Here is a 264872-nt window from a genome sequence, read left to right as displayed (position 1 = left end):
CGGGGTGTTTGACGGGGGAGGCAACGGCGATCACCAGTGTCGCACAGCCTGCAAGTGGGTGTCAGAAGGCCGAGTCTGCCCCAGGGCCCTTTCCCTTCTATCCCACCGCGGGGGATGCCCCCTGGAGCCCTTCCTTTCACACCGCCTGCATCCCCCTTCGGCGACATGGTGCCACGGGGCTCCTGCAAGGACACTGTGTTTCTCCCAAACCCCAGAAGCTTCCCAGGCAGGCATGCTTCAATGCTCTGGTCTCAATTCCGAATCTCAGGAGGCCCTCCCTGACCCCCTGGTGTACAGGAGCCCCCCCTCCTCTGTATTTGATGTTTTTTACAACGCTCCCTGGCCTTTTGCACTTATTGATTTCTGTGTTGTCAGACTGGGGCCACAAAGGAGCAGCAGTCTCCCCAGGGCCTGGTCCAGAGCCGGGTAGAAATGTTTCATGGCCATAAATTCCATTGCTGTAGTGCAACTTTGCAGCTCTTCTCATCAAGAAGTGAAGTTTGCTTCTCCACCCCCTTGGACTACTTTTTTTGTGACTTGCCTTGACTAATGGAATGTGGTGGAAGTAAGCCTATGTACCGAGAGGCCTCAGGTGGTCAGGAGCATACTGAAGAAAGAGCACGTTGAGAGAGGCCCGTCCTCCCAGAGCTCCCGGCTGAGCCCAGCCCCCAGCCAACTCACCAGCTGAATACAGCAGCTTGAGTAACCCTTGTGAGGCAACAGAACTGCCCAGCCAGCCCACAGAATAGTGGAAAGCAACACATTATTGCTATGTTAACTCACTATATTTGGGGGTGGTTTGTTACTCAGCAATGCATCACTGAGACACTTCTCGATCCTTATGTGTTAAATGAATGAGTGAATGAAACTTTCAAAAAATGCAGTACAATCCACGAGTAATACATTTTGTGCCATCTCCCACACTGAGGTCAGGCCATGTTACTTTCCTGCTGAAAAACCTAGTTACTCCCAATTGCCCTTAGAATGGACTCTAAAGATCTCACCATGGTTGACTTCTTTGCTCTTATCTCTCTCTTTCCTTCTTCCTCCTCAGGACTCTCCTGCCACTCTGGATTCCTTTTTGTTCTCATCAAGGGCTTGGCTTGTAGGCCTCTGTTCCTCCCAGTCAGGGCTTCTCAATTAGGCCAGTACCAACCCTAAGGACATTTTGAAATTTTATTGTCATGATAGGGGAGCAGAACTGCTTGACAATGTCCTACAGAGAGCAGGACAATCCTACAGACAGTCTCGTGGCTGGAATAGATATTCTTGGAGGTGAAAAACCTATTAATAGTCATCTGAACCTAGAATGTACATCTGCTTGACATATAAACACAAAGCATTTTTCACAGTCTTAATATATATTGAATTTTCCAGGAATGCAACTGTTCTTGTAATTCAGGAGAAAACTGCATTTCTTCTGGAACTTTACCAAATGCTGTTCTCTGTTTCAAAACCACATTACTACCATTTACACCAGCCCTGGTATTTGAGTTGCCACAACAGCATCTCTGATCAGTCTGCAATTGTCATAATTCAGGGAATTCTACTTCTTTTTTTTTTTAATTTTTTTTTTTCATTTATTTATGATGGTCACACAGAGAGAGAGAGAGAGAGGCAGAGACATAGGCAGAGGGAGAAGCAGGCTCCATGCACCAGGAGCCTGATGTGGGATTCGATCCCGGGTCTCCAGGATCGCGCCCTGGGCCAAAGGCAGGCGCTAAACCGCTGTGCCACCCAGGGATCCCAGGGAATTCTACTTCTGGTTCTGACTGCTTTATTATATCTCTTCGTGTAATTTTGATTGAGCATTTATTTTTTTTTAAGATTTTTATTTATTTATTCATGAGAGACACACAGAGAGAGGCAGAGACACAGGCAGAGAGAGAAGCAGGCTCCCAGTGGGGACCCTGATGTGGGATTCGATCCCAGGACCTTGGGATCATGACCTGAGCCAAAGGCAGATGCTCAATCACTGAGCCACCCTGAGCATTTATATAGTGCCCTGTCTGAGCATTTATATATTGAAATAAAATTTGCAGATGTACTTGCTTTCCTTTTGTTTTGTCTTTGTTTTTTGTTACCTCCTTAAAAAAGTATGTGTGTAGAAAGATTATTATCTGAATTTTGTTTCTGAATAGTTAATGGAGGCCTTGTGATTACAAAAAAGGGAGTGTGGTGTCTATTGGTGTTGGAAAGCACAGCTGGCTGACACCTTCCCATCATTCCATTTCAACTTAAGGTCACTCATAAGGGAGGTTTTCACTAACCTCCCTGTCATGTCACCTCTACCTCCACCACTGGATTCTACATCATCTTGATTTATTTTCTTTATTGCACTAAACTGAATTTGAAATGGTGGTATTTATTTATCTGTGTATTATCTATTGCTGCGTAATTACCTGAACCTGCAAAATTACCTGAACATCTAGTGGCTTAAAATCAAACATTTATTGGGGTGCCTGGGTGGCTTTGTCAGTTGAGCGTCCAACTCTTGATTTCGGCTCAGATCATAATCTCTGAGTCAGAAGCTCGAGCCCGGTGTTAGGTTCCATACTGAGTACCAACTCTGCTCAAGATTCTCTCTCTTCCTCTGCCCCTCCCCTACCCTGCTTGTGCTTGCTTTCTCTCTCTTAAAAAAAAAAAAAAAATCAAACATTTATTTTCTCATAGTTTCTGTAGAATTGGAGAGCAGCTTGGGTAGTTCTAGCTCAGGAGCTCCCATGAGATTGCAGTCAAGCTGCCATCTGGGGCTGCAGTCATCTGAAGGCTCAACTGGGGTTGGAGGACCTGCTTCCAAGGTGGCTTACTCACATGGCTGTTGGCTGTAGGCCTCAGTTATTCACCTCGCCGTGGAGCTGCTTGAATGTGCTCATGACATGGCACCTCGCTTTCCCCAACAAGTGATCCAAGAGAATAAAAGAGAGAGCAGCCATAGGAAGTTGCAGTGATTTTTATGACCTCATCTCCAAGGTGAATGATCAAGGGTGGTGTTTCGGAGACTTGACATAAATGTTGGTGGTGTGATTTTGCTATGGTGAATGACATTTGATAAAGTTCCAGACAAAAGACGTTTTTTCCTTGATTTGCATATAGTTGCTTTAGAAGTGAATGACTAAGTCCAGCTCACATTAAAGAAGAGAAACATTAGGCTCCCCCTTTTAAAGGAAAGGTCTGTTTTCACATGAGTTTGTTGGCTTACCATCCCCTCTTTCCCAGGTAGAACATGCATTCATGAAGGTAGAGATATTGTCTGCCTCGTTCATAGTTCTATGCCCAGAGCATGAAGAAGGTGCTCAATAGCTAGTTATGGATGACTTGCGATGGCTGGATTGGGGTTCACAGGATTTAATAATTTCACCAGAAAGTTATTTGGGGGAAGCTTCTGTTTTTCTATGGTAAGCACAATAATGGCCTCCCAAAATATCCACATCTCGATCTCCTTAACTTGTGAATATATTACCTTAGAATGCAAAAGAGACTTTATTTCCGTTTTAAAAAAAATTTTTTTTTTAGATTGTATTTATTTATTCGTGAGAGACAGAGAGGCAGAGACACAGGTAGAGGGAGAAGCAGGATCCCAAAAGGACGCAATCACAGGACCCCAGGATTGCGGCCCCAGCGAAAGACAGATGCTCAACCACTGAGCCACCCAGGTGCCCCTTTATTTCTGTTGCTTTTTTTTTTTTTGTAAGTAATCTATATGTCTAACATGGGGCTTGAACTCACAACCCTGAGATCAAGAGGCACATGCTCTACTGACTGAGCCAGCTGGGCACCCCACAAAAGGGAGTTTGAAGGTGTGATTAAGTTGAGGGTTTGGGGATCTCTGGGTGGCTCAGTGGTTTAACACCTGCCTTCAGCCCAGGACGTGATCCTGGAGTCCCAGGATCGAGTCCCACATCGGGCTCCCTGCATGGAGCCTGCTTCTCCCTCTCCCTGTGTCTCTGCCTCTCTCTCTCTCTGTATCTCTCATGAATAAATAAATAAAATCTTAAAAAAAAAAAACCCTAAAAAAAAAAAGTTGAGGGTTTTGAGATGGGGAAATTATCCTGAATTACCTGGCTAGCTCAGTATAATCACAAGGGCATGAGATTCTCGGGCGGCTCAGTGGTTGAGCGCCTGCCTTTGGCCCAGGGTGTGATCCTGGGGTCCTGGGATCGAGTCCCACATTGAGGTCCCTGCATGGAGCCTGCTTCTCTCTCTGCCTATGTCTCTGCCTTTCTCTGTGTGTCTCTCATGAATAAATAAAGAAAATCTTTATTAATAATAAAATAATAATTATTTATTAATGATTAAAAATAATCACAAGTGTCCTTATAAATGGGACACAGGAGGGCCAGAGTCAGAAGTTGAAATGTTGGAAGCAGAGTTAGAGGTGCGGAGGAACACAGGCAGCCTGTAGAAGCTGGAAAAGGTGGAGCAATGGGATCCCTCTCGGTGCCTCCATAAAGAGCCCACCCTGCTGATCTACTCTACATCTCTGGCCTCCCAAACTGTGAGAGAATAAATTGGAGTCGCCTTAAGCCACTAAATTTGTGGTAATTTTTCACAGAAGTCAAATTTGAACTTCAGATAAACAACAAATATTTCTTTTGAGTGTAAGTATGTCCCATGCAATAACTGGGGCATTGTTATATATATATATTTTTAAATTCACTATGTACCTGAACTTAAAATATAGCTGGAGGGAAAAAATATATATAACTGGAAGGGTGCCTGACTGGCTCATTGGAAGAGCATACAACTCTTGATCTTGGGTTGTGAGTTCAAGCCCCTCGTTGGGTGTAGAGATTATGTAAAAAAATAAAACATAACTGGATATGTTTTATCTACCAGTCTCCTCCCAGTCTTGCTTTGCCAGCAGCCATGTGGGACCCATGAGGCAATCTGAAATAGACTTTTTTCTCCACAGAGCAACAAGAGAGAAGGCGCCTGGGCCCCTGACATTCTGGGGTGCTTACCTACTGGCTTTTACCTGAGATAGACATAAACACCTTTTATTTTTTGGCTCCCTATCTCTTATAGCTAAACCTCGCCCTAACTAATAAAATTGGCAACCAGCAACGTCTGTTCTGAACAGAACGTCTGTCCTGACTCCTGTTTTCTTCTGAGTAATGTCTCAACTTGGTAGCACGAGCCAGTCACCTAAGGCCCCTGTGGCTGTGCCTTACAGCTGGCTTTTCCAGCTGCCAGTCTGGTTTCTTCCCACCACACACAGACTCTTTATACGTCTGGCTGTCCCGGATGGCCTGACCCTGCTCCCACAGAGCTTCTGTGTGTTACTGCTCTCTTTGAAACGTTTCTTTTCTGTGTTTAAGGCAAAACTCAAATGCAGCCTCCCCGATTTCTGTAGCAGGGCTGGGGATGGTGCTTGGGGCAGAAGCACTGTTTGGTTGGTGCCTTATTTTTAGGGAAAGCCTCAAAGGTAGACTTGTAAGATTCTCTCCAAAGGAAGTTATGTATATAGCAATTGTATTCTGTTTGTTTGTGCACGTGTGTCCAGTTGCACTAAAAAAAAATGTTAACTGGTTCAGTGTAAATATTCGACACCACCGTTGTGGGGATTTGCTGTTTATTTGTTTGCTTCTGGATCAGGCTTTGGGCTCCCTGAGAAGAGGACCCTGAGACAAGGATGCGAGTGTGTTTAGGAGGTGATCCCAGGACACAGCAGTAGGGGAGTGGGGATGGAGCCAATACAGGTGTGATATCAAGCCAGTCACCACTGAGGGTAGTCTGGGGCTCCATCCCCCTGGAGAACTTTGGGACCAGCATAGATGTGCCTCAGAGTTATCCCAGAGAAGGGGTGAGAAAGCCAGGGCATTCATTCATCTACTCATTCATTATTGCCTGAGGGCTGCTTCTCGGGGTAATGGATTCCGACACTGTCCTGCACACAGGTGGACCAAGCCCCATGGCCCATGGGGAGCAGCCTCCTCCAGCCAGAAGAGGTAAGTGCCCAGGGCAATGACTGGGGCACCGACAGTGCATGCTATTTACCTTTTGGGTATTTTTTATTCTTAAATATGCCAGACCCTTGGCCTGAGTGCTCTCCCGGGGCACAGATGTGTGCTCCTTCAAGCACAGGACAGACTGGAAGTGCCAGTGGGTTGACACCCTTGGGAGAGCCACCCAATGATGAACAGAGCATGGTCTGCTGTTACCCAGAGGTCCTCAGGTTTGCTGGCCAGATAACACACCCCCTCATGGCTTCCCTCTCCGTGTCCCATTTCCCCACTTACCTGCTGCTGCCTCCCAAATATACCATGTGCACCCAAATCCTGGGTGCTTCTGGGGAACCCAAGTGTGATATACAGAATGATAGCTGCCCAAGGATATCCATGTCCTAATCCCTGGGACCTGTGAATAAGTGACCTTACATGGAAATGGGATGATACTAAGGGTCTGAAGATGGGAAGATTATTCTGGATTATCAGGGTGGGCTAACTATAATCACAAGAGTCCTTATAGGAATATAGGATGTCTCAGTTAAGTAAGCATCTGATTTTTAGTTTTGGGCTCAGGTCATGATCTTGGGGTCATGAGATCAAGCCCAGCATCTGGCTCTGTGCTCAGCAGGGTATCTGCTTGAGATTCTCTCTCTCTTTCCACCTGCATCTCCCCCTGGCTCTCTCTTTCTCTAAAATAAGTAAAATTTTAAAAAATAAAATAAAAGCCCTTATAAGTGAAAGAGGTAGAGGCAGAGATGGGAGGCATGAGAGAAGCAGAGGTCAAGGGACGCTACTGCTAGCTTTAAAGATGAGAGGGGGGCTGCAAGCCAAGGGATACAGGCTGCCTCTAGAATTTGGAATGGACAGGAAAATGGATTCTCCCCTAGAACTTCTAGGTGGGAACACAGCCCTGTCAGCACCTTGAATTTGGCCCAGTAAGGCCCATCGCAGACTTCTGACTTCTAGAACTGTAGGGTAATAACCTTGTGGTATTTCACACCACTATGTTTGTGGCAATTTGTTACAGCAGCCATAGGAAACTAATTCCTAGATAGTGTATCAAAGAAGGTTCTGAAGTGCAAACAGCAGGATTCACTCTAGACAATTTAAGTAGGGAAGAGTTTTATTACAATATACCAAGAAGCCTGTAGAAACTCCGGGAGGGCCAGAGACTCATGTCTGAGGATGCAATGTCTGCGTCTCACTGTAGGGCTGCCTCAGAAAGACCTCACTGCCACCACCCGAGGGTACAAACCCTCCATGGGCCTTCTACCCACAAAACTGGTCTAACTCCTAGTTTTGGCCATCCACTGCTGTGTAACAATTTACCCCAAACTTAGTACCTTAAAACAATTTATTATTTCTCACAATTCTTCGCTTGCCCGGGATCAGCTGGGTGGTTCTTCTGTTGTGTGTGGTGTTGGCTAGATCTGCAGTTATCAGGGCTCACACAGGGTTAGGACTTCCAGAATGTCTGCTCACACATCTGGCGCCTTGGGGAGGACAGCTGAGATGCTAGGACAGCTGGGGCAACTGTCCTCTCTCCTCATGACTCAGAGTCTGTCCCTATGTGACCTTACCACGTGGTCTCTGTTGGCCGCGAAGCTAGACTTCTTATGCAGTGGCTCAGGGCTCCCCAAAGTGCAAAAACTGAAGCTACCAGAACTTCTTTTTTTTTTTTTTTTTAAGATTTTATTTATGTATTCATGAGAGTCACAGAGAGAAAGAGACACAGGCAGAGGGAGAAGCAGGCTCCATGCAGGGAGCCCAGTGTGGGACGCAATCCTGGGTCTCCAGGTTCACACCCTGGGCTGAAGACGGCGCTAAACTGCTGGGCCACCCAGGCTGCCCACTACCTGACCTTCTTTAGGTTGAGTCTTGGAAAGGAATAGCATCCTTTCCAACTGCACTCTATGGTTAAATCAAGACAGGTGATCATGGGATCCCTGGGTGGTGCAGCGGTTTAGCGCCTGCCTTTGGCCCAGGGCGCAATCCTGGAGACCCGGGATCGAATCCCATGTCGGGCTCCTGGTGCATGGAGCCTGCTTCTCCCTCTGCCTGTGTCTCTGCCTCTCTCTCTCTCTCTCTCTCTGACTATTATAAATAAATAAAAATTAAAAAAAAAGACAGGTGATCAGGTGAGAATGGATATTTGAGGAGCTACAAGGGGTGTGTGAATACTAAGAAGCTGGCTGATAGTTGTCAATTTTGATAACGGCTGCCACGCTGCTCTTTCGTGAACACCCGAGGGTCTCCTGCGACTGATCATAGTGAAGAGATTTCTTCATAGTGAAGAAATCTCACCCATTTGGCCTCAACAGAAGAAGTATGGTGCATTGGTAAAGAGTACAGACTCCAGACACAAGTGGTCTGGGTTCGAATTCTGCCTTTATTTACTTGTTGGCTGGGTCACCCTGGACCAGTTACTCACCCTTTCCTGTGTCAGCTCCTCCATCAATGCCTCATCATCCAGTACCTGGCTTGTGGCGTTTCTTGTGAGGAGAATGTGCGTTAATGTGTATCAAGCCCCTAAAACATGACATAGCCCCTAGCGGGTATTCTGTGTTTGTTCTTATAGGAGGGCCAGTTTTCTTTTTTTTTTTCTTTAAAAAAATATTTATTTATTTATTCATGAAAGACACACAGAGAGAGAGAGAGAGGTGCAGAGACACAGGCAGAGGGAGAAGCAGGCTCCATGCAGGGAGCCCGACGTGGGACTCGATCCCAGGTCTCCAGGATCATGCCCCAGACCAAAGGTGGCACTAAACCTCTGAGCCAACTGGGCTGCCCAGAGGGTCAGTTTCCAACTTTATCCGTAGATACCCGTTGGGCAGAGCACTGTCTATAGCTCGGAAGGAGATACAAAGAGGAAAAGGCAGGGTCTCCAGAATCTTATGTGCCATTATTAGTGTGTGTGGGGGGTGGTTGAAAATAAGACACAGTCAGGGGTGAAATGATACAAGAAATAAAATATCACAGATGTATGCAAATCCATAGACACAGAAAGGGGATCAGTGGTTTTCAGGCACTACAGAGCGGGGATGGGAGTGACTGCTACTGGGTACAGAGTTTCTTTTGCAGGTGATGAAGATGTTCTAAAATTAGATTGTGGTAACGGCTGCACAACTCTCAGTATACCAGAAAGCACGGAGTTGTACATCTTTAAAGGGATAAATTGCATGATATGTGAATTAAATCTCAGCAAAGCTGCTTAAGATAAAGAAAATACAATGGACAAATAAACTCCACCAGAAATCGGAGAGCTAAGACTGGCTAACTCATCTGGTGCTTCCCACCAGCCAGGACTGTTCTAAGTGCTTTGCTTAGACTCATCTAATCCTCACAACTATCCCAGATGCTATTTCTGAATAGCACCCCCTTTTACAAAAGAGAAAACTGAGACTCTTATCTTGAGGTATCTTGTCCAAGGTCACGCAGCAGGTGCCCATGAGCACTGGGATTGAAATCTAGGTACCTGGTCCCCAAGGCTGAGATGGTCATCTGTGCACGGTGCCTGTGTCCAGATGTGGCAAGCAAGTATGGGACTAAGTGACTCCCAGGTGGACAGGGAGATAGCAACTGCAGGTGTTTAGGAGAGCCACCACAGGGGAGGGTGGGAGCTGGATGTGGCAGTGCTTGGCCTAACCTGGGCGGAGAAGAGAAGGGTGGACATTTCCATCTGTTTCATCACCTTATGGTTCTTGCCTTCTGTTCTAGGTCCTGGGGACATTGCAGTGCACAAAATGCCTGAGCCTTTACCTTCATTGAGCTTGATTTCTAGTGCAGAAAAACAGACAATCAACACATAAACTAATGTGGGGGCTGGTTAAAGACTTATTTGTGTATTTTAATTATTTGCCCGAAATTAGTTGTGACAGTAATTTTAAAGTATGTCCACAAATTCTTTGTCAAGCATCCTTGAAACTCAGTGGGCTTTTGAAACTGTATCAGCTCATAGACTATGGCAGAAGCGGCACGATGTGGCTTCTAAGGCTGGGTCATAGAAGGTGATTTAGTTTCCACCCTGTTCGTGGGAATGCTTGTGCCTGAACCCTGAAGTTGCCAGGTAACCAGGCACACTGCCCCGAGTCAGCCAGGCTGTGAGGGAGCCCAGAAGAGCCCACACAGAAAGCACCCATGGAGAGAGGGAGAGGCTGGGCCACCCTCTCTCACCTCCACTGCTCCGGCTCCCCCGTGCCAGCTTCAGCAGGCATCAGACTGCAAACACATCAGAAATCTCCAGCCAGAACTTCCAAACCATGCTCTGCCCCCAATTCCCAACCCACAGAAATGGGGACAGGTGCTGATTTTCGTTGCTTTCATTTTTTAAAAGGTTATTTATTTATTTATTTATTTATTTATTTATTTATTTATGGGAGACACAGAGAGAGAGAGGCAGAGACACAGGCAGAGGGAGAAGCAGGCTCCATGCAGGGACCCCGACATGGGACTTGATTCCGGGTCTCCAGGATCAGGCCATGGGCCGAAGGCGACGCCAAACCACTGAGCCACCCAGGCTGCCCTGATTTTTGTTGCTTTAAGCCACTAAGTTTTGGGGCGACTCGTTCTGCAGTAACAGGAATCAGAACAGTTATTTAATGACAGAAGGAAAGATGACCATGTTGGGCTGGGTCTAAGGGAGAAGCTACTCAAACCACAGAAGCTTCTGCTGTTTTCTGGCTGAGAGGGGGTAGTGGTCTGGACCAAGGCCGCAGTAGCAAAGGTGGTGAAAGGCAGGCATACTGAAGACAAATTCAGAAAACTAAATGAACAGGCCTCAGGGACTGCTTGTGTGTGGCAATGAGGGAGAGTAGGACGTCTAGGAGGGCTCCCGATTTTCTCATTTGGAGAAGCAAACAGGTGGTGAGGCCATTTACCAAACCAGGGTACACGGGAAAAGCTGGTTTCAGAAAGAAAAGGTTGTTATAAATTCCAAGACTGCACCTTCCAGTAGATATTCCTCATAACCAGAGACAGCTTCTCTGAAACCTCTTGGTACATTCATTGGTTTCCCCAGGGAAGGGAAAGGACCACTCTCCACCCCACTCCCATCCTCAACCTCCATGCAATTTGTGTCTCAGTCACCAGAGGGCGACAGTGCTCAGGAAGTTCAGCTGGACTCCCCACCCCGTCTGGTTTTACTCCTCCCTGAAAAAGAGGTGGGGAAAAGGTTTTGGCCTCATCCTTTTGCCTTAGACTCATTCTCGTGAGCTGCCCTGGCACCAGAGGAAAGTCTGATAGTTATGTTGCGTGTGAGTCTGGTGCAGGCATATTTGATCCTTCAGTGCTCATCAGGAAAAATCTCCCGCCCCACGGTTTTCCAGGAGCCCACCTCACAAAGCACGGGGACTTTCCTTTATATATTTTCAATGCCAGCCTTTAGGGGAAAATCAGCCAAGTTTGATTCTGAAACACTGATACTTCTTCTGCCCTATGACCTCTCCCCCATCTGTGACCTGTTTCCTCATTCCTGTGCTTTCAGCAGTGGGAGCTTACACCTTCCTCTTTTGTTCTTTCATGATGGTGCTAGGACCCCATAAATCTCTGGATCCCTTTTTGTTTTAAGATTTTATTTGTTTATTCATTAGAGACACAGAGACACAGGCAGAGGAAGAAGCAGAGGGAGAAGCAGGCTCCCTCTGGGGAGCCGGATGCAGGACTCGATCCCAGGACCCTGGGATCATGACCTGAGCCAGAGGCAGATGCTCAACCACTGAGCCATCCAGGCTTCCAATCTCCTGACTTTCTCAGAGATGTTGCTTCCCTCCCAAACATGCTCAGATACCAGGCACTTAAGGGCTAGTATCCAAGCAGGCCTTTACCAGACATGATGGTTCTCAGGGTCCTTGAGGCCCAGGAGGAGAAGGGACCAAACCTACCCAGTCTTTTTGCTAATACCTCAACTGGAAGAGATTATTTGGCAATAGGACCTCTGTTCCTAAAAGTACTGGGACTCTAGAAATCGCAGACATTCTCTGATCTGGTAAAAAAAAAAAAAAAAGGTCTCCCAGGGCAGCCTGGGTGGCTCAACAGTTTAGCGCCTCCTTCAGCCCAGGGTGTGATCCTGGAGTCCCGGGATCGAGTCCCACATCGGGCTCTCTGCATGGAGCCTGCTTCTCCCTCTGCCTGTGTCTCCACCTCTCTCTCTATGTGTCTATCATGAATAAATAAATAAATCTTAAAAATAAATAAATAAATAAAAATAAAAATAAAAATGGTCTCCCAGACCTGTGAGCATGTAGAATTCACTTTGGCTTGCTCAGGTCTCTGCCCCTCAACTGGTCTTCCCATGGTCAGAGCCAGTTTCAGTCTCTGAATTCTCTTGTTTGGGCCTCAAAACCATCATCCTGGTTTTGGTTCTTCCCAGAGCCTGAAGCTCCTTAGGGTAAGAACCACTTTTTGGACATCTCAGAATTCCCTAGAGTTGGGCTACCCAACATCCCCCTGCTTCAAACACACACACACACACACACACACACACACACACATACACACGGCCTGGCTTGATTGTGAGGAAGATATATTGTATTGCTTTTATTTTTAAACCCGTTCATGGTACTTTGTGGAAAACAACAATGTAGTGAAATTTGCATAAATTTAAACAGCTGCTGTTTATTCTAATATTTTCATCTCTTTCCCTTGTTGGGGGTAGTGGTGGTGGTGGTGGTAGTGAACACATTCTTTCTTTGTGAAGTAATGATGAAAATATTCCTTTGATATGAAAGTCTTTACTTGGCGATATAAAAAGTAGATCGTCTTATGGAGATTGCCCAATCATTTGTTTTGACTTTAGGAATTTTTACTGGCCTTAAGAAGTCCAAAAGGCTGGGATCTATTGTCCGACCACAGCTGGCACAGTCTCCAAAGCAGAGAACATTTGATTGCCACATGACACGGCAATTCCACTCTGAAGCATATGCCCAAGAGAATAAAAAACAAGGTCTACGAAATCTTGTGCAGGAATGCTCATAGCAGCACTCTTTACAACAGCCAAACAATGGAAACAACCCAGTGTCCATTGACTGATGAATGGATAAACAAAATGTGGTGTATCCACACAATTGAATACTATTATGCCGTAAAAAAGAATGAAGTGCTGGTACACACTGCCTTGTGGATGAACCTTGACAACATCACACTCAGGGAAAGAAGCCAGATGTGAAAGGGCAAAGGTTGTATGATTCAACTGCTATGAAATATTTAGAATGTGCAAATTCATAGAGACAAAGTAGATTAGAGGTTACCAGGGGTTTGGGGCAGAGGACAATGAGCAGTTATTGTTTAATTGGTACAGAGTTTCTGTTTGGAGTGACAAAAAAATTTGGAAATAGGGTTAATGGTTGTACAACTTTATGAATGTAATTGATGCCACTCAACTGTGCACTTAAAAATGACAAATTTTAGGGGTGCCTGGGTGGCTTAGTCAGTTAAACATCTGCCTTCTTCTCAGGTCATGATCTCAGGGTCCTGGGATCGGGCCCTACGTTGGACCCCCTGGTCACTGGGGAGTCTGCTTCTCCCTCTCCCTCTGTACCCTACTTGCATAAGCACACTGTCTCTCTCCCTCAAATAAATAAATAAAATCTTTTTTAAAACTGACAGATTCTAAAAAAAAAAAAAAAACTGACAGATTCTATATGACATATATTTTACCACAATAAAAAAATGTGGAAACAATTGAAATGTCCACCAGCTAGTGAGTGGTTAAAAAAAAAAAGTGATATATCCACACATTAGAATAGTATCAGCAGCTAAAAGGAACAAAATACTGATCCATTTACAGCTTGAAGACTACAATTGCGTTTATATGAATATCCAGAAAAGGCAGGGAAAGGAGATTAGAGTTGCCTGGGGCTGAGGTAGAGGGATGGGGAGCGACCACAAATGGGCTCGAGAGATCTTCTTAGGGTCATGACAATGTTCTAGAACTGTGGTAATGGCTGCACAACTCTATAAATTTCACAAACATCAATGAATTATATGGTTAAAGTGAGGGGATTTCATGGTATATAAACTACATTTCAAAAAAGCCATTTTTAAAAAAGAAGGAAATGACAAGTGTCAGTGAGGATATGGAGAAATTAGAACCCTCGTGCATTGCTGGTGGGAATGTAAAATGGTGCAGCTGCTAGGAATACAGTACGGTGGTTCCTCAAAAAAATTAAACATAGATCTGCCATATGATCTGGCTGTTCCACTTTTGGGTATATACCCAAAAGAACTGAAAGCAGGGGCATGAACACACACTTGTACGCCCATGTTCATAGCAACACTATTATTTTTTTAGATATTTTATTTATTTATTTGACAGAGGGAGAGCACAAGCAGGGGAGAGAGGCTGATAGAGAGGGAGAGGCAGGCTCCCCGCTGAACAGGGAGCCCAGTGTGGGGCTTGATCCCAGGACCCCGAGATCATGACCTGAGCCAAGAGCACGTGCTTAACTGACCAAACTACCCAGGTGCCCCCATAGCAACATTCTATACAATGGCCAAAAGCTGAAAGCAACCCAAGAGTCCGCTGACAAATGAATGGATAAACAAAGCATTGTATATACATGCAATAGAATATTATTCAGCCTTAAAAAGACAGGGAATTCAGGGAGGCCTGGGTGGCTCAGGGGTTGAGTGTCTGTCTTTGGTTCAGGTCAGGATCCTGGGGTCCTGGGATTGAGTTCCGCATTGGGCTCACTGGGAGCCTGCTTCTCCCTCTGCCTGTGTTTCTGCCTCTCTCTGTCTCTCATGAATGAACAAATGAATGAATGAATGAATGAATGAATGAATAAATATATATATATTTATCTTAAAAAGAAAAAGGAAGGGAATTCTGACATAGGCTACAACATGGATGAACACCAAAAGACATGATGTTGAGTAAAATAACTCAGATAGAAAAGGACAAGTACTGCATGACTCCACTTCTAGGAGGTCTGTGGAGGAGTCAGATTCACAGGGACAGAAGATAGATTCCTGAATGCAACAGGATGGGAGGGGAGTCAGTGCTTCACAGAGACTGTATCAGTCTGTGAAGATGAAAAAACTCTGCAGCTGGGTGGTGGTGATGGGTGTACAATAGAGCGAATGTACTTAATGCCACCAAGCTTTACTCTTAAAAATGGCTACAATGGTAATTTTTATATTATGTACATTTTACCACAATTAAAAATAGAAAAGTAGGGAGTAAGCAACTGTGTCACATGCTGCTGAGTGGTCCAAGTTATGGACAGAGACATCACAAGGATAGGAAACTACAGACTAATAGCCTTACGAACATACTTGCAAATATCCTCAACAAAATACTAGCAAACTGAACCTAGGAACATATGAAAAGGATTACATACCAGAAATGTATCTCAGGAATGCAAAATTGACTTAACATCCAGAAATCAGTTAATATAATAAACCGTATGAACAGACTAATGGATAAAAACCACATGATCATCCCACAGGTACAGAAAAAGCATTTGACAATATCCAGCAGATTCTACAATAAAAAACCCAAAACACTAAATGAACTATGAACAGAAGGGACTTCCTCAACCTAATAAAGGAAATTTGCAAAAATCCCACAGCTAACATCCTCCTTAAAAAAAAAAAAAAAGATTTTATTTATTTATTCATGAGAGACACAAAGAGAGAGGCAGAGACACAAGCAGGCCCCATGTAGGGAGCCCGATGCGGGACGCGATCCCGGGACTCCAGGATCATGCCCTGGCAGAAGGCAGGCACTAAACCGCTGAGCCACCCAGGGATCCCTAACATCCTTCTTAATGATGAAAGAATGGATGCTTTCCACGTGAGATCAGGAATAAGACAAGACTGTCTGTTCTCGCTACATCTAGTAAACACTGTACTGGACATTCTAGCTGGGTCAATCAGATAAGAAAAAGAAATAAAAGGCATACAGATTGGAAAGAAAGAAGTAAGACTATTGTCCTTGCAAATGACATCACTTTGTATATTATAAATGGTAAGGAACCCATTTAAAAACTATTAGAACTAATAAAGCAATTCAGCAAGTTTACGGGATATGACTGATTAAAGAATCAATTAAATCTCTGTAAGGAACAGCCCGGGTGGCTCAGTGGTTTAGTGCCGCCTTCAGCCTGGGGCGTGATCCTGGAGACCTGGGATGGAGTCCTGCATCAGGCTCCCTGCATGGAGCCTGCTTCTCCCTCTGCCTGTGTCTCTGCCTCTCTCTCTCTGTGTCTCTCATGAATAAATAAAATCTTTATTTTAAAAAAACTCTGTGAGATACCAATTAAAACTTAGGAAGTGAAATTAAGTAAAAATTCTGTTTAAATTAGCATCAAAAAGAATAAAACATTGAGGATTTACCAAACTTGTACTCGGAAAACTGTAAGATGTTGAAAAACATCAGAGAAGTCCTAAGAAAATGGAAATACAACCCATTTTCATGGATTGGAGGACTTAATATTGTTATGGTGGCAATACTCTCTAAACTGATCTACAGATTCAAGGCAATTCCTATAAAAATCTCCACTGGCTTCTTTTCACTTAGCCACCTGATCCTAAAATTCATGTGGAAATGCAAGGAATCCAGGATAACCAAAACAACCTTGAATAAAATCGGAGGGCTCATAATTCTTGCGTTCAAAACCTACCACAAAGCTATGGTATTAAAGACAGTGTGGTAGTGGCATGAGGATAGGCATGCTGATCATTGGAGTAGATTGAAAGAGTAGAAATAATTCTTTGCATTAATTAGTTAGTTGCTTTTTTGGACAAGGATGCCAAAACAATTCAGTGGGAAAATATCACCTTTTCTTAAAATTTTTTAAATTTATCTATTTATCTCAGAGAGAGAGAGAGAATATAATTCTTTTCATAAGAGGTTCTAGAACCACTGATATCCACATGCAAAAGAATGAATTTGGACTACTTCCTCATGCCATATGCAAAGAATAACTCAAAATGAACCACAAACCTAAAAGTCGGGACTAGGATTACAAAATTCTTAGAAGAAAACATTGAAGCAAATCCTTGTGATCTCAGGTTGAGCAAAGTCTTCTTAGATATGACACTAAAAAAAGCACAGATGACTGTAGGAAAAAATAAATTGTACTTTATCAAAATTAAAGACTTTTGTGCTTCAGAGGACACTATCAAGAGAGTGAAACGATAAGCTACAGAATGATAGAAAATGTTTGCAAATCATATATGTGATAAGGGACTTGTATCCAGAATGTATTAAAAACACCTTAAGTCCAACAACAAAAAGGCAATAAACCAATTGTTGAGTGGGCACCAGTATTTGAATAGGCAATTTCTCTGAAGAAGATATACAAATGGCAAGACAGCCAACATCATTAACCATCAGGGAAATGCAAATCAGAGGCGCAAGGTACCACTTCACACCAGCTGGCAGGGCAAAAATAAAAAGACAGGGCACCTGGCTGACTCAGTTGGAGAGTGTGTGACTCTTGATCTTGGGATTGTAAATTAGAGCCCCACATTGAGGGTAGAGATTACTTAAAGATAAGATCTTGAAAAAAAAAGGACAGACCATCCTAAGTGTTGGTGAAGCCTACAGTCAGGTTACAACCCTTGTACGTTGCTTGTGGGACTGTAAAATGGTGCAGCTAGTTTGGGAAACGTTCAGCAATTCCTCAAAATATTAAACATGGAGGTGCCTGGGTGGCTCAGTGGGTTACGCATCTGACTTTGATCTCAGCCCAGGTCTTGATCTCAAGGTCATGAGTTCAATCCCTGTGTTAGGCTCCACGCCTCTTTTTTTGTTTTATTTTTTTTTAATGTTAAACACAGTGTTAGGGACACCTGGGTGGCCTGGTGGAGAAGTGTCGAACTCTTGATTTCCTTTATTGTCATTAGGATGCTCAGAGACAATTCGATAGCCAAATACCTGAGAGGTCTTTGTGGTAGGCAGTTTTATGGACCAGGTAAATTTTTAGCTTTATTTCATTTTCTAACCTGTGGCAGAGACTACTAGTAGCCTGTCATCTATTCTCCCTTCTTTCCCAGTAGGGAAGAGCCCCGATTTTATTTGGGGGGGGGGGAATGACATTGTGCAGAGCTAAAAGACAGCATTTCCTGGTCTCCTATGCAGCTAGGGCTAAATCCTGGCTAATGATTTATTTTTTTTTTTATTTTTATTTTTTTTATTTTTTATTTTTATTTATTTATGATAGGCACACAGTGAGAGAGAGAGAGAGGCAGAGACACAGGCAGAGGGAGAAGCAGGCTCCATGCACCGGAAGCCCGACGTGGGATTCGATCCCGGGTCTCCAGGATCGCGCCCTGGGCCAAAGGCAGGCGCCAAACCGCTGCACCACCCAGGGATCCCTGGCTAATGATTTATAAATAGAAGTTTGGGACTAAGACTTCTAAGAGGCTCCTTGGAGAAAGCTGGGATTGTAGGGTTTTCTCTCTTCCTTCCTTCTTCCTGCTACCTAGAATGTGGCTGTAATTGCTGGAGTTCCTGTAGGCATCTTGCACCATGAGGTGGCCTTGAGGATGGAAGCCACATTCTAAGGATAATAAGGTCAGATTCTAGAAGGAGTCTGTGTTCTCAATTCTGTGGAGCTGCCATACCAGTTCTGACTTCCTCCCCGCAGATTTTATTTATATAAGAGAAAAATAAATGTCTATGTTGTTGAGGCCACTATTTTTTCTTGTCTCTCTTACCAGCAGCTGAACACAATACTTTATCGGATAGACTGCTCCTTATTTTTTTCTTTTCCCTGATTCCCTCATCTATTGATTTCATCTTGTACGTATTTTTATAAAACCACTTTAAATCCTTTATGGACTTAGAGTCAAAATAAATAATTTATTAAACGGCAGCATTACGCAATCGAGCACATGGATTCTTATTTCAAAGAGCAACAACAAAAACCATTCGCAGACAGAAAGTTAAACTGTGTCTTGTGATTCGCAAAACTGAAGTTTGAATCAGGAAGGAAATCCGTTGCTTATTACCAGAAAGATGGGTACCACATGGAAAATCAATTTCCACCAGAGAGAGTTTTTAAAATTTGAAAAGCTGAACAAAACCGGACCATATGTCCCACCATGGAGGAAGGGTTAGGCCATCCACAGTGTGTTAAGACAAAGGAGTATCAGATCGCCACAGAGAACGACAAATATGACTGTGATGTGAAAAGCAGCAAAGGTGCTCCACAAGGTAACAGGAAGAGAGGAAGACAGGCTTGGCCAGTGCCCATGCCTGCTTAGTCACCACTGTGCAAAATTACATCTCTGGTATCTTTAGGCTCAGAGGGGGTTACACAGTTAACAATAATTGGTGATTCGAGGAACCAATGGAGCTGTTGATAATTCAGCATTTCCATTGAATGTGTGCCTATTGAAGAGTTAATAGATGTACCCACAGGTGATATAAAAAAATGAGTAGCTTGAAAAAAAAAATGAGTAGCATAGAGGAAGCCTTAGAGAGTGCAAGAGGTCCCCCCGCCCCTGCCAGCCCTGGTGTTCACTCTTTAGGTGCCAGATTGTAGGAGGAGCTGGAGGGTCCCAAGAGAGGAGTTGAATACATCCTGGAGAGCCAGGGAGTACTTGGGAGATTGGGAGCGGTGCTATTTATTAACCATTACAGAGGCGTTTCAGTATTTTAACAACCCGTGTGCCTGCACTTACTACAAGTAAGTATCAGCTCTGATTATGCAGTTTAAATATTTGCTTCTTAAGTAAAAGTTTTAAAAGTGAAAATATTTAAATATGTGTGTAGAAGATGGAATTGTAAAATGCTAGTACTAATGACTCCTGCTTTTTGAGCATTCGTGGTGCTAAGCACTCTAATAATTCACAATTTCGTTTAACCTTTATAACAGCAGCCCTGAAATGTGATCTTTTGGTTACAAGTGACTGAAATCCAGTTCCAATTGGCTTGAGCAAAAAAGAGAAGCTACCAAGGCATGTGACTAAAAAGTCTAGTGGGATTCAAGCATGGCTGAACCAGGGACTCAAAGATATCACCAGAATTCGGTTATCCTCTCCCTTCTGTCACTGCTCCGCTTTCCCTGGTGTTTCTCAAGTAGACTCTCTCCCCATGTGGTAACCCTGGTGGTTCAACACCTGTGTTATCCTTGTAACAACATCAGCATTTAGAGAGCTTTTTATTTCTTTTTTCTTTTTTAAGGTTTTATTTACTTATTCACGAGAGACACAGATAGAGAGAGAGAGGCAGAGACACAGGCAGAAGGAGAAGCAGGCTGCAGGCAGGGAGCCCAATGTGGGATTTGATCCCGGGACCCAGGGATCACGCCCTGAGCCAAAGGCAGACACTCAACCACTGAGCCACCCAGGCGTCCCAGAGAACTTTTTATTTCTAATAATCCTAATGGAATTTTCAGGATTGAACCTCAATAGACTGACTTGGGTCACATGCCCATCCCTGAACCAACCTCTGTGATTGGTTGTGGACCACTCTGGCCAGTCATAAGCCCACCTCTGGATCTGGGGTGGGGTCAACACTTCTTGAAATACAGAAGTGGCCAAGCTGCAAGGAGAAGGGGAAAGCTGCCCAGACACAATATCAGATGTCTACTACAAGTGTCCCCATTTTAGTAACAAGGAAACTGAAGCCTAACTTGTGCAAATCAGCAAGGAGGACAGCTTGGCTGGAACACAGTGAGCAAAGGGGGATTATGGGAAAAGGAGTCAGCAAGGGCAGGTTTCAGATCATGTAGGGTCTCCCAGCCCATTGGAAGGACTTGGATGTTTGCTTTGAGGGAGAAGGCAGGCTCAGAGCAGAGGAGTGAAGTGACCCCATAAAGGTTTTAGAAAGAATCATTCTAGTTGCTCTGGTGTTCAAATGTAGAATACTGTCTTTCTTTCTCTAACCTTTCATGTTTATTCATGTAACAAGTAGAAAAGTGACATGGGGCCCAGGCCCCGCCAATCAGCACATTCCGTTTCTCTGACCAGTGATTGTATCAGAGATGGGCATGTGACCCACACCGGTCCAGCAAGGTCCAGTCCAGGCACTCCTGCTCCAACTATGGAGAGAAAAGAAACTCCACTGATGTTGATAAAGATATGAGTCTCACCACTAAGAGCCACCAGGTAGTAGGACTCCACCTGAGAAGGAGGCCAACACGAAGGATGCAGGACAAGTGATGGGGAGGAAGAAAGTCTAACCTCGATGACATCAGCTGACCCCTAGAACCAGCCCAGCCTGACGTCTTTCTAGGCCTGGATTTCTCAGTTCTGTGAGTCAATATGTTCCACTTTTCATTGGAGCCACCTTGAGTTGGGTTTCTAATGCTTACGATGGAAAGAATCCTGAGTGTGTACTTTGAGCCTCACTGCATGTTTGTTCCAGGGACAGATGCCAGGATGGTTTTGACTAGTGCTTTGCTCCTAACAAGTTCACAGTTGACTGAAATAGAGAACCTTTTCCTGTCTCCGTCTAAATCATTGACCCCTTCTGTGCAAAGTCCTTTACCTTCTCTGTCACTCCCAAGAGAATTTAGTCCTCTGTAGAGCTGTTTTCGTGGGTGCTCCCTAAGTGTGACCAAGGATGTGACTTTGCTTGAGGATGTGACTCCCAACAACAGCAAGAAAATGTTAAGAATCCAGGGTGGCAGGGAAACCTGCCTGCCTCCCAGGCCAGATTACAAGTCCCCGAGCCCCCCACAGACCCCTGGCCAGCAATGAACCAGGACGCAAAAGGAGAGTAAACAAGAAGAGCTTTATTCCCTTTCTTTGATTCCAAGGAGGAGTTGGCCTGATACAATCAGCACTTGGCCACCTCCTACCATCTTTCATGTCACATCAGGTTTCATTTGTGTCCTCTACGGGCTGTCCTGCAGCCAGAGCTGTCTCCAAAGGACTCTGGTTGGCTCCCATCCCGTCCACCTGAGGCCAGGTAGATGAGAAAAATAGTTTTCTGTCCTCTGTCTCAGCAGCAGACTGGGGCTGGAGCCTGCTGGGGAAAGAGCTTCTTGACCCAGGGACTGGGGGTAGGATTACAGGATCAGTCACCCCATCTGCCACTTCTCCCTCCCCAAAAGGTATGTCTTTGTGTGAGGAAGAGGGGGAAGGGCCCCACATGCCTCGCTCTGGTCCCCTTGGGGTAAAAGAGCAGGGAGGCGAGCCCAATATATTATTAGGAGACATGTGATCCTACTGTTCTCAGTAGGGCGGCTCTGCCCAGCTCAGCGGCCCCGCATTCCCTCATGCCCCTCTCTTCCACAAACCGAAGCTTGCACCCTTCCCAACCTGTTCTCGCTCGGGGCGCAGCAGGCACTTTCAGAACACTCTGCCTTCTTTGCCTCTGCCAGCTTCCTGCCTGTCCTGCCTCCCTCCCATCCCTGCTTCGTGAGCTCCCATTCGTTCGTCAGGACCTAGTCCGGGTGGCACCTGTGACGCCTTCCCAATCCCAATCCGTCTTCCCAACCTCTTCTCCAAGCTTGAGCCACAAACACAGCAGAATCGGTTTCTTGTGAATTGTTTAAACTCCACGTCGAGAGCTTCTCAAGTTTTGCTATCCCAGGTACCCTTTTGAAAGCTTGAATATTTTCCCTGCGGACCTGAATGGATGAAGTCATATCCAGAGTCATCCCACCGTTTACCCAGTAGCTACCCTGGTCCTGTCCCTGAGCCACTGGCTGCCCTGACCCTGCTCTCTTGAATGCACTCATGAAGCCCCTCGTGCACACTCACATGAATGCACAATCTTCCTCTGGCACCAGCTCATGGTCAGGCCATGCCTCTGCCCTCCTGTCTACCTTCCCCTGGTGACAACCCAGCCTATCTCCCCCTCCCCACCACCACCACCACATCCACCCGGACCTTTTGCCTCGCCACCTGGGTGTCTGTCCTCTTTCTCTGATGCCAAGCTCCAGCTTCAATCAAGGCATCCCCACTTGCTGTTCCCTTCATCTTTGCCTAATTCCCACAGTCTTCAGGTTTCTGCTTGAACGTTACTGCTCAAGAAGCCTTCCCTGACCCCAGGTCTAAATGAAGCCCCCTGGTGATACATTCAGATTGCACTGGCTCCTAAGTGTAGCCCTATTACCATCCTCAGTTCATGCAAGGGTTCTTTCAACTTTCTCGAAATGTGACCCGTTTTTTTGTTTTTGTTTTTGTTTTGTTTTCTCGAGTTAGCTGGTTAAGGTTTGTGTCATCCAAGGTGGAGCAGGGATATCAGCCCCTGGCTGAGCTTGCCTTCGGCATTCGGTTCTTAAAAGGACAGATAATAATTTCTGTCGGTGCCAGACTCAGAGCTAGCACATCCTGCTGCGCTGTTAAACCGCCTTTGGAGACTCCTTGTTTCTCTGGCTTAATCATGATGGCTACACCCTGTCTCCCAAATCCCCTAATGCGAGTCTGATCATAGTGAATGCTCCCCTTGCCTTTTCCTAAAACTCACCACCCTCAACACAACACACATACATACATGAAGGCACACACACACCTCTTCCTCTGTGGTCCATAAGAAGCACAGTGGGCTGGTAACAACAAGTTTGGTAATACAACTCAAACCCCCTTTTGAGGGCACCGGGGTGGCTCAGCAATTGACTGTCTGCCTTTGGCTCAGGCTGTGGTCCCGGGGTCCTGGGATGGAGTCCTGCATTGGGCTCCCTGCATGGAGCCTGCTTCTCCCTCCACCTATATCTCTGCCTCTCTGTGTGTCTCTCATGAATAAATAAACAAAGTATTAAAAACAACAACAACAATCCTTTTAGAGAGGCAGCCTTACTGTAATTGAAAGAACTTTTGGAAAGTCCTAGGTTCAAATGTTAGTTCAGCTATTTAAGAGGTAGGTGATCTTGGGTAAGCATCTTAACCTCAGATTCCTCATTTGTAAAGTAGAAACTCAAAAAGCCTAATCATGGTTTCAATGTAAAGTTAAATGATCAGATACTTATAACCGTCATGTGAAAATACATGTAGTGTGATGTCGTGTGAAATGAAACCCTTCTGTGTGTGTGAAAGTGTGGGAAAAAGTCCGATGGGTCACATCTGGAGCGGGTGGGTTGGGAGGATGGTTAGGTATTTTCCTCCTTTGCTATGGTTGCATACTTTGAATTCTGAATGAGACCATGTTCACGTGTAACACTGGTTGCTGTAGATTAGGTTACTGTCCAGCAAACATTTACCTTCTCCACCTCCACTTCCATGGAAGGGATGTACTTCTGTGGCTCTCACCTCTGGCCTTGGCCCTGCGACTGGCTTTGGTCGATGGGGTATTAGTGGACATGGTGTAAGCCACGGCTCGACATGTACTGACAGAATGGGGCTCGTCCCCTGTGCCCCTGCCTTTCAACATGAGGAGAACACGCCATGGGTGCCCCGCTGGTTCCCCAAAATGGGTGACTTGTGAAGTACCCTGAACCAGACCCACTGCCCGGAGGCCCAGCTGAGATCAGGAGATCAATCATCTCTCCCTAGAAAATACACAGATGCATGAGCCACAAATGAGTGTATGTTGTGTAGCAAAAGATATACTTGTGTTATTTTTATTTTTTAATTTTATTTTTTAAAAAAAATTTTATTTATTTACTCATGAGAGACACACAGTGAGAGGCTGAGACATAGGCAGAGGGAGAAGCAGGCTCCCTGTTTGGGACTCGATCCTAGGAACCAGGGATCATGCCCTGAGCTGAAAGCAGATTCTCAGCCGCTGAGGCACTCAGGTGCCTCTACTTGTGTTATTCTGAAAGGAGAGTGGAGGGACTCTGGGTTTGGCTCAGGTCATGATCTCAGGGATGTGAGATCGAGCCTTGCGTTGGGCTCCATGCTCAGTGTGGAGTCTGCCCCGGATCCTCCCTCTCCCCCTGTTCCTCTCCTTGCTCTCACTCTCTCTCAAATAAATAGATAAAAGGAGAATCTTTAAGAATAAAAATAAATAAATAAAAGATGGGGGAAGAACAAAATTTTAAAAAAATGAAATTAGAAAACAGAATACCAATTAAGGGGCACCTGGGTGGCTCAGTCAGTTGGGCATCTGCCTTTGGCTCTGGTCATGGTCTTGGGGTCCTGGGATCCAGCCCCACATTGGGGTCCCTGCTGAGCGGGACATCAGCTTCTCCCTCTACTCCTGCCTGCTTGTGCTCTCTCTCTCTCAAATAAATAAAATCTTAAAAAAATAAAAAAGAATACCAAGCAAATAGCTGTTGAATAAATGCTGGATCCTCTTCCATTCCCTAATCCTCCTTCAAGGGCTGGTTCAGAAGAGTCCAGAAGCTCTTCCACGACCCAGTTTCAATGAGTCGCCTTCCTTCTTGATGGTACTTTGCACCCACTACTTACATTATTCTGTCTTGCAATACGCTTACCTCACCCCCTTGAAGAATGTACCTGCCTTCAAGGAGCTTACAATCGAGTTTGCGTGAATGTGATATAAATACAAAGGAAATCTCTCTTCTCACTTAGGCCCACTTCCTTTGAGTCTTTCACAGCGTTTTTGGTCAGCTGCACCTGATTTTAACGTTTAAGGTACTTATTTTGTGTCTATGGTGATTACCAAGGACAATTCCAAGGGGGATCTCTTATTATCCCCGTATTATAGTTGAAGAAACCAAGTCAGGTAGAGTCTATAAGGGAGATTGGGCCAGAGTTGGGGTTTGGGCTGCGATGTGGATCCAAAGCTGGATCCTGGGTTCTAGTTGCAGACTTTCTTCTTCAATAAGAGACTTTCTCAAGCACTCAGTGAGGGCTTTTAGGTTAGATGAGCAGAAATAAGTAAGATTTTGTGGCTGCTTATTACATATCAAGAGCTGATACATCTGGAAGCGGGCATCTGCTGGATTTGAGGGCAGCTCCATCCACATTCAGAGAAGCAGGACTTCTTCCACTCATTGAACTGACAAAGGCTCCAGGTAACTGCAGGAACCCCAGCTTTTTTCTTTCTTTTGTTCTTTTCCCTTCCTTCCTTCCTTCCTTCCTTCCTTCCTTCCTTCCTTCCTTCCTTCCTTCCTTCCTCCCTCCCTCCCTCCCTCCCTCCCTCCCTCCCTCCCTCCCTCCTTCTTTCTTTCTTTCTTTCTTTCTTTCTTTCTTTCTTTCTTTCTTTCTTTCTTCTTTCTTTTCTTCTTTCTTTCTAGATTTACTTATTTCAGAGAGAGAGAGAGTGTGTCAGCACAAGCGGGAGGGGCAGAGGGAGAGAGAGAATATCTCAAGCTGACTCCGTCCTGAGCACCAAGGCCAACGCAGGGCTCGATCTCACGACTCTGACATCATGACCTGAGCCAAAGCCAATAGTCCAGCACTTAACCGACCTCACCACCCAAGCACCCCACATGTCCGAGTTTCTTACCACTGAAGCTGAGAGCTCCCCCAAGTTGGTTTTCAGCCGGGTGGTGGGTCAGGAACAGGCATAGACATCAGGCAGTTGAGATTTGAGTTCTGACCCTGCTGTTCACTCGCTGTGCAACTTGAGGCAAGTCAATCAACCTTTCTGGGCTTTGAAGGGTGGTTGTTGGTAAAATTGGGGCCAGTGTGGCCCACAGGCAGGTTTATTTGGATGGCACATGGTTTTATTTTGATTCATTTTAGTTTATTTGGCAACAGTAAAACAATAAGGTGTTTGTGAGGAAATAGTTACTGGTACAAAATTGATGGGAGTGGATCTTGGTGCCACTACGAGGGGACAATTTGGCAAATTTATTAAATGCTAAAAATGCACACGCAGAAATTCTACTTTTTTGGAATTTTGTTCACAGATATACTTGTTCATGTGAGAAACGATATATGTTGGAGGTCAGTCAGGCAGCATTGTTTGTAACCAATAGTTTTGAAAAACAGCCCAATGCCTCCCAACAGGGGATGGGCTGGATCAAATATGGATCATCCACACATTGGAATACAATGCAGTTGGAAAAACACCCAGGGCACCACCTAGGTACTGATAAGGAAAGTTCTCTAGGATATACTGTTAAGTAAAAAAAGCCAGGTGTAAACCGAAGTGCTCATTGTGTTCTCTTTTATCTAAAGTAAAGAAATATGTATGTATATGTTACTATTTGCTTGTATAATTATAAAGAAACCTTCAGTATTCAAAAAAAGTCAATTAACTGTTATCTTTGAGAGTAGGAGACTGGAGTGAAAGGGAGACTTTTTCTGCTTACCTTTTTATTTTTTTAATTAATTATTTATTTATTTATGATAGTCACACAAAGAGAGAGAGAGAGAGAGGCAGAGACACAGGCAGAGGGAGAAGTAGGCTCCATGCACTGGGAGCCCGATGTGGGATTCGATCCCGGGTCTCCAGGATCGCGCCCCGGGCCAAAGGCAGGCGCCAAACTGCTGCGCCACCCAGGGATCCCTCTGCTTACCTTTTTAAAATGTCTTTAATTTTGAGAAAAAAAAAAAACACACTTAAAACATCAGATGCTTTCAGATTTAAATGATCCAGCAGCTCTGCAGGCAAGGGCCAGCTTCAAGCTGGGTGGTGGCTACTTCCCAGATGGGCTGCATGCATTCTGGTTTGCCACAGTCCTCACCTCTCCCTGTTGTCTCCCTGACCCCAAGACACGGGGTCTGTTGCCATCTATCAGTTTGCTCACTGTAGCTTTTCTTAGACTAGAGCTAAGAGAAAAGTGAAACTTCTTATACTCAGGCCTCCATCAAAAGCGGCAGGCTTGTTGCACAACAATGTGAATATACTACATCACTACACTACATTTACACTCAAAAATGGTTAAGATGGTAGGGACACCTGGGTGGCTCAGTTGGTTAAGTGTCCAACTCTTGATTTCAGCTCAGATCATGATCTTGGGTCCTGGGATCAAACCCCATGTTGGTCTCTGCACTCAGCAAAGAGTTTGCTGGAAATTCTTTCCCTCTCCCTCGGCCCCTCCCCCCAGCATGTGCACTCTCTCTCTCAAATCAGTCTTTTAAAAAAATGTTTAATATGGTAAGTTTTATGTTATGTATACCTAACGATAGTTTTTAAAAAATGTAGCAGGCTGTATACCTGCAGGTAGATGCATAGATGGTTCCTAGTACCAACAAAGTTCCAGAACCAATTATCATCAGTTCAGCTTGGCCAATGTACCAGCTCTGAGGCCTGTGGGATGGAACAGCCAATCTGCTTCTCTTACAGACATTGCCTGTATGGCCTCTTGAGTTTGTAACTCTGAAGTCGGTGGTTTCAAGTTCTCTCCTTTTTTTTTTTTTTAATTTTTTTTTTAAATTTATTTATTTATGATAGTCACAGACAGAGAGAGAGAGAGAGAGAGAGAAGCAGAGACACAGGCAGAGGGAGAAGCAGGCTCCATGCACCGGGAGCCCGACGTGGGATTTGATCCCGGGTCTCTAGGATCGCGCCCTGGGCCAAAGGCAGGCGCCAAACCACTGCGCCACCCAGGGATCCCTCAAGTTCTCTCCTGCCTCCATGATTCCTGGAATGCTTTTTCCCCCTACTTGCTGTGTGACCTTGGACAAACCACTTCCCCTCTCTGGGCCTCTTTCCCATCTGTTAAATGAGAAGCTTGAAGTGGATTATCTCAGGGACTCTTCAGCCCTTAGAATCTCCCAGTTGTGTTCTCTTTGAGCAGTTCTTCTGTCACTGTCTCCAAAGAGATGAAGTGGGCTCGGGCAGGGGAGCAGGGAGCAGAAGCCTTCTCATGTTGGGGATGTGTGGGCTGCAGTGGGAGGTTCTCTTTTCTTTCTTTCTTTTTCTTTTCTTTCTTTTTTTTTTTTTTTTTTTTTTTTTTTGTAGCCAGAAAGTTATTTTAAACCCTAAGCGAGGAGCTGCTAAAAGCCACATGCCTCAGATCTCACGTGCTACAACCTCTTCTGGGGAGAAAGTGAGCAGAATTCTTAATTCTTACTGTTCTCCCCCACCCCCATCCCAAGGGAGGGGCAACTCACTCCATTCATCCTTTGCTCTGCTGAGTCACAAAATGGAAAAAAACACTTGTCTTCTGGCCTCTGGCTGCCGCTAGGGCTGCAGTCCAAAACCTGCACCCCTCCAACTTGCACACACACACACACACACACACACGGCTCCCTTGAACTCTTCTCATTAAAATGCAGATTCTGGTTTGGCAGGTTTGGGGTGGAGCTGAGGGTGTACTGTTCTAGCAGTCTCCTCCGGGATGCCCATGAGCATCCCATCCCGGTCCTGAAGAACAGTGCCCAGGATGCTGTTAGCTCAGAAAATCCAGCTGGAAAGTCACCTGAAAACCACTCACCGACGTCTTCTCATTTTGAATTTGCCCTGCTCCCCTATTTTAAATAATATTCTTCAAGCATGTGATACATGCAGAAGGTAAATATCAATCAATCAATCAATCTAATGCTTGAAAAAGGCATACACTGAAAAGTTAGTCACCCTCTCTCCTGCCCCCCAACATTCCAGTTCTCAGAAGTACCCTTGTTACAGTTTCTTGGATCCATCCATCTGAGGAATTTTGTGCACAAAGATAATTGTTAGCATAGCTATTCTTTATTGACCAATGCCCGTGTCCTTGGCACTGAAAAGAACCAAGGAGATTACTTAATTCAAGGTTTCCAACAAGTACAGCAATGAGGACCCAATTTTACAGTTGAGGAAGCTGAAGCACAGAGAGGGTGACTGTTTTGCTCTTCATCACACAGCAAAAGAGGGCCAGAATTGGTTTGCCTGGGCTCCGGTGCTGGCCCTCTTTCAGGTTTTAACACCTCTGTAGACTTTCCCCCCACCTTTGTTACAGCTGAGGCCATGTATAGTGTTCTGAACCTTTCTTACCTCCCTTACCAATTTATCCTGGAGAGAGCTCAATCACAGCACATGGAGAGCTGCCTTTTTCTCTTGACCAATAGGATAGAATTTCTTTGCAAGTATGGACCTTATTCATTTAACCAGGGACCTCTTTGGGGGGTGGAGGAGGATAGGTCATTCCAATTCTTTTGCTATAAACTGCTGTAACACAGAGGTCTGTGCATCTATCATTCCATACACGTGTGACGGTATTTGTAGGATAAACTCTTGGGCCTGGAATGAATGTGTCAAAGGCCATGTTCCTTTAAAGTCAGGTAGTTGATGTCAATGGCAGTTGCTTTCCAAAGCACCCAGAGCAACTGGCTCTCACCCCAGAGCCTCACCTCCACTGTTTAATAAACTTTTGGCTTTTTCTGCTGCTGATTTTGAGCTGACCTGCAGGAAGTGGAGTTGGACGAGACTACCCTTCTCTGCCTGATGGTCAAAAGCACCAGCTGAGGTGTGTGGCTTGGAGATCATTTTCCATACCCAGTGACTGTTCTCGCGGTCAGGTCAGTCTGCTCCTCCGCAGAACAGCGTTTGTCATCAGGGATTTAATGGCTTAAAAATAAAGGGGATCGGATTGCGCTCAGGAGCCCTGGGCAGGCTCAAGCCCTGGCAGAAGCCCCAAACCCTTTGCCCCAACCCTTGGGGCTGCAGCTGAGAGACTGGAGGAAGCCACAAAGAATAGTGAAGTTTGGCTTCCCTGCACCCTGAAAGGCAGAGGGGCCCTGGCACAAAGGAGCTCAGAAGCTGAAGATTGGGGCTTAGCCTGTGCTCTGCCACCACCCCTCCATCTGAATGACCCCCCCCCCCCTTACTGCAGAGTGGTGGGAAGCCCACAGACTCGGGAGACCCAAGACCTGGTCCACACACTGCTTCCTCCATGGTTGAGCTATGCCACCTTAGGTCAGTGATTTTTTTTTTAATAGTTATCTTTTTTAAGATTTTACTTATTCATGAGAGACAGAGAGAGAGAGAGAGAGAGAGAGAAAGAGAGAGGCAGAGACACAGGCAGAGGGAGAAGCAGGCTCCATGCAGGGAGCCTGATGTGGGACTCGATCCCGGGTCTCCAGGATCAGGCCCTGGGCCAAAGTCAGGCACTAAACTGCTGAGCCAACCAGGGATCCCCAGGTCAGTGATTTAACCTTCTGTACCCCAGTTTTCCCAGCTGCAAAACTGGGATAACAATAGGAAAGATAAGCAGCAACGTTGTGAGAACTAACTGCCTTAATGTACATAAAGATTTTGGAGCAACATCTGGCACAAAGAAAATACACAATAAATATGAGCTATTCCTTCATCATTCATATTATTTATTTACTTACTTGATTTTTTGCTTGTCTAGACTGTCAGCGCCAGGAGGGCAGACACCTAAACTCCTTATTCCCAGAGGCGTCCCCTATCCCAGCACGGTGCCCACACATAGTAGGTCGTCTTTAAATATTCACTGGAGGAATGAATGAATGGACACTTCTCCTCCTTGAGCCTCGGTTTCTTTATTTGTAAATGAGAGATTTATATTTTGTTCTCTATGCTCATCAATGTTTTCCTAATCTATGGTGATCATATATCATTGCTTTTTGCCATTGGAAGAAAAAGTCATAAAAAATGGATAAGCCCGTATTTACTATTGCTGAAACTTGGAGCAACCAATATGTCCTTCAGTAGGTGAGTGGATAGACAAACTGTGGTACATCGACAATGGAATATTATTTAGCGCTAAGAAGAAATAAGCTGGGCAGCCCAGGTAGCTCAGCGGTTTAGCGCCGCCTTCAGCTCAGGGCATGATCCTGGAGACCCAGGATCGAATTCCACATCAGGCTCCCTGCATGGAGCCTGCTTCTCCCTCTGCCTATGTCTCTGCCTCTCTCTCTATGTCTCTCATGAATGAATAAGTTTTAAAAATCTTACAAAGAAAAAGAAAAGAAGAAATAAGCTATTGAGCTAGGAAACATTATGGTGGAATCTTTTTTTTTTTATTAAAAAAATAAAAATAAACTTAAAAAAATCATTTGAGAGCAAGAAAGGGCATGAGCAGGGAGGAGGGTCAGAGGGAGAGAGAGAAGCAGACTCCCTGTTGAGTAAGGAGACTGCCTTGGGGCTCGATCCCAGGACCTCAAGATCATGACCTGAGCCAAAGGCAGATGCTTAACCAACTGAGCCACGCAGGCGTCCCAGGACATGGTGCATGGTGGAATCTTAACTGCCTATTAATAAGTGAAACAAGCCAGTCTGGAAAGGTTACATGGATATGATCCCAATAGTATGACATTCTGGAACAGGCAAAACTATGGTGACCATGAAATGATCAGTGGTTGCCAAGGGTCCGGGGGAGAGAAGGAACTGATGCACAGGCAGACACAAGATTTTTAGGGCAGCGAAACCATTCTGTATGATACTGCAGCAGTAAAATATGTACCATGACACGTTCGTCCTAACCCATAGAATATATAACACAGAATGAACCCTACTGTAAACCTTTGGTTAGTTAATAATGATGTACCAATATGGCTCTAACACTGACTCTCAATGTTAACAAACATGCCATACTCATACAAGATGTTGTTAATAGGAGGACCTTGGCAGGGGGTGGGTGGTAAGAGGGTATAGGGGAACTCTCTGCATTTTTCCCTCAAATTTTCTGTAAGCCTAAAATGGTTTTTTAAAGTCTATTAATTAAAAAAAAAAAGAGGTATAGGCTCAGTTTTAAATACTTCAATTCGTTGGCTTTTCTTGTTGGTTTGGTTTTAGAACTATTTGACCATTGGTGGTTCTCAACCACATGGATTGTAGATTTTTTGGCAGTGGTGACAAGGACACAGGTAACCAAAGTACAGAGCTTAGTTGATGACTCTTCATCCTGTCATTACGTGTTCTGGCTAACTGCGTGTGGATACAGTAGGAGGCACTACATATTCCTTTGGCCTGGGTCAATGCACACATCTGGAGTTCCCATCTCTTCCATGACAAATTTCCGGATCTCTTTGAGGTTCCAAAGACCACATTTTTTGAACCCCACTTGGATGTGCTCGCGCACGCCGATGGTATGTTCTCTGGTCACCACCTCCTCGATGGCAGGATGTTTTTCTTGCTACCATCCTTCTTGGCGAGAGCCATTCTGGCTGGCTCAAGTTGGAAAGGAAGAACAAATGGATCGTGGATGAACTGGCGTTTGAATCGTGCGCGCACGTCCTACACTGGCAAGTAGAGTTCCAATCCATTCTTTTCGTATATGCTTTGAGTTTTAGGAAATGTGTTCAAGACCTAACAAAATGTTTAGACCACAAGGATGGCATTGTACAACTTGGAGACTTCACAGATGAGAATTGAGGCCTGGAGAGAGGAAGAGACTTGTCCAAGATCCCATCATGAGAGGTGAAAGAACTGAAATCTACCCCAGGTCTGCTCACCAGCAACATGTGGGGCTCTGCATCAGTTATGTCCTCTATATAATGGGATTATTTTTTAAAAAGATTTTATTGGTTTATTCATGATAGACACACAAAGAGAGGCAGAGATATAGGCAGAGGGAGAAGCAGGCTTCCTTCAGGGAGCCTGATACAGGACTCGATCCCAGGATCCTGGGATCATGAACTGAGCTGAAGGCAGATGCTCAGCCACTGAGCCACCCAGGGGTCCCTATAAAACGGGATTATAAGAGTGTCTACCTCCTCTGATTGTTGGGAGGTATAAATGAAATAATATGTAAACACATAGGAGAAAGCCCGGTACATAGTACATGCTCAGTTAAAGTCGGGCATTACTAGTATTCCTTTGTAGTGAAGTGGGAGAGGAAGAAGGGGAGGAGGAGGAAGAGGATGTGAATTCATATTCCTCCTGTTTGAATTATCAGGGCAAAATCACAAGACTTTAATAAGGGTATATTTTATTTTTTTACTTCCTATAAGCTTTGAGATGGAGGGTGGGAGGGAAGTTATTATTGTCTGAAGGCCCCTCAAGCAAGGCACATGGTCCACTGTAGGCTTTCTTCCTTTTCCGCTGGGAACCCCAGAAAACTGAAGTTTGAAGTCAAGTGGTGAGATAGCAGTGGGGGTGTTGAGACCCTGTCGTGGTGCCTCCCTATTTAGGGAACTTGTCTGCAGAATACTGGGGTTAGGAGCTGAGAAATGGGAGATGGCGGAGACAGGGTGCCCCACAATCAGAAGCCTCAGACCTGGGTTTTCAAAAGAAATCTTCTCCTAGGAAACTCTAGTGAAGCTATTATTGCAGTCAGGGGCCTCTCGGGTGTCATCTTGTCCAGGCTTTGCAAACTCAGCCACCTACAGTGCCCTGGCAGGGAAGGTTCAGGACTGGAGTGAACTGGGGGGCACTGGCTCCTTCCAGGGGTGCCACCTGCAGATGGCCGTGACCACCAAGGAGCAGAGCCCCAAGTGGCTGGACACTCTCAATTTTAAATCTTGTGTGGGACAAGTAGGACATGTCTGGATGTCAATCAGAAAAGACAATTATTCTATGATCTCATTCATATGTGGAATTTAAGAAACAAAACAGAGGATTATAGGGGAAGGGAGGAAAAAATAAAACAACGTGAAATCAGAGAGGGAGGTAAACCGTAGGAGATTCTTAACCATAGGAAACAAATTGAGGGTTGCTGGAGGGGAAGAGAGTGGGGTGATAAGGTGACTGGGTGATGGGCATTAAGGAGGGCACACGAGCACCAGGTGTTATGTAAGACTGATTAATCATCGAACTCTACCTCTGAAACCAATAATATATTATGTACTAATTAATTGAATTTAAATAAAATTTAAAAACAAATGCTGCTGTGAACAAGCTTGTATAAATATCTGTTTGAGACCCTGCCTTTATTTACTTATTAATGATTTTACTTATTTATTTGAGAGAGAGAGAGAGAGAGAGAAAGTACAAGTGGGGGGAATGGGCAGAGGGAAAAAGAGTCTTAAGCAGACTCTGCACTGAAGCAGGAGCCCCATGTGGGGCTCGATCCCAGGACCCTGAGATCACAACCTGAGTTGACACTAAAATTTGGATGCTTAACCAACTGCCCCTCCCCTGAGTCCCTGCTTTTAATTATTTTAGGTACATACCCAGAAGAGGAATTGCTGGATCATATGGTAATTCTATTTTTAATTTTTTAAGGAACCTCCAGAGGCTGCATCATTTCACATTCCCACCAGCAAAGCATAAGGGCTCTAATTTCTCCACATCCTCACTGACACTTATTCTTTTCTTTTATTTTGATAGCAGCCACCCTAATGGGTGTTTAGTGAGACACGGCATCTTGATTTCTGTCTAGATCTTCCTGAGGGTGTTTCCAAAGCAGTGATGTGGGCCTTCCATTCCAGGTGGCATCTCATGGGGTGCAGGGAGGTGGTTAGGTGACCAGATTTGTGTTAAAACAGTGTTAGTAAAAGACCCTCATTGGTTTTGTTGTTGTAATTGTTTTGGTTTATTGGGACTGTTAAAATTCATAACAATCAGTAAATTTTCTAATATTCTCTTTATTTCCATAAAACTTAAGTGTTTTGTGTAGTAAAATTGTAAAGTACTTAATGCAATGCACAGTATACAGTAAGCACTCAATAAATGTGACCCAGAGGCAGGGAGTAGGGGAAAGGATGAAATGGATGAAGGGGTTCCAATGGTATCAAGTCCTAGAGAGAAATTAAGTCATAAGAATAGATCTTAAACGTTCTGATCAGAAGAAAAAGATTTGTGGGTGCCCGGATGGCTCAGTGGTTGAGCGTCTGCCTTTGGCTCACGGCATGATCCCGGGGTCCTGGGATCAAGTCCCACACCGGGTTCCCTGCATGGAGCCTGCTTCTCCCTCTGCCTGTGTCTCTGCCTCTCTCTCTGTGTCTCATGAATAAATAAATAAAATCTTAAAAAAAAAAAAAAGTATACCTCAGTTAAAGAAAGAAAAAAAAAAAAAAAGACTTCTACCTCCTACATTAAGAAAGATAACCCCAAGGAAGGGTTTTGGAGATTTTATGGTGATTTGGTGGGGCAAGTTAGGACCTCCCAGGGTTCCCTGGAGGCTGTCCCTGCTGCTTGGCTAATTTTGGTCAGCATCATTCTGGACCTTGTCTGTCACCTCCTAGCACCAGGAATAAGTAAGGCAAGAGGAGACAGCTCTGGCTTCTTGGAGCCTGTCCCCCAGGACAGGGCTGCTAAGCACCCCCACACCAGATCAGGCCTGTGTTCTCTGCCGTTCTAGTCTGTGGGAAGATTCACTCCTGGAGGACTTCTCTGCTCTCTCTGTTTTTTCTCCCCCTCTGTCTCTGTCTCTGCCTCTGTCTCTGTCTCTGTCTCCGTCTCTCTCCTCATCCCTAAGTCCTGCTGCTGCTGGGGGCAGGGGAGATGCAAATTCGTCTGCTGCTGAGAGGCTCCCAGAGAGTGTGAACTTGAGAAACCACGGGAAGGTCTGCCCCATATGTGAGAAAGGTGGTGGACGCTGAGTGAGTTTGTGGGAAATCAGGGCTGAGGAGGGCAAGACAGGGGCACAGGCTGAGAGTCCAACTGGGAGCTTCCAGAGTCAGGCTAAGGAGGTACTGGGATGTGAGCAAGGCCAAAAGGAGTTGTAGAAGAGGGAGCCTTGGTTCTGAAGAAGGAGACCTGAGTTTTAAGGCCCAGCTCTGCCACCAACCATAGGGCCATGGATTTAGGACTGAATCCACATGCTTCACTGGGGCCTGCAAGGCCCCGCCTGCATCCCTCTGATCTCATCTCTCCCACTCCTCCCCCTGGTCTGCTCTGCTCCTACCTTACTGATCTTTCCTTTCTGTTCTTCTAGGACTAAACTTGTTCCTACCACAGGGCTTTTGCATTTGCCATCCTTTGGTCTAGAACCCTCTACTGCCTGGCTCTGGAAATGGCTGGTTACATCTCAAGCTACAGGTGTCCCTCCTATGTCACCTCCCCTGGAGCTCTTCTCTGACCGCCCTAAATTAGTCCTGTTGGAGCCCTTATTTATTTCATCCATAGCACTTAGTGTTCTCTGAAATTATCTCCTTCATGACATTATTTTATTATTTTTTAAGATTTTAAAAAATGTATATTAGAGAGAGATAGAGCATGAGCAGAGGGGAGGGGCAGAGGGAGAGGGAGAAGCCAACTCCCCATCGAGCAGGGAGCCTGACATGGGGCTCCATCCCAGGACTCTGAGATCATGACCTGAGCCAAAGGCAAACGCTTAATCTACTAGGCCACCCAGGCACTTCCATGACATTATTTTCTATGTGGCCTGCTCCTTGCTGCTTTCCTGGTCCACTGTGATGCATATCTGCTACTGAACAGATACACCTGCTGTATAGCCTCCGACGAGCTATTTTACTACTCTGGGCCTCAGTTCTATGGAAAAGTGACAAAGAGCTCAGCCTTCTCTAACCCTTGTGAAGACTTAAGAAAATTAGGGGAATGTTTTGCAAAGCACAAATGAGAAGTCACTTGCTGAGAGCAGAGAGACCAGTCTGGTAGAGAAATTGCTCATTTAACACATTGAATTTGCTTTGCAAAGTGTTACTCCTCACAGCCAACCCCCAAGCAAACAGTCTCACCTTCTTCTTACCCTTGGGGAAGTAACAACTTCTTAGGGAGATAAGAATATTGATTTTATTTACTCTCATCTGCACCTGTGAGTGGGATGATTCACTATTTGTTGCACTCCAGATCTTGAAAACTGGGGCTCTAGCAGGATCTTGCTATGTGACCTTGGGCAGGCCTCCTCCCTTCTCTGGGCCCTTCTTTCTCTGTCCCTTGAATGAGAGAATGGAAAGGTTTGAAACTTGGGCTCTCCCAACGCTGATATTTAGGATAGCACAGACTCACCAGGAAGGAGAAGAAACCACACTGACCCAAAGTGCCCCTGGCATGGGCCTTGCCCAATGGTCCATTAGTAACACTGATCATCCCTACTCTCCTTCTCAAAGCACTTTCCCATCCGTCCATTAGTGGGGATAGAGGTGGGGCAGCAGGCTGCTGTCTTTATTCCACTTTGTCAGAGAAAAGAGGGGGAGGGAAGCAAGGCCTTGCCTGCCTGTCCAAACTCAATTCCTACCGTTCTCACCCTTGATTGTGCCTCAGGGCCTTTGCATATGCCACTCACACCTCAACCTGGAATATTCTTTCCCCAGCTACTCTCACTCTATGAGCTCTGAGCTCAAATGCTTCCAAGAGGCCTTCTTTAATCACCTCGTTTAAAAGAACAGCTCTCCCATGTCTATTACTCTCTATGGTCTCACTCTGCTTTATTTTTCTTCATGGCATTTTACAACACTTGACTGTAGATGATATCTCTGTTTTTTTAATTGTCTGTCTCTTCCCCTAGAATATCAGCTCCATGAGATGAGGATTTCTGTCTGTCTTGTTCAGTGCTATCTTCCCAGTTCCCACTGGAACAGTGTGAACACTTGCTAATTAACTGTTGAATTGAATTAATCTCCTGGGGATGCAGAAGTGGAAGTGACCTTGAAAGATAAATATCATCTGTCCCTCTGCTACTATGCTGGACCTGGTGGCCTGTGTGGGTATCTTTTCTGGGAGAACCTCTTAGCAGAAATCAAGATTTTCGATATCTCAAACAAAACAAAACAAAACAGGTTTTAATCACCACCAAGATCTGTGCACTCTCTTTGCTGGCCCTACCTTGCTTTCTTACGGAGCTTGACAGAAACAGGAAAAAAAAAGACAAGATATTTAGGTTACACGCTGCAGATGAATGATATGGGCAAACTGCTAAAAAGAGAGATTGAATTCCTTCTTGCAGGGGACTGAGGGTTTCTGTACTCCATCCTATAGTACTGGATGACAATGAGCGTGACAGTCATACTCACATGATGATCCTCACAAGGGTTAGTATTACGGGCAAGACCTGTGTGTAGGACTTTCAGTAATTTATCACTAAGCCTCAAAACAGTCCTGAAAGGTGGGAATTGCTGTGATGATCCTCCTTTTACAGGTAAGGAAACAGGCCTGTAACACAAAGCATAGATGCCGGATGCCAATGTAAGTGGCATCTGAAAACCCCCCTTCAAGGGATGAAAAGTTCAGAACTGGGGCTCTGGAATCAGACTGCCTGCCTCAGCCAAGGGCTCTAAGGCCTTGGGTGAATTCATTAGCTGCCTTGCACCTCAGTCTCCTCATCTGAAAAATGGGGATAGTGCTGCTGATGCTGATTCAATGGCGTCAATGAAGATTCACTGAGTTTAGTCTGCAACATGCTTAGAATAGAGACAGGCACAAGCTAAGGGCTCAATATTTGTCAGTTATTTGTATTACCATTTCCTTGTGCACTTTCTTTCTCTCTCTGCCACTGTTACACATGCACACATGCCTGGTGGGCTTCCTGGAGGAGAAGGTCAACCAGGCAGCCAGCTGAGTTCCAGACCTAGAATCAGGCTTAAATCTCCTCCCCTGGCAGGAAATCCCCCACTGACAAGGGAGTGACAGTCTCTTGCAGCCTTTCCCACCCTCCCCCAACCACCACACTTATGCCAGCCCCACACATGGGTCATGTGCCTGTCCCTCGGCCCGCGTGTGACTCAGCCTGGCAGCTGGACCAGATGGTGGGAGAGTTGGAGATTAGCACTGCCAGGGGTTGCTCAGAGCAACTGCCTAACTGCAAAGGTCAAGGTATTGGGTTTCCATCTTGCACGGTGCCCTGGGAGGTATATGCACGAGACCTGCAGAGACCAGGCTGGGGTTGTCTCACCTCTGCTCACCACTGGGGTTCATGTTATAATTAGTCTTTTCATGTGTACACTTGACAGTTTGTGAGATGGTTTCCCTCTACTTGAGGTTCCCGAGGTAGCCAGTGTTATTTTAATCATCCCCATGAAATCGGGCTCATCGAGGCTGAATATCATGCTCCAGGTCACTGGGCGAACAGAACTGGGATCCAACTGAGGTTTACAGAGTTTCAGAGTTGAAGTCCAGGGTGCTGGCCAACATGCTGCGCAGACTGTCCTCAAACTGTAAGCAAGTGTCTCTGTGTGTTGTGTATGTGCATGTGTGGGTGTGCACATGTATTATATGGTGTGCCAGGGAAGGAGTTGACCTACTCTGGAACATGAAGCTCAGCTTTTCTGATGGTCTGATTTTATGTGTGAGCATTCAAAGTATGCCATGAGTCTTTTTGTTTACATATCATTATAACTTAAATTTTAAATGTATTTTTTGGACAGGCACTATATTCACAGAGTTCAAAATCAATATGGGATACCTGGTTGGCTTACTGGTTGAGCATCTGCCTTTGGCTCAGGGCGTGATCCTGGGGTCCCAGGATGGAGGCCCACATCAGGCTGCTCGCAGGGAGCCTGCTTCTCCCTCTGCCTGTGTCTCTGCCTCTTTCTGTGTATCTCTCATGAATAAATAAATAAAATATTTTTAAAAAATCCAGATGGGTACAGTGAAATGTCACCCTTTCTCCCCTGGATCCCTCAACTCAGTGCCCCTCTCCAGAGTCACTCAGTCATCACGTTCTCCTGCCAGTTCTACAAGTCAATATGAATACCCCTCCCCCAAGGTGACTCTGTACAAATGGTTGCACACTCCATTCATTGTTCTGCTCCTTGCTTTTTTTTTTTTTTTGTAGTTACTAATATGTCCCAGGGATCATTCCATACCAGTACATAAAGAGCTGCTCTGGTACTTGGCATGGCTGTGTAAGTTTCTACTGTAGGGAAGCACCTATTTGGCCCCCTATTGATGGACATTTAGGTGATCTCCAATACTTATAATGACAAACTATGGTATGAAGGATCATCTTGTATGTGCATCACTGGAGGTGTGTGTGTGGGTGGGGGGGTGGATGTAGTACCTTGCTGCTCAAAGTGTTCCAGGACTAGCTTCGTTAGAACTGCAACATCATGTGCCCCACCCCAGACCTGCTGGATCAGGCCTCGCATTTTAAAAAAGTGCCCAGGGGATTTGTATTATGCACATTAAAGTTTAAGAAGTTCTGGTCTGGAAGACAGATTCCCAGAAGTAGAATTGCTGGGTCAAGAGATAGGTACATTAATAATTTTGACAGGTACAGCCAAATTCACATCTGCGGAGCTTGATTCAATACATATTCTCACCTGCAATGCATAAACATTTTGATAGAATCTTGAAAAAGAATCCATATCCAGTACCACAAACAATGGAGTGTAGGATTCAGTGGGCCTGGGGTGGGCCTGAATTTGCATTTCATAGGCTCCTTGCTTAATTTTGGTTCAACCACAGTTGAGAATAACTGATCTAAATACATTCCTACCCTTTGATTTCTTTAAAGGGCTCCTGGGCAGCATGGCTCTACTGATCTTTAAGTCTCCATCCAGGGATGGCAAACACAAATGCCCACGGGGGCCAGATAGTACTAGTGACTACAGTGGACTGAGTTAGGCTTATATGACATCAAAGTAAAAAGAAAATTAGAAAAAATGCAAACCAAGCAAAACACATCAGGTCTCTGGTCTATGAGTCGGTGACCTAGGGTGCTCTCATGATGCCTTTTTTTTTTTTTTTAAAGACTTTATTTATTCAGAGAGAGAGAGAGAGAGAGAGAGAGGCACAGACACAGGCAGAGAGAGAAGCAGGCACCATGCAGAGAGCCTGACATGGGACTCAATCCAAGGTCTCCAGGATCACGCCCTGGGCTGCAGGCGGGGCTAAACCGCTGCGCCACCGGGGCTGCCCTCATGATGCCTTTTTTTTTTTTTTTTTTAATTTTTATTTATTTATGATAGTCAGAGAGAGAGAGAGAGAGAGAGAGAGAGAGAGAGAGGCAGAGACACAGGCAGAAGGAGAAGCAGGCTCCATGCACCGGGAGCCCGATGTGGGATTCGATCCCGGGTCTCCAGGATCGCGCCCTGGGCCAAAGGCAGGCGCCAAACCGCTGCGCCACCCAGGGATCGCCCTTAAAAAAAAAAAATCTGTTTGGGTTGGGGTGCCTGGGTGGCTCAGTGGGTGAAGCGTCTGCCTTTGGTTCAGGTCATGATCCCAGGATCCTGGGATCAAGCCCTGTATCAGGGTCCTTGCTGAGTGGGGAGCCTGCTTCTCCCTCTCCCTTTGCTCCCCCCACCCCTGCTCAAGCTCTCTTTCTCTCAAACAAATAAATACAATTTAAAAAAATTTTCTTTATTTATTCATGAGAGACACACACACACAGAGAGAGAGAGAAGCAGAGACACAGGCAGAGGGGGAAGCAGGCTCCATGCAGGGAGCCGGATGTGGGACTCGATCCCAGGACTCCAGGGCCACGCCCTGGGCCAAAGACAGGCACTAAACCGCTGAGCCATCCAGGGATCCCCAAATAAATACAATTTTTAAAAAATTGAAAATTAAGAAAACATCTATTTGGGTCAAATAATCTCATATTGCTTGGTGAGAATGCAAGGATCCCTCCTTCGTGCAGTGTTGGGGATCTCAGGGATCAAGGCTCCCACTTTACAGAGGAAAACACAGGATGCAGGGCGTAGGTGGGGGGGCCCAGGTCCCCGCAGAAAAGTTTTTTTTTCCCCCCGCAGAAAAGATTAATCAGTGTTGACCGACTGTCGGACAGTGTGCTCAGTGTGGGGGGATCTGAGCCCGCACGATAAAGCCCTGGACCTTGTGGAGGGGGAGGGGACAACACATCGTCCCAAATGCCAGGCAGTGAGGGGACAGGGTTCAATGGGAGTGGTTGTCAGTTCCAAAGTGGGTCCCAGAACCAGGGAAGGTTTCACAGAGGAGCAAAGGCTGAGAAAGACGTTGGTGGTTTTTGTTTTTTTGTACATCTCACAAAGGGATTCGACCCGGGCTGGTGAACGTTTCCTGTCAAGGGCAGATAGTGAATATTTTAGACTTTACAGGACTCCCGGCCTCTGTCGCAACCACACAGCTCTGGCCTTCCAGCCTGAAAGCAGCCACAGAGGACAGGTAAACAAAGGGTGCAGCTCTCTGCCAACACAACTTGATTTATGGACCCTCGAATTGGTATTTTATATCGTTATCATGTGTCACAAAGTTGTCTTCTTTTGACTTTTCTCCCCGCAGCCATTTAAAAATGTAAAAACCGTGGGCAAGAGTGCATGAATGCACAGGTGTTAAGGAGCTGTGTGTTGCTCATGTTCTGATTTTTGCAACTCGACTCTGTACTTGGAGTCGGTCTGTACAATTATTATGTCATTGTAATGATTTCACCTCTAACTGTGACATTTTTATCAAATGTGTGAATAAATATATAAAGATTGGTAAAAAAAATAAAAATAAAAAATAAAAGCAAAAATGTAAAAATCATTCTCAGCTCCAGAGCTGCAGGGAAACAGGCGGTGGGCTGGATCTGGCTAGAGGGAGGAGTTTGTTGACCCCTGATTTAGAAGATGAGGAGGAGGGATCCCTCGGTGGCTCAGCGGTTGAGTGCCTGCCTTCAGCCCACAGGGCGTGATCCTGGAGTCCCAGGATCGAGCCCACGTTGGGCTCCCTACATGGAGCCTGCCTCTCCCTCTGTCTGTGTCTCTGCCTCTCTCTGTGTGTCTCTCATGAATAAATAAATAAAATATTTAAAAAAAAAGAAGATGAGGAAGAGGTTGCCAGGCAGATGGAAGAAGGGTGTTCCAGGCACTGGGGGTGGCAGGTGCAGGGACAGGGAGGTGGCAAGGAAAAAAGGATTTAACAGAGAAATTGGGATCCAGATGCTGGGCTCTTGGTTTCCTGTACAGGGCTGTCACCTGCCCAGCTGAGGACTATGGTGAACAGCACAGGGAAGGTGTTGGCCCCTTCTTTTCTGGCTCCTGACCAGTGATGCCAAATTCTTCTGACGGCCCAAGAGAAGCTGGACATACGCTCATTGCACAAATGTGCTTGAGTGCTCACTGTGTGCCAGGGCTGTGGCAGGCACCAGAGAGTCCATGGAGGTAAAAGCAGACCAAAGACACTGCTTGCAAACGGATGTGGGGCAGATGTGAACAAAACAGATAGACCATCTAGCATGTGCGGTGGTGATAAATGCTATGGGAGAAACGGAAGGCAGGGCAGGGGGTAGAGGTGTCGGGAACAGTGTGAACTTTTAGAGCAGGGTACAGGGAAGCCTCACTGATATGGTAGCATTTGGGGAAAGGTTGAAAAGATTCATGGACTGAGCTGTAGGGATACTGCTTCCCCAGGAGAAGAGCAGTCCAGGCAGAGGGAGAAGCAAGTGCAAAGGTCCCAAGGGAGGAGACTGCCTGGAATGTTCTAGGAACAGCAAGGGGGCCTGTGTGGCTCAAGCAGAGGGCGTAAGGGGGTAGAAGGAATTAAGGACAGAGAGGTAATGTGGGCAGATTGTGTAGGACTTTGTACATTGTGAGGACTTTTGTTCTGAGTAGGTGGGAGCCATGGAGGGTTCTGAGCAGAGGAGGAAGACAATCTGACTTAGGTCCTCATGATAGCCCTTTGGCTGCATGTGGAGAATGGACAGTAGGCGAGGGAGAGTGGAGGTGGGAAGGAGCCTTGGGACCAAGCTAGATATTTGCATTTTGCAGGGGGAGACATAGAATTTGCTGCTGTGTAGGTTGTGTAGTGTGAGAAACTTAGACCTTACTGTGAAAACTTCCTCTATGTCATGGGTGGCAACGGAGTCAAATTTGAACTCGTCTCCCTGCGGGCCATGAAAACCTTTTGCGGGCTGCCAGTTTGCAGCTGCTTTTCAGCCAGATCTGTCTCCTGTGTTTTCACTTTTTCATTATGACTTTACTTTTTTCTTATCCCTCTGTCCTTTTCCCAAGTAGGCTGGAATCCACCCTGAATGAAGGGTGGGGACGGTGCTTTGTATTTCTTGGTATCTCATGATGAAATGAGTGAGTGTGGGGTGGGCGGGTGAGGGGCCTTTCCCCTTCCCATGGCTAACCGTTCAAGAGACATTTGTGCAACATCTAACTGTGGCATGAACATTCAGAGAGAGTCAGCCCCTGACTATCCCAGCCCTCGCTCCCATCCTCTCAGACTCTGTGCTCACAGCTCTTGAAAAAATTTTCTCCCTAAACCAGCTTGGACCTGTGATCCTTAAGAACAAAAACCAAAAAAACTTTTTTTTTTTTTTCCTGTCCTGTTTCAGGTCCAGTCCAGTCTGGTCAGATTCTCAGGAGAGGACTGCCCCTTCTGACCAACTCCTTTGCCCTGGGGCTCAGGCCCTGTCCCTGTCCCCTGTGCAGCTGGCTTCTGCTCCTATGTCCCTCCCGAAGCTACCCCGCCACAAGTCTCTCCTAGGTCTTCATTGCACTCGCTTCTGGGGCTTCTGTTCCTGCTTAGTGAAAGGCTCTTGCTTCTGGAAACGCTTTTCTTTCTTGGTTCTATAAAGCTGCACCTGCCTGGGTCCCCTTTCCCTCAGACCTCCCACTCCTCCTCCCCCATCTCTCCTTTCTCTAAAATACATACATGCCATGGGTCAGCTGATGGAAAAGCCTGTGGCCCTGGGAGGGAAAGAAAATGACTGATGTGAGTGAGTTCTTTAGACACCAACACACTTTGGTTGAAGAATAGTAGACGGTGCTTACTGAATAGTTAACAAGTGCCCATCCCTGCTGTAAGCACGTGGCACATGTGTCAGTTCTCCTGACAACTGTTTGAGGTGGTTGCTCTCATGTTCCTGTTTTCCAGTATCATGTTCCCATTTTCCAGACAGGGAACTGAGGCACAGAGAGATTGAGTAACTAGCCTGAGGTCATATGGTTTTTCAGCGGCAGAGCCATAATGTGAACCCAGAGTGACTCCTTGGTGTCCAAACATAATCACACTCCACTACAACTTTCACAGTACCTTCTCCCCATCACCCTCCTTTCGCCAAATCATAGAAATTGTTTATTGTTAATCCCCCCACCCCATGCCTCCCGCCATGTCTTAAGTGGACAATGTATTGATCTTGCAATATCTGGTGGTAGAAATCCTCTCCCTTTGGCTGATTTTATTCACATTTACAATATTCAGACCCTCTGACTCAATCATCCTTTCTCCTGTTGTAGAGAAATATTGTGTCCAAGGGGGCAAGCACAGGATATTAGGATGCTCCTAATAATAAAAAAATCGGAGGGAATTCCTGGGTGGCTCAGTGGTTGAGCATCTGCCTTTTGCTCAGCTCATTATCCTTGGGTCCTGGGATCAAGTCCCAGATCAGGGTCCCCGCTGGGAGCCTGCTATGCCCTCTGCCTGTGTCTCTGCCTCTCTCTGTGTGTCTCTCATGAATAGATAAATAAAATCTTAAAAAAAAGTTTTTTTGCATATCCTTATCACAGAATACTATGCAGCAGGCTGAAGAAGGCAACAGATCTATAAGTATCGATGTGGAAAGATCTACAACAGATTACAGGGTGGGGGGAGCCAGTTGCAGAACAATACACACACAATTCTTGCATTCCATAGATATTTATGGAGCATTGCTCTATGCCTGACACTCATAGCGCTGGGAGAGCATACAAACTCTCTTCTCTAGCTGAGCTAATGTCCTACCTGCGAGGACAGTAAAGGCAGGGGATAAATGGTATGTCGAGCATGGTAAGTACAGTAGAGAAACATATAACGGGAGATGTTTTCCCATTTTTTGTAAAAAGCATCACCGCAAAATAATACTATGTGTGTTCTGTGGGTATTTCCTTATGTATATAAAGGCACAGGAAAAGCTCTGCAAGGAAGCATCCCAAACTGCGGACAGTGTTATTCTGGAGGGAATGGTGGATGCGGGACGGTGACCCATGTATTACTTGTGTAATGGAAAGTTAGTAGTAGTAAGCAGCTGAAACCCTCACACAGTGCTGGTGAATTTACAAAACGGTACAACCCTTTTGGAAAGCTGTTGGCAATTTCTGATAAAAGTTAAACGTGGGGTGGGGGGGGCACCTGGGTGCCTTGGTGGGTTGGGCATTGACTTGGGCTCAGGTCATGATCAGGGGTCCTAGGATCTAGCTCAGCGGGATCAGCTGGGAGCCTGCCTCCCTTCCCTCTGCCCCTTCCCCTGCTTGCACACGCTCTCTTTTTTTCTCTCTCTCTCAAGTAAATAAATAAAATCTAAAAAAAAAAAAAGTTAACGTGATTCGGCAATCCCCCTTTTAAAGTGCTCGCTTAAGAAAAACAAACACCAAAAAAGAAAAATGAACACCTATGTCCACGCACGGATTTGTCCGACGACGTTTATAGTGGCTTTATGCATAATAGCCCCAAAGTGGAGACAACCTAAAACATCACCCTAGGGGCACTAGGCGAACACGTTGTGCCTCCACACACTAGAGCATTACTCGGCAATGAAAAGCAACAAGCTACTGGTGCATAGATGAATCCAAAAGCATTTTGCTAAATGAAAGAAGCCAGGCACAAAGGAGCATGTACCATCTGATTCCAATTATGTGACAGGCAAAAGTAATCTACAGAGCTAGAAACAGAAGGATGGTTGCCTGGGGTGGTTGTGGGTTGACTGGAAGGAGACCTGAGGGACTTTTGGGGGATGATGGAAATGTTCCAGCTCTTGATTGGAGGGGCATACACATGGTGTGGGCATTTGTCAAAATTCGTTGAATCATAGGCTTCAGATCTGGGCATTTCACTGCACATATTTCCTACATTCAATAATAATAAAATAACCACCAGAGCCTGGGGAGGACGACTCTGATGTGTTAAGAGTGCTTATTTCTAAATGGTGGAAATATAGGTGATTTTTATTTTCTCCTATATGCTCATCTGGGTTTTTCCAAGGTGTTACCAATGCACATATTCCTTTGGTGATCAGAAAAAAAAAAAAAAAAAAGTTTAAGATATGACATGGCCTGTGCATTAAAAAAAAAAAAAAAAAAGGACATAGGCTTCTTTTGAGCAACTTTTATTTGTTTAGTCATTTTGTTTGTTTTTTAAAAGAAGGGTAGGAAGAAGGCGAGGAAAGGAATCCCCTCTGTCATTTCGTTTTGTTTTATTCTATTTTCAACAAATATTAACTGGGAAGCAGCAATATTCAGCGCTGAGTCCTATGGAAGATGACAATCAACCCAGGCAACAGATTTCGGCAATCAAGAAGCTTACAATTGTGCTGAGCTCCTGAGCCATCCTCTCAGCCCTTTCAGAGCACTTGAAAAAGGCCCCCTCTTTTATGAAGCCTCCTTGATTTCTGCCTTAAGCCTCTACCTCTGCGCCCAGAACTCTTCTTACCTCCACCCTGCCCTTGGAGGACAGGGTGCTTTCCTTTTCTCTGAATCCCCAGAGCCTAGCACTGTGCTTTGCACGAGGTGAGTTCTCTGCCCAGGCTCTGAGCACTTAGTTTTTATTAAAAAGCCCCAAAGCAGGCCCTGGGGGTGGGTAGGTCCCTAGCTTTTCACACTTTCACCCTACACTGAGCCCAGATGAGGAACCGAGAGGGTGCCCTCCCAGCCTCTGGGGAGTGGGAAGAGATACTCAGGGGAGTCCCAGAGGCTCTGTAGAAACTCCTGCCTCCCCTCAAAGGTCAAGCTGGCCACCTCTGGCCTGCCTTCCCCCTTCTCTGGTTTTCTCGGCCTAGAGAGAGACACGTGCATGGGTGAGGGCTGCGACCTGCTGCAGGCACAAGTGTCCCGCGCACATCTGGCTCCCCTCGTGCCCCCCATGGCCTGCCCCCAGCTCTGGCGCCCCAGGCCCCGGGCGGGGCGGTGGGTGTTTGCCGGCGCTAGGGTTGGCCTGGGAGCATCTGGGCCACTCGCATTGTTTTCTGTCTCCCGCGACACAATAGAAGTTTTGCAGAGCCTCAGGGAGCGTCTGCAAAGTGCCCTCCTCCGACCGCGCGGCGCTGGGCACGGCGCTCGGCGGCCTCTTATCTTGGGATCCAGGCGAAGGTGCGGAGGCGCCGGGCAAGAGCAGGGCCGGAGGCGGTTGTGGCAGCGCCGAGCTCTTCTCAGGGGTGGTGGTCGTGCCCCATGAACAAGATGCCATGCTGCAGGATAAGGGGTGTGTGGGGGGGGCACCTCCTGTTCAAAGTCCCTCTGGAAGGGGCGCCTGGGTGGCTCAGTCGTTGAAAGGCTGCCTTGGGCTCAGGTCGTGATCCCTGCGTCCTGGGATCAACTCCCGCATCAGGTTCTCCGTAGGGAGCCTGCTTCTCCCTCTGCCTTTGCCTCGCTGTGTCTCTCATGAGTGAATGAATAAATAAAATCTTAAAAACAAACAAAAACAAAACAAAAAACAAACAAAAAACAACCCAAACCCACGAAAGACCCCCCAGGAGAAGGGAATCTGAAGGCACAGCTGGGATACTGTTCAGACCACTAGCAAGGGCTTTCCTTTCGATCTTGGAATTATATCCCAGGTTCAGACCTTCTCCATCTGCAGTACTAGCTGTCAAGACCAAGCCAGGTCCTCCCGTGTCCTCCCCCACCCCCCATTACAGCACAGCCTCTAGCTAGTCTCCCTGTTTCCTATCATTCTGGCTCTAATTTAATTGCTGCATGGTCCTGAGCTAGTTAGTTCACCTCTCTGGGCCTCATATCTATAAAATGGTAATGATCATAGTGGCACCACACTCATTCTTATTGTTATGTGGATTTAACGAGAAAGAGATCCTTGTATTTTTTTTTTTTTTTTAAGATTTTATTTATTTGAGGGACGCCTGGGTGGCTCAGCAGTTAAGCATCTGCCTTCAGCCCAGGGTCTGATCCCACATCAGGCTCCCTGCACGGAGCCTGCTTCTCCCTCTGCCTATGTCTCTGCCTTTCTCTCTCTCTCTCTGTGTCTCTCAAGAATAAATAAATAAAATAAAAATCTTAAAAAAATAAGATTTTATTTATTTAAGAGAGAGAGTGAGCGGGGAGCAGCAGAGGGAGAGGGAGAGGCAGACTCTGCTGAGTAGCGGGTCGGAACAGGACTTGGGACTCCATCCAGGCCCCCAGGATCATGACCTTTGCACAAGGCAGGTGCTTAACCCACTGAGCCACCCAGGTGCCCAATCCTTTATTTCTAATAAAAAAATATATAGAAAGTACTTATTTATTTATTTTAAAAAGATTTATTTATTCATTTTTAGAGGGGGTAGGGGCAGAGCACAAGGGAGAGAACCCCAAGCAGACTCCCCGCCTAGTGTGAGCCCCGAAAGAGCTGATCCCACCACCCGGAGATCATGACCTGAACTGAAACCAAGAGTCTGTCTCTCAACCGACTGAGCCACCCCAGGCACCCCTTTTAATTTATTTTTCATTTAAAAATTTATTTTTATTTTTATTTTTTTAAAAGATTTTATTTATTTATTTATTTATGAGAGACACACAGACAAAAAGAGGCAGAGACACAGGCAGAGGGAGAAGCAGGCCCCATGCAGGGGGCCCGACGTGGGACTCGATCCTGGGTCTCCAGAATCACACCCCGGGCCAAAGGCGGTGCTAAACTGCTGAGCCACCCAGACTGCCCTTAATTTACTTTTTTTTTTTTTTAAGATTTATTTTTATTTATTCATGATAGACATATATATATAGAGAGAGGCAGAGACACAGGCAGAGGGAGAAGCAGGCTCCATGCCAGGAGCCCGACGTGGGACTCGATCCCGGGACTCCAGGATTGCGCCCGTGGCCAAAGGCAGGCACGAAACCACTGAGCCGCCCAGGGATCCCCCTTAATTTACTTTTTGAAGTAAGCCCTAAGTTCACTGTGGGGTTTGAACTTACCACCCCAATATCAAGAGTTGCATGCTCTATGACTGAGCCAGCCAGGTGACCCTGAAACTATAGGTGGTTTTAGAACAATGCCTGGCACACAGTATGTATTATGAAAGGATTAATTATGGTCATTTTTATTATTGAGGGCTATTCTCCACTCAACAGCATAATTATTTACAAACCAGAATCAGGTCATGTCATACCTTTATTTTAATTCCTCCCTGGCTGCCCACTGTACTTTGCATGAAATCCATGCATTTGCCTGCCTGCACGTTACCTTTCTGACTTTTTTCCTACCACTCATCACGTTATTAATTTTTCCTGCCTCACTGGCCTCCTTGCTGCTCCTAGAATGTTCCAGGTTTTGTGCTTGCCATTTTTTTTCTCCTTAGAAAGCTATTCTTTTCATGCTTTGTAGCTGGTTCTGGCTCAGCATTGAGATCTCAACTTAATCATTTCTTTCCTAGGGGAGCCATCCTGTATCACCCTATCTAGGGATGTGCCTTCATGTATTTCACTATGAAAACATCTTGTATATTTCTTAGCTGTCATTGGCTATGTGTTTATTTGTTTACTATCTCTCTCTTCCAAATAGAATATAAGCTTCACAAAAGAAGGAACTTTGTCTTATTCACTGTTTTTTCTTCTACATCTAGCATAATGCACATAAGTACTCAGTAAATATGAGTTGGTTAAATGAGCAAAGAAATGGGAACATCACTCTATAAACAGTGGGTAAGGTCTTTTGGGGAATGTGGAGATAATAGATTCAAGTTGGGACTCTTTCTTTCTCTCTCTTTTTTTTCTCTTTCTTATTGAAGATTATTTAACATACAGTGTTATATTAGTTGTACCATATGATTAGGTGTACAATATGATTCATAATTCTATACATTTCTTAGTGCTCAGCAAGATAAGTGTACTCTTAATCCCCTTTATCTACTTCTACCATCCCCTGACCCTGGGACATGTTTTTGAGGTGCCTGTGGGACTGCTTGGGAAGATGCCCACTCTGTACCTCACAAATGGGTCTGGAGTCATCTGAGGAGGGAGGCCATAGCTAGCACTGTTTCTGGAAGTTTCACCATTCATGGGGTATATTCATCAGGATAATTCTTTTCTACAAGTCAATCAAGACCCAGCTCAATGTGGTTTAAACAATGACAGTCCTAGGCTTGGTTGATTCAGTGACTCGACAGCAGCATTCAGGGATCCAGATTCTTTCCATCTTTCCATCCACCATGATGGCACAGTGTTTATGGTTCCTAAATGGCTGCCATGGCTCCAGACATTGAGTCTTCATACAAAATCCATAGGTCAGAAGGACAGATCACTTTCCTGTGTCTTATTTTAAAAGGGACGAACACTTGAAGCCCCCAGTGGACTTCCATGAATGAAACTTCACGTTTGGGATTCCTGGGTAGCTCAGTGGTTTAATGCCTGCCTTCCTGCCTTAGGCCCAGGGTGTGATCCTGGAGTCCTGGGATGGAGTCCCGCATAGGGATCCCTGCAGGGAGCCTGCTTCTCTCTGTGTGTGTGTGTCTCTCATGAATAAATATAGAACATCTTAAAAAAAAAAAAAAAGAAGCTTCATGTTTTTGGGTTAAAAATGTGTCCTCAGCCCATTGTCTATGATAGGCTAGGACTCCTTAAGGTTTAGAGAATGAATAGAGTGGGGAGTGGGGGGGGGGGGTGAGGGAGTGGAGGTGGAGTAGGGGAGTTGCCTGAGTGCCTCCAGCACTTACCAGCAAAACAGAAGGAGGGAGAAACTCATTGTGCTGAGTGCTACTGAATAATGGAGGAAAATAAGGATGGAGAAATAGCTGTTAGTTTTGGACTTGCAGGTCCAAACTGGTGACCTTGGTGAGAGCAGTTTTGGTGGAGTGATGGATGTCTCCGGAATCCGTGGCTGCATCCTGACTTTTGCTTCCCAATTCCATGCTTTACCTTTGCTTTCCTGGAATTTTTAGAACAGCTTCCTCACTGATCCCTGGGATGCGGGAAGACCCGTATCATGTTGCAGAGGTCTTTCCATGCCAATCAGAGCAAATTATAATCACATCAGCCAGCAGTAGGGAGCCACTGGAGATACTTGAGCAAGGGAATAATTTGATCATAGCTGCTCTTTATGGAGGTTAACCTGAAAGAGTGGTACAGGCTGGAGTGGAGGCTGGTGAGACTGCTAGACAGCACAGCCTCCCTTGTCCTTTGTGTTTGTTGTGCCAGCCTCCGTTCCCCTTCTTCTAGCGCTAGAGCCTCAGTGGATCCTGGGTAATACCCCCTCTCTACTTTCCAACCATGCGGTCTGGGCAGAACCCACCTTCCTCTCCTCTCTTAATGGAAGACACCTAACCGAGGCCTGGGTGTTCAGAGTCAGTGATTGGACATATGTCTCAATCCTGGCTAATCACACAGCTTTGCAAAATACGCTTTTGGGAAACAAAACAAAACAAAACAAAACAAAACAAAACAAAACAAAAACAGTCTCTTTTTCTTTGAGCACCTGGATCCAGCTGTGCCTAATGAAGCTAGTGTAGACTTTGTTATTTACAGTCCCTGGCTCACTTGAATTGGTTTGAGTTGGATTTCTACCCCTTGGATCCTAGGAATCTTTGAATAATAAAGTAACCCAGGGATTTGAGAGATGAGACTTCTGGAGTTGGACAAAGGGAAAGTCAAGGTTGACTGTGGAGAATAGTGGGACTTCTTAAGATTGGACAAGTATGGGACGCTCATCATTCATTTTCAACACATTTGTTGAGTACCCTACACAGTGCCAGACTCTTTCCTAGATTGTGGAGAATCAGCAGTGAGCAAAATAGATAAAAACCCTTACCTATTCGAGCAGTGGCTTAGGAAACACCAGCTACATTCATTCTATTATTATGATAATCAGCATCATCCCATTTATAGATGCAGAAACTGAGGTCCCAAGAGGTGAAGTCATACAGCCAGGGAGGGGCTGAGTGGAGATCTGACTTCATCTCTTTCTAATTTCCAAATGGGCTCTGTCCACCCCACTAGGCAGGAGAGAGAGAACACACCCACGTGGAAATGACTTCACGCTCCAGAAAGAATGCCACAAATTGGTTGATGGGAGTAGAATAGAAATTTTCTCCATAGAGGCTGCAGGAATCCACTGCAGGGTAGAAATGTGATCAGAAAAGGATGAGATTTGATTTGCAAATCATAGTAGTTTTAGAGCTGGAAGAAAGTCCTTGAGATCAAGAGGCATCAAGCAGGTTTTCTGAAAGGAGAGGTGCTTGTGGCAAGGGTCTTAAAAGAAGGGTGTTGGTAGAAGAATGTGTGAATCTGTGGTTGCCTAATCACTCCATGTGCCACATCCTCCATCAGACACTGAATCAATTATGTTTTCCTTTTTTTTTTTTTTTTTTTTTTTGGAGGCTGATGAGACTGGGGAATGGAGTCCTGGTTATAGTGACGACAGCTTTTGTTGCTGCTGCTGAAATCATTAGCCCCCTGCCAACAGCACCCAGACCCTGCAGGTCTGCAGGATGGAGATACACACAGTGATATGTTGAAAAAAATTCTCCAACAAGAGCTGTGACTCATACACATTTCTGCGAGAAGAATAAAAATACTAGGAGCAAAAGATAGATTAGTCACTGGAACACAGTTTGCTTTTGAGAACTGGGTCCCCCACAGTTGCTCTTGTTCCTCATTAGCTTCTGTAATTTGGAAACCAAACCCCAAACTGATGCCTACGAGGGATGTGGGATGAAGCCTGGTTGGGTGGGTGTGGGGCTTGGTGGGCAGAGGGTAGCTTGATGGAGCAGGACTGGATTCCCCTGGTATAACAGTTCAGTTGCACAGGTTGTATGCAGCTGGCCCCTGTTCTGATTGGTCTTTGCCTGAGTTGTTCAGTGTGACCACCTCTAAATTAAAGCCATATGTTCATTCATTCACCAACTCATTTTCTCATTCAGGCAGCCTACTTCAGGCGAGGTAATGTGTGAGGCTCTGTGTGGAACCTCAAAATAGATCGAAAAAAGCTTACCAAAGAGCTAAGATCAGAAAACATGACAACAATGTCTACATAGAGATTTAGGGAAAGGAGAGCTCTCTCTCTCTCTCTCTCTCTTTTTTATCTAGCTCAGGGATTGGCAAATGGTGACCCTCAGGCTATTGTTTTTATGTATTAAGTTTTATTGGCAACAGCCACACCTATCATTTACATATTATCTGTGTCAGGGCAACAAGAGCAGAATTGAATAATTGCAACAGAGACCATATAAGCCTTAAAGATTAAAATATATACTATCTGGCCCTTTATAGAAGTTTGCCAACTCCTGGTCTAGCATAAATCAGGGATTTGAAGTTATAAACAATAGAACTCACTTTAGTAATTTTATTACCGGCTCTGGGGGGGCTCACAGAATCTCAAGGGTGCCCTGGAAGCCCGTCTTAGGGATCATGCCCCCCAAGAACAATGCCAAAACTATTCTATGGGATGACTCCAGCGAGGACCCCACAGAGCACAGACATTCTAACTGGGAATGCCAAAGGTTCTGCTGTCACTGCCTTCAAAGCTGGATGCCTCTGCCATTGCTTTGGGCAGGTAAGCAAAATACCTCTAGCCCAACCCAACAATTCCATTTCTGGTAGACAATGTAAAAAACCTTGCTCACAGATGCAAATGGAAATATGTTCATCATAGCGTTGCTTCAAAGATTTCGGGTAATCATGTCTAGCAGGAAAAAACGGATAAGCAGACTACGGTTTTATTGGTTAGGGTTAATTTTAGCCGCTGTAATAAACAGACCCTAAACTATGTGAAGTCTCAGACCCAGTGGAAGTTTTATTTTTTGTTCATATAATAGTCTGAAGTGAATGTCACTGGTCAGTGGTCTGGCTCCCCTCCATGCAGGCACTCAGACCCAGGCTGAGGGTCGCCCTGCCACCTTCAACCTATGGCTTCCAAGGTCACTCTGGGGTTGTCATCCCAGTCAGTTTAAGGGAAATAAACAGGTAAGGGAGGACACGGAGAGATTTCTTCACCAGGGTGGAGGCGATGCACACTTGATCCGCAGGCATCCCTGGGCCAAAGCTCCCCTCTGTGGCTCCACCCACCTGCAGGGGGCACTGGGAAATGTAGTCCTCCAGTGTGTCCTGGACCAGGAGGAAACCGGCAAAGCAGTCTGTACCCCGGTGAGGTGCTCACACAGTGAATACTAAGCAGCAGTTGGAATTGGTGAGTTATATTTACAAACGGCAACAGGGAGGGAGCCATCTCCAAAACATGATGTGGAGTGAAAAAGGTAAGATAGCATCGGAAGCACAGCTCTAAGCCATTTATGTAGAAATTTAAAAATAATCATAAAATGACACTTTATCTTGATCTCTTTATATCTTTTTCACTATGTCTATTTGGATACACATGTATCCAAACAGACATATGGCAGATGGATAGAAGGAACATACTTCAAATATATCTAAGTGGGTGTCCGTGGGGGAGAGGGACATAGGAGGGGGGGTGAAGGCAAAAGTAAGGGAAAATAAAACAGAATAGAGGCCACACTCACATGCTGCTGATGGTTCCATGGCCTGAGGAGCATGATTAACTACTTTTTGCATCTGAGGTCCAAATTAAGAGGAGGTGGGGGAAAGCGATATATTAAAGAATGAATGTAATATGCTTCCACTGTAGAAAATTTGAGAAATCTAAGTGTATAGAAAAAAACAAATACCCACAATTCCACTGCCCAGATGTATCTACTCTTCTCATTTTTATATATTTCCTTCCTGTCTTCTTTGTACGATTATGTAATATATATTGACAATGCTGACATCACAGTCTGCATGTAATTTATATTCTGCTCTTTTTCTACCCATTTATCCATGTGCTGTGAGCATTTTCTTATTCCATTGAACACTCTTTGGTAGCAGATTTTTTTTTTTTTTTTAAGGGACATAGGAGTCCATCATGGGCTTGAACTCACGACCCTGAGATCAAGACCTGAGCTGAGATCAAGAGTTGGATGCTTAACCTCTGATTGAGCCACCTGGCACTCCTGATAGCAGATTTTTAGATGGCTAACTAATTTCCTAATTGTGAAAACAGCCTAATGCAATTAGAATTTTGGTCTGTTCCAATATGATGCTAAGTATCACTGCAGTGAACATCTTTGTGCATCAAAGTTTGTCTTAGTGTGTGATTGTTTCATCCTTTAGAGTCCTTGAATGAGAATAACTTGGTCAAAGTGTATGGATGTAGGTGTGTATATTTATTTTTAAGGCTTCCTTTTTTCTTTTCTTTTCTTTTATTTATTTATTCATGAGAGACACAGAGAAAGAGGCAGAGACACAGGCAGAGGGAGGAGAAGCAGGATCCATGCAAGGATGCCCTGAGCCAAAGGTAGAGGCTCAACCACTGAGCCACCCAGGCATCCGTATTTTTAAGGCTTTCAATACATTTTTAAGCTGGGAAGTAGAGAACACATAGAGAAAAGGGCATAAGACATAAAAATGACTCATAATACATTATTATAAAGTGAATCTTTGTGAAATCATCCATTCACTTAACTACTGAAAAACAATACTAAGGACTGCAAGAATCTATCTTACATCAATTGAATGCAAGTCAAACACTGGGGATAAGAAATCTAATGCGGCCAGCCCCCTGAAGCCCCTGTGCGGCTCATGGGGATCCCAGACCCCTCCTCCCCAACCCTGGGAGGAAACCAGTGCCCTGACTTGCATGGTAAGCGCTGTGCTCTTTTCTTTACAGCTTTCTCCTCCAAGTGTGGGCCTCTGAGAGCTGGTTTAACATCGGCTTAACATTGTTTGCTTTTGAGAACCAGATAAATGGAGTCGTACTTCATGTGCTCTTTTCTATCCGGCTTTGTTGGCTCAACATGATGTTTCAAAAATTCATGCATTTTGTTGCGTGGAGCTATATGTAATTCTTTCTCTGTCATCACCTCTCTTTAGTTTTCTCTGAATTGGTGAAAGGTTTTTTTTTTTTTTTTTCTTCCTTTTTTTTGCTTTGGTTTCATGTTTCTGAGTATCTTAAATTGGGCAGTAGATGAAGAAATCCCTTTCATTTGTGCAGGGCTCTTCATGTTTTCAAGCATTTTGGGGTCCGTAAAGTCTCATGGCGTCCTTGCATTCCCTTGGAGAGCCCACAGAGCAGGATTCTTAACGTCCCCACTTAAGAGATGGGGAAACTGAGGTTTGGAGCCATGAAGGAAATGACTGAACTGAGACAGGAAACGAGGTCATGGGAGATTCCATCATGTGTCTGGTCTTCTTAAGGAAGCCAGGGACACTGGACTCTCTCCAGTTCTGCTCTGGTGTCCACTTGCTGGCTGCCCTCGCTCTGAACGTCAATGTGGCCCGGTCTTCCATCCTTGTCTCTTCTCTCCCACCGCATGCCCTCCCTGGATGATCTTGCCCAATCCCGTGGCTTTAATTATCATTATGTCCTGACCATGTCTGCATTCTTATCTCCAGGCTGGCCTCCCCCTGAACCCTGGGCTTGTGAATCTGACTGCCCACTCAACACTTGGCTACTGGCTTTGGTATTTAACACTGCCAAAGCCAACTTCTCCACCTTCTCCCCCAAACCTGCTCCTCCCACAGTCTTCCCCATGCTGGTCAATTCCAACCCCATCCAAGGCCAAAAACCTTGGAGTCGTGTTTAACTCTGTCACTCCCAGCACTTCAACAAATCCTGCAGGATATAACCAGAACAGACCAATTATCCCTCTCTCTCCTAGTTTCAACCTGGTGCAAACCATCCACGTCTCCTGCTTGGACTGGTGCAGTATCCTCCTCACAGGTCTCACTGCTTCTGATCTTCCCCCCTTGCTGTCTCCTCCCATAGAGCAATCAGGGGGATCCTGTTAGATCCTATGTCTCCTCTGCTCAGAACCTGCCATGGAGAAAAAGCCAGCATTCTCACAACCTTACCTACACAGCTCATCCATCCAGCCTCCCAGTCTAGCCTTAGCCCATCTCCTATAGCTAGCTACATTGCCTGCCCCTTGCTTTCTCCACTCCTGGCTCTTCCTGTCTCCAAGTCCTGGCACCTGCTGTCTCCTCTGCTTGGAACACATATGGGACCTACTCCCTTACCTCTTTCACTCCTTTGCTAAAATGTCACCTCCTTTCTCTCACCTTCTGGGGCTGTGCTGGCCCAGCACTCCCTGCTGTGTCCCCTCTCTCTGTTTCCCCATAGCCTTTACACCTGGCAGACATTGTGGTTGACTTCTTGGGGTCCTTATTCCTCGCCTCTCCTGCCACTAGGCTGTCAGTTCCAGGAGGGCAAGGACCCTTGCCTGCTTCATTCACTGTTCTCACTGCCTGGGAACAGTGCCAGGCGTCACAGTGAGGTTTCTCTCAACCTGGAAACCAAAGAGAGTACTGGAGGTATTCATTCGTGCATTCAATTAATATTTAGGTGTCCTTGGTGCCATTCTGTGTCAATGGAAATGAGATTCTCACAGTCCTGAGGGAATCACCTGAGAGATGGCTTGTTGAGGATTTAGGGTCAGACACACCTGAAAGGCCAAGCTCTGGCCAATCGGATGGAAGTGCCAGTGATGTGTGAAACTTCCAGTTTACGGTCTTAAAAGGACCAAGCATTCCCTTCACCGTCCCTCTTTCTCTTTCTGCTGGTTGAGATGTGGTGCCAGAAAAACCATCGTGGAGCACTCAGTGAACACCTCATGTCAGGGATAGTGGAGTCCCAAGTTGGAAGGAGCCATGAGGTCTCCATACCGGCTTTGGGTTCTTTATGCCTGGATTATCATATGAGAGAGAAATAAGCTCTATTTAGAAAAATTTATTACTATTAGGGTCTCATCACAGTGGCTGTCTCCATCTCAACCAATACAGTGACCTTGATTGGGTTTCTTTCTGAGCCTCGAGTTTCTCATCGATAAAATGGGATGATAATGTAGTAATAATTATGAAGCGCACTTGTGAGAATTTGCTGCCAAATCTGACTAGTGCCTGGGACACGGTGTGAAATGGTAACAGTTGGCATTGGAACTTCCCTCCTTTCAGCAAGACTCCAGGAATGGAATTTGCCCAGGAAATTTGGAAGGCAGGCTGCAGCATAAATGGCATTTGGAGAGGGTGTGGCTGTTTGTGTTTCTGCTGGCTAAAGCGGAAACCGTCAGCTTTCCATAAAAGTTGCCACTGGGATTGCCAGGTGTCTGGATTCGGACTGGGCAGCCCTATTTTTGAGCTTTCAGGCCAGGAAATAAACTGAAAAAGGAAAAAAAAAAAACCCCAGACATATAAATGTGTGTCCAGTATGTCTGTTGAAACCATCTGGCATCCCTGGCTACAGAATTTCAAGATACACCAACCAGGTCAATCTCGGGTCTTGACGAAGTTGTATAATTTACCTTTTATGCACTGACTTTTTTTCTGAAAAATTTAAAAAAGATTTTATTTTTAAAATTATTTTATAATTTTTAAAAATAGGGTCCACGCTGGGCATGGAGCCCAATGGGGGGCTTGAAAGCATGACCCTGAAATCAAGACCTGAGCTGAAATCAAGAGTTGGGAGCTTAACTCACTGAGCTACCCAGGTACCCTAAATATTTTATTTTTAACTGAGACACCCAGTATGGGGCTTGAAATCACAAGCCAAAGATCAAGAGTTGCATGATCTACTGACTAGGCCAGTCAGACATCCCCTGAACCTTTTTTTCCCTTAAATTTTACCCCTACTCCAGCCTTCGTGTTAGAATCCTTAGGTCTTTGCTGTACTTGGAAAACACTGTGGTAGAGAGCAGGACCCTGCTGGGGCATCTGCATTTTAAGAGAGAACTGGAAAGAGCACAACACGTACTTCAAAGATAGGGTGATCATAATCATCCAAAGCGGGACGTTACTAATAATTATTTTGGGACAACAGGCACAAGATGGGATTGTCCCATGGAAACTGGGTGTTTGGTCTTCCTTCCTTTTTTTTTTTTTTTTTTTAAGATTTTATTTATTTATTCATGAGAGAGAAAGGCAGAGACACAGGCAGAGAGAGGAGAAGCAGGCTTCATGCAGGGAGCCCGATGCAGGACTCGATCCCAGGACTCCAGGATCATGCCCTGAGCCAAAGGCAGACGCTCAACCACTGAGCCACCCAGGCGTCCCCCCCCCCCCATTTATTTATTTATTTATTTTAGAAGGCGAGAACAAACATGCATGAATGGGGTGAGGGGCACAGGGAGAGAAACCTAAGCACCATGCTCGATCCCATGACCCTGAGATCAGGACCTGACAGAAATCAAGAGTCACTCAACCGACTGAGCCACCCAGGCAGCCCTGGTCTTCCTTTCAGTAGAGGAATCAGTTCATCTAAGTGGAGGGCATATCAGGATTCCTTTTGTTGCAAATAAAGGAAGCATGACTCATGTGGCTTAAATAAGGACATTTTATCATCTTTTAATATAATAAGTCCAGAAGGAAAGCAGATCGATAGTTGGTTAATTCCGGGGCTCCATGACATCAAAGATCCAGATTCTTTCCCTCTGCTATTTTGTCATCTTCAATTGGTTAGCAGTGACCATCCTCATGCTGTCAAGAAGGCTGCCACACCACCAAACATCGCGGCCTCACCCAGTTCTAATAGCTAACACTGAATTGAGTGTTGGGCAGCAGCATTCTAAGCACTTTGGATCTATGAAGTATTTTAATCCATATAACCCTTTGAGGTAGGAACTCTTATTGATCCTATTTTTACAAATAGACACATCAAAGCCCAGAGAGACTAAGTAACTGGCACAAAGCTACACAGTTAGGAAGTTGGTGGGGCCGGGATTTGAACCCAGGCAGCTGGTCCCTAGGGCCACAACAATGTCCAAAGGCTGGGAAAATTGAAAGCATGTCTATCAGTGGCAGAGCTGGGACTCAAACCAAGGGTTCTAAGCATTTCCTTCTTGGTTTCCTCCAGGCTATGTTTCCAATGCTTCCTGGCAGGAATATGATTTGGCAAAGCCCTGGAGCCCTGACTTAATCTGATATCCATTATGTTCAAATCAGACCTTGATCCAGAATCCTCTGGAGAGATCTGCTTCTAACAGCAAGGCTTCCTTTGGGGGAAGTTTTGACTTGGACAGTCAAGGGTGGCTCACCTAGGACTAGATGGGAGGAAATATTTTGGTCTGAAGAAGTGAACCCTGGCCGGCATGTCCCGCATTGCGTTCGGTGTCCAGCTGTTCTGGCCAATGCTAAGGGTGGAGATGCCTCTCTTCCTCTCAGAAAGCTGCTCTTGGTGCTCAGAATGGGGAAAAGACTTTCTGGGCAGCTGGCCTGACTTACTGAGAACTCATTTGCATTTGGGAAATATTGCAGTCCTGGGCAGTCCTTAATTCATTTCTCATCGGTTTGTTCAACTTGGGATGGACAGAAACCACCCCTTGTTTTTGCTTGCTTAATCGTTATTTTTTTCTTTTGAGCAGAGCTTGAGAAGGCAGCCTCCAAATCCTGAGCCTGCAGAATCTGAGAGGCTCGTCAGGGAATAAGGAACTGTCTGATGTTTCCAGGCAGCACTAACTTCTTCTCTGTACCTGTGATACATATGCAGCAGAAACGAAATGGTATTTCCCACTATTGGCGAAGTACATGGCAATAGAAACTCTGAAATTGTTAGAAGAGAATTTCCCTATCATTATCATTGCTCCCCCTCCTCCTCCACTCTCAACTGAAAGATTTTTTTTTTTTCTCTCTCGCTCTGTTCTTTTGGTGAATGTTTCCCAGCTATAGCCTATTTTAGGCTCTACCCTGGAGACATACTGGTTCTAACGGCTCCCCACTGGAGATCCTGGAGGGTGTGGGTGGAGGTGATGGCGAAGAAGGTAGGGAGAGGTCAAGGCCAAAACAGGGCTGGGAAAATAAATCTCTCCCGGGTTGTGGTTGCTTGGTCATGTTTGGTTCAGTGAATCGCTCTGTGCCAGCATTAGCTGGACGGCAGCCAGGCACTGGACCAAGGGAGTCCCCATTGATCACACCAGTGCGGAGCTCCCTGGCTGAGTCATAAGACCTGGGGTAGGCAGTGACCTGAGGCAGAGGCCTGGAGGTGACACTGACCCACTCTGGAGAAGCTGAAAAGATCTCATTTGTTTATTGATTGATTATTAACTTGATTATTTTCCTTCTCCTCCTGGTCTGGACTAGAAGCATCACGAGGGCAGGTACCTAAGTTGCCGTGTGACTGCTGTATCCCAGTCTGGGCCGTAGTAGGCCTTCCACAAACACTCGTTGAATGAACGACAAGACTTGTTGTCTTGCTAGGTTTCATTCATTATTGTCTGCCCCACCCCTGCTAGAATGATGTCGGCTCCTTGAGGGCCTCAACATCTTCGGTCTTTTTCAGTTCTTTAGTCCTAGCACCTCCCAACACCCAGCACAGAGCAGGTGCTTGTGGCAGACGCTTCTGTCTTGAAGAGGACCCCACGTTGTTCAGGCAGCCACGTCCCAGGAGACGAAGCAGGGTTATTGTAAACTGATAGTGACATTTATGCTCTTGGTCCAGGGGTAAGCCTGGCCTGTGAAAGTCTAAGAGAAAGCCTGCCTTGGACTTGTGTTGGCAGGTGATGCTGCTGTTGTAATAGCCGTCTTGGGACTCTGAGGCCCCAAAGCTGGGATGGCAAGTCACCATGATGAGGATAGCAGGGGTGAAGTACCTTGGTCCTTGATGACATCGCGAATCCTCAATCAGCCAGATGAACCAATATCCTTTGGACTTCTTGTTAAATAAATGATATCCTTACATTCGAACCCACCAGTAGCCCATTTTTCTTCTCCTTGTAGCCAAATGAATCTGTGGATTCTGCACACAATGCAAATAAAAGCCTTCACTTCCAGAATGCTTACTATCTGCTCCAAGCGCTTTCTTTCTTTTTTTTTCCCCAAGCGCTTTCCATGTATTAACCACCTTATGACGTAGGTACGGCTATTGTCCACAGTTCACAGAAGAGGGAAAGGAGGTGCAGAGAGCTTAAGTAATTTATTAAAAGTTGTATCATATTTAAGTGGGGATGAAACCTCCCAGAAGAATCAGATAGAATATAGAAGAGCTGGAGATGGGCCAGGGGTGGGCTCCACCCACAAGTGAAGACAGTCCTTTTGGCAGCGTGGACCAATTCTTGGATGAGGCATGGGATCTGTGCATGTGCGCCTGAGACAGACATCTGAAGCTGAAGCCCATCGTCACAGCTGGGAGGGGACTAACATTTGTTGAGCATCTACCATGTGCCAGCCATCGGTGTCAGGAGCTTTTTATCAGCGCTTCTCAACTGGTGGTGCTTCTGTCTCTCAGGGGACATTTGGCATGGTGACATTGTTGGTTGTCACAACTGGGGCGGGGGAGAGTGCTACTGGCATCTGGTGGGTGCAGCATACCCGTGAAATGGCTGTAATGCACAGGATGGCCTTCCACAACTAAGACTTCTCTGGCTCTAAATGTCTATAGCCCTGTGGTTGAGAAACCCTGCTTTACGTACATTTTTTTTCTTTTAATCTCTCACAAAGACTCCCATTTTACAGATGAGGGAACTGAGGCTCAGAGAGGTGAGGTGTTATAGCCAAGGTCATCCAGCCAGTTAGATTTGGAGCTGGGGTATGAACCCAAACCAGTTTCATACGACAGCCATCATGTTCCCACTATGTTCTCTTCTTGTTAGACAGTTAAAGAGGAGACATCTGAGGCTCAGAGAGGTGCTGTGACTACTCTAAGGTCACACAGCAGAGCTACTCAGAGACCTGTGTATCTTTTGGACATAACTGACTCTACTACCTACACCTGGCAGACTCACCTACCTCACACCTTTACCACCTGCCCAGAAAAACTGCACTCACTCAAGACCCAGATCAGGTGCCACCTTGTCCCACTGTCCCAAACACATTTCCTAGAGGGCTGAAGCCACTCCCCTCTCTCCCTGTGTCCTGAGGCACTTGCAGTATTTACAGAGACCAGGATAAGAACAGTTTTGGGTGTTTGGAACAGAAGATAAATAAGCAATCGTGTTCCTGCCTAAAGGATGATTACAGTCTAGAGGGGCATATTATGTGAATCAGCTAATCCACTGCAGCGACAGTACAGCCCCTGGTGGGTGAACAGGGCAAGGTTGGGGATTTTGTGAGCAGACTGGAAAATGGGATCAGGCCAAGAGGGGCAGTTCACACATGAATAATAATAATAAAGGACAAACACGGAGAATTTTCTAGGTACTGGGCGCTCTTCCAACACACAACCCTGTGCAGGACCCTATGAGCTAGGCAGCAATACTATTCCCATTGTGTTGATGAGAACACCAAGGCTCTTGAGGCAAGGACACAAGCCCAAGGTCACCCACTAGCAAGTGAGGGAGATGGGATTCGCACCTGAGCCGCTTGCTCTGGGCCCCAGAGCTCAGCACCTCTGCACACCTTCCTGGGAGGCAGGTGGGGGCATTTGTCCAGCGGTTCCGCTGCGGATCAAGGTCACACGGAGCAGCCCGGACTAGCGGCCGGTTTCCCAAGGCCTTATCCCGGGGTGGGGGTGGGGGTGGGGGAGCAGCTGCTATTCGATAAGGAACTCGAGAGCAGATAATAGTTTCCTCCGGGAAAGGTGGAAGAGGCAGGGTCGTCTCCTGGGGGCAAAGAAGTTCCGAAAGAAGGGAAGGAAGGGGCGAGCGAGGGAAGGACAGAGAGACGCGCGCCTCCCTTCCCAAGGTCGTGGCCCAGGGTCTGGCCGGGGCGGGGGGGGGCGGCGGCGGCGGGACCTGCGAGCGCGGGCGGCGCGGGGTGGGCGCGCGGGGGGCGGGGGCGGCGCAGCCCGCGGCGGGGAGGGGGCCAGGCGTCGGGGCGCGGGGTGGGCGCGCGGGCGGCGGCGTGCGCGGCGCCTCGGGGTCCCGGGCGTGCGCGGCGGCCCCGCCGGAGGGCTCCATCCCGGGCGCCCCCTCCCGGGCTGCGGCCGCTCCGAGCTTCCGACGTAGCCGCCGAGCGCCGCGCGCGGCTCAGGGGGCCCGGGGAGCGCGCGGAGCGCCTGTGCGGCCGGAGCGCGGCGTGGCACTTGGCAGACGCTCCCTGGGCGGCGGGGGCGGCGGCGGCGGCGGCGGCGGCGGCGGGGCCCGCCGTCTGGGAGCCCCGAGGGCCGCCCCTCCCGCCCCCTCCCGCCCTGGGCCGGCCTCCGCGCGCTGCCTCCGCCCCCGGCGCGGGCCGCCCGCCCCCAGTGCCTCCCGCCCGCCGCGACAGGCGCCGGGCCCGCCGCTGAGCCCGGCCCGCCGGCGCGCCCCGTCCGGGATGGGGCTCCGGGACGCCTGAGCCGCCGCTCGGCGCGACCTTCGCGCGGGGAAGGAGCGGGCGGCGCGGCCGCGCCAGGATGGAGGCCCCCGGCGGCGGCGACCCCGGCGGCCACGGCGCTGCGGACGCCGCCCCTGCCGACCCCCGGGGCCCCGGCGCCGCTGCGCCCGGCTCCGGCCCCTGCGCGGCCGCCCGGGACTCGGAGCGCCAGCTGCGCCTCCGCCTGTGCGTCCTCAACGAGATCCTGGGCACCGAGCGGGACTACGTGGGCACCTTGCGCTTCCTGCAGTCGGTGAGTGTCGGCGGGGCCAGCACTGCCTGCGGCGCGGTCTCGGCGGGGCGCGGGGCGCGGGGGGGGGCCGAGGGTCGCGGGGGGTCGCGGGGGGCCGCGGGGGGCCCGGGGGTCGCGGGGGTCCCGGGGGGCGCGACCCCGCTGCCGCGCGCCGGGCCGTCGCCTCCCGCCCGCCGCGCCGAGGGGTCTCCCGCACTCCCGCGCCCCGCCGCGCGCTGCCCTTTTGTCTTTTTCTCCCCCCTCCCCGCCTTTCGAATAGTTTTAAAATTAGTTGCCTCCTTGAGGCCGGGGCTCCGGGACCCAGGCGGCGGCAGCTCGGGCTCCCCGGGGTCTCCTCGGCACCTGGGCGCCGCCGGCTGCTCCTCCCGGCCGGCCCGCGGGCACCCGGAGCGCCCCCCCCAGGCCAGTCTCGACCCCCCGGGGCCCGGAGCGCCCGGACCTCCAGCGAACCCCGGGTAGGGCCCGCGTCCCTTCCCCGGGACGCCGTGTTTCGGGGCAGCTCGGGGAGGGCGGGTTTCGAACTCACGACTTGGCGGCCCAGGTTCCACCCCCAGCCCTGAGCGCCAAGACCAAGGCGTCACCCTGCGAAGTCGCAGTCGAGCGCTGCCCGTGCGGGCGCCTCCAGCCCTCCAAGCGCCCATGAACACCCATGAATGGGGTAAACACGGGTATTTACCCCATTTTTTTTAGATGAGAGAGTTTAGCGCCAGGGAGATTGAGTAACTGGCCCGGAATCACGCAGCTGGTGAATTGGGGATACCGGCTCTTTGAACCAGGGCAGCCCCTGCCGGTGCTCTAAACTCCTGTGCCGTGCGTGTGTGTTTTCTTTCTTTTTTTTTTCTTCTTTTTTTCCTTTTTAAAAATTCTCCCTGTGAGAGGGAGGAAGGGGCCACTTCCCCACTCTCCTAGGAAGTGAGAAAAGTGGCCAGGGGCGGAGGGGGTGGGCCTGCAGCCAAGCCTCGCTGGAAGTTAGGAGACTCTGAGGGCTTTAATCTCCGTGCCTCCTGCTGGGACCTCATTTACTCCCTTCTCGGCTCTAGGAAGTCTTTTAATCCGGTTCAGGAAGAGCTGGTGGGGGCGGTGGTGGTTCCTTTGGAGACCCCAGAGCCAGGCTCTGCAGCTCCCAGTTCCTGGGAGACAGAGGGAACCGCTGGCATCCTCTGGGGTCCCCATTGGCTTAGAGGTACAGAGGAGGCTGTGCGAGGTCCTGCTTGCATCTCAGAGAGGAGAGAGCCCTTCTCTCTGAAAAGAGGTGTGTGTGTGTGTGTGTGTGTGTGTGTGTGTGTGTGTGTGTGTGGGAGGCTGGGGAGTTGCGTGGGGGCATTGAAAACCATTTGGCTAAAGGACCCTTCTAGAAAGGTCTGTGAGAATAAGGCAGGGTTGGCATTTCTTTCCCATCTCTGCCGCGCTCATAGTTAAAAAAACAAAAGACAACAACTACAAAAAAAAAACAAAAACAAAAAACCCCGAAAAGAAAAGGAATCTGTTCAGTTTGAAGCTGGCAGTTTCAGATACAAAGATGTAGACAGCTCTGATATCTCTGAGCAATGTCAAATTCTAGGGAACTCCTTACTTCTCCTTCTGAACCACTCCCTGTTCCTCAGAAGACAAACCAATTTTTATATTAATGGGTAAGAAAATACACCTCTCCTCCCACGCCCACACCTAATGTGGTGCGTTTCAGAACAGAGACAGATTGTGGTGGAGTTAACTGTGGTTTTAAATTGTCCACTCGAAGAGTCAAAGGTTGCTGCAATAATGGAAATTGATTGGAATCAACCATTCTTATTATTAAAGAGCGGGGGAGAAAAGAAGATTCCCCTACTTCCATATTATTGAGTTTATCACTTTTTGTTGTGATTGACCCGTCAGGTCCGAGATGAGCTGGTTCTTGGACCAGTCACACTACTTGCCCTGGCCTCAGTTTCTCCTCCTGTAAACCAAGGGGAGGAGAATCCAGGCTTCTTTTCTGCCTTGTCCTTTTGGGTGTCCCCAAGCTGGTGCCAGAAACAGACTGATTGTGTAACCTGACCAGCCATACCTTGTTTGTGAGCCACAGGAGGCCTTTCTTGTTTTGCTCCATCAGAAATGCCCCCTAAACAACCCAAGGCCTTTTAGTTTTGAAAACCCAGGGCTTAGCTTCAGGAACTGCTAATTACCAAGGCTTTCCACGCAGCGAGGCTGGCAGCCTGCAGGTTGTTCTATCTTCCCACTCTCTCCTCCGAGCCTTTATACTTGGTAAGGGAAGAATGCTCCGTAATCCCTCCCAGCTTTTAATTCCATGGGGCAGAGGCGGGTCTGCAAGGGCTGCCCTGGCCTTCCTGTGTCACTAGTTTTAAGGTCCTGCTATCAGTAGAAATGACTGAGAAATGTGGGAGGTGCAGAAAGGCCAGCTCTAGGTTCCTGCCCTCAAGGAGGGGACAGTCTAGTTGATGGTGGCAGAGTGGATGTTTACAGACATTCAAGTAGGAGGCTGGGCTCTGGAGCTAGACTCCTTGGGTTGAGTCTTTCGGCTGTATGACCTTAGGCAAGTGGCTTAATCTTTCTGAGCCTCACTTTCCTCATCTGTAAAATAGGAGATGATTATAGATCTTGTCTTGCACGGTTTTTAAGAGGATAAGTTAGTTATGTGTATATAAAGCACTTAGAACAGTGCCTGGCAGGTAGTATGGCGTATAAATTTGAGTTATCATCATTAATTATTCTGTTATATGATGATGAAATAATACAGGTGATTAGGGCTATAGGAGTCTAGCTTTTAGTGAGCAGGAGTAGTCAGGGAGGGCTGCCTGGAGGAAGTGAGGTCTGAGTCAGCACTGAAAGGAGGACAAGGACCCTGAGTAAATTTCCTTTTGACTGTCTAAAACTCCGGAACCAGTGGTTTGTTATTTTGTTGTTGTTCCGGTTCTGGGGCTCTGTGGTTCCTTCAGAATCTCCCCATCTTTCCCCTCTGCCGCCTTCAGGAACTGGTTTCATCCCTCCTCATCTCCAAGGGGGGGACTGATGCTGTGTTTTATGTGTGTTTATGTAAGAGTCACAGGAAGGCAAGGACAGCCCTCTTGCAGAGATACTGGATCTTTCGCGGGGGATACCACAGAGAATGTGGGAGAAAGTGCCCTGGGTTTTGACTCAGAACCTTGGATTTCAACACTGAGAAGCCCTGGCTGTGTTGGGTGCTCCGGTGTGCTCTTGGGCAGTGTTCACAGTGATAAGAGCAGTTACAGTTGTTAGCGGGTCAGAGCTGACACTGATTCCTTACTCGCCGTTCTGGGCACTGGGCACTTCGCGTGTATCAACTTATTTAATCTTTCCAGTATCCCTAGGAGGGGAGTGTTGTCACCCCGCTGACAGATGAGGAAATTGTGGTGGAGGTAGTTTAAGCGGACTGCCCTGGCTCACGCAGACAGCAGTGCCAGGATCTGGCCCCAGGCCGCCCGCCCCAGAGCTCATGTCCTCACCACCTCACAGACTGTCTCTGGCTCAGAAAGGGCTTGGACCATCATTTATCAAGGTGGCAGAACTGAGATTCGAACCCAGGTCTGGGTGACCCTGATCCTCTTCCTGTGCTTCCTCTGGCTACTTATCCCCTCTGCGGCTCCTGTTCTGTCTTCTGCACAACAGGCAGGATTCTAGAAGGGATGGAAGTGGCAGGCTACCAGGGTCTTCCTCTGCGCTCAGTGTCTGTTCATGAAGTGAGAGTTCAGTGTGGAGCTCTGGTTGCCAGCCTGCTCAGTGCCTCAGTTGCACCGTCTGTAGAACGGGAACAGTATAGCACCTGTGTCGTAGGGGGTGTTGTGAGGCTCATTCAGGCTGTTAGAACTGTTCCAGGCACAGTTTGTGCTCACTATGCTATGGTGGCTTTTCCAGGGATGTGCAGCATTGGGGGTCAGAGGAGGTTGTCTGTTTGTGGTTCACGGTCTCCTCTCCCCCACCCCCCCACTTATAGAGGAGGCTAATTGAACCTTGGGCCCACCTCCCCCTTGGTTGGATTGATTTTGGATCCCTGCCTGCAAGTGGGGAGACCTCAGGGGCAGGTGCTAACGCATCCTATGATGGATGTGCCAGCCAGGCAGTGGTGAGAAGACAGGGGAGCCTGGGTGGATGATAGAGTGACCCCTGGATGAGGGTTGGTCAGCAGGCCCCCAAAGGGCTCCCCTTGGCCGGGGGCAGAGACCTCTGTCACTCCCAGGTCCCCACAAGGTCTGCTCGATCGGCTGGACCAGGGTCCCTGAGGATCAGGGGGTGTCGGCAGAAAGCTCCCAGAATGCTTTCTGTGGTTCTGCTTTTTTGGGGTTAGGAGACCAGAGCTTCTCTTCTCATTGGAGCTCTGCTTGCCAAAACAAGAAACTGTGGTTTTGTGTTGTCACTGTTTTTTTTTTTTTTTCCTTTTAAGAGTCTTTGCTCTTAGTCTCACTTCTAGAGAGAAATGCCAGAGGTTGGGGGGGGGGGTGCATTTTAAATTCTGCAGTTTCTTTATTTCTTTCTTTCTTTTAGATTTTATTTATTCATGAGAGACACACATAGAGAGAGAGAGAGAGAGAGAGAGAGAGAGGCAGAGACACAAACAGGCTCCAAGCAGGGAGCCCGATGTGGGACTCGATCCCAGGACTCCAGGATCACACCCTGGGCCATAGGCAGGCGCTAAACCGCTGAGCCACCCAGGGATCCCCAATTCTGCAGTTTCTGAAACAGAATGACCTACCAAGTGACTTTGGGGATTTTTTCACGACAGTGTGTTGCAAAAGGTAGGATGCTGAGAAGTGTATATAATACAATTCTGCTTTGGAAAAATAAGCAGTGATCATAACATACACATGTCCATCATATGTATGACATTATAGCAGCTTATGGAAAAGGACACAAGAATGTATATCTTGTGGAGAAAGGCAAGCAGGAAGATAATAAAGGAAAAAATGTACTCAGAAACCTCACTTGTAATATTGTTTTCATGTAAAATTATACGTACGTATGTGAATATATGTTACAAAACTCTGACAGAAAGAACTGTATTTCAACATGATTATTAGCGTAATGTAACAGCAGTGTTAAATAATAATTTGCTAACACTTAGAAAGTACTAAATGTTTGCAAGCCCTGTGTAAAGCATTCTCGGTGTATCAGCTCAAAAGTGCTAGGTATCCTGCTTCCCATTTTACAAATGAAACCAAGGCACAGAGAGGCCAAGTCAGTTTTGCAAGGTCACACAGCCTAAAAGAGCTGGGATTGAAACCCAGATAGTATGGCTGCATAGCCCACAATCTTTACTGCTCTTCTGAACTGCCCAAGATGATGCTGTGCTCATGACCAGAGTTTACTGCCTTTGTGCGACCTCTGGCTGCCCACGTGGACAAGAATTAAGCCCAAAGGTTCAAATTATCAGAGCTTTAGGATTCTGGAGCGCCTGGGCCAGACCACTTTGTATTGGGCCAGACATCATTAGGAAGTCAGGGAAAATCTTTTGATGATAAAAACCTCAGTGTCAGCACGAGTTGGGGTGGGGGGCATCTTTTGTGCAGGAGACACAGAGCTATGCATAGGGAAATCCGAAAAGAAATTAGATTGCCTTTCTCAGTGTGCAGGTAGCTTGGGAGCACCTGCTGTTGAATCTAAACAGCATTCTAGGCCAGGAGAATGCAGCTGTCAACAGGGCAAATGTGGCCCTTGTCCTGCGGGGAAGGATGACCCAACTGAGGTGCAACATCCTATGCATTTGAATGAGCGTGTTCTTCACATGAGCATCCCGGACGCCCATTCACTATTATTGGGTGTTTTCCTTCGTAACCATTTATCTGTTGCTTAAAAAAGAGATGGATGGAGTTGGTGTCCCAGGCCTTTGGAGACTTCAGGGCATCCCTTTCTCAGAGGGTGTCCCTCTTTATCAAAGGCCCCTGATGAGAAGACCTGTCAAGCTTGGGCCACTCCCTCGGATCTAGAAACCCACATCCTCTTTGCTTCACAGAGCCCCCACCCCCAACCCCCCTACTCCTTGCTTTTGCAAGAGTTGTATCTGAAGCGAGTCATGCCTGGCTGTAGAAAAACTTAGCGTGTCCGATTTTTGTGATTTCTTTTTTTCCAACAGCCGCCAGCTCTCTGGCTAGAATCCCGGCAGGAGGCGGGTAATCAGGGTGGCCTGGTCCTCAAACCAGTGTGCCTTGTTCCCTGGGCACAGGGTGGGGCCAGAGCTGGTTCTTGCCCCAGAGTTCTGGGGACACAGGACTTGAGAGCAAGCTGGCGGGGAAGGGGGGTTCTGAGTCTCCTTGTTTTGCAGGTGAGACCCTAGAGGGACCCCCTGCAGAAGTTCTGGTCCCTAGAGGGACATAAGCTCTGGTCAAGGGTGGTGGCCCTGCAGCCAGTCAGGGTTCCATCCTCAGAGTTCTGGGAGAGGCACTCTCAGGGTTTGTGTGTTAGCCTGGCGCAAAGGTACCTCTCAAAGAGGTTCCACAGGGGACATTTCAGCCCTAGCTGCTGGGCTGGGGCTAATCCTTCCATATTTCAACCCATGGCACTCCTGAAGTATTGGGGTGGGATCACTCTCTGGTGTAGGGGGCTGTCCTGTGCATTGCGGGATGTTTAACAGTAGCCTTGGTCTCTACCCACTAGATACCTTAGCACCCCCTCCCTCAATACTGATAGTCAAAAAATGTCTCCAGATATTGCCGCATGTCCCTCGGGATAGAATAACCCCTGGCTGCGAACCACTGGGCTAAACCTCCTTTGACCACTGGCTCTGCTTTCAGACCGTCTCAGGGCATGTATGTGCATGTGCAGAAACATAAGGAATCGCTGTGTGTATGTGCTTACCTGAGTGGCAGGATATGGTTGCGCTTCGTGCAGCAGGATGTCTCAGGTTCGTGGTTGGGAGCACGGATTCTAGAATCCAAGCGGCCTGGGTTCGAATCCCAGCTCTGCCCCTGTGTGACCTTGGGTAAGCCCTTTTGCCTCCCAGAGCTCTGGTCTCCCCGTCTGCGGAATGGAGGTGATGGGGCCCCTGACCGGATTGCCACGAGGAGCAGGTGCAGTCGTCCATGGGAAGAGGCTGCCGAGCGGAGCGCTGAGCCAAGGTCAGGGCCACCCCAGTACCTGCCGCAGGCTCTCCTGTTATCTGAGAGGAAGCCCTGAGGAAGAAGGGAAGTCTTCCAGCCTCTTAGCCCTGTGTAGATTTTTAAGTTTATTTTTATTTTCTTGGCTCCATGAGGACCAGGAGGGGAATCTGCTTGCCCCTCTTTTGTCTTGTGGTCAGATACTCAATCTGTGTTTACCCGCCTGATTCCTTCCCCAGGGTGGAACTGACAGACGATCCCTTGTGTCTGGGCCAGCCGAGGCAAGGCTATTTCAGGCTGGCGGGCCGAGGGCCACCAAAGTCTGGTGGAAGCAGGTGGCCATGAGCCACCAGGATCTGGGGTCTTGTATTTTCCCCCTTGCAGGCGGGTAGTGGCTGGCTCCTGTAAGGAGCTGCTCGCTCCTTGCAGTAGCAAGGCCAGGGCCAGGCTGGGCTATGGGCAGTCGGCGCTTTCATTCATGGATTTACTTATTCATTCAACAAATGGACACTGGGCCGGGTCCTGGCGCATGGTCAGAACGAGATGGACAAGGTCCCTACCCTTGCGGAATCTTCAGACAATACAAAGAGAGATCACTTGAGAAGGTGGCAACAAGATGTAAGATAACTTCACTGAGGCCCTACTACGTGCTGAGCTAAGTGCTTTGTATGGATTATCTCTTTGAACCTTTGCAACAGTCCTTATGTCGATTTTGCAGATGGGGCAACTAAGGCCCAGTGATACTGAGTGACTTGTTTAAGTCTACTCAGCTGGGGAGTGCATGCACCAAGAAGGAAATAAAATGAGGATATGTTGGTGATGGGGATGGTGGCATCTACTTGAGATGGGTGGTCAAGGAAGGCCTGTTTGAAGAGGTGACATCTGAGCTGAGTCCTGGGGTTGAGAAGGAGCCAGCTGTAGAGAAAGTCGAGAGGAATGTGTTCCAGGTGGTGGGGGTAGCATGTGCAAAGGCCCTGAGGCAGGACCATGCTTGGCTTGTTTGAGGAATGGCAGGAGGCCAGGATAGCGGAGTTGGGGAGATGAAGTTGATGTGGTATGGGACGCATGCATGGTGAGCACTTTGGTTTTTTTTTTTTTTTTTTAAGATTTTATTTATTCATGAGAGACACACAGAGAGAGGCAGAGACATAGGCAGAGGGAGAAGCAGGTTCCTTGTAGGGAGCCTAATGTGGGACTCGATCCCAGGACCCCAGGATCATGCCCTGACCCAAAGACAGACACTCAACCACTGAGACACCCAGGTGCTTAGCGTTTTATGTTTTATTCTTAGTGGGGTGAGGAGCCCCTGGAGGGTTTTCAGCAGGGGTGTGGCATGGTCTAACTGATGATCTGAAAATCATGCTGCATGGAGCTCCTCCCAAGATCTCAGCAGCCACCTCCTGCCTCTGGCGTGGCCACTCATCCAGGAAGGAAGAAGGGAGAACCATACCTTCCTCTCCCCAGGCAGATCCCCGGACCTTCTGGGAAGGCTACCATGTGATCCAGGGCTATTTCCATCCCCTGTCTGGGCCTCAGCCTCCATGTGAGTGCTGTGTCTGAGCTGACCACACCCGAAGAGGAGTTTGGGTCCCTGTTTATGGCCAGGGTGTAAACAGGCTGTGCGGGTGGCCGCTGGTGAGAGGACTGTTGATATATGATAGGTCTCTGCTTCCTGTGAGAGGGGAAGGCACCCCCTGTTTTCTGTTGAGGAAACTAATTTACATGATTAAAAACTGTTTGGCAGTGCCATTGCCTCTACCGACTCCTAGCCACCTTGACAACACCTTCCTGCGTGATATCAGTTTTCATCTCTGACCCGTGGTTGGGGAGGAGAACATAGTTTTCAAATCCACTTCACAGGTGAGGAAGACTGAGGCACTGAGGGTGAAGTGGCTTGCCCCAGGACACATGACCGAGAAGTGGCCAGGACTGTTGCCTGCCCTGCCCTACCGGGCCTGCCCCAGTCTCCTCCCCGTACAGCCGGAGGGGCCCAGTGAGCGCCGCTGCTCCGAGCCCTCAGAGTAGGAGCGACATCCTCAGGACGCCCCGAAAGTCTGCACCATCTGTCCCGTGGTCTACTCTTCTGTTAGTCTCTCTTCTTCTTTCTCATAGAGTTTTTTTTTTCCCCTTAATTGAGGTATGATTCATGCACCATAAACCTCACCCTTTCAAAGTGTGTGATTCAGTGGTTTTGAGTATAATTCGCAAAGTTTGTGCAATTATCGCCGCTACCTAATTCCAGGATCTCCTTTTGCTCCCACGGCCTCCCCACCAGCCCCACGTGCCCTTTCTCCTGCCTTGTGGTCTTCTCCCTGGTTCCATCTGCAGTGCTCTTCCCCGGTATCCCTGTATCCCCGTGGCTCACTGTGGCCTGTTCCCCAGGAAGTCCTTTGATGACAAGCCTCACCTCACCGCTTCCTATCTCCTTCCCCTTCCCTGCAAGATTGTTCTCCAGCACCTGACACACTAGGTGGTTGGCTGACTTACTGTTTATTGTTTGTCTCACTCACCCCAGTGTCAGCTCCAAGAGGACAGAGCACTTCTGTCTGTCCCAATCATTTTGTCAGGCACCAAGAACAATGCCTGGCACATAGTAGGTGCTCATTAAATATTTGTTGAATGAAAAGATTTTCTCTTCCTCTGGATACATGTGTATGTTTTCTTCTATAAGAGGACATAATTGTCTAGGTTTATATAACTGCTAACTACTTTTATGCAGACTTTTGGGGACCTGGGAATAAGACAGTCTGATGTTCCCTAACATGACCAAAGGTGGGTGTGGGCTGAGGGCTCCTGTCCACTGTGCCTGGGGATAAATCCCCACCTGTGTTTGCTTCAGGCAAGGGAGTGCATGAGTGGAAAGGGGATGAATGAGGCACAGTCTAGTTCCTGCTACTTTCTCAATGAGTGGCCTTGACTTTGGGGAGCGCGGACCCCAGGGTGGGGAGTGACTGCAGACTGGTGTCCTTGGCCTTCTGCCCTCACCACACCAGGAGGGCAGAGGGAGCTCTGTGTGGTCCCAGCCACCAGCTGACGGCTGGCCAGACTGCTGCTGGGTGGTTTTGGAGATTTATTTCCCCTTGATCACAAAGGTAATAAATACAGTGGCGGGGTATGTGTCAAAAGCACATTCCCTCGTGCCCATTCAGCTACAAGCGCTCTTTTATGGAGCCACGTATGGTAAAATATTTTGTGTGTATGTATACCTGGTGATATGTATTATGTATTTCTACATACGTGCAGAGGACCAGACACAAAACCCTGGTGTGCTGTATTTATGGGCACTTTCACACATTTTTTTTTAAAGTTAATTTCTGGGTAACTTTTTGTTTTGACAGACTCACCAAATCATTAGCTGTTGGCTACATTTGCTTTTAATTCTCCCCATTCTTTCCCCCTCCCACCTGTCTCCCCCTGCCCCGCATAGATGCCTATGTGTGCGTGCACACACGTACGTGATTGTAATTATTATGACTTTGATCCATTTGAGAATAATTGCAGACGTGATGCCCCTAAGTGATGCAGCATGTATCTCTTAAGAACACAGACATTCAGGGATCCCCGGGTGGCTCAGTGGTTTGGTGCCTTCCTTCGGCCCAGGGCATGATCCTGGAGAGCCGGGATCTAGTTCCGTGTCGGGCTTCCTGTGGGGAGCCTGCTTCTTCCTCTGCCTATGTCTCTGCCTCTCTGTCTCTCATGAATAAATAAATAAAATCTTAAAAAAAAAAAAAAAAAGAATACAGACTTTCGGGGCTCCTGGATGGCTCAGTGGGTTGAGCGCCTGCCTTCAGCTCAGGTCATGATCCTGGTGTCCTGGGATCGAGTCCTGCATTGGGCTTCCTGCATGGAGCCTGCTTCTCCCTCTGCTTGTGTTTCTGCCTCTCTCTATCTGTGTCTCTCATGAATAAATAAATAAAATCTTTAAAAAAAAGAACAAACACAGACAATTTCTTAATGTAACCACAATATAGTGAACAAAATCAGGGAAGTTAACATCAATAGTAACTTATACAATCTGTCATCTATATTCAGATTTCACCCATTTCCCCCAAAATGCCCTTTATACCTGGTCCCCCTCCCCTGCCATTCCCATTCCAGGGTTTAGTCCTACCTAGACCATGTCCCTTTGGTGACTTTGACCCCTTGTGTGGCTAAGTAGAAACTCTTTGCTAACATGGCGCTCTGCCAATGCTTGTCCTTGGCCACCACTTCCCAGCTCTGTGATCTTGGGTGGCTGACTTTTGGGCCTCAGTTTACTTAGCAGTAAAATGGGGACATTGCTGTTCCTACCTGATAGGCTTGTATCTTCCTACACATTTCATCGAGCACCTGTTGGGCATCTGGGCCTGCTGTGGATGCCGGGGGTACCGCCATCCAGGCAGGCAAAGCTGCGCTCCCCTGGCTGCTGAGGAGAAAGGATTCACCAGGCATGGTGCTGGCTCCCAGGGACGCTCGCCGTGTGTTGGCCATCTTTGCTGCCCTCACACTCACATTGGGAAATAAGTACCCTTCCAGACAGTCAGTGTCACCTTTTGTTACATTTCCTCCTTATTCTTTGCATTTGTTTTAGCCTGGGAGCAACCCCACTGCACATACGGTGTCTTTCTTCTCTGGGCCCTTCTGGGGGATTCCTCCCAAGTTTGCACCAACACATCTTCATTACCGAGTCTTTGATGGCTTTGTAATGAAATGTGGGGACTTTGTAATGAAACATGGGCTCCCCGCTGCCTAGATTGGATCCTGGCTGCTTAGTGGCAGTGTCATCGAGGGCCATCTGCTTCACCCGTGCATGCCTCAGTGTCCTCTCTCCTGAAATAGTGCCACCTCCTTGGTCAGCGGGTGAATGAGACGAGATAACATCTGTAAAGCTTGCATAACACTGCCCGGCACCTGGTAGGTAGGTGCTTCATGTGTATTAGCTAGACTCTAGTCATTCTACTGATATAACATGAAATATTACATGAATGCAGTTATTATTATTTTACTTTTTAAAAAATATTTATTTATTTAGGAGAGAGAGCGAGCATGAGTAGGAGGGACAGAGAGAGAGGGAGAGAGAATACCAAGCAGACTCCATGGTGAGCGTGGAGCCTGACGCGGAGCTCGATTTCATGACCTTGAGATCACGACCTGAGCCAAAACCGAGAGTCAGACACTTAACTGACTGTGCCACTCAGGTGCTTCTATTATTATTATTACTTAAACATTCATCTTAGATTGAGAGCTTACATGGTTTCCAGTTTTTCAAAGTGGCAGACCATGTGCATCGTCTTTGTTCAAGCTGCCAGTTCTCTCATCCATTCAGTAACTGAGGGCTGAAGAAGCCTTGGTTCAAACCTTTTGGTTTTTGCTAACCCAAAGAAGTCACTGGCAGCTAGAGTTCTAGAATCAGACTGTAAGAGCTGGAAGAGACCAAGACATCATCTCACTCATTCGTCTCATTTTCCAGAAGGAGAAACTGAGACCCAGAGCTTTTCTGAGCCTGACTTGGCCCAGGTTCACCAGGTGAGCTTGTGGCTGAGATGGAATTTGAATGCAGGTTTCCTGGCTCCTGTCCTATGATTCTTCTGCTTTTGTCCAACAGCTAAGACACCTTGGAGGATAGCGGAGGCTTAAGTTGTGTTCAGATGAGTCGAGGGCTCCTGCGTGCCCACAGGATTCCATGGGATCACTCTCAGACTCTGACTTTAGTTACCATAAGTGGGATGTGTGTGTATGTGTGTGTGTGTATATTGGGGTGGGGAGGTCCTTGCTGTGGGCCCAGGTCCTGTGCTAGCTGTTGAGGACACAGATGTGATGAGAGCAGAGCTGCTTAATCTCATTCATGGTCCATGGGTCCATAGAACCTTGGGTTTGCAGCTGGAGATCCTCATGCCGCATCAGACCCGTAAGTCAATTTTGTTAGGCCTGGACAGTGTTTGAAAGATTTTTGTTAGATGCCAACATTGAAAAAAAAATAAGATATTTCATACAAGAATCTGTATTTCTGGCTTTTTAATCAGAAAAATCTATCTACACCAAGTTAATATTCCTATAGGGAGGGCTTGGCTGGAGCTGAATGGCAGCTGTTCCCTTCAGACAGGGAGTGTAATCTTCACTTTGCCACACTCCCTACTCTTCCCTGATGTCCCTGAAATTGAAACCAAATGGTGGTTGCCATTTTTTTTTTTAATTTTTATTTATTTATGATAGTTACAGAGAGAGAGAGAGAGAGGCAGAGACACAGGCAGAGGGAGAAGCAGGCTCCATGCGCCGGGAGCCCGATGTGGGATTCGATCCCAGGTCTCCAGGATCGTGCCCTGGGCCAAAGGCAGGCGCCAAACCGCTGCGCCACCCAGGGATCCCTGGTGGTTGCCATTTATCTTTATGCTTGCCCTGCTGGTTTATTTTATTTATTTATTTATTAAAATATTTTATTTATTCATTCATGAGAGACACAGAGAGAGAAAGGCAGAGACACAGGCAGAGAGAGAAGCAGGCTCCATGCAGGGAGCCTGATGTGGGACTTGATCCTGGGGACTCCAGGATCATGCCCTGGGCCAAAGGCAGGTGCTAAACCACTGAGCCACCCAGGGATCCTCATGCCCTTCTGGTTTAAAAAAATTTTTAAAAAAAATGTAGAGTTCAAAGGACAATGGAATATTTCTTCTAACCTTTGTTTCTATCAAACGGGAAACCGAAAGCTAAAGAAGGTCATGTGTTCTAAGAAAAGTAGGATGCTGCAGATTTCTCTTTGGAAGAAAGATGTGTTTAATAAGTAAACATGTGTCCGACTTGCAAAAATGTGCTCTTCTGAGGATGTCACTTGCGTTGCCATTATGAAGGACACCGTCCAGCTCTACCACCTTACTTGTCGGGTCCCTGTAGGCAGTTGGGCTTGAGATGAGTGTTCCAGTGTGTGGGTGTCCCTCTGGTCCTGTGAGGTGAGCAGACAGGTGAAGGAGGTTCTCCCCTAGAAAAGGTGATTCCTTCACCCCGGTTTCCACCTCCTGGGGCCTGCCTGCCACCAGTCGCTCTTCCTTTTTGCAATGTCAGGTCTTGAACTGGAGATTCCCACATTCGTCTGCCCTACTTCCCGAATCTTGATCTGTGCTTATGCTCCTTTGGGAGGTCCTGGGGTGCAGACCCCAGAAAGGAAGCTCCTCTTGGACTGCAGGGCCTGGATACCACCCCTGTCAGGCTCTGCATGGGCAGCCCAGCAGTGCCCACTCCCCTGTCTCCATTCTCCTCCATCTCGGTTTTGAGAGAATAACAACAAGAACCAGAACTAGAACAATAAGAGTATTGCTGTTGCAGAGGAGAGCAGAACCTGATTGCCAGCAGTGCTTGGTGGCAAGTGACGGGAGGCCCAGCTCAAACTGCCTTAGCAAAAATGGGAATTGCTTGGCTGGTGTCTGGGGAGGATCCGTCCAGTGTTCTGGAGTGGGCTCTGACACATGCCCTGGGTCATGTGACTGTCCCTGACAGGGGTCACTGAGACTTGGGAGTGGCCAGGGGCCCACCTGTGCCACATGGCAGCGAGGGAGCATTAAGTCCAGGGAGGAAGACCCCAGGTACTGGTGCAGGGTCCATGTGTATGAGGTGGTGTGCTCAGTGGACGTGTCTCAAGCAGTATGGCTTCCCAGGAACCCAATAGGGAAGGTGGCCTATGTTGCCTATTTTATACACGAAACCGAGGTTAAAAAGGTTCAGCAGCCTGCCCAGAGTCACACAGCATCCTTTTCTCTTCCGGCAGACCCTGCTGGATACATTTTGTCTTCTGCAAGGTCACACAGCCTGAGTTCAAATCCAGGCTCTGCCCCTTTTAGGTATTGTTACCCGAGGAAAATGACTTAACTTCTGTCTTGGGAGAAGAACATTCCAGGCACAGGGAGCAGCAAGTGCAAAGGCCCTGGGGCAGGAACATATTTCAGGAAAGAGGCCAGAGTAGCGAGAGCAGAGTGAGCCAGGTACAGAGTGATTTGGAGGGGAAGTCAAGGAGCAGCAGGGGGAGTGAGGAGGCCGTGGCCAGGTTGTGCAAGGCCTTGTGGGCCACTGTCAGGATTTTGTATTTCACTTTGAGTGACGTGGGGGCTCCTGGAAATTTTGGATGGAGGAGGGACAGAATCTGCCTTAGTTTTCTCAGTACCCCTTTGGCTGCCAGTGGAGAACGGACTTAAAGAGGGATAGGGTGGAGGCAGAGGGAGGAGGCTGCTGTGGTACCCCGGGTAGAGCAACATGGCAGCTGGGGCCTGGGCTGTTCTGTGGGTGGTTAGAAGTCAGTTGCCTCTTCTCTGTGCTCTTGTGTTATTTATTAGTTGTGTGACCTTAGGTCCTGGCTTTATCCCATTGAGCCGTGGTCTTCTCCTCTGTAAAATGGGGTTAATGGTGTTTCCTCTCTTATCAGGCTGTGGGGATGAATTATATGAGGTGATGAATGTAAAGTGCTTCCTGGAGTGCCCGGCACGTCATACGCGCTCAGTAAATATTTGTGGAATGAACCAGCGAGCGAAGGATGGGGAATTTGGGGCTGCTCCAGCTCTGCCCAAAGCGTCTACCCCTAAGGTCAGCCCCAGAGTGGGAAGCATCCTGTTCTCCCCCCAACTCTACTCTCCTCCTCCGCACACAAGGAGATTTGAATGAACAGAATCCAGAATGTTCTGGCAGCAGTCGCTCCTGCTTTCCTAGTGACAAAGGCATCTTTGTTACGTCTGGGTGTGAAATCCATTTCAGAAGTGAGGATAGTGTAGGCTCAGGAGTGTGCTTGTGAGGATGGGGAGGGGCTTGGGAGGGAGGCATCTCAGGGCCCAGTAGATGGACAACCTGCCTCCTGACAATCCTCTGTCCTCATTTGGGTCCAGAATGCTCTTGGATTGGTATTATTTTGTGGAATGAGAGCTATGTGGGCATTTCTGCTGAGTAACTAACCAGTCAACATTACCTTTGGTAGCATTAGCGCTCTCACTCTCGTACACGCAAAGTGATAATACCCAGTGCTGGTGCGGCTGCTGGGAAACAGGCAGTTCCATATGATGCTGGTGGGAATGTTGATGACTGGTATCTTTTGGGAAAAATAGTCTGGCGGTGGCTTTAGAAATAGACAAAAAATCCACAGATACCCTTTAATTCAGTTCGGTTGGGACTCTCCCCGCAGAACCAAGAAAAAAGTACGTAGAGACGTAAGTTACAAAAATACTTATTTCAGTTTTGTTAATAGATGGCCAGAAAAAAGGGGGCAGGGAAGCCACATCAACAGAGAAAATCCTGACTAAGATTGTTGTTCATCCATGTGTCGGGATATCAGGCAGCTGTTCAGAAGAATGAGCTTGATCTCTGGACAGGAAGGGCTGTACATGCTGTACTGTTAAGCAAGAAAGGTTAAGTTGTGAGTCAAATGTAGAGTGTGATCCCAGTTTTGTAGGAAAAACATGTACAACAAGACTGTCTCAGTGGGTGTTTGTGAACGTGGAGAAACAGTAGCCCGCACACCCGAATATTAACCTTGGTCGTCTTGGGCTGATAATGAGGAGGGATGCAGAGAAGATATTTTATACATCTTTGTATTTTTTTTTTTTTTGGTTTGCATTGCTTCACCAGTTATAATTAACACATTATTTCTCAATTTAAGATAAACTAATAATTAAAAAAAAGATAATTACTGGCGTCTTACCCACTGTGTGGTAGACCTCTGTGTATGTACTATTGGGTCAAAGACTTCCTCTTGTGGTGCCTGGAGAATCAGGATAGTGGGGTGGTTGAGGGCCCTTAAAAGTTAAAGCCAGGCCTCGGGTTTAACAAATGGATGGAGGTCTTTCCCTTTATGGAGCTGACATGCGGGCCGGCCTAGAACCATACCTGGGACAGCGGTTCTCAAAGGAGGGAAGTTTTTGCCCTCTGCCCCCACAGGGGACGCTTGGCTGTCCTACCTGGGGAGGCAGGGTGCTGCTGGCCTCTAGTGGGTAGGAGCCGGGGCTGTCGCTAACTGTCCTGCAGGGTCCATGGCAGCCCTCACAGCAACGACCTGAGCCTAAATGTCAGTGGGGCCACGGTCAGGAATCTGGGTTAGATCAGCGTCTGGCACAGAATAAGGGCTCAGCAGGTAACTAGCCAGTCTGACGCAATGATGACACCGTGTCTCCACTGGCCACCCATCTCCCAGGCAGGGCAGTCAAGGCCTAGGGAGGTGCCTCTGCTGAGGCTCAGGTGTCCCTGGGCTCGGGGCCGGCCTGCAGGTCCAGGGAGAGGGGAGACCCTGACCCGGGAAGACTGTTGAGATCCAGTCTTGAGTTTGGTGCTGGCTGCTCCTCCCGCCCCTCAGCTTGGTGCCAGCGCTGTCCTCCTCGTCTGCAGTCGCTGTGCCGCCTTGGGCCAAGACGTGTTCTCAGCCCCTTCCCGTGTGCCAGGCCTTTGTCACGTCCTCCACGCTGGCAGCCGTGGAAGGCGGGGTGGAGGCAGGGTGGGGGGTGGTCTCTCCATTTCTGTCCGTGAAAAGCTGGGTTTCGCAGCAGCTCGTCCTGTCTGCGGCTGGGGGCCCGGGCCGCGTGGCTTTGCCAGCCGAGTTGGCCCTAGACCACCTTTGCGCCCCTTCGTCTCTCTGTGAGCCTCAGTTTCTCAGCGGGGCAGTGGAGCGGGGTGGGGAGCTGATCCCTGCCCTACAGGCCTCTCCCAGGAGGAGGGAGCTGATGGAGGTGGAACCGCCCTGCCCGCAGCAGCTCATTTCAGAAGGAGCTGATGTCACTGTGACCCCTGATGGCTCCTTCCCCAGCTCACGGTCAGGGCGCTGGTGGGAGTGGGAGCCCAGTGGCGGGGAGATGGAGTGACTCGCTCCTTCTCTTCCTCCATCTTTTCTCATCCTTCGTGGTTGAGGTCCTCTTGTTCAATCACGGTAAATGCCGTCCCTTTGGTGACGTTTCCCGAAGGCCTGTTTCCTGTGCTGACCTCTGCCCTGACCTCCCGGCATCTGTATCCAGATGACAACCGGACATCTCTGCTTGGGTGTCTGGTGGGCATCACAGACTCTGTTTCCTCTAGCTCACCCCGTTGAGGGGCCCCTGTCTCATGAGTGGCTCCTCTGGCCTCCCGCTTACTCAGGCACATCCTTGGGGCCATCTTGACTCTGCTCTTCCCCTTTTATCCTACATCAGGAAATCCCTTTTGCTCCACCTTCAATAACTACCCAGAATCCAGCCACTCCTCACCCCTCAAAACAGCCATCTTGGTGTCTGCCACCTTTGGCTGGGACTGGTGCAGTCACGTCCTCCCTGGCCCCCTCTGCTATTACCCCTGACAGGTGGTTCTGCATGCACATCCTGTGTAAGTCACATCACATTCCTCCTCTGCCTAAGACCCTCCCGTGGCTCCCATCTCACTCAGTATAAAAGCCTTTGCCCTGAAGATACCCTAGGTGGCCCTTCAATATCTCGTCTTTCCACTCCCCACGTTTACTTCTACCTTATCTCCAAACATACCTAACACAGTCCAGCCCCAGGGCCTTTGCACTTGCTGTCTGCTTGGTCTAGAGCAGCTCTTGCATATTCCTGTAGTTTGTTACCTCTTTAGGTCTCTGCTCAGATATCTCACTTTCTCAATGCAGCCTTCCCTGACCTCCCCATCTAAAAATTCCACCTCTTCCCCATGCTCCCTTTCCCTTCTCTATTGCATTTATATTTTTCTTACTTGTTTGATTATTATCTACACTCCACTCACTCAAATTTGGTCTCTAGAGGGCAGGAACTCTTAGCTCTCTTGTTCCATTTATTCCCAGACCTAAAACAGTACCTGACACCTAGTGGATACTTGGTAAATATTTGTAGAGTGAAGGGAGGAAGAACATTCAGTGTTCCTTATCTCCTGAGATTATGTTATATATCCAGATTTCTGATATAGAATACCAGGATCAGAGCTAAATCAAACAATGGTGTGTGTCCTTAAGGAGCTCCAGTCCAGTAAGGAGAGAATGGACATGTAGGTAATGACAATGCAGGGTGATAAGTGCTTTAACAGATATATCAAGATATATGAGTCAGGACTCTTTGGATTGTAAATGACAGAACCTCCAATTCAAAGGGTCCCAAGTTAAAAAAAAAAAAAGACTTTTATGGGTTCACTTAGGAGGAACAGCTTCAGGCATAGTTGGATCCAGGTGCTCTGTGGCTTCTCCCTTAGGTCATATGCCCATCCATGAACCAAGGATTGCCCATTGAGGGGCCCAGAGCTCTGACTGGTCAGGCCTGGGTCCTGTGTTTGTCACAGGATGGAGATGGGGCTCAGCTTCTCCATAACCACATGTACCAAGATTGGACCTCAGGACTTGGCTTTCAGGAGGTCAGATTTCTGGGAGCTGCTGCAAAGGTGGATTTTATGTATATTTTCAGTGGTTTTTGGGGTGTGTGGCCTTGTCTCTTGCAGGTGGTTAGGAGTGGATTGGGCTGCTGCAGGTTTTTGGTGACAGGTGGCCCCCTGCCTCTCTCCACACACACCTCCTTTGCCCCGTCGCCCCGTACTTTATAAATATTCCTGGCTCTCTGCCTCTCCACCATCCTCCCTTGCCTGTATCACAAAGGGGCTCCAGATGGTGTGGCTCTCGGGGAGTCTGCCACACAAATCTGCCAGGTTCCTAGCCCCCTCCCCCGCCCCTCCCGCATATGCTGACTGTGGGCTTCTCAGATCCTGTTTCAGGCCTGCGGGAGGAAAGATGCTCAGGATCCCTGGATGGGCCTGGGGCTCTTTCTAACCCTGATCCCGGGAATCCATGTTTTACACACGGGTGGCTTCATAGACCTACTTGGGCCTTTGGGTTTCCCAGGGACACCCCGCACCAGACTGGCCTGCTGTTACCCACCCGTCCTGAGTCTAAACCAGGATATCTCAAATTTTACTATATATTCATACCATCTGGGGACCTAATTAAAGTACAGATTCTGGGTCAGCAGGTCTGGGGGAGAGGGGCCTGGGAAGCTACATTTCTAATGAGGTCCCAGGAGATGGGAGGCGCATGCTGCTGGTCTGGGTATCACGCTCCCAGTGGCGGGGGTCCACGGTACCTTCTCAGGAAAGCTCTCCATGGCTTGTCCCCTCCCTGTGCCCTCGCCCAGCTCGGATCCCCCTTTGCTAGCTCTCAGGCCTGCCTGTCTTCTTTCAGAGCCCTCGTCACAGAGGGAATGGGTGATTCACACACCACGTTAGACACACTTTAAGCTTCGGGAATCTTGTTTTCTGCTGTCTTTGTACTGTCAGCAAATATCATTTAAAGTCTTGCTATTACCCCAGCCAGGCACTGGGGAAGCAGCAGTGAACAAGACAGAAAATCCCTGCTCTCATAGATCTGACATTTAAGTGGGAGGAGGTGGACAGTAAACAAATACGGAAAACACTACAAGGGACAAGCCTTGTGAATGTGGCAGTGCAGGGATATGAATTAGAGTGTTGGGGGCTGTTCTGGATCTGACGATCAGGGCAGGCCTGTCTGATGAGGTAGGTGACTTGAAATGGGACCTGAATGCTGGGCCACCCCTGGTAAGAAAAGCAGGAGGCACTCTGTTCCAGGCGGAAAGAACCACCTGTGCAAAGAAGGACTTGAGGCAGGGATGAGTTTGGCGAGTTTCAGGATGAGGCAGGAGGCCAGTGTGACCAGGATGGAGTGAGTGATGGGAGAGTGGGTGGAAGAGATCTAAGCAGCAGAGTGGGAGGCCCCTCACACAAGGGCCAAAGTGAGGACCTGGAGGGTTTCAGGCCAGGGAGTCTGTAGTGGGTGACTTACCCCTTAGAAGAATCCCTTTGGCTGCCGTGGGGAAAGTAGTCTGGGGTTGGGGAGTCGGAGAGAGGAGTGGTGGGTTCAGGATATGAGTAAGAGCCAGTTTCCATGGAGCTGAAACTGTGCCCTTGGCTTTCGTGTACTCAAGGGCCACACTTCATTGGGTTCCATTAAAGGATAGTTTTAGGACCCTGCTGGGTGCTGCCTCGTGGCTGCTCTGGCCTTGCTTCTGAGGAAGTGGCTGATGCAGGGGATGCAGGTCTTGGGGGTCCCCTTCTCAGAGCTTGTTCTTGAGCGGGAGAGCCCGGCTGGCTGGGCCTGGCTTCTCATAATTAGGCCTTTGACGTCACCTGCCCATACAAGCCTGCAGAGCTGCTGAAAGAGGGGATGTGCCTGGCCCCGCTTCCATGGTTTCCATGAAAGACTGCATTGCTCATGATACTAATAAATACCAACACCATGACTGCTGATGGCCCCGCTAAAGGTGGCCGATGCTTATTGAGGGCTTCCTTTGTGCCAGCTCGACTGTTCTGAGCCCGGGGGTGGGGGGACCCTGGGGGAGGAGCTCGACTGTGTCCCGAGCCCTGCGGTGGGGGGACCCCGTGGGAGGAGCTTGACTGTGTCCCAAGCCCTGCAGTGGGACCCCGTGGGATGCTCACCGTAATCCTAATCTTGTGAGAGGGTCCTCGTTATCCCCTTTGTGCGGTAGGAGCCCCGAGGCTGGGAGGGGGCAGGGCCTTGCCCAGAGACCACCCAGCTAGTACAGGGAGATGTTAACATTTTAGAAATCCCCGAACTAGTTGCATCCACCGCAGTTTGGTTGCAAGTCATGTATGTGCCGCGTGGGTCTCCCACGGGTGAATGTTCACAGTGCATCGTGGTTCCTGGCACCCTGTGGTGGCTCCGAGAACCTTAGGACATGAAGAGTGGGTCACTACTGCCATCCGAGGGCCTGGGCTCCCTCTACCTGATGCTGACCGTGGGCAGGGTGTACAGCCTCCATGGTCCTCAGTTTCCTTGTCTGTGAAGGGGGGTGGGGGGGAGAAGGGGACAAAAGCCCCGTATGTGACAGGACCCTGTGGTGAGCATCCCCTGAAGAACGTGCTTCAGGCGTTTGCTCGGAGCCTGGCAGTTGGAAGAGCTCAGTGGTTGTTAGTGGCGATTACTGTTATTCTTGTTGTCTTTGTTATTGGCAGGTGGAGTGGTAAACTGAGTGACCAACTGCCCTGATTTGTTTAGGACTGTCTTGGGTTTCAAAACTAAGAGTTCCACACCCAGGAAACCCCTCCATCCTAGGTAAACTGGGACGGGGGCGGGGGTCACCCCTCTGATAAAGTACTTCTAGGTAGGTTTAGGCCCTGGCGTCAGCTAAGTCTAGATTTGAATTCAGCTCTTCCCCTTCCCACTGTGTGACCTGGAGCACGTTACTTATCCACTCTGTCGTCAGTTTCCCTATCTGCTCCTTGGGGTGTGATTGTAGTACCTGCCTCAGTGGTTTTTTCACTTTTTGTGAAATTTGACTGAGATCCTGAATATGAAAGGGGTGGCACAGTGTTGTATTTAAATTGTCTGAGAGGCCCTAGGGGACTCTGGGGAGAAACCGGGATGTTTGGAAGGCTGGGCCTGGGGCCTCGCGGGTCCTCCCCTCCCCCACAGCTGGCCTGGAGTCTGGCTGGCTCCCTCCACCACCACATCAAAGCTCCCCGAGGCCGCCTTTATGGCAGGATCGGCCAGGCCCGGTGCAAAGGCAGATTACAGCAAGATCCTATCTGGATGTGGGGTTGCCCTGGCTGGGGACCCTTCTTCCGGCAGCCCCTGCTCCTCCCACACAGCCCAGAGCACTGGCTGATGTTTTCTTGGGTCTCCACCTAGCCAGCCCCTTGCTGGTCCTCTTGAGGCTGGACAGAAGCCCACACACCAGTGGGACCCTCACAGGCTGGTCAGCATCTCTAAATGGGGCCATTAGATCCTCCTCGTGGGCCCATGGGAGGGTCCCCCAAGTTGGGCTGTATTAACAAAAATCACGTAGGACGAAACCAGATCTCTGGAGGATGGCGTTTGAAATATTTTACTTTGAACCAGCTAATGCGTTGAACACACACAGGGGCTTATGGAGCTTGCTCTTTATTCTTAAGGAAACCGTGGACAGGGTGCGCAGGTGGACACGGCCTCAGAAGGACATTTCAAAGGACTTCCTCTTTCAGTTCTGTCTTGGGGTCCTCATGGGGGGGGGCAGCTCCCCTGGTGATTGTGAGAGATCTCTGTGCGGCGAGAGATCTCTGTGTGGCAAGCCCCGGCCACTCCCCGCCCAGGGTGCGGGGTTGTCTTTTGAGAATCAAAGTGGGAGAAAATACGCGGGCACTCAAGAAATGTGTGCTGTTTCTTTTAAATTAAAATGAAAATTTTGTTTCTGGTTCCAGATTTAAGTCAGGGTCTTGCCAACATCCAAAAAGATTTCAACTTATTCCCATTTGGAGGACCAGATACATAGCTCACCACAACCTAATTTAGTCACATGATAGTAACTATTGTAGATAAATTTTATTTATTTATTTAAAGATTTTATTTATTTGACACACAGAGAGAGAGAGAGAGAGAGAGAGAGAGCTTGAGCACTCACAAGCAGGGGGAGTAGCAGGGAGAGGGAGAAGCAGACTCCCTACCAAGCAGGGAGCCTGATGTGGAGCCTGACCCCAGGACCCTGGGATCACGACTCAAGTGAAGGCCAATGCTTAACCGACTGAGCCACCCAGGCGCCCCTGTAGTAGATAAATTTTATTGAGTGCTTATGATGCCCAGAACCTTTAGGTCCTTGCTGCCCTCCGGGTGTACTCCAGGGGCCAGCTGTGTGGATGTGGGAGCTACGGCCTAGCCCAGGTCTGATGGATCAGAATCTGCTTTTTCATTCTGTTTGTGCCAGTGGATCACAAGCACACTGCAGTTTGAGGAATGTTACTTTGGGTGGTGTTTATTCTTTCAGTCCCTACAACTACCCTGTGAGGTAGGGCTCCTTCTTTTTTTTTTTTTTTTTTAAAGATTTATTTATTTATTTATGATAGACAGAGAGAGAGAGAGAGAGGCAGAGACACAGGAGGAGGGAGAAGCAGGCTCCATGCAGGGAGCCCGATGCGGGACTCGATCCCGGGACTCCAGGATCGTGCCCTGGGCCAAAAGCAGACGCCAAACCGCTGAGCCACCCAGGGATCCTGTGGATCCCGGGCTCCTTCTTAAAAAAGAAGAAACTGAGGCACAGAGAGGCACCCATGGTTAGTAGTGTTTATGAGGAGGTAGCCAGTGCTCACATCCAGGCTACCTGGCCCCAGAGCCCTGTTCTTGGGCACATGTTGTACCACTCAGTGGTATGCCTGCTAAGAACATGAAAACGGAGTGGGTGATTCTGATTGGGGTAGGGTCAGCCTCTGTGGCTCCCCGATTGAGTTGATCTTCAGAGAGGAGAAAGCCTTTGGCAGCAGAGGAACGGGCCTGCTCAGTGCCCAGAGTGCTGCTCCATGTGCCAGTCCCTGCCCAGCACCTGGTGGGAGGCCCTTGCTCTGCCCCAGCCTCAGGAGTCGTGTGGGATCCACCTTCCTCGTGCTGTTTGGGAGCCGGGGGGGAAACAGGGAGATCTTGACTGGTGGCCCAGGAGCTGGTCCGGAGCACCTGCTTACTGGGACACAGGATGGGCCAGCTCTTGAGTTAGATATTGTTTAGGAAGGATAGGAGCAACTTTTCATTAATTAATCAAGTCGCTAATCCTTACTGAGGTGGTGAGGAGATTCTGTCTTTGATTGGGTGCTCAGGAAAGGCCTGATCTCGGAGCTAAGCCGCAGGTAATGAGCAGGAGAGCTGGTGTCTGACAGTTTGAGGTGAGGGCTCCAGGAGGAGGTGACTTTGAAGAACAGTAGGTGCTGGAGTAGAGGGAGGGAAGGGCAGGAGGTGAGGAGGGTAATGGGCACATCGTACAGGGGCGGGCAGGTGAAGGTGAGGAACTGGCACTTCCTCCTGTTTTTTTTTTTTTTTTAAATTTTATTTATTTATGATAGTCACAGAGAGAGACAGAGAGGCAGAGACATAGGCAGAGGGAGAAGCAGGCTCCATGCAGGGAGCTCGACGTGGGATTCGATCCCGGGTCTCCAGGATCGCGCCCTGGGCCAAAGGCAGGCGCCAAACCGCTGCGCCACCCAGGGATCCCCTACCTCCTGGTTTAGCTGGCGGCCATGGAGGGCTGTAAGCAGGGCAGAGGAGTGGTCTGATTTACTTATTTATTTATTTATTTATTTATTCATTCATTCATTCATTCATTCATTCATTCGAGACACACAGAGAGAGGCAGAGACATAGGCAGAGGGAGAAGCAGGCTCACCGTGGGGAGCCGGATGTGGGACTTGATCCCAGGACCCCAGGATCATGCCCTGAGCCGAAGGCAGACGCTCCACCACTGAGCCACCCAGGTGCCCCTGGTTTATGTTTTAAAAGGGGCTGCTTAGGTCAGAGTGTGGAGCGGGGGGCTATAGGAGCAGCAAGGCTGGTTAGGTGGCGGTGGGTGGCAAAAGATGGTTGGTGGTGGCCTGGGCCAGGAGGTGGCGCAGAGGAAGATGACAGATCTGGGATGATAGAGCTGGCTCAGACTTGAATTGGTGCTGGAGGAATGTAGGTGGTATGGCTCTTCAGTGGAGGGGAAATTGGACCTTGACTGGTGTAACCTGGAAGACTTCCTGGAGGAGGTGGAGACTTTCAGGACAGGAGGGACAGTCTCGGGGACATGCCATGAGTGAGGGCAAAAGTGAGTTCATGTGAAGGGCAGGAGATGGGCTTATGTAGCCTCTTTCCAACCCTTAAAGGTCACTGAGTGAGCTCAGTTGTTCCCAGGGGTCTTAAAACTAGAGAAAAGGTTGCAGGTCAAAGGTTTGGACCATCCCCTTGAGGTCAAGAAGGCAGCTCAGGGAAAGTCAAGACTCCCAGGCAGAGGAGTTTGAAGGCTCTTAGCTCTGGCCCTGGCTGGACTGAGGCCCTGACAGTCCTGGGGCCTCAGTTTCCTGAGGCATCAAGCGGGGTCACAGCGAGGTACAAAGTGAGCGTGCCAGCGGCCTGGCACGCTGGAGCAGGGTGCCGGTCCAGGGCATGATGCCCCTGTGCCGGGTCCAAGAGCAGCTTGGTTTGCAAAGCAGCGCTTTCTGGGTGAGAACAGAGCTGTTTGAGGAAGGCGACAAGGAGGGGTGTAGGGGGCTCTTTCTCTCTCTGGGGAGATCATTGAGGAGGAGCGGGCACACAGAGGGGCAGCAAACAGAGACAGCGCTGTGGGCCTCTTTTTTGGGGGGCGGGGTGGGGCGCGGGAGCTAGGTCAGCTGTATGGGCCACTTAATACCCATGAACTTGCAATTAAATGCGGAAGTGGGAGACAAGGGGGTAGTAAAAGGGGATATTGTTCCCAGCTCCGGCTGGAGCCCTGGGGAAATGGCCAGCCTCCAACATGAATGGGCTTCAGTGTCCTGGGGGGGCTGGGGGGAGTAGGGGGCCGTCATTTGGCCCTTTGTCCTGCTCTGCTGGACACAGCCACAAAGGCCAGCTTGATTCCCATTCGGCTTCTTTGGGGGGGTGGAGAGAGGGAGGGGCCTCGACCCCAGCTTGGCCCCCTCCCAGGGCCTCAAGCAAAGAGTTCCCTCTGGGAATGGGAGGGGGGGATGATAGAATTTGGAGGCTCTCTAGAAATCTCCCTTTCACCATGACTGAACCTTTTTTTTTTTTCACAAAAAATTTTTAATTAAAAACCTTTAAGGCATATTTTGCATGTGAAATACACAATGTTAAGTGCACAGCTTAATAAATTTTTACATATGATTTATCCGTATGACCTACACCCATATTGGATAGCAATAGTCAGCACCCTAGAGAGTGTTCTTCTCAGTCAGTGTCCCCTAAAGTATCCACTGTTCTGATTTCTATCAAGATTTTGTTTGTTTTTCAACTTTTTGTAAAATGGAGAGATACAATATATGCTTTTTTTGTATCTTTAAAGATATTATAACTATACACGTACATATGACTGTATGTATGTGTACACACAAAAACTGTATATGCTGCATGGATAATCTATTTTTGGGTAGTGTGTATAGTATATATAATCACCCCTGTGGTCCAAATTAAGAAGGCATAAATAATGCAGAGTGAAAAGTCAGCCTCCAAAACTATGGAGACAGTCAAAAGATCAGTGGTTGCTAGGGGTTGGGGGTTGGGATGGGGAGGAGATGCCAAGGAGGATTTTTAGGGCAGGAAAACTACCCAGTATGAGAGCATAATGATGGATGCATGTCGTTATGTGTTTGTCGAAACCCATGGAATGCACAGCATCACGAGTGAGCCCCTACTGTAAACTGTGGACTCCGGGTGATAATGATGTGTCATCGCAGGTTCATTGATGATAACAAATGGACCACTCTGGCAGGGGACACTATTAATGGGGGAGGCTCTGCATGTGTGGGGGCAGAGGGTCTCGGGGAAATGCTGTAAACCTAAAACTGCTCTAAAAAATGAAGTCTAAAAAAAAAAAAATCAAAACGAGCCACTTGCCCTGGTTTCACACAGGACCTTCAGATAGCGTAGACATGCCCCTTTTGTTACATAAGTGGTGGCTCATTGTACTCATATTTCTGCACTTGGCTTTGTCTGCCTTTTCATCTTGTGTCATGGAAGTTGTTCACTATAGTACAGAGAATTCCATTGGATGTTTTGGCTGTGCTGCTTTTTTTTTTTTTTTTTTCTCTTTAGCTAATCCCCTTTTGCTGGGCATTAGGGTTGCTCCCATCTTTTGCCATTACAAATGATGTACAGCAGACACAGGCCACTTTATATGTGTAGGTTCATACATTTTTTTGGAATGAAATTTCTGGGTTAAAGGCTTTATGTACCTTATAATTTTTAAAAAAATTATAAGAGAGAGAGAAAGAGAGAGTGGGAGGCAGGAGCAGAGGGAGACAGTCTTCAGGCAGGCTCCCCCCTGAGCATGGAGCCTGACACGGGGCTCGATCTCACAGCCCTGAGATCATGACCTGGGCTGACACCAAGAGTCAGACGCTTAGCCAACTGAACCACCATGCCCCTACGCTTAAAATTTTTCATTCATCTTTTTTTTAAAAAGATTTTATTTATTTATTCATGAGAATGCACAGAGAGGAGAGAGAGAGAGGCAGAGACAGGCAGAGGGAGAAGCAGGCTCCATGCACCGGGAGCCCCACGTGGGATTTGATCCCGGGTCTCCAGGATCGCGCCCTGGGCCAAAGGCAGGCGCCAAACCGCTGCGCCACCCAGGGATGATCCCCTTTCATTCATCTTAAATGACATGACAGATATGAATGCAATCTCTTTGTAGAAAGTTAAGCCATTACAGATGAGGTAACCCTCACCTTCCTGCTCCTGGTCACCCTCACCTCCAGTTTCTCTTGTTAGTAGTCTTCTGTGCAGCCTTCCAGATCTTTCCCTGTGCTCATGTCATTGACATACATAAATAGGGAATGTGAAAATGGCAGGGCACGATTTTACATGCGTGCATTTGTTTGCATGAAAGGCATCAGACTGAGCTTGTGGTGCAGGTGGGTAAAGCTGTAGGGTTTGACTTCTAGCTCCTGGGTTTGACTTCTAGCTCCATGCCCCACCTGCTCCCTAAGGGGAAGCCGCTGTGAGTACCTAGCATCCTGTGGCTAGCTTTGTTCCCCGAATGTGTATGTCTGGGTGATCTCTTGATGTTGTTTTACACAGTTCCGGCTCATTCCTTCTAACTTCGCCTACTGTTTTATAGGGCGATTACACTGGAGTCTATACCTGTTCCCCCCTTGATGGGCATCCTGGTGGTTCTTTTTCTTCTACATCAGGAGTTCTCAGCTTCCGCACTATTGACAACTTGGGCTGCGTAATTCTTTGATGTGGGGGCCTGTCCTATGCAGTATGAGGTGCTTAGCAGAATCTTTGGCCTCTTAGCAGAATTTCACTAGATCCCAGTAGCACCTTTCTCCCCAGTTGTGGCAACCAAAAAAGTTTCCAGACATTGCCAAATGTAGTGCTGAGAGGAGCTACAGGAGCATTCTTTTTTTTTCAAAAATTTAAAAACATTTTTTAAAAAAGATTTTATTTATTTATTCATGAGAGACACACAGAGACAGAGGTAGAGGGAGAAACAAGCTCCATGCAGGAAGCCTGATGTGGGACCTGATCCCAGAACTCCAGTATCACGACCTGAGTCAAAGATGCTCAACCGCTGAGCCACCCAGGCATCCCCCTTTTTTTTTTAAACATTTTTTAAAAATTTAAATTTAATTTGCCAACATATAGTATAACACCAAGTGCTCATCCTATGAAGTGTCCTCCTTAGTGCCCGTCACCCAGTTACCCCAACCCTCCTCCCACCTCCCCTTCCACAACCCTTTGTTTCCCAGAGTTAGGAGTCTCTCATGGTTTGTCTCCCCCTCTAATTTTTCCCACTTAGTTCCCCTCCTTTCCCTTATAGTCCCTTTCACTGTTTCTTCTATTCCATGTATGAGTGAAACCATATGATGATTGTCCTTCTCTAATTGACTTATTTCACTCAGCATAATACTCTCCATTTCCACATTGAAGCACATAGTGGGTATCCATCCTTTCTGATGGCTGAGTAATAATTCCATTGTGTGTATACACCACATCTTTATCCATTCATCTGTTAAAGGACACTGAGGCTTCTTCCACAGTTTGGCTATTGTGGACATTGCTGCTATGAACATTGGGGTGCAGGTGTCCCGGTGTTTCACTACATCTGTATCTCTGGGATAAATACCCAGTAATGCAATTGCTGGGTTGTAGGGTAGCTCTATTTTTAACTTCTTGAGGAACCTCCACACTGTTTTCCAGAGTGGCTGTACCAGTTTGCATTCCCACCAACAGTGCAAGAGGGTTCCCCTTTCTCCACATCCTCTCCAACATTTGTTGCTTGCTACAGGAGCATTCTTGTCTAGGCCTTTCTGTGCACCAAGGAATGTATTACCATTCCATAGATAAGGAAATGGAGGCCCAGAGAGGTCAAATCATTTGCTTGAGTGCACACAGCAAATGCATGGCAGATCCAGGCTTTGAGCTCATGCTTCTTCCCATTTTGGGGGCACCCTCCAAGTGCCAGACACAGTTCTGGGCTGAGCTGGGTGTTTAGTGGGTGATGAGCAAACTTGAACCTCTGCCCTCGTAGTATAGCAATTCTCGTGGGAGTGACAGACAGCGCACCAGTCATCTACTAGATATTTGACACATCAGGTGGTGTCTGGTCGGTGAGGGGAAGGAGGAGAAGAATTATTAACAGCAATGCCCTCTGACATTTAATGGTACTTTACAGTAGTGACTAGTGTGTGGTGAGGGTTTCAATACATCAGTTACAGAAACTAAAGAGTTTCACATGATTAACTCACTGAATCTCTTCCCCCCCGCCCCCACCCAAACCCTTTGAGATATACCATTAGTGTTTTCCCCATATGACAGGTAGGGAAACCAAGGCATAGAGGGATGAAGTCCTTTGCAAGGAAGTGGCAAAGCTGGTTCTCGAACCTGGGCTGCTAGAACTCGTAGCTACTCTGCAGCCCCGCCCTCATGCCCATGCTAGCGCCTCCTTCCTGGGTGGTCATGGGGGGTCACCTGGGCTGACAGCACAACTCAAGAGTGTGGTTTGTGTGGAGATAGAGATGGAAACTGCATATGAACATTTAAAGTTTTTTTTTTTAATTTATTTTAGAGCAGAGGAATATTTAAATTTTTATAGCAATTGGGCAGAAGAATTTTGTGCCAGTGTAGGTCAATACTAAAATAATTAGGCTTTTTAGTCTTTTTGTTTTTCGAATAATTCATTTTTATTGTATTTTATAAGAGCATAAGTCCCAAACGGATTGGACATTAAAGGAAGAAAATAGCTCTCCCAACACAGGTAGAGGCATGCTGTGTGAGGAGGGAGCTGAGAACAGACCCTGGTTCATAGTTCAATCCTTAGTAAATGTGAGCTTTATTGTTAATCTGACACACTGACATTTGGTTCTCTCATTGTAAGCTCCTTGCCGTCCCCCCCGCCCTGAACTCTAGGGCAAGCTGAGGCATCTTCTTGCCATTTAATGGATGAAGAAATTGAGGCCCAGGTACTCAGAAATTGAGTACTTAGGGTTGTCTGGCGGGGTCTGGACACTGGGGACCTTCTCTTTGCTAAGCCTGCCTGGGTCATGATTTTCACTGCCCCTCTCCAGCCCAGGCAGCTGGATATGCCCTGACCTGAAGGCTGCCCCTGGAGGTGTGGTGGGCCAGTAGCTTGGATCCTGGCTATGCAGCTTCCAGAGAGAGAGAGGCTGGGCTTATCTGGGGCTGTAGGTGGCTGGGGCCCCTCTTGGGGAGCCATCCTCGGCACCTCATCAGCCCCTCTCTTTGTCTCTGTGGCCATGGCAACTTGGCTGGACACTAGGCACTCCCAGGCCCAGCCCCAGCCTGCCCGGCCTGCTTCCTCCACTGCCACCAAGGCTTCCCTGGCAGGTCCTGCCTGGTCAGGGTAGGGGGAGAAGGGGCGTCCCTACCTCCCACCGATGGAGGACCCCAAACGAAGGCCCCTGCCGGGTCTCCTCTCTCTTTCTCAGCCTCTCTGTTTCTGGTTTGAGGCACTCTTGTTCTCATACATCTTTCTTAACTTTCTTTCCCAGCTCTCTGCCTCCAGCCTCCTTCTGAGTTCTTTGTCAACCTGTGTCTGATCCTGCCTTCCCTTCTCCCTGTTTTGCTGCCTGTCTTATTCTGGGCACCTCTGTCTCTCCCGCTCTCTCTGGCTTCTAATGGATCATATGCAGGTTGGTCCTGCATCTGAGAATGGGATGCGGAGGGTGTGGCGCCCCCCTACTGCAGGCCTCCCTTGAGGACCCTTCCATGCTCAGGAAAAGGGCTGTGCTTTATAGGGGCTCATTGGCAGAAAAGTTACAGCCCTGGTTCCAGACCCCAGCAGCCCCCTGAGATTCTGCAGCTCCAGGGCAGGGGGAGAGGGGTCCGTGAAGGTATCTTCCCAGGATGGGATGGGGTTCTGTTGTCAAATGGGGGCTCTTCCTGGGAAGGGAAGGGTTCCTCTAGCCTGGTGAGGTCATCCTCCCTTCTGGGGAGTAAGGGATCTTCCTGCCTAATGGGATGGTCTCCTGGTCTGACCCTCTTAGGAGGAGGTGGGCTGCTGAGCCCCCCTGCTCTGACATCCGAGCCGGTCATGTGAAAGGCTTGGACTTGGAAAACCCAGAATGTTTTCTTCGCAGGCACCTGGGAGAGGGCCAGTTCCCACTGTGGGTTGTGAAAGTCATCACTTATTAATGGTCACAGCTGTCCTCATAGATATATGAATAAATAATGCTTCACTACAGTGCCTTAGACTTGTAGGATCCTCGAGGACCTTGGAAGGATTTGGATTAGGAGTTATTCCAGTCCGACCTTTGAGTAGAGCCCAAAGAGGAAATGATTTGCCTGGGCATGGTTTGAAAACCCAGATGCCCAGGGCTCTGTGAGTAAAGCAGCCAGGTGTAAGAGAGAGCACATCACCCTTCCCCGCCTGTATCTTCCCTTTCTTCACTTTCAACATTGACATGGATATAGATGAGTATTTGTCTTTAATCTCCCTGGGCCTTGGTTTCTTCATCTATAAAATGGGGATGATAACATCCATCTCATAGATGTTTCTTTTTTTAAAAAATTTAAAAATTGAGATAGATTTCGCACACTATAACATCTACCCTGTCAAAGTATCCAATCCAGTGACTTTTGCTTTTTGCCAGGTTGTGCCCCATTACTGTTTTCTACTTCCAAAACATTGTCATCACCCCAGAAAGAAATTCCGAACCCATTAGCACTCACTCCCATTCTTCCCCTCCCCGACCCCTGGCAGCCGCCACTAATCTGGTTTCTGTGTCTGTAAGTCTGGACATTTCATACAAATGGAATCCTACAGTATGTGGCCTTTAGTGTCTGGCTTCTTTCACTTAGCGTCATGTTTTTGAGGTTCATCCATGTTGTAGCCTGTGTCAGTTTTTCATTCCTTTTCATGGCTGAGTAATATTCTATTTATATGGCTATATCATGTCTGGTTATCCATTCATCAGTTGACAGTCACTGGCTTGTTTCCCACTGTTCGGCTATTATGAAATAACACTGCTATGAACGTTCATGCACAAGTTTTTTTCTTTTTTAAGATTTTATTTATTTATTCATGAGACACAGGCAGAGACATAGGCAGAGGGAGAAGCAGATACCTGGTGGGGAGCCCGATGCGGGACTCGATCCTGGGACCCCAGGATCATGACCTGAGCCAAAGGCAGATGCTCAACCACTGAGCCACCCAGGTGCCCCTCATGTACAAGTTTTCAGATGGACATAGGTTTTACATTTCTCTTGAGCCTGTACCTGGGAGTGGTCCTTACAGGCTTCTTGGGAGGAATCAATTAAATTCATAAAAGTGCAGCTATTAGAACAGGCCAGGCTATAGCAGGTGCTCAGTGTGTGCGATCTCTTATTACAAAAAGGCTTCAAGTTGTTGGCCGTGGTGTTGGGGGTACAGCATGCTATCGAACACTTATGAGTGCTTACTGGGTGCCAGGCACTAGTCTCATGGAGTGGCTACTCTTTGACAGATGAGGAAACTGAGGCACAGAAGATCACACCGTGAGGAGATAGCAGAGCCCAGACGTGAGCAAGCCCTAGTGGTCTGGCTCCAGAGCCCACGCCCCTGACCCCAGCCTTCTTGAGAACAGGAGAGCACATGTCCACGTCCCGTGTCCCACGTCCCGTGTAAAGGGGGTAGCTGCTTCTCAGCCCGGAGCAGCGGTTCTCATGTGGGAACATGAGCCCAGTTTTGCCAAATCTGCTGACTTTTTAAGGATGTTTCCCAACAGCCGGAAATGTAGAGTTTTTGGTATGAAATCATTCGATTTTTTAAAAGTTGGCAACTCAATCACATTTTTAACAAACACTGCACTGGCCAAACAAAACACGTCTGTGGGCCAAACCTGTGGGTTGCCAGTTTGTACACTCTGCCCCTCGGGCAGCGTTGCTGGAGGGCATGTCTGGACACTGACCTCAATGGCGTATGTCCCTGGACCTCGGGTCTTCCCTGGGGGTTTCTGTTCCTTGTCTGTGCCAGTCCTGTTTATATCTGGTCTCTCACTGGCACAGCGGGTTCATTGAGGGCCCCAGTGGCGTCTGATCATTTTGGGATCCCTCCCTTTCATCCCCAAGGTTATAAAACCCTGGTTTGCCCATATTGGATGGTGGATGGATAGATACAGGCATCTGACTTGAGGAGTTATCCATCTTCCTACAGCAGGAACCCACCTGGTATAGCAGGACCTGGATCCAGTTTCTATCCCTGATTCAAACTCCATCCCTGCCACTGCTCACCCGTGACCTTGAGCAAGCTATGTAGCCTCTTTGTGCCTCAGTCTTCTCATCTGTACACCTGCAAAATGGGACCGATGCATTATTTCAGCGACTGAGACACAGGCTGTGATCAGGTGCACGTGGAGCTCAGCACCCCGGTCAGCTAGCTGTGTTGTTGCAGTGGAATACAGTGCTGACTGTAGGGTGCAGGCTTGGGAGCCTGACTGCCTGGGTTTGAGTCCTAACACTGCCACTCAGCAGCAGTGTGACCTTGAGGCAATGACCTGACCCCTGTGCCTCAGTGTCTTCATCTGTCAAATAGGGGTAGCACCTCCGTCATGGGATTGATGTAGCAGGTAGGACAGTAGGACAGCATCTGGCAGCGGGTAGGACCTCAGTAACGTCAGCTGCCACTATTATTACATGCAAACAAATGCACAGCCGTGCAGACACACAGTAATTGCCAAGGCTCTGCCATCTGGCAGAAACAGCGCGAAGGTGACTATTTCTGCGTGCTTATCTGTGTGTTTACTGCGGAGCGCGATGGTAATGTGTGTGCTCGCACAAATCTGCAGGGTCCTGAGCCAGCTAGCTGGGGTGCTATTTTCTGCATATGTAGCGCCCTGTATTAATACAGCGTGTACATCACGTGTGCTTGCGTGCACTCTCTCTCTCTCTGGCACATCTCCAGAAATAAATACACGTTGAGTTGTCCGGCAGTGAACCCAGCCCCCGGAGCAGCCCAGTAAGGAAGGTTCCAGCTGACTGCGGTGGGTGGGAGCTTGGTGGGGGCCGGTGGGCGCAGGTGGCAGGTGCCTAGAGTAATTTTAAGTGCCACTCGGGGAGATTGGGATGTGGCAGGGAGAGTGTTGGGGGCACCGAGGGCTGGGCTGGGGCCTTGGCGTGACCCCCGGCTGCTGGCTGTGGCCACGGGAGGGGCTCTGGGGTCCCCTGTTCCCCCTGCTGGTGTTCAGCCCTGGAATGGGCGGAGCGCCCGGCGGGCCCAAGCTTTCCTCTGCTTGTTTTCACCTTCCCTTTCCTCGGCATATTGCAGGCACTAATTTAGGCAAATGCTCCTTGGAGGCTGAGAAAAGCTGAAGCACGCAGAAGCAGCACAGCAGAATTTAGCTCTCTGCAGAGGCAGGCCGGGCTACAGAATTGATCTTTCTTTCTCCTGACTCGTGTTCTTTTCTCCCCCTGTTCAACTTCTCAGATCACCTTGCAGCCCACCCCCTTCCCCTTTGAGCCTGTTGGGGGTAGAGCCTTCCCTCCTCCTTTCTCTTTCATCCCTGGGAGATCTTCTGGAGAGGCTGGTGGGAGCTTGGGGCTGGCTGCTTGCGAAAGAGGGAGGTAGATAGATTTCGGATCCTTTCCTTCTCCTGGTCCTAGGAGGGATTCAAGAAATGATTCTTCACGCTGTTGCTGACATAGATCAAGCACTGAGGACATATCAGACTGTGCCCTGAGCTTTCTGCATGCATTAACTCCCTTGTTCCTCCCAGCGACCTTGGTGGAGGTATTCTTATTGTCCAGTTTTACAGATGGGGAAATTGAGGCACAGGGCAGCTCTGTCACGTACCCCGGGTCCCACAGTGAGGAAAGGATGAAGCAGGATGAGAACTAGCAGTGTGGCTCCAGGCCCCGGCTGCTCACCGTAGCCTTGTGCCGCTTCCCTCGTGAGTGGGACAGGTCAGTGCATTTCCTGAGCACCTACTAGGTGCCAGGTCCGTTTTCTCCTTCCTTCCTCCCTCCCCTCCACTTCATTCTTTACTCCTCCTTCTCTCTCACCCGTCTGTCCATCCATCTATCCATCCATCCACTTAGTGTTTCCTAAAATCTACTCATCCAGGATTGGTCTCCTTTTTTTTTTTTAAAAAAAAAAAAAGATTTTATTTATTTATTCATGAGAGACACAGAGAGAGAGAGAGTCAGAGACACAGGCAGAGGGAGAAGCAGGCTCCCTGCAGGGAGCATGACGTGGGACTCAGTCCTGGGTCTTCAGGATCAGGCCCTGGGCTGAAGGCAGGCGCTCAACCACTGAGCCGCCCAGGTGCCCCCAGGATTGGTCTCCTGGTTTCTGTTGTATTCGTATACCAGTGGCAACATTATTTCTCTAGCATTTTTACTTAATCTGACCCTCCTTCCTTTTTAAAAACTTTAGCCTTATTTTAAGCAATAAGGTTCAGGAGTCATGGATTTGATATGACAATCATAGGTATTAATATCCTAGTAGGAGATATTCATGAGTGCTGCCTCTGTGTTACCTCTGCCCAGCATTGTGGGGAAGACCTGGGGAAGCCCGTTGTGAAGCAAGCACAAAGGTCACAGCTCTACACCAGGCCCGGGGTGGCTGGGGCATCTTAAGATCTGGGGTTTCCACCAGTAGCTTTTACTGTAATGGGGAAGGTCAGACCAAAACCTCCCAGCTGGCATGCAGTGGGGAAAAGGCCTGAGCTGTATGAGGAGCCCTGTATTACAGAACTCTGGGAGGTCACCAGAGGTTACCTCTGGCCAGAGAGTCAGGAACAGGTAACATTTGAGCTGGAACCTGACAGAGGATTTTGGTTTTCGATTTGTCAAATATATATTTTAAATTTTTATTTAAGTGATCTCTACACCCAGCATGGGGCTTGAACTCATGACTCCGAGATCAAGAGTTGCATGTTCTTCTGTGTGAGCCAGCCAGTCACCCCTTGGTTTGTCAAATACTGGCATACCGAGTAAATAGGAGAGTTGTTCCTGACCTTGCTGGGCTCACATTCGGGGGTGCTCGGGCTTGGAGACAGACACACCAGTGATGGAGCATGGATCACTCAGACAGTGGTCAGGGCAGTGAAGACTGTGAAGCAGAGGTGAGGGGGTTAGCGTTAGGGGTGGGTCTCAGTGGACTCTGTTAGCCAGCGCGGGCAGGGAAGGCTTGGCAAGGAGGTGGTGTTGTCACTGAGCCACAGAAAGAGCAGCATTTAGAGTTCTTGGAGAGAGTTGTTGGGGTAAAAGGAATAGCAAGTGCAAAGATCCTGAGGTGCCAAGAGGGTGTAAGTAGCGGTGAGTAAGTAAGGAGACAGCCGGGGCCAGATCTTTCCTGGCGAGGTGAGGAGCTGGGATTTTTTTCTAGGTACATGGGAAGCCAGCCGTTGGAAGGTATGTATGTATATATGTGTGTATTGGAAGGTTTTATTTTGAAAGGGTTCCTCAGTTGCTTCATGGATTGGGGCAGGAGGGGCAGTGGGCAGACCAAGGAGGGGGCACTGTGGCAGTCCAGGTGGACGTGATGGTGGCCCTGGCCAGGGAGGTAGAGAAGGTGAGGTCGGTAGGATTTGCTGATGGTTGGCTCTGGAGGGGAGAAGGGAGTCAAGGGGAACTGGGGGTGAGGCACAGGGGGTGCTTCTCTTAGGAACTGACCCCACACTTGCAGGACCCAAGGGGGAGAACTGCTCCCCTGCAGCTTCCCTGACTCTAGGGTTTTTGGCCTGAGCACATGAGCAGGAGACTGGGACAGGGAGAAGAGGTCATGCAGTTAGAGCTCAGTAAGGGGGGACACACAAAGCATTGGTGGCCCTTACAGCAGCTCCGGGACCCCCACCTCCTCTGAGCTGTGCTCAAGTGGGTCTGTGTGGGAGCCGCCTCCCCCACTCATCTGTGACCTCACGTCATAGCTTGTCTTCTCTCATGGACAAGTTTTCTTACTGTGACTGATCCCCATGTGAAAGAGGCTGAGGAGGTGACAGGTTGGGGGGACAGGCAGTGAACAAATAAACAAGTGAGTTCACAGAGTACCAGTTGGTGAGGAACATCAGGAGGAGAGATGAGGCGAGGGTGGGGATAAGGAGAGCAGGGGGAGGGGTGAGTTGCTCTTCTTGGCTGGGCAGGGATGGCTTCCCCGAGACAGTGATGTTTGCACAGGGTCTGTGGGGAGGGCACCAGGGAGGCCCAGGCAGTGAGTCCAGGGCCAGAGGCTCAGCAGGTTGTCCTGGCAGCAAAGGTGAATGGGGACATCGAGGAAGCATTGTGAGCTTGGGCGAAGCTGGTTGCCTGTAATTTGCCCTCATCCATGACACCTGAAGGACTTGTTCATTCTGAACTGGTGGTGGTTTGGAAGGGATGGACGTAGCTGGACCTCTAAGCTCTTTGCTAAAGTCAGAGTTTTATTTAATCCTTGGATGGTGAATTCTTCAAAAACCCAAGCCAAATGGACTTAAGCAAAAGTGGAAATGTAATAACTTATGAAGCTAAGACATAAGCTTCAGATACTGCTTGATCTAGGGGCTCTATGTCCATCTCTCAGTTACCCTATCCATAGGCTTCATTCTTGGGCCTTGTATGGCTCAGGTGGAGGATGGGTAACTCCCCTCCAGCAGCACTGGGGTGCTTTGCTACAAAAAGGGGAAATAGGAGTTGGTGACAAAAGACACAGTGCCTGCCATTGCAGCCTGGGGGGCAGAGCTTATTTCAAAGAGGAGAGACTCTTCTTTGAGATGAGAGGTGGTGGGCCTTCGGGTCTCAGTCCTGTGTTCTGCCGTTGGGATTTCTGAAGGACGTTTGAGGGCTGCTTCTATGACTCATTCTTGGATGAATTCACTTCACCCAGGTTACATCATATCCCCAGACATCTGCCCTCCATCCTGCATCCTAGGACACTGCCTGCCTGTTCCTTGGGTGGTAGAGAACGGGGTTCCATGGGGGATGCCATCTCAACAGGAAATGTCCAAGGCTTGCAGAACACTTCCCATGGGCTTTTAAAACACACCAAGAGAATTATGTTCCTTTTGGGTTTGCACACACTCTCTCTGGGTGCCCCTCCGATTAGATGTTTGGTTTCTGGGTGCGTTCATTGCGAAGCCTCTGGCAGGTCCACCAGTGAAGTCATCACATGGGCAGTGTTCCTAGCATCTCTTCCCTGGGTACTTCTAACTTCCTTAATTTTTAGGTTTCTTAAAAACAAAGAAAACCAACCACAGTCGTATTTCCAGACCCCAGCATCTGGTGGCCACTTGTAATTTGGGATGTTTGAAAAAAAAAAAGTGTTTTGATCATTTTTCAAAATTAGATTTTAAAAATGTATCGTTTGGTGTTTCTGTGTTCAAAGTTTTCTTTCTCTTCTTTTCTTTTTTTAACATTTTGCAACCAGGCTTCTTTAGGGGTTGCCTTGTTCTTCCCCTGCCCTCCAGATCTACTTATCCTTGCAAAAATCGGTTTTTCCTTTTTTTTTTTTTCCAAAGGCTTCCCGCCCCCCCCCCCCCCCCCCCCCCCCCCGCCTGCTTTGGGTTTTTTTGTTGTTCTTTGTGTGTGGGTTTTGTTGTTGTTGTTGTTGTTGTTGTTCTTAATGTAAATCCACAATGTCATGAGCAGCAGAAAGAGGAAATTAGCTAGAAAAGTGGCTTAGGTTGAAACATTCTTTCATGGACTCTGGTTGGCCAGGAGTTGTTGCTTCTTCAAACACTTTTTATATGTGATGTTTGGCAATCAGTCTTTTTTTTTTTTTTTTTTTTCTTTCTTTCTTTCTTTCTTTCTTTCTTTCTTTCTTTCTTTCTTTCTTTCTTTCTTTCTTTCTTTCTTTTTTTAATATGTAAAGGATCTTTATGATGCCTTTTAATAGAACTCACTGGGCAGTTGGGACCAACTTTTTACCTAATTATAAGATTGGTATATTTGGAAGTGCTGTGTAGTTCCGTTTCTGGGCAAGCAGACACAGGTGTCATTATTACCAGGTTAAAAGAATTCTCTCTGTCATTCCTCAGGGAAGGCCCAGGGCTAAGGGGATGGTGGGCACCCATCACCAACCACCATGGTGGGTACGGTGGGCATCCCCAATGGCCTGCTGCTCAGTTTTGCTGGACTTGTTGGCCACCAGGGAGGCCCAGGCAGTGAGTCCCCAGAGGGTTATCAGCATGGGGTGCTCACTGGGGCTTCTGAGAGGTCGTCAGAGTGGGAGTGGGGTCTGGGGATGGTGGTGGTCATGGGTCATGGGTCATTGCAGGGATGCTTGGAGCCTCCTTCCAGCCACCTCCTGACCTTCCCGCCCCTCCTCCCCTTCACAGCCTCCCCACCCCCTTCCCCTTCTTCCCTCCACTCCTCCCCACCAGGCACTGTGCCTGCAGAATCCTGTTCTTTACCACTTCTCTTTCTACCTGCTTTGCATGGAAAGTCTTAGGCTGCAGGTGCTGGTGTCTCTGCAGGATCCAATCCAGAAAGGGACTAGTTTGCCTCCTCTGAGGACACATGGATTTTAGATTTTGGTAGTTGTTGCTCATTTGTCCTATAAAGGCGTCTTTAAAAAAATTTTTTTTTGAAGAAATTAAAAAAAAAATTTGTTCATGAGAGAGAGAGAGAGAGAGAGAGGCAGAGAAACAGGCAGAGGGAGAAGCAGGCTCCATGCAGGGAGCCCGACGTGGGACTCGATCCCCGGAGTCCAGGATCATGCCCTGGGTGGAAGGCAGGCTCCAAACTGCTGAGCCACTGAGGGATCCCCCCCCCAAAAATTTTTTTTAAATATTTTAAAAATTTATTTGACAGAGGGCACACAAGCAGGGAGGGTGGCAGAGGGAGAGGGAGAAGCAGTCTCCCCACTTAGCAGGGGCTCAATCCCAGGACCCCGGGATCATGACCTGAGCAGAAGGCAGATGCTTGACTGGCTGAGCCACCTGGGCTCCCTGTGTAAAGGGGTCTTAACACTTGTTCTCCCACCTGGGAAGGTCCCCTTTCAGGGAACTTCATACAAACCTAGATTTCTGGGTCTTTTGCCTCCCCACTTGCCCCCTCCCTCTGTCTGGAGCTCCCCCACCCCCCTGCAGCTCCTCAGACACCCTAGGCCCCATCCTGCCTTGTTCTCTTCCTGCCATGGGACACTCTCTGCAGGATCCACATAACCTGCTTCCTCCCTTTAGGCTTTTTTTCCCTGAAGTACCCTTTGCAGGGGGGCCTTCTGTGGGCCACTCTGAAAAAACCCCATGCCTTTCCCAGCTTTATTCTTCCTGTAACAGCTTTCCCCTCTTGTTGGTCGATTGCATTTATTTTTAAAAAATTTATTCATTTATTTGAGAGAGAGAGAGAGAGGGTTCACGTAAGAGAGATTGAGCAAGGGGAAGGGCAGAGGGAGAGGGAGAGAATCTCAAGCAGACTCCCTGTGAGTGCTGAGCCCTTGGCAGGACTTGACCTGTTGCCCCTGAGATCATGACCTGAGCCAAAATCAAGAGTCAGATGTTCAACCAACGGAGCCACCCAGGCGCCCCTGGTTGGTTATGTTTGTCTGCTTTGGATAATCTGTCTTCCTTTACTAGAGGTAAATGCTAGGTTTCTCCTTTTCCTGCATCTCCATTGCCTGGCCCATGGTAGGGGGCTTATAAATATATGTGGAATGAATTTTGGGGTATGTGCTCAACTTCCTTCCTTCCTTCCTTCCTTCCTTCCTTCCTTCCTTCCTTCCTTCCTTCCTTCTTTGGCATTGGGGGTTCAAAAACTGAAACTCAGGAGCACCTGGGTGCCTCAGTCAATGAAACCTCTGCCTTCAGCTTAGGTCACAATCCCAGGGTCCAGGGATCGAGCCCCGATTCGGGCTCCCCATTCTGTGGGAAGCGTGCTTCTCCCTCTCCCTCTGCCTGCTGCTCCCCCTGCTTGTGCTCTCTCTCTCTCTCTCCCCCTCCGTGTGTCAAATGGTTAAATAAAATGTTTTAAAAAACCAAACCAAGACTCAGAAGTGCACACAGAAGCTTAAAGAAGAATAGGAGAGGGCCTGCTGGCTGCAGCCTGATTATCAGGGGAGAGGAAATTTTGAAGGTTGGCTGGTTGAGATGTGTCCTGATGGCCGCTGAGGGGCTTGGGGTCATGTCCATGGGGTGAGAGAAGGAGCCCCGGGGTTTGATTCCTGAGCTTGGGACTGGCTGGGACAATAATGCCGCCAGGCCCCCCGGGAAGGGTTTGGGGGCACTGAACTGGCACAGGTGTCAGAGCCAAGCCTGAGCACCACTGAGGGAGAATCCCTGAAGCCAGTTTCTTGGGGCAGAGTGAACAGTGGTGGGGCACCAGTGGCTTTTAGTATCCTCTGCATTTTTTATGAGTGAGCCTTAATGGTGCTCTGTGGCCTTACCTATAACTGGTAGGGGGCTGGGCTGCCTGCTGCAGGTCATCCCCCAGCTGGCCTGATGGAGGGGGCCCCAGGCAGGATACTCACATAATAGAAGCTTTCTTGAGGTCTAAATCACATAAAATAAAATGTACCCATTTGAAGCCAACACCTTTATGAGATTTCAGAAGGGTGGGTCCATTGACTGCAGGCAGGCATGGCTGCTAATCATAGAGTTGTGTAAATGATTGCATGCGGGAATTTCTGTGGGGCAGGAAGGGGCTGCTGTGGGGTCACTGGGTTCAGGGGAGGCACTGGGCACTCCCCACTTAAGGCTTCATACCCAGCAGTCCCCTTGGCTTTCTCTTCTGGTGGGTTTGTGGTTCCTGTGGGTAGAATAGCTTCTTTCCCCTCTGTGAAGAGGTTTCTCTGGGGAAGGCAGGGATGCCTTTATGGAAGGAGGGCCCAGCAACCTGCAGATCCAGGACAGCCTTGGTGCCACAGAACGACTGGCACCAGAGAAAGGTGTGCAGCTGAGAATCCTTGGAAAATGGGGGAAAAAAAAAAGAAAAAAAAAAGAAAAAAAAGAAAATGGGTCTGTGGACACCTTGGTGGGTCAGTGGTTGAGCAACTACCTTTGACTTAGGTCATGATCCCAGGGTCTTGGGATTGAGTCCCAAATCGGGCTCCCCATAGGGGAGCCTGCTTCTCCCTCTACCTATGTCTCTGCCTCTTTCTCTGTGTCTCTCATGAATAAATAAATAAAATCTTAAGGGGGAAAAAAAAAGAAAATGGATTCTAATGTAGTAGTATTGGGGCTGTTGGTTAGATGAGGACTTTACCCTGGGAAGGAAAATCAAGTTGAATTTCATCCTTTCATTAATTAGGATGTAGTATTTAGGCTATGGGAGCAACTCAGCCTGGATTCTTAGAATCAACCAAGAGGGAATTAAGTGTTGATTTTTTTTTTTGTGTGTGTTGGGGGATGGATAATTTTTTTCTTAAAAAGAAATGATTACATGATATGATGTCATTTGTGTAAGGTTGCCCTTTGCAGGGTGATGATAAAGGGTATGAGGACAGAGCGTTTTGCGAGCCTGTTTTTGGCTTCCCTGCTTGTAAGTTTGTTCATACGTTTGAAACACACAGCCTCTGATCTATCTGTGATTCTACTACTTGTTGGCTCCACTACCTTAGATGAGTTACTTTATGTCTCTTGGCCTCAGTTTCCTAATCCGTAAAGAGGGGCTAATCATAGAGTTGTGTAAAGGATTGCATGCAGGAATTTCTGTAAAGCATGTAAAGAGTCCAATCTATGCTAACTACTCATAAATGTTAGGTTGTTATTACCATCATCACTTTTATTTCTAGACTAGCCTTATATGTGCGTCTAGAACTTTTTGGGGCACATTTTAATCTTCAAGATTTCCCATTGAGAAGTCCGGTGTGGATGTGATCATTCCCATTTTGTAGATGGGGAAACTGAGTCCTTTTGAAGTTCACTGACTTCTTGCAGTTGCAGGGTTCTGAAGCAGAGCAGTTCGCAGCCCCGGCCCTGGCAGGCAGACCACCCATAGGCTGCTCCATCTTCCATGGGAGTCTAAGCAGGGCGGGCCTTCCCCTTTTGAATCTAACCTCAAATTAGAAGGGTCCTGGGAGCTGGGGCCTCCTGGTGAGTGGTTGGGTTTCCGGCCTCAGGAGTGTGGGAAGTTGGGGAGAGACTTCATGGACATGTGGCTGGGGTATGTGGGTGGGCATGGCCCTGGCAGAGGACGCAGGGTCATTCCCAAAGCCCTGCCTGGGGGAGGAGAGGGGATCCTATCATTACAGACGATGGGTTCCCAGCCCTGTCTTCCTCTAGTGCCCTTGGAAGCTTAGGACCAGGTCCCTCTTGCCCTTGAAGGTTTCCCAGGGGTCGACGGTTTGGGAGATTTCTCCAACGTTGACTCTGAATTTCTCTGCCTTTTATTCCCTGGAAGCCAGGTCTCTCAACTCCTTATGTCTTTTAGGAAATTGAACCTGTCCATGTAGCCTGTATGGCCACTCCTGCCTTTCTCAGCACTGCTCCTTCCTTGCTCCTCCCCAGCCTGTGGGCCTTCCTCAGCCTCCCACAAACAATACCCACTCTCACCTCAGGGCCTTTGCACCTGACATTCCCTCTGCCGGAACATTCTTCCTTAGATGATTCCTGGTCTGTTTCCTTCTCATCTTTGAGGTTGGAACCCAAGTGGCACCCCCTCAGAGAGGTCTGAGAGAATGGCTTTGGCTCATTTCTGGGTCAAGCTTTCCCTAGAGGCTAGAAAGCCCACTTGAAGTTACAGAGCAAGTGTGGAAGAAGCGGTGGAGTCTGGGAGCAATAGTTGTAGTGCCCAGAGTTGTTTTAGTGATTAAATGTGTTCATGCGTGAAGACCCTCAAACATGGTTAGCATTCAGTAAATGTCAGCTATTATTTTGTTTTGTTGTTACAACAGACTCATTGTCCTTTGAGGACTTGGACTGTGTGATAAACAGCCTCCAAAATGGCCCCCAAATTCCTACCTCCTATTATTCACACCCTGTATCTTTCTCTCCCCTCGACTGTGGGCTGGACTTAATGACTCACTTCTGATGAATGGAACAAGGAGGAGGAGAAAGTGACCTACGCTCTCAGTCATAAGAGGATTGTGGTGGGTGTTCTCTTTCTCTGGGATCACTTGCTCTGGGGAAGTTATTAGCTACCATGTTGTGAGGCAGCTGTGTGGAGAGGCCCAAGTGGTAGGAAGGTAACAGAGGTCTCCAGCCCAAAGCTGTATCAGCACATCCTCTGGGCTCCAGATGACTGGAGTCCCAACTGGCCGTTTGTCTGCAGCCTCGTGAAAGATGTGGAGTCAAATGAGCCATATTTGTTACCCTCAAAGTTAGTGGCTTAAAATACTAAATATTTCATGTCTCACACAATCTCTCTGGGTCAGGACTTTGGGAGCAGCTTAGCTAGGTCATTTGGGTTCTGGGTCTCTCATGAGGTTGCAGAGAAGCTGCCAGCCAGGTCTGCAGGCTCATCTGAGGTTTTGACTGGGGCCCAAGACTCTGCTTCAAGATGGCACCCATATATGGCTGTGGGCCGGAGGCCTCCGTTTCTCACCATGTGGGACTCTTCATAGGTAGACATGACAGGTGGCTTACCCCCGAGTGTGTGGTCCTGAGAGCCATAGGTAAAAGCCACAATAGCTTTTGTGACCTGGTCTTGGAAGTGCCATACCATCTATTTTACTATGCCGGAGTCTCTTGGTCACAGCTGTGATGGAATGTGGGAGATCACTATACATATACCAGGTATTGTGAGGACCAGGAAGGTGGGGTTCACAAGGGTGCATCTCAGAGGCTGCTGGTCACACATCTCTTCCCAAGCAATGTTGCTGTAAACCTTGTTGAAAGGTCTCCTGGTTCACATGTGCTAGAGGAGTGAAGGTGCTGGGTTGTGAGGTTCCGTGTCTTGTTTTCCTCTTATTCATATTCTTTTTTTTTTTTTTAAGATTTTATCTATTTATTCATGAGAGACTCAGAGAGAGAGAGAGGCAGAGACACAGGCAGAGGGAGAAGCAGGCTCCATGCAGGGAGCCTGATGTGGGACTCGATCCCAGGATCCCGGGATCACTCCCTGAGCCAAAGGCAGATGCTCAACCACTGACCCACCCAGGTGTCCCTTTTATTTTATTTTATTTTATTTTATTTTATTTTATTTTATTTTATTTTATTTTATTTTATTTTATTTTATTTTATTTTATTTTATTTATTTTTATTTATTATTATTTTATTTGAGAGAGAGAGAGCGTGCACGCGCACACAAGTGAGGGGGAGGGGCAGAGGGAAAGGGAGAGGGAGAAGCAGACTCCTTGCTGAATGGGGAGCCCAATGCGGGGCCCCATCCCAGGACCCTGGGATCATGACCTGAGCTGAAGGCAGATGCTTAAACGACTGATCCACCCAGGGGCCCCTCTTATTCATATATCTTGGAGCTTGTTCTCTATAGTACCCACAGGCTTCCTCATTTTTCACAGCTGCTTAGTTTTTCATTCCTTAAATAGACCCTAATTTGTTTAGAATTATTTCAAAAGTCCTGCAGTTACTATTCTTGTAGCAATGTTTCTGTGCCCATCTATGAGGATGTTCTGTGAATTAGGATGTCCCATGTATGAGGACGTTCCTGACAGGGGAGACTTCACCCGTATGGAGGAGATCATTTCTCTGCCCCGCCTCCTTGCCTTGCAGAGTTCTGGGGCTCATAGAAAGTGCTGGAGACAGAGCGGGGAACAGCTGTGTTCAATTCGAATTTCCTTTCTCACTCATAAATTGTAGATGAAATGTCTCTGTCCTTCAGCCCCTTTGTGTTGCTGTAACAAAAAAACAACACCTAACATTAGTTCATCGTAGGTTTCCTAGTGACTTCATAGCAAGGCACACTCATCTGAGCTTCATGATAACCCCTGAAACTTGACCCCTGCCAAAGTTTTTAGAAGAAGAGGGGGAGTCCCTCACCCAGGCTCCCACAGTGAATTTGTAGCAGGGCCTGGGTTCAAACCCAGGTCTTATTTATTTAATTTATAGCCCTCTGTCCTTTTTGCTGGAGACTGTAGGTGTAGCTGTGAAAAACTGATCAAGAGGGTGGCGCTGGGGTGCCTGACCTGGGGAGTCTTTTATGTACAAGTTCAGAGGGTTTTTTCCTTGGGCTCCCTGGGGAGGCATGAGGGTGTCAGCTGTAGACCAGCGTATTAGTCTGCTCAGGCTGCTATAACAAAACAGCATAGGCTGGGTAGCTTCACCAGGACATTTATTTGAACACAGTCTGGAGTCTCTGAAATCCAAGATCAAGGTGTGGACAGATTCAGTTCTTGGTGAGGACTTCCTTCTTAGTGTGTAGACAATTACCTTCAGGCCATGTCCTCCCATGGCAGAGTGACAGCTCTGGTGTCTGTTCCTCTTTTTTATAAGGACACTAATCCTTTTCTAGGGACCCCACCTTTGTGACCTCACCTAAACCTAATTCCCTTCCAAAAGCCCCCATTTCTAGATACCATCACGTTGGGGGCTAGGAATTTGGGGTGGGGGTTCAGATGCAAACATTAAGTCCGTAACAACCAGGAGTGTGAACCTGTGGCTCGGGGGCCGAATTTGTTGTGTAGATGCGTGTTGCTTGACCAGTAGCTGAGTTAGCTTGGCCAGCATAGCGTTTCTGATTTCAAGCTGATTTTAGACTTATGGAAAAGTTGCAAATAGAGTTCCTGTACCCCCTTCATCCAGCTTCCCCTTAACATTTTGTGGAAATGTGATACAATGATCAGAATTAAGGAACTGGTCTGGACATAATGCCATTAACTAAACTACAGAGTTTACTTGGATTGCATTGGTTTCCCCACTCATATCTTTTTTCTTCCAAAGATCCAGGATGCCTTTAGGTATCACATCTTAGTCAGTTCTAGTCTTTGGTGAGTCCTCAGTCTTCCCTTGTCTCTCATGACCTTGACATTTTTGAAGAGTATTGGTCAAGTATCTTATAGATTGCCTCCCATTTGGGTTTGAGGTTCTACATTATTGGGAGGGATAGATCAGGGCTGATGGGTCTTTCTCAGCACGTTGTATCAGGGACACGTTGTGTCAGTATGTAGTACTGAAGATGTTAACCATGATCACTTGACTAAGATGGCAAAAGCCAGGATTCTCTACTGTAGTTACAATTTGTTCCCTTTATAATTACTAGATATTTGGGGGGGAGATTCTTTGAGGCTGTGGAAACATCTTGCTTTTGCTTCAATTTTCACCCACTAATTTTAGCATCCATGGGTGTATCTTGCCTGTAGCAATTCTTACTGTGATGTTCTAATGGTGAATTTCTATTTTCTTCGTTCCTTCTATTTTTATTAATTGGAACTTTTCTCTAAGGAAGAATTCTCCTCTGTTCACTTATTTATTCATTCAGTTATTTATATCAGGATAGACTCATAAATCAGTGCTCTTGTTATTTACTTTGTTCAAGTGGTTCCAGCTTTGGCCATGGGGAACTGTTTCCATTTGGCCCCTGTGTCCTTTTGATATGCCTCTACCTTTCTTTAAAAATTAAAAAAAATTATCTATTTATTTGAGAGAGAGAGAATGTGTGTGCACATGAGTGGGGGGGAGGGGCTGAGGGAGAGGGGGAGAGAGAATCTCAAGCAGACTCCCCACTGAGCGTGGAGCCTGATGTGGGACTTTATCCCGTGACTCTGAGATCATGACCTGAGCCGAAACCAACAGTTGGACACTCAACTGACTGAGTCACCCTGGAGCTCCTGCCTTCATCCTTTAAAAAAATATTTCTTCCTCTTGCTTTTTCACACCACATAATATTTCAGACCCATCTTATATTTTACATGTCCCAGCGCTGGGATCAGGTAGTTTTCCAAGGAGCTCTAGTTGTTGTTGTTGTGTTTTTATTTTTTATTTTTTGGGGGAGGATGGTGTTTAGAAACCTTGATCTGGGTACTGGGTGTGCTTGTTGTTACTGCATGTTACTGTTTGTTCCCTGGCTCTGGGGGAGAGAGTGAGGGGACACATGTATACATATTAATTCATGCATGCACACACACCTGTATGTCTGTAGTATTCTCTCTGAATACATCTTTTAAAAAACCCTGAGTACATATTGGTACCCAGTGTGAGATTTTTTTTTTTAAGTTTTAATTTTAAAAATTTACATACAATAAAAATGGCTTATTGGGGTACAGAGTCTTATGAGTTATTTATTTATTTTTTTTAACAATTTTATTTATTTATTCATGAGAGACACAGAAAGAGAGAGAGGCAGAGACACAGGGAGAGGGAGAAGCAGGCTCCCTCTGGGGAGCCCAATGCGGGATTCAATCCCTGGACCGTGGGATCATGACCTGAGCCAAGCGTCTTGTCTTAGGAGTTTCATCACATGTATCGAGTCACGTTCCTACACTGCAATCCACATACAGACCAAAAAAAACTCCCTAGTGCGGCCACTCAGAGGCCCCACTCCTGACAACCACTCATCTTGCTTCTGTCCCTGTAGTGTTGTCTTTTCCAGAACATGTATATATGCCACACGGGTGGAATCACACAGCATGCCTTTGAGATGGGCTTCCTTCACTCAGCATGACGTCTCTGAGATTCATCTCTGTTGTTGTCTGTATCTAGAGTATGCTCCTTTATATTGCTGAGCAGTGTTCCATTGTTTGCATATTCCAGTTGTTTTATCCATTTGCCTGTTGAAGGATGTACTAATTGTTTCTAGTTTTTGGCAATTATAAATGAAGTATCTATATGCAGTTGTGTACAGGTGTTTTTTTTTTTTTTTTTTTTTTAAGATTTTACTTATTTACTCATGAGAGACACAGAGAGAGGCAGAGACAGACAGACGGAGAAGTAAGCTCCCTGCAAGGATTCCAATATGGGACTCGATCCCAGGACCCCAGGATCACGGCCTGAGTCAAAGGCAGATGCTCAACCATTGAGCCACCCAGGTGTCCTATGTACAGGTTTTTTGATTTCTCTAGAGTAAATGCCCAGGAGTGGATGCTTAACCTCAGGAGAACCTGTCAAATTGCTTTTCAAAGTTACTGTACCATCCCACATTCCTGCCGGCAACATCTGAGACCCTGTCAGCACTTGTTATTGTCGGTTTTTTTTTTTCGATGACATTCTCATCGAAGTGTAGTGATATCCCACTGAAAAAAAGTTTTCATTTATAGTCCTGAGTGTCTAATGATGTTGAATATTTTTTCATACACTTTTTTTCTGTCCATATATCCTCTTGGGTGAAGCCTATGTTCAGGTCTTTTACCTGTTTTTTTAATTGTTCTCTTTCTGTGGAATTTAGAGTTATATTCTGCTTGCAGATCTTCTGTCTTCCGTGTCTTTTGCAAATATTTCTCTCAGTTGGTAGCTTTTCTTTTCATTTTCTTAACAGTGTCTTCTGCAGAGCAACAGTTTAAAATTTTAATTTACCACTTATTTCCTCTCCTGCAGCATACTTTTAATATCCTGAAAACTTTTTGCTTAACCTCAGGTCACTATGTTTTCTTCTAAGAGTTTTGTAGTTTTACACTTAGATCTGTGATCCATCTTGAGCTAGCTTTCATATAAAGTGTGTAGTTTGGGTGAGGGTCAGTAATTTGCATATGGTGTCAGGGGTTCCAGCATCATCTGTTGAGAAGACTGTCCTTTCTCCATTGAAGAGCCTTTGCAGGCAGCCCCGGTGGCGCAGTGGTTTAGCGCTGCCTGCAGCCCAGGGTGTGATCCTGGAGACCCGGGATCGAGTCCCATGTCGGGCTCCCTGCATGGAGCCTGCTTCTCCCTCTGCCACTCTCTCTCTCTCTCTCTGTCTCTCATGAATAAATAAATAAAATCTTTAAAAAAGAAAAAAAAAAAAAAGAAGAGCCTTTGCATCTTTGTCAGAAATCAAATAGCCATATTTGTAGGAGTCTGTTTCTGGACTCTTTATTCTGTTCCTTTGATCTAGTGTCTTACTTTTGGCTGCTACATACTCTCTTGATTACTGTAACTTGAGAGTAATTCTTAAAATTAGGTAGTGTGACTCCTCCACAATTTTATTTTTCAGCGTTGCACTGGCTCTTCTAGTTTCTTTGTCTTTCCATATACATTTTATAATGAGCTAGCACCGGGTTTTAAAAGTGGGAAAAATGATCACAAAAATCTAGATCCCCAGTTTCTCTTGGACAGCACAGAGATCTGGCTGCGTTTCTGTCGGCTGACAGCTGATGGGAGCTGTGTCGCAGGCACCCCTTTAGATGAGCGTCTGCATTCCTGTCCGCCATAGTCCTCACTGTCTCCCTTCTGTGCCCCGTGGCCAGCTTTACTCATTCGCCCTACCTGTGTGTGGCTCCTGTGGGCACTGCCCTGGAATTGGCAGACCCCGCGTAAGCTCCTGGGGGAGGCGTCTCTGGCTGTGGGATCTGAAATATTGATAATTCTGATGATGGTGATGAAGATGGAGCAGCAGTTCCAGTCAGGGCTGTGTTGTTGGTGCTGTTCTCAGCCTTGCTTCTTTCTTTTTTCTTTCCCCTTCGGCCTTTATTCTTATCTACAGTCTTTCCTCAGATCTTTGCTGCTACAAGGGCATTACTTCATTATGCGCCCATTTTACAGATGAGGAAGCTGAGTCTCAGGTTTAACTGCAGGCCCACAGCCTGTATTCTATCAGATGCAGTTCTGGCTGCCTGGAGATGGAGGGCAGAGACCCTGCCAGCCAGTGTCCAGATCCTCTACCCGGCTTCCCTACCTGGCTCTAAGCTGTCAAGGGTTGTTCTCAGATATATGTGTGTGTGTATATAAATATAAATATATAAACAAATAAATATACATATATATGTATATATATTTAAAGATTTTATTTATTTATTCATGAGAGACACAGAGAGAGTCAGAGACACAGCCAGAGGGAGAAGCAGGCTTCCTGCAGGGAGCCCGATGCAGGACTCGATCCCAGGACCCTGGGATCACGACCTAAGCCAAAGGCAGATGCTTGACCACTGAGCCATCCGAGCGCCCTGTTCTCAGGTATTTGTGATGTGGCATTCAGGGGCTGTATATTTCCCCCCAGGCTCTCTCTAGATGACTCTGGGTGGTAGGTGGTGGGGTGAATATCCAGCCCAGTGGCCAGCCCTGAGGGACACGGGTTAACAGCTTTCTGCATCGCTGCCTGGAGGAGGATTCCTCCTCAGGGGAACGGTGGGATGTGGCTGGGGGATGATCCCTGGGCCACAAGCTTGAGGCTGGAGAGTTGGATTGGGGACTTGGTGACTTTTCCGAAGGCAGGCTCCGATTGTGATGATCAGACACTTACTGAGTGCTCCGTGTGGTGTGGTGGGTTTTGGTGTGAGAAACTGCACTTTTAGGACTGCCTTGTGCACCTTCCAGGCAAGTTGCTTCACCTCCCTGTGCCTCAGTAGCTCCTCTGTAACAAGCGCCGTTGATCGTGGCCACCTCACAAGGTTGTGAGGATGAGGTGAGCCAGTGCAGTTGAGTGCCTGGTTCGTACAACACACTCAGTAGATGTTGGCGGCAGTTGTTACCACTGTTATTAATACTGTGGGAATATTTGCTGACTCGACCAACCCCAAGCCCTTTGTATACCAGGGTCGGGTGATGGCGTGGTTGGAGGCCTGGTGTGCACTCAGCCTTCTCTGACTCTGCTCCTCACTGCTCATGATGCTTTACTTCCTACTGCTTCAGCTTTCGCATCTGTGAAATGGGCTTAGCACCCACCTCCGGGGAAGTAAATCACATGGCACATAAAATATAGTGTTCTCTGTAAATGCTCGCTGCTCTTATTTTTGTGTATTAATGCTGAACTCTCTCGAGTCCTTCCGCGGTAGGCATAGCCTCCCTTCCAGAGAGGACATGAAAGGCCCAGAGAACCTCAGGGGCCCAGTGCAGGGCAGGGAAGCGAGGCCTGGGCCTCCAGTCCTGCAAGCAGTGCCTACTGGACTTTCTGAGGAGCCGTGAGTCACGCTGCTTTAGAGAGAAGCCTGGAAACCCCCTGCCTTGACCCCCCCTCTGAAGCGGTGCCTGGCCTCCGGGCCCCAGCTGCTGGTTGCCATGGAGCCCGGCTGCCATCCCACCCCGCCGTTGCTAGGCAGGCGTCTGGTTGCCAGGCGCCACCTCCTCAGACACCTTAGCTTTCTGAGAGCCCGTTTCAGGCTGTCTGTGTGGGGGGCGGGGGTCCTTGGGGGCCCCAGCTGACCCTGGAACCAGGGAGGTTTGTTCTCAGGGGCAGAGGCTTCAGAGCAGCCTCTCGTTTCAGTATCTTAGCATGTTCCTCGCTGGACCCCCACGGGAGGCTGGACAGGCCTTGCGTCTCCATTTTCTAGATGGGCACCAGTGAGGCCCAGGGAGCCGAGGGGAGGGTCCAGTGGGGGATATGGGGGTTGGTGTCAGGGCTTGGAGCCCTCTGGACTGTCCCAGGAGGAATGGGGCTGCACTCATCCTCCACCCCTGAGAGCTCTGGCTTGTCCGAGCTGCTGAGTGACTTCCTTCCTCCCAGCCATGCCCACCATGCTGAGATCAGAGCCCTGTCTCCTTAGCCTGCACCCTCTGGCTCCCGTGTACCTTTCTGCCAGAGCCCGTGAAGCCCGCCTCTTGGGTCACCTTGCCCAGTTCTTCCACTCACCCGTTTGCTCTGCTTCAGCCTCCATGGGCTCCTTGCTGTTCCCCAGATACTCCAAGGAGGCCCCTGCCTCAGGGCCTTTGTACTTGCTGGGGCCATGTTCTCCCCTGGCATCCCATGGCTCATTCCTTCACTTCACCTGGGCCTCAGCTGGTTGTCCCCTTATCAGAAAGGCCTTCCCCTTCACACGCCCCTTAACCGCTTGGTGTTTGTTCATCACCCGTGCCTCACCCATCACCTCTGAAGGTCGGGAGCTTTGTGTCTCCGTTCACTGTTCCATCCCCAGGGCCTAGAAAGGTGCCTGGCCCCACGCAGACGCTGCCTTTGTGCTTTGTTGAGCGAGGGAATGAACGAATTCACAGCGTCATCCAGGGCACAGAAGAAGCGTGTTCCAGAGGTGTGAGCAAGAAGCCGTGTGAGCAGGAGTGTGGGAACCAGGCTGGAGAAACGGGCCGGGCGGGCGCCCTCTCTCCCTGGAGCTGACGAGAAACCGCCTTCTGGTCGCCTGCCCCCGCCCGGTGCCCGCTCCTGTTTCTCGAAGCCCCTGCCGCCCCGCACTGGCCGTTTAAGGCTAAATTCGGCCTCACTGTGGAAAAACACTTGCCCCGTGGCAGACCGGGAGGCCGTGCGTGTTCATGGTTCCCGTTTTGGCCGGATGGAAAATCCCAGCAGGGATGGCCGGGGCGGCAGGGGCGGGAGGCTGGCCCGCCCGGTGCCCCGGGCCTGCGGGTTTAGCCCTGCGGGCCCCGCCGCTCCTGCGCCTCCTGCTCCAGCCTCGCACACAAAGCAGCTTTCACGGGGGCTCAGGGGCGGCGCGCCACGCCGGGGGAGGGACGCAGCAGCTCCCCCTGGGCTTCCAGAGCTTCACAGCACCCCAGAAGGTTGGCACCGTCACCCCCTTTATAGGTGAGGAGCCTGAAGCCTGTGACGGGAGTGAAGTCACGGGCTGTCAAGGCCACACGGCAAGAAAGGAGGGGGTGGTCCCGGAAGCTCCCTCTGGCAGGCCCCGCAGTCCCACCACGGAGGCCCTACTGCCTTCACTCCTGGGCTCCGTCCCTGCCGGCTGTGGAGGGCCAGGGGAGACACCGAGCAAAGTGGAGAATGCACGGAGGCACCAGTTTGCCTCACCTCCTTAGGTCTTCTCAGCTTCCTCAGCCTCTTGGCCTCAGCTCTGATGTGCCTCCTCCAGGCAGCCTTCCCTGAACACCCCCTTGCCTCGGTCCCCTGGCACGGTCCTGCTTCTTAGTGCTCAACACGATTGCTCTTGAATCCACACTGTGTGGTGGTTTGCTGACAAGTCTGTCTTCCTTGTGAGACTTCAGATGTCCCAAATTGAACTCTCACTGTACCTCCAACCCCCAAGCCACAGGCTTTCCTGTTTTAGTAGAAGTGATCTTGCCCCTGCCAGTGTCTCAGGCCAGATACCAGCGAGTTAGCCTCCTTTCCTCTCCCTCACCCCCGGCCCCATCCCATCTATCAGCAAAGTCCAAGGGCTCTGCCCTTAGGATGCATCTAGGATCAGAGCGTTTTCCTGCGGTCACACCCCCCACCCTGGGTGGGTCTACCTCTGCCTCCCATACGGGCTGTGGCAGGAGCTTCCCCACAGGGCTTCCCAGGTCCATTCTCTGCTTGTAGTCAGAGGGTCCTCGTGGCCACTGCCCCACTAAATGGAGGTGTCGGCCCAAATGTCACCTCCTCTAGGTAAAGCACTTGCTGAATGAATGCACAAAGATTCTGTCCCAAGAAAGTTACTCCACCTGTCTGGCATGTGCCTGGCATGTGGCTGGGGCCTTCTCTGGCGAGTGGCGATCAGGAAAGCGGTTATTTGTGTGGGGCACTTGGAAGCCAGGCCAGAGGAGGCTTTGGCAGGATGTGATAGCCAGATGCCAGGATGAAAAGCTGGAACTTAATAGTTGTGATGGACATTTATGGAGTGCACAGTATGTGCCGGGCCCTGTCCCAGGAAGCACTCTATAGATCTTATTTATTTACTTATCCATTCATTCATTCATTCATTCATTCATGAGAGACACACAGTGAGGCAGACACAGGAAGAGGGAGAAGCAGGCACCACGCAGGGAGAGCCTGATGTGGGACTCGATCCCGGGACTCCAGGATCATGGCCTGGGCCGAAGGCCGGTGCTAAACCACTGAGCCACCCAGGCATCCCCAACGCTCTATAGATCTTATTTAAATCATCATAGTAGCCCTCGAAGTGGGTCCTGTTTTGCCCGTTTTCCAGATGAGGCCAGTGACAGTAGTGGCTTGCCTGTGGACACGCAGTTGCTGAGTTGACTTGTTTGTTTCTCCGGACCACTTCTCCTTCTGCCTTGCTGCGCTGCCACGTGGCCATCCCTGGCTGCACGGCAGCGGGCAGATGAGTCCTAGCCCGGCCCGAGCTACCTCTTCCTCTTTCCTCAGCAGACATGAAATGATTTGTGTCACTGTCACCATTCCTCCTGCCAGATTGCCGACTTCCTTTTCAGCTTGATGCGGTGGGAAGTTCTGTAAAGAAAAGGGGAACTGGGACTTCTGTTTGGAGCTGAGTGGAGGATTCTGGGTCTGTGTCTTGTGGCTGGTGGCCAGGGGCAAGATTTGGGGCATTGGGATGTCTTCCTCCTGATGGCACATCTCGCCCAATGATGCATCTGGGGATTCCTGCCTTCATTCCATCATTAATTACCTGCCATGTTCCCAGGGTTTTGGCTCCAGCCCTGGGCCATGGGTGAGGACATCTCTCCAGCAGGAAGGGTCTAGCAGTGACATTGGGGTATGTGTCACCCAGTGTCACAGGGACGGGGCTGGCCTTATCGCCAGGACCGACTGCCACAGGGCGTAGACTGATGACCCCTCTCGTTCCATCTTGGGGATGTGGGCACTCTGTCAGGCCATCCTTGTGCCATCTGAGAAACTTGGCCCAGCTTTCTGGAACCCTGATTTTGTTCACGGATGTGGTTGGACAAATCTATAGGAAAATCAGACACAGATAATAGTGATCATAGTGTTTCCTGAGTGCTTGGTGCATGCCAATATGTGGGCATCCGCCCCAGCACACGGGGTCCTGCTGACGATCATGTGGGTTCATGTTAATAGAGCACCCAGGACCGTGTCCAGGGTTGACTAAATTCTCAAACAGCATCAGTCTTGAATGTTTCACTGTCTGGGCATCAGTTCCTCTGTGTGCTGGTGGGGCTACACCCCCGATAAAGTTTTAACCTCAGTGCCTTTCATGCCATCTGGGGGCAGTGACCTAATGGATGATTTAGCATCCTTATGAGCAGGAGCCTCCCAAACAGGATGCCCTGGGGTCCATGGGCACCCTGCAATGGTAAATAGAGTCTAAAAAAATCCTCAGGATGGGGCGGGGGGCAGATGCGTCTGTGTACCATGGTGTTCATCAAAACCCAGCCTGGGAGAACGCGATGCTGGAAGAAGCTGAAAGTCCCCAAATGGTGAGGCAGACAAGCCATGTCCACTTCTTCAGTACCAGGGGAAAGGGGACGTACCAAACCATGTACAGCCTGTGATGACAGCTGCTGTCTTGAGAATCACGTAGGAGAAAGTATGGGTGGTGACAAGCCCTGGCATTCTCAGTGGGTGCCGCCGGATTTGCAGTTTTCTTATTACCATCATTTCGGTTCTCTTGATGAAAGGCAACTGTACGCATTCACACCAGAAGATCAGACCCCGCCAGTGCTTCCTAAATCTCAGCCCATCACAGAGTATTTAAAGTGTATTTAAAAAATGCAGATGCCCAGTCCCCTTCCATCCCACTGAACTGGAGCCTCTGAATAGCAGGGCCCAGGAATTGGCGTAGCCTGATCTTGGCTGTGTGACAGAATCTTCTCTGTTGTCCTCCCCTGAGCAGCCCTCCCTGACCACCTGCCTGGTTCCTGAGTTCCCCAGGCGCTCCCACCCTTCAGGCTTCTCTGGGAGCTTTTATAAAGGCACAGGTTCCGGGTTACCTGGGTGGCTCAGTCAGTTAAGTATCCGCCTTTGGCTCAGGTCAGGATTCGGGGGTCCTGGGATCGAGTCCCACATCAGGCTCCCTGCTCAGTGGAGAGCCTACCTTTCCCTCTCCATTTGCCTCTCCCCCCACTCATGCTCTCTCTCGCTCTCTTTCTCTCAAATAAAATCTTAGAAAAACAAAGACTCCAAAGGCACAGGTTCCCTGGCTTTCCCCAGACTTCTTCTTCTTTTTTTTTTTTTTTTTTAAAGATTTTATTCCTTTATTCATGAGAGACACAGAGAGAGGGGCAGAGACACAGGCAGAGGGAGGAGAAGCAGGCTCCATGCAAGGAGCCTGATGTGGGACTCAATCCCAGGAATCCGGAATCATGTTCTGAGCCGAAGGCAGATGCTCAACCCGCTGAGCCACTCAGGCATCCCTTTCCCCAGACTGCACCTCCTGGGCAAATGAGCCTTTTGAAAAGCTCCTCAGGTAATTTTTATGCCCAGCCTTTGGACATCAGACCAAGTGACCTAGGATGGTGCCCACCTGGCTTTTAAAACCAGATTTCAACTTGTGCCTTTTCAGTTGCAAAAGTTAACACATACTCATAACAGAGAATTGAAACAATGTAAAAAATCATAAGTGAATCCTATGATGAGCCTCTGGTTTACCTTCTCGAAGCCACAAGTAATTTATGGCAACTATGTGCCAATTGGCTGGGGATGCCGTAAGTACACAAGACAGACAGAAACCCTTGTCCCCATTGAGTTTATAACAGACAGACAGTGAAGATATTAAACAAGAAAAGTTGATAGTGTTAGTGGCTGCTAAGTACTGTGGGAAAAAGAAGCAAGGCAAGGTGACCGTGACCTGGGAAGGGTGTGGCAGTCTTAAGCAGGGTGGTCAGAGTGGGCCTCCCTGAGGAGGTGATGTTGGAGCAAAGACCCGAAGGAGGGGAGGAAATGAGTTGGGTGGACACCAGGGGATTGGTACAAAGGTCCTGTGGCAAGGGCCTGCTGGGGGTGTCCCTGGAAGGTCAAAGGGGCTAGTGTGGGAGCAGAGGAGAGGGAGGGGGGCCAGAGGGGAGTGGGTCGTGTAAGACCTTGAAGGCTGCAGTGAGGAGCATGGTTTGGTTTTGTTCCAAGAGTGGTAGCTGCGCTTGGAGGGTTTTAAGCAGGGCGGCAGTGGCATGAGGGCCTGTGATGTACAGGGCATGACCAGTGCGGCCACTCCTGGAGACAGCCTGTCAGTTGTAGAGCAGGCATTTGTGGGTGTCCTTGTGCCTGTGGTGGGTGGGGGGACACCTATCAACCACACAGATAGGATCTCCGACAGCATTTAAGGCACTTCTGATTCAGGGGGGAGCACCCTCCCGCCGTGCCTTCCCCTCCCCTAACACCCTTAGCCTTTTTGCTTTACAACCTCACAGCAGACTTCCTGTTCTGGCATCTTCTCGGAAGCCGGGCTGGGGGGCAGTGGTGGAGGGCGGCTCATCTCTTTGGCAGTGGGCCCCACGGGTGCCAGGGCTGCGTGGGTGGTGAGGGAGCCTGTGTCTGCCCGAAGCCGGAGGGGTGTGCTTGCTGTCAGGGCCCGGGAGACCCACGTGTGGGCCAGCGGATGAACCCCTCTCCATCACTTTGGAACAATCCCCTTGCCATCACTTTGTTGGAAGTGTTTTTTGGAGTAATTTTTACTGCAATGTAATTAACACAGTAAAGACACACAGGCCTTGAGCGCACATTCCCATGACTCTACCTGTGCGTCACGACCAGGCGCCGATCTCGAACATGACCGACCCCAGAAGTCCCCTCGGGCCCCTTGCCTGTCAGTACCTGGCCAGAAAAAGTAGTGACTTTTGGTTTTGGGGTTAGAAAAGGAACGACTTTTATAACCTCCTTACCAGAGATGCATTTGTCAGTTTATGGGTTTTGTAGTGTGGAATCCCGCAGGATGCACCCACTGCGTCTGGCTTCTCTGGCTCGAGGGACGTGCTTAGGACCCATCCACGTTGTCACGTGTGTCAGCAGCTTTTCTTCTGCTTGCTGAGTTGTATCACATTGTATGAACACATCACAATTTGTTTGGCCATTCTCCTGCTGCTGGGCATTTATGATTTTTTAAAAAGTTGAGTGTTTATTGTGTTCCCTTCCCTGCACTAAGCATTTTATGTTACGTGTAATGTTTTCTTTAATCCTGAAAAGAACCCTACGAGATAGAGGCTCTTCTTTACCTTGTGTTACAGAGGTAGAAACAGGATGCTCAGGAGCTTATGTAATGTCCATCCTTTCTTCTCTTAACAAGCAGTTTTTTAACATCTTCTGTCTGGCTCATCCCATTCTAAGAGCACTGGTTATAGCAGTGAACCAGATGCACAGAAATCCTTGCCCTTGAGATGCCCGGGTGGCTCAGCGATTTAGCGCCTGCCTTCAGCCCTGGGCATGATCCTGGAGTCCCGGGATTGAGTCCCACATCGGGCTCCCTGTGTGGAGCCTGCTTCTCCCTCTGCCTATGTCTCTGTGCCTCTCTCTCTCTCTATCTCTCATGAATAAATAAATAAAATCTTAAAAAAAAAAAAAAAAAGAGATCCTTGCCCTCTGGGAACTGGTCCTCCACAGAGGCAAGGGCAACTAGTCAGTGCACAAAATAACATAGCTTGTGATAACTGCTTTGCAGGGAACTAGGGCCAGGTTGTTGTGGTAGCGAGTGACGGGGTAGGGCTTGAGGGAGCCTGCTGCAGCCAGGATGGTCAGGGATAGGCTCTCTGAAGATGCAACATTTGACCTGTCCTGTGCTGTAAAGAGCTGGAGAAAAAAATCCTCTAGGCTGAGGGAGCTGCCTATGTAAAGGCCCCACGGCAGGAATAAGCCTGGTGGGTCCGAGGAAAGGGCAGACCAGCCCGTATGGGTGGAGTGGAGGGAGACATTACGTTTCGGGGAAATGTCAGGAACATACCGTGTGGTCTATATGTTGGAGGTGAGGTTTTCTTTTATCACGATGCACTGACAGATAAAAATAATATCAGTGATGATAACAGTAAATGCTGACCTCTCATAAGGCATCATTCTGGTGTGATACTGAAGTTGAGGTTCATTATCTCATTTATCTTCTGAGGTAGGTGTTTGAGTCTCCATTCGAAGAAGAGGAAACTGAGGTTTACACTCTTCGGCCTTCTCCAGCTGGCAGGTGGGAACTGGTGCCAAAACCTCCCCCTGCCCTCCTTTTCTCTCCTTCCTAGGGGTCCCTGGGCCCTGGTGGAGTTCCCCAGGGAGGGAGCTGTGGAGAGTGTGGAGAGACTCACTTGCAAAGTCTGTGGTGGGCTGGTTGCTACTGGTTTGGTGGTGGTGGTGGGGGGTGGGAGTGGTTAGAGTGGGTGGGCCTGACCCCCCAATTCCAGAGCTGGGGCTTTCGGGGGTCCTGTGGTCTGACCCCCTGCTGCCCCTATTTCACAGAAGAGGGGATAGAGGATGGAGCATGGGAGTGGTGTCCCCAGCGTCACATGGTGAGGTGGTGGTAGTGTTGCATTTGGACCCGAACCAGCAGGTCCTGAGCAGTAGACGTTGTGCTATATCCATTGTGCAGAGGGGGACACTGAGGCCCAGAGAGGAGTCAGTCTCCCCAGTCACCTAGTTAGCACAAGTCATTTCTTGTAATGCTCACAGCGATCCTTGAAGTCGGCCCTAGTGTTATTACATTTTCACGGAGGAGGAAACTGAGCTCCAGGGAAGAGGACATTTCATTCATTCATTCATTCATTCATTCATTCATTCATCAGAAGTGTACTCAGTGTCAGGCACTGTGGTACTAAGTGCTGGACCTAAAATTATGGCTAAAACAGAGTGAATGAAACAGGAATAAAACTGTGACTGAGCAAGACCTTTGGGAGCTCTCCATTTGGTGAGGAAGACTGCCGTTAATTGAATCATGTCAAAATCAAGGTTAAGGGACACCTGGGTGGCTGAGTGGTTGAGCATCTGCCTTCAGCTCAGGGCATGATCCTAGAGTCCCAGGATCGGGTCCCACATCGGGCTCCCCGTAGGGAGCCTGCTTCTCCCTCTGCCTATGTCTCTGCCTCTCTTTCTCTGTGTCTCTCATTAATAAATAAATAAAATCTTAAAAAAAAATCAAGGTCAAGTTATGGCTCTGGTGGTGCTAAGAAGGGTGTATGGAGGAGCTCTGGGGGGCATAGTCAGGGAAGTGTCTGACCCTTAGTTTCCGCTCAGGTCGTGACCTCGGGGTTGTGAGATCGAGTCCTGTGTTGGGCTCTGCACTCAGTGGGGGGTCTGCTTCTCTTCTTCTTCCTCTTCCTCTGCGCGCCCCCCCCCAAATTAATTAAAAAGAAAAGAAGGGTAAATGGAGCAACTGGAGGCTGTGTAGGCTGTGATCTCCTTGGGAGGGTGGGGGAGGTGGATGGTTGTTAACCAGGTGAAGGGGAGGAGATGAGTGTTGGAGGTAGAACAGTATGTGCAAAGGCCTGGGGGCAGGAGTGAGCTTGGTATTTTTCCAGAACAACCTGAAAAGCCAAAGGCTGGGCTGGTCGCAGCATACTTTGGTGGTGGCAATGAGGCTGGGTCCTGCTTTTTGGTTGTTATTCTCAGAGCAGGGAGGAGCCATTGCTGGGCGGGGTGGCATTGATGGAGGGAACTGCATTTGCATTTTGTAAAGATTTCCTTCTGACTTGTGTCTTGTCACTCCAGCCAGGGATTTTTTTTTTAAATTTTATTTATTTATTGAGAGACAGAGAGAGAATGCATGAGATGGGGGAGGGCGAGAGAGAGAAGTAGACTCCCATTGAACGGGGAGCCCAATGTGGGACTTGATTACAGGATTCTGGGATCATGACCTGAGCCAAAGGCAGATGCTTAACTGACTGAGCCACCCAGGTGCCCCCAGCCAGGGAAGTTTAAATGACCTAGGCCTGCCAACTCCTGGTCATCTCACCAAGCTACACTGTGCTCCTACCCCAACTAACTTTGCCCAACTTCTGAACACAAGAGGCAAAATAGTCTTGTGGCAAAGACTTGATTCTGGAGCCCCACAGGCCTGGGCTCAGTCATGGCTCTGGCCTTTCCTCCCTGCATGACCTTGAGGAAATGACTCTACACTGTGGTTGCGTTTCCTTGCCTGTGAAACAGGGATACAGCAGTTACCTCCCCATAGACCCTTGGCGTTGATATACAATAAGTACCTAATACACGTCAAAGCTCGTTCTTGTGTCTGTACTGCATTGGAAGCAACAGCATCATATAGTGCAGATAGCTTGGGGTCCTGAGGTTTCCCTCGTCTGATCTTACCAAATGGCTTCTTGCTTTCTAAACTCAGGAACAGAATATAAATGGGTAAAGATAGTTTATATTATTATAATTATTATAATTATTATCATTATCAGACCATCTGTCCTTAAGAATTTTGCTAATAGAGACCATGAGTGGTGGAGAAAGAAGACATTTCACAGCTTACTAATTATAAGACTAATAAATAAAATATGAAATAGGTAGCTATGCTGTATAATAATACTTATTGTGTTTTCGCAATAATTAACAATGAGGTATTAGGGCTGTGTCACCTGTTACTGGAGATGCTTGGAGATTTAGTTTTCTTTCCAGCTAGGTGGTTGTATTAGTTTCCTTTTGCTGCTGTAACAAATTGCCACAAACTTGGTGGCTCAAAACAATGTAGGTTTATTATCTTAGGTTTCTGGAGCTCAGAAGTCTGAAATGGGGCATACAGGGCTAACGTGCACTTGTTGGCAGGGCTCCCCGTTGAGGCTCTAGGGAAGAATCCACTTACTTGCCTTCCCGGTTTCTAGAGTCTGCCTGTGTTCTGTAGTTTCTGGCCCTTCCATCCTCAAGGCTAGCAGTAAACAGGTGCCGTCTTTTTCAGGCCACATCACTCTCACGCTGTCTCTCCCGCCTCCCTCTTTCATTTTCCAAGGCCCTTGTGATTACATTGGGCCCATCTGGATATTCCAGGGTAACCTTGCTATCTCAGGATCATTAGCTTAATCCCATCTACGATGTCCCTCTCACCATATAAGGTCACAGATTTACAGGTTCAGGGGTTAGGATGCAGACGTCTTTGTGGGGTGGGGGTCTTATTTGGTTGACTGCAGTGGTTAGGGGCAGGTGGAGTCTCTCTGTGCTATGGCATCTGGAGGCTGGCTGTGCAGGGTCTCCCTCCCTTCGCCTCCTGTGCCCAGAAGGCTGGAGACTGTGCTGGACCATGTAGACCAAAGTGCCTGCCCTCCTGGAGCAGGTGGGGATGGGGACAGCTTCAGTGCAGTGGCTGCATCATGAGTGGATGTGAGTGAGTAGCCCCAAAAAGCTGGCAGCACAATACTAGGTCAGAGCGGATGCAGCAGAAGGTCAGTGTCTGGACTCTGATGGCCCAGAGGGCAAATCCCAACTCTCTCCACCTGGCTGCATGTGGTGGGCCTGGTGCTTCGTCCACTGAGAACCTCGGTCTCCTTTTTCTGTAAATTGGGGTGAGGTGTCTGGGATGAGGCCATATGTGAGTAGCAGTGGGACTGTAACTTAAACCTTAAGTTTAAGATTTCCAACCTGTATCTGAGTCACAAACATCTGCACCCTCCAGGCTGGCACTGCTGTCAGCCACCTCTTCCCGTGCTCAGATTCCTTCCCTGGGGTCTGAGCAGGCGCTGGGAAAAATAAACCAGAGGAAACCTTCATGCAGAGCCCCCATCCCCTGACCGTGCCCTGAGTACCACTATTTTTACATTCTCTCACTTTTGTGCATTGTTTCCTGACTCTGCAAACACAATCCTTCACAAGCTGGGGCAGTGGAGCGGGGGGGGGGGGGGGATGGAGGGGGCTCCCTCACCAGCCCCAGGAACAATTGTTTGGGGAGGAGGGAAAAAAAAGGCTGCTCTGAGGAAAAAACAAAACCTCTTGAAAGTCATTGTCTTCAGATGTCAAGTGTCAGTCCCGTGGAGAGGAGACCACATTCCACCCATTGTCCTGCTGTAGACGGGCACAGGGACCCCAGGACTTCCCGCCGCCCCGCCCTGCGTCCTGGGGCCCAGAGTGACTTGGTTTGCTTTGTCTGGGACATTCTGGCGGGAAATACCACCCAAAGCGGAGCCCTGTTCCCAGCCACCACCATCCTGGTCACTTGAGGCTTTTCCACGCAGCAACCCACCCATGCAGGCGCCTGATCAGCACAGCTGCTGCTGGCAGTGAGACCTGATGCTTGTTTTGTGTTTTCTAGCATGCTTCAACTTAGCTCATCAAGGTGGGCACCGTGTGTGTGTGTGTGTGTGTGTGTGTGTGTGTGTGTGTAATAGCTTAGTGAGGTATAGGTCACATACCATATGATTTACCCACTTAAAGTGTACAATATGGTGGTTTTTAGTATATTCACAGATGAAACCATCATCACCATCTAATTTAAGAACAGTTTCAGCAACTCCCCAAAAAGAAACTGTACCCATCAGCAGTCAGTTACTGTGTTTTTATTCCCATTTCACAGGGAGAGAAACTGAGACATGGAGAGGCCGCCCAGGGTCACAAGGCTAGTAAACGACGGAGCCAGGATTGCACCTGCGTACTGGCCCTAGAGACGTTTTCTTCACTCTGATGTAATGCAGTGGTTGTCAACAGGGAGACATTTTGTCCCCCAGGGGATATATTTGGGGGACATTTCTTGTCACAAATGGGGGCGGGGTTTGTTACGCTCTGGCAGGCAGAGGCCTGGGATGCTGCTAAGCATCCTACCATACACAGGATGCCCCCGCAACAAAGACTCGTCTGCTCAAGGATCCGTGGTGCTAAAGTTGAGAAGCCCCGCCACAATCCCACGCTGATCAGCCCATTCTTCAGCAGAAAATGCTGAGGGGCCCAAAGTAGATGTTGGGGCTAAAAGAGGAAGGATCTCAGACCACGTTCTAGGCCAGGGACAAGAACAAAGTCCCGACAGTGTAGGAAAGACTTCGCAGGAATGAGGTCTGCGTTCCATCAGTGATGCCCACCCTGGGTGAGGGTGTGGGGACGACGGGCTCTCAGTTGCCAGGCCGTGTCTACGGCTGCGATCCCACACTCAGATGCTCATAGGGCCAGGCAGGAGGGTGAGCATAAGCAGCAGGTTAGGGAAGAACAACCGCACCGGCCCTGGGGAAAGGTGGGAGTTGCCAGACCACTGCGGCCAGCGGTGGTCCTGTGGGCATTTGAGCCCCGCGGTCGGCTTTCCTCAGAGAAGCGAGGAACTGGGATTTTGATGGGAAATCTGATATCTAGACCCAGGCCTGAATTTTTTCAAAGCCCACTGCTGGTCAAACGACCCATGGCTGTGGGTCACCAGTTTGAGAGCGAGTTTTAGCTTGATAGCACGCAGGAGGCACTGTATGAGTCACAGTTGAAAGAATGGCAGGCTGTCCATGAGTTCAGGGAAAGATCATGAGTTCAGGAAAAGATCGAAGGCTGGGCCCCAGCCCCGGGGGAGGGGATCTGTGTGGGGAAAAGTGTTGGCTTCCCCTCTGTGGCCCCCCTCCCCCCATTATTGCATCAGCCTGTTCACAACAGGTTGTAGCAACTTGGTTTTTGCTTCAACTTCTACTTCCTCCATGGTCAGGGATGGAGTGGGGCTGGGTGAGGAGGACTGGACACTTCTCTTCAGGGCCTCGAAACTAGGTTGGGAGTAGGGCGAGTCTTGCTAGATGACTGATGATTAATCAACTAAACACATGATGTACCGTGTAGTAGGCCCAATCCTGGGCTCTGGGGATACAGTGGTACCCAGACAAACATCATTGCCTTCCTGGAACTGACGGTCCAGTGCGCTAGATGAACAGTAGGCTGATAAATGGACATGCATAATATCCACAGCAGCAGGTGCTATGGAGAAAACAAGGCAGGAGTAGGGACAGATATTTTAGTAGGATGGTCTTGGAAGGACTGAATATGCCTCAGGGCCTTTGCACCAACAGGTTCCTCTATCTAGAGTGACTTTCCTTCAGATACCTGCAGAGCTGCTACCTTACCTCAGTCCCCAAGTATCTCCTCAAATGCCATCCCACCCGAAATGGTCACCGAAATGACCATTTCTGTGAAATAGCTCCCCAACCCCAGCCTTCTGTGTTTCCTTATCCTGGCTTTATTTTTACTCATAGCGCTCATCCCTAACTGTCATTGCATTTTAAAAATCTATGTGTAATTGGTCTTGCCGCTGCTCCACGTGGGCAGACATGGAGCTGATTTGTTCAGTCACTGATCTGACATTGGCTCCTAGCACAGTGCCCGTCTGGCATAGAGGAGGCGCCTAGCGAGTGTTGAGTAAATGGGTGCCTGCGAGGGTGAATGAACACGCCTGCGGGTGGGTCACGTCCCGTGCGCCTCCCGTGCCCAGTTCCCTGCCGCGGGGGGCGCTGGCTGGCATGGAGAACACTTGGTGTTGGCTTTCTCCCCCGAGAATATAATCATAACCAGTTTCTTGTTTCCTTCCATAGCCCTGCCCCACTCCCCCGACCCAGCCCCCGGGCCGCTTCTTCCAGGAAGTCTTTGTAGTTTACAATGTTTTCTACCTGCATCATCTTGCTGAAACCTCAACTGCCTCTTTTTTCAGGCAAGGAAACAGAGTCAGAGAAGCAGGGTGACTCACTGAGGTCACACGGTTGGCCGTTGACGGAGATGTGCTGGTAGTGACGAGGATGAGGCGGCACAGTACAGTTTATAAAGCCTTCCGTCTTTCTCACTCCAGGAGACTTAGAAGCAGGCAGTCAACAACAGAATTGGTTCTAAGCTGGGAAAAAAAAACCCAAGTAACTCCCCTAAGTGAAAATGACATAGGACAAGTATATAAAAGTCTGTGGTGTATCGTAAGAGCTCTATAGATGGGGTTGATGCAACTCCAGAATTTTCCTTAGGAAACACAGTGGGTTCATATCGATTTACTCCAGGGCCTGGGTTCCCAGAAGATGCCCTAAAAACTCAAGGTGGGGCTGTGGAGAATATTCTAGCTGATGCTTAATTGAGCACATACTGTGTACCAGGCATCGTTCAAAGTGCTTGTTATACGTGTTTACTTCTATAATCCTTATTGCAATCCTCTGTGCTCCTTTGATCCCCATTTCATGGAGGAGGGAACTGAGGCAGAGAGAATAATTTGCTCAAGGTTGCACAGCCCAAAAGTGGCAGAGCTGAGATTTGAGCCAGCTTACCCAAGCATGTTGTCTGCTCTTATATTGTACTTCATTTTTGGCTCACCGGAGCCTGTGACGTCGGTGGTTTTGTTATTCCCACTCATGTTACAGGTGAGGCACAGGGAGGTGGAGTCACTGGTGTAGGTCCCACAGCAGTAGGTGGTGAAGGCAGGATCTGATGCAGGCAGTTGGTCCTAACCTCTGAGCCTCAGCCACTTTTATATACTGCTTCCTTCAGAGATGCGGGGCCCTTCCAGCATTTGAGAAAGGAGAGTTTCAAAGAGCAGGGAGGGCTTTCCAAAGAGGTGGCGGGTGAGGGGCAGAGGAGAATGTGGACGCTACTGTGGCTTCACCAGGGAGTGTGTGTAGGTTCCCTGCCGTGATGCAGCCCCTGTTACTAAACCACTTCCAGGTCTCACTGGGGTCAGCCCGCGCGGTTCCTCAGCCCCCTCCTTGGACTGCAGCCCCTTTCAAGATTTTGCCGATCACCGAACTATTTCCATGTTTTAGCAACCAGGGAGGCTGACCTTGTGTGTTCTGAGAAATGTCAGCCTGGAAGGCCTCTGTTAACCAGCCTGCATGCCTTCGTTCTTCGAAGGTTCTTCAAAGACAGGGCCATTCCAGGTGTTTCCTTTCACCCTCTTTCTTTTGGAGGCTCCGTTGTGGCAGCCCAGCCAGACTTGCCATTACCAGCCCCTGTAGTCCTGGGCCTGGTGGCTTTGTCTGGCCTGCAGAGCCACTTTGGCACTTATAGGGCCCCCTGATAGTGCCAGGGAATTAACACCCTCTACCCCTGCCCTCCAAGCAGGATTGGTGTATGAGTGCCCCAGCTCCATTGCTGCCTCCCTGCCCCAGGATCACCCAGAGATGTGTGTTCTGCACTGGCTCTCAGGGAGCCTCAGAGGGATGGAGACCCATCGCCCATCCTGGCCAGTTGCTTGATCTCCTGCCCTATCCTGGCTGACCACCATCCCTGGGCCCACTTTTGTCCTCCCCTGCCTGTGTTTGCTGGAGCACCTCCCAGATTGACTGCTTGTACCCAAATCCTTGTCTTGGGGTCTGCTTCTAGGGGCCCAACCTGCTCAAATATGCCCACAGTCCACACTCGCTGTGCTATCTGTATGCACAGCTATGAGTAGAGCTGGTTGGTGCTTGGTGTGGTTGATGTAGGTTATGCTTTGCCGGCATTTGAATCAAGATTTACTCTTTTGACAACATAGTTTTCTTTTTGGTATTTGGAGCCAATAGTCAGATATATTAAGGTCTCCAGTGTTTTTGACAGTCTGAGAATCAGTGCCTAGAGGCCAGCGGGAAGGGGCCTACTCTTGTTTAATATGGAATTAAAAGTGCCTGCCCCTTCCATGGTGCTCATTTATTGAGCACTTATTGGGTGCCTCCTGTGGGCCTGGTGCCAAACTGGATCCTGCAGGCTCTCGGCATGGGGGTGGAGGGAGACACAGAGGTGGACCCACCTTGCAAGGTGAGGTCGTGTTACCCAAGCACAGAGCCTGGCTGGCTGACCCCCACATGCTGATTTATGCCCTGTTTTTCCTCTTTCCTAAAATGGGGATACTCACAGCACACCTCGTAAGATTAAACAGGCTGGTCATCGGGCACCTGCTAACCCACTTCTACTCCTCCACGCCAGGCAATGATCTAGGCCTGGGGTGGATGCTGTGTGAAAAAGCCACTCCTTTCCTGGTGTAGATGAAGCAGGCCGTAAATGAACGACAAGCAAGGAAATAGATATGTGGAGGGAGGTGGAAGTAAGTGCTGTAGGGCAGGAAAAGATAGATAAGATAGAGAATGGAGGAGAAGGATGGGCGTCTGCTGTAAATGGAGTGGTGGGAAAAGGCCTCTCAGATGTGGCATTTGAGGGACATCTGGGTGGCTCAGCTGGTTAAGCATCTGACTCTTAGTTTCGGTTCAGGTCATGATCTCAGGGCTGTGGGATCAAGCCCTGCATCAGGCTCTGGGCTCAGCACAAAGTCCGCTTGAAATTCTCTCTCTCACTCTCCCTCTGCCCCTCCCCCCATAAATAAATAAGTTAAAAAAAAAAGAAAGAAGTGACATTTGATTGTAGATGGGAATGAATTGAGTGAGGAAGGAGCCCTCTACGGTATCTGGAGAGAGTCTTGCAGACAAAGAGAACAGTAGGTGCAAAAACCCTGAGGTGGAATGGTGCTTGGTGTGTTCATGGAACAGTATGGAGGCCTCAACTGTATCTTATTTTTAGTGCTTAGATGAAGATATTCATCTGTTAAGATACAGTATGAGGCAACAGTATTCGTGCTGTTCTATATAATGGCATGAATTTTATGTACATAATGTGGAATTCATAACTTGCTATATGAGACATGACATAAAGGAATGAGTGTGAAGTTGGAAAAGGAATGTTATTTTCTCTCAATCCTGTCTGGTATATCTGTGACTGAGTATGTAACCTTCCCTGACCATGACGTCTCAAATCTGAAATTTGGGTATTTTGGGAAAGTTGTTCTGGGCAGTGGCTTTCTGCTCCTGGCACGGGCCCCGCAAAAAGGGGTGTGAATGGAGTGCAGGAGGTTTTACTCTCAGCCTGGGTGGTGGCAGGGGGTTCCTCTTGGGGGAAGGTCTCTCTCCCTCAGGCTGTGGTAGTGCCAGGCCGGCTTGTAGGGGGCTGGCCAAGATGGGCATCTTCCTGGGGGGCCTTGTGGCTTCTAGAGTCAACACAGAGGAGGAGAGGTGGGCAGCTCGGAGGCAGAAGGAAAGCCTTCTCATCTCATATTTGCCTGGCTCCTGCTCTCTGCTGGCAGGCACTGCCCTGTCCACACCGGGACACACACCCATCAGGAGGAGAATGCAGACTAGACTCCTGGGTGCTAAAGAAGTGATAATTTGGGTGGGCAAGAGGGCCTGGTTTGTTTAGCAACCTCTCCTGTCCCAATTAAAAAAAAAAAAAAAAGAAAGAAAAAAGAAATAAAAAAGATGCGTTTGTGTTAGAGAATGACTTATTTTTTAAAATTTTATTTATTTATTCATGAGAGACAGAGAGAGAAAGAGACAGAGACACAGGCAGAGAGCGAAGCAGGCTCCATCCAGGGAGCCTGATGTGGGACTTGATCCTGGGTCTCCAGGATCACGCCCTGGGCCGAAGGCAGATGCTCTACCCCTGAGCCATCCAGGCATCCCAGAGAATGACTTTTGATTTGAAAGCTGCATGCTCATTTTGTAAATGTGGAAAAAAACAGAAATGAAGAAAGAAGAAAATTAAAATCACTGATAATTCCACTCTCAGGATTAGGTTCCTAGAGTTAAAACTCAAATAAGAGTGCCTTCAATGAGATGGAAGTTTCATTCTCACTGGATTATAGACAGTCTGGGGCAGATACATTGCTTTCTCTGTCCTGAGGGACATAAGCTCCTCTGTTGCTGCTCCATCTTCTTCAGTGTGGTTTCCACTTCATGGTACAAGGTGGCTGCTTGGCCTCCAGACATGACGTTGGTTTATCCAATCAGTAGGAAGGAGGAATAGCAGAAAAGAATCCCGCCTGTTCTTCCTATCCCCAAGGATACTTCCAAGATATTGTATGTGATGCCTCCGCTTATGGCCCACTAGCCCAAACTTAGCCACATGGCCATACCTAGCTGAAGGGAAGCTGGGAAATGTCTTTATTCTAAAATCTTGGATTCTGTTTCTAAAGGGAAAGGGGAGACCAGATAGTAGGGGACAACTAGTAACCTCAGCCATATTCTCACACAGTTTGGGTTTTATCCTTTCACACGTCTTTTTTCTGTGCTTATGTAGAGATGATTCATTTAACTGAAAATGAGATCATATTTTATGTATTCTGGTACTTGTTTCCCCCCCCCCACCATTAGATACATCAATAGCCTTTGTCCATACTATTAAATGGACTTCTGAACACCATTTCTAGCATGATCGTCCTTTGTGGTGATGAACAGTTTATTTAATAACTAAACACTAAGTGATAGAATTATAAATCAGATACTAAACTTAAATCTCAATGTCATATGTGAGATTTATTTATTTTTGCCATGGCATAAATGCCCAGAACTTGAATGGATAGAGCATAGGATTTGGGCATTCGAAGGAGTCAGTGGGCATTTGAGGGGTGTCCCCAGACTCTGGCCTGTGGGGCTGCGTGGAGCAGGCCATGCAACCCCCACTCTGTTGCTGTTATTCCTGTTTTATTAGTACTGCTGGGATTCAAGAGCCCTGCTCTTCTGTGACACTCTGCTTCCCTGGCCCCTGGCCACCCAGTCCAGGTGGGGGGATGGGTCCCCCTTTCCTCCGTCCTTGCTGTCGTCTGGGGTGGGGCAGCCTCATGTCTGGCCGGTCCCCCGGCCCTCTCCAGTTTCACCATATGTCTGGTGAGGTCACCCTGGCCACGGCAGGGATGTCCTTGGGGGCGGCCGAGCCCCCTCCCCTCTGTGATCAGGTTGCTGGCATCAGTCTCAGAGAGTGACTTGGAGACATCTTTCTATCCTTTTTATCTCCAGGGAAAGATTTATCCTCCCCAGGCGGTGACTGCAGGTTCCAGACAGATGGCAGCTCCCCAGAGGCACCCCGAGGGGCAGCTGCTCCCTGCTTTATGCTTATGTGGCTTGTTGTCTATAGTTACTCATTGATGATGTGTGTTGGGGGTAGCCTGGGCACTTATCCCAGACCAGACTGCTTGGGTTAGAGGCCCAGGTCTGCCCCTTGCTAGCTGTGTGGCTTTGGGAAAGCTCTCTCCTGCACCAGGCCTCAGTTCCCCCCTCTGTAAAATGGGTACAGTAATAATAGTACCTACCTCTACCTACCTCTTGCGATTGCCTGAGGATTAAAACAGCACAGTACCTGACACATAATAGGGCTCAAAGATGAAAGGGATGGTAATAATAAACAAGAGTCAATGTTTTATCACGATTACTATTATGGTTACTGTTAGCTGTACCTGTTACTTCTGGAGCATCTTGAGGGCCCCTTTCCTCAGAGGTGAATGAAACCGCCTTCTGCCCCGAGACTGTTCACACCATGTGGGGGACATGCTACCAGACGGTGCGGTACATACGTGACTTCATCTTGATCAATTCTGGGAAGGGTGACAGGCTTCCGAGGGCTGTGGAGAATGTGGCGAGACTCTGCTTTCTCTGGGTCTAAGAGGAGACCTCTCTGAGGAGGGGTCTCCCCTGCTGGTTGAGTGCCTGGGAAGAAAGCTCCCTCAGCACAGAGCAGCCACCACGGGGGCCTGGTGGGGGACAGGCCCGGTGCGTTCACGGGACAAAAGGAGACCGGCTCACTGCAGCTGAGTGATGGGTGGGAGGAGCCCTCGTCCTATAGCACCTCGTCTCTTTGTCTCTCTAGGTTTTAGTAAGAGGCTCTTGGCACTACTGACATTGGGGCCACCTGCATCTTGGTGGGGCCCATCCCGGGCATCATAGGATGTTTAGCAGCATCCGTGATCTCTACCCAGTAGTCGTGACAACCCCGGGTATCTGCAGTCACTGTCCTCTCTTCTGGAGGATAGAATCACTTTGGAGTTGGGAACCACTGCCCTAAGGCAAAGTGGGACAGGTGTGAGCCTGACATCAGGAGACTTGGTTCTGATCTGTGTTTTGTCACCAACTTTTTGCTTGACCTCAGATTAGCATCTCCCATGCTCCCTGGTTTCCTCCACCCAGTAGGAGCTCTCTGGAGATGGCAAACACACAGCCCCACTACCCCTGCCATCTCCACAGCTATGGCAGACATCACCCATCAATCATGCCGCATCTGGGAGCCCTGGAGACACTTGGGGGCCAATGAGCAGCTTGTCTGGTCCCCTCTGAGCAGGAAGTGGGAGTCAGACAGTCCTGGGTTTGCTCTTTTGACTTCTGGTTAGATGACTTCTGTTAGGTGACTCATCCTCTGGGCCTCAGTTTTTCTTATCCGAAGACTGAGACCAAAATACCTACCCCAGAAGCTGATTGTGGGGTAGGAAATGAACTTAGGATGGGACTGTACAATTCTCAGCACATATTTGTTACCTGAAAGAATGAGAGTGTGTGGATCTTATCCTGGTATTGGAGTTGTGGAGACTCTCATCCACTGCTGGTTGGAGTGTGGCTGGGTATGATCCTGTCAGAGAGCCGTTCGGTGTTCACTAGTCAAGTTGAACATGTCTCTAAACTCTGGCCACCCATTCCACGCCTGGCTGTACATCCAGAGGGACTTGCACCTCAAGAGATTGACATTTTGAGGATATGGAGAACCTGGGCCCATGGACCTACTCACTGTAGCACTGTTTATCATAAGGACATTTGAAACAACCTCAACTTCTGCCTCCTAGTAGTGGGTGCTGTACTTTTAAATACTCAGCAACAGGGCAGCCCGGGTGGCTCAGCTGTTTAGTGCCGCCTTCAGCCCAGGGTGTGATCCTGGAGACCTGGCATCGAGTCCCACGTCAGGCTCCCTGCATGGAGCCTGCTTTTCCCTCTGTGTCTCTGCCTCTCTTTTTCTCTGTCTCTTTCTCTGTGTCATGAATAAACAAATAAAATCTTAAAAAAAAAAAAAAAAACTCAGCAACAAAGTGAACAACAAAGCTGGAAGGGGTGCATGGTGTGCACTCTGGGGGTAGGGACTGAGACACATGGGTAGGGTCTGGATGGCAGGTGCTGTCAGGTGCACACAACAATGTGGACGAATGTAGAAGATGTGATGTTGAGTGAGAAAAGCAAGTTGCTGAAACGTCAGTTATAGAAACGCTGTAAGCACGCAGAACTGTGTTCTTTATTGCTTGTCCATTCACATGTGTGTGGAAAGTGGGCAGGGGGCATGCGTGGGAAGGAGGCGCACCATATCCAGGATGGGGGGGTGCGTTGCGGGAGGGCAGGTGCACAAGTGGCTTACCTCCTTCTGCCGTGATTCATTTCTTCCCGTTATGCACTGAGGCTTGATATTCACGCAGCGCATGGATAAAGTACACACTGATGAGGCTTTGCATATGCATGGGCCCAAGTAACCCGCTCAGACTAATAAGTAGAACATTTCCAGCACCTCCCAGGGCTCCCTCGTGCCCCTTCCCCATCTGCACCTCCACCAGATTTGATGAATTTCTTTTAGAAAATGATTTAAATGCTAAGATTTGCCAAAGCTAGGTTTGTGGATGTTGATTGGGTTTTTCTCTATCCTTTTCCGAATCCTTCACATATCCCATCATCATTGTCATCATCATCATCAGCAGAGGGGGACTCAGACAGATGTGGGGGCAGTGGCCCAGGCAGCAGTGTGGCAAGGACTCCACAGGGACGAAGATTGCCGGGCCAAACCGGGGTCTCAGGCAGCCCTGGGAATCCTGAGAATGGCCTCGGCTCTAAGGGAGGTTCCCAAGACAGAGCTGCTTTTGGCTGAGCGTTCCAGAGCTGTCAAGACTTGGACGAGGAGTCGCCCCTGAGGGTCCCTCTAAACCACCCCGCCTGCACCGAGGCCATTGGCACCGCCTGGAAAAGCCAGTCGTGCCTTGGGCAGCACCAGGGCTGGGCCCAGAGCCCCTGCCTGTCCATTCTTTCCGGGTCACGAGCTGTCCATGGTGCCCATCACGCAGGCCTGTTTGCGGCTCCTCTGTGGGTGGCCCGAGCCTCTCATTGTCCCAGCACAATAGCAGTGGCTTTGCTTGCTGGAAGAAACCAGGACAGGAAGCCTCAATCGAGGCCAGCACTCCCAGCTTCCTGCTGTCCCCAGCGGTGCTGGGCCGGCAGGCCTTTGTCTCCCTCCAGTCTGAGGAGGCTGGAGGCCGGCCTTCCCAGCAGCAGCACTGCCTTGCTGAAGCATCTTCTAGGACTCGTGTCCCTCCACCCGTTGTCCTTTAAAAGGAAGGGTCAGCAGGCTTCCAGCAGGCTCCTGCTGTGTGTCAGGCACATCCCATCCCTTCCTTTGATTTCTGAGGGCTTGCTGTGTGCCAGGCACTACTATAGAATCTGGGGATACAGCTCGGAACAAGAGAGGCAAGCTCCCTGTCCTCATGGGGTTTCCATTCACTTTATCCTGTTGCATTCTGAAAGGTGGGATGGTATTGCTATGATCCCCGTATCTGGGAATAGTAAACTGAGGCTCAGAGAGGCTAATGCCTTTTCCTGAAGTTACACAGCAGGAAGGAAGAGGATCTCTGGCTTAAACACACAGTGTCCATTTCCAAACTTGGCCTTCAGCATTGGATTGGGGTAAAGGTTTCATCTCAGCCATGCTCCCTTCTTATCTTGGCCTTTCCCTTAGCACCTGGTGTAGATCGCCTAACCTCACTTTTCATCTGTCAGATGGACTTTTAATGCAAGATGGGAAGGTGGGAAGTGTATGAAGACAAGGAGGGCTTCTTGGAGAAGGTGACCTTTGAACTAAGGCCTGATGGATGAGGAGCTGGCACATGGCAGAGCTGGGGAGACTATCCTGCTAGTAAAAACAGCATCTGCAAAGGTCCTGAGGCAAGAATGTCTCCTGGCAGGTGGAAGAGATAGAATGATGTGGGGCTGAAGATTATTGAGGTGTGGGGTGATGGGACGCTGGATGGTGAGGTGAGAGATTAAGGGCCTTATGGGCTGTGGAAGGATTTTAGGTGGTTGTTTTTTTTTTTTTTTTTTTTTTTTTAAGTGTAGCAGGAAGCCAGGGGAAGCCATGGAGAATTTTAAGCTGTGAATTGACAAGATCTGATTTACATATTTAACAGGATTCCTCTGGCTGTGTGTGGAGAAAGGACTTTGGGGGCAATGAGGGGGAACAGGGAGGAGGTGATTGCATTAGTGGAGGCGAGAGAAGATGGTGCCTTGGACTGGGGAGGGGTGGCCGTGGAGGTGGAGGGAAGAAGTTGGATTTTTAATACCTATTGAAGGTGAAGCTGATGGATGGAGGTGGGCACCAGAGAAAAAGAGGGGTCGAGGGTGAGGGACGGCTGGGGGGTTTTGGCTGGAGCCAGTGGTGCTGTGGGTTGGGAGGGAGGATCAGGAACTAGATTGTGAGGCTCCTGGACATCCAGATGGAGATGTGGAGTCTTCAGGGAAGGAATTCAGGCTGGGGACATAAACAAGGGCCGAGGGGACCTGGCGGAGACTGCTGTGCGGTGCGTGCAGCCAGAGGCACGGCTGCCTGGCTCCGTGACCGCTGCGTGAAGCACCCGTGCACCGCCTACTGGGAAACCTGAGTCTGCGGGTGGCCAGTGCCCCCGGACAGCCACCGACATCCCTTGGGTGATGGAGAAGGATCTAACAGCCGTCTCTGGAAGGCCAGCCTCCCCTTTGCCTGCCTCCCCCTGCTTTCCTCCATCCTGGGCTGTCCTTCTGTCAGAGATCTCCCCAGACAAGCACAGTCACATGAGACATGCTCTATCTAGCCTGCAGCCAGGCAGACCAGGCAAGGTTGGCTGTGTGGGACTGGCCTCAGTCTCTCCCAGGCGCGCCTCCCATCCTCCATCCACCCATCCTCACATTCAAGTCCATGGTTCTTTTTTTTTTTTTTTTAAATATTTTATTTATTTATCCATGAGAGACACACACACACACAGAGGCAGAGACACAGACAGAGGGAGAAGCAAGCTCCATGCAGGGAGCCCGATGTGGAACTCAATCCTGGGACTCCAGGATCATGTCCTGGGCTGAAGGCAGATGCTCAGCAGCTGAGCCACCCAGGTACCCCAAGTCCACGGTTCTTGTCAGTAATTCCTCTCCTGCCAGCTCTGTGCTACCCGCATGAGGGCCAGGCCACTGTCATTTGTCATTTCTCATCAGCCTGGCTGCACCCCTCCATTCTGGTACCCCCACTTTCACTCTCGACCCCCTAAAATCCAGTTCTTCACAAAAACTACCAGTATTTTGCCAATATGTAAAAACTGGGAGACTTTGCTTAAAAAACAAAACAAAACAAATTAAATTCTGGCTTCTGTTGAAAAGAGGCCCAGAATACCTGGTGATACTGGGCCCACCCACCTTCCCACCTGACCACACTTGGGAAGGAGAAGCGGCCATCCCCTTCAATAGGATGCACTTGCCAGCTCTCCACGGTCCCCAACCCCCCCGCGCGCCCCCCCCCCCATCGTCATGTGTCACATCACAGAGGACAGAAATGATTTCTCTGTTCTGAGCCCCTGAAAAAAGTGGCAGGACAACTGCAGTCCATCCGTACAGCAGGATCCCGGGCAGCTGTAAAAAAGAACGAGGAGGTTCCCCGTTAAGGAGAGGAAGGATCTGTAAGCAGGATTAAGTGGGAAAAGCAGATACAGCATGTCCTGGGTATGCTGCTATTTTTCTGGTGTGTAAAAAAGGGAAAAAATGAAAATACGCGCACGCGCATGTGTGTGTACATGTCTGTATATTCCCATTTGTTATTTTTGCATGAAGATTCTTTGGAAGGGTACCCGAGACAAAGCTGTGGTTCGCCAGGGGGGTGCGGAGGGACTAGATGCCCTAGGGCCCCACGTGTAGGAGAAACACTTGTCGTATTTTTGACTTTTTATAATTTTGACTTTTGAACCATATGGATGTGTTATTATTTAGAAGTTAAAAAATTTTTTTTAAATTTTTGAAAAAAGGAAAACAAGGGAAATGCATTCTCGTCAGAGTGAGTGCCATGGGTGAGGAAGCAGATGGGAGTGTGTCTCCCTGAGGGCAGGGCTTCACCGTGCTCCCTGCACAGGGCCTGGGGTCGGAGGTGCTCAGTAAACATTGGTTGACTGCATGGGGGTGAGGGATATATTCCTGTTTTGTTCCATGCAGAAGCTGGGTAGGCTTCTCCTTGTTCCCTGCCCATGTCCCTGTGCTGTGATGCTTCCCGGATCCGCCCAGGTGGCATTTGAACTTGTGGCCCTCCTTTCAGGCCTTGGGGCGGGGTGGATCGGAGGCCTGGATACTCACCTCTCCCTGCTTCTGTTCCTCTAGGCATTCCTGCATCGCATCCGGCAGAATGTGGCGGACTCCGTGGAGAAAGGCCTCACAGAGGAGAACGTCAAGGTGTGGACTGCTGGGCCGGCCCTTTGCAGACTGACCTGTTGCTCTGTATCTTGCTCCCGGGGGTGGGGGGAGGGGAGGGGAGGCGGTGATGCTCAGAGGGCAGAGTGGGAGGTGCATCCACCCTGCTGGCCGCTGGCTTTGCCCTCCCACAGCTTGCTCCCTGCAGCCCCTGGGGGGTCTGGGGCCCCAGAGTGAGCTGCGCTTGGCAGACATCAGAGGACGCAGCCTCAAGACTTTGTCTCCTCGCTCACCATGGCCATCCTGTCTTCCAGCCTTCTCTGTGCCAGGCCTCCTGGCGTGGAGCCAGCAGAAAATCCCTTCCCAAGTGCCCCTGGGAGCCTGGCACCTCCAGCTGCCCTCTTGGCAGCCCTGGCCTGTGCCCCTGCTCTGGGCATTGAGTGTCAAGGCAGAGCAGTTGAGTAATTGGGTCCGGCCTTCGTCTTGGCTGTGGCTCTGGGGAGTTTCGGGAGGACGTCAATAGGCCCTCTGTGTGCATGGAGGAGGCCCCTGCAGTCCCCAGGCTTGGCTTTCTAGCGTGACCTCACTCTCTGGGAAGCTGCCTTTAGTTCTTGGGGCTCCGGGGTCCTGGTCCGGGGGAGGAGGGAGACAGGGTGGGTGGGTGTCAGAGGTGCCCGACATGTATAGCACACAAAGGACTTGGTCAAACAGGATGTTCCTCCCCCTCCCCCCATTCTCGGCCAGTCTGGGCAGTAACCTTGCAGTGGATAATTTTTTTTTTAAAGATTTTATTTATTTATTCATGAGAGACAGAGAGAGAGAGAGAGAGAGAGAGAGAGAGGCAGAGACACAGGCAGAGGGAGAAGCAGGCTCCATGCAGGGAGCCCAACATGGGACTCGATCCCTGGTCTCCAGGATCATGCCCTGGGCCTAAGGCGGCGCTAAACCACTGAGCCACCTGGGCTGCCCACAGTGGATAATTCTGAGTCCAGTTATTTGGATGAGAAAGCTGAGGCTTTAGATATTAAGAGACCCGCTCATGGTCACTGCCTGGCTGGTCCCTGATAGTGCTGGGATTTAAGCATTTTATGCATGCATTCATTCGTTCAGCAAATATTTACCGAGGGCTTATTTATTTATTATGTGTGTTTATCACAATTCATTTATTTATTGCAATTTATTTATTTTTTGTTTTTTTTTAATTGCAATTTAAAAATCACTAGAACTTTAAATTGTAATTTATTAGTTTTTTTAGAAATTACTTCTGTCATGAGCTCTAACTCACAGTAAAGGGTGCATTCTAAGTATCGAACGTGATGCTGTTTCACATATGAACAGGCCTATAAATGCAAACTCAATGAAGACAGAGCATCTCCTGCCCCCACGGGCTCCTCTGTGTCCCCTTCCTTGTAAATGCCCCCTCCCCAAAGGTAAACCATTGATTAGTTTTGCCTGTTTGTGAGCCTTAGATAAAAGTGAGCTCTTTCATGTCTGGTGCCTTTTGCTCACTGTGATGTGTGTGAGATTTGCCTGGGCTGTTATGTGCGGCTCTGATCCAGTCTCTGTAATTGCTGGCTCATCATCCCTAGTACAGTGTCCCTTAATTGACCATGCGTTCTCCTGTTGGTGGATATTTGAGTTATTTTCAGTTCTGGGCTTTTATGACCATGGTTATGTATGCCTTTTGGTGGACACAGGCTCTCTTGGGTATACACTCAGGAGACAGATATTTATTTTGAAGTTTTGGAGTCATCCCTTGAAGAAGTATGGCAATAGGATCTATCCTGTGGGTCTTTAACATAAACTGATTCAACCATGTGAACCAGACAAGAAGAATAATGAGATGGTGCAGGTGATTCTTCCAACCACCTTCCCGGATGAGTGTCCCCCAGGGTGAGGTGGGGAAGAGACTCCCTCACCCTCTCACAATGCAGCCATTGAGGAAAGGCCTCCAGCCCTCATACTTACCTGACCTGCCTACCCTCAGGCCATCTCCCTCTGCAGACTTTCTGGTGCATTCCAAAGGTCCCCCAGGTTGGTCTTCATTCCTTGAGGTCTTTGGCTCACATGTTACCTTCTCAGAGTGGCTGTCCTTGGCCCTCTGCCCCACCCTGGGACTCCCTCCACGTTTTCCTTTTGTCTTTAGTGCTTCTGACCCTCTAGAATATTCTAGCTTAGTTCTTTGCTTGTTGTCTGTCCCCTTGTATTAGAATGTCACGGACGCATGCACGTGTCTATGCCCCACTGTATCCCCCCAGGGCCTCTAATCGTGCCTGGCAAACAGCAGGTGCTCAGTCAGTATTTGCTGAAGGAAGGAGGAAGGAACCCTAGAGGGAAACAGAAACCTTTAGTGACACTGGTTACCCCTGCTGTGAGCAACCCCCCTGCCCCTCCCCCCCTTTCCCTGGGATGGGTGGGGGAAGAGCCCTTCACTGGATTCATTGTACTGTGTTCTGTTCATTGAACCATGGGGTATCTTCTCTGAAATTAAATTTCAAAAAATATACCTCTTATTAAAAAAAGGGTAAAAGAATTTTATGCAGTTCAGAAGGAATTTAAGTAAATAAAGAGCTCCTAGTTCTCTTTCCCAAGGTCCCTTTAGTTGCCAGCTCGATGCTTCATTCAGTTAGTCTCTCCTTCTGCCAGCCTACAGAGGATTGCCTTTCTTTTAATTTTAATTTTTATTTATTCATTTTTTTTTGAGAGAGAGAACAAGAGCACGAGTGGAGGGAGGGAGGGACTGAGGGAGAGGGAGAAGCAGACCCCTCTGGTAAGCAGGGAACCTGATGGGGGGCTCAATCCCAGGACCTGAGATCATGACCTGAGCTGAAGGCAGACGTTCAACCGACTGAGCTACCCAGGCATCCTATCCCCCCTCCTTTTTTTTTTTTAAACACAAATGGGCCCATGCTAGAATTTTGCTTCGCACCATGATTCTCCACCCCACCCCCACTTAGTAATATATATTAAGGATCATCCCAGGATTTGCAGATTCTTTTCATAGACTGCATAGTATTTCAGCATGTACAATATATTTAATTATAACCAGTCCAGTTCATTTAAGTATTTGATGAGTCCCCCTTTTGGACGTGTGCCTTTTCCCCAGTGTTTTGCTTTTGCAAATAAAGCTATAATATGTAAATAAGGCTATAGTATGTCCTTGGCTATCCACCAGGCTCTTCACCTTGGCATTATTAACATCTTGGGCTGGATGATTCTTTGCTGTGGGTGGGGCGCTGTCTTGTGTATTGTAGGGTGTCGAAAGCATCCCTAGCCTCTGCCTATGAGATGCTGGTAGCATCTTTACCCGCAATTTGTGATGGCCACTGATGTCCCTAGACATTGGGAAACATCCCCTGGGTTACACGGTTGTCCCTTGTTGTAGACCACTGATGGACAGGCTCAATTCTAAAATATAGAATTAATGGATCAAATTGTACCCTGATGTGGCATCTCAAACTTTGTAGACTCATATGGGGGAAAAAGCACTTATATATTGTTTGTGTAAGTTCACATGGCATATCTTGGACATCCTTCCCTATCATATTTTCTTTTGCCACAGCATTTTAATAGGTACATGGAACTACCCTCATCATTTTAAAAATCAGTCTTATGATTGGATGTGCTGGTTGGCCACTATGAAAACTGTGACAAATGTCTTATATTACATTCTCTGCATGCTGAGTGTGAACTCAGTTCTGCTGCTTACTGGGCTGTGTGGCCTTGAGAATGTTAATTTACTTTGGGTCCCTGCTCTTCTATAAATGGGGAATGACAGTAGTCTCTATCTCGTGGGGTTGCAATGAGCATTAGGTGCCATAAATGCATGTTAAGTTCTTAGCACAGGATTAAGCGTTAATCCTGTGTGATCAATGTTGGCCATAGTTTGTTTTAGCATTATTTTTATTAGTGGTAAAGTGGCTCCAGTGTATCAGAGTGCCTGTTGCATTATATCCTCATTCACACCGTGGGTTATGTCTTTTCTTTTTTTTTTAATGCTTGATTTTGCTCCCCCTCTGTGCCTTGATTAACACAATCTTCGGGCTTCACTTTTCCTTATAGATCCTGTTCTCGAACATCGAAGACATCTTGGAAGTTCATAAGGATTTCTTGGCTGCCTTGGAGTATTGTTTACACCCTGAGCCTCAGTCTCAGCATGAACTTGGGAATGTTTTCTTAAGATTTGTAAGTATGGTGACCCGGCCCCTGTTGGAGCCTGCGACTCTGGGGAAGTGGGCTTCCTCCCCGGCATCCTCGGCAGGCCTATCTGGGGGATGGAGAGGCAGGTGGCAGGCAGGGCAGGTGCAGCCTCTGCTCCCAGGAGCAATGGGAATCAGTTCAGTTCCAGCAGATTAGTGGTGGATTTAGCTGGCTCTGCCTCCCCTCAAGCCACAGAGAGCGTGGCTCCCTTTTCTTCAGGGCTCCTTGCTGAATGACTGTGTCCTGGGGTTCCCATGACCTCCTAGTCTGGCAGGGGCCTTCTGCAGCAGAGGGAGCAATGTGGGTAGCCAGTGCCAAGAGGATGGACTTGAGTCAGACAGACCTGGGTATGAGTCCCAGCTTGGCCACCCCTGGACCCTCGAGGGCGTCTTAGGTTCCTACCTAAGCTGCTGGTCAGAGAGGCAGATACTTTTCATAATAGCCTCTGTCTTCCTGCAGGATTGCCAAGTTGCTTGGAATAGTGAGGGGATGGCTGGAGGAAGGAGGGTGTGGGCACCCTAAAACCCAACCTCAGACTCCTGAGTTGATCACAAAACTAGCACACACATTCCCTTTATGCTGGCCACTGTTCTAAGTGCTTTACATATCTTCATTCATTAAGACTTCACAACAGCCTTCAACTGTGTGTACTACTATTGTTCTCACTTTGAAAATAGGGGAGCTGAAACCCAGAGAGGGTAAGTCATAATGCAAGCTTACACAGCCAGTGAGAATTGGAGCTCGGATTTGGAAACATCGCTGTCTGGCTTCAGGGCTTACATTTTTCACCATCTTATATGATAAGTTTCCTGATTACATATGAGATACCTACTGGGTGCCAGGCACTGTACTTGGCTCTGAGGCTGCTGCCCTAAATAAGATGGATTTATTCCTCCTGCTGTGAGGCTCATAGGCTGGAGAAATGGAGAAGGCCATTTCAGATGGTGTCACGGGTTGTGAAGAATATGAAATAAAGAGGTGGCAAAGAATGACTCTGCTCGAGGTTGTTTGAAATTGGGAAGTCAGGGGCAGGGTTTCTAGATTGAACAAACAAGAATATCCGGGACATCGGAATAAATTTGGTAAATGACAGATAATTTTTTTAACATACTACTGTTAAAAAATAGTGCACTATTTTGGATGTACTTATATTAAGAAATGATTTGTTGTTCATCTGAACTTTGAACTCAACTCAATATCTTGTATTTTATCTGGCAACCCTGGTCAGGGCAGTTCTCTGGAACGTGGTGAAATGGGATGATCTTGGGAAGGAACATTCCAGAGAAAGAGGCTACCAAGGGCAGAGGCTCTGAAAGGGGAACAGGCATGTACCTGGGAGGAAGGCAGGCAGAATTGGTGTGGCTGGAGCAGAATTGAGTGATGGAGGCAGTGCAGGGATTCCATGGGGGCAGATCCTAGAGGGATATTATTCTAAGAGTTGTAGGTTTTGAGCAGGGAGGTCATGTGTTCTGGACATCCCAGGCTGTGTGGACAGGCGGATGAGAAGTTGGAGAAACCATTGCAAAAGTGAGACCTGGATCTCATGCTCCCCTCTGTGCTGGAGATGTCTGCATGGTCAGCTCCTTCCCTTCTCTGAGTCTTAGTCTTTTGGGGTGTGAAGTGAGTGGTTTGGAGCAGATGGTCTCTGTGGAGTATGTGTCACTCCCTAGGTACTGTGGACAGCAGCCATCACCTCTGACAGTCCTTAAACCCTCCCTGGGGGCTCAACCCTCTTCCCCAGCTGTCCCCAGCTGGCACCTGTCCATTTCTCCTCCTTCACAGCCCAAACCCTCAGCCACACGTTCTCCACCCATCACATCTGTGTGTGCACAACTGCTTGTCTGTTTCTTCTTGGCACAATAATCAGAGCCCCCTGTAGGGCCCCTACAAGGAAACTGAATGCTTGGGCTCTTAGCTGTCAAAAGCAGCATTTCCATATCTGCCTGATCTTGGGCCTGGGATACAGCTGGGACTGGGCTCAACGAAGGGCAGGGGAGTGAGGGAGCTGGGCATGGTTTAGAGGAGGGGGTGTTGCCATTTGCTAAATTTAACTACTCAAAGCCTCAAGCCTTTGGTCCCCTGGCCTTTTTGCAAGCTGAAGGAGAGGATGACATTGCAGAGCACGTCACAGAAGGGGCTCAGGGTATGAGGAATGGCAAACCTGCTGCAATCTTATCACTTACTCTCCTTGCCTGTAGCCATAGCAGACATCACTAATCAGTCACAGCATTCTGCCTCCGGGCTCCCTGGGGGGCTCCAGAAATCTTCTCACCAGTGTTGCAGCCAGTGCTACTCATCAGTTGGGGTTGGCATGTGACAGTAAACAGATTGGCCTCTGCTTTCTGACCCAACCTTTTCATCGTGCAGATGAAGATGAAGATGGACAGCGAGACCCTGTCACTTCACAGGGCTTGGGTCCAGTTTTTCATTTTCTTTCCCCTTTTAGAGTGTGCATTTATTAGGACTTTCTTCATTGCAAGTGACAAAAACACCAGTTCAAATAAGCTTGAACAAACAAAAAGACTTTATGGCTCATACAAATGGAATATTCCAGTGAGTGGGCTTTAGGCATAGCTGGATCCAGGGCCGCATATGGTGTTTTCAAGACTTGGTTTTTATCTTTAGGTCTGATTTCCTCTGTTGGCTTCATCCTTGAGGGGTTGTGGGTGTGTGCCTCACAGAGTAGCAGAGGTGGTCCTCAGCAGTTTTAGGCTGACACTTTGCCAGCTCAGCAGTGACAGTTCAAAGAGAGTTTCTCTCCACAGTAATTCCAATGTGAGTCTTTGAGGGCTCATGGCCACCATTGCCAGGACAGGTTGCTCTCTGGGTTGGCCTGGGTCATATGCTCACTTGTGGTGCCTGTGCCTGGGAGTGGGGCAGGCTCAGTGGGCTCAGAGTGAGGAGGTGGCTCCAGGGGAAAAATTTGGGGCCATGACCAGAAGAAGGGGGAATGGATGCTGGGTGGGTAAAACAAGACATGGTCCAGTGAAGAGCCAAGGCTGCAGTTGTGGTAGATCAGGGTTATCTGGAAGAAGGGTGGGGCTGGTTGGAGGCCTGTTGGGCCTCTTTCAGTTCCTTCTGCTTTCTTGCTTTCATTCATCAAGTAGTCATGTTGCCCACTCGCCACCAGGGACTCCAGTCCCCACTGGCACTATGGCAGTGACCCCGGCAGATGCAAACCCTGCCCCCCCCCCCCCCACCGCCGTGGAGCTCAAGGGTGTGGGGGGATGAAGGGGGAGGTGATGGACAGAACACAGATGAGAAGGAAGACCTATGGGGGTGGTGGGGTGGTGGGGTCAGGGCCTACCATAGTTCCTGGACTGCGCAGTGCCTTTCCGTGGGGAAGGGAATGCCAAAGGGGCCAAATCTCAAGTCACAGATCCACCACCTAAGCTTGGGGTGTGTGTGGTGCTGCAGGTAATGATGAAAAAGCTTAGAGTGCCTCTAGAACCAGACCACCTGGGTCGGAAACCCAGCCCCGTGCTCCCTAAGTAGTGGGTGACCTTGGACAAGCTTCACCTCTCCCTGCTTCAGTTCCCTCATCTACAAAAACAGACATAAGGATAGCTCCCCACTCCTTGAGCGGCATGAGGCCTTGGGCCTGTGACTTTTCCTTGGTTTTCCCCTGTGCAAATGGGGCAGGTAGAGTAATTACCTGCCAGGTTATTGTGAGGAGTAGATGAGGGTGCCCTCATTGCAAGAGAGCAGCGTGTGGCAGGTACTAAGTGCTCAGCACACACCCGGTGCCGGCCAGCGGCTCTGGCTGTGGGCCCTTCACTGTTTAGGGCGTCTGCTCAGATTGCACACCCAGAACCTTCAGGGTTGAGCCTGGAGGGGTAGCTTACTGATTCTGAAACCCATTCTCCCTCCTCTTTGGTTTTCTCTTTCCTGCAGCCACCATCGGCAGGATGACTGGGGGTTTGTTTAGAAACAAGATGAGTTGCTTGCTTTGCAGACCCACCTCTTCCTTCCTTAGTTTCTTGGGGTCTCCTGCCCAACCCCCAGCCCAAGGTCAGAGCCCTTCAGCCCTTCCTGTCCAGTGGCCTTACCCAGGACATCCTTGTTTAGGGTTTGTTGCGTTGGGAGGTGGTGTTCTGTGAGCCTTTTGGAACTGAGAGTGTTCAGTGCAGAGCTTCCTGCTGTTCCCAGAGGCCCCAGCTGACGGTTACAGACCTGGTGACCCACAGGTGACCTCTAAATTGGAAAGAGTCCAGTGGAGGGGCATTTGGAGGTCAAGAAAACTATCCCCTTGCCTCAAAATTGTGCTGCTGTGTGGCCGCAACCAGCGATCTACTTTCTCACACATTCCTGAGCCTTCTCTACACATTTCAGGTTCATATATGTGGGGCACCGCACATAGTAGGTGTTTAACTTAACCAGCAGTAGGTGTTTAACTTAACTATTTGCTGAGTGTTCACAGAGGGCCTATTGTGTGCCAGACATTGTGCCGGGGTTAGAGAATACCTCCGTAAGACGGATGTGGTCCCTGCCTTTGGGTAGCTGACTGCTATTTGGGAAAAGACATAAACTGATAATCTGAATAATTCAGACTACTCCTGGCTGGCTACTTTAGCTGGAGTAATCCAGGTATTGGTTGAGGAGGTGGAAGCTGAGTTTGGGGAGTGGCCAGGCTTGGGGGAAGAATGTTCTAGGTAGAAGGTATGGCAGTGCAAGGCCCTGAGGTAGGAAGAGGCTGGTAAATTCAAGGAGTAGATAGAAGGCCAGTGAGGTGAGGTGAAAGGAAGGCAGGGTCACATTATCTGGCCCTTGAAATTCATAATCAAGTGTTGGATTTCATTTGTAGCATAAGGATACTACCAGGGGGTTTTCAAGCAAGGGTGTGACACAGTCTGGCTTGTACTTTAATACTAATGGTGGACATTTATTGAGCACTTACTATATACTACAGCCTTATGTTTTAACTCATTTATTTATTTATTTTTAAATATTTTATTTATTTATTCATGAGAGACACAGAGAGATAGAGACACAGGCAGAGGGAGAAGCAGGCTCCATGAAGGGAGCCCGATATGGAACTCGATCCCGGGAGTCTGGGATCACACCCTGAGCCAAAAGCAGTCGCTCAACTGCTGAGCCACCCCAGGCATCCCTGTTTTAACTCATTTAATCCCTCTAACAACCCCATGAATTAAGGGCTATTAGTAACTCCTCCTTCCCGATGAGGAAACAGAGGCACAGAGAGGCCAGGTAACTTGCCCGAGTTCACGTTTGGAAATGCAGAGCCAGGATGGCAGGCCCAGGCTGCTGGCTTGAGTCTGCACACTTGATCCTGGGACTTGCTGCTTCCTGAAAGGGTTCCTCAGGCTTCTGGCTGCAGATTCGGGGCAGGACTAGAGGCTGTGAGGCCGACAGTGAGTGGGAGCCACCTTACCCGAGGTCCCTCCTGCTGTGTGGTCATGGGGTTCCTCCCAGGCTGGCCCAGCTGTCGGCACATCTCAGAGCGTCTGCTTTCCTGCCACAGGCTCTCTCTCACAGGCTCTGTCCTTGTCTTGCAGAAGGACAAGTTCTGCGTATATGAGGAATACTGCAGCAACCATGAGAAGGCCCTGCGGCTGCTTGTGGAGCTCAACAAGATCCCCACTGTGCGCGCCTTCCTTTTGGTAAGTTTGTTTGTCACCTGCCCTTCTGTGCAGCTTCAGGCTTGCAAGTCCCTGGGCACAGGAGAGCTTCATGCCCAACCCATGCTGCCTGGGTCAGCTGGGTTTAACAACTGGGGTAATGCTGGCATCACCTCACGTCTTCTGTAAGGGGCCAGATTTTTGCCTTTTTGCATCACGTACTCTCTGTCACAACGACTCAGTTCTGCCATTGCAGCATGAGAGCAGCCATAAATAATATATAAAGGAGGGAGCATGGCTGGGTTCCAGTAAAACCTTATTTACAAAACAGGCGGTGGGCTAGATCTAGGGCCACGTTGCCAATTCCTGGTCTAAAGTAATGATCCTGATAAGAGCAGTAGCAATGATTGTATTGTTAGGATGATTTAATTGTAAGGGAAAGAAAATCCAGTTAAAATTGGCTTTTGCGGGATCCCTGGGTGGCGCAGCGGTTTAGCGCCTGCCTTTGGCCCAGGGCGCGATCCTGGAGATCCGGGATCGAATCCCACGTCAGGCTCCTGGTGCATGGAGCCTGCTTCTCCCTCTGCCTGTGTCTCTGCCTCTCTCTCTCTCACTGTGTGACTATCATAAATAAATAAAAATTAAAAAAATAAAATAAAATAAAATAAAATTGGCTTTTGCCAAAAAAAGAAAAAAAATTATTTGTTCATTTTTCTGGAAAGTTTAAGACCCAGAGGGCTTCAGGCACAGCAGAATCTAGGTGTTCAGATATGTCATCAGAAATGTGTCTCTTAGTTTTGCTTTTCTCTGCCTTGGCTCCTTTCCCAAGTGGTGCCAACATGGCCTCCAGCACCTCTGTCCTTTTTTTTTTTTTTTTTTTTTTAAGGGTTTTATTTATTTATTCATGAGAGAGACATAGGCAGAGAGAGAAGCAGGCTCCCTGCAGGGAGCCCGATGTGGGACTCAATCCCAGGACCCGAGGATCACGACTTAGGCTGAAGGCAGATGCTTAACCACTGAGCCACCCAGGTGCCCTTCAGCTCTGTGCTTATACTTCTAATAGCAGAGCAGCTTTAGGGAAAAAGAGCTCCTCTTTCTCAGCATTAACAGCAAAAATCCTGGGTCTGATGCTTATTGACTCAGCTTGGCTCAAGACCTTGTCCCTGAACCAGTTACTGTAGATGGAGGGTTTGGTTGTTGCTCTGATTGGTCACTGCTGGAGCTGGAGGGTGGAGTCAGCTCCACCTGTACATAGCACAGGCCCTAAGGGTGGGGTGGAGCTCTAAAGGATGCTTGGTTTGCACTTGGACAAGTAAGTTGGGAATAGACATTGATCAGGCCAGATGGCAGACATCCATGATGGTCTTCTCTACAATTGCAGAGAGCTTCACTTGTGTATAAAGGTTCTCACTTGTGATTTCCTTGGAGCTTTACCAGCCACCGTCTGTTGTATATGAGTTAAGTTCTACATTTGTCTGCTTTGCAGACATCCCAAATAACAATGGTTTAAACAAGGTAGGCATTTATTTCTCTGTCATGCGAACAAGGTGGATGTAGACAGTCTAAGGCTGGTATAGGGGGCCTAGTGTTGGGGGCCAGTGCCCTGGGATGTGACCTCATCAATGTGGTCTAAGTTGACCTCTCACTACTTCTACATTCCAGGTAGTGGGATGCAGGAAGTTAGGAAAGAGGGCCCACCTGTCTCCTTTTAAGGGCACAGCAGGAAGCCGTACACATCTCTTCTACTCACATCCAGGACTGACTCACATGGCTGCATGCAACTGCAAGGGAGGCTGAGGCATGTAGCTGTGAGCCCAGATGAAAATTCTGTTGTCTTGGAAGAATACAGTAGGGGACACTGCATAGCCTTTGCCGACAGGTGATTCTGATGACTAAAATCTTAAGTGACTTCCGAGAGTACGTGAAAAGTGATTGAGCTGCTCATGGGTTCGAATCCGGATCCCTCACTTCTAAATCCCCTGCTCAGTCAAAGGCCAACACCCCCACCCCCAAGAACTGTTTTATTTCCTGACCGCACGTAGAGAATAAAGCACACAAAGGAAGAACAGCTAATTGACGTAGCACGAGGAATGTTAACTCCATGCATAGAGAGCTAAACTACATAATAAAATTATTACCTGCACTCCTCCCTGATGCACAGTCTCCAACAAAGCATTTCCAGAATTTTGATTCAAAATGTACGTTTCCATCACTCGTATGTTCATGTTGCCTGGTCCATTTCCAGTGAGCATCTGAGGAAGGGCCGATGGGCCAATGGATTGCCACTTATGTCTCATGTGTCTTAGTGTTTGGGACTGATGCTGTTGGCTGCTCTTACCTGCCTCTTTACATTTCCAGTTTTGTACATTCAATAAAGGGTCTGGACCAGAAGCAAAGATGAAGTCATATGGCCCAAGCCCAGACACCTGGCCCTGCCTCTGTGATTGCCTTGATGACTTTAGTCCTGTAGTCCCTGTAAGAAATCAGCTGTAATCTAGGCTCCTGGCCGAGGAGCCCTCTTCCTGGGGGTGTCTTCTTGGACTCAGCTGGGTCTTGGGAAGCAGGTGATGGCAGGATGGTGTTAGCAGGGTGGTGGGATGGGAAGGGCCCCATTCTTTTTCCTTCCTTCCTCTGTCTCCTGCAGTCTTCCTGGTGGGCCAGGCTGCCATTTCCCAACAGCAGCTGAGCTGGGCCAGATCAGGCAGGGGGAGGACATGGGAGAGGGCCAGCACATGCAACATCTTTCCCCCTCCTTGCTTTTGACCACCTGCAGAAAAGCCATCTCAAGTCCATCATGGGGTATTAAGGTGTTGGGAACAGACATGGTCTGGTTTTCCAGTCCCGATGTGCTGTGTGCTAGCTAAGAGGTAGCTAGCTTCATCATTCTGTACTCCGTTTTCTTGTCTGTAAGATGGGAGTAATTTATTCATTTATTCATTCATTCTGAGCCTTGGGGTACAACATGACCAAGGCAAGAAAAGTCCTTGCTGTCCTGGAGCAGCCATTCTGGTAGGAGAAACTTACATGATATGTCACATGGTGTTAAGTCCTCTGGAGGAAATAAAATAAATTAAGGATGACGGGATGTTTGGAGGGAGTCAGGGTGGTGGCTGCTATTTTAGATTGGTCTGTGGGGAAACGGTGTCTTAGGTGATGTTTAAACAGAGACTTTGGTAAAAGTAAGAGAGAGAGGCAAGAAGCACCTGGCAGGAAAGCATTCCAGGTAGAGAAATTGTGTATCCCAAGGTCCTGAGGTAGAAGGATGTTTGACGAATATCAAGAAGGCCAGGGTAGCTGGAATGGAGAGTAAGAGAGGAAATGTGGGAGAAAGTGAGATCAGATCAAGAGGCCAGGTAATGAAGGAGCGTTTGGATGGTGGAAGGGATCTGAGATTCTTAAAAAGCCTTTTTTATTGCAGAATATTACTGTATGCACTATATGCACTCATAACGTGACACCTCACTCAAATCACTTCTGTGAAGGAGGAAGATTTAAAGAGATAATTTTCAAAAGTTCTTCCCATAGTGCTTGGAGTGTAATCTTGCTAGAATAGTGAATGGCAGCTCTGTGTGTGTTTGCATTTTTTTTTCCCTTAAATGAAAATAAAGTGAAACAAGAATTTGGAGTGTTTGGGGGAGAAGTGCAGTTGGCAGCTTTGACAGTTATGTGAAAACCCCTTGATCCCGGACAAAGAGGCAGGACCTTCTCCCGCCAGGTCCTGGGGGCTTCTGGAAAACACTCCCCTACCGCCAGGCTCCCCTCTCTCTGCCCGGAGCTGACATCGCCAGGGCAGCTTGTGGCGAGCACTGGCTCAGAGGACAAAGGCCTGAGTGTGAGCAGTGTGGGGCCTGGCATCTCCCAGCTGCCACAGCTCCGATCCCCCATCTGTGCCCTGGGGAGATGTGGGGGTGGGAGCCACGCAGCTCCTGCCAGAGCAGGGACCTGGGGTCCCGGGGATCCTGCTTCCCCAAGTAGAGGGCCTGCTGAGATCCCTGAAAGGCAGTAGCTCTGAGTCTTGGACCTGCCCTTTCACTTATCTGTTCCAGTTTCCCATCTGTAAAGGGGAGATAACATCCCTGGTCATCCGGGACCTGTGAACATGAACTTTATATAGGCAAAGCATAAGGCACAGGGCCTAGCACGTGGTAAGCACAGGCTTAATGTTCTCACTTGAGTATAAGCAGGGAATTTGCTTTGTTGGGCAGGTTCCCCAGTGCTTGGAACCGTTCCCAGCCCATAGTAAGCACACAATGTATATTTGCAGAATGAGTGAGTGAATGAATGAATGAGTGTTAGGATGAGGATTCTTTTCCCCAGAAGCTCCTGTTTCATTTGTAGTCTGCCAGCATGGTGTTGAGGAGGGAGGCTGGGACTGTGGGCTATGCTGGCAGTTTGCTCATTCTTCACTTTTTCCCTTCATTCCTTCATGCATGTGTATATTGTATGCATGTATATTGGGTGCATAGTGAGCCCCAGGACAGGACCATGAGGGGTTATGGTGGGGGACTCAGTTCACCTTCCAAGCCCTGTTCCCCTCCCTCTGCAGGGGTAGCTAACTCCCATTAACATTTGGTTTATTTTTCTTCCATCCCTACCTTTGTATTTTACTACAGATGTGTTCTCCACAAACAATGCCTGGTTTTGTTTTGTGTGTTTTTAAAAGCATCATATAAACGGGTTCATAGCACACACATCCTTTTGTTTTTGCAGCCTGTCCGTGTTGCTGTGCACAGTGTCAGGTCCCCATTCTCACCGCCATGTAGCGTGGCAACATATAAACCTATAGGTGTACCTTTCTGTTCTTCATCTGGTGGCTTTTCAGGTCGCATTTCATTTTTTGCCCTTCCAAACGAGGCAGTTTGGGTCCTGGTGCGTATGTGTGAGAGTTTCAGTAGATCAGGAATTAGTAAACTTTTTTTATACAGTGTCTGTTAGGACCACTCCGCTCCGCAATGGTAGTTTGGAAGCAACCTTACAACCTGCAGGTGTGTAAACAAATGGACATGGCTGGATTCTAGTGAAACCTTGATTCCCGAAGGGAGTGGGTGGGATGTGGCCTAGGGACCAAGGTTGCCAGGTCCTGATCTAGGTAGGCTTTGTGCTGGGTTATAGATATGCATACCTCCATCTCCTCTAGGTGTTGCTAAATGCTTCCAAAGTCTGTAGCCATGTTTTGAGAGTGCTTCCTATGCTTATTGAGAAGGTGGCCAAATCCCTTTGCCATTCCTGGCGAGTTTTAATGAAGGTCTTGTGTCCCTTTGCAGAGTTGCATGCTTCTGGGAGGCCGGAAGACCACGGACATCCCTTTGGAGGGCTACCTGCTATCTCCAATTCAGAGGATCTGCAAGTACCCCCTCCTCCTCAAGGTGAGACATTCACCCAACTCCTTTCTCTGCATTTGAGGTGACAAATCCCAGCTCTGACTGACTTACTCACAAAGTAAAATTTGTTGGTTCAAGTAGCTGAGACGGGTAGGGACTGCACTGGTTTGGGCCGGACTGGATCCTACCAGGACCCTGCCTCTTTGTGTTCAGTTCTGCTTTCCACTGTTGGGCTTTATATTCAGTGTGGTAGCCAATGACTGTGTTTCTCTGACTACGCACCTCCTCAAATTCAAGGGCAGTGGGAAAGCATGAACCTCTTTTCTAGTAGCTCTGACATAAGTCCTGAGAGTCACTCAGGCTTTGGTCATCTGTGGCTAGAAGAATATGATGTTCTGAATGGTTTGGGCCTGAGTCATATGGATTAATTTGAACCAATTACATGAAGCCTTTGCTTATGCCATCTATCCTCCTCCCACCTGCTCAGACTTGCACTTTACCCCAGTGGCTAGGAGCTGGGCAGTGTTGGACTCTGGTTGAGACATGGTCCAGTGCAGTGAACTGGGCAGCATTACGTTCTCATTGGCTGGTATCAGGGTTATCTGCTCCATGCCTGACCGAATCACACTAGTGAATGAGCTCTAATCAAGGCAGACTTATGTCATGTACTCCAGCCTCCAACCAATCACATCCCATAGGCCAAGAGCCCATGGGTGGAGGATGCAGGACCTCCTCATCACAATCTGGCTATTTATGGAAGAGGTTGGGCCTGCTGAGTGGTCCACACACCTGCTGTCTTCATCTTTGATTTCATCTCGGTAGGCCAGACCAGGGGAAGATTTGCTGCTTGTGCGGCGACCCCAGAAGTCTCAATTCTCAGCTTCAGAGTTGGCCTCGGGGCAGATCCCCAGCTGGGTGGATGGCTCTGCCACCATTTTCCGCTCTACACCCAGGGTTTTCAGTGCTTGGAAATGGTGGCTATTGGCCCAAGCCTGCCCTGGCTCCATCCTGAAGGCCTTGCATCTGACAGCTGTTCTTTGGGGTCCCTGCTGGTGGATTAATTTGGCTGGTGGTGCCTCAATCATGCACCTGTCACTGGGGCCACACGCATCCTTGTTCCGTGACCTGGAAGGCAGAGGAGAGGGGAGGATTACTAGGGCATTCTTGAGCTTGACTTTATTGGACAGGGTGGGTGACCCTTGGGTCTGTGAGCTGGACCAGACCCTCTCTGGGGCCATCAGCTCTATCTGTGGACACAGGCCTCTAATGTGTGCAGCCGTGGTCAGTGGGACAAAGTTCTCTCTGCACCTCCTCTGGCCTGCTACTGTTTGTCTGTCCCTGGGGTCTCAAAAGGACTGTCTGTGGTGGTTCTTTGACCCCCAGACACGTGTTTGAAATGCTGTGTGTAGCTAGCTCTTCACCTGGGTGCAGAAGAAGCTCCTGGTAGAACTTGCTTGGTAGAACTGGTGGCCTGTGGATCAAATTAGACTTACCAAAGTGCTTCATTTGATGTGTTTTGGGGTGTTTTCCAAACCTGAACTGGTAATTAGCATTTAAGAGGTAGTCTTCTGTAGTGGTTTAGGGCAGGAGTTGGCAACACCGTGGCCCATGAGCCAGATAGATCTAGCCCATGGCCTGTTTTTGCACGACACATGAGCTATGAATGATGTTTACATTTTTTAAAGCATTGTTTAAAGAAAAAAAGAAGAAATCCCAAAAAACAAACAAGGAAGAGTATGTGACAGAGACCGGATGTAGCCACCAGAACCTAAAATATTTATTATTTGGCTGTTTACAGAAAAAGTCTGCTGATCCCTGGATGAGAGCCAGGCTCCGCAGCCAGAGGCTGCTTGAGTTTGAATTCTGGCCTTGCCATTTACTAGCTACCTGACCTTGGGCGGGTCACTTCCATCTGCCTCAGTTTCTCATCTGTGGCATGGGGTTTGTATGATTACAGATAGGGTTGTTACGATGATTGAACATTTATTCGCTTAATTCTTAGAACAACTGGATGAGGGAGGCACTGTGATTAGCCCTGTTGGAGAGACCGAGGCACAGATGAAGTGGCCTGTTTACAGCCACATGTTAGGTTAAGTAGTAGGAGCCCTGATTTGAGCCCATTCCAGAGGCCCACCCTCTGACCATTAGGCTCTGCTGCCAGGTAAGCACTTTGGGGAGTCAAGCTGCCAAAGTCCTTGGGTTTTCGGGATGCTGACCTCCTCAGTTCCTTAGGTGGGGGTCTGGGAAGGTCAGTGGTCTTGTGTTTTGTGGCTCAGTGGCTGCTCTTTCTTTCCTGGGTTTTCACACCTTGAACATTTGATCCATTAGAAGAAATGCCAGCTCTAGGTTCACAATCCAGCCATGCCTCCCCAGGTGTTAACCCTTTGGTTTCTGGAGCTTGGAAAAGCCCGGAGTCTCAGCAGGTGCTTGGAGTGGCAGTTTCCATAACATGTTTTAACAGCTTGTGGAGCTGGACCTGGGCGCACGTGTGTGGGTGGGTCAGTCCCACAGTTCGGGGGGCCACAGTTCGGCCTGGTGGGACTTGTGGGCTCTGGATTCCCAGGAGAACAGACAGAGAAGAACAGAACTGGCCGGCAACCAGTGGGAGAGGAACTGCCCACAGGAAACAGTGACGAAGCCAGGCTGTGGGTTTGCTCTCCTGACCAAATGGCTGTTTACTCGCCCGGTTTCCTCAGTCTCCAGCTGTGTTTATCGGGAGCTCAGATAGCACCGGGGGGACCAGCCAGAAGGGCCTTGGATTCCTGTGGGGACGTGCCATGCTCCCCGCCTGACGGGCTTGCTCCGTGTCCTGGCCTTTGGCACCCACAGCTGGAACATTCGCATCAGAGCACAGCTGGAGCCGAGGGCGACTCTTTGTGCCCCTCCTGGGTTCCTCCTTCCTGTCACATTTTCCAGACAATTTGAAAAGACGATACCATGAGCCCAAACCCTCAGGCCTCCCCGACCCCGGCCCCTGCAGCTCTGCTGCCCTCGCAGATGTCCCCATGGCCCTCTGATCCCCCTGTTGGAGCTGAACTCCGAATCCAGTAGGCGAACAGGGTCAAGGGGCCCGGGTGGGAAGAGAGAAGAGGCAAGAATGAAAGCCTCATTGGGAATGGCCCCAAAAAGCTGAACTTGAACATTGCCTAAGAATAGCTGGAACATTCTATCTCAGCCTTCGGCCCAGGCTCAGGATAGACAGTTGGCATTTTTAGGCTTTGTTGAGTTTTCCATCAGCGTTTCCAGGGAAATGATTCAGGTTTGGGGTAATGCCGCTGGTGCTCCAGTGACAAGTGCCTGAGGGGAGGCTGGCTGTCACGGTCCCTTTGGGTTGCTTCCTGGTGATGCACAGATCTCTTTGGGCCACTTGCTGCGCACTAGCGGTTGGCGCGGCTCAGGACATGCAGTGGCACACGTGACAGCCCCTGCCCCTTTAGGCTCTGGTCATACTGGGCCCCATGAGGGCCTGGTACCTAACGGAAGTGGGACGAGGCAGGTGGGGGGCAGATTGGACGGGCGCATCTGTCCACTCCAGCCCCTCTGTTTCTCCTTTGCTTCCTACATCCTTGGTCCCTTCCCTGCAGTCTCCTTCGCTGGTTCCACGTCTGGACCTCAGCATAGGAGGTTCTCTCTCTAGACTTGCTCCATCCACCTTGTGGCCTTTAAAAAAAAATTATGTATATATATGTTCAAACATCGTGGAACCTTCATCCTCGTAATTTTAGAGAATTTTCCTCACTGTCAAGAGAAACTCCAGACCCATCAGTAGTCACTGGGGCTTTTCCCTCCTGCCCCAGCCCCTGGCAACCACTCAGCCACTTCCTGTCTCTGGGATTTGCCTGTCCAGGACCTTCCACATGGATGGGATCATATGATATGTAACCTTTCATATCTGGCCTCTTTCATTTAGCACAGTGCTTTCCAGGCTCATCCTCAGTTGCAGTGCAGATCAGAGCTTCATTCCTTTTTATGGATGAATACTACTCCGTCGTAGGGAACCACATTTTGTTTATCTGTTCATTGCTTGACGGACCTTTGGGTTCTTTCCACTTTCTGGCTATTATGAATAATGCTGCTATGAACATGAGTGTGGGCATTTTTTTGTGGGCATTCCCATGACTTTAAACCCCATCTCTGTGTCCAACCTGCAACCTGGACCTGGCTCCCAAGCTGGAGACTTGTTCTCCTGTGCACTCAGCCTCCCCACTGGGATGTCAGACGGGCCTCTCCTACCTAACATGTCCAAAACCAGATGCTTGGCCCTCCCCTTTCCCTAGACTGGGCTCCTCTCCCCGCCGCCCCTTTGTCCCCGTTTCCATAAATGGCCTGTCCTTTCTGGTTGCTCAAGCCAGACCCAAGCTGCCTCTGGCTCACCCTCCATCCAGTCTCTCAGGAGGTCCTGTTGGCTCTGCCTTTGGAGTCTATCCCATGTCTAGACCTTGTAGCTGCTTCACTCCGCTTTGCTCCCGGGTCCCTGCCACAGCCCCCACTGGGTCTTCCTGCCTCTGCCGTGTCCTTCGCAGTCTCTTTTCAACTCAGCAGCTAATCCTAAGCCAGTTCAGGCACTTCTTCACTTAGAACCTTCCGGCAGCTCGCTCTCACTCAGATCGAAATCCAGATTCTTCATCACTGTCACCTAGAAGGTGCCACATAGTTGTTTCTTTCTGATCTCCTCTGCTGCTTCTCCTCTGATCACCCCTCGCCTCTGCTCCAGCCACCCTTGTCTCCTTGCCATCCTCTGAACACAACAAACAGGTTCCTGCCCCAGGACCTTTGCACTTGCTCTTTCTTTTGAGACATCATTACTGTAGATAACCTGAGGCTCACTCTCTGATCTTGTCAGGCCTCTGTTGCTCGTTGTCCTTTCCTCAGAGAGGCCTTGCCTGACCAACCCAGTTATAGCAGAAATGCCTCTGCCATAGTCGGTCCCTGCACCCTGTTATTTTTCTTCACAACCCCTTTCCCTCACTCACATTCTGTCCTGTAACTCGTGGTGTACAGATTGATTTTCTGAATCCTCGTTAGGATGTCAGCTTGGCTAGGGCAGGGGCTTGGGCCTGTTCCGCTTGTTGCTGTTCCTCCAGTGCCCATAACAGTGCCTGGCACATAGTAGGTGCCCATCGCTCCTGCCCAGTTACCACTGAATGACTATGGAAATGCCACCCTAGTGTTGCCAGCTATTTCTAGATCTAGAAATTGGGGACTTTTAAGTGAAAGCTCCTGATTTCCAAATGTCTGCTTGGTTCATAACTTATCAAAGATCCTGGGGCCAAATGGGGCATGTCCTGGGAGCCGTCTGCTGGGGACTGCTGCTCTAGTGGGTTTGTGTCAGGGATGCTTTTTGCAGAATGGCCACTTGGGGTTCAGCCTTTGGGCCCTGCAGAGTCTTCGACGTGCCCTGCACCTCCTACATCTGTCTGCGGGTGATGCAGCTGTCGCCCACACTCAGGTGAAGACCTCGTCATTCAGTTGTTACTTCTGTCTCCCTGGCCACTGGGGGTGTGGTGCTCCTGCGGACGGACCGGGTCCATCCCTGAGGAGCTGTTGGCATCAATTCTTGGTGCGAGGGGATGGCTGGGAGTGGTGTCCCCAGATTTGGGACATGCAGCACTGGAAAGCAGCGCATCCCATAGTGAGAATGTTCTCTTCTTCACAAATCCCTCGAGTCTTCCTGATTCCCTCCAGGAGAGAGCTACGGTTGGTGCTGCAGTGTCAGGGGTTTTGGAGGCCATTCGGTTACTCCCCAACTATTGAGCAGCTGTTTTGTGGAAGGCGTTGTCCTAGGTGCTGGAGATACAAAGTGAACAAAATGGCCCAGAGCCCTACCTCCATGGGACTGGGGTTCTGCCGGGAGAGACAGACAATTGGTGGACGAATAGGAAACGGATATACTTGTAGAGTTGGCATAGGTACCGTGGAGGAAAAATATCTCAGACGAAGAGGGTTGGTAAAGGCCAGGAGTGATGGACTGAGAAGTTGGCATTTTGAGCAAAGACCTGGAGGAGGTGAGGAGGGGGGCCGTATGGGAACCTGGGGGAAGAGTCGGCCAAGTAGAGGGAACAGCCAGTGCAAAGGCCCTGGGGTAGGGCTATGCCTGAGAAACAGTGAAGTGGCCAGAGGAGGGTCTGAGGGCGAGAGTGCGGGAGTGAGGTCAGAGAGGTGGTGGGGCCAGATAGGCAGGGCCTTGTGGGCCGTTGTGGGGTCTTTGTCCTCTGAGTGTTGTGGGTGCCTCAGGAAGGTTCTGAGCAGGAGAGGAACAGGGCCTCATCTTGTTCCGACAACGTCTGGCTGTGTGTGGACTCTGAGTGGGGAGGGAGTGGGGGTGGGGTCCAAGGAGGAGAGGGTGGTGGGGGAGGGTGGGAGGGGTTCTTTGCATGAGAGTTGCCCCTTCTTATCATTTGCCCATTTTCTACTGGATGCTTTGGTTCATTCCTTTGGAGTTCTTCTCTGACTCTGATGTTATGAAATGAGCTCCTTATCTGCCAGGGATCTGGCATTGGTTGTCAGCATCTTGCCGTGAAGGCACAGGAAGTCAGAGTTCTCCCGGTGTGCCCCCGTCGCCGCACTCCCCGGCCGCAGCGCCCACCTCCATCCTGCCTGTCGGGCTGAGCACTGACACCTTGCCCGCAGCTGCTCTGACACCCAGCGCACGTTCAGCTTCTTTCCTGTGTGGTGAGCGGCAGTGGCCTCGGGCGCTGCCTCGGTTGGGGAGCCTGCTTGCACCTCCTTTTGTCAAAGCTGCGGATCACACCCTCCTTTCCCTTGGCTGGTGGATCTGGGTGGCATCCACCCCCACCCCACCCCCACCCCGGGGCTGTTGTCAGGTCCTGTTCCCCTGTGGGAGCCCCTTCTGCCAGAGCCCAGGCTCCACGTCCCCATCCCTTGCTTCCCTTTTGCTGTGGCCCCAGAGCGTGGCAGGTGCTCAGTAAACTCTGCAAACTCTCCTGAGGTTGCAGAACATCTGGGCCTCAGGACCGTGTGGCTGTGTCCCACGGAGGAGAGGCTGTTCATTTTCAGGCCGGGCAGAAATGAAGTGGATGGAGGAGGACCATCCTGGCCTTGGTTTTCTGCCCGGAGTGCTCAGAACGACACCCTGGCGTGGCAGATGGTCCCCGCTGTCAAAGCCAGCACGTGTCGTCAGACAGCAGATGGACGATGGCTAGCAGAGACTCAGTGCTTCCCAGGTAGGAACTTTCCCGCGGATGTCCTGGAGCCTGGGATTCACTGTGACCGTGGACAGAACCAGACGGCCAGGCTCACGCCCAGCTCCTCCTTTGACTTTCTGGGAGCCTTGGGTGACTCTGTCTCAACCTCCTTATCTGTTGAAGAGGATAATAGTGGATCCTCCCTCACAAACACAGAGGAAGGGCCGAGCGGGTGCTCACCACTGCCACCATCCTCCCCCTTTTCCCCTTCACCATGGTCCTCCTTATCCCTCCTTTTCAGCTGGGAGGGCGACTGGCCCAAGGTCACCTAGCTACGGAGGGGCGGGGCCAGCCCTGGCACCTGCATGTGGCATGTCATGGCGCCACGTCTGTGATTTTCGGGGGGGCAGAGAACTGGGGAGATACTGGAACCATTGGGCATGTTTGGGTCAGATGGTCGAGGAAATTTCTCTCATCAGCTAGGAAATCTGCCCTGCAATCTTAAGGTCCTGCCGGTTTCTCCCTCCTGTTTCTCTCTCATTATGCTTGCCACGCGGCTAAAGCCCTTCGGTGACAACACGAGCTTGGCCTTAGCACGGCCCAGGCCTGCGCTGGTGGCAGGGGTGGGAGGGCCTGGGGGAAGGCTTAGGGGAGGGCCGGCCCAGACTGGCCACTTTACACGGTCCATCTGGCCCCTGTGGGAGTGGAGGTGTTTCTTGTACCTCCCCTACAGATGAAGACTGGGGCTGAGTGGGCTCAGCATCTGTGGCCTTCTCTCTGACCTCCGGATCTGTCTGTTTCTCTCTCTTTTTCTTTCTCAGGTACTATCTCCCCACCATGCCACTTCCTGGCTGTCCCTCGTTCAATGCCTTATACATTCCCACCTTTGTATCTGCTGGCACACTCAGTCTGGCACACTCTTCGCCAAGGTTTTTGCAGGACTCCCTCCCTTGCTTTATCCAGAGTCTCCGTTCAGATGTCACCTCCTCCAGGAGGCCTTCCCTGACCTCCCCATTTGAAAGACCACCTCCCGGGGCACCTGGGTGGCTCAGTGGGTTAAACATCTGCCTTCGGCTCGGGTCATGATCTTGAGGTCCTAGGATTGAGCCCCACGTCAGGTTCCCTGCTCAGCAGGAGTCTGCTTCTCCCCTTCCCTTTGCTCGTGCTCTCTCTTTCTCTCTCAAATAATAAATCTTTAAAATAAAAAGAAAGATCACCCCCTTTCTCAAGACCTTAGAGCCTAGAGCCTGTCATTCAGATTTGCTTTCAAAGTATTATTGCTGCCTGACATTATGTTATTTATGTGATTTTTCCTGATTTTGGCCCATCTCCTTTACTAGAATGTCACACCCACCAGCTGAGGAATTTCCCTGTTTGGTTGACAGATTTGTCCCTGTGCCCTAGAACACTGCCGTTCCATGAAGCAGGTGCTCAGGGCATGTTTACTGAATGAATGAGTGAATGAATGAATCAGTGATATTCTCCAGCCCCAGGACACCCAGTTTGTACGCAGCAGAGCTGGGATTTGGCTTGGGGCCGGGTGGCCTAGGTGCTGTGTCTGGTTCCCTCTGGGTTGATGTCTCTCATTCCTGTCCTCTTCTGTCCCCTAGGAGCTAGCCAAGAGGACTCCCGGCAAGCACCCCGACCACCCTGCGGTCCAGAGTGCCCTGCAGGCCATGAAGACCGTCTGCTCTAACATCAACGAGACCAAGCGGCAGATGGAGAAGCTAGAGGCACTGGAGCAGCTGCAGTCCCACATCGAAGGCTGGGAGGTATGTCTGGGCTTGACAGGGGCCCGGGGGATGCACAGCTGCAGGTGCGCACTGTGGTCTGGACACCAGATTCAGCCCACAGTGTGTGTTTTGTTTGGCCTTGTGTCTGTAAAAAAAAAAAAAAATTTAGTTATTTTCTAGTTAAGTCCACATAAGTCTAAATTTCAGGTTTCTTTTGAAAAATCGGTAGGACTGGGCCTCCAGTCTCCAGGACAGCAGCCACTAGAGCCTCCGGTTCCTCACTGCCCACCACCCCCCGTCCCTCCCAGTCTCTCTCCTTCACATGTTGCTGTACCTGCCTGGTGTCCACAGGCCTTTGAGCTTTTGATGCCAAGTCCACTGTGATACTTAAGGGTCTACTCCAGGACAGAATCCTGGCTTTGACACTCCCTTGCTGGGTGACTTTGGGCAAATGTCTTCACTTCTCTGAACCTCCTGTTTCCTCATGTATTCCTGGCACACAGTAGGTACTCCATAAATGGTAGGTGTTGCTATTGTATTACTATTGTCATGCTCACGAGGGTATGGGATTCTTGAAATCTTCCCATTGTGCATCATTTATTCATTTAAGCCTCCCTGTCTTCCTTAGATTATTAGAGATTTCCTACAAATCTGTTGAAGGAAATGGGAAAATCTAAATAAATAAATAAAAAAACCAATATCAGAGTAAATGCAGCTGGAACAGAGGATCAAAAGCAAAGATGAAAGACGCCTAGATTCTTCTCTGAATCATCTGCTTAGACCCTTTGGGTTTTCTGGCGCTTGCTACTTTTGGGATTTCCACTTCTTTTCCCTGTGTTCAGGAATCCTGAATGTGACCCTGTATCAGTGTGAGATTGAGAGTTTGGCTGCAGACAGGAGCCTGTTTTCAGGGAGGAGGCGGGTCCTGTGGATTAGCGCTTGCCATGTACCATTCTCCTCCTGCTGGGACTTCCTCTCTTGCCGAAGCCAGAGAATGAAGAGCTGTGTTTCTAGTTCCCCATGCAGTTTAGGGTTGGGGTATGATTGGCCGAATTCAGACCCAGCTGCTGGGGATTTGGATGGTGGGTGGGACAGAGGCCAGCCACCCTTGTGCTGTTTTTTGCTGCAGAGCGCAGCCATGGTCCTGTTTGGCTTTCTGTGGTAGCATTAGCAGAGGGTCCAGGTTCCGGCTTCCTGGGTGTCGGGGGGCGTGGGCCATCTGTTTGTTGTTGGTGGTGTGTGTCTAGCAGGCAAGGGATGGCTTTGCAGCTGACAGTGAGGCAGCAGCTCCCGAGGGCCTGGTTGCAGCCCCGGGGGGTGTTCTCCTGTGGCGTCAGCTCAGGCAGGTGGTGTGCGACCCTTCCTTTCCCCAGTTGGGGCAGAGGCGGTGGCTTTCTGGTGGGTGGGCCAGGTATACAGTGCTGTTGGTTTTCGGGGAGCCCTGGTTTAGACTCCTGGCTCCCCTAGACCACCCAGTGATTAAGCGAGCCCCTCATTTCTTTTTGCTTAAAATATTATGTAGCTTAGTTTCCATTTCCTGCGGCTGCAAATTGTCAGGTACTCAAGTATGCTGGTTAGGGTATGTTGTCTCAGGGCTCATTTCAGCCCCAAGATGTCAGGGCTCCCATTTTGTCTCTTGTGGTCCTCCTGGCCTTCCCCTCTTGGCTCCATGAGAACAGTAGCTCCAGGCATCACGTGTTCCAAAACAGGAGGAGACAGGGGCATGGCCAGGGCAGTGAGAAGGAGCAGTTCTCCTCAGTGAAGAAAAACCTTTCCGGGGAGCCCCAAAGAGACTTACTTCTCCTTTCATCTCATTGACCATTGGGCCACACGGCCACTTTTGGTGAACACCCTTATCTAAGTTGCCAAGAGAGTAGGGGATGTGTTTAAGCCCGTTTGAGCTTTGAGCTTCCTGGCAGCCAAGGTGAAGAGAGCAGGAGACATAAGTTACTCAATATTTATTTTCAAAAAAGGAAGACAGAGCAGTTCTTCTGGGAGACACGGAGAGTTTCCTGGAAACCAGCTGAAAAAGATATTTCGCACATGGGCCCCTGTGGAGAGGAGGATTGAGCAAGCTATTTGGCAGTCAGAGCAGAAGTGATTTCTAGATGCCTGCTTCTGGGAAGGATCTGAGGAAATAAGAACTAAGGGTCTTTGGGGGCCCTTTTAGATCCTGAAAAAAATCTACAATTTGAGAGCGGCCCTTATTTTGAGCCCTGTTTCTAGGTGCAATAGGAAATGCAGGAGCCAGAACAAGACTTTCTGGCAATTACTGAGCCTCTGTTACATGTTTCCAATACTGAGGGGAGGGGCTGTTATTAACTCCCGCTGGACGGGGGGTGGGAAACTGAGGGACAGGACTTGGTTTGGAGGCCCAGCCCTATAACTTAGTCTGCCCTTCATCACGCAAGGTTGTCCTGCTCTCTCGGCCTCCATTTGCCCTTGGTTGTCTAATGTGAGTAACACTGTCTCTTGAAGGTATCCCCTGGTGTCATTCTGAGGATAAAGTGAAAACTGCAGTATGAATGCTCTTTGGAAAAAGTAAAATAGTTTTCTGTGCAGTAGGGAGAAGTATTTGTTTTTTTGTTTTAAGTGTATCTTTTTTTTTTTTTTTTTTTAAAGATTTTATTTGTTTACTCATGAGACACAAAGAGAGACAGACACTAGAGAGAGAAGCAGGCTCCCCTCAAGGAGCCCAATGTGAGACTCGATCGGGGGAGCTCGGTATCATGCCCTGAGCCAAAGGCAGACGCTCAATCACTGAGCCACCTGGGTGCCCCAGTTTTTGTAAAAAGTAATCTCTACACCCGATGTGGGGCTTGAACTCACACCCCAAGATCAGGAGTCACATGCCCCACTGACTGAGCCTGCCAAGTGCCCCAGAAAGGTTCTTAAATGCAGTTGGATCCCCAAGATGACTTGTAAAAATAATGTGTCGTAGCTAGAAAAAAATCACATGTAACAGTGAAGCTACTTGCAATGGCTTCTTGCTCTCTGTAGTTACAGCCTCGGGGGACAGTGTGATTTCGGGTGTAGTCTGTGGTGAATGGGTGGTTGCAGATCCTTACTTCTGATAATCTTCCTGTGATAATTACTGATCTTTCTATCTGACCTCTCGCCAATCTAGTTAGAGGGCTGCCATCTAGCTCTTGGAATATGGCTGGCAAGGGACTCATTTAGGAAGGAGGGAGAGTCTCTCCTTGGCTGCTTTCTTGCTGTGCTTGGGTGTGCATCATATGTTTGATCTCCAATCTCTGGTTTCCTCCCTGCCCCCATCCTTTGTAATCTGCTTGTCCTTTTTAGTCGAGAGACTGGTTTACTTAAAACCAGATAAATTAATCCATAAATCCAATTTACCGAGCGCATGGAAATGGCAGTATGTTGCAATACCGTGGAAGTGAGTGGACAAGCCGGCTCCCTTTGCAGGGAGGGGTTCTTCTTCTTCTTCTTTTTTTTTTTTTTTTAAAGATTTTATTTATTTATTCACAAGAGACAGAGAGAGAGAGATAGAGACACAGGCAGAGGGAGAAGCAGGCTCCATGCAGGGAGCCCGATGTGGGACTCGATTCTGGGACTCCAGGACCATGCCCTGGGCGGAAGGCAGGTGCCAAACCTCTGAGCCACCCAGGGATCCCTTGCAGGGAGGGGTTCTTATCCTCTAGTTTCTCCATCTGAAAAGTCTGGATGATGGCATTCCCCCTTCTTGGGTCACTTGAGGATTTGGGAGGGGACGCATGCATGACACTCAACACAGCAGCGCTGTGGCTGGCTTCACTGGCTCAGAGTAAACGCTCCATAAATGGCGGGAGGAGCTGTGGCAGCAGAGCAGGAGTTCAGTCTCAAAGTTTTTTTCTTTTTTCTTTTTTTTTTTTTTTTTTAAGATGAAAAAGCATCGTGCAACTTTAGCTACAGCTCATACCCGGTGTGGGCTGACCCTCCCACACAGGGACACTTGGGAAGCAAGCCCCATGGACTTTTGTGTGAAGCTCACAGTCATAAAAAGAAATGCATGTTCTTAATAAGGAGGAAATAGAGCACACTTGTCTCGCTGGCTCTTGAAACGCTGGTTTAAGAGACCATCAATTGACCACTCACCCTCAGAGGGACAGAAGGCAACAGGAGTGAGGAAACATAAAGTTGTTATTAAAAGAGAGAGAGAGAGAGACCATAAACAGAAGTTGTCATATGTTCTTCTACCCTTCTTGGGATGCCTTGTGCTCCAAAGGGCTGTGGTCTCTCCCCTTCGGAGACCCCTGCTCTCTCTAGACGAGTAGTCTCATTAAAAAGCCCTTCTGGTTGTCAATTACCTTCTAAGAACCCCCCCCCCCCCCCCCCGGGTAAGGGAGGTTGGTGGGTCAGGGAATGGGGTCATCCTGTCTGGGTTTAAGTCCCAGCTTGCTCACTGACCAGCTGTGTAACCTTGAACACGTTGCTTCCCTGCTCTGCGCCTCAGTTTCTTCACCTATAAAATGAGAGTTGTGGTAAGGATGAACTGGATTCATACAAAATACTTAGAATAGCAGCAGGCACGTGATAAGCTCTTCCCATCTTCTCCACATGTTAGTGCTTCAGTTGGATGGAGCCTACACTGTCTCCAAGTCTCCAGTCCTGCCTGGTGGACACCTTGGTGCTCAGCCTCTTCCCTGTGTGTCTGATCCTCAGCATCAGACTTGACCTTGACCCAGGTTCAAGGATTCTGGGGAGTCCAAGGGCCACCTGGGCTTCTCAGCTAAGGTAGAAGGAGCATCTTCCTGAAGTGTCCTTGGCATTTCAAGTGTATTTGCTAGGTGGTCTTGGGTCAAGGTGGAGGGGCAGCTTCCCTGGCTGGGTTCACTGCTCTCTGGGGTCCCTGGATGTTGACAGAGAGGTCAGGTGTGGGCCTGTGTGATGTCGGGGTTCCAGGCCCTGCAGCCAGACCAGGTACCAGATCCACATACAAGCAGCCCTTTAGAGGCTGGAAGGGCTGATGGGTGGGCATGAGTGAGATGGGGAGGCATGTGATCTCCAGGAGCTGCCCCAAGCTGGCCCATAGGCCACTGATAGAGCTTCATGACCCCAAGCATCATGCTCACCCTGTTTGTGAGGATACTGGAGGCCCAGGGGTCTCTTTGTCACAAGAGCCCTGAGCCATGGAGCAGTGGGCTTGCTACCTTGCTAGTAGCTGTGTGTGTGGAGTCAGATCCCTGCCTGCAGCATGCAGGCATCCATATTGTGATTTCTGTTAAACGGGTGCATGCTCCTGCCCTAGGCTACCTAGCTCTTGATCACAGGGAGATTGGTTTCCCAGGACTCCAGGTGGGCCCCAGAGGGATCTCTGCATTTTTGAGTGATGAGTTTGCTGTGCCCAGCCAGGCTGTGGGTATGGAGCAGGGAAGACTGCAGTGGGTAGTTAGCAGAAAGCCTGATTTCTGAGTTTCTAGAACCAGTTCCCCTTACTAGGTCTCAGAAGTAATTGAGTCAGCATATGTCATCGGGGTATGAACTCCCCTTTGGTTTGGTTGTTGCATGTTTGGGGAAGGAGACTCTGTGAACACACACTTCTCCCTCTCTCTTTCTCAAGTTGATTTCTGGGCTAAGATAATATCACATCTCATTCTCCTACCCCTTTTATCTACAGGTCTGTCAAACGAGCCTCCCTGAACCCCACTTTTGTGTAGTATCCCTTGGGCCTAAATGTCAGGGGCACCCCATTGTCCACTTATTGATGGGCCTGGTCCTTATCCTGATGTATGGGTTCAAGGATGTGGTTGACTGCTGACAGGAGAGAGAATGGCATAAATGAGGTAGAAGTTGGTTTCTCAGCAGCAGAGCAAGCTGGGGGCCGAGCAGCTCTGCTCCCTTTGGACCCAGGTTCCTTCCAACTTCTTGCTCTACCACCTGCTATGGTGTGTGCCACCAGTCCAGCTGTCTTCCAGCTTGTGACAAGAGGGGAGGGAGGGAGAGGAGAGGACGCTATTTTCTTTAAAGGGAATTTTGTTTAAAAAAAAAAAAAGGGAATATTGTAAAAATGGGCCACAGTGGCCATAACTTAGTCACATGACCACACTGACAAGGGATGCTGGGAAGCAGAGTCTGTGGTTGGATAGCTAGGTGCCCACTAAACTCCACTCCTGCCACAGGTGAGGACTACAGCTAGCTGGCATCCTGTGCCCTCCCAGGTATGTTTCTAGCTTTCTTTCATTGAGCACTTGGAGAGCTCTGTGCCCTGCTTTGGTCCTCCCTGAGTTCCAGACAGACCTGTGTGGTCCCGTCCTCCTGGTTCCTGATCTCCCCCCATCCCGGAACCTCATGGAGGTTCAGTGAAGTTTATGTATAGTTAACATTGTAGCCACCACCACCCCTGTCACTTAGCATTGATGACCATGTAGAGTTTGAGAATTGTCTCCATCTGTATCCGTATCTGTAGCTAGGGTAAGTGCTCTAAAAATCCTGCCCCGGTGGTGTTCACACTGTGCTTATTACCTGCTCTGCAGGCATTTATTGAGCACCTGCTTGTATGCCCAAGAGGGCTACAGGTGCTTGGAAGACCTTGGCGAATGCTTAATAATACTTAATAATGCTTCCTGTCCTTATGGAAGTGGCGTTCTGGTTAGGGCGATATGATCACAAGTCAAGACATAAATCAGGAAAGGACAGGCAAAAACCAAAACAAACAAAAACCCCCAAATGCCAAACAAAAACTGAAGCAAAATAAAAGTGGATGCCAACTAGGGCTGGGTGGTTTCTCCGCCCTGAGGCCAGATCTCTCTTCTGTGAAGTGGGCATCTCCATGTGCTCTTCCTGGCATTGTTCAGGTGTGCTCAACAGACAGAAGCCATTGATCAGATTGTTGGGATTTTCTGTCTGCTGACAGATTTCCTGCATGGTGCATTTAGGTTTTGGGGTACGAGGGGGCCAATGATAGGTTCTGTTTCTGGGAAGGAAGCTGATATCCTCGAGTGCTCTCTCCTGGATTTGCTGGCTCATTCCGTGCTCCCCTTATCACTCTCCCAGGGCTCCAACCTCACGGACATCTGCACTCAGCTCCTCCTACAGGGGACTTTGTTAAAAATCTCTGCGGGCAACATTCAGGAGAGGGCCTTCTTCCTCTTTGACAACCTCCTCGTCTATTGCAAGCGGAAATCCAGGTGAGTTGCTGGGGCAGCTGGGGGTGGGGCTGCCCATGTGGGCCATGAGGCAGGGATTGGATGGGACCCTAACAGTTTTTCACGGTGACACCTTAGGCTTGTTACTCCCCTCTCTTGGCCTCCCTTTGTTCTTCTGAGTTGAGGGGTTTGTTCTAGATCAGTACTGCCTAATAGAAATATAATGTAAGCCACATGTGCTATATAAAATTTTCTAGCAGCCATATTACAGAGCACCGTAGGGGAAGGGAGGGAAAAATAAGATGAAACCAGAGAGGGAGACAAGGCATAAGAGACTCTTAACTAACTCTAGGAAACAAACTGAGGGTTGCTGGTGAGGAGGTGGGTGGGGGGATGGGGTAACTGGGTTATGGGAATGTGATGTGATGAACATTGGGTGTTATATGCAACTGATGAATCACTGAACTTACATCTAAAACTAACAATATACTACATGTTAACTAATTGAATTTAAATAATTTTAAAAAGTTAAAATTAAAAAAGCAAGAAGAAACAGGCAAAGCGAATTTAAAAAATATATTTTATTTTTTTCAATGTATCTCTAAATATCATTTAATGTATATAACCAATGTATATTCAATTTTTGAAAATTATTAAAGAGATATTTTGCATTTTTTTACACCAAATCTTCAAGATCTAATGCATATCTTACACTTACAGCACATCTCAATTTGTCCTAGCCTCATTTTAAGTGTTCAGCAGCCACATATGGCTTGTGGCTGCTATATTGGATAATGTTGGTCTAGACGGTCATAGAAATTTGGAGATTCTTTGTGACGCTAACATCCTATGATTCTAAGACCCAAAGGTGGGGGATTCAAGGGCAGAGGGCTCTTCCACTGTTAAGCTTTTTGAGGGAAAGGATATTATCTTTGTCACCTTTGTATCTTTCCCTGGAGCTTCCTACGCTTTGTAGAGTTAAGGAGTGAATGGATGGGTGAGTGAGTGGTAGACACGTATAGGTGCATGCATGATTGTGAGTGTGGATGATGATGGGATGTGTGGGCAGATAGGAGGAGGGTGCACAGGTGGGGTTTTGGAGGGTGAGAGGATGGTGGATGAAGAGAGGCCGGGAGGAATGTGGATGGATGAATGAGTGGATGAGGGAGTGGATGGGTAAGTGGTTGGAGGTGTAAGAGATGGCTGGATGGAGGGATGGACAGAAGACTGGGGGATGTATGGATGTTTGGGTAGTTGGAGAAGTGGGTATGAAGCTGCTATGAGCTGGCAGAGGTGTGTTCCCATGAAGGTGAGTTGGTACCGTGCATGTATGGTATTTAAATGAACGGGTAGATGGAGGGATAGTAATAAAATGGGAGATTAATGGATAGATGGTCAGTTGGATGGTTGGATGGATGATTGGTTGGTTGGTTGATAGTTGTTGGGGTAGTTGGATTCTGGAATGAAGGGTTGAATGATCAAGTGGGTGGATGGATGGATGATTGTAGAGAGGGAGAATTGGGAGATGGATGGATGGGGGCATGAGTGGCTGGCTGGCTGGATAGATTATTGGTGAAATGAGAGATCCCTGTCTTTCAGTTTCCTGAGGACAGTCTCAGTCCAGCCTGTTTGAATCCCTCTTCCTGTTACCTTGTTTTAGGGATGAAATGGTGGCTTTCCAGATCCTTGATCTAGTAGAGGCTAAGGCTTAGGGAGGTCCAGACCCTGAGACCCACTGTCAGCATTGTCCCCACCTCCCTTTGTAGCTCCAGGCACCTCACGTACTGTCCCTGAGCCTCATCTTCCTGGTCTGTTTCTGCGCCTCCTGAGGTTGTCGTCAGGAACCTTTCCATAGGGTGAATGATGGCATTCATTGCATGTGTTTGGGCTTCTCTTTCTCCTCCAGCCTGACCTCTCTGAACCTCAGCTTCCTGTTCTGTGGAATGGGAATGATAAACCGCTTCTTACAGCAAGGTTGGGTTTAGAGTGAGCTCCTGACGATTGAATCATGTTCACGGTTCTCTGGCTCTGTGACTTTGCCTCTCTTTGCCTGGGTTCCCTTATATGCAGCATTGGGTGAATTATCACATGGACCTCAGAGAGTCATCGTGAAGAGCCTTTGTGTTAGGCGGGCCCAGCCCCTAGTAAAGCTCACAAAGTAAGGGTTGGCGGCTGTTCCTACTACTGTTAACTTAGCTCCATCCACATTGTGTTCCTGTTCACGGACATGTGCAGCTCCAGGCGCATAGTAGGCACTTTGACCGGGGCCCCTGCCCCTCTGCCCTTCCTCCTAGTTCTGGGTTTGGCCCTTTTGATTAAAGGCCTTGGCCTCCCACCTCTACCATCCCCCAGAGTGTGTCTTACTTGGCTGATGTTTTATTCTTGCCCACTCCCATTAGGCCTGTCGGTGTCTGTCTCATGTCCCCCAGGTCCTCTCCTCTCCACCTTTCCTTCCTTCTTGCTTCGTGCCTGTTTTGGCTGTGCCCTTCCCTGCCAGCCACCCTGGGCTATCTGAAGCAGGCACTGTTCCCTGCACCCTGGGGTTTAGGAAACAGAACGTCCCTTTGGGCATGTGTGACCTGCTCCAGCTTTAGTTGACCTTGTTCACCTTGGGCCGCCCTAGTACCAGCCCTTCCTCCATTGGCAGGGTCACACCTGTTGGAGCAATTGTGGCCCATCCTGCTGGTGCTGGATCTCAAGTGGGGCTTCTAGGACTGGCCCTGTGGCTGCCATGAGGTCTCTGAAGGCCATTTGCTGCCTTAGTTCCATGAGTGATCCAGGCTGGCTGGATGGAAAGGGCACATCTGTCTCCTGGGAGAATGTGGTGGGCAGCCAGCATTCCTGCCTCTGGATACGGAGCCAGAGGGCCAGGCTCCAGGAGGTCCCAGAGGGATTGGGCAGGGGTGGATAGAACTCCCAGCCTGACCAATGTGACCAGGAATGTGACCAATGTGACCAATGTGACCAGGAAGCGCCTGACACTGCTAGGTGTCTGCCGACGGTTTTGTCTTTGCCTGGGTTGTGCGGGGCACCGCCCGTCCAGGATGCGGGTCATGGAAGGCCTCTGACTCACAGTGCTTCTGGCCTAATTCAAAAGTAGAGGCTTCCATCAGACGTGGAAGGAGTGTTCTAGGACCCCATTTGCCCGTTGTTCAGAATGGGAAACAAACACCAAGAAGAGCTCAATTTCTGATACCTCAGCTGCTTGTGTCGTGTCTGAGGGGTAGTGGCATCACTCCGGGGTTAAGGACCTAGAGGTCCTGCTGCTAACCAGCTGTGTAGCCTTGGGCATGTGACATCAGCTTTTTGTGCCTCTGTTTTCCTGTCTGTTCAATGTGGATGAAAGTAGTCCCCACCCAATAGGATTGTTTTTATAGATGAAGTAGGATGAAATGTGTAAATCAGCTAGAATAATGCTGGCACATGTACATAAAGAAGAATGACCCATCTCTGTCTTCCTGTGGGTATCTCACATACAGCTCACACTTAGATGGGGCCTAAAGCAAGACTCTTTGTGAGTCTTTTCTTTTCTTTTCTTTCTTTTTTTTATATTTAATTTTATTTATTTATTCCTGAGAGACCCAGAAAGAGAGGCAGAGATATAGGCAAAGGGAGAAGCAGGTTCCTGGTGGGGAGCCCGATGTGGGACTCAATCCCAGGACCCCAGAATCATGACCTGAGCCAAAGGCAGACGCTCAACCACTGAGCCACCAGGTGCCCCGACTCTTCATTTTCATTACAACTGCTGCCCCAGACCTTTTCTTCTTCCAGTCTTCCTCATTCTGAGTAAATGGCACTACTGTTTACTCAGGAAACCAGACCAGAATCTTCATTGACCTTACCTTACACCCACTTCTTTAGCAAGTCCTTTCTTATCTGTCCCCAAACTTTTTTTTTTTTAAGATTTTATTTACTCATTCATGAGACGCAGAGAGAGAGGCAGAGACACAGGCAGAGGGAGAAGCAGGCTCCCTGTGGGGAGCCTGATGTGGGACTTGATCCTAGGACCCCAGGATCACACCTTAAGCCAAAGGCAGACACTCTACTGCTGAGCCACCCCCACCCAGGCAGCCCATGTCTCCAACTTTGGCTAGAACTTCAGTGCTTCTAATAAGAACTCCAGGAAGGAGTGTTTGTGTATGTATGCATAAATGATTATAAAATTTACATGGAGGGATCCCTGGGTGGCGCAGCGGTTTGGCGCCTGCCTTTGGCCCAGGGCGCGATCCTGGAGACCCGGGATCGAATCCCACGTCGGGCTCCCGGTGCATGGAGCCTGCTTCTCCCTCTGCCTGTGTCTCTGCCTCTCTCTCTCTCTCTCTCTCTCTCTGTGTGACTATCATAAATAAATAAAAATTAAAAAAAAAAAAAGAAAAAGAAAAAAATCTTTCAAAAAAAAAATTTACATGGAAACAGAGAAATAGCTATGACAATTTTGAAAAAGGACAAAGCTGGGGGACTTGTACTATTGGTACCCAGGCTTACTATGCAGCTGCAGTAAGTAAAATAACATAGTATTGCTGTAAAATCAGACATATAGTTCAGTGGAATAGAACAGCCAGTCCAGGAGCAGACCCCCATGGACGTGGTCATGTGAACTTCAACAAAAATGCCAATGCAGTTCAATAAATGATGCTTGGTTAGTTTGATATCCGGTGGGGAAAATGAGTTGGCTATTAGCTCAGATGGTACAAAAAAATCAACTTCAAGTGGATCATAGATTTAAATGTGCAGAGTCAAAAAATCAGGTTTTCAGAGGAAGGCATAGGAGACTATCTTCATGATCTGATGGTAAGCAAAGATTTCTTAAATAGGACAAAAAGTTTAATTTAAAGGAAAAGTAGATTCATCAGATCATATTAAAATGAAGAACTTATCAAAAGACACTGTTTAGAGAATAAAAAGGTAAGCTATGGACTAGGGGTCTTTGAGATCCGTATAACTGACAGGGAACTCACATCCAGAATGTAATAAGAAGTCCTATAAGCCAAATTTGGCTTTTTTTTTTTTTATTTTTTTTTTTGTTTTGTTTTTGTTTTTTTTTGTTTTTTTTTTCAAATTTGGCTTTTTATAATGACTTATTGGCACATGGCATGCCCATTTGTTTTGGTGTTGTCTGTGGATGCTTTCATGCTGCAAGGGCAGAGTTGAGTAGTTGACACAGAGACCATGTGGCCCATAAAATTGAAAATGTTTACCATCTATCTGGCCCCTTTCAGGAAAAGTTTGCCAACTCTTGTTATAAATCATTAAGAAAAAGACAACCCAACAGAAAAATGTGCAAGGGACAGTCATCTCACAAAAGCCCATGGCCCACAGGACCAGACGGCCAATAAACATGAAAAGGGGCTCAGCCTCATTACTCATCAGGGAAATACAAGTGTGATGTTTAATGAGCCGCTACTCTATGCCCACCAGAATGGCCGCAGTGGACGTTAGCTCCAGAGGATGGGGAGCCAGCAGGAATGTTCCTGCTCTCCTGGGGTGGGGTAGGCGGGTTGGTACAACTACTTTGGGAAACAGCTTGGCATTCTCTGGTAAAGTCGATCATGTGCATCCCTTGTAAGTCAGCTGAGGTCGATCACTTGCCGAGATGTGCACGTGTATTCTTCATAAGACACGGTGGCACCGAACGAAGCAACCGACCTCTTGATCACCATCACCCTTTGTGATTCCATGTATGTGAAGTTCCCAAACAGGCAGAGCAAATCCACAGGGTCATAGGTCAGGATAGAGGTCACTCTTGCTTGGTGGTGGTGGTGGTGGTGGGAGTAACTGGGGAGGGGGCACAGTGGGGGGCTTTTGGGGGTGTTTACAATGATAATAGAAGTGTTCTCACTCTATAAAAGTTAAACATACTTCTTTGGGCATTTTTTTTCCTGTATGGATTTTACATTTTAATAAAAAGTTTATAGAAACTTGTATGTGTCCGCACACACGTAGGTAAGTAAGTATGGGTAGGTGTGCACAAACCATTGTGCTCCTCAGTGGCTTCTAGTTTCCTGTGGGCTCTCCTGGCCCCACCTGCAGTCCCTTCCTCACAGGCTGCCACATAACCTAGATCAGATCATGCTCTTCCTCTGCTCAGACCCTCCATGGCCCCCATCTCACACTGTCAGGAGGAGCCTATCTTCATCACAGCCCACAGGACCCGGCCAGATCTGGCCCGTGTGGCTGCTCTGACCTCTGTCCCCACACTCACCCTTGCCCACTCAGCTTCAACCACCAGCCGGCGCTGCTCCTTGCAACATCGCGTGGGGCCTAGAATGATCTTCCCCAGATACCCTCCTAGGTTCCTCCCTCATCTTCCCTAGGTCTTTGCTCTAAAACCACCTCTTCAATGAGACCTCCCCTGACCACCTCTTCCTCCCCTGTCCAGTTAAAATCATGCACCGCACCCTCCTTAAGCATCTTCTTGCTTTATTATTAATTTTTTACAAACCTTAAATATTTTAACTAAAAGCATATACTCTGTGTTCATTAAACATTCTTTTCATCTAGAGCCAAAGTTTCTTTGAGGAGAAGTTTACTCTTAACACAAAAGCAACTCACTTTTATCATGTCTTTCCAAAATAATCACCTTAATTTTCAGGGAGATAACTCTTTCTACATTTGTATGTCCTCACTTACGTAATACGGAGTTTACCTAATTGCAGTGACAGGTGCACATCAGGCAAATAGATTTGAGAACATCACCCATCTGGCAGAGTAGAGGGGCCTGCGCATGCCACAAAGTGGCCTTTAGCCCCGAGACCTCATCCTCTGTTTTATTTTAAACACAACATTTAGCATTCCTGACATAACTTTGACTTCTCTACTTTGCGTCTGTCTCTCTGCCCCCTGCCCCCTTGTATTGGAGGGCAAGTCCTCAGAGATTCTGTTTTGTTCACTGCTGCAGCCCCAGCACCCAGCAGAGTGCCTGGCACCAAGTAGGTGTTCTCCGAAGTGCTTGTTGAACGCATGGGTCAGTGACTCCCCTTTGCCCCAACTTGGCATCCTCTCCATAGGAAGCACTGCTCAGATGTTTGTTGAGTGACTGAGTGAGTGGCAGAAGGACCTGAGTCCTGAGTGAGGGAATGAATGGTGGGCAGGTGGATGTGGATGGTTGGGTGCACTGCCTCCTCTGAGCACCCTTCTCTGTGGTCTGATTTCAGGAAGTACCCTTCTGTTAGAGCCCCTACCCTCTTTCTAGCTAAGAGGAATGAGTTTTATTGCTCCTGGTTAGTTTCTCACTGGTGTAGCTCTGTGAGGTCAGCAAGGCAACTAGCCTATTTTCCAGATGGAGAGACTGTCTGGGAGCCGAGAAGACTTGTTCAAGTCACCTAGCCACCAGTCAAAAACTCGTGCATCCTTCCAGATTACTACTTCCCTTTGCTCTTCCGAGCCCCTGTTAGGTGAGATATAGGGGTTGTTGACTTCTTTCTGTCTTTCAGGGTCACCGGGGGCAAGAAATCCACCAAGAGGACCAAGTCCATCAATGGCTCCCTCTACATCTTCAGGGGTCGAATCAACACTGAAGTCATGGAGGTGGAGAACGTGGAAGATGGGACAGGTAAACCCTAACCCCAAGGCCCGCCTGAGCCCCAGCCCCACCTGCTCCATGGCACCATCTCGTTTTACTTTTTTCTTTTCTTTTTTAGAGGGGCTGGGGAGGGGTAGATGAGAGGGAGAGAGAAAATCTTTTTTTTTTTTTTTAATTTTTATTTATTTATGATAGAGAGAGAGAGAGAGAGAGGCAGAGACACAGGCAGAGGGAGAAGCAGGCTCCATGCACCGGGAGCCCGACGTGGGATTAGATCCCGGGTCTCCAGGATCGCGCCCTGGGCCAAAGGCAGGCACCAAACCGCTGTGCCACCCAGGGATCCCGAGAGAGAGAATCTTAAGCTGGCGCCATGCTGTGCGTGGAGCCCTATGCGGGGCTCAATCTTACCACCCTAAGATCACAACCTGAGCCTAAATCAAGAGTCTGATTAACTGACTGAGCCACCCAGGCACTCCTCAATCTTTTCTTTTGTTTAAAATGTAACTTAACCTAAATATCTAAAACACATGCACATCAAGTGAACACCTGGGTAGTCACCATTCGAGTTAATAAGTCAAACACTGCCTGTACCGTGGAAGCCCTTCACAGGCTCCTCCATGGTCACAGCACCTTTCCCCACCAGAAGTAACTGTCCAAATAGTGTGATGATCATTTTCTCGCAAACATTTTTATAAGCATGCATTAGTAAACGTTTTCATGAAAATTTGTTTCTAACTTTAAGGGTAATATCATTATATATGCATGTTAAGTAGCTTTAAATATATACATGTAGTTATATAGATGTCTTATATATTCATTTAAAGGGTCACAAAATATTGTATATTCTTTTGCATCTTGCTTTGCATTTCTGCACATCACGGTCTACACTGTGTTGGTTTCCACTACTGTGTAATATTCTTATTAATGCCTTGGCGATAGACATTTGAGTCATTTCTGCTATTTGCTCTTATGAACAGTGATGCTGTGAGCAGTCTTGTGTGAACCCCTTTGTGTATGTGTCCTTGAGCTTGGCTAGGGCAAGAGTCCCTAGTTGGTTTTGAGACACAGACTCCTTTGACAATGTCGTGAAACCTGTGGATCCCTCCTCGGATTTAGGGTACGGGGAGCTTAAACCTCCCTGGAAAATTGACAGCCTGTTTACAAGAAGAGGTTGGCCCATCTCCATCCAGCCCAGCCAGCAATGCATCAGGGCCCTCGACTTGGCATTGTGAGGCTTGCACTAGGTTTTAAGTAACCCAAGTGCCCAAATGAGATGGGCAGGGAGGCCAGAGTACATTCCCAGGCTCTGAGACTCCTGTATTTGTGCCCAGACTATGCGGTCTTGAAGCCCCTGTAATGGGGGGGGGGGGCAGTCTTTATTTGCAGATCTTCTATTCTTTGCAGAGAGGGAGTGAGCATTTAAAGGGTTGCAAGTTCAACTCTCAGATCCTGATCCTTTTGATGCCCCTGCCAGCCTGTCTTCCTGGGGCAAGATGCACTGGTCCTATAACCTTTCAGGTGTGTAGTGGAGAATGTTCAGAATTGTCCAGCTGAGTCTGGGCTGACCTTTGCCTTTTGCCCCTACCAGCGGATTACCACAGCAATGGCTACACTGTCACCAATGGCTGGAAGATCCATAACACGGCCAAGAACAAGTGGTTTGTCTGCATGGCCAAGACGGCAGAGGAGAAGCAGAAGTGGCTGGATGCCATCATCCGTGAGAGGGAACAGCGTGAGAGTGAGTGGACCCTCTCGTGGGCTTCCGAAGAGTGGTGGCTGCGGGGGGCTTTCTTGGGATCCTGGGGTGTGTATGGCTTCCCTTAGGCTGGTCACTTCTGTGGAGTGAGGACTGTGTAGTGAGGACTGTGTCCAGGGAAGGGGCCTAGGGTCCTTTCCAGAGAGATTAGAGCTATAAGAAGCAGGTCATTGAAGGAGCAGAGAGCTCTGGGACTGTGTTATAACTTGGTGGTAGAGTCTACTTGATAGGTGGTGAAACTGAGGTCCAGTGGAAGGGACTTGCCCAAGGTTGGTCAATACAGTTGGTCATCCTGGGATGCTTGGCACCTTTTACCCTTAGGGGCTGGTAGCCAAGATGCACCCTCCATGCCTCCGTCTCCCCCATAGTTCTGCTGCCTTCACGGGGGTTCTTTGTGCTTGAGACTCAGAGTCTGCATCTGGGAGAAGGATCCTTGGGGGCTGCTCATAAGCTGTGGTCAGAGATCTCTCTCCCTGGATGCAGATTGCTAACATAGTGCAGGGCTGGGTGTGGTAATTGGGTGGGGCTGGGACCTGGCGCTGGGTTGTTGTGCAGAGATCTGGGAAAAGGGAGCTGTGGTATGTCTGGGGGCAAGTTACTTTAGCTTCCCAGACCTTAGCGATGTCGTCCAATAAGTGGGATAAGAGTCCCTGCTGCACAGGCTTGTAATGGTGTTAAATGCAGTTTGGATTTGACCATACTTGGGAAATTTGACATGTGAACCTAAAAACCCTACCCCCCGCCCCCTGTCTTTGCAAAGGACGAAACTGAGGCACAGTTTTCTCTGTATCTGTAGCCTTCCACTTGGGTGTGTCATAGACCTTTCCCACTCGCCATGTCTAATCAGAACTAACTTCCACCCCGCTTTCCACCCCTGTCGGTTCCCCATCTCAGTACCTGGTTCCTCCATTTGCCTTGGGCTTCAGATTCAAACTCTGGGTGCTGTCTCTGATTTCTGCCCATTCCCCAGATTCAGTACAGGGAGTCCCTTTACTTCCTCCAAGTCCATCCACTTCCCTCTTACCTATTCCACCCACGTGCAGGTCACCACCATTTCTCAAGAGTATGAGCCCAGCATAGCTAGATTTTAAGTTTTCAGGTGATATTTCTTGATTTTAAATTTTGTATCAAAATGTATTCCAATGGCTTTGAGCCAAATAAACGAAGGAACCTGGCCCCTGGTTGGCCAGCTTGTGAGTTCTGAAACTAGTCAGGGCTGGGTGTGTGCTCAGGACCAGGGGTGGTGTCCAGGGGTGTGGACGGGCCTGGGTGTGGCTGTGTCTTTGTGGTCAGGTTGGGGGGCTGTGGTTCATTCAGGGTACATGGGATCATGTGGAGGGTGTGGCCTTGGTGGGCTTCAGTCGTTAGAATCAGGGTGTGGTCCAAACCTTGACTTCAGGGCTGGGTTTACAGGGGGTGGTGCATACTGTGATCAGGGGAACAGATCCGGGAATCAAACTTTTTGGGTAAAAATCCTGGTTCCGCCACTTCTAGTTGGGTAACCTTAGGCAGACAGGTGCTTTTCTCTGGGCCTCGATTTCTTCATTTGTAAACTAGAGATAATTTTGTCTTACAGGTTTCTTGAGGATCAAGTGGCATATAGCAGGCGCTTACAGCATTTTCTATCATTATTTGTCGTTGCTGTTGTCAGGAGTCGTCAGGGTCCAAGTAGAAAATGTGGGGCAGGGATCTGGTCAGGGTTCTGTGCATATTGTCTAGATAAATGGGCAGATTTTTCTCCCTGGCTGAAAGGAAGAGCTCGGTAGGCTTTCTGATAACCTCTGCATTTGAAAATCTATGCTCAGGTTGAAGGGTTGAATAAGCCTGACTGCTGATCAGCAGTACCCTGGGACTTAACCTCTCTGGGCCTCAGCTTCGCCATCTGTAGAATGGGGGAGACCAGCCACCCTCCCCTACAGGGTTGTGCGAGGATCACTGGCAGGTACCTGGAGCAGTGGCTGACATGCCCTGTGTGCTCTATGATGACCCTGGTGGGGGGCGGGAACAGCTGGGTGGCAGGCTTCCAGGAGCCCCAGGCCTGCCTCCCTCTGCTCCCCAGGGCTGGTTCTCCCCTGAGCGCTGACTGTACCCCCTCTGTAGGCCTGAAGCTGGGCATGGAACGGGACGCTTACGTCATGATTGCGGAGAAGGGGGAGAAGCTTTACCACATGATGATGAACAAGAAGGTGAACTTGATCAAGGACCGCCGGAGAAAGCTGAGCACTGTCCCCAAGTGCTTCCTCGGCAAGTGAGTGGTCTCACTCAGGCCTCTGGGGGGTTCCCCGGCAGCAGGTGGGGTAGACTGTACCCACCTGGCCCTTCTCGCCCGTGCCTCTTCCCCAGGAGCCCTGCTGGGCAGAGCTAAAGCACCCGGAATCCTTGTGTAACAGACCTCGGAGGTCAACAAGGATCGTGGGGTCCCCATGTTAGGTCTTTCCAGTCTTTTCCTACCACAATTTACTGCAAAACATAAATTCTATGTTGTAACCTAGTGTATATAGCCGTGTAACGTATGATTGAAGCCAGTTTCACAAAACATTCTGGGCAGGGTATACTCTGAAAGTACCTGTTCTATTTCTTTTTTGTTCTCTTTCATTTCTATTCCATCTTGTCCTTTGTATGTTATTCATTTCTTCAGTTGTTTTAAAAAATAATGTGAAGCAAGACCATGGAGTAAATGTCACAAACTGCTAACGGGTTGCCCACCATGGATTGAGAAACACTGCCCCTCCTTCTCAAAACAGAAGCCACTATAGATATTTCCAGCGAAGAGGTTTTTCACACAGGGAGTTGATTTCAGAGTTGCAGGAAGCGCCAGAAGAGCAGACAAGGGCCTTTGCATCAGTCAGCAGGCACCACAGACCCAGCAGCTTAAACAGAAACTTGTTGCCTTCCAGTCCTAGAGGCTGGAAGTCTGAGACACTAGGTGTGGGCAGGGGTGGCGTCCCATGAGGCCTCCTGCCCTGAGTTATACTTTAGCAGGGAGGTTCCTAGAAGCTCTCCGTATTTGAGGGCCCCCAGTTTCTCTCTTTGGGAAATACATTCCTTCCCAATAAAAAACGCTTTACCCCTGCCCCCATTTCATAGCCAAGGATCAAAGGGGTTGGAGCACAGGTTTATGTTAAACCCAGAATTATATCTCCTTTATTTGGTGGGGACGGCTGGGGATGAAGAGGGGCAGCAGATACACAGCCTCACCAGGATTACCAAGCCGTGTGCCGTGCGCTTGACCTGGTGGTCAACACAGACGATGTCAGCCTCATGGGGCTTGTGGGCCAGCAGTGGGGGGGACGCTTGCCTGGGAGGCAGGGACTTTATTTAGAATTTATTGACTTATAATCCACCCACCTCCCAAAAACTTTTGAAGAGGCCTTGGATACGAACCTCGGTATTATATTACTGTGGACCAGGGGAGAGGTGATTTGGACGAAGGGAGTCACAGTAAAGATGGGGAAGTGGTTGCATTCTGGGTCATTTTGAAAGTGACCCCATTTGCTGGTCGGGTAAAAAAAAGAGTTGAGGATTGTGAGCCCCTGGAAAGCTGGAGCTGCCACTTGCTGAGAAGGGGAAGGAGACAGATGGAAGAGAAGGTTTGGGGCGTGGGAGTAGAGCTCAGAGGCTCCTTTCAGACAGGTGCCCTTGAGACTCTTACATACCTGGGTGGAGGTGTTGACTTGTTAGTTGGATATAGCTGGCCTTGGGGAGAAAAGACTCCGTTGGAGAAGTAAATGCAAGGCATGTGGGCATTTTTATTTTTTTTTAAGACTTCATTTTTGTGGGGGGAGGGGCAAACAAGCATGTGGGGGAAGGTGAGCCACAGAGGGCAAGGGAGAAGCAGAGTCCTAGCTAAGCAGGGAGCCTGACACGGGGCTCCGTCCCACGGCCCTAGGATCATGACCTAAGCTCAAGGCAGACGCTTAACTGACTGAGCCACCCAGGCACCCCACATTTTGATGGTTTTTAAAGCCATGGGACTGAAGTCTGCAAGGGGACATGCAGGGAGAGCCGAGGCAGGTACTGGGCCGTGGGGCTGCCAGGGTCTGGAGGAAGGACATTCAGAGGAGCCTCAGAGGAAGCGGGCAGAGAGGTAGGAGGCACTTGGGGCAAGTGTGGCGTCGTGCAAGCCAGGCGAAGAAGACGCAGAGACAGGGCGCAACGGCAGCGAGGTTTGGACACAGCATGGTTGAAATGCTGGGAAGACAGGCCTTTGGAGACCAGGTGTGGAGCCAGGGCCGAGCTCATTGGTGGCGGCATGAGGCTGGTGGTTGAAGGGGCAGCAGGCAGGAGGTTTTGAGGGGGTGGTTGGACTCCCGAGGAGGGGCAGGGGGGCTGCTCTGTTGCCCCCAGGGGTCAGCAACCCGCGCCAGGAGCTCCTTGGAAGGATGTGTGGAGAGGAGGTTGTGGGCCTCAGACCTGCGGGAAGTGGGGAAGAGGCGGCCTGGCTCGTCTCCATCAGCTAGTCTTTAATCCCTGGGCAGAAGGAAGGTTTTCCTTGCAGGAGGGGCTTGCTTCCGGCCCCTCTTGTCACCCGCCCCCCAGGTCACCCGACCTCTCCGCCTCCTGCCAAGCCCCTTGGGGAGCTTAGTGCAGCCGGATGGGATAACCTGCCTGTGATTAGAGCTTCAGCGGAGTCTTCTGTCTCCTCAGGAAGGATTAGGGGAGATTTCTTTTACCGCCCATTTGAAACAGGGCCAGGATTGAAGCTTGTTTTATAATCACCGGGGCCTTAAGGACCAGACTTCCTGCCGAAGAGTCTTCTAACAAAGCTCTTCTCCACACAGAGCTCTGCTCTCAGCCTGGCCCTGGCTCATGACCTTCCTCCTCCCCCCCAGGGCTCAGCTCCTGGTCTTCTCCTGCTGGAGCAAATGTGGTCCTTCGGGTGGAAGGAACCTGTAGCTACCAAGACATAATTACCAAACTTTCCTCTGCTGCAGGCACTGGCATGTGGCCATGCCTTTTAACCCCCATGCAACATGGTGAGGCAGGTCACTGCCATTATCCCCATTTTAAGAGTAAGAGAGTTGAGGCACAGAGAGGGAAAAGGGCCTGCACCAGGTCATGTGGCCACAAGTCAGGGGCTGGGATTTGAATCCAGGGCTCTCTCCCACCACACTCTGCTACATGTATCCATTTATATCTCTGTTCTGCACATTTAATTTTTCCTTGATAGTTACTTTCTCCCTGTCCATCTGTGCTACTAGAGGGGGAATCCATGAATACAAAACATGTCTGATTTGCCCTCATAACTTTTGAGGGGTGGGCTTTTGAGTCCAACTTGGATGCAAACCCTGCTTCCCCCTCCTTCTAGCTCTGTGACTATGGGCAAGTTTCTTAACCTCTCTGAGCTTCAGTAAATGATCACTTAATGAGAAATAATAAAATATGCCTCACTGGATTGTCAGAGGCTGCAGTGAGAAAAGGCATGTGACATGCCCCACACAGTGCTGGCCAGGTGATGGAAATGTGTATTGGGGTGGCCTGTTTCTGCCCTGCTCGGAGACAGAACTCGTGAGGAAAATCAAGGAATAACATTTGTATATGTGTGCGGAGGCATCATGGGAGGAACAAGGGCGTCTGTCCTCTAGGAGCCTCAGATCGGTTGGGCAGACTGAATCAGTTCATTCATGCCATTCATTCACTGTTTACTGAGCCATTACTGTGTGCCAGCAGGGGACAGGACAGATGGACCCCTGCCCTCATAGAGATGATTGTCTAGTGGGGGATCAGAAAATACACAAGTAGACCAACACCAGTAAAGAGGAGATTTCAGTGAGTTGATTGATGTTGTAAGAAATGAGTAGGCTGATTGGGGAGGTGAGGAAATGGGGTACCGTTTCAGCAAGGGTAGTCGGGAAGAGCCTCTCAGAGGAGGTGACATTTTAACCAAGCTCTAGATTATCACCAAGAGCCAGTCATGAGAAGATCTGGGGGGAACAGCATTTCTGGCAGAGGGAACAGCAGGTGCAAAAGCCCCAAGGCTGCAACGAGCCTTGAGTAAGTAACTGAGGAACAGCCAGTCCAGAGTGGTTAGAGTGAGAGAGTGGCCAAGAAGTGGGAGATGAGGCTGCAGGGTTTGGCAGGGGCCATATTGGGCAGGTAAGGGGAGAGGGGGGCTCAGGTTTGATTCTTGATGAGCTCATTCCACAGGCTCTGGATGAAGGCACTGTCAGAGCTTGGAGAACTCAGGGCACAAGTGTAATTGTGTGTCTGGCATGAGGCAGTCAGGGCTTCCTGGAAGGAGAATGCTTTTGGATTCCCCCTTGCCAGAGGTTAGATGTCACTCATTGACTGATGTCTGCTGGGATAGAAGCTCTGAGGTGGAAGAGGCCTCACTGTCTCGCCCACCTGCCTGCACAGGTGCAGGATACCTGTGGGTATGAGTTGATCAGAAATGATTTGTCAGACATTGCTGCAGGAAGCTCCTCCAGGAATTCTTCAGGAAGCAGCGGAGTTATAGGGATGAGTATAGACCCCCCAGTCCTACCCTCATGGAGGAAACAGGTGAGAACAAGGGGACTGCTCTACTGGGTGCTGAGTGGCACACTGGGCCTCAGCTCAGGGGACTGTCCTAGGGAGATCACAAAGACATGCCTGTGTATCCCCTGTGCCTATTACTGGGCTTGACATGTGGCAGTGATTCTGGGGGCAGGAAGGAAAAAGGGCTGAAGCTGGGTGCACGTAGACTCAGCTAGCGCCCTGTTGTCTGGACCCCAGACTCCCCACCAGCCTAAGCTGACCGCATCTCTATGTGCCCAGCTCAGTGCTCCAAGCTACAGCTTTCTGAAAGGCTGGACTTCCAGCAACTGGCAGATTGCTGGTTTCCTAACTGTACTTCTCAACTCAGGGCCTTTGTATGTGCTGATCCCTCTGCCTAGAACACCCTTCCTTGCACCTCAGTGGAGGCAAATGGTGCCCCACTGACCTAGAGCAGTTCACGCATGTGTTTTATGTGGGCTGCATGGTGCTTTCAGGAAATTTTGGATTATATATCAACATTTAACAGTTGGGAGATTTCACAGGAAATGCTGAATTCCTGGCTTCTCTTGGAAAGTAAGATGCTTTAGTCTTCCCTTGTGGCCACAGTCAGCTGTATGGAGGGGTAGCTGGTGTCTTCAGGAGCACCAGCACTGGCTCGTTCAGCATCGCCTCAATCTGGCCGCCGCTGCCGCTGCCGCCTCCTCCTCCTTTTTTTTGCGAGAGAGACAGACAGACAGACACTGAGACTTAAGTAGGTTCCATGCCCAGCGCAGATCCCCATGCAGGGCTTGATCTCACAACCCTGAGATCATGTCCTGAGCTGAAAATAAGAGTCATATGGATGCTTAGCCGACTGAGCCACCCAGGCACCTCCAAGTTGGCCGCTTATGGTCATTTACAAGAACTCGAGGTCCCTGCGTTAGAGATGAGTTGTATCTGGTTTTGCACACTGGATCCCAGCTTGAGATTTCATTTGATGTGAAAGTTGATCAGCTAAATCCAGAAGGTTCCAGAGTGAACCGCTTGCCAGATAGCCCCTACTGAGACCCAGAGAGGAACAATGTCTTGCCCAAATTCGCCCAGCAAGCTGTGAACCTTCCCTGATGCTCTGAAAGGGGTAAGCCTCAACTTGGGGCAGAAACATGGGTCACAGTTGCTGTTCTCTGGGCTGCCTTCCTCCGCGCTAGCAGAAGACCCTAGGACACTTCCTGCCCCCCATCTGGCCACAGGGCGGCTGATGGGTGCCAGAGACGGCCCCCGATGGGACAGCTGGTGGGCAGCCGGATGCCGAGTCTCCAGCTTCCGAGAGTGGGCACTCAACATCTGTTTGCCTCCCTCAGCTGCCGGCAGCTTCCTCCGTCTCTGATTTTTGGGACTTTTAGAATGAAACTGAGGGTGGTGGACCTAGAAAAACCTCTTCCCCACCCAGGGCTCTCACCCCACAAAATAGATCCATTTCTTCTGTGCACCCCCCCTTCCCCTTGGCTTGCACCCGGGGCTCTGTGAATGCCTCTGCACACACCACTACCTACACACAGGCAGCCAAACACTGAGAAGCTAAAAATAGTCCTGCCCCCTCTGGCCCTGTAATTGGAGGCGGGACAGCTGGTTTCGATAAGCAGGAGAGCTCTGTGCTTTGGCCAGCTGCCACCTGCTTTCATTGAACACAGATTGCCTCGGTGGAAATAGCCCTGTTGCCGGTTCTCCCTTTTCTTGCTGACTTTGAGTGGCCTGAGCTCTGCACTGAACCTGAGTGTGCCGCCAAGAGCAGGGACCTGGGGTCGGGCTGAGCCTCTACCCCACTGGGTAGTCACGTTGGATTTCCTTAGGCTCGTGAGCCCTTCTTTCTCCCAGATACCTTCCTGTCGACCCTAGAAAATTCCACCTTGTTTGATGGTTCATACCTTCATGCGTTCAAGAAATGATGATTGAGCTCTGCTGTGCTTTAGACCCTCCTCTAGAGGTGCGGGGTGGGGGGCGGGGTAGGGCTGGGAATATGGCTGTCGGAAATCCCTGCCAGGAGCACCTGGGAGGCGCAGTCGACTGAGCATCTGCCTTCGGCTCAGGTTGTGATCCTGGGATCGAGCCCCACATCGGGCTCCCTGCTCAGTGGGGCAGGGGGTCTACTGCTCTCTTTCCTCCCCAGCTTGTGCTGTCTCTCTCTATCGCTGTCTGTCTCTGTCTCTCTCAAATGTAAAAAAAAAAAACAAAAAACCCTGTCAATGTGGATAGAGATTACTTTCTGATGGAGCAGACTGCTGATAAACACATATAGAAATCTGTAACACTACAATTCCAGACAAAGATACATGCTAAAAAGGAAGTAAAATCAGAAGATGTGAGGATTGTGTAGGGAGCTGTTTTGTTGAGAAGGAAAATGTGAAGAGCTGGGGTAGAGCGTTACCAGGCAGAGGGAACAGCAAGTGCAAAGGCCCTGAGGTTGCTAGGAGTTTGATCTTTCTTAAGAAGCAGAAGATGGTGGTTGTGGCTGAAACATAGTAAGTGAAAGGTGTAGGAGAGGAGATCTGTGAGGACAGCGGTTCATGTGGATAACGGTCATCGTGTGGGCAGAGTGTCAATCTTTTTCTGAGATCAAGGGGGAGGCCCACTGGAGAGTTTGACTAGGAGAATGACACAATCTGATTACCATGAGCTCTCCTGACTCTCCACAGTCTTCCTTCGGGACTCTTATTTCTTCCTGCTTGTTTGTTTCTTCATTCCTCTGCTTATTGATCATCTGTTCCCCCACCCATCTGCCCAGGTCTCTCTCCACTTAGTGTCCACCCATTTCTTCCATGCTGCCCTCCACCCACCTGCCCACTAGTCTTCTGTCAGGTCATCCATTCATCTACTCAACGTTCTATTCATTTCCCTCCCCACTCCTGTGGGGATGAATCTGTCCATTCATCCATCCATCCTCCTCCTCTCCCTCCCTCCCTCCCTCCCTCTCTCCCTCCCTCATCCATCCATCCTTTCTTCCTCTCTCCTTCTCTCTCACATCCACTCACCCATCCATCCATCCTTCCGTCCCTCCCTCCCTCCCTCCCATCTATCCATCCACCCATCTTTCTCTCCCATCCATCCATCTACCCACCCTCCTTCTCTCTCTCTCATCCATCCACCCATCCACTAATCCTTCCCTCCCATTCACCCATCCATCCATCCTCTTCCTCTCTCCCCTCTTTCACATCCATTCACCCATCCATCTATCCTTCCCTCCTTCCCATCCACCCACCTCTCTACCCATCTGTCCATCCATCCATCTTTCTCTCCCATCCATCCATCCATCCATCCTCCGACCCTCTCTCCCATCCATCCATCCACCCATCCTTGCCTCCATCCCATCCAATGGCCCATCCATCCATCTGTCCATGCAGCCATCCATTGCACCCGAGTCAGGGCCTGGTCACACCCACCCCTCTACCTTTGGTCCTGGGAAAAGCACAAGGCCTCAGTATAATGCCCAGGGCTATGGTCTCCCAAAGTTTGCTCTCTTGTGGGATGTTCTAGCTGTCCTTCCCAGGAGAGGGTGGGGCCAGGCCAGTTTAGTGCTGGTCCCTGTGTTCCCAAGACTGGGGAGGGTCTCTCAATGGCATCTTATCTTCCTGGCAGTGAGTTTGTTGCCTGGCTTCTGGAAATTGGTGAAATCAGCAAGACCGAAGAAGGAGTCAACCTGGGTCAGGCCCTGCTGGAGAACGGTATAATCCACCATGGTGAGTCGGGGCTGGGCCTGGGCAGGCCCGGGGGTGGGGGGCGTGGTGAGGGGGAGCTGTGGGTGGGCACAGGTCAGACCTCAGCAGTGCTGTGCTTCCGAGAGCATGTCCACTAGCACAGAAGCATTAGTGTTCCCTGGGCACAGGGTAGCCTTGGGATGCGGATGCCCTTATGAATCTGCTCACCAGGCTGGGAAGCCCTGCACTCACCTGCAACACCAGCAATGCAGGGACACCTTGAAAAGTCCCCTCAAAAAAGGGCCAGAGTCATTTATATTTCTGTCACTTAGTGAATATTTATTGAGTGCCTGTCATGTGCCACATAGCCGTGGACAGGATGAATGAAAAGTCTTATCTTCATGGTGCCAATGTTCTAGTTGGAGGGGGAAGGTAATAACAGAAGTAAACTCTGTGAATCCGGATGGTGATCAGTGCTGGGGTCGGGGGGAGGAAACAAGGGGGTGGTGTTCAATTTCGCATTGAAGGCCTCCCTGAGAAGGTACCCCAAGAGAGCAAGGGGCCGGATACCATTGGGGTTCTAGGCTGAGGGAGCAGCTGGTGCAGAGCCCCTAGGAGAGGAGAGGCAGTGGGTCCAGGGAGCCGCACGGCGGCCAGTGCTGCCATGGGAGCGGGTGCGGGTGCAGTTGGCGGGCATGGGGCCAGGGTTTAGGGAGATGAGGTCTGAGACCTCGTGAGGGATCGTGGGGGCTTCGGCTTTTACTCGGAGTGACATAGGAAGCTGCTGCTGAGTTCTGAGTGGAGGGAAGCCCTGCTAAGACTCAGACTTGAGCGGGTTCCCTCTGGCCACCATGTGGACAGTGGACGGGTTGTGCGGGGATGGCAGCAGGTGCCCAGTGAGGGGCTGCGATGTTCTAGATGAGAGAGGGTGGTGGCTTGGAACAGGGTGGAGTGTGGAGTCACACTGTTAGTGTTTTGAAAGAAGAGCCTCCAGGATCTGCTAATGGATCCACAGAGTGACAGAAAGAAACGCCAGGGGTGACCCAAGGCCCTCGGGTGTCATAAATCCTGATTGCGTGGTCTCATACCCCAGCACCCATGGTCCCAACACATGCTTTGGTGATTGAGCACCAAGGAGGTGCCGGCCCAATGGGTTCCAGTGCAGGCTGCGTCAGGGCATTTCTGGGCCTCTCGTGAACCTGCAGGTGCCCCAGCCCCAAGCAGGATAGCTCAGCAGGGCCCCAGATGGAGCAGGGGGACCTGGTTTCCACAGAGGAGCGAGGGCAGGGCTTCAGGGAAATTGTGCATGACACAGAGCCTGGCCGAGTGCAGGGTGATGACGGGCGGGGGCGGGTGCTGGGCCCAGCCTCACTGGCTCCCTGGGTCCCTCCAGTCTCTGACAAGCACCAGTTCAAGAACGAGCAGGTGATGTACCGCTTCCGTTATGATGACGGCACCTACAAGGCCCGGAGTGAGCTGGAGGACATCATGTCCAAGGTAGGTATGTCGCCTGGCCCCATGACCCGGACCCCACGGTCATGGCAGAGCCGGCCTGTGCCCTGGTGGCCTGTGCTCTTCCCCCACCCCCAGCTGCCGCTTGATCCTGGGAACCATCTCTCCCAGCAGCCTGGATTTGGAGGCCCCTGAAGCATGTGGCCTGATCCCAGACTCTCCCTTTGTCTCTTTCAGGGTGTGAGGCTTTACTGCCGCCTCCACAGCCTCTACACCCCCGTGATCAAGTAAGTTACCTTCTCTGAGCTCCAGTTCACTTCTGCCTCTTTTCAACTGTGTGGCCTGGGGCTGAGCCTTAGTCTCCTCCATCAGATGGGGCTCATAATTGCATCTTCCCTGTATGTTTGTCCTCAGGGTTAATTGAGTCAGTCTGCAGGAAAGGCTGCAGGGTGGTGGTGAAGGATGTCTGTGCAGGAACCGGTTTGAGTCTCAGCTGCTGGTTACCAGCTGTGTGACTTGGGGCAAAGTCACTTAGCCTCCTGGTGCCTCAACTTTTTTCCTTTGTGGAATGAGGATAATAATAAGATCCACCTCAGGGCCTTTGCACTTGCTCTTCCCACTGCTTGGAGTGCTCTTCCCTTACCTATCTGTGTATTTATTCCCTCACTTCCTTCAAACATCTCCGAATCAGAGTGGCCTCCCCTGCCCACCGTTCTAAAGCATCACAGTCTGGTATGCACTGTCCTCCTTACCTCACTTTGCTTTTCTTCTTGAAACTTGTTACTAGTTGACATCTTACATATGTATTGTTTCTTGATGTGCTGTCTTTCTTCTCCACTGGATTGTAAACTCACCAAGGGCAGGGAGTTTGCTCACTGCTCTGTCCCCAGACCCTTGACTGGCACGTTAGAGCAGTGCTGTCCTGTAGCCCCTTCCATACTGGTAGCCATGCTCTGGGTCTGTGTTGTCCAGGGCAGTAGCCATGAATACCTATGGCACATAGTGAGGGCTGTGGAAACGCCAGTGATTATTTTCTTTATTGTGAAGCTTGTGGTTATGGATAAAGGGATGGAGAGGGTGACCTAATCCTTACCCAGCTGCACATTCCTCTGTCCCCTGTCCTGACGGCTCCTGTCCACTCGTAGAGGAGCGGAGAAGATTCCAGCTGTTGCTGGCCTTGTTGGGGGTTGGGCCCCCGGGAACTACTTACATCTGTAGACCTGCCTCTGACTCCAAGGTCTAGCCTTGGCCCTCATGAGAAAGGCCTCCTGCTTGGCCCTGGGAGAAGGAAGTGGCAGGGCCAGCCCTCACTGTGCGCGCGGCCTGAATCTGGGAGAAGTGCCCCCAGCCAGACTTTATCAGCCTCAGCATGGCTGGCCACATAAACTCGTACTTGCCAGCTTCGCAGCCTGAGAAGTTGTTGCAGTCTGACTGTGAGGTTAACGCGGCCCTTTGTACCAGGACTTGGTGGGAATTCAGATGCTGCACAGATCGGAGCAGGTGCTGGTGGGGTGCGGGGTCGAACTGGGAATCTGCTCCCCACCTGTGTTCTCCCTGATGGGCTCACATGCACTTCCCCCCTGTAGAGACCGCGATTACCACCTGAAGACCTACAAGTCGGTGCTGCCCGGGAGCAAGCTGGTGGACTGGCTGTTGGCTCAGGTGAGAACTCCCTCCGGCTGTGTGAGCGGCTTCTCCCTCTGCCCAGGACTGAGGAGCTAACCGGGATGTGGGCCTTCGAGGCTTTAAACAATCTGTTCATGAGTTTCTGCTCCCAGTAAAATACACAGAACGCTTACTGCCTTAACTATTTTCTAGTGGGCAGGTCGTGGCATGAAGTCCACTCACAGCGCTGTGCAGCCATGCCCACCCGCCCTCTCCAGAGCACTTTTCATCTTGCAGAGCTGAAACTCTGTCCCCAGTAAACAGCAGCCCCCCACCTCATTGCCCCTTCCCCAGCCTCACCTGTGCTTTCTGCCTCTAGGAGTTTGGCTGTCCTGGGTGCCCTGTGTAAGCGGGATCATACAGTCTGATCCTACAGCCTTTGTCCTTCTGCGGCTGGCTGATTGCACTCAGCCTAGTGTTCTCAGGCTGGGTCAGGATTTCCTTCCTTTTGCAAGGCTGGATAATATTCCACTGTATGGATCAACCGCATTTTATTTATCTGTTATTTCATATTTGCTATCTATTAGCTATCTACTTAATGGGCGCTGGGGTTGCTGCCACTTTGAGGCTTTCAGTTACAACTGGAACAGTCCTGGGGGAGCTGGGACAAGTTGATCTCAGGCTGAAGCACCAGACCAGAGCCTCCATGTGGAGCTTGCCACGTTATTCCTTTCACATAAATTCCCAGAGGGCAAGGGTTGGGCAGAGGCTGGGAAAGTCCATGCGTCGGTTTTATTGCAACTTGCCAGAGGTGTTTGCTCCGTTGAGATGCTGCAGATACTCTGTCTGCCTGCCTCCTGTGCTTTATGGCCTCTGCTCACGGGACGCTTACTCCACTCTCGTGGAGTCCTCCAACCCATTTAGAGACAGGGGAACTGGGACCCAGAGAGGCCGAGCGCTTGGCTCAAGGGTACACAGCCTTGTGGCAGCACAGCTTATTGGCATGGGCCTGTCTCCCCCACTTGTACCTCGGTTCTGCGAACTTTTCAGGGAGCTTGCGACAATGTTCATTCATAGTCTGTAAAAAAAACGTATTGGCTCCAAAGATGAGGAGACAACTGTGAAATCAAAATGGATAAATGTTTAAACGTTTACAGAGCGCAGCTTTATGTCAGCCTCCTTAATTGTTAAATTTAGCATTCATAAAAACCTCGTTCCATTTGAAAACAATTTGCTGGCGGGATTTTCTCATGTCACACAATTCCTGATGATTGCCTGGAAATCGTAGCCAATCTGTAAAGTAAATGTTTCTTGGCGCCAGATAACTTAAAAAGCAGGTTTAGAAAAATCCTTGAAAAAAAATTTCAAGCCAAAATAGCATTATTTAATGTAGGATGTGGGTGTTATTTTAATGTAGGATGTGGGTGTTAGTTTAATATGTTTGCTGTAGCATGGGATTCTAAGACCTCAGGAGGTCTTGAAACACCCCTGGATTTGAATTCAGTTTTGGACATCTGGAAAGCCCAGAGCACCTAACCACAGTGTAACACCGCCTTCCCCTTAGGATCCCATCAAACCAACTCTGAGCACGTGCTTTTATTTATAGCCAGGCTGACCTGGCTCCGATCCCCGCTCTGCATCTTCCTTGCTGCGTGGCCTTGGACAAGCCTCTCGGCTTCTCGGTACCTCACGTTCCACACCTGTAAAATGAAACTAAAAACGATACCCTCCCCGTTAGATTATTTTGAGGATTCAAGGAGTTAATCATGTAAAGTGCTTAGAAGGGCACCTGGCACAGAGTAATTGCTCAGTAAATACAATGATTATTATAATTCCTCATCTCCTGCACAAAGGATTCAAGGTGGCTTCAAGTTCTGTGTGGTATGGAAGGCTGAAGAAATTGCAGCCTGGGCGGCTCAGTGGTTGAGCATCTGCCTTTGGCTCAGGGCATGATCCCGGGGTCCAGGGATCGAGTCCCGCATCAGCCTCCCCGCAGGGAGCCTGCTTCTCCCTCTGCCTATGTCTGCCTCTCTCTGTGTCTCTCATGAGTAAATTTAAAAAGTCTTAAAAAATAGCAGAGGGGTTTTGGGGGTGCAGGACCAATATGAACAGGAAACAACCAGCTGGGGAGTGGGGGTGGGGTGGGGTTGGGGGTTGGATCCATGGAGTCCCGCCTCCTGAGTGTGCTGCCACAGGTGAGGGTGACAGGGGGTGACGGTTAGGTTCTTTGCTTGGGGCCCAGACCTGGCTGGGTTTGGGGTCTCTGAAACGGCTGTTTTTCCCCACCTTGGCCCTTCTGTGGCCTCATGTTTCCCGAGTGCCCGTGGTGCCCACAGCTGCGTGTTGGTTTCAAAACATGACGTGGACTTTGCCTTAAGTGGTGAATCCCAGGCCTGAGTTGGGAGTGAGGTGCGTCCCCGAGATGGTGAGAAGTCAGATAATACAGGATGCACTGCTGGGGGAGGGGGGGATGGGAAGCAAGGATGCGTCCTGGGGCTTTGGTGCGCTGGGTGGCTGGAAATACCCTTTACAGTGATGCGAAGACAGGGGAGGAACCCCTGGATGCCTGGGAAAGTCCAGAGTTCTCCTCTGGCGAGGGAAGGCACTGTCTTTGGGGTGCCCGCTGGACTTCCTAGTGGGTGGGTGGAGGACGGGGCAGATTGGCATGCCTGGCACTCAGGTGGCCTCTGCATCACAGACACTCTGTTCCTTGTCACTTTAGCAGTATTTAAAATGAGAAGGCAGGAGAGGGTGTAGAGAAATCCTACAAGAGGGCTCATTAGCTCATCCCTTTCTCTCCTTGAGCACCTCCTGTTTACCGGGCACTGCTTTAGGTTCGGGGACAGAGCAGTGAACTGGATAACAGTGTCTGCCCTCATGGGTCCTGAATTCTGGTGAGGGCTGGGGGAGGCAGTTGATAAGAACAAGGAGTAAAATGCAACATATGTTTGCTGATGCTGGGTGCCAGCTTGGTGCGTGGGGTAGGGTGTGTGGGAGCCACAGGGGGGCATTTACCCTTCACACGGGTGGGGCTGGTCCAGTTTTTGGAGGGGCCTGAGAAGGCTATATTGAGTAGGGACATTTTAACAGAGACCCGAGAAAGGTGGGGAGTGAGCCCGAGGATGGTTGGGGGTGCAGCCTTCTCTGGGGTGAGCCTGGTATGTCTGTGGGAGGCGTGAACAGGAGGTAGGCATGCTGGGGAAAGCTGGCCTGTGGCCAGTCTCATGGCATCCTGTGGGCTCTGGGGAGGGTCAGGCCACTTCAGGGCTCTGAGCACAGAAGGGACAGCAGTGACTTTGGTGGGATGAGATTCTGCTGTAGGGGGGCGAGGCTGCCAGAAGGGAACCTGGAGAGGAGGCGGCTTCAGAACGTCAGACAGGGAAACAGGGTTCCTGGGAACTGGGTGACCACGGGGAAGGTGGGAGACATGGTCAGATTCTGGAATTTTTGGAGGTAGACCTAACAAAGTTTGCTGATGGGGGTGGGTGGGGTGTGGGAAGGGAGAGACAGAGAGGGATCTCCAAGACCCCAAGGTCCTTGGTGGAGGCTGAGCTGGGAGGGTACAGGACTGCATCCCGGAGCACGCTGGCAAGGAGGACCACCAGCTAAGCAACGCCAGTGTTGCCTTCTGTGTGGTGATTGGTGTCAGGCATGGGGAGGACCTCCTCATGGCCGGTGCTGCCAGAGAGGCTGTGGTCCTGGCCGAAGGACCCCCGGAGCAGCCCGAGTCATGTCAGTTGGTCCTGGGGACCAGCCCCTGTCCCCCCAGCATGGCAAGTGGAGGCCGGAGAAGGGTGGTAGGATGAAGGTGGCAACTAACTGTAAGTGGTCCTGTCTACTTCAGCAGACCTCCCATGGCTTGGCCTGGGCTGAGGACACAGGGAGGCTAATTGGAGCTGACGCAGGAGGATGACTTCCAAGAGATTGACTGGAAGACAGCTGGCACATGGCTCTGGGAAAGGGGCAGCAGGATGTGTGTGTGGGTCACTGTCGGGGAGAGGTTGGTGGTGAGGATGTCTTTGAGTTCGGGTTATGGTGAGCCTTGATTTCAAGAGTTATTGCCATCTTGTACCTTAGCAGGGAATTTGAGAAGGGAACCTATAATTGTGTAGCCTGGCGGGGGTGGGGGTGGGTGGGTAATTTTGGTTTGAACACATCTTCAGTTTGAACTTCTAGATTATTCTGCTCCTTGAAACAAAATGTTCATCAAAACCCACTGGATCAACTAGAAGTGCTTTTGGCTGCATATGATAGAAAATCTGACATGCACAGTGAAGACATTTTTCTCTCACATAACTAGGCATCCCCAGTTCATGGTCCTAGAGCTCATCAGTGCCGTTTACACCCAGGCTCTTCCCATCTTTCTGCTTTGCTATCTTCTTGCCATTTGCTCTATGGTTGTAAGATGGCTGCCACGGCTCCAGGCATCACATCTATGTAGACCTATGGCCAAAGGCAGGCAGCAGGGGCAGTTGGAGAGAGCTCTCTCAGTCTATTTGGAGGAGGAAACTTCCCCTCCAGACCCCACTTTTCCTCACTGGTCTTCCCCTTAAGTCTCACTGGCCACGTGGGTCCCACATGTACCCCTAAACCACTCCCTGGGGACAAGGACAGGGATTGAGGAGAGTGGCTTAGAATTCCTTAGAATTCATTGTTTGAGGCTGGGGAAGGGGCCCCTCCCCACTGCTTGGACAAGTCAGGGTTCTTTTAACTCTGAGGGTAAGGGGGTGATTAGCCCTTCCATAGACAAGCTGTGATCTGTCAGTTCCGCTCATCTCTGCACGATCTCGTTTACTCCTCACAACAACCTGAGGAAAACACAGGTATTCCCATTTTACTGACAAGGAAACTGAGGCCTCAAGACACACGCCTGTGGCACTCCTGTAAGATGCGTGTGGAGGGCTGTCATGATGCCTCATAGATGTAGATAATGACAGTGGTGGCACTAGCCCCGTCTGGATGGCGGCCTCCACCATGGGGTCTGAGCAGGGGGGCAGAGGCCTTGGAAGATCAAGGGCAAATCTGGGAATAAGAAATGACAGACGAGGAAGGGAAGGTCAGAGGGGTCACAGCCAGGGCCCTGCAGGGACGGGGACCTGGGGAAACCGACTCCAGAGTTTGCTCGCTGCGCCTCTCTGCTGCACAGTTTCTGATTCGCTGCCTGGGCTCCAGGATGCCCCAAGGGTGGCTGTCGGGTGGAGGGCAGGGGGGCAGCAGGGACAGGAACAGGCCAGGAGCCAGGTGCTGGAGGGCACAGGCGTGCAGGCTCCGGTGCTGGTGGGCAGAAAAGAAAAGGGCCTGGGAGCTGTGCCGACCTTTACGAGGAGGCAGATGGTGGGCGCTGACGGTGGCAGGGTCATCAGCTCGGAGGGGAAAGGGGCCCTGCTGGTGGCTCCAGGCACCGATGAAGGAGACATGGGGACATGTGCCCTGGCCACAACCCTGGGTGACTGACTTGTCCTCTTAGAGCCTCAGTGTCCCCATCGTGGTAGGTGAGGGGAGGGTCTGGCTCTGAAGGGATTCCTTTCTCCCAGTGTAACCCAGGGCAAGTGCAAGCCCGTCTGGGCCCCAGTCTCTTCATCTGTTAAATGGGGTCAGCGTGATTACCTCTGGGTTGACCAAGACCAGTGAGATCATGTGGTGCCTGGCACGCTGCGGGTCAGCGAGAGGCATCGGTGGACAATGTCCTGGGGCTTCCCAGTTCACGGGCAGGGAGCCTCCTGGGGCCCTGTGTACGTTACCCCCCAGGGTGTTCCGTCGCCCGGCCCAGCTCTGCCTCTGCCACCTGCATCCCAGGTGGTTCCCAGTAGTAATGTTTGGTGGTCCACTGAGTGCTAGATGCCATGGGGAGGCGGGTAACCTTGACGGCCACCGCCGCTGCCCACGTGCAGCTGATGTTCTGGCGAGAGACAGACCTTAAACCGTATTTACTTATCTGGAGGAACCCAAGGACCAGGAACAGTTGGTGCTGATTCTCCCGAGAGCAGTGCCCTGAAGGGATGAGTTTGTTTCCGACCGTGACAGGTGCAGCACCGGTATCGTACAGGGTCATGAGAATGTCCTGGGCTGGTGGTGGGGGCTGGGGTGTCCTGTGGGGCGTTGACCCGGACACTGCGACCTCAAAAGCCAGGGCAGGGCATTCCATGGGGAGGAAATTGCTAGTACAAAGGCCCTGAAGTGGGGGCATGTGTAGTTTGTGAAAGGACTTGCGAGGAGGCCAGCGTGGCTGGAACCCCAACAGAGGCTGGTGGGTGGGAAGGGGAAACGAGGGGAGCATGACAGTGCAGTGGCACAGGGCTATGTGTGTCTTCCTCTGGGAGGGGAGAAAACAGTGATTTGAGGTTTTCCCGCAACTTGGTGGGATGTGGGGTAGGGACCTTACTTTTCAGGTGTCCGAGATCGGCGTTAATCCACGGTTAACCTGAGAATCCTGCTGTTGCTCTAACTTTAGGAACCTCCCTGTGGGTCACCCCAGGGCCCTGTGGGAAGGGGGAAGGACTGGGCTGGGAGCCCAGCATGTGAGTGCCTTGGAGAATGTGAAGTGCCTCGGAGAGCCAGGTGGGCTCCAGACGCCTGCCGGGGCCTCCCAGGCTGCAGAGTGGGGTCTGCACGCCACCTGGGCCCCAGCTTCTCCCCTACTGGCCCTCCCACAGCTGGGGGCGGCTGTTCCGGATGCAGCCTCCCATGGATCGCCACCTCCCCTGGCAGGGCTCGGCGCACACAGCCCTCCAGCCGCTGGCCTGAGGTCCCCCAGGAGAGATTTGTCTTCCTCCAGTTGGCCAATGCGTCAAATCTTGAGGCCAGTGGTTCCCCCGGGCCCCATGCTCTGAGTCTGAGCTGCAGCTTTGGCAGGTTGAGTCCTTCAGTCCCTGGCATTTGTTTCTCCTTTAGCTGGGAAATTCCCCGCCCCACCCCAGCCCCTCGGCTGCTGGCAGCGGGGATGGGGGACAATCAAGGCAAGTGCCTCTCGAAACAGCTTCTCAGTTTGGGAGTCCTTTAAATGAGAGGTTGTCGGGCCCTGTGGCCATATGAAGGTAGTTGAAGCTCACCGACCTGGCCACAGCCCCTGCATGATTTGGCCCCTGCTGACAACACCTTTATTCAATCACCAAATATTTACTAAGCACCTCCTGTATGCCAGGCTGAGTTCTAAGCATTTGGGGTTCCACAGGGAATAAATATAACCGGTCAAACTCCTTATCCTGTTGGAGCTGACCTCACTCACCCCCTCCCTGTTGGCCAGGCTGCTTTTTGTGCTGCAGGCTTCATCCCACCCCTGGACCTTTGTCCATGCTGTTTTCTCTACCTGCCACCCAGCAGCTCCCCCCCATCCCCATCCTCCACTCCCAACCGCCACACAACTCACATGATTTCCCTGATGAACTGAGATTGTTGGGTTTGCAAGAACCAGAAACAGATGCTAGTTAACTTGGAAAGGGTGGAGAGAGGGAGGAAGAAGATGGCTCATTAGAAGGCTAAAGAGCACCCACAGAGTCAGGGGGAGACCCAGGAGCCAGCCTTAGGAAGAACTGGCATCCAGAAATGCCCAGCTTCTTGGGAGCAGGAGCTGAGGGCACTGTCTTCAGGGCACTGCTCTCCGGGAGAACCACACCACCTGTTCCTGTTCTTGGGTTCCTCCACCTACAGGTCTTATTTCTGGGGCATCACTGTAGCTTTGCACAGATCATGTGTCTTCAACCTGGCCTGGGGTGGTGGTGGGGGGAGGATGGTGGTGAATACTTTAAGGGGCTGTCCTACCAAGATGATGTTCCACATGGGAGAGGCGGCCCCAAAGGCAGGCCCAATAGGCCATGACTGTTCGTATTTCACTTTTGGGTTGGATGTCACTTCCTTGGGGAAGCCCTGAGACGAACCAGACTTCAATTGTACCAGTTAGGAGTGTGTTCATTTGTAAGAACAGAAAACCCAACTGAACAGTGGCTCAAGCAAATAATTGTGCCATGTACCAGTCATGTCACATGTCAAGAACCTTCCATTCTTCACTCTGCCTGTGATCTTGATCACCGGGTAGCCTGTTAGCCCTACACATCTCACTTCCTCATGTGACTTTGTCTCTGATAGGGAATTGTGGTACTGCTTTTTCCTTTATCAGGGAGAAAGGTATTTTCCAGAATCCTGGTGTTCTTAGGTGTGACTGGCTACTGCTAGGTTAGGTAGGATTTGGAATTCATTGTTATCAAAGATCCCAGCTATAGAGGCTGGTACAAATTAGGGGTTTATTTTCCTTTGGTCTGAGAAAAGCCTAGAGGTGGGTGGTTGAGAGTTGCTAGGGCAGCCTCATGGGGCCTTTGGGCCACACACTCTCTTCCTGCTCTGCACGTTTTGATCCCAGGTCATATTGTGGTTAGGATGACTGCAGGAGCTCCAGCTATCACGTCTTTGTTCCAAGGAGGAGGAAAAAAAAGGAAGGACCAGGGACTTAGGTTTTCCAGAGCTCCGTACCAGTGATTTCTGTTTATATCTCATTGCTTATATCTCATTATATCTCCAGCTGCAAGGGAGCTGGGTTTTATGATCCTCTAGATGGATGCATTGCCGTCTTCAACAGTGATCATCTCATTCCTAGCGTGGTATTGGGGAAAGGGTTGTTGCTAGGCATCCAACAATATTTGCCATGTAAAGTCTCCATTTATTCTTTGTGGTGTTCATGGCACGGTAGGCAATGTGTTTATCCCAACTACTACTAATTTTCTTCTTTGGGGTTTATTAATAATAGCCACAAACCCGTTTGGTCAATGCTATAGTCCATAAGACAGACACAGATCCCTGCCCCTGTGGAGGGTCCACTTCTAGGGGTGACAGAGGGCTTGTTGCTCAGCCCCTTGTGTCAGTTCACCTAACACCGTCCCCTTCTTGTTCCAGGGTGACTGCCAGACGCGGGAGGAGGCAGTGGCGCTTGGCGTAGGCCTGTGCAACAATGGCTTCATGCACCACGGTAATCTCCTTACCTTTGGCCCAGCCTCCTAGGGGGTCTGCCCCAAAACAGAAAAGCTAGTAGGGACCCTGGGGCATTTTTATGGAGGGGGATTTGAAGCCCAGAGAGAGCAAATGGTGGGCTGGAGGCTGCTCAGCACGCCCATGGGTGAGCCCCAGGCTAGGTGCCGGAGCTGTGGGCCTTGGATTGCCAGGGGTTGGGGGGACTGAGGACAGGCAGGTTGTAAGTGAGAGAGGAAGAGAGCCAGGCAGGGACGTTGGCACCCCTTCACCCGGCCTGACCCCTTAGATAAGTCACTCTTCTTCCCAGAGGAGGAGCACAGAAGAGGGGTAGAGAGGTGGGCAGTCTTGAGATGATCCTGAGATGGGAAGGCGGGGAGAAGGAGGGAGAAACTGGTTCCACTGTGACCATTTCAAATTAAAACAGAAGCTAATACACTGTGTGCCTGGCCTGCTTCTGAGCTCTCCCCATGTATTCATTAGTTTAATCCTGAAATGATCCTTTGATGTTGGTATTAATATCACCCCTATTTATAAATGAGGAAATGGAAGCCCAGATAGTTAAGAAACCTGCTCAAGGTCACACAGCAAGTAGGAGCTGGGATTTGAGCCCAGGCAGGCCAGCTCCCTGGCCACATGCTCAGCCACTGTACTCTGAGGGAACTGTCTTCAGGGCACTGCTCTCCGGGAGAACCTTCCTGCTCACTGGCCCTGGGGAGCCCCGAGTCTGAGTCTCTTGCCCTTTCAGTAGGACAGGTAGACTTAGCTCCCACCAAGGAGCCTTTCTTCTACTTCTAGAACACTCGCACGGCCTGGGCTCTTGCAGTTCCCCTGGCCTGGGGTGCCCTGCCTGCCTCACACCCCTGACTTTTTCCATGTTTCTGTTTAGTTCACAACTCCCAAGGCTCCCCAAACACCCCCCGGCCTTACAGGTCCTCTCCTTCATCGCTCTCTGCTTAGCTCACATTCACTGTTGTTCACGGAGCCCTTCTCTCCGTTAGACTATTCCCACACTTCCCTGTGTCTTTGTTCACGCTGTTCTTATCCAGCCTGTGCTTTCTCGGTGTAGGCACTGTGCTAGGCTCCGGGGACAGAGCGGTGAACGAGGGCAGGTGAGAGTCCCCTCCTTCTTGAGAGCTCACAGCCTAGCATGTGTGTATCGGCCAATGGAGTCAGTTGTTTCGGAACAGTATGGGCCCGTGAGGAGGACTTCGGCTGGGACTCTAGTGCGGTGGGAATCCTGGCAGGGTTCTGAGCAGAGGAGGCCTGTGGAGAATGTCTGTGGGGGCGACCAAGGAAGGAGAGAAGCCAGGGCAGAGTTGATGTGGCTTGGGCCCTGGTGGGGGCAGAGGACAGATGAGACTCTGGAGGGTCTTTTGGCCATTCCTCCTCCCAGCTTCTGCTTTGTGCTCTAACTCAGAAGTCGGCAAACTCTCCCTGCAAAGGGCCAGAGAGTAAATGTCTTAGGCTTTGTAGGCCACAGAGTCTGTTACAGCTCAAGTCTGCCATTGTAGCATTAAAGCAGGTTTAGGCAGTAGTTTAAGTGGGTGTGGCTCTGTGCCAATAAAACTTTATTTAGAAAAGCAGACAGTGGGCCATAATTTTCCACCCCTGATCTAGCTGCTGGGTTTGTCATCCCTTCGACAGGATGAGAGGCGTGCCAGCGAGGGGACAGGTCATCAGGCACATCTGCTGCCTTGTAGCCGGCAGGGCTTGTTCTAGCCCTGACCCGGATGACTCCCAGTAGGCCTGTGGCCCTTTCTGGGCCTCAGTTTCCTCATCTTCCCACTAGTGGCCTTGTCATCCCCTCCTCTGAGCTCAGCCTGCCCGTGGCTCTGTAGGGTTAGGGGTTGGGACACACTCCCAGCTGTCCGTTTCACCAGCTGCGATGGACAAGCAGGCCCAGCCAGGGTCATTCCCGTCCATCAGCGCCTCTCACCAGAGTCCCTCATTCCCAGAAGCCGCTCTGTTCCCTGCACAGCCCTCTGACAGCTCCCTTCTTCCCGCCAATCAGCTGGGCAGAACCTCTCATTTGTGGGTGAGAGTAATTAGGGGTCCCCCCCAGCTGCTATTCTGGGAAGGCGGCTGGCTCAGGACATTCTGCGGGGGGTGACTCTCTGGCAGCGCCCACACCCTGGGGCCCTCAGGGAGAGAAATTGCAGGGCGTGGCCCCTGCTCCCCTGGTCCCTGCCACGAACTCAGAAATAAGCTAAAATAGGAAAGGGCCAAATCCCAGGGTTGTGGCTGCTGCAAAGTGCAGGTTAGGGTGCAGAGTGGAGGGTGGAGGTGGGGCCCATGTGGCGCCTCCCATGGCGTCTGGCCCGAGCTCCAGGGCCCTGAGGTGTCCTTTAGGCACACACAGGGAAACTAAGGCTGAGAGAGGCTAAGAGGACATGAAGTTGGGCTTGGGCAGGGGCTGAGCAGGGGTTTGAACCCGGCCAGCGGCCTTGAGCGAAACCTGGATCAGTGAGTGGTGGGACCTCACCTGGCTGCAGTCCTAGACTCTGGGATTCCAGCTGTTTCCCCAAACATTTCAGCCAAGACACAACATTGTGCTTCCTCCTCCCACTCCCAGAGTCTTTCAGCCTCCTGTTTACAGTGGAGGTGAAGCCATACAGCCCCCGGGGCCTGGCTCCCCAGCTCTGGGCAAAGCAGCAATTTGTGTGTCTGTTTTCTCCAAAGAGGTAATAGAGGTGGCCGGAAGAAGACACAAACAGCTCGATGTCCTAGGAAAGAAGGAGAAGGAAAAGATGACCTCCTGCTGCTTTTCATGTAGTCACCAAATTGGTAGACAGCCCCTGTCTTCAGGGAGGGTGTGGACATCTCCAGCCTCAGGCAGCTGACTTTCCTTCTTTCAAGGGCCCACTGACTTCAGACAACTGCCTTCCCGAAACCGAGCCTGGATTTCCCCCTTTCTATAATTCACCCCTGCCCCCATCTCACAGGCCATTGGGCAGCATGGTGAAAAGGAGGAGCCTGTCCACTCTGTGACCTTGGGCAGTTTATTTAGCTTCTCTGGGCCTTAGCCTCCCCACCGGTAAATGGGGTGCAGCAAATTCTTCTTTGTCCGAGGAGTAAACGAACTTGAACTTACGCCTGCATCCACAGCATGCCTGGCACTGGTAGATACTTAGATTGTAATCCACAGGGACCGGATCACGTGCTGGTTGTTACTGGTTATTTTGTATTGATTTTCCTACCTTCTAGAACAGAGGTCAGAAAATTTTTCCTGTAAAGGCCCAAAGAGTAAATATTTTAGGCTTTGTGGACCATACGGCCTTTTGCAGTTATTCAGCTCTATCACTCTGGCATGATAGCAGCCCCAGGCGATGAGTAAATAAATGGATGTGGTTGTGTTCCAATAAAACTTTATTTATCAAAAGAGGTAGTGGGCCAGATCTGGCTTATAGGGTCTGAGTTTGCTAATCTTCAGCCTAAAGTGTCCCAGTCTCATCATGGTCTGTTTCTGATTGTTAATTTTATCCGATTGCTTTCTGGGGGGGTCTTGTTTGAAATCTTTTTCTGCCCTAGGACAAAGATATTTTACATTTTGTTTGATGAGCTTTAGTTTTCCTGTTCGTATTTAGGTCTTTAATCCATTAGGAGCTTATTGTGATAATATGGTTTGAGGTAGGGATCCAGTTTTATTATTTTTTTTTTCCCTAAAGTGAGTCTTTCCCTTCATCCATGTGATCATCATTTATCAGATCCTAAGTCCCCATCAACACACAGTCCTTTCATGTGATTTCTGTTTTCTTCCACCGGTTCTTTGCCACAATTCTTCACTATTTTTGTTCTGGCTCTGTAGCATGTCTTTAGAGCAGGTGGGGCAAGTTCAGACTTTGCAAGAAAAGTCAGAAAGCCAGACTTCTATGTGAAACGTTCTAATACGTTAGCATTGGCACATGATTGCATTTAATAAAACATCCTGCTAGCCAAAGCAAGCTTGTCTAGGGCTTGGTTCTGGCCTGTGGTTGCCAGTTGGCAAATGCCGCCGAAGCCTTCCCCTGGGAGCCTGACCATGTGCTGCGCATCTGTGGGTTTGCAGTGCTGGAGAAGAGTGAGTTCAAGGATGAGTCCCAGTACTTCCGCTTCCACGCAGACGAGGAGATGGAGGGAACGAGCACCAAGAACAGACAGCTCCGCAATGACTTCAAGCTGGTGGAGAACATTCTGGCCAAGCGCCTGCTGGTAGGAGTGCGGCTGAAGTGTGCATCTGCCTCCTGACACCCAGCTGCAGGCTGGGAGCTGGGTGACCTTCTGATTACATCCTAAGAAGTCAGGCTCCACTTTGAGCACCCGAGTATGGGTATTCTAGGTGCTGGCTGGCCATGCTTTGCTGGCCAAGGCCACCTTCTTGTGAGATTGGGCTTGCTGGCTCCCTTTCTTCTCCTTTGCTTCTCCCCTCGTCCCCCACACCCCAGCTTAGCGTCGTGCAGAAAGGTTGGCCCCCCCGATGTGGCTTACCCCAGATACCGAAGCCTTAGGTCTTCTGGGCTGGTGCCCTGTCCACATGCAGTTGCTGTAAATATCCTTGCAGCTGGGGGAGCACATTTACCCGCCTGTTCAGATTTTCTCCAGCCTGGCCCACCAAGTCCTATTTCTCTGCCCACTGATGACCAGCGGCCTTCATCTTCACGCCTGGTCGATGGGAGGCAGTCCAGAGGGAGGCTCAGCACGTTAGGTCTCCTGCCATAGCCAGAGTGGGGCTGAAGTCTGACTAATATGAAGATGGCACCATTAACTTCTGTCCTGTGGTACTCACAGGGGTCCCATAAATACGGGGGTTCACATTTCTCCCGCTATGAAGCCCACCATGCTCTCCATCACACATGGGATGAAATCCAGTCTCTCATCATGGTCTGTAAGACTCTCCCTGCCTCTGCAGCTTCATCTCCTGTGTTCTCCCCTCCCCTCCCCCTCCCAGCCACTCTGATCTCCTTTCTTATCCTCCAGTACTGTGGGCCTGACTTGGGGCCTTTGCACATGCTGTGTGCCCTCTGCCAGGGACACTCTTTCCACTCATCATAAAGTCCTGTTCCTCACTTCATTCAGGTCTCCACTCAGATAACTCCTCCTCTGGGGCCCCCTGCCACTCTGCAATCCATCCTTTTAAGTGTTTTATTATAGTTCAGACTATATACATCACATTCTGTATTTCTTTGCTCATTTGTTTGTAGACTGTCTTCCCCACTGGACAGTTGGCCACAACAAGGCAGGAACTGTCTGTTTTGTCCAACACTATTTACAGTGCCTAGTAAAGCCTTTGGCTCATATAATAGGCAGCAGTTCACCAAATATTTGTTTAATGAATAAATGCATTCCCCCTTCCCCCCCACAGAACCCCCAGACCTCCCAACCTGCCTGCCACCATGCTGTGGGCAGGGACTGCTCCTCCCTATACTGCTTTCCCGTCCCTATGTTCTTGGTGGCTGGACGCCTTTGGATTTGTCTTATTCATGAAGCCAGCAAATTTTGGCTGAGCACGTACAGTATGCCCGCAGATAAGGAGACCGTAGTATAACTGAGGAGACTTGGGGCTCGGGTTGGGAGGAGAAAGGGGAGGCGGGCAGTGAGAAGTGAAAAGTATGTGATCAGCACCAGGCTGAGGTGCGAGCTAGGTGGTGTGTCTTCACTTGACAGGCACGTATTGAGCACCTGCTGTGTACTGGGTGATCTCCGTATCTAATTTCTTCCTGCCGTGCACCCTTCCTTTTTGTGGATCTGGGGCATGAAGAGCCGGCAGGGTCACGGTCTCGAGGGGCCCAGCTGGGGCTGGCTGCAGGCCCCCCTCAGCATCTCACTGGCTCTCTCCTGCCTTGGGCCCTCAGATCCTGCCCCAGGAGGACGACTATGGCTTTGACATCGAGGAGAAGAACAAGGCTGTGGTGGTGAAGTCGGTCCAGAGGGGCTCACTGGCTGAGGTGAGGCCTCTCAGAGGGGCCACCTGCAGTGTTCGGGGCTCCTCCCTGCTTGTTGCCATGTGGGCAAACTCAGTCCAGGGCAGTCTCCGGGGAGCTGCGATAGAGGCCCCCCCCCCCCCCCCCCCCCCCGGCTGCTCAGGGCTGTATGTGGCCCCGGCTCCCCTCAGGGCCCTGTGGGGAGGTGCAGGAGAAGAGCATGTTTCTGAGTCCGGCTGTTTCCTGAGTCAGCTGTGATGAGGGGGCAAATTAATGTTCAGTGTCTTGAATAGGATGAGTTGGTGGCTCTGGCATGGATGTGACACATAGAGGAGGGAGAATAGAGTCTGGGTAGGTCAGGGACTCAGCCCTGTCCTCCCAGCTGCTCCCGGGGGTGTGGAGGTGGGTGGGGGAGGCACCGGCCATGTCGCCCGGGCTCTCCTCTCCTGTCCTTGTGGTGGTTAGGAGTGCTTTGGGCTGCAGGTAGCCATGTGCTCTCTGCCCAGTGGCTGGAGCCATAACCAAGTGGTTAGAAGAAGGTGGCTCTGGGTCTTGGCTCAGGGTCAGCATCTCTGACCTTCCCGGCCAAGCTGTCAGGGTCACAGGGTGGCCGTCCTGGTTCGCTGCCTTGTGTCCTCACACGGCAGGCAGATAGCAGTGGTAGGCCCCAGCAGTTTCTCCTCAAGGAAGACGTCTTTCCTGTTAGTGCCCGCAGTAGGCTTCCCTTCCGAGCTCATTGGCCGGAACTGGGCCTCAGCAGCCACTTGGCCGCTTCCCAGAGTGGGGAGCGGGGCTGCCCTGGTGGGCTCCCTCCGCGCCTGCTGGGTCCCCGGGCTGGCTGTGTGCTGCCTGAGCGCAGCTGGGGCTCCTTGCCGAGGAGGAAAGGAGGCTAGTAACCTGGTGTGCATGTCTCCCCCGCCCCCCCCCCCCCCCCCCCCCAGATGGCTGGCCTGCAGGTGGGGAGGAAGATCTACTCCATCAACGAGGATCTGGTGTTCCTGAGGCCCTTCTCTGAGGTGGAGTCCATCCTCAACCAGTCTTTCTGCTCCCGCCGCCCGCTGCGCCTCCTGGTGGCCACCAAGGCCAAAGAGTGAGTGTTTCTGTGATGGGGTGTCCGGCCCTCTTCCTCTCAGGCTGAGGAGTGCCGGGGTGGTGGTGGTGGGGCCGAGCTGTCCCGGTTCCCCGTGGGTGTGGCTCGTTCTACAGGCACGTGGCATGATGCTGCTACTTTGATTCATTCAACAGATGTTTGTTGAGCGCCCACTGTGTGCTGAGTGGTGTTTCAGGCTCTGGGGATCCAGCCATGTCTGGATGGACACATTTCTCCCCTTCATAGATCTCAGTCTAGTTGGAAGGTAGAGCAGGAGACAGACAATAAAACAGAGAAGCAAGAGACATAGTGAGCCAGGTGGTAGTAAGCCCGGGCCAGTCCAGACAGCTGGGAAAGGAGATGGGCTGTGTGGAGGGATGGTGGTCAGAGATGCCACTGTGAGCTGAGGTGAAGATGGAGGAGGTAAGGGAGGGAGTCGAGGGGACTTCTGGAGGAAGAGGGTTCCAGGCAGAGGAGACAGCCAGTGCAAAGGTCCTGGGGATGGAACCATGGCTCGTATCTTTGAGGAACAATGAGGAAGCTGATGGGGTGGAGCAGAGTGAGTGAGAGGAAGCAGTGGGTGCTGAAGTCAATGAGACAGTGGAGGCCAGGCCTTGTAGGTCCTCGTGTCATGGTAAGGACCATGGAGCTACTGGAGGTTTCTGAGCAGAGGCAGGGCATGATGTGACCTAGGTTCTAGAAGAATCCCTCTGACTGCAGGGTGGAGACTAGGTTGTCAGGGGCAAAGGTAGAAGCAGAGGAGTGGTGAGGAGGCTGGTGGCCTGGCCCAGCCCAGCATGGCAGTAGTGCAGGTGGTGAGAGGTGGTTGGATGCCAGATATAGGTGCAGGGAAAAGCATTTTCTATTTTAAAAATTGTGCATTTGGTTTTCATTTCTCTCTTCTATTTAAGGCAAATGCTCCCAGTTTGCTATTGACGGGAGTGATGGGAAGTTTTAAATATGATTCTTTCAGGGAGAAGGCAGGGCGATTTAGGGAAGATGATTGATAGTTTGGTATGTGAAAGTGGCAGAAATCACCCAAGGAAATGTGCCTGCTTAAAGTTCTAGAAATGTCTGGGGTTTGAGAACAGGCTCCCTAGGCTCCTAGGTGGTTTTATCTGGCAGGTGGGGATGGGAGGATGACCCTGAGGCCCCCTGGGGGACATACCGCGGATGCAGAAGCAGATAGCTGCATCGAAGCCACTGGATTAACATCGCCCACTGCACAGCCCTGGGGGGCGGGGGTGCTGCTCGCTGTGCTCTAGCCTTCCACCTGCAGAATGGCCAAGACCTGGCCTTTCAAGCTGTGCTCTCTAGTGGACACATGTGGGCATTTTTCTAGAGTCAGCACCAAGATGTTCTGGGTCACTTCTCACCCTCCCACTTGTGATTGTTGAGCAAAACATTCGCCGCCTGCCGTGCTAGTTTGACCACCGAGAGGCCCCCTCTCACCAGGAGAGTGACAGAGACGGCGTAGGAGGGTGATCTGGGATTTCGGTGCGTGCATTGCCTCTCCAAGGCCAGGCCAGGCGGTTCTGACTAATTAAAGATCCCAGAGGTGTGGACTCCGGGTAATTGAGGTCTGTCTGTATCTTTGGGAGCCGAAAGTCTGGCGCTGCTGCTGCTACTACTTTGGGCCGGATTTCTCAAAAGTCTGGGAGGCAGGGGCTCCTGGGGTGGCCCTCTGGGCTATTGGGTGTAATACTGCTTTCCCTTATGGCTGCTTCTCCTTGTGCAGGATCATCAAAGTTCCTGACCATCCAGAGGCTCTGTGCTTCCAGATCCGTGGAGCTGCCCCGCCATATGTCTACGCTGTGGGCAGAGGTGAGCCTGGCAGACAGAGAGGGGGGCTCTGGGAGATGGGTCTCTGTGTGCGACCACCAGGCCTGGGCTTCATGAGCACTCACTTTCCTCGTCTGGAGCAAAGGCTTGCAAGTCAGATGTCTCTGGGGGTCAGGCAGTTAGAAACAGACAGCCGAGGGGAGCGCATAGGGAATGGTGCAGACTATGGCCAGGCCAGAGAAGACATGCTCGCCTTAAAAGGGGTGGTTTTTCCTCAGCTCAGGTAGGAATGTGAGTCCATCCTTGCCAGACCCGAGCTTTTAAAGGCCACACTTTTGTGGTCAGATCCAGCCCGAGGGCCAACAGTCAGAGACCCAGCTCTTGTGGTATCTTCTCCTTGCACACTGCTCACAGGGCTACTCTCTCCCGGAGCTGAGACCAGGTAGGTCTGAGGTTCTGGGCTCCTAGCCCTTTTTGTATCTGAGGGCCCCACTTTTCAAGTTGAAACATTAATTGTCCCCTTTTGCAGTCAGAGTTGTACTTCTAATATAAGGGGATTAAGAAAACACCTATCCTGGCAGAAAGCTACTAAGGATTTGTTACTATCTTAAGGCGGGTTTTTATGTTGTCCTTAAAGCAGCGGTTCTTGACCAGGGGCACTTTCACCCTCGGGAGGACATCTGGCCCTGTATGGAGACGTCTTTAGTTGTCAGAGCTAGGGATGGGGAGCACTGCTGGCCTCTCGTGGGGAGGGACCAGGGATGCTGCCGGACATCCCGAGCAGTGCACAGGACGGCCCCGCAGCACAGTTACCTGGCCCCCAGTGTCTTAGTGCCGAGGTGAGGAGCCCTGCCTTGCAGCAGCTCTGGAGAAGAACAGGTGTTTAGAGGCGATAGTACAGCAGCTGATACTTCTTGAGCACTTACTAAGAGGAGGTCAGGGGGCAAGATGCTTTACGGGTTTAACTCCCCGACTCTCTGGAGAACCCTGTGAGCCGGTATCGTTAGTGTCCTCCATTGACAGATGAGGAAACCAAGGCACAGAGAGGTTGAGGAACGTGTCAGAGGTCACACAGTTGGTCAGTGGCAGGGCCCCGGATCCAGGCCGGTACTCATCACTATCACACCAAACGGTCCTGATCTTCTCTCAGGCACGGAGGAAGCTTGGCGTTCATTTGTACTCCCAGACTCTTCATATTAACCACACAAAACCCTGAAGGCCAAGACCTACAGTTTGGGAGTCATGGTATAGCTGAAAAAGCATGCCATTGAAGTCTGGTAGACCCAGGTTCGAATCCTGGCTTCTCCTCGCCGAGTCACTTTGCCTCTCTGAGCCTTTGTTTACCTGTCTGCAAAATGGGGCTGATCCTGTCATAGTATTACAGGTCGTTGAGGGATTTTAAAGGAGGTGAAGCTCTAGAGTGAAATGTACCTGGGTTTCCAGTCCAGCCTTCCTTGTTGTGTGACCTTGGGCAAGCTGCTACTTCTCTGAGCCTCTGTTCCTTCTTCTGAGAAATGGGAATGGCAGTCCCCATCCTGCCTATTGGAGTGGATTGGAGAGTGGCTCTAGGGTGGGGAGATGGCGGGATGTCTGGGTTGGGGGTGGGGTGAGGTGGGGCACAGTGTTCACCTGGGTACTTGCCCTTGCCTGCTGCTGCCCCAGGCTCTCTCTGCTGTCCGCCCTCAGACACTTGTGTCCCTCTAGGCTCCGAGGCTGCGGCCGCAGGGCTCTGTGCTGGCCAGTGCATCCTGAAGGTCAACGGCAACAACGTGGTGAACGATGGTGCGGCAGAGGTCCTGGAGCACTTCCAGGCATTCCGGAGCCACCAAGAAGAGGCCCTGGTGAGCCAGTCCACAGCCAAGGGGACTGGGGTCGGCCTACTCAGTGGGGTGGGGGGCTGAGGACCACCTCTCTTCTGTGGGGAGAGGCCTGAGGGCACCACAGCATTTGGGGTGGGGAGGGCCTGCCCTCCTTGCAGGGCTGAGCTGGGCTTGGGCTCTTCCCACTGTCTCCCTGAATCGGAGGAGCTGGGCCAGGATACCTCACAGTCTCGATTGTCACCACTGTGACATGGGTGTGATAAGACCTCTTTTCTTACCACATAGGCACACTGGGCAAAGAGTTGATGGTAAAAGATGTTCTAGTTGGGTTGGGGGCCGGGGTCCTGGGGAGGGTGGCCTCATTTGCAAACTCATACAGTAAGTGTTTATCGAACACCTGCTATGTGGCTGGCATGCATGCGGGCCCTGCAGCTGTGGGAGTGACCAGGTGTCTGCTCCCCTGGGTCCTGACCTCTGTTTTCAAAGGCTCCCCGCTCCTCTGGCTTCTGTGCGGAGCATCTACTCTAGAGGGTGAGGGCCAAGCATGACTGGAGGTCCCTCAGGAAGGGTCCAGAGCAAAGTCTTGGGGGACTCTCCAGAGATGGTGTCACCACTAGGCTAGAAGCCTGGGCTTTGGAGTCAGGGACTGGCTTGCCCCTTCGTCCCATCCCTTCCTCCCAGGGCTTCTGGTGTCCCGGCACCCCCCCTTACTCCACCCTTCTGGTAGGGTCTGTACCAGTGGGTCTACCACACGCACGAGGATGCCCAGGAGGCCCGAGGCAGCCAGGAAGCCCCCGGCGAGGACCCGCAATCTGACTCAGGTAACGGGACAGTAGGGCCATGTGATGGAGACTCCAGAGGGGACTGGTCCCCATCCCGTGTCTATGGTTTGGTGCCATCAGTTTTGTGTTACTCTGTGCAGCTGTAACAAAGCAGCACAGACCTGCGGCCTAAAGCACACAGTTGTTCCCTCACGGCACTGGAGGTCACATGTCCACTGTGAGTCTCTCTCTGGGCCATCAGCCAGGTGTCAGCAGAGCTCTGTTCCTTTCTGGAGCTGCAGACGAGAATCCATGTACTTGCCTGTTTTAGCTTCTAGAAGCTGCCTGCGTTCCCTGGCATATGGGCCCTTCCTCTACCCTGAGAGCCAGCAGTGTTGGCCTGAGCTCCTGCCCACGGCCCTCTCTCTGACTCTTCTGCCTCCATCTTCCCCATAGAAGGACTACGTGGTCCCATTGGGCTCATCTGGATAACCCAGGATCATCTCCTTATTATAAAGTCGGTTGCTTAACACACTTAATTTCCGTAATCTCGCCCCTTGCATGTAACAGCATATTTATGGGGCCTGGGGGTTAGGGCACGGGCAGCGCTCAGGTGCCGGATTTGTGTCCACCACAAGCTGCAGCCCGGCCCAAGCCCTGGACTCTAGATCTGTCTTCCTACCTGCCGTACCCGGGATGTCCTCCAGGCCCGTCTTCCTACCTGCCATCCCCGGCATGTCCGTCAGGCATTGCCCACTCAGTATGGCCCAAACTGAAATCCTAACCTTCCGCCGAAACCTGGTCCTCCCCTACATGCCCCTGCCCTGTCCTTCCAGATTCTCAGGCCCCAGACCTCAGAGTCCATCTGGACGGTTCTCTGTCTCCTCTCTCCCTCCACCTTGATTCCAGCTGCACACCTGTTGCCCCACCCGCCTTCCTCACGCATCCAGCACGTGACCATTTCACACCACCTCCCTCACTGCCTGGCCTAAGCCACCATCCTTTCTGACCAGGACCCCTGCAGTAGCTTGTCCTGCCTTACTTCTTCCTCTTACAAGCTATTCTCAAAAAACAGAACAGATCCCTCCAGCGGCTCCCACCCTATTCCAGGCAATGACTGAGCCCTCCTCTTCCTCATGGTCTTCCAGCCCCAGCCTGGCTCTCCAGCCCTACTTCCCAGCACTTTTCATCTTGTCCTCGCTGTTCCGTCTGCTCTAGTCTCTTGCTCTTAAATATCAAATGTACTCCTGCCCCAGGGCCTTTGCACTTGCAGCTCCCCCTTGCCTAGAGTGCGCTTCTCCAGAGTACTTCATACCTCATGCTCTTCACCTCATTCAGCTCTCTGCTCAAATATCACCTCCTCTGGGAGGCCACCTGAGTCCCCTTGGTTAAAATAAGCCCCTTCTGTTCCTCTGTGTCTCCTTACCCTGTTTTATTTTTCTTCACTCCAAGTATCGGTTAACATATCGTACTGTTGTTTCCCTATTATTTGCCCCACTAAAGCATAAAATCCTCGAGGGCAGGCATTTTATTTTCTTCCTTGCTGTATGCTCAGAGCCTAGAACTGCGCCTGGCACATGGTGGGCACTCAGCACACGTTTAGTTTGAATAACAGCCTGTTCTCTCCAATTGCTTCTCTGGACTCTGCCTGTATTTCTGCGGGGCTGGAGGTAGAGGCAGAGGCTATGGGAAGAGTAGGGGCTTTGGATGCCTCTTCAGCTGTCTACCGGGGGCTCCTTGCTGGTACATTCAGGGTCAACAAAGAGCCAGGGTTTGTGGGGTTGTTTGGGGAACTGTCCCCTGAATGCTGGAGCATACACAGCTTGGCCAAGGGATCCTCAAGGGGACAGGCTGATGGGGAGGGAGGAGGGGCCAGCTGGCAGCTCTGAGCACACTTTATGCCCTCTGAGAGGCAGGGGCTGTGGGCCTTCTTCCCTAGCACGTGGGGCCCTCTGACACCCTGACAGTGATAGCCCTGTATGCTGACAGAAGCTGGCAGCTTCTACTCTTCTGTTCCCCAAGGAGAAGCACCTGCTGTACACCAGGCCCTGGTCTGGGAGCTGGGGATGCATAAAAACATTGGTTTCTCTTTTACATGCTGTTTCCTGCCTGTGGTGGTTCTCATGGCTGGGAATCCCGTTGAAAAAGGGAATGTCTCCTCTGTGTAGATTCAACAAATTTCCCAGAGTTGACTCTCCTTGGCCTGGCTTGGGTCACGAGCTCGGTCCTTCAGGTCTGGTTCCGGGGTGGACACGGTTTCTGTCCTCATGGTGCTGACACAGGGGGAGCAGAGAGGAGACAGAAAAACTGACAGAGTACGAGAGTGAGGGGGTAAGACAGTCCTGGGGTGTGTGTCCAGAGGAGCTTCCTGGAGTGGGCAGAAAGGAAAGTGGTCCAGTAAAGTGCCTGCTTCATTCTCTAGATACGTCACCACCTAGCTGTGTGGCCTTTGAGGAGTCACTTAGACTCTCTGGGCCGGTGTTAATCAGGACTGAAACTGAGCTACATAAAAACATTGGCTCAGCAAACTAAGAAGGGAGTCGGGTCAAGCAAGCTTCAGGTCTGGCTCCATCCAGTTCTACATACAGTCTCGGCAGGAGTCTCTTTTTGTCTGATTCTCGGCTGTGCTCCCTCTGTGTTTCCTGCCTGTGGTGGTTTTTGCGGCTGGGAATCCCATTGAAAAAGGGAATGTCTCCTCTGTGTAGAGCCAACAAAAGTCCCAGACTTGACTCTCCTTGGCCTGGCTCGGGTCACGAGCTCTGTCCTGAACCAGTCATTGCACATAGCGGAAATCGAACTGCTGATTGGCCAGCCTGTGCCTCTGGGAAGGGGTGTGGACAGGGCTTGCTTCTGAGCCCCAGAGACTGGGAATGGGGTACAAAGGTTGATTCTTAGAAGGAGAATCCAGGACCAGGGGTGAGCGAGAGCGGGCTGGCTAGAATGAGCAGGGCTGCAGCGCAGGCTTTGTCTCCCCGCGAGCCCCACGTGAGCCATCTGCAGGGCTGGGTCAGGGGTGGGCTGGCCGGTGGGTGTGCCCCCTCCTCAGGGCTGCCTGTCCCTTTGGCTTCCAGCCTTCCCCCTGCTGTCCCTGGGCCCCCAGCTGAGCCTGCATGAGGACAGCCCTGTGGTCACCCTGACCGTGGACAACGTACACCTGGAGCACGGAGTGGTGTATGAGTATGTGAGCACCGCAGGCATCAAGTGCCACGTGCTGGAGAAGATCGTGGAACCCCGTGGCTGCTTTGGCCTCACTGCCAAGGTCTCACTGGGGGCTGCCCTGCCCTGGGGGGCGGGGAGGGGGCGTGTGGAGCACTGATTCTCATTTCCTCAGACACCCTGGAGCGCTGGATTCTAGTATCTGCCTCCACCACTTGGTAGCTGTGAGATTTAGGAGAGTAGCTTTGTTTCCCCTCCTCTTTAGCCTCAGCTTATTTATCTGCAAAATGGGCCAGTAGCAGACCCTTTGTCACAGGGGTATCACGAGGCACACAGGAGTCGCTGCAGATAAACTGCTGAAGGACCCTCCTTGGTGCACAGTGAGTACTCAGTGGTTGTTCGTGTTTCTGCAGATCCTCAAGGCCTTTGCGGCCGACGACAATGTCTTTGTGCAGAACTGTGGGCGGCTCATGGCCCTGAACAACAACATCAGGACCATGTTCCACTACGAGTTCCGCAACATCTGTGACACCAAGCTGGAGAGCATCGGCCAGAGGATCGCCTGCTACCAGGAGGTACCTGCGCCCCACAGGGTCTCAGCCTGGGGTATTTTGGTTTTCAATGTCAAAATCCAACCCAACTTAGATTAAACAAACAGGAGCATTAATTGGTTTATATTCCTGAAAAGTCCAGAGGTGAACTTCAGGCTTGGTTGTATCCAGGTGCTCAAACAGCCATCTCACCATCACAAGAAATGTGGCCTCTTTCTCGTGTCTTTGCTTTCCTGTATTGGCTTTGCCTTCAGGCAGACCCTTCTCACCTGCTGACAGAATGGTTCCCAGTAGCTCTGGCCTTAGCAACCCCAGGAGAAAAGGAACTCCGTGGGAACTCCTAAGGCTTGGCCTGGATCCTGTGTGTAGGCCTCTAGCAGTCACTGCAGGGATGGGGAGGCCAGCCTTACCTTCACTTCAAGGACAGACGGTTCCTCAAGGATAGCTCAGGGCAGCTGAGATAAAAAAATGAATGTGGGGAGGCCTCAGATTTCTCCTCACCTCCCCTGAAATCTGGATGCAGTGAAAGCCAGTGTAGGGGAATCCACTTTTCCATTTGAAACTCTTGGCGTTTTGGAATGTCTGGCCTAGGCTGGGATGAAGTGAGTGCTGCGGGTGGGCTGGGACTCCCAGGCCCCTGAACCATGACCCCATGTCCCCCACCTTCCTCAGTTTGCAGCCCAGCTGGAGAACAGGCTCAGCCCGCCCTTCAAACAAGCATCCCTGGAACCCCATCCGCTGTGTGGCCTGGACTTCTGCCCCACCAACTGCCACGTCAACCTCATGGAAGTGTCCTACCCCAAGACCACCCCCTCAGTTGGCAGGTCCTTCAGTATCCGTTTCGGTCGTAAACCCTCCCTCATCGGCCTGGACCCTGAGCAAGGTGATTGCATGTGTCTGTTAGAGGGTGTGTTCAGATCTACAGATCTATAAACAGAAACATGTCTGGAGGCCAGCAGTCCAGGCCTAGCATGGTGGCTCCCTAGTCAGTCATTGGGGATCTGGGTTACTTCTTATCCCACCCACCATCTCTAGATGTGGCTTCCATCCTGAAGGTGCCTTATGTTACAAAGTAGCTGCTGGAGTACCAGCCATCATGCCTGTATTCCAGTCGGGAAAAGTATCATGGTAATAAAAAGCATGTGAGCCTCAAACTGAAACTTTCTTCTCAAAGTAAGCTAGTGGTTTCAAAGAATATTTAACAAGGAATTTTTTCACTCATTGGGATCCTTGCAATTGGTTTGTATATTTGTCTGAGGGGGTTTATGGGTGTCTGGGGGCTGGTTCCAAATGAGCTCTCCCCCCTCTGCTCTAGGCCACCTGAACCCCATGTCCTACACCCAGCACTGTATCACCACCATGGCTGCCCCATCCTGGAAGTGCCTGCCTGCTGCGGATGGGGACCTCCAACTCTGGGGTCTCCACGACAGCAGCTTTGGGTCAGCCAATGAAACCATTGGCCAGGAGGACCGGGGCCTGAGCTTCCTCCTGAAGCAGGAGGACCGGGAGATCCAGGGTGCCTACCTGCAGCTCTTTACCAGACTGGATGTAGCCCTGAAGGAGATGAAGCAATATGTCACCCAGATCAACAGGTGGGCTCTGGCCCCAGGGGGAGCGGGGCGGGGAGGGTAGGGCAGGATTTGCCTGCCTGAGCAATGTTGACACGCTGGGTAGAGGGGGGCTGTCAGGCACATTGCAGGCTCCTCAGTGAAGCCCCTGGTCTCTACCCACTAGATGCTGTAGCACCCCTGTTCTGTGGTTGTGACAACCAAAAATGTCCTCAGACGTTGCCAGATGCCTCCTGGGGAGGGTGGAGTCCTCCTCCCGCCCCCCAACTGAGAACCACTGCTCTAATGAAATAATGAGTGTGGACAGCAGTTGTTAGGAGAGGCTGACCCTTTTTGGAGAATGGTTTTGGGGGAGCTTTCTTTGCAGAAAGAGAGACAGCTGGGCATGTCCTTTTTGGTGTCAGTGGCACAGGACACACAGTGGAAATGGCACCATGCTCCCCCCAGAGTCTGGGGCTCACTACTCAGCGACAGGATGTGGGGGGATAGAGGATGCTGAGGTGGCACTTTGGGAATCCATAGGGCGGGTGGTTCTAGATGACACGTGAGCCAGTCTCTTTCACATGTGAATGGTGGTGGGCAGGGAGCAGGGACAGGGAGGAGGAGGAGGGGGAGGGAGAGGAGGAGGAAGAGGAGAGGCCTGAGACATACCAGCCAAATACAGCATCTGGACCTGGTCAAGATTCTGTTCTTAACACACTTTGGAGACCGTCGGGGACATTTGAACGTGGATGGGGGTGCTGGATGGTATTAAGGAATTATGAATTCTGTTACGTATGTTGATAGCAGTCTGGTTGTGTTTAAGACAGTGTTTCTCAGCCTTGACACCAGTGACATTTCAGGCCAGACAGTTCTTTGTTGTGGGGCTGGCCTGCACCTTCTAAGATACTTAGTGGCGTCGCTGGCCTCTGCTCGTTGGAGGCCAGGGGTGTCCCCTTGTCCCTCGCTTCCATTGTGACAAAGAGCAATGTTTCTGGACACTGCTAGATGTTTGCCTCTCGGGAAAGAGGCTAAATTGCTAAATGTTTCCGGGGGGTGGGAGTGGGCTGGCAGTCAAGAACACTGCTTTGAAAGGAAGTCCTCACGTGCTGGAGACGCATATGGAAGTATTTATGGGGGAAATTATATGGTATCTTAGATTTGTTTTAAATACAAATCACACGCAGTGGGGAAAGCTGAGAACACAAAGGTGGTCCTTGAGTCGCCGTGGCTGCAGCCAGCTGCTGGGTACCTGGGGTTCTTGTGCTGTTCCTCCTACTTTCGTGTACGTTGGAAATCGTCCACGGTAAAGGAGAGACAGTGTCGGGTCTGGAGACAACAGCTGTGCGATTTCGTCGCCTCACCTCTCTGAGCCTCACCTGTGAAATGGGGCTAACCCTCATAGTGCCCTTGCCGAGGTGTAGTAGGATGATATCAGCAAGGGCTTAGGGATCACTTGCAAGGTACCAGATGCTTTTCTAAGCATTTTATGTGGTTTAAGTCCCTTAATCTTTGCAGCAGCCTAGGACACAGATACTGATGTTAACTCCTTTTACAGCCGAAGAAATGGAGTCTCCGAGAGGTTATATAGCTACGTTAGGTCTTGAAGCCAAGAAACGGTAGCGCTGTGATTTGAATCTGGGGTCGGTCTGTCTTAAAGCCCTGCACTCTTAACCATCATATTCTGTGCCAGGGATTGACAGACTATGGCCTAGGGGCCAAATCCAGCCCGGCCCACTGCTTGCTTGTTTTATTTTATTTATTTATTTATCTTTTTAAATTTTTATTTATTTATGATAGTCACACAGAGAGAGAGAGAGAGAGAGAGAGAGAGGGAGAGGGAGAGGCAGAGACACAGGCAGAGGGAGAAGCAGGCTCCATGCCCTGGGAGCCCAACATGAGATTTGATCCCAGGTCTCCAGGATTGCGCCCTGGGCCAAAGGCAGGCGCTAAACCGCTGCTGCTGCGCCACCCAGGGATCCCTGCTTGTTTGTTTTAAATGGAGTTTTATTGGTACGCAGCCATGCCCACTTGATTACCTCTTGTCAGGGCTGCTTTCCCACCGCAGCAGCAGAGCCGAATAGCTGGGTAGTAGCCGCCTGTATGGCCTACCAAGCTGAAGGGATCTGCCCTCTGGGCCTTTTATATTCCACGTCCTTGTTGTGTCCTGTGCTTTAGAGCCTTCAGTGACTCCCCCAGGAAATGCATCTCACACCCACTACAGGAAGGTTGGTACAGGCATATCTGCAGACCTACTGGTGGGATTTTCAGGGAGGGGACTGGAAACATTTGATGGCTGCCTGTGTTTTGGGTCAAAGGGGAGGCCTGAGGTCGGGGCCTTACCCGGGACCTTCACGGAGGAGAGTGAAGCTGTGGGCTTGAAGTTTACGCTCTGTGCTCCCACAGGTTGCTGTCCACCATCACGGAGCCCACCTCTGGTGGGTCCTGTGATCCCCCCTTGGCTGAGGAGGCCTCGTCCCCACCGTTGGTCAGTGAAGAGAGCGAGATGGACAGGGCCGATCACGGGGGCATCAAGAAGGTGTGCTTCAAGGTGTCTGAGGAGGACCAGGAAGACTCAGGCCATGACACCATGAGCTACCGTGACTCCTACAGGTGGGGACAGCCGTGGGGATCACGTGGGGATCATGTGGGGGTGTGATGTGGGTGGCCAGGGGGACAGTTGAGGACGCTGATCCATGGGAAGTTGGAATCAGCAGGATGTGTCCTAGGAAAGTGGGATGGAGCATGGTCCTAAACTGTGTGGTTCTGGGCAGTGATCTGAGCCCCGCAAAACATCCCAGGTGCCCCCTTTGGTTTTCCTGCCCTGAGGCCAGCGTTTCAGGGCCAATCTCCTCATGGTCTCCATCCACCTGTTTTGCCTCAGTTCAGCTCTGCGCTTCTTGATGGAATGTGGGCAAAGAAAAAGTCAAGGTCTGCGGTGTGTTTTAAAACTCAGCATAAGACATATGGTTTCTGCAGTAAACATCGTTTATTTTTACTTGATTCAAGGAGGAAGAGAGTGTTTTTTCCCCCTCCTAACTTTGAGAGGATCTGAATTGTTTTCCTACTGGTTGATTATAACCAGATTAGTGAAATCCTAATTAGTGGATTAAGTAACACTAAAAAGCCAGTTTTCTAGCATAAACCATATAGCGGGTAAATAGAATTTCTTACCTCGAGTAAACAAGTGCTGCAATCTCCAGCAAAAGGCTGTGATGCTCGATCTTACAGGGTGCTTCAGAAAATAGGGAGCTGGCCAGGTATGACAAGAAAGCCCTTCGCCTCAGTTCTCCTTGTTCATATTCTTTCTGCCTTCAAGGGACCCACTGGTCCGTGTGTCTGGCTTAGTCTTCACACATAGAGATGCTCCAGCTAACTGGGTGCTATGCGTCCTTGGAGCCTCCTGTCCATTGTCCAGGATTTCCATTCTTACATTTTTGGGTCCTCTGATTCTTCCTTTAATTGTCAAAAAGGTGAAGGAAAGAATCATGGTATTGTGGTTTTTGACTGCCTGTCCTTTCTGATTTCCTAGGATAGTCCCCGGCCTCACGAGGTCACAGCCGGGCTGGGGAGAGAACTCAGAGCCGTGTGGCTGAGTGGTCTATGCTCCGGAAAGTGGGTTCTGGGCGCTGAGCCCAGAAGGTGTGATCCGGGGGGGTGACTCATCCCTTCCTCTCTGTCCCTTTGCAGCGAATGTAACAGCAACCGGGACTCTGTGCTGTCCTACACCAGCGTGAGAAGTAATAGCTCCTACCTGGGCAGTGACGAGATGGGGTCTGGTGAGTGCAGCGGCTCATGCTCCCGGAGAGTGATCCCCACACCAGGATTTTGTTTTGTTTATTTTTGTTTATTATACTTTGTATTGTTTTGTATTATTTTGCATAGAGGGGTAGTATAGTTCCTTCCAATCACTTAGTCACCGACTGTTTATTGAGCACCTACTGTGTGCTGGGACCTCAGTGGGGAATGGAAAGACAAAGGTCCTGGCGCTCGTGGAACTGATATTCTTCATGAATGTCACAGACACAGAGCAAATAAAGCATACACGGCACACCCACAGATGGTGGCAAATGAGGTCACTCAAGTAGGGTGACCTGGCAGTTTCCATAAAAATGACACACACTCAAACCAACATTTCAAAGGACCCAAAGGAGTTCAAAAGAAGTACAGGAAAGTAAGTCAGAATATCCCTCCGCCCCCCAGAAGTGATCGGTGATGGTATTTGGAGATCATTGGTGAGCACGTGCTTCTGCACAGATGGATGTGTGGGTGGATGGCCGGATGGACACACAGACAGAAATAATAGTTTATAAATTAGGTTAGACTGTACTTGCAGCTTTTACTGAAAGACCGAAATTTGTTTTTATTTTAGTTTCATTGATTACAGCCTTTAAAAATTTTATTTTGTGAATAGGTCATACATCCATATGGTCCTATTTCAGAAGGCACAAGAGGGTGGGTGACGACAAGCCTCTCCCCGCCCTCGTCCCCTGGCTGCTGGCTCCCAAGCTCCCACTGTCCCTGCCGCCTTCTGTGCTCTTCCCCAGCTCGTCTGTGCCTACAAATTCAATTTTAATTATTCTTCAGTTTAACAGAAGAAAGAGAAGCTAAAGTAAAATTGACGATATTGCTGAACTTTAGATAAATATTTCATCACATAAGATGTTTAGCCACAAGAAGTGTCCCTGAGGGGGTTTTAGGCAGGAGCTTACGTGTGGCAGCTGATTTAACTCAAACAGCTGGGAGATGTGTCTGGAGACTTGGAATCCAGCTCCTTGTCTCTGGCTCTCTGTCCCCTCATTTGCAGAATGGAATAATAACAATGACTTACCATTGTGTTATGCTTTAGTTCCCAGTGTCCGTTTTGCAGGTGAAGAAACTGAGGTTCAGAGAGGTCAGGTGATTTGCCCAGTGTCCCACAGCCAGGATCTGAGTCTGCCAGGCTCCATTTCTGGCTTGGGTTTTGGAGCTCAGTTGCTGTGCTGCCTTCTTGGGAAAGAGGTTGGGAAGGTGTGGATGGGGCAGGGATGGTTGGTGGCCATGGCTTCTTCCCTCTTCCAGGGGATGAACTGCCCTGTGATATGCGAATCCCATCAGACAAGCAGGACAAGCTTCACGGGTGCCTGGAGCATCTCTTTAACCAGGTAGGACCTTAGTCGCTGCCCCTGGCCGGACCTCGGGTTCCTCCCATCACCCCTGGTGAGAACAGCTAAGCCAGGAGTGGGGGGCAGGGGCTGGGTCATGGCCCCTGGAGGGCTGGTGGGGGCCAGACTAACCCAGAGCTTCCTGCGCCCAGGTGGACTCCATCCACACACTCCTCAAGGGGCCAGTCATGAGCAGGGCTTTTGAAGAGACCAAGCATTTCCCCATGGACCACAGCTTGCAAGGTGAGCAGATGGCAGTCCCTAGGCTGGGAATGGCAGGGAGACAGCCTGCACTGGGGAATGCGTGCTGGATGGGGCAGGACACCTGGGTCATAGACTCAGCGTTGTCCCTCTCCTGCCCGATGTCCCTTCCTGGTCCTGGGGTCAGCAAGTTCAGCTCCTGGCCCAGATCCACCCATGGCCTGCTTTGTTTTTATAAACTGAAAATGATTTTTTCTTTAAATGAAGAGTTGTAAAAATAAAGACAGAGACTATATGTAAGAGAGACCATATGCCTCCAAAGCTTAAAACAGTCCCTATGTGGCTCTTTACAGAAAATGTTTGCGGCCCCCTGGACTGGGCACTGAGCCTTTCTGGCCTCCGTCTGCCCATTTGTAACATGAGGGGAAGGATTGCAGCAACTTGCCAGATTCCCACGTTCCCCCCTTCATCATTTTAGCTGCGCTCACAGATCCTCCCTACATCTTTACATTTTTAAAAACCATATTCATTTGCTGTCTCTATTACTATTGACGTAACTTTTTTTGGAAAATACCTCCCTTTTAGAAACTTAATTTTGAAAGGAATTTATTTAATCTCCTTATGCTTATGGAAAACTGGTAAAACATGTCATAAAGTGATGATTACCATGATGCTAAATCCAATGGAAGCATCAATAAAAAAAATGTCATTATACTGTCGTTAAGGACAGTTGCCTTCCCAGAGCTCTTTGTGCTTTCATGAGAGGGATCAGTGAATTAAAGAAGCATTAAGGATTTATTAGAACCAGATTGAGACTTTATTCTTGAAATGTGGAGACAAAAAGAATTGACATTTATATCCTTCCACCAGCCTTTTCTCCCATTTACCCACCATCTATGTACTCACCCCCCACTTGTCCACACACCCACACACCTACCATGCATTCACTGTCCATCCATTCATCCATCCATTGACTCATCCACATGCCCACCCTCCCACCATCCATCTACCTACCTATCTACCATCCATCTACTCACCCACTCACCTACCACTCATCCACTGTCCATCCATCCACCCACTTACTCATCCACATGCCTACCCAACTACCCACCCACCATCCATCTACCAACTCATCCACGTGCCCACCCACCCACTCGCCCACCATGCATCTGTCCATCTTCCTACTTGTCTACACACCCACCCACTACCCATCCACTTTCCATCCTTCCATCCATCCATCCATTGACCCACTCATCCATCACCACTCACCAACCCAACCACCATCCATCCATCCATCCATCCATCCAGTAATTCCCAAGAACCACCTTGTGCCAAGCCTTGTGCTGGGTGCGTGGGACCCTGAGATAAGTGTGATACTGCCCCTGACCTCAAGGAGCTCTTGGTTGCTCCTAAGTAAGAGTAGGAAGTGGTGAGGAGTGGGGGTGTCCTAGCTCCTCTGCCCCTCCTGCTGTCTCATGATCATCTGTCTCAGGGATGGGCCTCAAAAAGCAGAAATGTCAAAACTCTGAGAAACCATAAATATCTCAGAAACCTGAGACTTTGTAGCAGGAAGGAGGCCAAAGGACAGGGGCCTGTCTTTTAAATGGTCCTACTGGGGCTACGTTCAGATCCCATCTCTATTATTACCCAGTTGTGTGACTTTAGGCAAGTCTCTGTGTCAGAGCTTCCCTCTCTATATAGGGAAAAGGTTAGACTAGGTTATAACTCCTGTGCCAGCTCCACTGGTTGTGGCTATAAGGAGGTAGTACCCGAGAATTTTTCTGTGACTACGTCCAGGCTTGGGAGAAAAGGGTGCAGTGATTGGTGATGTCTACCTTGGATTGGTTACAGCTTCGAGGTGCCACAGGCTCAGACTGGCAGGAAGCAGTGCTGAACTTGATTAGCGATGCCTGCCATGAGCGTGGTTCTATGAGTCAGTAGCACACTTACTGTGGATTTGCCCACCATGGACTGTTTAATTCCCAAAAGTCCTGCCAGCATCCTTATCTGGGATTCTGAGCTTTGGAATCTGGGGATGGGACATAGGCCTTGTGCCATCATTCTTCACATTTACCTCTGTCACCTTCCCACCCCAGAGTTCAAACAGAAAGAAGAGTGCACAATCCGTGGCCGGAGCTTGATCCAGATCAGCATCCAGGAGGACCCCTGGAACCTCCCCAACTCCATCAAGACCCTGGTGGACAACATTCAGAGATACGTGGAAGGTTAGTTGGGCAGGCAAGGATGTTTTGTGGCCTTCAGTTCTTAACGTAGCACGTAGGAAGATCAGGAGTGGGTGTGTCTCCATGTCACGCATCTGTCCATGCCCAGGGGAGCAGGAAAAGTGGGTGTCCCTTTCTTGGCTGAGTGTTCTGGTCCTGGGCCTTCTATGTCCTTGACCTGGTTGCTGCTGATCCTGGGTGCCTGGGGCTTTTTGGTGGTGGGCACATGTAAACAGAGGCGGCTTACACTTGGGGTTCCACCCCTTGGATGTCTGGGGTTTCACCGCAGGGGGCGGTAGGGAGGGCCAGCTCCACTCTACCTTTTTTTTTTTTTCTTTTTTAAAGATTTTTTTTTTTTTTTTTTTTTTTAATTTGAGAGAGACCACAAGTGTGCACAAGCTAGGGGGAGAGGTAGAGGGAGAAGCAGACTCCCTGCTGAGCAAGGAGCCCAATGTGGGGCTCCATCCCAGGACTCCCAAGATCACAACCTGAGTGGAAGGCAGATGCTTAAGCAACTGAGCCGCCCAGGCACCCCTCCACTGCACCTTTTCCTGACTCCCCTCAGCCTGTCTTTTCTCTACCTTCTTCTAGACGGGAAGAACCAGCTCCTCCTGGCCTTGCTGAAATGCACAGGTGAGGGCTTTGAAGAGGCAGTGTCCGTGATTGGCACACACTGGCATGTCCAGGAGAGGCCATCTTGGCAGTGGTGTGCTTGACCGCAGTCCAGGGAGACCCCTCCTGCTGGCTGAGGTCAACTTTCCGACGGTCATTGGGGCCTGCACGGGGAAAGTAACATCACGGCCTCTAGCATCTCTACAAATGGCTTAGACCTCACTTCTTCCTCTTGTGTCCAAGGCACAAGTCTTAGGGCCCTGGAGCCCCATCTCTTGCCATCTCCTGGGCCTGGGTGGATCTTGATGAGGGCTCGGGATGGAGGGTGATGAGTAGGGCAGCTCCTTGCCTGTAGTGCCTACAGCCCAGCCTGGGACTCCCTACCCAGCAGACCGAGGGCAGGAGGGAAGAGCTGATGGTGGGGCTGGGGACAAGGGGGTGGTTGGATGTATTCTCTGTCCCTCTTCCTTTCTAGAAAGTCTTAGCCAAGGGGCAGCAAAAAAAGGATCCAGGTCAAAACTGGTCACTGGAAACCAGTTGGCAGAAGGCAGTCTTCAAAAATAATCTTTTTCCAGAAGATTGGGACCCTGTTCCACTATTGATTGAAATTGGCCAGCTCTGCAAACCGTGTCCAGAGCAGGGGCAAGGAAGGGGGGAGGGCAGGAAGGCAGAAGGTTTACTTCTCAGAAAGAGAAAATGGTAAAGTGCATTTCTTGAAACACGGAGCTTGGCAGAGCTGCTTGGCGTCATTATTCTCAGTCAAGGCTGAGAAATCCCCTAACACATGGAGTAACAGCTGAGGGTAAGGGTTTGGGGAGAGCCTGGGGAGAATGAAAAAGTGCCTTTTTTGGCGGGGGGGGCGATGCATAGGCAGATGGATCATTGAGAGAACGGAGTCTTTTGGCAAATTGGCTTGTTTTCAGAGAATTGAGTTTTTTGAGGTTGGCTTTTGTTTGCTGGGATTAATTAACTTCTGGCAAGCTGGCCCAAGAGGTGGTCTGGAGGGAGTGGTTCAGGGCCCCCGGGGTCGGGGCGGGAGCTGCTGATGGCACCCGAGCGCCCACCCGCCCTCCCGGCCTCTCCCCAGACACCGAGCTGCAGGTGCGGAGGGACACGATCTTCTGTCAGGCCCTGGTGGCCGCCGTGTGCACCTTCTCCGAGCAGCTGCTGGCGGCCCTCAGCTACCGCTACAACAACAACGGCGAGTACGAGGAGAGCAGCCGGGACGCCAGCCGCAAGTGGCTGGAGCAGGTGGCGGCCACCGGGGTCCTCCTGCACTGCCAGTCCCTGCTGTCGCCGGCTGCCGCGGTGAGTGAGGGGCTGAGGCCGGGCCTTCCGGGACGCGGTACAGGAGGGCTCTTGCCTGCTCACTGGGCCCTCACATACCTTGTCATTCCTTCAGCATGTATTGAGCACCCACTGTATGCTGTCACAGGCCCTGGGGATCCAGCAGTGAACAAAGCAGTGTCCTTGTAGTCAGGAACCATATGTCCTCGTGTGTGGGGGGTGGGACACGTGCAGACATAAATAAGTGGTGTAGACCAATGGCTGTCAACCAGGGCCGTTCTACCTCCTAGGAGACACTGTGACGTCTGGAGATATTTCAGGTTTTTGCCACCGAGGGAAGAGGTGGATGCTATTACTGGCGTAAGAATTTTGGGATGCTGCTAAGCATTCTACGCTGCACGGGATGCCCTTGCCCAAATGTCAGCAGTGCCGCCTTTGAGAACCCTCGTATATAGTGATCTAGGCTAAGGGGAGAAATGGAAGGAGGCAGGCAGGTCTGGGGTGGCAGCAGTTTGAGTTTTGATAAGGTGGCCAGTGAAGCCCTTGCTGAGAAGGTGACATCTGACTGAAAAACCAAAGGAAGGGAGGGAGGGAGCCATGAGGATACTGGGAAGGAACCTTCCAGGTAGCAGCAACAGCAGGTGCAAAGACCCTGAGGCAGGAGGTTGCCTGCAATGTCTGAGAAACAAGGTGCCCAGTGTGGCTGGAGCAGAGGGATCCAGGGGAGCCTCAGAAGGATCCTGAGGTGAGTCCTAAGAATTAACTGCCTCAGATTGTGCAGGCAGGCTGTGGTGGGGACGTTGGCTGTTGCTTTGTGTGGTTGTGAGCCCAAGGAGGGTTTTGAGTAGACGAGGGAATAGGTCTGACTTCTCCACCTAATGAGTCACCCATGCTGCTGGGTGGGGATGAGACTATAGAAGGGCAAGAGTGGACGCTGGGAGGTCGGAGAGCAGGCTTTTGTAATAATCAGGCAAATTCCCTGGTGCGAGTAGCATCTCACTTAATCCTCATAGTGACCCTGAGGTAGGTCCTTCACCACCCACATTTCAAGGATGAAAACACTGAGGCCCAGGGAGCCAGATTTGAACCCTGGGAGTTTGACTTCGGGCCTAGTAACCCCTCGGGTGTGCCCTGCTTTCTCTGTATCCCTCTTTTATCTTTGCCTGCCCTGTCCATCCACTCTCAGGGCTCAGCATCCAGGTGTGTTCCTCTGCCAGCCCCAGGGAGGCAGAGCCAAGGCCTCAGCCTTTGGGGATGCTGGTGCCCAGAGCCGAGGTGCCCCAGAAATGCAGCTGCGGTGGCACTTGCTCTGTGCTGTTTGCTCCTCCACCGTGCCTGCCCTTGGCCGGAGCATCCCCCACCGCTGCAGCTCTGTCCCAGGGACCCTGGAAGCCACGGCTGCCGGCCGATGGGGAAGTGTGGCCGTGGCGCGCCCTCTGCTGGCCAGTGTCGCATGCGGGTGTCTGCCTGGCAGGAGACCTGCTGTCATTTGGGGCCCCCGGAAGGCAGCTGAACCCCCAGCCCTTGCTTTCTCCTCTCAGATGAGGACTTGGGGCCTTGTGCATTAATTCGTTAATCACCATGATGTGCCAGGCTCTGAGCTGAAGGCTGCGGCTCCGAAGCTCACTTTCTAGTGGGGAAAGCAGCTCGAGAAGAGGGCATGGAGGAGGGTGTGGGGATAGAAAGAAGGAGTTCTTCAGAAGATAAAGAAGCCACCGAGTTTCCTTGGGTTCAGTGCTCAGAGCCAGCTTCTCTGAGGAGGGGACATTTGAGCTGAGACCTGGGTAGCCAGACAGCCAGCAGGGTGAATGGTCTGAGGAAGAGTATGCTGGGCAGAGGGAATAGCATGTGCAAAGGCTCTGAGCAGAGGCCAGTGTGGCCAGAAGGTAGCAGGCTGGGAGGATTTGAGGGATCAGGTTGGCCATGTCTGTAGGGCTTGGGACTATTCTGGGAGCAGAGGGAGGGTGCAGAGGCTTTGAGGCAGCTGAGAAATAGAATTAAAATTAAGTTTTTGGAAGATAACTTGTAGTCACAGGGGAACCTAGGCCCAGGAGGCCCTCGGCTACCCTGCTCTCCCTGCACCTCTGAGGTCATCCCTGTCTGCCCTGTGCTCGGGGGCAAGGTTGGCAGAAGGAGCCTGACAGAGAGGCAGGTGTGGTCCTTGTACTGGGTGGAGGAGGTTGGGGGGCCGGTCAGGGGAAGGTTTGGGTGGCTGAGCGGGCAAGACTGAGCGATGGTCCATATAGGGGGAGGGGAGAGATGCTGAGAGGTCCTTAAAGGTTTAGGGCTTGGGCACCTGGGCCCATGCACTTTATTGAAATGGGCTCTATTGGAGGAGGGTAAGCAGGAAAGTGGGGACTTGTTGGGTGTGTTAGGTTTGAAAGGGCTAGGATGGACTGGTGCACACTAGAACAGAGATCGTTCTGACCTTGGGAGGTACAGGGTAATCCACGAGCAAGTGCAACTTCACATTGAGCCCTGGACAGCCCAGCACAGGACCTTGTGCCTGGTGTGTTGACTAGGGTCAAATCACAGAATCTTGAAGTGCAGTCCTGGGCGAGGGGTGGCATCTGAGACTCCTGTACCCTTTCTCCTGCAGAAGGAGGAACGGACCATGCTGGAGGACCTCTGGGTGACCCTGTCAGAGCTGGACAATGTCAGCTTTTCCTTCAAGCAGCTGGATGAGAACTACGTGGCCAGTGAGTGCTGCTTACCACCCCCACCATGAGAGTTGGCTTTCTGGGACGGAGGGGACTGGTCTGGGGCCACCCTGCCACCAGGTCAGCTGCCCAAGTTTGAACCGGGATTTAGCACTTTCAAACCTCTTGCTTCCAACATGAGTCTCGAAGCTGAACCTTGGGGCACATATGGAAAAGAGGGGTTTCTTTTTGTATAAGCCCAGCTATCTCCAACAGCTCTTAAAAGGGAAGAGCCAGTACCCAATTCTTAAAGTTCTACCCTAGAGAAGTCCTTTGGAGTGAAGATTTCTTAAGATTTCTTAAGGGTTTATCCATAATTTTCTTCCTTTCTGTTTCCCTCTCTCTGCTCCCACATACTTTCACCTGCTTACCCTCCTATCTATCTCCCCATCCATTAATCCGTCCATCCCATCTACTTCTATCCATCCATCCTACCTACTTGTATCCATTCATCTGTTCATCCATCCATCCATCCATTGATCCCATCTACTTCTATCTATCCATCCTACCTATATTTATCCATCCATCTGTTCATCCATCTGTCCATCCATTGATTCCATCTCCTTCCTTCCTTCCTTCCTTCCTTCCTTCCTTCCTTCCTTCCTTCCTTCCTTCCTTCCTTCCTTCCTTCCTTCCATCCTATCTACTTATATCCATCTATCCATCCATCCTCCATGAACCAATTTCCACCTCCTTGGGGGGTGATATCCTGTTCAGAATGCACAGACTAGAGTCTAGAGGGACAACAGGTGTCTTCTCGGGTACCAGTTGAAATTGATCGGCGGTGGCTGCCTGTCTATAGGGAGAGCTGGGCTCAGGGGCAACTATTGACTGGTTAGTGATTTTTGCTGTGGGTGCAAGATGGGGTGGGAGTGCCATAATTTTGCCACCCTTGCCATAAGCTCTTCCTTATGAGTATAAAGATGCAGGTCCTATTTGAGGACAGCTTTTGCCAGGTAGAGGCCCTGGGTTACCAGATGAGGGGTAGTTCTGAATTTGGTAAAGCTCTGAACACAACTCCCCAGTGGGGCAAAATCAGTGCCTGGCCTAAGAAGGAAGTAGTGGAAACTGGGACCCATGGAAGGAGGTGAAAAGTCAGGCTGCTGTCCTGAGGGAGGACGGGGCTGGGAGGCCAGCCCAGTGGGTGGGAGGGCAGGGGTGTCTGCCCAGCGCTCTGGTGTGGGCAGACAAGGAAGTCCCAGGATGCCTCTCTGAAGGTGGGAGGCAAGGGGTTCTGAGGCTACTCTTTGAGGTGGTGAGAACAGGGAGGTCCTGGACGCCACTCTGGAGGTCTGAAGGTAGGGGTGAAGCTGCCCTAGTGAAGGGTGAGGGGGACTCCCCTCGGGCCTAGGTGGTGAGCCGCCCTGCCCCACCGTATCCTCCCACAGACACCAACGTCTTCTACCACATTGAGGGCAGCCGGCAGGCCCTGAAGGTTGTCTTCTACCTCGACAGCTACCACTTCTCCAAGCTGCCCTCCCGCTTGGAGGGCGGAGCCAGTCTCAGGCTGCACACTGTGCTCTTCACGAAAGGTGAGCTCTGGGGTCCCTGGGCATAGCTGCGGCCTCTGAGCGCACTGGGACCCAAACGCCTGCCCTCCCCCTTCCTCCGTAGCTCTGGAGAATGTGGAGGGGCCACCTCCTACAAGCAGCCAGGCGGCGGAAGACTTGCAGCAGGAGATTAACACCCAGTCTCTGGAGAAGGTTCAGCAGTATTACCGCAAACTCAGGTAAGGGCTTGGGCCGCATGCTGGGGACAGGAGTCTGGGCCCGGCCATGGCAGGGTGGACGTCAGCACGTAAGGCCCCAGATGGGCCCCCGGTGCGGCCTCAGCCTTTTCTTAAGCACCTGCTCTCTGCCAGGCCCTCTGTGAACATGGGCTCTTCAAATTCTCCCAGTCACTGTATGCCAATCTAACCCACTTTACAGATGAGAAAACGGAGGCCCCAAGAGCCTACCCAGCTTGCCCAAGGTCACACAGGTAGACAGTGGCTGAACTGAGCTTTGAACTGGGTCTGTTTCATCTCAATGCAGATTTTTCCAATTGAGAGGAGCTGCCTGTTTCATTCTATGTGGGGGATAGGAGCTGGGACAAGGGGCCTGGGATTCTTGACCCTGGGAGTCCGGGGGAAAGGGGTGGTCCTAAGGGCCTTGGCCCTGCCCAGAAGAGAACCCCCAGGGAGAAGTGGAGAGCAGGGGGCATCTCTGCCCAAAGGAGGCTCCAGGCCCAGGGAGGCAGCTCCCACTCCCACCACTCAGCCCAGCTCCCTCCTGCTCCTGCTTTACTTCTTCCTTTGTGGAAAGAGGCTGAAAGTCAGATCAGGGGTTTGGGGTATGGGTAAGGGCTTTCCTGTCTTGGGGCCTGGTTTTACCATTTGGAAATGGGAGGATGATGCTTTCATTCATCTGTTCAGGGAAACTATCCAGCTGTCGTTAAAACTGGTATCTTCTGGATCGACCCATGCCATCAATCCACCTTTGGCATTTGCTGAATATTTTAAATATTGCCTCTGAGAGCATCCACTCATCCATCCCTCCCTTATTCAGCACACGTTAAGGGAGAGCTCCTGGGGCCAGGCTCTGTTCTGGATGCTTGCTTGGGAGTTAGCAGTGGCCAAAGCCTCTGCTTCACGGAGTGCAGATTCTAGAGCAGCAGTCGCCCTGCTTTGTCAATAAAGTTTTTTTTTTAAAGATTTTATTCATTTATTCATGAGAGAGAGAAAGAGGCAGGCTCCCTGTGGGGGGCCCAATGTGGGACCTGATCCCAGGACCCTAGGGTCACAACCTGAGCCAAAGGCAGATGCTCAACCACTGAGCCACCCAGGTGCCCCTGTCAGTAAAGTTTTATTAGCATGCAGCCACGTTCACTTGTGTATGTACTGTCTGAGGCTGCTTTTGTGCTACAGCAGCAGAGCTGAGTAGCATCTTGAGAGAGACAATCTGGTCTGTGCAACGTGAACACTGTTTTATCCTTTACAGAAAAACATTGGCCAAGCCCTACTTTCAGAGGGGGAGATGAGCAATAAGCCAGTCAACAAAGACCATTGTAGCATGTCAAGTGGTGACAGGGGCTCAGAGCAGAGAGTCAGTGGGACAAGAGGATAGATGTCGTGGAGGTGGGGTGCTGATTCTGACAGCAGGCAGGGAGAGGTGCTTTGAGGAGTGCCTGGCGGGGAGTGCCCAGGAGCCCACTTGTTACCCTGCTCCCTGCCCTTCCACTGTTAGAGGACCAGGTGTCTGTGGACGGGGAGAGCAGTGCGAGGTGTTCTCAGTGCGAGTAGTTGGCGGGGGGCAGAGAGGCAGAGCCCCCACCCTCACCCCATCTCTCTCTCTCTCTCAGGGCATTTTATCTGGAACGGTCTAACCTGCCCACGGATGCCAGCACCACAGCAGTGAAGATAGACCAGGTGTGCCCCCCCCTTCCCTCAGCCGGCAGCGGAGCTTGGGCAGCGCTGGGGACTGTGGGAGTCAGGATGCTGCAGATGGGATCCAGGGGTCCCGCCCCAGCCAGGATCCTGGCAGAGCTGCCTCTGAGGCCTCTGTAGCGCCTCCTCCAGGAGCATCCCTCCTGGGACAACTCCGTCCCCATTCTAGGAATTCCAGCTGCTTCCCCATGTGCGTTGGAATTCCCAAGATGGTTTCCCCCTGCTGGCACCTGCCCACCTGTGCCCTCCTCTCCATCATTTACCCGAGCGTGTCTCTGAAGCAGCCGCCCACATGTGACGTCTGATTGGAACTTATTGCCAACATTTTAAAATCAACAAGCTTTCCGATGAGATGGAGGCCTCTAGCTTCCCTGGAGAATCAGAGGGCTCTGGCCGTCCGGGGGCCGCATTCCCATGTGTCAGTTGGCTCTCCAAGGGCCTGTGCTCCAGGCTCAGACAGGCCTGGAATGTGCTTCTGGGGTACTGGCCTCGGGGCTGGAGGCTGGGGGCTCCCAGAGAAGTGGTGGGCACGGCCCTTTGGGAGTCGGTAGTCTGGCCGGCAGGACAGTCCGATGACACAGAAACTAGGGGCAGAGCGCCATTTAGTGCCTGCACAGGAGATTGAGAACAGCTGGAGGCACAGGGAAGGCTCTTCCCGGGAGGGTGCCGTTGGGAGAGGACAGGAGGGGGCACTTGGCTCAGGTTAGCTGGGGGCACGCGGCGGCAGGTGGAAGGTTAGGCTGAAATTCAGCGTAAACCGAATGCCAGCTTGCGGGTCAGTGGGAGCCACCGATGGTCCTTGAGCGGGGATCGTGGAAGGTTAAGCGGGCTGTGCCCCCGGGAGAGGGGAGCCAGGGGGACAGCGGCAGGGGAGGGAGATGGGGCGGGGCGGGGGCCTCCTCCAGGGGCCCTGATGTGTGCCTGTGCCTCGCAGCTGATCCGCCCCATCAACGCCCTGGACGAGCTCTGCCGCCTTATGAAGTCCTTCGTCCACCCCAAACCTGGCACCAGTGGGAACTTGGGTGCCGGCCTCATCCCCATCTCCTCTGAGCTCTGCTACCGCCTGGGCGCTTGTCAGATCGCCATGTGTGGCACGGGCATGCAGAGGTGAGCTGCGGTGACCCCAGAGTCAGGGCAGGCAGGGCCCCAGGGGCTTCCACGAAGTTCGGGGGTGCAGGACAAGGAGGCAGGTGGCCCTGCCTGTTGAGCCCGGTGGTGGCCTTGGCCCTCTCTCGGCCTCTGGCCTCTGCTGGGGAAGTGGGGCTGCAGGGGTAGGCAGCCCTAGGAGGGCTGCGGAACCCTCTGGAGCGAAGTCCGGGTTGGTGCAAACGCCAATCTGCATGGTTGTGCTTGAACATCCCTGCAGCCTCAACCGGCTCCTGTCTCCGGGGACAGAACTGGCCTTCATGGCCCACTGGACACTCCGCTTTCTGCCCTTTGTCCCTGCTGCTCATTCCTGGGGTGGGGTAGGAGTCACCTTCTCCAGCGGGCCTTCCCTCTTTAAAGGGCACCCTCTCCCCAGCACCACCGCCCTCCCCTCCCCTTCTCCTCAGCAGCCCTACCACCGTGCCACACACGAGGTACTTTACTTGTGTATTCATTTATTCTTGGGTGACCAAGTGTCAGCTCTGTGAGGGCAGGTACTTGTTTTATTTCTCTGCCATACCCTGGCACTGAACAGCACCTGGCATACAGCAGGTGCTCAATAAATGCTTGTTGAGAATGCTTTTCTTGAGGATACGAGGCACCATTGTTAATGGATTAACTCATTTCTTCTTTATAGCAAGCCACTGTGGCATGGCCTATGCCAGGGCTTCTCAGGCCAGGGCAGTTTTGCTCCGCAGGGGACATTTGGCAATGTCTGGAGAGGTTTTTGATTGTCACAGATGAGGAGAGGAGGATGATGTTGGCATCTAGTAGTCAGAGGCCAGGGATGCTGCTAAATATCCTACAAAGCACAGGTCAGGCCCCCTGCCCGCCCCCCTCCCCCCCGCCCTGGTCCAGGTCCAGAGGTCAGTAGTTTCCTGGTAACAGTCTATCCCTGTCTTGGGTTGAGGAGCCTAAGGCCTGGGGAGGGCAGCTTACCTGCTGAGGGTCACAGAAGTAATTATGTGGCTGAGACTTGAATCCTAGAGGTTGGGCTGCAGAGCCCATGTTTTAGAATTGTTCAGAACAGATGGGAGAGGTGAATAGACGTGTCCATGTCAAGCCCTGTTGACAAGTTGTGAGGCATTAAGGGAGTCACTTCATTTATTCCTTCAACATCTGCTTACTGAGCACCCTTTCCGAGCTGGCCCTTTGGGAGTAACACCACAAAACAGGCGAGGGAAAGCTCCTGTGCTGTGCTGACGTATTAAGGGGTGCACAGAGTAAAGCAGTAAAACACCTACTGTGTGCAGGAGTGCTGGCTGCCAGGAGGAAGGATGGGCAGATGTCGGGGGTGGACAGGAGGGAGAGGGTGGTGGTGGTGGGGCTCTCAGGGAGAAGATGCCTGATGGGGAGGGAGCTAGTGCAGCGGTTATCTGGGGGCAGGAGGGGCAGTTCCCAGGGGAGAGGGCAGGGCATGAGGCCTGCCGGCAGCCACAGCCCCGCCCACCCCTCCCCTGCAGGAGCACCCTGAGTGTCTCCCTGGAGCAGGCGGCTATCTTGGCGCGGAGCCACGGGCTGCTGCCCAAGTGCATCATGCAGGCCACGGACATCATGCGGAAGCAGGTGAGGTGGCCCCACCCACCAGGTGGGCGGAGGGCAGGGTGGGTTCTTGGGGTGGGATGCAGGGCCATCAGTGGCCCCCAGCCCCTGACTCGGGCCTCCTCCCCATCTGGTGAGGCCCCAGATTTCAGCTTCTGGGGCCTCCAATGACTCCCCTCAATACCCCTCCTGCCTTCCACCTACATCCATACGCTTCCTCCCTGAACTCTGCAAAGGCAGGTCCCAGGCCTCATGGTTCTTTCTTCCCAGGGCCCCAGGGTGGAGATTCTGGCCAAAAACCTCCGAGTCAAGGATCAGATGCCCCAGGGTGCACCGCGGTGAGTGGCTGCTCCCCCAGCCCCCGGAAGGCCAGGACCTGCGCGTGGCATGCAATCCCCGCCTCACCCCCAGCAGCCCCCATGGTGTTCCCATGGGGGCCTCACCTCTCATTTATGGGGACCCACTTTGAAGAGTGACGAATCCCACTCCAGGCATTGTTCTTATTTCTTTACCCAACAAGAACCCTGGGGCATTCTCTCCAGGTGGCAGGTGGGGACACCGAGGCACAGAGAGGTGAAGTATCTTGTCCCAGGTCATAGAGCTCGCAGCTGTCCGTGGGGTGCTGGAGAGGCCCCCGGGATCTCTTACTTGAAGAAAACTTGAGGGGGCAGAGTGCTGTGTCTAGTTTGCTATTGTCGTGGAAAATGCATTACCACCCCCGCCCCCATACACACACCCCCGAGCACGGATTCTAACGCCCAAACACACACGTGCAGACGTGCCTGTGTTCACAGTCTGCCAGTCTGGGGAGGGCCAGGCGGCTGCGGGAAAGCGGGAGCAGCCTGGATGTTTCTCCCCACCGCGCATCTTTTTATACCTGTTGAGTTTTATATTCTGGGCAGGGATTATGTGTTCAGGAAAACAGCCTGCCCGGCCATTCCTCATCCTCTTCGCACCCTCTTCCCCAGGCTTTACCGCCTCTGCCAGCCGCCGGTGGATGGAGACCTCTAAACGTGGGGACGGATGCCCGGTGCTCAGCTGCATCCTCTGGAGCTGGGCTTTGGCGGGGCACGGGGGGCCACGCTGGCCTTCACCAGAGCTCGCCGGGACTCCTTCCCGCTCTGGGATCTGCCAGGCATCTCCATCACCTCCTGCGAAGACAAGTGGTGTCCCCGCTCTCGGATGAGCTGGCCCATTGGCCCCGGGCCGGCACATTCTCGACCCTTCGGCCAGAAGCCCGAGGGGTGCCGTAAACCCACAGAGCTAGCTGATGGGTGCAGCCAGGACCTGGGCTCCTGCCCACAAGTCCCTGGGACACGGGAGAAGTCACGGGCGCTGTAGCTGGAGGCCTGCAGACCCAGTTGCCTCAGGATGGCTCAACCTGCACTTTTAAAACCCCTGCTTTCCTTCTAAATCCACATTCCAGGTGACACATGAGTCTCCTCCTCCCCCCCCCCCCCCTTAGCTTCCACTTCACCCCTAACCCTGTACTAACCTGCTCGGTGGACTCAGAAGAGCCGGGCCTCTGCCAAGAAAGAGGGACAGGGCACAAGCCCTGTCACCAAGAGGAAACCTGAAAGCCACACCAGCTTCCTACATGACTGCCATCGGAACTTTGAGCCATCAGCCCTGGGTGCGAGATTTGCTCTGACTTTATTTATATGGTGTGAAATCTCTATGGTTTATTTTGGGGTTTTTATGTTGTTGGTGTTGTCGAGATTTTTTTTTTTCTCTCTGGGTTGTGTGATTATATATTTGACATTTTAAATTTCAAAGAAAGATATATTGTCTAACAGGGGACCAACATAAGGTAGCACTGATGACTTTTCCCATCTACTAAAAAAAAAAGAGAGAAACTAAATTATTGAAAATTCAAAAATGTCAGTATTTCATCTTTTTTTAATATTAGGGTCTTAAGGTATCACTTACAGGTATTGACTACAATTCTTTTTCCCACCCACCTCAGTTCTCCAGCAGCTGGTCAGTGTTAGCATGAATTCCTCTGCTCTCTTTGAATCCGGGGCTGCAAGGATTTGAGCGGCAGTGGGACCAGGGCTGGGGGCTGGAGGGGGTTGAACCACCTACCCAAGGTGCTGTCCCGCACAGGTGTCTGTCCTGCAGCTAGGAGGACCACTGGGAAACATGGGGAGGTGGCTTCTGTAACTTATTTTTTTTGATATTAGCTCAGAGCAGGGCATTTGGGACTTCTCAGCCAGCGGGAGAGACAGGAAGCCAACCTGCCCACCTCCTGGCCACAGGGACCCACCCTGGGGTCCCCTCTAGCTTCTGTATGCCAGCAGGGAAGCCTCCTAGCTGAGGTAGCAGGGAGGGGAAGTCTTTCTTGTCTGTGGCTGAGGTCGGGAATGGGTTACCCACTGTCCCTGAGGCTTGAAGCCACCAGCGTCTTGGCTCTCTGGGCCTCCAGAGGGCCACGCTCCCCCTCTTGCCACTGTGGCCTAGGTTGCAAGAGGTGGCTCCTTGCTGGACACAGGTGACATGGATACAAATGATGTGCTTTAGCCCCCTGGTGGGAAACAGAGAGGGCCCCCCTGGGGGCAAGGGCCTTGTGCACTGGTTTACTTTAAAATGTACAGATCTTCTCATTAAATTCATGATAGATTTTTTATTATTATTAAAAGTCAGTTTATAATACAAAGATCCTGATCTGTGGAGGGTTCCTTTGGGGGGCTGACCCCGGTGGTGTGGGGCGGCCAGCGTCACGTGTGGGGGTGAGCTCGTGCTCTGAAGGCTGCGCCGGGGACGGACCCGGTTCCCATCGATCCTGACCTAGTCCCTGGGCCAGCACGTCTGCGGTGACGTTACCAGTCTGAACCCGTTTCCTGCCCTAAAATGGGGGCGGCATATGTGTCCTCTTGCAGGGGGAGAGAGGTGAGGACTACCCGGGATTGCACGGTGGGCCTGAGCCTCCCGCGTGCCAGGGAAATAACGGTCTTCACATTGCGTTCGCCTCGAGTTTCCATTCTGAGCTCCCATTTCACCACAGTGGTGGAAAATGGGATCATTTTTCCAGGCGTTCCTTGCCTCCTCGGTGTCATGCTTGGCCTCCCACTCTTACGTGTGCCGGAGGGCCAGGGCATGTCCAAGCGATGCCGATGCCGCCGAGCTGCCCTCCGCTCCAGCCTGCAAGGCCCACTGGGGTCTGGGATCTGGGACCGAGTGGGGGTGGAACTCTCACCACGGGCTGATTTCCGGCCAGAGTCCAGGCTGCCGCCGGCGGATCAATCAGGACAGACGACGCACACCTGGACTTGGACTCAGGCGCTGAAGGCTTTCACCTGCCCGTGCCCGGGTCAGCCTTTGGGGCTCCCTGGGTCTATCCGCCCAGGAGGGGAATCTCATTCCCTGGGCCGGATTTGAGCTGCAGGCCTGTTTTGCTGGGCTTGCCCTCTTCCCTCCTTCCCTCTGGCAGACCCTGACGTCTATGAAAGGCTCCCTCCGGGTCCTCCCTCCTCTTGAAGCCTGCCGCCCTTGGGAGCCCCCTGAGCCATGATGTCTCCACCCACTCGTGCCTTTCAAACCAGCACTTCTTTTAGTCTCCTCTTTCCAAGCTAACCTGTTCCAGAACTCCGACTCTCAAGGCCCAGATTGGGTCCTTCCCAGAGAGAGCGATCCTGGTGTCTTTCAATTACAGGTTTCAAAGACTCCATCTCACTGTACAAATAGCTGAGAGTGAATCCTGGTGGGATTTGAGGCACAGCAATGGGCTGATTGTTTGGAATTACCCGAGGCTCGTGCCTGGATCCAGGGAAGGATCCTCAGAGAGGAGACCTGTCACCTCAGTCTGTATTTGGGGTCAACAGGGAGGATTCTATGCCTTTCTTCAGGCAGGCTCTTGTATGGGAAGCAGCAAAGTCTGCTTGTTCTGTACCTGGGCACCGGAAACGAGAAAAGTGAAATCTCAGATAGTGATTTGGTTTGGAGCTGAGAGGTAGGGTCTCTGTGGCCTTGAGCAAGTCACATCCCTCCTCAGACACAGACACAGAGCTTTGTCTGCATAAGTGAGGGGGTGGGGGGAAGCCCAGGACCAGCTTTGGGCTCAGGAAGGCCTTTCTCACTGTACAAGATGAAACACAAAGTGCTACCCGGAGTGAGGGGGCATGTTATGTCAAACTGGTGGCCTGCAGGTTGAAACTTGGAAATAGATATGGGTTTTGTTTTGTTTTTTCCCAATATGGTATTTTCATAATTTTGAATTAGACACTTGACAATCAGCAGATTTCACTTCCAAATTCTGATTTGTTTCTAGTGAAAATTCAGAAGTTCTGGTCCTACTGCCCAACATTGCTGCCTGGCTATGGCGGCTGTGGTTGAGGAGGGCCACCACCTTTGGGCAAGGTGCCGGCTCTCCTGTCCTCTGCAGCCCCACCTGGCCCAGCACAGCCCCTTACCTGACCTTCTCGTCTCTGGGCTGGACTTGCTCAGGCAAACTTGGCCAGTGCCTGCCTCATAACTGTCCAGATCCTCAGCTCTTGACTCATCCTGGTGATGTTGGCTGAGTGAGGACCTGGTGACCTGGCTACTGGGCCGGTCAATGGAGCATCAAGGGGAGGGCAAAACCCCATAGCTGATGAATCTCTTGAACCTCCGAGTTGGGCTTCCAGAATCCCTCTGCACCTTGGTTTCTTCCAACCGTCAAATGGAACTGACTCAAAAATGGCCCCTTGGCGTGGATGGTGTCAGGGGCCACTCAGGAAGCCAAAGGTGGGATGGGGGTGTATTGGCCACTTTATCACTTTGTCTAAACTTAAATGTCCATACATTTACCATCCTCCTTTCCTGCCAGTAAGAGCACCCTGGGAGTAGGAGCCCTATCCCTCCTGTGTGTTGTGTCCCCAGGGTCTAGCCCAGTCCTGGACATCAGTGAACCATGGCTAAATAAAAGAAGGATCAAGATGATCGGAGCCAGGAACCCAGGCCACAGCCAAAGCTCGTGCCTCTAATCATGTGCTCTGCACCTGGCCTTATTCTGGGGCTTATTGTTGAGGGCTGTGAGGATCTGGCTTGAGACCTTTGAAGTCAGATAACCTTGCCTCCCCCCTGAACTTGGAAGTCTTCTGTACTTGCTGGGTGCCCTCTCTTGAAAGGTCACCACCTCCCTTGGAGCCTCAGTTTCCTTCTCTGAGAAATGGAGTTTATTCATCTGGCTGTGTTTTTGGGAGACAAATGATCTCCAGGATTCCCAAATTTAACTTCCAGGGGATAAATGTGGTGCTCTGTCCTTCCAGCAGGTGGCATCAGAGACCGTGTAGTGACAGGAGGTTCGGTTACCTGGGCTCTCGTCCTGCCAGGTCCTGCCAACCGGCTTCCAACCCAAATGCTGGCCGCTGGGTGCACACATTTGGGACAGAGGTGGCCTGGAAGTGCTGGTTAGAACTGTCTGGATGATGAGCACCGGCTCCTGCCCTTCTGGCCCGGGATTGGCCTGACTTGGTGTGGATATTTTCTCTTTTTCTTTATCTTCCATTTTTTGTTATTGCTCTTTCTTGATTATTTTTGTCTTTCCCCTCCATGTCTTTCTTTCCTAGATTTTCTGTTGTTTCTTTGTCTTGTAACATATGTCTGTGAGGTCGAATCTATATTCTTTTTTTAAAAAATTGTGCATTTCCTTCTCTCTCTTCTTTCACCCCTTGCACTTGGATGTATGAGAAGGATGTGAAAGACCCTTGTACACTGTAAAATGAGGTGCTCACCAGGGCTGCAGCCAGGAACTCGCCAATGACTAATGTCATTAGTACACCCGGGCCTGGAACGAGGCCGCGCCTGGAAGCACGGACCGCAAGGTGGCGCTGTGGGGCAGGTTGTCCAGACTTGAGTCTCCCAGAGCACCTGGGGCGGGGGGCGGGGGGGGGGGGGGGGGAGACTCCAGCTGTAAGTCTCTGGGGTTTGGGGCTTTGCGGGGATGGGGGGGGTGAGTCAGATAGCCTGGCCCAAAGTGGCCTTCTCTGAGTACTTAGCAACATCTCCTGGAGGGTCAGGGGAGGGCGGTAGGGCCCCAGAGCCCAAGGCGTCCTGTGTGCCTCAGTTTCCCTACCTAGGATGAGAGTATGTACAACTCAATTCCTCAAAAAAGGACTTATCCTCTGACCAGCCTGGCCTCCCTCAGACTCCTTTGTAGGATTCATAGCAACGTTCAGGATCTTTCAGGTGTGTTGAGCTCTCAGTGTCTATTGGATACTTGGCTGGGTGGTGTAAAGGCATTACCCGGTACGATCCACATTCCAAAAACTTTTTTTAAAGATTTTATTTATGTATTCATGAGAAACAATGAGGGAGAAGCAGGCTCCCTGTGGGGAGCCTGATGCAGGGCTTGATCTCAGGACCCTGGGATCATGACCTGAGCTGAAGGCAGATGCTCAACCACTGAACCACCCAGGTGCCCCAGGTGTGATCCTCTTACCAGCCCTTTGGGTATGACAAGGGCTCCCTCCATTCTACAGAGGAGGAGGTGGGGACAGATAGTTCTAAGTGACTTATCCAGAGTCACACAGCTCAAATATCCCAGCCCCAGCTGTGGTAGCAACGTTACATTTAGCAAGTGGGAAACACAGTGGCTGCTGGATTTCTTGGACTCTGCCCATGTGCACCATGGGAGAATCTGACCTTTAGCCCTGAACCTGGCAGAAATAGGGGCAGAGGAAGGGAAGAGTGAGGAGGTCACTTGATTAAGGAAGACCTGCGGGCTGTTTTGGGAAAGCAGAAAGGGCCTTGCTGCTCTTGCCCTGGGTTGCTGCCTCAGGGTCTTTGCACAGGTTCCCACGGCCTGGAGTGCTCTTCCCCCAGCTGGCCTCAGGCTTTGCTCCCTCCTTTTACTCACATCTGCTCAAATGTCACCCCCTTCCCCCTTCCTTCGGATGACCACCCTCCTCTGCATCGCATCTACCACCACCTGCCAGAAGTGTGCATTGGCCCACTTCCCGTCTCTGGCACTACATCCAGGTCAGCTCACAGGGCAGGGGCCCTTGTTCACCACATTTATTAGGGACTCGCCGTTCATCAGAATGCGGTGGGAAAGCCTTCTAATGGGTCCCCGGCCTAGAACCTCAGCGCTGGGAACCACACTGGGCTCTGGGCTGCCTCTGCCGTGTGTCCCGACTGGTTTCCCTGTCGCCACGGCCGCGGGAGAGGAAGCCCAGGGCAGGCCTGGCGGCCCAGATGTGTAGGAAGGTGTCTGCTGGGGTCGGCCCGCCGCAAGCACACCAGCGTCGCTGCTTCTTGGGCGTCCCCCCTGTGCCCGGCGCCGTCCTGGGCATGTGAGTGCCACGTGTCGGAATGCTGGAGGCGCCCGCTGTCTGCCGAGTTTAACCCTCGGAGTCTTGGCGCAGTGGGTTCTTGCAGATGTTCTTTCAATCCCATGGACTCCAGTGGACAGAATCAGGGAACGAGGGGTGCAGGCTGGGGGGGGCAGCGCATCCCCACTGGCGAGGATTCTGATCACTAATCCTCATGAATTCTCACAGCACCTGTGAGAAGACAATTATTGTCCCATTTTACAGATGAGAAAACAGGTGGGACGTGTTCAGTGACCTGCCTGAGGTCATGAAGCCTTGGAGCTGGGACTGAGTGCGTCAGCCTCCAGCTCCCCAGGTGTTTGAGCACCTCCCAGGCGGGCAGAAGCAGCCAGTGCTGAGCGGGCTCCGGCCTCTGCAGTCTCCCCGACCCCCTGCCTCGCTGGCTCGCTGCCCTCCAGCCCCCAGGACCCCCTGTCTGTTCCTTGGGGTCTGTAATCACGTTCCTTGTCCCATCTCGGGAACTTCGCACTTGTTGTTTTCTCTGCCTGGAGCCCTCTTGCAGGCTGCCTCTCCTGTGACTGCCTCCTTCCTGTTGGTTATTCAGGTTGCAATGCCACCTCCTCCAAGAGGCCTTCCAGATTGAGTAAAGATATCCTCACATATTGACTGTCACACAGCATGCTCTTTCCTACTGCATAAGATCCAGTCTTTATTTAGTCTCCTTTTGCCTTTCTTAACTCACGTGTCGTTGGTCTACTCCAAGCGGCCTGCAGCTTCGGGGAGGGCCGGGCCCCCCTTGCTCACACCTGTCTCCTCAGTTCCTAGCACAGTGGCACAGTAGGTGCTCGGTCAGTACTTGTTGACTCTGGTCGAATGAAGCAGTGAATGAATGAATGGCCGTGGCAGGGAGGATGAACTTACAGCTGCCTCCTCATGAGGTATTTATGTTAATTTAATCTTCAGGTTTTGGGAAGTCCACGAGTATGTCTCTGTTCCTTCCCTGGGTGGGATAATTCTGCTCCTGACCCACTTGGAGCCCTTCTGCTTCACCCAGGCCTCAAGACCTTGCAGGAGGCCGGGACGAAGCTGAATGGTCCGTGAGAATGTTCTTCCATCAGGCTGGACCCAAGTCACCAGGTGTTGGGTCTGATTTGGCGGGAGGGCACGGCTGACGATGCAAAGCCACCCCACCCTATCCAGGGTGTGTCCTGTCCTCCCTCGGCATTCTGGCACACGAGAGCCCCGCAGAAACCCATATGTGATTCTAGGTCTGCTCTGCAACGCATCTGGGCCCACCTCGGGCTCTTGCTCGCAGCATTTATCAAGTATTTATTGAAGGCCTCCTGGGTGCCAGGCTCTGTTCTAGGCCCAAAGTCATATGAGCGAAGGGCTTGTGGAGTTTATTTTCTGCTGGAAGAGACGGACAAAAAAGCCAATAAACTCACGGGTATGTAATACGCCAGATGGTGTAAATGCCAATGAGCTAAATCCAGCAAGTGGGAGGTCAGGAGGGGATGTGCGAGCGATTTTAATAAATGGTCAGGGAAAGCCTCTCTGGGCAAACCCAAGGAGGAGAGGCTGCAGAGATAACGGATTCCACATAGTAAAAACAGCAGGTGCAAAGGCCTGGAGGTAGAAAGTCCCCTGGTGGGTTAGAGGAGGGATGACAAGGGCATTGCAGCTGGGGCAGCTGGGGGTGGGAGGCTGTGATGTCACAGCAGGCAGGGGCCAGGGCTCATGGGTGACTGGCGGGCTTTGGAGTTCATGTCTAGAATCAGGAAGCCACTGGCAAATTTTGAGCAAAAGACAGTTTTCTCATCTGTAAAACAGAGCAATTACAGGTCTGGGTCCACCAGCCCTGCCCGTTTGGATGTTTTCCAAAAGAAGGTGAGAGGACTCTCCAGAGTGAAAGTGGTTTGTAACATTTTATTTCTACAATGTGTTGCATTTTTCCTTTTGTGTTTTATGAACTGTGTAGTATTACCATGACACACATTCATATTTCTATTTAGTCCACGGACACAGCGGCCTGTCTGAGGAAGGCTGAAGCAGGGTTAGGGTTCTTCTGGAGACAAGGAACCTGCCCCATGGGGGAGTTGCGGGCACTCAGGTTGCCGGGAGCGTGGGCCGGAGAAGTCCTCCTGGAGTCAGCGGCTTACAACTGGGTGACACCAGCAGGCTGGAAAGAGGAAGGTGAATCTTGTCCCGAGAGGTAAGGAGGGTGGGAAGAAGGGCCATTGTTCCCAGCACTTGGCCTGTATCACCCACATCTTCCCAGCAACTCCCTGGGCCGTGATGCCCATTATAGGGACCAGCAGAGCTACGCACATAAGTCCTGTACCCTGAATCTCACGCTGCTGAGGCTGCGGCCCTCGCTGGGGTCTCTCCCCACTGCCCACGCCCTCCCTCCGGCGGGCAGTCTGGGTGCTCAGCCCAGGGGATGAATCATGAGGACAGGGCTGCCTTCACGGGCCCACGTGGGACCTGCGTAGTCACAGTGTTCAGAAGGGCCCCACGACTGGCTTGAGGTTCTGCTGTTCCTGTCTTGAAATTCTTTTTAAAAGTTTCTTTCTTTTTCTTTTAAAGTAGGCTCCATGCCCAGTGCAGAGCCAGTGACAGCCCGAATTCACAGCCCTGAGATCAGGCCCTGAGCTGAGACCAAGAGTCAGACGCTCAACCAACTGAGCCACCCGGGCGCCCTGCAGTCTTGAGATTCTTAATAACTTTTTGAGTAGGGGCTCTATATTTTTATTTTGCACCGGGCCCCACACATGGGGAGGAGGGTCGACATGAGGCTGCGAGCCGATCCTGGGATCCTGCCCCTTTGCCTGTCATTGGTGGGACATTGACCCACTTCTGACCAACGAGGTGAGGTGTAAGGGCCTTGCTCTGGTAGGTTCTGGGAAAATCTTTTCTCCCTGAAGTGAGGATGCTCGTGAGGAACATTTCCTTTCTCCCCATGCCCTTAACTTCCTGCTCTGGATATTGGACACTAGGATATGTCACTCTACATCTGCTGCTGCCACCCAGGTCCAAACCATCATCCTCTCCCTAGAATATTCTATGCTCTCCACTGGTTTCGCTGCTCCCACCCTCTTCCCTGCATGCCGTGTTCAGTTCTTCTGCCTTTCTGCCCAGACGTTCTGGGGCTTTGGGGGAGGGCCTAGTGCCCCAGGTCACCCCCTCCTGGGTGGGCCTCAGCCAGCCTCTGCCCAGCATGCAGGGAGGCCACTGCCCAGTCCTCCTGCTGTCCTATTTCCCTTCCAGTACTTTCCACGCCCATGTTTCCAGTGCAGGGCTGCTCCAGCGTCCCCACCATGCAGCCCGTCCCTGCTACCCTGTGTTCAGCCTCCAGATCTTTCCAGATCCTTCCTGCCCATTCACCCTCTCTCTAGTCAAAGCCTACCCATCCTCTGTCCCCCTCCCCCTGGCCCTGCTCCCTGCGGAGGGACACAGGCCTCACAGTGCCGCCGGAGTAATGGGGAGACATCCCCTAGTTACCTATTTGTGCTTGGCCAGGACCTGCCTGAGCCAGGGCGGGGGTGAGGGGGTTCAGACACCATGACGATGGAGGGGGACAAACTGTTCCAGGAACGGTGCGCCGCAGGCCAACAGGCTGGAGGAGGGCAGCCCCGCGGGGGCAGCACACACCTGAGCCGGCCCGAGGGGCATAAACGGACCCCCAGCCTCCTCTGAACTGACAGATGGGAGGGATCCCAGTGCCCCCCTGGGACCGAAGAGTCAATCTGATGTGTGTTCACTGAACACCTCCCGAGTGCCAGCCCCGTGTTCGCGTGAGCATGTCACCTCCCTCACCCTACAGCAGCCCTGGGGGGCCCCGGATGCACCGCCTCCCCCAATGCAGAGACGAGGGAGGCAAAGAGGTGAGGGGCTCACCCAGGGTCCCATGGGGAGGGCGTCAGAGCCGGGATTGGAGAGCGTGACGCCTGGTCCCAGGTGCTCTCCCCAGCCCTCAGGCCTGCCCGCTGCTCATGGGATGGGAGAGGCCTCCGCCGAGGGCGGGTCAGAGAGGGGAGCCCCGGGAGGCTTCCCCCTTGGGGGGCTGCTGGTATACCAAAAACGGGGGACATGCCAAGACAGGGTGACGAGGCCCCCGGGCTGGCTGAACGTGAAGCGGCCAACGCCTGGTCACGGTGCTGCGCCAAAACCCGGACCGCATGGATCTAACGAGAGGCTAAGTCCAGGTGCACTGAGGCATGAGCACAGGGTGGGGGGCGGGGGGTAGGGGATGCGGCCTCGTGGCCAAGTACTGAGCTTTGTGGCCAGACTCCCTGGGTTCGAATGGCTTCTCCCGTGCCTCAGTCTCCCCGTGGGTAGCAGGGCTCTCGGCAGTGGGCTCCTCACGGGGCTGGAGCGGGGCTGGGGGTGAACCCGGACGCCTGTGCTGGGCGCTGGGCCTCGGGGGGGGGGGCTCAGGAGGCCGCGGGGGCGGAGGGGACGCCCAGACCTTTTCCACTCTCCGGGCGCCTCATTCAGAGAGAGTTCCAGAAGTCTAAGAGTCAGGCCTTTTGTGCAAGTGAGGCCCGGGGCCTGTGTAGCCCGGGCCCTGGGGACGGATTGCATCCATTTATTTTACAAAGCGCTGTGTTTATCTGCATTTTCCACCTGAATGCTCCAGGGAAACGTTCATTTGTGAGGATGCTGCTCCCAAAATAACCGGTGATTTCATTTGAAGAGCTAATTAGGCAGAATCAATGTGGTTTACTCTAAAGAGGGTCCATTTCAGACGGAGAGGCGGGGAGGTCGGCCTGGATACCCTGGGCTGGACGCAAAGCGGGCGGAGGGTCGGGGCCGACCCAGAAGCTCCCTGGGCATGTCACCGCGGCCACCAGGAGCTGCAGGATCAGGGCCTGGGCCCCGCTGGCACCGGCGCTCCTGGCCGGACCCTCAGGGGCGGGGTGGCACCTGCGCCCCCCATCCTGCCCCGGGGGGGCTTCAGCATGAACCCCAAGTCAGGAGTCGGATGGGCCTTGGTTCAAAGCCAGCTGTGCCCTTGACTGGCCGTGTGGGCCGAGGTCCCTGCATGACCCCGCCGAGCCTCAGTGTCCCCATCTGTCCCGTGGAAATAAAGCACAAGACTGCCTTCCCTCGGGACCCGTGAGGCTGCGAGAAGTCGCCGTGAAGCGGGGCCAATGCCCGCCGGGTTCGGGGTGCGCGGGGTTCAATTATTCCTCGCTCCTTCCTGAAATGGGGAGTGTATGGGCCGCCCCGCTCCGCCCAGGTCGTGTTCTTCACGCGGAGGGACGCATGCCTGGCACCCGCGGGGCGCCGTGAACGGAGCGGCTCCTCTCTGGGCTGCATCGGTCTGAACCCCCCGACGCACAGTCAGGCGAGGCCGGCGATGCTGCACCGCAAACAGCCCCCCAAGAAGAGGCCCCGCCCTGGAAGGCGGATTTCGGGCTCCAAGTGCAGGTGCACAGAGGGGCGGCCTCACCCCGGGGGCTGTGCTCAGGAGGCTCCTCACCTGCGACCCGGGGACAGGGCAGCCCAGCCCCTGCATCCCCAGCGCCTAGGCCCTGAGAAGGGAGGGTGGCGGGGGTGGGGGGTCCTGCAGGGCAGTAAGGTGCCCAACCCCGGGTGTGAGGCCACCTCTGTGCTCGCGGCTCATTGGCCAGAGGTGGGCAGTGCAGGGGTGAGCCCATAGGGGGGATGCGGCCCCGGCCTCCAGAGGGTCCCCAGGAACCCGTCCGCGTAGACGCTGGGTCCTGCGCAGCCGCGCCCTGCTGAGGGCGACACTTGTCCCCGCGGGCCAGCTGGGCTCCGCCGCAGCCCCTCCTTGGAGAGCCGCGGGCTCGGAGCTGGTGCCCCTGGGGGCTCCTTCCCTGGGTCCTTCCCCGGCACCCACTAATTCGTCAGGAGGGACAGACGGGGTCTGTTTGGGTCTGCAGGAACCGTGCGTCTGTCTGTCTGCATGTCAGGTCCCCAAGACGAGAGTCTGCTGCACAAGGGCCTCGGTCTCATCACAGCAGTTCTCAACGACCGGTCTCGCTCGTGGATTGTGTGTGTGTGTGTGTGTATGTATGTTAATGCATGTGCTTGTGCATGTGTGTATGCATCTATATGTGTATATATGCATATGTGTGAATGTATGTGTGTGCATATGGATGCATAAGTGTGTGTGTGAATGTGTGTGTGTGCATGTGTACACGTGAGAGGCCTTCTCAAGCCTTCCAGGCTCGCACAAAGCTCCCCGTCAGTGTCCCCGCCCAGGGGCCTGGTTAAGCAAACGCAGGATCCCCCAAGAGCAGTGATGGTAAAGGAGCCCGTGGAGCCCGTGTGAATTCCTGCTCACGCTGGACCGTGTGGACTCTGGAGCCTCCGCTCTGCAGGGGGTGCCGGCTCGGGCGGAGGAGATTCCAGGGCAGTGGTGGTTCAGCCTGGCTCTGGGTGACCCTGTGCTCCTGCCAGGTCTGATGGGGCCCACATTTCAAGCCCCCCGAGGAGCGTACCGGAGGGGTTAGTCCCTGGCCTCGTGTGCCCAAGGCCCCCCATCTTTCTGCTGTTTGCTCCTCTCCCCAGACTTCCAGGCTCCAAGGGCCTTCTCAGAGGCCCAAGTTCCCCGCAGGAGGGGGGCCTGTGCCATTAGCTGGGTCTTGGCTCCTCTACCTGGAGGCCTCACTGACCACCCTGTCTCCTCTGAAGTCGCTTCCTGTTCCCTAATGCCCTACTCTTTCCATTGTGGGGTTTATCAGTCCTCTGATCATCTGGCTCATGTGATCATTGACCGTCTTGCCTCAAGGAAGCCAGGTCCGTGAGGGCAGGAACTGTGGTGAGCCCTGGGCCGTGATTCCAGGACCCCACACCGTTGGAGCACATTGGTGCACTTTGCTGGGGTTCTCTGTGTGCACGAGTGTAGGGACGAATGGATGGAAGCTCATCCTGGTACCAAGAGCAGACTCTTCTCCAGCCTCATCTGTCCCATGTCTTTCAAAGCCTTCTACATCTGAGCCTAATGAAGAACTTACTTGTGTTAATGAATATGTATTAATTCTTTTTTTAAAAGATTTTAATTATTCATTCATGAAAGACACACAGAAAGAGATAGAGGCAGAGACACGGGCAGAGGGAGAAGCAGGCTCCATGCAGGGAGCCTGATGTGGGACTCGATCCCAGAACTCCAGGATCACACCCTGAGCTGACGGCAATCGCCCAAACTGCTGTATTAATTTTGGTCCCTGTATTAGTTTTTTCAAGATGAGATATACATATTTAATAAGGGATGTCTAGAGACTCAGGTTTTTAATCCAAGGAAAGTTACCCCGATAATGAGAATGTAAAATGATAGCAATGAGGGAGTATGGATATTTAGGGCATGGAGGCCTGGAGGAGCCATGGGTCACAGAACGGAGCAGTTCTCCTGGGTGTGGGGTGGGAGGGCAGGGGGAGCTTTGCAGTGGGAGTCAGTCCAGGACCAGGACCTGGTCCCAGCTTAGCTACCACCTGTGCATCTGACACCAGAAAAGTCACTCCCCTCCTCCTTGGCCTCAGACACCCTATCTGTAAATGGGGACCCTAACCCACACCTCACAGAGGTGTCAGGTTCAGATGACATGAATGTAGTTCTGGTGTTTTGGAAATTACGAAGTTTTTGCTCACTAAATAGAAGGGATTATGGTAATGAGCAAAAGTGTCCCTACCTGTCACTGATGAGATATTTTTGGCTTCAAAAAGCAGAAAGCTCCCAAACATGTAGCTAAATAATAAGGACAATTTATTACTTCATAAATCAAGGAATCCAGAGAGTATTCCAGGCAGCTCTGGGTCTGGCTGGCTTGGAGGCCATGGCTTCTTAAGGACCTGGTCCCTCCCAGCTTCTCTGCTGCACTGTCTTCCCCTCATTGGCTTTCTCTCTGATTGTTGCAGGAAGGTTCCACAGCTCTAGGTATCATATCCTCACACAACAGTGTCCAGAGGCAGAAAGAGGGAAAAATATATTTCTTCCTATGGCCTCTTTATAGGACCTGGGAAACCTTTTCCAGAAGCCCCCTGCATCTTTTCTCTCATGGTACTTTGGCCAAAATTGCATCCAAGGCTTATTCCTAGACCAGTCACTGGCAGAGAAAATGTACCAATCATGATTGGCCACCATGATGTTTCCACCAGAAGGTCTGCTCCCTGGGGACATGTTGAAACTAGGGGGTGTTTTAGTTTGTCTTTTTTTTTTTTTTTTAAGATTTATTTATTTATTCATGAGAGAGAGAGAGAGAGAGAGAGAGAGGCAGAGACACAGGCAGAGAGAGAAGCAAGCTCCATGCAGCGAGCCCGATGTGGGACTTGATCCCCGGACCCGGGATCATGCCCTGAGTCAAAGGGCAGATGCTCAACTGCTGAGCCACCCAGGCGTCCCATGTTTTAGTTTGTCTTAATGATTGATGACACTGCTGGCCTTTACAGGATAGACCCAGGAATCCTGAGTGTCCTACAATGTGCAAGACAGTTTAAGCTAGATAAACATCATTTATGTGTGTGTGAAGTGCCATTTTAGTTTATTTTCTAAACGGTGTAAAGGGCACGTTTAATCATACAACTTATGTCAATTATATCAAAACAAAACATGTTGCAAGATTTTCATATATACTGAATATACTATTGATATTCAAGTATCTCTGTCATTTTTTCTGCCCTTCTGTTGTGGGGCGACTCCTGATCTTACTTCTCTTACATCCAAACTTATTCTCCCGATGTTGGCAAAGAGCTATTCATCGTGTGTCCTCATGTGTCTGTGTCTTCTCATTTACATACTGAAATGTGATTTATTTTATTACAAATTATTTTCCTTTTATTTCTTTTTTATAATCCACTTAAGAGCATTATAATGGGTTTTTAAGTACGTGTGATATTATAGGTTAATTATTTATGACTTCCATCTCAGGGCAATAGAGAGGTTATTGAGTACATTTCCTCTTTGGAGAGGTCATTGGGTCTGCCAGAATTGAGAACCACTGGCCTGAATCCATCACGATTCATATCCTGGGGTGGGAGGAGAGCCTGAGTTCTGAAATTTGTGGCTTCCTGGGACCTGAATCACCTCAAAGTTGAGTTGAGAGTAAAGGCCAGAAGTGGCTATTGGCTTGGCACTTATGATGTCTGATTGCCCGTGCAATTGCTCCTTCACTGCCACTGAGTCACAGTGGCTGCTCAGGAAAGAGATCCACAGAGAGGCATGAAGGTGCCAAGAGGGCTACTGAGGCAGGGCTGGGTTTGCATTTAGCCCGGAGACCTGACAGTAGAAACCCACCACATTATGGCCTGCTGGGTGTTGGTCATACAACTGCATCAATTTACATCTGGGAGAGAATTTGCTGGTGGGAATGAAAGATTGGTTTATCTCCTTTTTTTTTTTTTTTTTTGGTTTATCTCCTTGAGCACAAACTGAAGAATACAGAGGATAGGTAAGTGTGACCAATGCCCAACTGAGACAGACGGTTCTGAAAGAGGCCTCTGAAAGCAATTCCCTACATTCATTCATTCATTCATTCATTCAACCATCCAGCTAATACTTACTGAGCATCCATTGGATACCAAGACTCATGCTTCCAGATATGAAGGTTTGGGAGGCATCAGACCTGAGCCGGCCCTTTAGGGGAGGCCTGCATTAGCCAGAGACAGGGTAAGGAGGAGCCAGATGGTTGGGGGTTCTGTTCAAGTGAGCCTTACCTAGAGGAAAAAGCTACATTTTGACCAGTCATTTTATTACAAATTAAAAAATGAAATAGAATTTCAAATGCTTGGCCCTTACCCCGGAAGTGTTTTTATTAATCTATCCAAAAATATTTATTGTGTGCCTACTAAGTGCCCACCCTCATTGTGGGCACCGGAAATAACACAAACATAGAAAAAAAAGAACAGAAACTAAGTAGGACCAAGTAGAAACAGGCTACTTCCCGGGCCTCCTTAGAAGGCTACTAGCGGGTTTCCTTGCCAGGAGCTATGTATTCCCCTCAAGCCCACCCTAATCACTCTTGTTGCTACTTAACTGGGGTCAGGTGTCAGTATGTTCCAGAGGGCAAGTGCAAAGCCTGGCCGGGAGGAAACAACATGCACTCCAAAGTGATTTTGGGATGTTGCTGATTTATATCGGTGGAAACCTAGGGAGTACGCACAGGAATAGATTTGGCAAGAGTGTTAGGCAAAGGAGGACAGCATATACATTGGATCAAAGTAAATGTAGAAATATGGGTGCTTCCGGGGATTCTGGATTCACTGGTTAGCTCACCAGGCTGGAGGTGGCTCTGTTCACTTGGTTGCTGACCTTCCATGGTTTCACGGCAGGCCCTCATTTAACCAGGATGGGATAACAGAATGTTCCTTGTGTAACCTAAGGGAAGAAACCCAAAGGCTTAGGGAGATACGGAGGTGGGAGTGACTTTATCATGAATGATATGGACAAGCACTCCTCCTAACCCCTCCTGTGCCCTCTAAAGTTCTGGCAGGTACTCGGTTCACGAAGGCATTGAGGGATACATCCCTGAGGGAGCACCTGCATCCTTGGAACTGTCTGTGTGACTGTTCTCGGTAAGCCAGGTGTAATGGTGGAGAGCCACAGGGAGATACGAGGTGCCAGCTATCTAGTGGGGATGAGGTCGAGTGACAGCATTTCACTTGTGGGAAGAAGGACAGTGGGGATGAGGACAAGTGACAGCATTTATCCACCCAAGACTAGGATGGGCATACTTATTATATTTCCCAGAGGAAAAGAAGCGGTGATCAGAATGTCTCAGGAAATCTTTTGCATGGCTTATTCATGATGGTGTCCTTAGAAATGAAATAGATGGGCGGTGTAGCAAAATGTTATTGGATCTATATGATGCAGAAAGATCTGGTGGCCAGAAACCACTGCAATGGAGAGTCATGGCCTCTTGTCTAATATTTTGAAAAGAGAGATCAGGTAATTCATGGAATTTTGACTCAAGTCCAAATCACAGTGGACCCAGTAGGCCTGCAGATCCTGAGCTCCTTGGCAACTGGAAGGATCCATGGAGTAAAATCCGTAATAGAGATAAGACCCAAGTGAACCCTCTAGTAATTTCTTTCCTAACCAGGATAGCATTTTTTGGTGAATTGCAGAGATTAGTGCCACCCTTGGAGACTTGAAAGATGTGGCAGGTTGGGGAATCCAATCGTATCTCCATTTAACTTGCCTGTTTGGCTTCTCTGGGGCAGATGGTTCTTGGAGAATGATAGTGGATTACTATAAACCTAATCAGGTGGTGACTGTAATTGAAACTGCTGTTCTGGACATAGGATCTTTGCTTCAGCCCGTCAGTAGCCCCCTGACACCCCATATGCAGCTGTTGACGTGCCAGATGCTTTATTTTTTCTAGAGCAATCTACAAGGACTATAGGAAGCAGCTTGCTTTTACTGCTCGGAGCCAACAGTACACATTCACAGTCTTGCCCCAAGTCTATGCCAACACTCTTGCTTTTTGCCACAATATAGTCTTCTGAGATTCTTGGTTATCTTTTCATTGTACCAAGCATCATAGTGGTTGGTCCACTATGGTGTTGACATTTGGCTGTTTGGACCCAATGAACAAAATGTAACAATATTTTGTTATAACATTAAATTTGACATTAAATTTAACAACATTAAATGTTTTATTTAGTAAGTCAAATGTGAATCCTAATCTGGGTTCCAATTTCCGTATGAGCAGGAGTTCAGCCAGGAGACAGAAATCATGCCAGTTATTTTAACAATAACAATAAAAATAATGTATATGTAATATAACTGTTAACTAGGTATTGAGGAATTGAAATGCAAAGAGAGAACACGAAGGCAGCGATGGCAAATTGCTGTTCATGGGTAGTCTATCTGCCTTTGTAAATAAAGTTTTATTGGCACACAGCCATGCCCGTTTGTTCACATACTGTCTACAGCTGCTTTTACACTCCAAGGGCTGAGCCAAGTGGCTGCAACTGAGATCATGTAGGTTGCAAGGCTAATGTGTTTATTATGTGGCCCTTTCAGAAGAAATTTGCCCACGCCTGCACTAAGGTGTCACAGAAGTGGCAAGGGCAGGAATCAGCTACCATCTGAGGACTCGGCAATTAGGTTGTAATGATTAAAACAGAGGCTTGGAAGAGGGACCTTGCAGAATTGAAACTGTGAGGCTGAAAGTCATCTAGCACTGGCTGCTTGATGCTGCTATGCCTGAAGGCACTCAGGTGACACTGACAGGAACAGGAAAACAGACTGGAAGAGGGGGAAGCAGAGAGGCACCAGGAAGTGGAGGGAAATAGCAAATCCTCTCTTCCTCCTCCAGTCTTGATGCTCTCCCTCTGGCACCCCCATAGGCAAGGCCCAACAGGGATCACCAGCAAAGCCTAAACGTGGTTTGCAGAGGCAGCCCCAGTATCGCAAAGCAGCACACACAAGGGTAGATTTTCAGATGAGAGACAATAGTTTAAGAACTGGTACAAGGAACAAGGCATCCCTTTCTTGTTCATCTCCAGGCGCACGAATTGAGATGGAAGACAGAGCGCATATCAAATTGCTGATTGTAGATTCTATGGTAAGATTCAGTTTCCTCATCTGTAAATGGTAACGAAAAATATAGTAATAATAATAATACACCTGTTAATGAATATGTTTGGTTGCATGCGGTCCTGATACCCAGACACAGAATGCAACGCCCCCGTGGCTGGTGGCCACTGGTGGCCAGATCTGCATGGGTGGAGGACTCTGGCTCTAACCACCTGTGCCAGCACCCGAGAGGGCTGTTTCCACCCACCCTCGCTGTCACAGCCGGGTCTACTGTGTTACCGGCCAATGTAACTCCCCCTAGTCACGGTCATAGACTTGTTTCACTCACTTCACAGACCTTACCATTGTCTGCGCTTATCCAGGCAACAGATTTCTTTCCTGTCTCCTCTCTGAACACCTGAGATCTGGGGCCTTGTGTTCCAGGCCTCCACTGTTTCCCCAGAGCATAGGCCAGGTGCCCGACAAAGATTCCATCCAGAACCTCACTTAATCCTGAGCCACCCGGTTTGGCAGGTTTTGTTATCCTCAGTGACAGGTAAGAGGACTAAAGCCCAGAGACATTAAGTGACCTGCCTGATGTCACAGAGCCGTGGAGGTACACAGCAGGGCTTCAAAGGCCAGGTGGTTTCTCATACTGTGCCCTTGCTGCAAGGTCCAACCTCTCGCTTTCCTGGCCCACCTTCCAGGGGCCTCTCTTAGGCCAGTTTGCCCCCAGTTCACAGAGGGCCAGTCCCACTTTGGATGGCATAGGAGTTTGCTCAAGACAGAAGTCCACCGTCCTCTTTTAATTTTGATAATGGAACGAAGGACATAAATCCAGCATTACGTGTGTGGTCAGTTGTCCTGTTTCTTTTTCTAAGAAGCAAATTTATGGGGCATCTACACTTGGGGTGATTATTCCCCAATAGTTTACAGTATCAAAGCTCCTTTATCCCTCTCACCCCCATAAATCTAATTTACATGGACTGGTAGATCAAGCAGTGCATTTCCTGGTGTTAGAAGGCCGTGAATCATTCACAGTGCTTTTAGAAACTTGTGGAGATTAAGGTTTTGCATAATGCAAATCGGGGCAAGAAGATGTTTGCTCTGCCTGTGGATGCAATTAGAGCAATGATCACCAGGAGAAATTCATTTTCCCGGGACAAAAAAAGGTCTGCTTGGTATGCAAAAGAGCAGAGTTATTTGCAACACAGGAGCCTGGAACCTGTGGTTAGCAAAGCACCCAGTGACTGATTTGCAGCTTTAAAGAACTTAAAGATGAATAAAACGTTGAATAAAGTTTCAAAGAACCGTTGTCAGACAGCATAAGATCTAAGTATTTGTGGGGAGAACAAAAGTCAAGAAGGTACCTAAAATATTCCAGCTCCAAACCCTGGAGTCCTTTATACTACCTGGAATTTTCTCCCACCAACTTATGCCTCTTCTAATCCCTTACATTCCAATGCAAGCCCCTTCTTCCAGGAAGTCCTCTTTGCTTACTTCAGCCCTAGTACCCCAGCTCCTTTGACCTCCAGTTTGCTCATTCACTCAGCAAGTATATCTGGCCACCTCCATGTGCCAGGTGCTCACTGATCTAAGAGCATGGGCTAGGTCAGCCACCAAAACACACAAATCTCTGCCTTCTTGAAGCTGATGTTCTAGTGGGGACGTGAGAGACAATACATGAAATAAAGAAGTTATTACTATGTGAGATAATGCTAAGTGCTATGGAGAAAAGAAAGCCAAAGTAGAGGTGGGGGTGGAGTAAGAAATGCCCGGAGGTGGGGGTGGTTTACAGTTTTAGGCAGGCTGGTCAGAGGGCCCGAGATAGTGACGTCTCTACAAGCATCTGCAGGAGGTGAGGGCCGAGACCTGACATGTATCCGGGGAAGTGGTCCAGGAGTGGAGAGAACACATGTTGCTGGAAGGTTCTGAGGGTAGTGGGGTGGTCGTGGGCCACGAGTCCGGACCAGGAGCTGGGCCAAGGTCATATGAAGCCCATTCATCCATCCATTCCTTCATCCACCTGATTTACCCAGTTCCTTCAACAAATGATTTGGGCCTAACGGTGGGCCAGGATTTGCTGTTCTTGACACTGGGAATCCAGCACTAGACCCAACGCATGGCTCCAGGCTCTCATGGGGCTCACACTCTGGTGGGAAAATAGAGAATAAGCAAAAAAACAAATAAGATAATTTCAAAGAGTGACCAGGAAACAAAAGGGAGTGACGACAGAGAGGTGGGCAGAGAGATCCAACCACCCACCACTGGCTTCCAGGAGAGCCCCGGTCTGCGAGGACGCCCTAGTGACCAGGCCCTCTGACCAGGCCAGGCCCGGCCCTCCTGGAACCTTCGAATTAATCCTCCAACGACCTTGGAGTGAGTGAGGACTGCTGTCATCCCTACCTGTTGAGCGGGAGTCCGCCTCCCCCAGCATTTGTTGAGGGAACAAAGGAACAGGGGGGTGACTCCCTCTCTCTGCTGCCCCAGGGTCTTGGGAGGGCACAGAGGAGGCCTGTGTCACCCGGGGGGAGGGGGAGGAGGTCCTCAGGGGCTGCTTCTTCTTGGTCCAGAGGCAACACGTGACTCTGCTCTTCACCACGGGGGGTGGGGGGTGGGTGTCACTTTAAAACAGAAAGTCCTGCTCCCACTCACCAGGCTGCTGGCCCACCAGCTCCGTGTCCCCATCCCTGTGGCCTCAGAAGGCCTGGGAAAGGGAGAAAACAGGATGGGTGGGGCTCGGGGGCACCGAGGCACAGGGAAGGGTGCTGACCAGAGGACATTGGTCCAGGGACTGCTCCAGGCACCCAGGGTGGACGTGGCCTTGGGTCCACACGGCCCGGACAGGGCAGCTTGGTGGACATCTGTCTGGCTGTCTGCCCCCATTTTCATGTGAAAGGCAGGCGGGACATGACATGGGGGACGACGCTGCCATCTGCTCCTGGAAAAGCGCTGTGTTGAGAGCCGTGTGTCTGCGACCAGGGTGGAGAGGCTGGCTGGGGCAGAGGGTCAAGGGGAAGAAAGCCAGCAGCAGGTGCTTGCAGGGCGGCTCATGTGGGGGGTGGGCTCTCGAGGGCAGGGCTGTTCTGGGCTGGGTCACCATCTGTGCCCGTGTCCCTGGAGGCGGTTCTGGGCTCGGCCCGGCTCAGAGGCACCCCTCCCTGCCCAGGGCCCGGCCGATCCGATGCAGCCGGTGCTCGGCCCCTCTCCGCTGCCTGCTGCGGAGCCGACCCCTGAACCGGCTCCATCTGCCTCCAAGGTCTGCCCAGCAGGATCCTGCCTCAGTTCCTGGGCTACCAGAATGTTGGGATGGTCCCTAGGCCACACCTGCTCGGTGGTCAGGAGGTTGTCCCCCTGGGAGGTTCCCTCCAGCTCTGACCTCCGGGTCTGGACACCTGGACACTCCAACCAGAGGTGGCTCGGGATGAGGGAGCAAAGAGAGGCTCTCCCAGGGAGCAAGCAGGCGGGGGAGGAGGAGGGACACCATCCTCTGGCAGTGCCCCTGTACACTTGAATTTCCAGCGAGGAAGACCAACGGTGGTCTCCTCTTTCTGCAGGGACTCTGCACAGGGGGGCAGGCTCTTTGCTGGCTGCAGAAGCC

The 264872-nt window shown here is 50.3% G+C and overlaps 1 protein-coding gene and 1 long non-coding RNA gene across 3 annotated transcripts; both read left to right on the top strand.

Annotated features, from left to right (window-relative positions):
• Positions 1 to 55346: 55346 nt before the first annotated feature.
• On the top strand, positions 55347 to 63026 carry LOC118352276 (uncharacterized). Its single transcript, XR_007405564.1, has 4 exons — positions 55347 to 55486; positions 59664 to 59770; positions 61640 to 61777; positions 62771 to 63026. It is a non-coding gene; the product is annotated as an uncharacterized LOC118352276 (long non-coding RNA).
• Positions 63027 to 65526: 2500 nt separating this feature from the next.
• PREX1 (phosphatidylinositol-3,4,5-trisphosphate dependent Rac exchange factor 1) lies at positions 65527 to 244193 on the top strand. Of its 2 annotated transcripts, XM_025470351.3 has the most exons (40): positions 65527 to 65754; positions 144123 to 144194; positions 148215 to 148337; positions 153869 to 153973; positions 159196 to 159297; positions 168008 to 168169; positions 175124 to 175257; positions 182649 to 182767; positions 184326 to 184475; positions 186594 to 186741; positions 194583 to 194683; positions 196035 to 196138; positions 196331 to 196380; positions 197680 to 197755; positions 206582 to 206654; positions 210702 to 210844; positions 212485 to 212577; positions 213495 to 213643; positions 215382 to 215467; positions 217130 to 217266; positions 217973 to 218066; positions 221078 to 221265; positions 221576 to 221737; positions 222386 to 222596; positions 223029 to 223305; positions 225667 to 225873; positions 226951 to 227039; positions 228322 to 228404; positions 228557 to 228647; positions 230702 to 230830; positions 231419 to 231460; positions 232527 to 232747; positions 235326 to 235425; positions 236814 to 236957; positions 237040 to 237154; positions 238765 to 238831; positions 239784 to 239956; positions 241459 to 241561; positions 241808 to 241875; positions 242506 to 244193. In XM_025470351.3, the coding sequence occupies exons 1-40, from the start codon at positions 65542 to 65544 to the stop codon at positions 242546 to 242548; spliced, it is 4947 nt and encodes a 1648-aa protein (XP_025326136.1). In that variant the 5' UTR covers positions 65527 to 65541; the 3' UTR covers positions 242549 to 244193. The 2 variants fall into 2 exon arrangements, with proteins under 2 accessions (XP_025326136.1, XP_025326137.1); XM_025470352.3 differs by lacking the exons at positions 65527 to 65754; positions 144123 to 144194; positions 148215 to 148337; positions 153869 to 153973; positions 159196 to 159297 and adding an exon at positions 166291 to 166436.
• Positions 244194 to 264872: the final 20679 nt, after the last annotated feature.

The sequence above is a fragment of the Canis lupus genome, chromosome 24 (genome assembly GCF_003254725.2).
Source record: "Canis lupus dingo isolate Sandy chromosome 24, ASM325472v2, whole genome shotgun sequence".
Classification (NCBI taxonomy): domain Eukaryota; kingdom Metazoa; phylum Chordata; class Mammalia; order Carnivora; family Canidae; genus Canis; species Canis lupus.
Note: the sequence above shows the minus strand (reverse complement) of the source record. Positions and strands in the feature narration are given on the sequence as shown.

Bases quoted from the DNA above. Each gene is read 5' to 3' on its own strand.
- PREX1 (XM_025470351.3), top strand. From the start codon at position 65,542: ATGGAGGCCCCCGGCGGCGGCGACCCCGGCGGCCACGGCGCTGCGGAC. The intron at 153,974-159,195 runs GTAAGTTTGTTT...GTCCCTTTGCAG, and splicing joins CTGTGCGCGCCTTCCTTTTG to AGTTGCATGCTTCTGGGAGG. The intron at 231,461-232,526 runs GTGAGGGCTTTG...GCCTCTCCCCAG, and splicing joins GGCCTTGCTGAAATGCACAG to ACACCGAGCTGCAGGTGCGG.